This window comes from Dipodomys merriami, unplaced genomic scaffold, assembly GCF_024711535.1.
Source record: "Dipodomys merriami isolate MVZ:Mamm:240054 unplaced genomic scaffold, mDipMer1.0.p SCAF_36, whole genome shotgun sequence".
Taxonomy (NCBI): Eukaryota; Metazoa; Chordata; class Mammalia; order Rodentia; family Heteromyidae; genus Dipodomys; species Dipodomys merriami.
Window position 1 is genome coordinate 4,434,824 of NW_027205159.1, and position 237,677 is coordinate 4,672,500.

Consider the following 237,677-nt stretch of genomic DNA (forward strand, 5'->3'; position numbering starts at 1 on the left):
TCTTATCTCCAATTAACCACTCAGAAACAGAAATGGTGCTGTGGCTCAAGTGGCAGAGTACTAGTCTTGAGCACAAAGAGGTTTAGGGACAGCGCCCAGAGGTTTAGGGATAGTGCCCAGGCCCTGAACTCAAGCCCCACAGCTGACCCCCCCCAAAAAAAAAACCTGTTCAAGACTATATTTTTACCCTTCCCTTGAATGACTTTGAATTGTTTTAAACAAATTACTTAAATTGTACAGTGTACTTGTTCTTCAAAATAATTGATTTCATTAAGACATTTTTTTTGGGGGGGTGTCCGGTTGTGGGACTGAACTCTGGGCCTGGGCGCCGTCCCTCAGCTCTTCAGCTCAAGGCTAGCGCTCTACCACTTGAGCTACAACGCCCCTTCTGGCTTTTTTTTTTTCTGCTTATGTGGTGCTGAGGAATCAAACCCAGGGCCCCATGCATGCAAGGCAAGTGCTCTACCACTGAGCCACCTTCCTAGCCCTCATTAAGACATTTTTATGCAGATACTCTTCCTAGTTATTCCATTTCCAATGCTATTTCTGAATTATACACTTTCAATTTTGCAAAATCCACAAAACTCTTTACATTTGGAAAATAAAACTTATGGAGATTTTTGTATTCTACTCTAGGGCTTAAAGGGCCAATTCTCAGATAGATTAAACATTGAAAGAAATATCATTGAGGGATAAATGGGGAGAAAATGGGTATAGGCAGGGAAAGACCAGATCATACTGCATAAAAATAGAAAAGGAAGAAAGTTTGGGTTAGGAAAACTCTCAGATTTTAATACAATTCTGAAAACATCTTGACCAAATGGATGGGAGATTGCTAAATCTCAAATTCTCCTCAAGGACATTCTCCTCATTAGCCAGGACCCCATGGCTCACTCCTGTAATTCTAGTACTCAGTACAAGGCTGAGGTCTGAGGATCATGGTTCAAAGCCAGCCTGGGCTAGAAAGTCCATGAGACTCTTATCTCTAATTAACCATGAAAAAATCTAGAAGTTGAGCTGTGGCTCAGAGGTTAAGTGCTGGAACCTTGAAGCAGTGACCAGGCCTTAGGTCCCACACAACAACAACAAAGATATTGGAAGATAAATCAACATGACAACGTCCAAAATAAGTTTCTGTATTAGTGAGAACAAGTCACTTTATCTTCTGTAATCAAAGAGATTCAATGGGATAAACTGACTAATCCCTTGATAGCAGGTATTTTCATCTAGTCCTACTCTGACAACCTTGCTCAAGTGATTGTAACCCCTCTGTATGGTATTTTCACAATAAAAATCTTATTAAAAAAAGAAACTTTAAAAAAGTTGTATTATATTACAACAAGGAAAACAATGCTACAAATAAAGAAAATCAATAATTAAATATTAATGATTAATAAAATAAAAAACAAAACAATTAAAAAAAGAAAATCAGGGCTTTTCCCTTTCTCTCTCTCTCTTACTTTCTTTTTTTTCTTTCTCCCCCTCCTTCCCTCCCTCCCTTCCACCCTTCTTTCCTTCCTGATTTCTTGCTTTCTTTCCTTGCTTTCTTGCTTCCCTTCCTGTCTTCCTTGGCCCTGTCTCTCCTTCCTTCCTTTCCTTGTTTTTGAGAACAGAGGCTCACTATATATCCCAGGCTTTGGACTCACGACACTCCTGTCTCAGTCTCCCAAAGTGTTGAGGTTACAGGCATGTGCCACCAAGACATTGTGATAAGACAGTTTGATGAAAGAAAATTCATGCTTTTGAGTTGACACACAGCTTTCTGTTCCTGATTTTGTGGCTTTTTTTCCCCCTCATGCAATTATCAAGTAACATCAAGTTAAAAATACATGACAGAGGGCTGGGAAGGTGGCTCAGTTGTAGAGCGCTTGCCGTGCATGCATGAGGCCCTGGGTTCGATTCCTCAGCACCACATAAGCAAAAGAAAAAACCTGGAAGTGGCGCTGTGGCTCAAGTGGTAGAGCGCTAGCCTTGAGCTGAAGAGCTGAGGGACAGTGCCCAGGCCCAGAGTTCAGGCCCCACGACCGGACCCCACCCCCACCCAAAAAAAAACAAAACAAAAATACATGACAGAGCTGGGCTCTGGTGGCTCACGCCTGTGATCTTAGATACTCAGGAGGCTGAGATCTGAGGATCGTGGTTCAAAGCCAGCCAGGCCAGGAAGGTCCGTGAGACTCTTATCTCCAATAAAGATAAGAGAAAACCAGAAGTGGTGCTGTGACTCAAGAGGTAGAGTGCTCGCCTTGAGTTGAAGAGCACAAGGACAGTGCCCAGGCCCAGAGTTGAAGCTCCATGACCGACAGAAAAAAAAAATACATGACAGGTATTCTAAGTTCTTCTCCAATTGATGACAAGAGGTCCTCTCATAGGGGACTTTTACTGATTATTAATATGAGGCTCAAATGCAGCTCAACAGGTCCATCCATATTTATATGTCCTACAACCACTTGTCACCAGCCCTTCAATCTTCCTAAGCCCTGTCCTTCAAGACTTCAATTACTGACCAACCTAAGGGTCAGAGTTCATGTTTGTAGCATAACTCATTATCTAATCGCCTCTTCTACACCAAGGGGACAAGATATAATGGCCAAATTTCTTGGCAGTGGTATAATTTCCTTTCTTATTGTAAAATCAGACCTCTTTCCATCTGCAATTGCAGTGCTGATCCCATCCCTGAGCCCTATCAGAAATAGTACAAGAGCTATTTGTAAAGCAGTCTCCACTAGCTACCGGAAAGTTATGAGGGCGAGGAACAGACAGACAGTGGGAATGTGAGTCACATGTTCATATATTTCATGTGTTAAATAAAGCTCTGATTTGTAGCCCAATGTAGGTGATAAGTTCTAAAATAATATTTATGATAAGTAGACACATAAACTATGCTCATCCTAATTCAAGGAAGTCTGTGCATATATTACATTATGGAAAAGAGGACTTGCTGGCTATAATTGTTTTTAAAGATCATGGAGGTGGAACTCATCCTGGATTATAAATGTAGATGAGAAGTGTCAGAAGGTATAGGTGAGAAGGCTCTGAGACCAGAGAAAGAGAATGGAGTGAGGTGGCCAGGAGTTTCAGAGAGTCTTTGACCTTTAGAAGCTGTAAAAGACCAGGACCAAAGGGCCCTGGAGCTTCCAGAGAGAATCAGTGTTGCCCATATCTTGGTCTTTTGCCTGATGAATTCATTTCAGTCTTCTCACAGTAATAACTGAAAATAATATTTTGTTTAAAGCCACTGGATATATTGTTTTGTTCATATTACAATAGGAAAGTAATATGATTTCTAAAATTTCCTGTTGATATGTAGCCTTATACTCCCTGGGACTGTGTGTGTGTGTGTGTGTGTGTGTGTGTGTGTGTGTGTGTGTGTGTGTGTGTGTGTGTGTGTGTGTGTGTGTGTGTGTGTATGGTAGACTTTACTTCTGTGATTAGGTTGATATAAAAAGAGATTCTGGGTGGGGTTTATCTAATCACATGATGCCTGTCAGAGAAGAGACTTGTCTCAAGCCAGTCACTATAGGAAAGCAAGAGACATTCAAATCATTAGAGGCATTCGGTGATGAAGAGATTCTCCACACAGGCCTGACGAAGGAGGGATCTAGATGGCACAGAGTGTGGTTCCATCTTGGAGTTGGAAGTGGCAGCCATTAAACCTGAATCAACATCCTACAACGAGAAGGGAACTAATCCTTCCAAGAGAGTATGCTTGCAAGTAAATTTCCCCCAAAGCCTCCAGAAAGAACTTGGTGTGACAGTGTGAACAGAGAATTCAGCTGCATTGTGTCAGACTTCTCACCTCAGAACTGTGAGACAATAGTATTATGCTGAGATGCTACATTCTGGTAATATGTTAAGCGTCATTGGAAACATACATTATTCATTGTATTTTTTATTTTATTATTGGATGGAATTTGATTGACAGTTTAAGTAACACTGAGTTTTTGATGGGTAAGACAGACAGCACAATCACTTGGTTCTCCACAATCAGATACTCTTAAAGGAAACAATTGCTTGTTCAAAGGACAAAATACTTGCTTAGCTTAATACCAAAACCCTTAGGAGTTGTGCTCTGATTTTTTTCTACTAGAACTTCATAAAGGATTTAGGATTATTCCCTGTGATTTAAACATCATTGAGTCTATGGTAATATCAGGTTCAGGGGCTATGGCCCTAATTATTTGGTGTCTTCTATTTCTTTATACCTACAAGAAGCATCACCATATAACCTAAAACATACAGCATATAACGTGTCCCATTTCTAACCACCAGGGAACTACAGTAATTATGCTCTGGGTCTGATTGTGACATAAAGGTCACAGTACTTCACCTTCCATTAAATGCTCAATGGCACCAGGTTACTTATTCTCTCAAGAGACAAGTGTAGAAGACTGGGACCTGCAATGACAGATCATGATGACTCTGACAACCTTGAAAATGCAAATTTTCCTTTGGCCAGCCATTGCCAATAGACACACCCCCTATCTGCTCATTCTAAGGAAACAGCCTTCCTTGGCCCAGAAATACGAAGTTGGGTGCTGAAGTCTACAATTCTAGCTACTCAGGAGGCTGGGATCAGAGAATCATGGTTGAAAGCCAGCCCAGGCATGAAAGTACATGAGAGTCATCTCCTGTTTGCCACCAAAAAAGCCAGGAGGGGAGCTGTGGCTCACTTGATAGATGCTAGCCTTGGGCAAAAGAATCTTAGGGACAGGGCCCAGCCCCTACATTTAAGCCACAGGAATGACACACACACACACACAAACACACACACACACACACACACACACACACACACACACACACACACACACACAAAATACTTGATTTGTGAGTTGCTTCTCAAGAGGTTAATTATTCCCATCTAGATACATTCTATCTCCCTTCAATGCCTCTGGGACCATCATTGGAGTTCAAGCCCAGAACATCTGTGAACAATGCTTACTTTAAGAGGAAACAATATATCCTGAAAGAGTATGAATATTTTGTTAATTTGAATTAATTGTCTGGATACTGATGGATACTAGATCTGATCAAATTAAGAATATGAATGTTTATACTTGTAATTCTTGGAGCAACAGAAAGACACTTTACAAAAGGAGCTGTGTTCTTTCATACTTGCATTCCTCTACACTGCCAAGCCTAGAAAACAGGTAACTGGAATAAATAACCAAAAGCACTCTTCTTTTCTGCTATTTCTGCTGAATATGTTCAGAAACAAGGAGGCAAACAAGTTGTTTCTGTATATATTCAGGAACAACATTGATATAAACCATAAAGACTATTTATCCATGGTAAAATTTGTAGTAATGATTCAAATTTGAATAATCTACTACCAATCTGTAAAATCCATTTTCTTTTTTTTTGTTGTTGTTGTTGGTCTTGGGGCCTGAACTTTGGGCCAGGGTGCTGTCCCTGAACTCTTCAGCTCAAGGCTAGCACTCTACTACTTGAGCCAAAGCACCACTTCCAGCTTTTTCTGCTTATGTGGTGCAGAGGAATCCATCCCAGGGCCTCAGACATGCAAGGCAAGTGCTCTACCACTGAGCCACATTTCCAGCCCCTCCATTTCCTTTTTGTAGGAACCAGGTTGGTTCCTAAATCTATCTCTATACCAACATTCATTCAGTATCTGGAAACAGTAACACAATAGATTCACAGATCTAGTGGGTCCTTGATCACTGGATGTGAGCCAAATTTCTATGCATTTTTTCAATCCTACAAGTCCTATTTGTACTATTGTGCCAGAGTGCAATTGTAGATTTGCAGAAGAGAAAGTTACTTTACAGGCAATTTCCAATATTTCCCAATCATCTAGGTTTTTCTTTGCCTTTGAGAGAATTACATGGAATATATCTGCAAGTAACTTCTGGGATTATTAGATGAGGTTATGTTAGGATGCTCAAGGAACTTGTCCTCTTCTTCCCATTAGTTAAAGGTCTTTGAGTTTGTGAATCGACTTTAGTATGAAAGTTGGCAAGTGTCACAGCTCTGTAGTAACTTAAGGCATATTTCTACTGTGGTCCTATAGTTTTAGGGTATCAAAAATTATTAGGATCAGGCTTATGGTTCATACTTGCAATCCTACTCTTCTCAGGAGGCTGAGATTAGAAGAATCACAGTTTGAGTCCAGCATAAGCAAAAAAGAAAATACCAAGACTCCAACACGACCAATATATTTTAACACTTCATTTCAACCAACTGGGTACAATGACATGCACCTGTCATTCAAACTACTCAGAAATGGGAGGATAACAATTTAGGCCAGCCTAGGCCAAACTTGAGGCCCTATTCCAAACCAAAAAAAAAGTGGGAACATGGTGAAAGAGCACTTTCACCATGCCTGACAAGCTCAAGGTGTGGAGTTCAGTCTCCTGTATTGTCATAAAAAAACCCAGATATTAATTTACCTACACATTTCAGTACTGGAAACTCAATGATCAACTAGATAATGATGATCAAGAGTCCCTGCAGATCCAATCATTCTTACAATGCCACCAACCAGCCTGATGATTACAGTAGCAATGACTACCAGTGGTTATCAGTTACTTCTGCTCCAACTCTATCTTGTCATTTATCTATGCTGAATTTTTTGCAATCTATCTCCGTAGTAGCATTTCCCAAATACACCCAAAGGCCTGTGGATAACAAAACTTCCATTGCTTTGAACAGATTTTGGATTTCCCAAATCATGGTGAAGAGAGGACATTCAAAAACTTCATTCAGGGCCATCTGTGAAGGGGAAAAATATAGCTGTCTTTCCTTATCTGTGGTTTCTCTTAGACAAAGCAGTCATTCATAACAAGTTCTCACTCCAACAATGTTAAATATAAGAATATTATTTTTAGTTTTCTGGGATAGTGTTTGGTTTTGTATAAGATAAAAAAAATAAGCAAGAGGTTTTTCTGAAATTGAGATATCTCACACAAAGGAGGGCAAAGAAGTTGAAAACGCCTCATAATCCATATGACTTAGAAAGAGAAGAAATACATGGAGAAAATGTAACCATCCATCTTTAGCACAGAGCACAGGAAAAGGGAAATGTACAGTCCTGGCACAGGGTGGAGACATGTTTGTTAAAGGAGGCCAGGGAAACAATGAAAATGTGGTTGATACTGACTGATATTTAGAGAACCAGAACCTCCTTATGTGGTGAATAATAATCCAGTTCAGACACACCCTTTGTAGGGTATGAATTAATATAATATATTCATACTTCTGTCTTTCATGTCTTCTAGAAGTTATCTCAAGGATATGTATGTAACATGACTTTGCTAAGGTTAAACATGGCGAAACAAATACTAAGGAAAGAAGGTGTCAAAGTTTGCTCTCAGGGAGGTAGAGATAGACTATTGGTCATTGGAGAATAGGTACCAGCTCTTACAAATCCAGTTTTATGACATTGGGCAAGCGACCTTCACCTTTTTTTACTCTAAAATAATGATGATGGTCTTGAGTGTTGTTTAGGGAACATTTAGGATACTAATTGTCAATAGTCAATAGCTAATAGTCAAAGCTCATAGCTATGATTGTTTCTAAAAAATATAACTTCTTTCTCAATTTATTGGACTTCAAACACCCTGATATCTAGAACACTACTGATGCTGAATGACATTTCCATCTAAACTGGAAAGCAATGACTCCATTTGTCCAGGGAAATTGTAGAATCCCTTCTGGTGGAATGTATGGTACTCTTGGATGGAGAAGGCTCACTATCCATTTGCATACATGTTAACATGTTATTCTTGTCACTAAAACATATTTTTGCAACTCCAGTTGTCCATTTTTCTTGGTGGGGTAGAGCTAACACAACTATTAAATCACTTGGATTCAAAATATTGCCTGATTTCTTATTATTTCTCCTTTGACCCATATATTATGCAGTCTTTATTTTTACACATTTGGTGACTTCCTAGAATTGTTATTGATTCACCCTTAATTTTATAGAGTTCATAATCTAAATAATTTCATTATTTTGATATAAATCCAAATTGTTTCAATGGTCCAGTATGTATGCAATATTGCTGAAATATCTACATTCACTTAGAAATAATGCATATTTTTATTTGATGGATATCTTATCCAATGAATGTTGATTAGACCAAAGTGGATAGTATAGGCCCAAGTATAAGGAATATATCTTGTTCTGCTCCCTCCAAGCTGGTTTCTGTAACCATTAGATGAGTAGCCTTTTCTCCATATTCCCGCCGCCATGATGATCTATCTTACTACAGATGGAGAATCAACAGAGCTAAAGACTGAAATTAAGATGAAAAAAGAAGCAATTTTTCTCTTCAAAATATTTGTAATATTAAGGAAAAAGTGACTAAAATCATATTTTTATGTGTTAAGTTCTGTATTTTGTAACTGATTATACTGAGGATTAGAGCATGTAACCTTCACACACATGTGCACACATACATACTGATGTGGTGCACAAACATACCCACACATGCTCATATACATATGCTCTCTCTCTCTTGTTCACTCTCTCTCTCGTTCACTCTCTCTCTCTCTCTCTCTCTCTCTCTCTCTCACACACACACACACACACACACACACACACACACACATATCACTATGTTTCAGTAGTGTAATTCTGTTTGCTTGTTCCTATCGGTCAAGCTGTTTTTTTTTTTTTTCAGAGCTATTGGACTTAGAATTAGAGACCATTTTGTTTTAACAACTTTAAATGTCATGCATAGGCCATGAAATTAACAAAATTGAGAGAAGTGTTTGGGTTGGGAGGGATGAAGGAGAATTATAAAAGGGTGACATTGGTCAAGATGTATTATACTCATAACCTGGTTTGTTGAATGGCAGCTTCTTTGTATAACTGCTGAAAAAATAAAAATATAATTAACAAATAAAATGTCTAAGTCATAGCTTTTTGTCCCCTTGTTTCTGATTATGATTTGGCAATTATTTTACTTTAATATATTACATGTATATTTGATAATCTACATGAAGCCTAAAAGTGGGATATATTTGTTTACTCCAAGATTAAATTATGACCTTTTCCTTCCTCTACAGGAGTGGAAACATTTGGCCTTTGGGGCACGTAAGACCTGAGAAATCACTTGTTTATGTGAGAAGACAAACATGTACACTTTTACTTCAGGCTGCTCATTGGCTGCCTTCAATGTCAGCTTTTTTTGATAATTGTATATGGCCTTCAAATGATGTTATAAATATCCAAATATCATTTGGCTGAAGAATGGTTCACCATGATTGACAGCTATACTAGCATAAATTCATATGCCTTAGGGGACACTAGAATTTTCTATCTCTTGCACTAATTTGGTCTCTAATTCTTGTAGCCAAAATGAAACCTTCCCTTGTTTAGATAGTCAAGTAGCTTTTTTATTTGTTTGTTTTTGTAATATAGTACTTCCCGTCTCATATATCTGGGACATAGGAATGTCCCTTCTACATGACTGTGGTCTCTTTGAAGGCAAAGGCTTTTGTGGAGACCTTTGCAGCCTCTACTACAGTACTGCATGAGACATATCATTGGCCCAGTCTGCACGTTGGTCTGCACCTTCTTCACTGACTGAACTTAGTGTGGACTTCAGCTACACTCCCTGTTTTTGTGAAATTAAATCATGACAGTTATGATGCAATGGTAGCAATGGGGTAATAACACGCTCTGTACAAAGCCCAGAATAGCCTCAACACAGTTTAGAAGTCAACAAGATACCAGCTTATCATAAAAACAATAAACTGATAAATAATTGATTTTTTTACATTTGTGAAAAGACCAAATATGAACAACATTCAATGACAAATGATTCAAAACATTTTAAAAGTCAGTTTCCCATCTGTTTTGCTCTTAGGCTCTGTCTCAGAGAGTTGGTGCCTAACATCAAGACATTTTCCAAGGCTCCTTCATATGGTTCAAACCTAGTCATCATGGAAGACCTGTAGTATTTCTTTTAAACCTTCCCACAAGTTTCTGTCTGCATCAAATTTTCATTTTGTGTAACAATTCACTTCTTGTCTTTTAAGTCTACCCCTCTTTCCTCTGTTTCATGGTTAATCTGCCTACTTTGGTCTAAAGAATCATGTAGGTAAGGTTCCTACAGCTGAGGAAAGCTTCAATGTCCAGGACAAAGTTTTCACAGCTAGAATAGGTACAAAGAGACACTGTGAAACTCCTGGTTTGTTTTAATTTTTCCCTCTCTCACTAAAACAATCAACCACAAATAGAGAATGGAGAGAAAAAGGCTGGGTAAATACAGTTATTACATATGTATGTATATATGCATGTGTGTATATATATATATGGGTATATATATATATATATATATATATATATATATATATATATATATGAATCCAGGTCACTCGATCCTTCAAGGGGGTAGGACGGAGACAGATGGAGAAGGATGGAAGGGGTGACATTAAAGAAGATGTATTGTACTCATAAACTGACATTTGAAATCCCCTTGAACAACTACTTAAAGGATAAGATAAAATATCTAAAATAAATTTATCCGCCACATGCATTTTCACACAAATGCATCTCTCACAGAGTTCTGGTAACTAAGTAATATAACAGCTTTTTGTAGACTTGTGAACTGCAAAGATTCTAATGATGCAAGATTAAAGTTTAAAATAATTTGCAGAATACATATTTTAAAAGGTGCAGAAAGTTGTGATTTTTCTTTAATACATTAATGTCTTTAAAAATATCTGCTATCAGGGAAGTGGTGCTTTGGCTCAAGTGATAGAGCACTTACTTTGAGCTGAAGAGCTCAGACACTGCACCCAAGCCAAGAGTTCAAGCTCCACGACCAACCAAAAAAAAAATCTGCTTGTCGAAGACATATACGAGTTATTGCAAATAAAGGAAACCATGGGACCTTTCTTTCTTTGGGCCTGGCTTACTTCACTTAATATAATTTTTTCCAAGTCTTTCCATTTCCTAACAAGTGTGGCGATGTTATTCTTTCTGATGGAGGCATAGAATTCCATTATATATATAATATGTATATGTATATATATATATATATATATATATATATCACATTTTCTTGATCCATTCATCTACTGAGGGGCATCTGGGTTGGTTGCATATCTTAGCTATGGTAAATAAGGCTGCAGTAAACATACTTGTGCTAGTAGCTTTAGTGTGGTCTGGTTTGTGATCATTTGGGTAAATGCCCCAAAGTGGGATTGCTCGGTTATAAGGGAACTCTATATGTAGTCTTTTGAGGAACCTCCATACTACTTTCCAAAGTGGTTGAACAAATTTACACTCCCACCAACAATGCAGTAGGATTCCCTTTTGGCTACATCCCCTCCAGCATCTGTTGTTATTAGAGTTCTTGATTATAGCCATTCTAACAGGGGTGAGGTGGTATCTCAATGTTGTTTTGATTTGCATTTCTTTTATGGCTAGAGAGGTTGAGCATTTCTTCATGTGTCTATTGGCCATCCTTCTTTCCTCTTCAGAGAGGTTTCTCTTTAAGTCTTTAGCCCACTTATTTATTGGGCAGTTGTTTCCTTGAAGATTTGTTGTTGTTAGATTTAATTTTTGAGTTCTAAGTATTTTTTAGATATGAGACCCTTGTCCATTGTATGGCTAGTGAAGATCTTCTCCCAATCCATGGGCTTTTTATTAATCTTGCAAGCAGAAAAGGTCCAAAGCTATGTACATATGACCAGGTAAGATGATGTTAAGTGATAGGGACACAAATGGTTTTTCCTTTCTTGCTATTGTTTCTAATGTATTTATAATGTACCATGTGATTTTTTTGTTTCTTTGTATGTTGTTCCCCCATGATATAACCCCTGTTTTCACTGTATTTGATGTGGGTGTCCTGCATCTTGTATATACACTTCTCTAATTTGGGGAGGGGAAGAGAAAAAACAAAATGCTTAAATGGGATACAGGTTGGCCCATTGTAACAATGAGATGTACAAGACACTATGTTGAAAAATGAACTTTACAATTTAGGCAGGGGTGGGGGTAGAGGGGGGGAGGGGGAGAGTGTAGTTGTGAAGGCGGGAGAGAAGGGATGGTAGGGGAAAAACAAAGGAGGAGGTAACAATGCTTGATAGGAAATCTACTCATTACCTTGCTCATGCAACTGAAACCCCTCTGTACAGTACTTTTAAAGTAAAAAACATAAAACAATCTGCTATCACACTTATATTTTCTTTTTTAAAAAAGGAAAAAATTAATTTTACTGTAAAATACTCTTCTTTTCCTGGTACTTGAAGTTTATAATTCTCCAGTCAAGTTATGTATCTCTATCTAGGAAGTAAGTTTGTAGTGTGTGTGTGTGTGTGTGTGTGTGTGTGTGTGTGTGTGTGTGTGTGTGTGTGTGTGTGTGTGTGTGTGTGTGTGTGTGTGTGTGTGTGTTGGGGAAGGGTGATTTACTGAGGCTTGAACTCAGAGCCTTACTAGGTAGGTGCTTTACCACTTGAGCCATAACCAAGCTCTTTTTTGTTTTTAGTTATTTTTCAGATAGTTTCTCAATTTTTTTTTTTTTGCCCAGGCTTGGCACCACACTGACATACTCCTTCCTATACCTCCTGCATATCTGAAATTATAAATGTAAAATACCACATCTGGCTTATTTGTTAAGATGTAGTCTCATTACTATTTTCCTCAGACTGACTTCCAAGGATGATCCTACTAATTTCTTCCTCCTGAGTAGCTGGGATTAAAATCAAGAGCCACTAATCCTGGCTTGTGACTACTTAACAAATTAATAACTAGAAATAAGAGAGGTGATCACTAGCCGAAGATCACAGTTAGTTGATTGGTGTTTTTTTAATCTACTACATTTTATGCTGTTAATATCTAGAGATTGTTTTTTGTCTTTTGTTTTTGGGTTTTTTTTTAGTCAGTGATGAGGCTTGAACTCTGGGCCTGGGCGCTGTCCCTAGGCTCTTCAGCTCAGGGCTAGCACTCTACCTCTTGAGCCACAGCGCCACTTCTAGTTTTCTGACTGGTTTGTTGGAGATAAGAATCTCATGGACTTTCCTGCCTCGGCTGGCTTTGAACCATGATCCTCAGATCTCAGCCTCCTGAGTAGCTAGGATGACAGGCGTGAGCCACCAGCGCCCAGCAAGATTGTTGTTTTTAAATGCATTTTATTTTAAGTTGTTCATATCTAGAACTTTTCCTATTATCTAGTACTGCTGTACTATTACTCATCTTTCTAACTCTACTTTCCTGTAGGTTGGAGGGGAAAATTTGATTTTGCAAATCAAATAACCTAGTTTTTCTCTGTTTTGATCTTTATTTTCATGTGGATTGCATTTCTTACTGGATTCTTCCATTTGTCCTCCATTTCTAGCATACCCATTGGTACCATATGAGTGGGCTGAGGGTCTGGATGATCAAAGCATGTAATCAGTGTCCGCTTCAGCTTTTTGAATGTCAGGAATTATTGCTAGCCCCAACAAGCTTTTGTGCCTGTGAGCCAGGCAGGTTCTTATGCATTTCAGAGCTCTTGAAGTTTGTTCCCTAGGGACAGCAAATGTTCAAGCCATGAGGTATGCTAGAATAGTGTTGAAAAGTGGGGGGCGGGGAGCAAGCACAGCTCTGAGTTCAGTCCTGGAAAGGGAGACCCAAGAGAGCACTCCACTCCCCTGCAGGAGGGAGAAAGCTGTGGAAATCAAACAATCTTCATGGGCTTGAAGTTCTCAGTCTCTACAGAATTTGCAGGAGACAGAGCCCACTTCTTACCACCAACCACAGACCACAGCACCTCCACATCCTGAGTTCCATGCTGAGTAGAACTGAGAAGGTCCAACATCCTAATTGCCTCTGTTCACCACCCCTTCACCCTGTTCACTCTGTGTCAAGGTGACCTCAGGCTCCCTGACTTGTCCTTGTTACTCTTGTCAGGCCCACAGAACTGCTCAGTCTCAAATGGCAGACCCTCTCTCAACATGATGATTGCCTATAGCACCCAACACTTGGGGACTGATACTATTGATCTGTTCTCCAGTCTTCACCTTTTATGTAGAGGAAGTTAACTTTCAGACCAATCCTCTTACTAGATTTATGGCCTAAAGGAGCGCCTGTCAGAAAATATGGATTTTAAGAAATACAAAACTCAATTAACCTCTGAGTTATGGTGTAACTTCTGAGAAGGTTATCACGTAGTTAGTTTTTTAATAGTTAAATTTGAGTCTAGTACTTCCTGCTGACCGCCTCTGAATAGTGGAGTCTTTGTCTCAATCACTGGACATAGGGTCTGATAAGACCTGTTAGGATTATGGCCACGCAAAGGACATTTCTTATCTGAAACCTCTGTTCATTAAAAAAAAAAAAAAACTCTCCAAGTTGAGAATGTATATCTTAACATGATTGAAAACTGAGGCCAAGTTATGAAGAATAGCATAATTGTTTCTTTAATGGGCATATATTTGCTCATGATAGGGATAATTAAAATTAAATATAGAAAATAGTTGAAAGAATTCAAACGGTGGCCCTAGTATCTTTGAAACAAGAAATCTGTGCATGATTTCCCTTTGTGGTCTACAATTTGTGATACCTTAAGTCTTTTTAACTCTAAAATGGATAATATTGCTTAGATATAGTGGCTCATGCCTGTAATCCTAGCTATGTAGGAAACATAGGTAGAAGATCCAAGTGCCTAGCCTAAGCAAAAAGCACTGACTACATCTGAAAAATAACTAAAGTGAAAAGGCTGGGGATGTGACTTAAGTGATAAAGTATTCGCCTAGCAAAGCACAAGGCTCTCAATTAAAAACCCTTGTCTCACCAATAATTATAATGATAATAAAAACAAACATAATGACGTGGGTAGTACAAACTGATACACATTCTTCTTACTTTGTATTTGGATCCTTCCCTAGATCAGCAATGTGTGTTACAAGACCCTTGAGATGTGGAAGAGGCTGAACAAATATTCCATGGTATACTGTGTTACCAGCATCTTCTAGAGATAAGCATTCCAGATATTACATAAGGTATTCAACACTTTGTTTTTTAAAATAGGCTTTGTGTGAGATTATTTTTCCCAGCTGTAAATTCACGTAAGAATTCTGGCGACATTTAACGTAAGCAAGGCTAAGCTATGATGCTCAGTATTGTAAGTGTAAGTGCATATTTAGCTTTTTGGTATTTTCAACTTAACTCTACATAGTCTTATCAAGCCATGCCCTGTTATCAGCTGAAGAGCGTCTGTGGGTAGACCAAAGGAATTGATAAAATGTGCTAGACTTATGTGGTTTTGAGTTTAAAACTTGGTGGGAAGAATCAATTGGATTTGTAACTTTAGATAATATAGTTTTTAATTTAATATAATTTTATTTTAAAGGTGATGTATTGAGGGGTTGCAGTTACATAAGTAAGATAATGAGTACACTTCTTGTTGAACATTGTTACTCCCTCCCTCATTTTTCTCCCACTTTTCTCTTCCCCGCCCCCCAAGTTGGAAAGTTCATTTCCAACATAGTGTCTTAGGAGTATCACTGTTGCATTGGTTCACCCTTTGCCTTTGTCCCACCATTTTGTTATTCCCCTTCCCTTCCCCAAAGCAGATAAACTAATATAATGTTTAACTTATTAAAACCAAAATATACTTCTTCCTAGCTTTCCCATAGGCCCTGAATAACACATATTTGATGTGAAGTCATCTGTTGCTGAACTTCTTGTCTAGCAGACTTTCTGTGTGGCCCTTCTTGCAATCTTCCTGGAAAAAAAAAATCACTTGGGCCTAGAGGAGGATGGGTCTATGTAGGAGAAGAGAAGGCAATCGCTGGGTGACACCCAATACTATATAAGAGATTAAAGCCATGTGGGTACCCTCTGAGTCACCAGAATATTTTCAAGAGGCAAATGACCCCTAGCTACAATTTGGAGAACACCAAGTTTTAGTCAAGAACATTCAGTTTCCCTCCACCTGAGGGCTCCAGCGTCTAATGTTTGGTCTTGTTATCATTGGTGATAAGGAATTAGGACTCAGAGCTTGTTTCTCTCTGAAGGCCAGGGTGGCCAGTGTTTCTGAGATTATCTTTTGTTAGTCCCTGTTCTTGGGGTTTTGTCTTTCCCTCAGGGTAAGTTCACTGGCACAATGGGCCTCTCCCTGCACTATGTGGTGCTTTCCCTGGCAAAAGAACTAAGGTTGAAATTTGAGATTGGCTTTATGGGTGAGGTTCCTGTTTGTTCAAAGCTACCTCCTATCTTTCCCTTCTGAAGCCACCAAAGAAAACTCTGGAAATCCTGGAGTGACCCTTAATTAACTCAATAGGAGGAGGCACAGAGTAGCTAAAATAGAACGCCTGTCTTTTCAGTATAGCAAATATAGTTTGTGTCCAAAAGCTTTTATGGAGGGATCATTTTTCCCAGGCTTGATCTATTATCTGGGTAAGTTGAGACATTCTTTCCTCTGAGTTTTTCAAAGGGCCAGGTTTTGAGCAAGTGATGTTTTAAGCTTTAGTAGTTATGCTTCTGGAGTATCTAGCCATCTTCTTCAAATGTCTTTCGTTTCTTAGGGCTTAGGGGAGAAGAGAAGTAATACAGCAAAACTGCTTTTCCTGGGTAAAGAGTAAAGAAGATATAGCTTTATCATCTGACATGGGTCAGCCCTATGTTCTTCTGTTCCCCTCCCCCGCAAGCCATTTTATCAAAATGTTTCACAATACTCACCTTCCACTTGGGTGTGTTAGATCTCTCGAAGCATTGAACTTCTTGTTGTTTGTTTTTGTTTTCATAAGAAAAATCAAGAGTAGATGTCAAAGTGGTTGAAAAGGGTTTTTGAGGGAAGAGGCTCATTCTGAGCCCAGACTTCCTATAAGGAAATGGGATATGTACACAGTTCAGGGTACAGATGCAAATCAAAACAAAAATTAGCTGGACTTGAACTTGAAATAACTGGGAACAATCATTTTAAGTCTAACCTTTTGAAATAAAGCCTATAAAGTTCTCATGTCTCACCAGTCTGTTGTCTATCTTTAAGCTCTGTGGAAAGGCATATAAAATTTACCATCTTGGTTTTGCCACACACCATTTCAGATTACCTTTGGCTTCTTCCTCCACCCTTCCCTTTCTTCTTTCCTTCCTTCCTTCCTTCTTATTTCCTTTTTTGGAAACCTTTATAATTGAAGTTAACTTAGGATTCTCAGTAGTCTGAGCCAACCTATACTCACAATTTGTATGGTCTGTGAATAATGTTATAAATATTCATATGACATGTGGAAGAAAGGAAGAAAAACAGGTTTCCTATTCCTGATTAGCTTTCTAGCATAACATTGGTGGAAGTAGTTTAAAAAGACACAAGAAACATATTACTTAACAAGTTATATCTTAAATATAGACAACTTGTTAGCAAATAAATCATGTCAATAATTTTAAGAACATAAATTAAAGGCTGTACAAATTTAATGGAGTAACATGATGTTTCAATACATGGAGCAGTATTTAAATCAGGTTGAAAACATCTATTACTGCAAACATGATCATTTCATTATGTTTAGTAAAGAAGTTTCAATCTCTTCCCTCTAGCTTTGTGAAATGTACAGCACAGCATTGCTATCTGTAGTCATCTGACTATACAGTAACATACCAGAAGTTCTGACTCCTCACTATAACTTTGTCCAACCTTTTCTCATCCCTCCCTCCTCTCTACTTTCTCTCCCCAGACTTGGTTACCCACCAATCCACTCTCAACTTCTATGATATCAAAGAACTTGCAAAATACTAATGTATGTTGTCTCCATGAAAAAAAGCAATAAAAATTAAATATGTTCAAACTAATCTCAACTTTGAAAGACATCGAGATCGTTTCTTCCAATGTGATTTCTTTGTCTTTGTGGTTATTTTTTATTACATGTTGGCTAAAACCAGGCATTTACTCTTGAATTTCTGTAGTATTTCTACAAGCACTGTTTATCATATGATAGGAAGTTCCCAAGACTATTTGAAGACAAAGAGTACACATGAATTATATTCTCTTAGATCTATCATCCATGAACAGAATATAACAAAACACAGGACAACCAGCAAAATAAGCTTTAGTTTAGGAGAGCGTTCTGACACTATGAGTGGATGAATAGCATAGTTTGTCTTTAGCAATAAAAATCAGGCTCTAGAATGACATTCCTCAAAAATTTTCTGTCTAGTTCTTCACCTATAAAAACAACATCATGAAAAGGTGGTATCTGATTCCTAAAGTCATGGTTTAACATTTGATTAACATACAAAAAATGAATCTGTACAAGAGCCTAAGCTCTTTATTTCTACTGTATCTTCTTTTTGAAAGTTTACACTTTTGAACTCTTACGTATCCTTTCAAACCCTGCTTAAATCACTGAGGAAGTGGATCTTAACTCCTCAGCTTGATTTTAAAGATCATTGCTGTCAACATCAAACAGAGTCCTTGTTTTCATCACTAAACGGAATGTTCTGTGAGGACGAGAACAGCACTTGTTTGACTATGCCCCTGGTCCTAACAATCTGGTTGGCTCATAGGAAAGAGAGAGAGAGAGAGAGAGGGAGAGAGAGAGAGAGAGAGAGAGACCAACCTAGTATTTCTTCATTCAGTGAAATGAGGAAATGGGATTTTGATAATGATTCTCAAAGTCCAAGAAGATCCAAAGTCTGGTGAGTAGAAAGCTGTGTTGTAACTCTCCTGGGTGATGGTGCCATGCCTCTCCCTGCTGGGCTTCAGTCTTCCTTTAGGAAGCTCCTTTCCTTTCCAGGGTGTAATTTTCATTGGAATATTGATATCTCCACTGTCATTCATTCACCAAGCTAATTAAAAAGGGACCTGATCTTCCACTTCATGAGGTTGTTATTATCATTCATTCTAATCCTAAATATGGGGGAGCAGTGTCACTCCACGTTAGTCCTCCTCATAGCCCATAGATCCATCTGATATTTACTTCATTTCTGTCTCTTGCTTTGGGAGAAAAGATTTTTATTACTTGCCACTAAAACCATTTACCTGGAGGAGTGTGGTCAAAGTAGCTGCTAAAGATAACTAGATGTTTAAATGAATAAATGAATGGATAGATTAGTAAGAGGGTATACAATGTTTTTCAACAAAATAAATTATTTTCACTTCCTGTATGCCTTCTGCATGAATGCTTTTTTTCTTTTTTAGTCAATCTGCATTCTGTAGCTGATCAATCTACATGGATTATCTGCCTGCTGATATTGTTTTTTCAGATTTCACCTTCCGTGTTTGCTCTTTTTGCTAAGGACTTACCAGCCCCTCCAATGTTGTCTTTGCATCTTAAATCCTATAATGATTATAGTCTCTGTGATCTGTGCTCTATGCTGCTTGACTCAACCTTAGCCTTACTCTAATCTTAGGTAACTCCTCATTGCGTTCCTGAGGTTTCAGCTCAGACATTGTTGATTCCAATTATATGTTATAGATAATTCTTATATCAGTAAACTGGTAGCTTTGACATATTAAGTATGTCTTAATAATATATATAGATACCCTGACACACAAATGATCTTCTAGTCTCATTTCTCCACTTTTATTGATTTTTTAATAAATATATGGTTTTACTCTAGCTTTTCATTTTAATTTTAGAAAAGGCAAGAGTTTTTATGGATTTTATTTGTCCAAATAGATACCATTCAACCTATTACAAATATTGTGCACTACAGTACTATGTTTGAATGTGCTCATGACCATTGTTAAATTAGCCAATTTCTGTGATCCTTCCAGTTCATAGTTAGAGAAATTTTGCTTATATCTTTGTCAGTGCTAGGTACTATCTATCTATCTATATATGTATATGTATATATATATATATATATACATATATATATATATATATATATATAATGGAGGAAATACAGTTTATTTTTGCTTTCATTTCCAACCTTTCACTATAAATGAAGTTGAATAGTTTCCTATTTATTTACACATTTTTATTTTCTTTTAGGTACCTGGTCTTTTCACATACTTTGGAAAATATTTTAGCTATCTTTGTACATAAAAAATAATCACCACAGGTTCCAATAAACTATATTTTAAAATAACCTCTATTGTTGCATAAATTCTCATCACCTAGCTAGTGTCTGTTTAACATAAAATTATCAATGGAGTATAGCAAATCACTTGAGAACGAATTTTAAAATATCAGATTATGTACCTGTATGCCTTTTGGTAAGAACCAAAGAATATGCTGGGCACTGACTTCCTTGTCACAAGTGGCTTCTGTTTTCAATTGCAAACCAGGGCACTGAGGCAGAGACAGTTTCTATTCTGGACCAGATTTAAGAGATGGGGTCATCAATTATCTCAGGTGAACTCCAGGCTAATCAAACCCAGATTTTTTTTTTTGTTTAACTAGGAGAAAGTAGTTAATCAATCAGAGAAAGTAGCTTCAAGAAAATATACCAAGAAAGTATACAGAAATAGAATAAAATTGTATTTATTTCTCATTTCACATAACCCACAGATGATTGTTAGCAATCTTCAAAAGGATAGAACTTGCAAGTGCACCATTTTCTCAAATAAATCCTCATAATAACCACAGGAGTAGCTTATATTTGATCCACGAAATTTTTGAGAACTAACTGATGCTTCATTTATTAGGGAATTTCCATAAACTAGGCTTAAAAATTCATATAATCTCCCTCTCAGTGGTGGAGCCCAAGTTGACAATTGCAAGATAGATTCATGGCAGAACAGTGGATCCCAATCCTGGCATGTGTTGGGCTCTGATGGGAACCTGGAAATACATTTGTGACAACCATTACCACAATATACTGATGTAACTGGTCTGGGATATGACCTGGGATTTTTAAAAGATCCTTCTTCTCTAGGGAAAACAATGAATCAAATTTTGCTATGAACATCTATAGATATATTCATTCATAAAAAGTGAATAAGTTGGATGCTTGTGGCTCATGCTGAATCGTAGCTTCTCAGGAAACTGAGTTCTCAGGATCACAGTTTGAAGCTGACTCAGAAGAGCTCTAGAGATTCTTCAACCAACCAACAAAAAGCTTAAAGAAGAGGTATATCGGTTTATCTCAAGTGGTAGAGTGACAGAAAAAAAAGAAAAATGGGGCTTGAACATAAAACCTTTTGCTTTAAAGGCCTCTTCATGTAGAGGCCCTAAGTTCAATTTCTATTATTGATACTCAAAAAATAAAGATGAATAATCATAGATATTACCTTATTTCTCAAAAGAAATGATTCGTGTGGATATTTTTCATCTATTTATTTGCTTGTTGAAAGGAATGCCTACAAAGTATTCAGAAATATAGAAAGAATTCAAATGATACATGTTAATCAGATTTTTATTTCTAAGTTCTTGTTTGAGACATTCCATAAGAACAGTTAAGTTCTATTCCTGTACCATTGTAGAAATATAAATTGGCCAGTGACACTTTTGCTAATGTTCTGCACATAGTCCTTGTTTTAACATTGACTCTTTTATTTCTTTTCTCCTTCTATACTTTTCAGTGGCATCCACACTGCCTCCTTCATACACCTCCTAACTTAATTGCCTGACAGTAATACAAAGCAATACATGGTTGTAGACTGACTAGACATATTTTTTCTATTGTTGTGCTAGTAATAGTGCCACAGTGACCTCTGTTGATGAAACCAGGAAGTTCAGTATGCAGATAGAAGACTAATTTTGATGACAGTTAAATGGATTACGCCCAACTTCCGAAGACCAGAGAAAGATACCAAGTATGAATGAGTATAGAGTATCTAGCATGAGAAGGCCTCACTGCTGCTCTGTCTCTGTTGGAATTCAGACTACATTTTCCTTCACAACATGCCTCATTCTTTTTCTCTCTTCATTAGCAAGTTCAGGGACCTAAGATTCAATTACCTCTCTTAAATGACTTTATTACTTTGTCATCATTCAAGGAATTAAATATTTTACACTGTGCATTCATTTCTCATGCACTACCTAAAATAATTTAATTATGCTAGTTTAAAAATAATCGATTCCACATTTTAGCAGGGTAAGTTCCTGTGTTTTAGAGTAGATATTTAAAACTCTTCTTAGATTTTGTTTGATATACTCTTATTACTTGTTTAGTCATATACAAAGCCATTCATATGACACCCATCTCCCCACTGCCTCTTTGATCCGAGGGCTTGGTGTAAAACCTAGACAGAAAAAGAAAGACTGCTTTTGATGAAGGTAACTATAGAAGAAATTAAGTGCAAGGTCCTAGGACCAAATGAAAAGGGAGAAAGTTGTCACAAATTATAAGCTCCAGTGCTATAAGACATCAGCCAGCTAAGAATCAACATGGAGAATTCAGTTCTAAAACAAGTGTTCTAGTTTCAACCTCTGCATGGATGGTATCTGTCAACTTGCTGTCTACTAACTTGACTTTCAGATGGGACAACACATAAAATGTCTCATATGGCATATAGTCCTATTTATCCTAATAATCTGCTGTCAGATAACTTCAAGCTGAATGAAATAAATAGATGATGGAGATATTTATTTGAATAGAGATGCCATGTTACTACCATGTTTACTACAAATGCAATCTGACAAAAAATGAGCATGATTGAAATAAAAATGTTGAAAGGGAAGAATACATAAAATGCAAATTGATGAAAACATGTTTTTCTCAGTGAGGAATGAAAACACATGGCTCACACTCCATTCCTCTTGCTAACCTTTAACCTAGAGACCACCCTCACAGTCGGCCTGTGTTGTGGACCTCTAAACAACTAGAAACACACTTGTTCTCAAAAACCACTTTAGATAGAATTCAAAACAAAAAAATTCCATATCAAATTATCAAACTATTTTTTTAGGACTGCAGGTTTAGTCTATTTATTTTTCTTTACACACCCTGTCCCCAAAACTCTTTAAAAGTACTAACAATGATACAAAACCCAAAAAGATAACAATAATAAAGTGCAAAAAGAAGGGAGGAAACAAAAAATGGTAGAATGGAATGGACCAGAAAAGAGGTTAAGAATTCATATAACCATGTTAAACAAGGCATTTATACACTTACAGGCTACACCTGGGACTTTAAAGCAGGCCTTAAAGACTGGTATAGCCAGTGAATACCATACAGGATAATCATGCCTTCTGTTATTAAATGCAGAGACCACATGGTAAAATAAACACTTCCTTAATATCTTCATGTAAAATTTCATAAGGCTTTTCCTGAATTTATTTCTCCTGAAAGGGTGTCGAATGAAATTTGAATTGTAGATAAACACAGGAGATACCCTTACAATACAACTACTCATTTTTTTTTGTTTGCTTGTTTTTTTGTTTATTTTTGTCAGTCGTGGGACTTGAATTCTGGGCCTGGGCGCTGTCCCTGAACTCTTCAGCTGAAGGCTAGCGCTCTACCACTTGAGCCACAGTACCACTTCCAGTTTTCTGAGTGGTTTATCGGAGATCAGAGTCTCACAGTCTTTTCTTCCAGGGCTGACTTAAAACTGAGATCCTCAGATTTCAGCCTTCTGAGTAGCTAGGATTACAGGCATGAGCCACCTGCGCTGGCCTACTCATTGTTTTTACCTGTGCTTGAACACTAACAGGGCACCTGTATTTTGATTTGCTTAATCTGGCAACTCGGATGAACATTTCATATCAAAACACAAATCACTTTGCCATTTTCAATGTAATTGCTTAAACATACAATCAAAATGAGGGCCTAGATTTCTCTTTTCTCATTCAATTCAATAAACCTGTATTTATTTTCAGTTTTTGTTGGTGCATGGTGTTGAATCTCGGACTCTGTAAAAAATAAACACTCAATCTGTCACTAAGCTTTCTCCTTCCCCAAAACTTAATAAATGTTCATAATTAAAAAAAATCTGATCCCCAAATTCTGCATCCTTGAAAAAATTTAGCTCAAATATGTTAGAATCCAAAATGAATCCTTAATTTAATAGTCAAAAATTTATTGAATTTAACAAATGAAAAGGTTAAATATTAAGTTCCCAGTGAAAATACAAATCTTGACCCTAATTTACTTGATGCCTCTGTTGGTGAATACTTCTTTGTTTCATAAACAGTGTTGTCCACATCATCTTTGCAAAACTGTTTTGAACAGAGGTAAGGAGATAGTTATACATAGAATCATAGCTGATCTATCATGGACTCAGATTCCTCAAGTTTTTGCTGTTGTTTTGTTTATTTTATTTGTTTGAGATAGTCTCTCACCACATAGCTTAGTCCAGCTTTAGATATAATACTCCTGCTTTGACCTCTTGACTACAGTTTTAACAGACATTTCATCCAGGTGCTGGTGATTCATACCTATAATCCTAATGACTCAGAGAGTTGCGATCTAAGGATCGAGTTTTGAAGTAGTCCACCCAGATTGTCCTCAGGGACTCTTACTTCCAATGAACCTCCGAAAAGCTAAAAGTAGAGCTGTGGCTCAAATGGTAAGATGCTAGTCATAAGCTGCAAAGCTAAGAGACAGCACTGAGGCCCTGAGTTCAAGTACTGGCACAAATGAAAAGTTGTCAAATTTTCCCTTGAACAAATTAAGTAATTTGCACATCAAACCACAAAGTAGGTAGGAGACTGCTTTCCAACACTCTTAGTGGCAATGTTCATTTTGGACATTTTAATCTTTGCTGGTTGTATAGGTTAAAAGCTAAACAAACCAAACAATAAAAGGCTCCTCTGTTCATCTTGAATCAATTTGAAATTTGGTTAGAAAGAAGCTATAATTAACCTCTTCCTATTTTTAGCTGTGCTTTGTCAAGACTCCTCTGCTCAGGTCTTTCTCATGTAGCTCAGCCATGGATCCAGAAGGCACCTGTGAGAAATTGGAAAGGAGGTGATGTCAAAATGACTCTGTGGAATCTTGTGAGGTTCATATCTCTATTCCCGCGCAAGCCCAGAGAGTGATTTCATGTAATTTACCCTTTGGCAACTGGAACTGCTTATGGATTTCTGTGCATGAGAGACTGGTCCATGGGGGAACATGGTTGGGGGCTTGAGTAGGGCAGTACAGCTGAAATCTGAGTGTGACTTTGGCTGTGGGTCTTGCTGCACAGGATTGCAAAGCTCTGTGACCATGATCTGGTCTTGAGCATAAACTGTTAATGCTCTGAGCCCTAGTTGTCTTCTACTGCATTCAGTCCTCTCTGGAAAAAACAGTCAATGTCTCCTTTCTGTTTGCCACAATGAATGCTGCCAAAATTATAGAGGTTAGCATTAAATGCAACAGCGATACTCACTACACACTATGTTGGAAATAAACTTAACAACTTGGAGGGGAAGGGGAGCTGAGGGGAGGGAAAGGGAGGAGGGAAAGTGGGATAAAATGAGGGAATGGGTAATGCTGTTTGAAAAGAAATGTACTCATTACCTTACTTATGCAATTGTAACCCCTCTGTACACCACCTTTACAATAAAATAAAATTAAACAAAGAAATGTAAACAGTGAAGTAATGAGCCAACACATGGATGCTACAATAATTGGTTCAGGGCTGGGAAGGTGGCTCAGTGATAGAACGCTTGCCTTGCATGCCTGAGGCCCTGGGTTCAATTCCTCAGCACCACATAAGCAAAAAGAAAAAAAGCCAGAAGTGGCGCTGTGGCTCAAGTGGTAGAGCGCTAGCCTTGAACTGAAGAGCTGAGGGACAGCGCCCAGGCCCAGAGATCAGGCCCCATGACCGGACTCCCCCCAAAAAAATATTGGTTCAATTAAAGGAACAAGTTTTCTATGGGCTTAGGATATAAATCAAAAATTTAAATTAGTTATTACTAGAGTAATCAGATATTTAGAGAAATATCATCCCTTTTTTCCATTAGGACTGGCCATTTTTTTTTCTTTCTTTTTTTTTTTTTTTGTCAGTCGTGGGGCCTGAACTCTGGGCCTGGGCGCTGTCCCTCAGCTCTTCAGCTCAAGGCTAGCGCTCTACCACTTGAGCCACAGCGCCACTTCTGGCATTTTTCTTTTTGCTTATGTGGTGCTAAGGAATCGAACCCAGGGCCTCAGGCATGCAAGGCAAGCATTCTACCACTGAGCCATCTTCCCAGCCCCTGGCCATTGTTTTAACAAAAATATTGTACCATAAGATAATTTGGGATACACACACACACACACACACACACACACACACACACACACACACAGACACACACACACACACACACACACACCTCAAATTGTATCCAATGCTTAGAACAGAGAAGAGAGGAGTGACAGAACAAAAACATATAGTACCTTATAAATATGTTAGAAACAATAGCAAAAAGGAAAAACCACTTGTGTACTTATCTTGGGGTTCATTTCGCCTAACATCATCTTATTTGACCTTTTCTGCTTGTTTTAGATATATATTAGTTTTTGAAAATAAGGGAAACCATGGGACCTATGTTTCTTTGGGCCTGGCTTACTTAATATAATTTTTTCCAAGTCTTTCCAAATTGTTTAAATAGGGATACATGTTGACTCATTGCAACAATGAAATGCACAAGACGCTATGTCTAAAAACAAACTTTACAATTTAGGAATGGGGGGATGGGGGTGGGGATGAGGACGTGGGGGGGCAGTGTAGTTGTGGAGGTGGGAGGGAAGGGATGGTAGTGGATAAACAAAGGAGGCTACAATGCTTGATAAGAAATGTACTCATTACCTTGCTCATGTGATTGTAACCCCTCTGTACAGCATTTTCACAATAAAAAAACATATGCTATCATGGCTTCTATGATACTCATAAAGATTGGTATCTAAATAAAAATAGTTTTATTTCTAGAAGACCATCCAAGTAAAAATGCATGAGCTCCAGTAAATAAATGAAATTTTGTATTCTACCTGGAGTAGAACCCAGGCAGAAAAACACAAGCGAAGGAGATTTGAAGCCTTGAGAGTTCCACACGTGTACTATGAGGAAGGGAAGTGCCCATGAACACAGATGCTGTGCCCAGCAGGGTCTTCTCACTCCATAGTCATGATCTCTTGAGTCCTATCTGAGCTTCACCGTTCTTCTTAAGGAAGCACTAGGTCCTAAATATGTCTTGTTGTGATTGACTATCTCAGAACTATTTGTCACGTTGTTAGTTCATTCCTTTCACAAATACCATGTGTACTCTACAAACAGCACTATTCCTATTTATTATTAAACTTTAAATAGGGGAGCATCTTTCTAGATCATATGGTTGGAACTCTGTGCCCTTTGAAGCATTGCTTTGAATTTTGATTACTTCTCCCAGTCTTCCCCACCCTTCTTCCTATATCTTTTCCTTCTCTGCCTCTTCCTCTGTCTCTGTCTGTCTGTCTCTGTGTCTCCACTTCTCCGTGTCTCACTGCCATATCTGTGAGTCTCTCTGTTTCTTTTCCTCATCTATCTCTATGTATCACATATTCTTTAGCCAGAGCAAGATTATATTTATATGTAATTTACAAACAATAGGATTCATGGATTTTAAGATTTTAAGTATCTTGTCTACTTTTATCAGTTGCTTGTATCATTAAACAAATTTTCAGAAAAAGAAAACCTCTCTTTAATTATAGAGAATCCCTCTAATCAATTCTATACCCATTTTCCAAAGGACAAAAAAACTATAATTTTCATAACATAAATCAGTTTTGATAAATTTATTATTTTTTCTTGTCTTTATTATTATTTCATGTGTTATTTATGAATTCTGGATATATGGATATATGGATTCTGTGCATATCTATACATATATGTATGTATAGATATGTCAGAAAAGTTCATGAGACTCTTATTGCCTAGTAACTAGCAAAATGGCTGAAAATGGAGGTGTGGTTCAAGTAACAAAACATCAGCCCTGGATGAAAAATTGACAGGACAATGCTCAGGTTCTGAGTTCAAGCCCCATTACTGGCCAACACAAAACAAAACAAAAACAGAAAGTGAAGTAGGAAGTTAAAAGCCCACAAGGAGCTTCAGAAGGACATTTCACTCAGGCTTAAATTGCAAGGTTTCACTAAGAAATCCAGCTAAGCTATGAACTAAAACAAGAAGAGTTGAAAAGGCAGAGCAAGGAAAGATGTATACATTTTTATATGCAAGAGAGACAGAAAACATGAATGCTTAGAAGTTAATGTAGTTAGATGGAGTGTAGGGACTAAATGGGAAGATTACTATGGCCACAGAGTGATGAGTGGCTCACAAAGTGAAGGGTGGATCACAAACCTGAGTCGGTCATAGAGTAGAGAAACAGGAGGCAGGAAGGTAATTTAAATAAACCAGGCACTGGTAATGTTAGAACAGACAGGGGAAGATCTTACAGAAAAGAAGAGAAATGGATGGATTCTAGTGATGTTTGAGAGGCACACATGAGAGATTTAGAGTGGACGTTTATGTGGTACATAAAAAACAGTGAGAGTTGGGTGCTGGTGGCATATGCCTGGATCCTAGCTATTCAAGAGGCTGAGATCAGAGGATCGAAGTTCAAAGCTAGCTGGGGCAGGAAAGCCCGTGAGACTCTTATCTTCAATTAACCCCCAGAAATCCAGAAGTGGTGCTGTAGCTAAAACGGTAGAGCACCCAGGCCCAGAGTTCAAGCCCTGTGGCTGACAAAAACAAAAACCAAAAACCAAAACCAAAACCAAAACAAAACAAAACAAAAAACCAAATGTAATGCCAGAATTTCTTAAGAACTCAAATATATGGTCTTGCATTCAATGGAGTAAGGATTAGAGGAAGGTTACATTTCATGTTATGTCCAATGGATCGGAAACTCATTTTTCCCTACTCTTATTCATTACAGTCTACTCTGTAGGAGTTTAACTCTTTTAGATGCTTCATACAAATGGAACCAGGTAATGTTTTTCTGTGATTAGCTTTTTTCACTTAACATAATATCCTCAGGCTCATCCATGTTGTTGCTTTCCTTCTTCCATAAGGCAAGATAATATTTCAGTTATGGGTATTTACTAGATTAAAACAATATTTTTATTTTTTAATAAATAAAAAAAACTAGTGGCTCATACCTGTAATCCAAGCTACTCAAGCTACTGAGATCTGAGGATCTGAGATCCAAGCCCTCTCTGGCAGGAAAATCTGTAAGACTCTTTTCTCCAATTAACCACCAGAAAGCCAGAAGTGGTGATGTGGCTCAAAGTGGGAGAGCACTAGCCCTAAGTTCAAGCCCCATGACTGACAACAATAACAACAACAACAACAACAAATTGGTTACAATAGAGTTTAATTGTTTCTACTTCTTGAATGTTGTAAATAATACTATGTAATTAGTACAAGAGGCTAATAGCTCAGGATCTTGATTTCTTTCTTTTAGATAAATAACCAAAGGTAGTATTTTTAATTTTTTGGAAATTCTCCATACTCTTTTTCCATAGTGGGTTGTACCATTTCACCCTTCCCTTAATGGTATAAAAATGTTTCCCCTTTCCCACATCTTCACTAGCAGGTCTTGCTCTTGCCCTTTGTTTTTGTTGTGTGCTTTTTTTTGTAATAGTCATTCTAACCCGTGTTTAAGTTATGATAGTCCATTGTGATTTTTGAATTGCCTTTCCCTGGTGATTAGTGATCTTTTCAGTATTTTTCCATTATCCTTTGTTGGCTACTTAAATGTTTTCGTCAGAGAAATGTGCAGTCAAGTCTTTAGGAGGTACAGTTAAAGCTTGTCCCAGAATGCTAGAGAGGAAATAAGATGGGTGTGAATGGAGAGGTAGAGACCACGAGCAAAGCATGAGGGAATAGTAAGAACAGTGAGGTTTTCTATGTGACCAGAAAGGATGAGACTGGAGATCACCTGAAAGAACAAATTTCTCTCCTACAGAAATCATGAATATGGGTGTGGTTGGAAACAAATAGTTAATTCGGTGTGCAGGAGGGAGTTTTTGGTCTTCTGTTTCTCTTTCCTTTAGAAAGGGAGGGTCAGGTAACATGGGGGAGTTGTTGAAGGATTATGTTTAAGAAACTAGAGAAAGTTTGAGGGAATAAAACAATACAGATTGGGAGATGTTTTCTTGGCAGCACTGAAGGCTCAAGTGTGGCAGGATATTATGAATTTATCATGGCTCAAATCTTAGTGCTGCTTGCCATAGGCCCTGTGAGCACAGGTGGGAAAGGAAAACATTTTGCTTCATTAAGGAAGCATTTTGTCCAGGTCAATAGTAGGATAACAGAACAAGAGATTTTGAAGTTACTGGATTTAGACAAAACCAGCACCTTAAGGTGTACTTTTCCCATTTTCCTAAAGTTGGTTGAAGCCTTGGGAAATTAGTTCTCTGTTGATGCTTTTCAAAGGCAATGAACTCTGTAGACAATGGTAAAGAAATAGATTTTCCCATAACTGCCTAGCCACCTGCTCAGTCTCTGTTGACATCCTTATGTTCATTTGTTTTCAGGTGACTTCTGTGCCAACCATCTGAAAATACTGGTTTTTCTTATTTTCTATGCTCAAATGCCTAGGAACACACCTATACGATGATAGGCCAATTTATCCTTACTTTAAATTTTAAAAGCTTGCATAGAGTGACATTTTACATGATTGCATCTAATTAGAAAAGCTGCCTTTAAATAGAAACCATTTCAAGCATAATTTTTGGAATGGGGACACAAAGATACCCAAGGATGTAGGTCCCATATCCCAGAGTGAGTATGAATATGTGTGAAGAGAAACACTGAGGTTCTGGTGGAAACATGAGGATGCTATTGGACTAGTAAATTACACTGAAGCATCTTGTGGCAGGTAAGTCATGGATTGTTTAAATGTGAACAATTTAGGGCCATGAGGTGGATCCCAGTTACTAAGAGAAGAATGTGGATCTATGTATACAGACAATTACATAATCTAATTAAAATATTTTTATAGAACTAAGCTCTTGTTTTCTTGTTAAAGACTATTAGGGGAACTGGTTTTACAGCTTTGTTTGATGCCATTGAATTAGGCAACAGGTCCTAAGAACAGGTTCTTGAATATCAAAAACTGGATTGTACAGTAGTTTGGGCTGCATGTATACAAGGTAAAAGAACTAAAATATTTTGATTGTCTTTATATTAAGTAAAGATTAAGTCAGGCAATGAGCCACACCAGTTGTTAAAAAGAATTTAAATATAGCCAAACAATTTGTGTCTGTGAACAGCATCTAGATCCTATTTTGAAGTGAATGGTCACTTTCTTTTTTCCCTTCTAGATTTCCTTTGCCTTTTTCTAAACCTGAATCTGTAGGATTCCCTCCCTATAGACATAGAAAATGGTGCTATAAAGAAACTAGAGGAATCTAAGGGAGATTTCAGCTAGATAAAAAAAAAAAAACAGATCAGTTTAAAAAGAAATCCTAAAATTAGATTAAGATCGGATTATACAGAAAAGTCTGTCTCCTTACTTTGATGGGGAAAGGTTTGGTATTGCAAATATTTGTAAATAGTGAAGATAAATAGAGCTATGTATATATTAATATAAAGTGGAATCATTTAATTCTCTCTTTATGGCTTCAAACTATGTGTGTGTGTGTGTGTGTGTGTGTGTGTGTGTGTGTGTGTGTGTGTGTAAGAAAAGAGAAAGTATGAAAGGAAGTGTAAAAGAGAAAAGAAAGAAGAACAAAGTAAAAGCAAAGAGGAGGAAAGAGCAGAAAGAGACATTGTACTACTGTTAAAACATAAAAGCACATGGCACAATTCCCTCTAAGAGACAATCCAATTTCCTTGCTCTTTTCTGTAAACACTTAGATGTAAAAGGCTAGGAATACCAGGTATTAGTGGCTTATTGGTAGACCATCTGTTTAGCACATATGAAGCTTTGATTGAGTTCAATTCCCAGCAACAAAATAGAAAGAAAAATCCCACACAAACCGTTAGTGAAGAATTAAGAATTTTTGTTATACCCTTAAAAACAGTTCATAATGCAGTGCAAAGGCCAAAGCAGAGACTGCTAAGAACAGGACTGTGGCTAAATTCATGGCAGCCATATTAAAGTTCAGATCTCCATAGGGAAACCAAAGAGGAAAGTGAGACTATAGGCAAATTAGGATTGAAAAAGTATAATTGACATAAGCTTTTGATTCATTTTATTTTTGAATTTTCTTACATTCTTTACATTTTTCTATTTCTTACATTCATTTTATGTTTTATTCTCCTTATCAGTCATAGTAGAGATTACACATCTGACCTCTGCTGCTGGGCCTTGCCCTTGGGAACTCTGCTTCCTCGGCTTTCATGCTTAGTCACTGTAACCTCCTTACTGCAGCTGTTTTCCCGGAGAGGGAAAGCAGGGTTGTGGGTATCTAGAAAACAGCATGAAAGACAGCAGGTGCTGGTGTCAGTAAAGGCTTGCCTGACTTCCCTCCTGAGAACCCAGGCTGCGTCCGAGTTACATGCGCACATATACTACAAAATAAAGTTTCTGGAGTCTAGCTAGAGTTGATGTAATTTTCTAAGGTATAGTTTCATAGAAAATAGCCAAGTGCTTTGCCCAAGTCTGTCTTTTCTGTAAGCCATGAAGCTAGAGCAGTTTGATCTGATCAGAAAGATAACGAGTTTTTCTTCTTTTCCTTGCTCACTTCTCCTAAACTTCACTTGCCCTGATAAAAATATAATACAGGGATCCCTTAATGTCCATATAGGATTTCCCATGGATGCAAGACTTTGAAGATTTTAAAGTACTTTATAGAAAATGGTTTGTAGCATTTGTGCATGATCATATATGTCCTCTCATATACTTTAAATCCTCTCAAGATTAATAAAATACTAAATGAAATGTTAGTGGATGTTATAGAGTATTGTTTAGGAACAATGGCAAGAAAAATATCTACAGATCGAGTACAGATTCAGTTTTAATGAAAATTCTTCATCAATAGTTGAATCCACAGATATGTTATGTAGGCCATTGACTTTCATAATGACACTTCTATACTGTGGAATCTCCTTATGTCTTACCAACATCTGTGATTATTGGTTTTTGTTTATTTACTATCTTTATTTGGGCCACATAGGCTCATGGAAATTTTTCTATTCAGTGCCAAACAGATACCCATCAATGATTAAGGTATGTCTAACTGTTTTAAACCATCAAGGTAAAATGTTATTAAGCCAAATGAGAAAAACCAAGCTAGGAGTCAGGGGGACACATTCTTTGCTTGGGCTTGAACTTGATCTTTGAGAGAGTATACTCTTTGAGAGAGTATTCTCTTTAACTGTGAATATAGCTATTGGGATGGAAATGACTGAGAGTGAGTGCATATATGCTGATGTGCATGTGTGTGTTTGCACCCACAGGTGCGTAATAAACATTTTCTACAAAGGAAAGACTTAACTCTTTCTTTTGTAGTCATTTTTTTTTCCTTTTCCTTTTAAAGTTACTCAGAGTTTAGCTTATTTACAAAAAGGAAGGTTTGGCTGGGCACAGGCTCCTCCCTGTAATCCTAGCTACTCAGGAGGCTGAGATTTGAGGATTGCTGTTTGAAGCCAGCCTGGGCAGAAAAGTCCATGAGCCTCTTATTTCTAATAAACTACTCAGAAAAAGTTGAAAGTGGCTTTGTGGCTCAAGTGATAGAACGCTGGCCTTGAGCACAAAGAGGCTCAGAGACAATGCCCAAGTTCTGAGTTCAAGCCCTGGGAATGACTAAATAAATAAATAAATAAATAAATAAAGGATAGAAGGCCCTGAGTGTTTGAGATATGGTTGTTGCAATTCCTTGGTAAATTCACTATGAGTACTGCAATGGCCCCCGCTGCCCCTATTAGTACAACTACAAAAGATTCTGCTCCCTTTCCATTTCAGTGGTTTATTTGGCTGCAGTGCATAAGCCTGGATCACCTGGTTTGTACCCGTGATGTTACTGCTAAACAAAAACATCTGGGAAAACAGTGTCCCAGGCGGCCTCTTTGATGGTTCTAGTGGTGTGTTCTTAATAAAGTGTTGTTGGAAGTTCTTTGTGCTGACCTTTAGCTTCAAGGACTGAACAGGATTCCTAGTAAACTAAGAAATTAACTCCTGAGATTAGCAACTGGATTGCAGTTCTCAGGCAGCTGGAAATGAATCCAGTTGGGCATGAATTTAAAATAGAATTTAAATTGGAATATGCCTGGTTTTAAAACTCTACTTGTAGTATAACTGCACTGGGTTTTGTATTGACATAGCCTTTCTTGGGCTTATAAGTCCTTCTTATCCATGTATCTATAGAACAACAGGAAAATGATAGATTGAAGTATGGCACAGATAAGTATATTCTAGGCATTTGTGTTTCCTCCTCCTCCAATTATTATAAAATTATAAAAACCAAAGATCACATGTTACATTGGAATCACTGACAGCTTATGTCCTTTGAATGAATTTTCAAACCTCACAGGTGGGGGAATTGAATTTCTTCACATTGAGGTTGACATTTCTTATGTAAGGAATATGAAGCCCAGTATAATAGACATTCTTAGGATGCCTTGGGATTTATATTTGACCCAAGTGTGGTTGACTGACATAGATAGCCATGAACATTTTGTCATGTGACATAATGTATCCTGGAAGTTGTCGGAATCTCAGAGGACCACACATGGAAGACAGTTAATATTTGCTTAGTGAATAGTCTTAGTGAATAGTAGAGTTGTATGAGTAGCTTAATTTAGATTAGTGGTGTTAGTTGCTTAGATTATGCCTTCTCACAATCAATTGTGACAGTAGCTGTCTAATGTAGGCAGCTAATTTTAATTTTATAAATAAAAAGTTGAGAAATTAAAGTCTGAAAAATGTGCCCATATTGCATATTTTTGGGAGACTCCAAGTAACTACACACTTGTAATCACTACTGTGTTTTACTTAGCATTCATTTGTTTGGATCATTTATTTTCAAGTAATTCCAGGAGAAAAAAAACACACAAAGAACAGTTCAAAACAAAAATACAATGAGCGTAATTATAAAATTTACATCAAATCATCAAAGGAGAGTAAAAGAAAAGCATTGATAAACAATCAAATCTAATGTTTTGTTGGTTATCCCATTAGAAAAATTTCTAGAAAAATGTGTTCTAGCTTCTCAATAGAATTCATAGCAAGCCTCACTGTAATGCAAAACTCATTTCTAGGGCAGTGATTTTGACCTGTTTTGAGTAATTCATTTTGGTGTTTCCGTATTTCCTTTATAAGTAAACCTGGTTTCATGTGTTTATAGCTTATACATTTTATTAAATCATACTTTATAATGTAAGAGCACACTATTGTTATCATTTTATTACATAAAACATATTTGTTAATTTGGTGAAGTTATTGTCTTTCTCTTGAATTATTTATACTATCCCCATAAAATTAACTCTATGTCTAGAAGAGCCTTACATATATTAAATTTATACTGTAAGATACTCTTTCAATATTGGTCTTAGAAGTCAAGCTCACATTTGTAATCCTAGCTACTCAGGAGGCTGAGACATGATGGATCAGAGTTCAAAACTATCTGGATAGAAAAGTTCACTAGACTACATCTGCAACATACCCAATAAAAAGCAGGCTAGTTTAGAGACATAGCTCAAGTGGTAGAGCACCAGCCAAGCAAATGCAAGACCCTGAGTTCAAATCCTACTACTACCAAAAAATAGTCTTAGAGAGTAAAACTTTCCTGACATTTGAAATATAATTCATGTCATATTTAAAAATGATTTAATAATCTGGATTATATTAATTCTTAAAAGCCAAAATAAGTGAAACTTTGCCTTCCCATGATTGTGGTAAGAACTGCATATATACACCTTAAAAAAAATCCTGGTGCCAGTGTTCAGACCTGTAATCGTAACTACTCAGGAGGCTGAGATTTTGGGATTATGGTTCAAAGTCAGCCCTGGTAGGAAAATCTACAAGACTCTTTTCTCAAATTAAGAACCAAAAAAGCCAGAAATGAAGCTGCAGTTCAAGTGATGGAGCACTAGCCTTGAGCAAAAAAAGCTCAAGGAGAGCACCCAAGCTCTGAGTTCCAATGCCAGGACAGGCATAGTAACAACAACAACAACAACAACAAATCTAACAGTTGAAAATGTAAATAGTATATTTATCAAGTTAAAGTATTTTGTAGTCTTGTTCTGCACTAACTTCCAAGTTTTCTTTCCAAAGAAAATACATGGAATCATTAGGTGGGCAAGAAAATGTCATTTTTTTGTGGGGGGCGGGGGGCGGTCCGGTCGTGGGGCTTGAACTCTGGTGCTGTCCCTCAGCTCTTCAGCTCAAGGCTAGTGCTCTACCACTTGAGCCACAGCACCACTTCCGGTTTTTTTTCTTTTTGCTTATGTGGTGCTGAGGAATCGAACCCAGGGCCTCATGCATGAAAAGCAAGCACTCTACCACTGAGCCACCTTCCCAGCCTGAAAGAAAATGTCTTGATCCCGGATTCCTATGATCCCGATTTTATCTGGCTCAAGTTCCCCTACTTAGTGTCTCCCTCCCATTGTGGGGATACTTCTGAGCTCTGATTTTAACGTTTATGGTATAAAATCTGAGAGTGTAATTGCTGCTGAGGGACATTGAGTGAGGATCGGCCTTCTACAAGCACAGTTCTAATCATTGAGACCAACTATGCACAAGTGCCTGGACTACAATGAGAATGCTATTTCAACAGTTTTAAAGTGGCTTCAGGCGGAAAATATATCATGTTTTGAAGGATGCTTTGCACTGTCTCTGACATGAGAGGGTTGCATAATTGCTTTCCTACTTCTATTCTGAGGTTCTTCTACAAATAGCCCCTTTCATTTTCCTCCAGGTTAGTCAAATGATACCTTAAACCTAATCTCTTGAAGAGGCGAGGCAAGTTCTAAGCTCAGGTTTGACAGAATGACAATGGAGTAACAAATGAACAGAAAACAAATCAAGGTCTTGCATTGTTTTTTCACTTATCCAAATACTTGCTGTGTTTCCATCTTTTGAGCTTAGGACTGGGCCATAGCGTCCTCTTCTCCACAGGAGCTCAGATTGTAGAGGGGAGGCAGAGATAGTGGGATAGGGACAGTTATGTATCAGCCTCATGAATTAAAATGGGAAAGAGACTTGAGGATTAACTTGTCAGAAATAAATTAAGGCTATATAAGGACACCTTCAAGAATTTATATCCTCAAAATAATTTTTCAAAATTCTAAAATTATGTGTAACCAAAAATACTTCTAAACAATGCCTCCAAGCATGAAGGAAGAATGTTTTAAAGCAAAGTCACAGTCACTAAAAATAAATAAATAAATAAACAAGTCAAGCTCATATTAAGCATTAAAAATTATTTGGAAATACTTTACTAAACTCAGAACTTAAGATATGTAAATCTTGTTTGAAATTTAGATACTTTTTTAGCTATATAATTTTTATAGTAGGGAATGCTACTATTTGTTACTGTCAAGGAAAAAATAAAAATGAAGTAACATTGGTTCTGTGTTCATGAAATCAACAGAGCATAGATAATCAGATGTCAGGAATGTTGATAGCTGAACTTTTTGCATTGGATTTCACATACACCTACTCCAGGATTATAGTTTACCCTTGAAAATTATTTTTGACCTTCATTGACCTTCGGTACAAAGGATTCCTCCCTACAAACTACCCCAAAGACTACAAGTACACACAGTTCTTTGCCTACAAGATATTTCAACTTTTTCCAGCACCCATCATAATTCCTGATATAACAATGGCATAATTTTCTACCTCTTTGAAGTTCAAAGATACCAATACAGTCTCCATTTTGTAAAACATCAGAGTACATTTTTGAGGTTACTTAAATCAGTATTTTCCCAAATAGCAATCTTGTTTTCTTGTTTGTTTGTTCTATTTTGTTGTCGTTGGTGGGGCTTGAACTGAGGGCCTGGGTGCTGTCCTTCCTTGTGCTCTTTTTGCTTTGAGCCATCATACCACTTCTGCTTTTTGAGTGGTTGATTGGAGATAAGAGTCTCACAGGGACTTTTCTGCTTGGGGTTGGCTTTGAACCATGATCCTGAGATCTCAGCCTCCTAAGTAGCCAGGATTATAGGCATGAGCCACCGGCACCCAGCAAGTGACCATTAATGTCCCTGGGTGGGCATGAACCACCAATCTTGCAGTTAACAATTGAACCAGATTGCAATCTTAATCAGCACCAAATAAATATATTTTTCTTAGCTTTTAATTAGATTGACTTTATTATAGGTATACTGCATAAATAGTTCATTTTTCTCAAGTGTAGAATTCGGAAGAAATTCTAAACCTCAGCTTTGTGCAAAGCTGTTTGTAATCTATGTCGTTGTTTGATAAATTCGAGCTAATGAATCTAGTATCTTGCAGGCTGTTCACTTACCTCTAGTGAGAGTTAGTTGAGGGCTTGTACTACGATGTAAGACTTATAGAAATCCATGAGAAAATGAACCTCATTATCTAAACTCATTTGATTTTGAGTGTCTATACTTCACAAAGTATGCATTAAAATAACCAGATTCATAAATGAATTCGGATATGAAATGTTGTATTCTGGATTTCTCTTCCTGTCCAGTTCATCTAATCTAAAATCCTAGTGCATCAGTATTTGGCTCCACTGGCATTTGAAAGACTTTGATTCTCCTGGAGGATGCTAGATGCTCTGCCCAGTGCTTTATCCCCTCCTTACCTAGTTTAAATGTCAATTTCTTCAATGGTGTTCAATGCTAAGCCTCTGTTTCCTTCCCAATAGCTACTTAGTTCTCTGTGGCTTCTATCACAGTCTAGGTGCTATCTTATCTTAGCACAAACAGCCTAGAGAAACAGAAATAGACCATCTATTTGAGTGTCAGCTCTGTAACTTAGAAGCTAAATTGCTTTTGATTCATTTTCTTAACTTTTTTTTGGAATGTTCTATTTCTTATTTCCTTAACTTGTGAAAATAGCAGTCATCTCATAAGTAGTGTCCTTTTATAGGCTTGAATTTTAACTATTCCCCAAAGACCCACATATTTAAGGCCTGGTCACTAGACGGTGGGCACATTTGGGAGGTATGGAGATATTTTAGGAAGCAAGGTCTAGTGGAAGGAAGTTAGATCACTGGGGATGAGGTTTTGAAGAGGATACTGAGATCATGGCCTGTCGTCCCCCTTTTCTCTTTCTTTTTCTTCATCTTTCTTTTCCTGACCAATTTACCACATACTACCTGCCATGATGTCATCTCTTGCTATAGGCTCAAAAGGTATAGATCTAATGAACCATGGATGGAAAACTCTGAAACCATGAGCTTTAATAAACCTTTCTTCCTTATGAGCTGAATATCTCAGATATCCTGGAAAGCTGGCTAGCATAGCTGGTCACTAAGAAGTAACAAAACATAGTGGAAATTCAAAATTTATATCCATGTAACTATCATGATGAGCATCATCACTAGCACCATTATCATCTTCTTCACAGTCATTTTCCTAGAATAGTGTTAAGCCACATGGTGGCTCATGACTGTAATCATAGTTACTTAGGAGTCTGAGATCTGAGGATTGCAGTTCAAATCCAGCCCGGATAAGTCCATTAGACTTATCTTCAATTAACCACCAGAAAACTGGAAGTGGAGCTATAGCTCAAAGTGGTAGAGCACTAGCTTTGAGCAAATATATCTTAGGGACAATACCCTGTCCCTGAGTTCAAGCACTACAAACACCCAAAGAAAAAGAAAAAAAAGAGAAATGTAACTTCTGGTGTTAAATGACATATTTTAAGTCTTGACAAGCTGTTTAACCTTGAGAAAAATTTTAGCTTTTCCTTTTCTCATTTATAAAATAGGGCACTCATAACTGCTATAATTTTAAGATTTTAAATATTTAGTGAAATGGAAGATTCAGTGTTTCTAAATGAGCTTATCTCAATGTATACACTCAGTAAATGATAACTATTGCTAATTTTTATGGATTTTCTGTCATGTTCTAGAATTCTTGAGGGCAAGATAACCTATCTTAACCTGCATAACCTATCTCTGTATCTCATACAAAAGTGACTACTTAGCACATAAAAAGTTCCAAAAGTACTAAATTTCAGGGTATATGAATAAGCAAAGGATAGATAAATAGATGAAAAATAGGTGAAAAAATGGAAGAAGGAATATGAAAGGAGAGGGTAAAGGATTGCTGAACATGACCAAAGTGCTTTATATGAATATGAGAAATACACTAATGAAGCCCATTAAAATTGTTCAGTAATGGGCTCAGGAGCATGAGGAAAACCAATAGAGAAACAAGTTTGATTCACATACATTGCATGAATCTTTGAAAATATCACAATGAAACCCTTTTATACAAATAATATGCACTAATAAGAAAGCAAGATAAAGACAGTCAAGGCACAATGTAATGCACACCAATCTTAAGTAAATGCCCCCTTTTCACAATAAGAACATGAAGAGCTCAGGACTGTAGGAAACACAGAAATTCAGAGGTATATCTGCAAGCTTTTCCTCCTTGCCACTAGGAAACTATTAAGAAACCTTAGAAATTTCTTTGGTCTGTCCATATTAGAAATACCTGATGGGATTTTCCCATGTGGATAAGATCTACACATATGAATTTTAGAGTGAACTATAGAAATATGAAGGGAAGCTCAAAGTGTTTTCAGGAATAATATAAAGTCAGTGAGTGGTAGAGAGTGTCTAGCGGGTATTTAAGTGAAATTTGGTATTTGAAACTCTGCATTCTCTATCTTGAAGATTGGATCAAGCAGTATTACAGTCCATTTCTGTTTCCACCAACTGGGGCACTTAGAATGAATAGAAATTATTTATGTCATGGTTCTGAAAGCCAGAAGTCCAAGTCTATGGCTCTGTTATCTAAAGACAACTCAGTTCTAAAAGAGTTACTCAGGGGATAACCCACAAATCCTGAATGCAGGCATAGATTAGTCCATAGACGAGAGTCCTTATGATCCATGCTCCCAAGCCTCCCACCTCCACACATTGTTGCACTGGGAATCAAGGTTCTGAAATATGAAGGACATGTTGGGGCCATCACAATCTATCTGATTTCCTCCTATATAATAGTTGGTGAAAATATAGATTAGTAAACAAAGTATATCTTTGCAAAGATGCATGAAGTTTTCCAATCGTGTTTCCAGAAGTTTCTCTATTATTAGCATTTTATCATGAAGCATTCTCTTTGAGTCCCTCAAGGTACAAAGAGACTTTTGGTATAGTTGCAGATACCTAGCAACTAGGGAGCTCAGAGAGTTGGTGAATGAGTGTGTCTTATCTGGAATAATGGGATACTACCAAAAATTCCAGTGGGCTGCCTTTTTGCTTTCTGACTGCATTGCATGTCAGAATTCAAGCAAGGAACAATGCAGTTTAAAGGAATCTCACCTTTCAATATGAAGCAGGACGAGGAGGATGCAGATACATGTCTCTATTATAAAGCTAGGTTATATTTGAAGGAAAGCCTTTTACAAAATAAGACAGAAAATGTCTTATTCCATTTTATGGAGGAAAACCCAAACACCACAAAACCTAGTGTGTGAAAATTGAATTGTTCAAATATACAGTATGAGGAAAATTCAGTGTTAAAAGTGTATTCTTCTTTGTAAACCTCAATTTGTAGAAAACATCCTCCTATTAAGGAAAATATTAGTCTGTTGAAAAAAATATGCCTGTTCAAAAGGAAGGATAGAGAAGAAATAATTTAATTTTATACATATCAGTAAAACATTCACATAATTGAAGGATCATAAATTGGGCTTCTCTGTAAGAACAACTCCAAGATTTGCTGACAACTGTATTTGTTAAAATAAAATTGTTAGGTTTTTAAAGAAGAGATTGCCGAGTAAGAACCACACCACATGTGATATTCAGGTAAGGGGTTGGTATCAGGCCATGTTGGCATTCCACATGGTTGGGAAAGGCCTGGGAAAGAGAGCATCTGGCCCTGGGTTAGGCCTTGTCTAGGTTAGGGGTGGGGGGAAAGGTGTGGCCACATCGAATCCAGATGTGACCTCAGCAGATGCAGATGTGACCTCTTCCAGGTGTGCCAGTCACCTAGGTAACCCAGGTACTGGGCAGAGACTTTGCTGCTAGGAGGGTGGAGTCTGCTAGCCATCCAGGAGTGGACCTTACATTCCAGCCTTTTAATAATCATGAAATAGGGCACGGATTCTCTCTGGCTCCTTCCTGCTGACAAGGGGAGTTGACAATAGGGGTAAAAGGCTGGAATGTGGTCCCCTCCCAGAGAAGGCATCGAACAGCAGCTGTCCCTTGGTAGGCGCGAGTCCTTAGATGAAATCTGGAGAAATCTGGAGGAGGCAAGTCTCTTGGATGAAGTCTGGAGAAAGTCTCCAGAGGCATTGAGGGGCTGGAAAAAAATACTAGAGAGCAAATAAATGGCAAGAGGAAGGACTTGGGGCTAAAAATGTGGTAGAAATGTCCCTAGCTACTTCTGACATCTGGTGACTAGGTAGAGGAGAAGTCAGGTAACAATGGCAAGAATGTAAATTCCTGTTCAGTTAAAAGGTAGACAGGTATGGACATTAGATAGTCAGGCTTCTTACTTCTATTGACCTCCCTGCTCTGGTTAATTTTGCAAGGGCAGGCACAAAGTTGCTGATGTGACATCATCTCCTCTTACTCCTCTCCATGGTCCCTTGTTTCCCAGACTGGCTAAGTCTAGGTGCTCATTGCTAGGATGGCTTGTCCCAGTTAGTATTCATGAAGTTTTGAACTCAAGGCCTGGGCACTGTCCCTGAGCACTTCTGCTCAAAGCTAGTGCTCTACCACTTTGAGTTACAGTACCACTTCCAGTGTTCGCAGGTTAATTAGAAATAAGAGTCTTGAGCCATCCTTCCAGCCTGGCTCTTTGCAGGTTAGTTGGGAGATGGAGTCTTAGGGATTTTTCCACCTGGGCTGGCTTTAAACTGCAATCTTTGCCACGAAAACCCTTTATTATTTCCAATTAAAGCAACAAGGATCTAATAGAATAAGTAGAGCTTACCTGGTCTTTATGAAGAATTGACCAACAAATATTCTGCAATGACAAAACTCATTAGATGTGATGAGAATCTTAGCACAGTTATGCCCAATATTTTAGGACCATGAGGTCAGTACTAGAATACCCAACACAAAACAAAAAAGGCAAAACTCAAAACCTAAAATTTTTGACAATGTTTAGACCTCTTTGCTAGCAAAGCACATCAGATAGTTGAGCCTCAGTTACCAGGGCCTGTGAAAAAAGCAACTTGTTAGCAAGGCACATTAGAATAGATGGATGGAGGCTTGGTGGAAGGTTAAGGGTCAAATGAGGCCAAACCCTTAACCCACCATGTGGCCAAGATGGCGAACTCAAGATGGTGAATTTCTGAAAAAATGCAAAAAGCCTGAACAAATAGATCAAGCCTACATTGGCTAGCCTTTGAGAGGGAACCTAGAGAGGGGTCCCTGGGACCCAGCCCACATTGCACTCTTCAGGGCACAAGCCAAAAAGTTGTAGAAAAGAGAAAAGGAGAGGTAGAGAAAGTTGGACATGGTTAGCAGAGAGCAAAGAGATCCTGAAAGTCAACAGACTTCTGACCATTTACCATTGCAGAGGCAAAAATTGTCTAAATCTGAGAACAGCATAAAAAAATTAGGCGCTCTGGCTTTCCAGGGAGCGCAGGAGGCATTTCAGAGGGGTTTCACGGCACCGGCATGACACACAGCACCCCATTAAAGGTTTAGGAGAGAAAAAAATAGTGAGTGAAGGAGGGCTTACCTAATGGAAGCAGAGTCCCAACTTACCACCAAGCCCTCTAGGGAGGAGTGGCCAAGCAACCAGAGTCAAGCATCCTCCGCTCCAGAGGTGACCAGCTTTTCAGTTAAAGGCCTAATAGGTTCTCTGGTGTGGTACCATGTCTGGAGAGAGACTGAGCAACAGAGAACCCTTAGAGAGTAGTTCACTCACCAACCTGGTTTAGACTTTAAGAACCTTTTAATATAAACATAAAACCATTGTATCAACTTTTAATAGGCAGATATTTTTGCAAAGATTAGTAATTATATAAGACTGATTTGAAAGAAAGGACAATTTAAAGTATGAATGTTAGGCAAGTCTGCAAAGAATAGTGTGACATATTGGAAGCCAGCTATTATTAGATACTATTGAGAACATTTTGCTACAGGTTAAGCAACTCTATCCTTAAAATCCAAAATATGAAATGATATAAAATTTGCAACTCATGCTGGCTTGATACCACTTGTATATTAAAAAAACCACCTGATTTCATGAGATGAATTGCAAAGCATTTTATAAAATTAAGTGCTGTGTGCATAAGGTGTATATGAATAGAGAAGAAATGTACATTTATTTTAACTACTGTCCTATTCCAATATGCAAATACATCCAAACTTGAAAGAAAATACGAAATCCCAAGCACTTCTGATCCCTAACATTTTGGATGAAGGATTCTGAATTTGCAATGATTCAGGATGGAGCCGGCCTCTGGTCCAGTTGGCAGATGGAGTGAGAGCTGAGCATTCGCATTAAGAACTGCAGGAGGTACTAACCTCCTCGGGAGAGAGCTGGCGCCCCACTGTGGCACAAGGGAGATGCAGCCTTCTATGAGGGGTTCACTTTTCTGTCAGCAGGCTACATCATGATAACACATTCAACCTTCTGGAATAGTTGTAAAGAAGTTTGCTAGAGGGCACAGTCTTCTGTTCCTTTACTTAGAAGTGGGAAGGGGCGACTAGGACGGGGTGGGGGGGGCCGACGGTGGAGCTGGGAGTACATCCAGGAACTTTTCCCTAAGCTCCAAGTTATGTGTGGTAAAAGACACTGAGTTAACTGAGTTTGGCATCCTCTGGAGTTTTCTAGAGCCACAGGAGGATATTTAAAACCAGTCTGGTGCCAGGTTCTGGTGGCTACATCTGTAATCCTAGCTACCCAGGAGGCTTGAGACAGGAGGCTATTGGTTCAAAGACAGCTCAAGCAGCAAAGTCTGTGAGACTGTCATCTCTAATTATCCAACAAAAGACTGCAAATGAAGGTGGGCTCAACTGGTAGAACATGAGTGATAAAAGCTAAGAGACAGTTCCCAGACTTCTAGTTCAAGCTCCAGTACCATCACCAGGAAGAGAAAGAGGAGGAGGGGGGGAGAGAGGGAAGGAAGGAGGGAAGGAAGGGAGGGAGGGAAAGAAAAGAGGGAGGGAAAGAAGGAAGGAGGGAGGGAAAGAAGGAAGGGAGGGTGGAAGGGAGGGAAAGAAAAGAGGGAGGGAAAGAAGGAAAGAGGGAGGGAAAGAAGGAAGGGAGGGTGGAAAGGAGGGAGGGAAAGAAGAAAGGAAAGAAGGAAAACAAAAACAAGAACAAAATCAAGTCTTGTTGGGTGCGTATTGGCTCTAATTTCTGCACAGTTCACACATTTATTGTGAACATACATGTCCTGCTATTGAAACTCAGTTTTATTTCCACAGCTTCTTTCCTTGGTACCCCAAACTGATTCCAACATCCTTTGATTGCTGAAAGGTGTCAAAGATGCTGTCCTAGGATTCAGCAGTTGTTTCTGCTAGAGTACATTAAGACTCCAACAAACCACACAGATCAAAAAGCAACCAGAAGTTACACATTTTTCTCAGAAAATTCCTAAGTCCCTAGTGCACACTTCTGACTACCTGAGGGTCAATTACATAACAGCTAATTACTATTTCTGAAACTATTTAGACATTAGATAATAAATTTATATCACTCATCTTTAGGTAGAAGAGGAGAAGCTGACAGAGATGTGAGATCCCCAAGTCTAAACTGAAGACTGCTCAGGACAGGAACATGGAAACCAGGGAAGGTTGTTTATCCTGCATCTGGCCAATGTAAGAGGTAGGAATGCAACCCAGATTTCTAATTTTAGAAAGAGCTGGGGATTTCTCATCAAGTGATGTGTCTATTCACCTGGCTCACATTTAGTGTGCACTCATCATGTACTAGGTCTGAAGGATAAAAAAAAGTGTCTTGAGTATACTAGCAGTTTGTTTTCATTTCCTAGAGCTCTTAAGTAAGAGAAAGGTATAATCACTGAGTGTGGAGAAGAAAAATTATATAAGAGATAGTGAATGGCATCAAAAGAGATTCTAGCCAGGTGTCAATGGCTCACAGCTATAATCCTAGCTATGCAGGAGGCTGAGATCTGAGGGTAATGTTTCAAAGCCAGCCTGGGCAGGAAAGAGTGTGAAACTCTTATCTCCAATTAAACAATAAAAAGCCAGAAGTGAAGCCATGGCTTAACTGATAGAGTACTAACCTTGAGTAAAAAGAAACTAAAGGACCCCTCTGTACAGTATGTTCACAAAATAAAATAAAAGAAAAAAAAGGAAACTAAAGGGCAGCATTCAGGCTCTGAGTTCAAATGCCAGTCCTGGTATTGGAGGTGGGGGGGGGGGTGGAAAGAAAGGGAGAGAGGAAGAGAGAGAGCAAAGGGAAGGAATCCTGCACAGGGGACAGGAGGAGAAAAGACCCTAAGGTAAGGGGAATACCATCCCACCATTTGTGTGTGTGTGTGTGTGTGTGTTATTGAGAGTTGAACACAGGGCCTCATAATTGCTAGAAAACAGTCTACTATTCAGTACACATCACAGTCTTTTATTTTTTAGTTCATTTTCAGATCGAGTCTTACACTTTTGCATGGACTAGCCTTGTAAAATAATCCTCTGCTTCTGCCTCCTTAATAGCTAGGATTATAAGCGTGATCACAACGCCCAGCCTCAATATTCAATTCTTGACTTCTGGAATTATTACGTTCTGCGACTGACCTTCTACTCTGAAGAAGTAGTTCAGCCAAGACTATGTCAGCAAAGAGGCTGTGTTAGTTAGCCTTCCATCACTGTGATGATAGACCTAAACTAACCAATGTATAAGAAGGAAAGGATTGTTTGGGGTCTCACTTGCAGTTCAGAGGGGTTGCTTGGCCCCATTGCTTTAGTACCTGAGGTGAGGAGGCAGAATATTATGGGAGAGAGTTTCTTATTCAGAGAGAACTGCCCACTCCATGGTGGCCGGGAAGCGAAAGGCAGACAGTAGTACCAAGATCCCCAAATCCTCATCAAGGGCACACTCCTGTTCCTCATTCCTCCTACTAGGCCCCCTCTTCATAAAGGTTACACCACCTCCCAACAGGGCCTCAGACCTGTGACATGTCTTTAGCACATGAACCTTGGGAGAGGTTTTAAGATTGTAAGGGGGGCATAATTCAACTCTATTTACTTTAGAAGAGAGAATTGTTTTAAACTAAACTTTTCACCTTCCATTTACAAGCCTAAACCAAAGGGCATGTTTCCAAATGTAAGGAAAGGCGGATAACCTTTAACTATAATAAACATGGAGTTACAAAGTTACAGCAATTGCAGAACCTGCAATCTCTAGTTACTATAGATGTTAGAATCCCAGAAATGTAGATTTATTGGTCATCTTGTTTATGATGCATAATCTTTCTTAAGAGTTTCTTCTGACTCAAACTCCAACCAGCAACTTTCTAGATGTACATGTCCTGTTATTTTTTTTCCTCACTCAACTTATACAACTGGCCTGATTTTCTGTCAGTAAAATTTTATGCTGCTATAACCTTTTGAACAGTCCCTAAAATATTCTCCACTGTTCTACTTCAAAAATAATCTGCCATTTAAGGGCACCTGGTCCTGGGTTAGAGGGTGGAATGAGACCTGCATTAGCAAGGGCAGGCCTGGGTGTGGTATTCCTTTCAGAGCCTTAGTTGATTTGTTACCTTGGGAAGTCTGTTTAAAGTATTCATGCATTTATATCTCTTCACTTATAAAATGGATACAAAAATGTCTATCTCTTTTGTTTGATAAAAATCATTGAGTGATAATTTTAAAAAAATTAAAATAATACAAGTAAACTAACCATGACCTACTTCCCCATGCAGAGATATACCAATAAGAAAGGAAAATACATCCTTACTTATAGTTCTTTTCTCACAAGAGAACCTTAAGAATATAATTTAAATAAAAATCCCCAGTGAGGGGCTGGGAAGGTGGCTCAGTGGTAGAGCGCTTGCTTTGCATGCATGAGGCCCTGGGTTCAATTCCTCAGCATCACATGAGCAGAAAAAGCCAGAAGTGGCGCTGTGGCTCAAGTGGTAGAGTGCTAGCCTTGAGCTGAAGAGCTGAGGGACAGCGCCCAGGCCCCCCCCCCAAAAAAAATCCCCAGTGAAAAGGGGAGGTGGGCTCTGAAGTTTAGATAGCCCACTGATTCTTTTTATGTGGGGGAGGGGTAATGGTAGCGGGGCTTTAACTTAGGACCTAGGTGCTGTCCCTTATATTTGTTGCTCAAGAAGCTACCATTTGAGCCACAGGTCTATCTCAGGATTTTTGGCAATTAATCAGAGATAAGAATGTCATGGACATTTTTTTCCCTCAGTTGGCTTTGAACCAAAATCCTCAGATCTCAGCTTCTTGTGTAGCTAGGATATCAGGTGTGAGTCACTGGTACCAGGATAGCGATTCTTTTTAAGTCAAATAGAATTCAATTCTATCCCACATTTGAAAAGCTGACATTTTAAACAATATTAACTAACATTCTGTGCCTTCTTTGAGTGTCATTCTAATTTCCTGCTTGACTTTTAGGGCTGAAAGGTGACGAAATTATTTAAAAATTTTACTCAGGAAGATTTTACTTAAAACAAATAATATTTGCTCATGTCTTACAGGTTTTCTGTTGGAACGTTGAAAAAGTTTGTCCCAAACGTTGAACTCTGTGTGTGTGTGTGTGTGTGTGTGTGTGTGTGTGTGTGTGTGTGTGTGTGTGTGTGTTTACAATAGGGAAGCCACACAGAAAACAGAGAAGCAAGTTATTTTATTTCAGAGATATCAGAGGGAAAAACAGTTCTACTTAATTGAGTGGCAACTGGTCAGGTCTTTTTGTATTTCTTTCCGTTTCTGGTGGTAAGGATGCCAGGCCAGTAAGATTACAACCAGTGAAGTATGCAACATCCTTGGAGAAGGTTTTGGTGCGCAGGAGGAGAAGACGGTTGGCACTGGGGAGATAAAGCTCTTTTAGATCCGGGAGGATCGCGTTCCCTTCGTTCTCCTTTCCAAACCACAGCCTGTCCTGTAATTAGCAGAGCAGAGCAAGTGGATCTGAGCTCAGCAAATCACTGGTTTTCCATGAAATGATTATATTTCTGATGCCCTCGGACATGTTCACCTCTAAGCTTAAAAAGAGAGATGTTTTTTCTTTTTCCGTGAGCTGGAGCATGGAGAGTTGAAGTGGGGTGGACAGTGTTACAATGAGCCAGATCAGGACTCCTTGGGAGCCTGGGAACGCTGCGTTCTGACGGAGGGGGGGGGGGACGGAGGGGGGGGGGCGCTTCTTTGGCGCGCCCAAGACATCTCGCATTGCAATTGCAGTGTGTGCCAAGGGGGTGCACAACATGGCTCTCCCAAACTTTCTGAACACCCAGCCACACTGTCCCACCTCCGCAGTGCCCCGAATTGGGGGTGATGGCACCCCTATTCCAGCATGCCTGAGGTCTCGTGGATTGAAGCCGCGCGGCGCCTCCTGGCGTGCCCAGTGCACCAGGGAGTCTCCTTGCAGAAAGCTGCAGGGTGGCTGGGGGGGGTGGGGGGGAGGGAAGGGCGCGACGCGTGGGTCGCGCCGGTCCCTTCTTTGGACAGACGCCCGACTCGGCCTCCGGGGCGGGGACAGCTCCGGTCACCGTGCGCGCCGCGCCGCGAGTCCACCCACAGCTGGTCGGCTCCGGGAGCGGGGGAGGGGGTGGCAGGTCTGGGCACACGGTGTGGGCGAGAAGGGAACACAGCCATCGCCCCCGCGGCCTCTCAGGCCCGGGGTGGCCCGCGGGCTCCAGCAGGTGCGCGGTGCCCAGGTCGTTTCCCGGTCCCCGCCCGCCTGCCCGCCCGCCCGCAGCCCGGGCGCCGCGCCCGCCCCGCCCCCGCCCCCCCGTCCCCGCCCGCCCGCGGGCCGCCCCGGGCAGGGCCTGCAGCTGCGGCCCGCGAGCCGCTTGGACCCGGCATGGGCGGGCGGCGGGCCGCTGAGGGCGGCTAAGAGCAGCGCAGGGGCCGCGCAGTGGCCTCCCGTGGCTGCGCGTGCCTTTCCCCACCGCCAGCCCTGCGCTGCGGAGACCCAGCCCCGCTGCCTGCGGAGATCCCGCCCCGGTGACTTGTGCTGTCTGGCTCGTCGCAGGGGCCAAGCTGGTGGCGCTGTCCCAGCGCGATGCGCTGAGGACGCACAGGGCCAGGCTGCCGGCTCCTTGTCTGCGCCCAGAGCAGACCCCATGGAACCCGTGGGTACCGGGAGGAGCCTACGGGCGTCGCTTCCGCGGCTGATGTTGCTGCTGCTGCTGCTGCTCCTGCAGGTGGCGGGGCCGGCAGGCACCCTGGCGGAGACTCTGCTGGACGCGCCAAGGGCCGGGGGCACCAGCTCCAACCCACCCAGCCCCGCCAGCGTGGTGGCCCCGGGAACTACGCCGTTCGAGGAAAGTCGGCTGCCTGTCTTCACCCTGGACTACCCTCACGTGCAAATCCCCTTTGAGATCACGCTGTGGATCCTCCTGGCTTCTCTGGCCAAGATTGGTAAGCGAGCTTGGACCCACGGGTTGGGGTTGGGGACGTCTGGTGAGTTGATCTCCCTACCGATCGTACCCACTTCATTCGGGACCAAGACGGGGCTACCCAACAGCTTCTGCCAGTTACTAAGATTCTTGAGATGACATTATTTCATCCTTTGACTTGTAAGTGGGGCATGGCCTTGAAATGCTCCCCAAAGGATGAGACAATAGAAGCTTAGCATTTGCTACTGACTTTTGCATCGAACGCCAAGATTGACAGCTCTCTGCCCAAGTTCAGAAAAAATACATTTGCAGAGGGAGAAAGTCTGGAGGCTGAGGAGTACCTCTCAGGGACAAGCCAGCAGGGAAGCTAAAATCCAAAACCCCTTGTGCTGCAGGGAAAAGTTCCTGGGGGTGTGGCAGGGCCCCTGGCTTGCCCCTGATTAATCCAGTGCATGGTAGAGGACCAAGGGCATCCCAGTGCCAGCACTGCAACAGGAGTACCCTGTCTCCCCTGTCTCTTGGGTTGTCACTCTCCAGGAAGCATTTGCTCTAGCGGTGACTCAGGCAAGTGAGGAAGGTATTCAAGTTTAAAAGTAATAAACCCACTTCCAACACTAGCATTAAAAAAAAAGGTCTGTGCTGGTTTTTTTTTCTTTTTTCAGAATTAGCATATACTAATTGGACAGTTTTATGGTGATGTTTCTATATAAGGATATAATGGATTGTGACTAAATTCACTCCCCAATTACTCTTCCCTGTCTCCCCTCTTTCCCTTGTTCTTTTTAAAGTGAATTTCATGATGCTGTTTTCATACATGTAATACATATGAGAGAAGTTTATCGTATTTACCCCAGAGCATGCTTTCCTTTTTTCCCTTCCCTCTCTCATTGGTCATCATCCACTGTTCCCCAGCAGGACATCTTCAACTCTTATTTAAAAAGCAGAAAACTTGGGTGGTATTTTCTCCATTGCTTTTCTCCTCCCTGATCTTATATGTGATGATCATGGAGCTTTATTTTACTTTTAGTTTACAATAGTAAGTTTAATTTTTTTTAATGCGTTAACTACTATGTGGTGTTCAAAAAAAAGTTACAGTTAAGCTCAGAAGAATGTATGTTGCAGACATTCACCTTGTGAAGTGAGGCAGTTTTCTGTAAAGGAGGAAAAGACACATTGCCTGTCATTCAAGAGGGATGTATTGATCAGTGGGAGGGGCATCTGTGATACGCTCACAGGAAAGAACCAAGTGGGCCTTGAAGTTCAGAAAACATGATAGGTTGTCCTAGGGGAGACAGGGATCTCCTCCTGAAGAGAAGAAGTGTGTAAGCTAGCTTTTCAAGGATGACCAAGATCTGGACAGTTGGAGATGACAGGGGACAATGTTACAGAGAGGAATGAACAAAGACTTGAATTACAGGCGGGGGAGGGGGGGTTACAAAACAGGTGGAAATGGTTATTTTTAAGAAGGGGAGGTAAGCATAAGTCACACGTCCCTGCCTGATTAAATTAATTAGATCATATTGGAGAACAAAGGAGCACCATGCTGTTTAATGACTTCAAAGTCTGTAATTGTCTGGCTTTGGCATGGTGCTGTCTGTTGAGTGTTTTAATTGCCCGCTGAGCAGTGATAGATGGATTTCCCCATCTATCAAGCAGATGCATAAAGCTGTGGCCTCCAACAATAAACTTGGATGTGGTGTTTTCATGTGTTCTCAACCACAGTATCCCTGGTGTGTAGGGAGTATAGACCTTCATATTTTCATCTGAGAGAGGTAGTAATTGAAATGTGAGAGTTAACCAAAGATTGGGAGCTAAATGAATTATTCTGTCTCCTGTCATACTTTCTGTCTGTCACTCCAGGGTTGTTCTGGTACCCACTTTCTATTATTGTATCTCTGTTGCTCTTTCTCTTCCTACTCTTTCTTGTGTTCTTCACTTCTGATTATTTTAATCAGATTAATTACACTAATTACAGCCGCTAGTAGGCACTTAAGTTCATTATCCCTCATTTTCACAGCCTCCATCCTGGGTAGGTATGACGGTCCTGTTTTGTATAGGAGGACACCAAGATGTGGAGAGGTGAATTTACTGGTGGGTGGTGAACCAGAGCCAGGCCTGTCTGATGTCTCTCTTATCTTTGTGTCTGCCCTGAAGGCTTGTTCCTTTGTGAGCATAAATGGGAATAGTTATGTTCAACATTCTAGGACACTGCAAGAAGAGAGCAGGACAGAGTTGTCATCTTTAGTGGCAATGATCCTGACACGGGAGTGGGAGTGGCCCTATAGCTGGTCTTGGTGTTCCAATCTCTTTTCCACTGCCATGGGCCAACTCTCTCTTTCTGTTTCAGTCTCAGCCATTTTCAAGAGTACTATTTGAAGATGGCCTTTGTGTACCTGTTCTCTTTCTCCTGGGGATATTCTATCCATTTTTGAATTGTATTTTGGGCATGGACATTCTATCCATTTTTGAATTCATCGCAGGTATATTTACCCACCTATTAGGAGCTTTCTTAGCCTGGATGTATTTAAGTTCCCTGTGTTTGACAGTGGAAATCATTCCTATTGAACTCACATCCTTTCTTGAATTCTGGGCCTCTGGTTACCATCTCTCTGTCATTTTCCTTCTTACATCTGAGTAGTGCAGAGATGATAACATAGATGTTCATGATTGCCATCTAGACAGGGGTCTGAGTGGCCCATTGCAGATGCTCAGAGGTAATTTGAAGGGTATAGATCATGGGGCAAAAAGTATAGTGTTAGAGTCTCAAGAAACTTGTACTTGGTCATTCACTACACTCTTCTTTTTCCTTTTGCTGTGGTAGTAGAATTTAAACTCAGGGACTTGAACTTGCCAGATGAGTACTTTCCCACTGAAGCCATTACACTTTCTTTTTGCTTTTAGTTTGTTTTGTTACATAGGTCTCTTACTTTTGCTCAGGTTAGCTTAAGACTGCAATCCTCTTACCACCATCCTAGTAGTTGGGATTACAGGCACATACCTGTTATTTTCACAATCCAACTCTTTTCTTGCTTCTTCAGCTGGTTCCTGGAGGAACCCTGCAAATGTCAGAAATTGCCAACCATTTATTCTAATTCCACCCCCACTAAGGGCTTCAAATATCTTAGATTTGAGCAAGATTGCCCTGGTGCTACAAGATACTCTCATGGATGATTAAACAGAGATGAAGTCATTGAAGTTCTTTTGCCTCAGAAAAAACTCGTTTAGGGAGTAAATGTCCTAAATTCCTTAAATTTGGGAAGGAGGATGAGTGGAACTTTGTAAGAAAATGTGAAGCTACGAGGAAACCCAAATGCCAAACCATGTAGAGTGCTATGAGTTCACTGGGGGTGCTTTTATTCAAGTACCTGGTGTTCCTGAACTTACCTGTCCCAGAGAACATGGAGAAACTTGGCCAGTGATTAATCTATACAAGGATGAACAGGTTGCCCAAAGTGGAAGCTCCCAATAACATTTGTAGGAGGTTTAAATAATGTCTGATGGTGAATTATAACAATTTGCTAGATTGCAACACATTGTAACCTTAGAAATATTACACTTAGAAAGTAGGAAACAAAGCATTGAAAAATTCAGCTTTACTTCCCATTGTTTTATATGATTATCAGAGGATATTAACTTATTAATCATTCTGTTTTTTAAAGCAGTTCTGGAGTTATACAACTTCCTGAAGGGATGGTGATGATGTAATGATGATATACACGTGTATGTGAAGTACTTTAACAAAACAAATAATAGAACATAGTAAATTTAGTACATCTTGGAAAAGCTTTAAAGGTTTTGGCAAGAAACATTTCCTAGTTTGTTTTTTCCTTGGGTCCCCACACATGTGAGCTCTTATTATTCTTTCACTTTGAATATTTATATTTTGAGCAGTGACTGGATTTTTTTATCGTTACAAATGTACACATGTTGCCTGATAAATCCTGTGTTCAGGGATGGAATTTGACAGTCTGGAATAATAGGTAGTTAATGAATTAAGATGAGAAAAATTTCCTGGTGTATTTGAAAACTACTCTGACTTCTTTTCCTATAAATTCAGCCAGTGGGGTTGGTTCTCACCTGAGTAAACTTGTCTGAGAATTCTAGCTCAGCTCAGAGTTCAGGGTTCACTGAGTCCTTGCCCTTTGAAACCATAGAGCTCCCTTCTTCATCCTGAATTTCCACCTGTGCCCCTTTTAGTTCCTTGAGGTCTTGATCTATTTTCCTCTCTTCCTAGGCACACTGATAACCTTGTCCTGTTCCTTTCCTTTGTCTCTAAAGCTGGAATTGTCCACTTCTCCTCATCCTGCTCTCTGTAAAATAAATTGCATTCTTACTATTTTAGGGGAAAGGCAGAAAACAATTTGGCCGATGAAGATGTCTCCTCTGGTCTCCAGGTTGTCTTGCAAGTGAAATATGAAACTCAAGAATTACATATCTCTCCAACTAACCAAGATTGTGATCTCTGAAAATACTTTTCCTGTGTTTTGTTTGGTTCTCTTGTTTAGTTCTATTTGACTTACCTGAAGCCCTTGGTTAGGGGATGAAGCTCCAGTTCTTCACTCATTATTTGAACCACATTCACTTTCAAAAGGCTTCCAGTGTCAGATGCCCCTGGTGGCACGTGCTGGGTCTTCATCAGATTAAAAGAAAAGTTTATATTCCATTCTCTCACCAGGACTCCCTTCCACTCACCCATAAATTTTCTGTTTTCTTTCTGAAGGATGACTTTAAGACCTTTCCCATTTCTTTCTAAAACTAACTCAGGCAGATTCTGAAATTTTGTCATTATGCTGTACTGAAGAAATATTTTTTGCTTGTTAGAATAATGGAAGATATTTTTCATCAATTAAAAGTGTTACTGTTTATCAACTTTAATAAGGAGAATAGCATTTATCATTAATGAGATGCATAATTTCATATGGAATATTTTATGTCTTAGAACTCTAAAGGATTAAAATTAATTTAATAATAAAAATAAAGCTCTAAAAATTTATAAAAATTATTTTATGTAAAACTGTTTGTTCCGCATAGGGTTGTAAAAACTTGCCTATGAAACTGAGTAAACTAGATGGTTTGGAATAAATAGCTAGATTTTTGAAAACTGATTCAATTGTTTTATTAATTTAGAGTTCTGTTTGATTTTTGCTTATTTACTTGGGTCATTTTAATGATGTACATCTTTATTTCCTAGAGTTTTTACATGTATCAGAAGAAATATTTTATTATTTTAAAGATCTTCAGTTTATCTGCATAAATTTTCTTTGATAATATTTTTATTCTTTTTTAAAAAAATTTTTGACACTACCAGGCTTTGAACTCAGGGCCTGACACTTGCTAGGATGATGCTCTCCTGCTCGAACCATATTCCCAGGTTTTTTACTTCAGTTATTTTTCAGATAGGATTTCATGTTTTTACTTGGAGCTTGCCTTGGACCAAATCCTTCTACACATACCTCCAACATAGCTGTAATGATAGCTATGAACAGCTACTGCCTGGCTTATTTGGTCAACTGTGATCATGATCTTTACCTCCCAATTAGCTGTGACTATATACCAGATCCTGCCCCAATATTTTTATTCTTGTCTTTGTGTGTGTGTGTGTGTGAGAGAGAGAGAGAGAGAGAGAGAGAGAGAGAGAGAGCCAATCCTGGTGCTTGAACTCAGGGCCTGGGCACTGTCTCTGAGCCTCTTTATGCTCAAGGTTAGCACTCTGTCACTTGACCCACAGCGTTGCTTCTGGCTTTTTGAGTAGTTTATTGAAGGTAAGAGTCTCATAGGGACTTTTCTGCCCTGGCTGGCTTTGAATATCATCAGATCTCAGCCTCCTGAGTAACTAGGATTACAGGCACAAGCCTGGCTAGTCTTGTCTTTCTTGATTAAACTTCTCAGAAGTTAATATATCTTGCATCTAAAAAATATAGCTTTCAGCTGGGCACTGGTGGCTTATACCTATAATCCTAGTTACTAAGAAGGCTGAGATCTGAGGTTACTGATTTAAAGCCAGCCCAGGGGGCAAAGGACTTGAGACTCTTATGTCCAATTAACCACCAGAAAACCAGAAGTGGTGCTGTGGCTCAAAGTGGTACAACACCAGTCTTGAGTGAATGCATTCAGGGACAGACCCCAAGCCCTGAGTTCAAGTCCCATGACAGACAAGAAAGAAAGAGAGAATGAAAGAGAGAATGAAAGAGAGAAAGAAAGAAAGAAAGAAAGAGAAAATTAGTTTTCAGTTGACTTCTAATATAATGGTTTCTGTCCCTACCATTTTACTCATACTTTATTTGGTTTATTTAATTCTTCAGTTGAAAATCACTAGTTGCTGAATTTTATTTTCTAATATGTTGATTTCCACTGCACTTACAAGACTAATTAGTTCCTTCAAGCTACTAATCGTAATTATAATTTCAACAGTTTTGTTTGTGGTATACTATGTTCTTTTGAACTTGAGTTCCAAAAGCAACATGTACTTATGCTGAAATGATATCAGTCTTATTTAAATGTACAAAATTGCTTCAATAATTTACTTGTTATGGTTTCTAGTAAGACATTTTATTTTCACATTTTCTCCAAACTATGGGTGTTTTTGTGTGCTCATTAATTTCAAAGCCAATGATGTGCTCTATACTTAAAACTAAGTGACAACAAACACAACCTTGATACTAAAAAGTTAAGTAAGTTAACCTTTATTGCAGATAATAATAATGCATATAGTACAGACATAAAATTTCAGTAAAATGGCTTTTCACATATGTTGTATATCATTTTGGCTATTCAATAACAAACTACAGCTGTTCAGAAAGGAGAACTTAAAATGAAGCATCACTGAGAAATCCAGAATAACTGCTTGGCAGATCTCATCTGAGCCATGAAATTAAAGTCCATAAAATCAATTTGATCCTTATAAAATAAATGAGTCATGAGCTAAAATAGGATTATTAAGTAAAATTCTTAAAGAGAAATTCTCATGACACAAATAGATCTTTCCTCGAAGAATAGCAGTAGTGTGTATTAACCCTTGCTACTCAGGAGGCTGAGAGCTGAGGATCTTGGTTCTAAGCAGACTGGGACAGAAATGTCTATTATATGCTTATTTTCAATTAACCACTAAAAAGCTGAAAGTTCAGATATGGCTCAAGTGATAAAGTACCAACCTGAAGCAAAAGAAGTAAGGGACAGTGTGTAGGCCCTGAGGTCAAGCTCCAAAACTGGCACAAAAAAATAATAAAATCTAGAAATATACCTATTTTTGTCCTATTTTTGTCCCATTATGTACATCTTTTATATAGAGTTTTCACTGTCATTTAGTTATCAATATTTTAAAGTTTCTTCATGATCTCTTATTCTTTCTCAGTAATTACTTGAAGTTTTATGTTTTTGTTGATGAACACGTGAGATTTGTGGTTATAAATTTTATACATATCTTATTACATTTGGGCTGGATAAGTTTGATATTAATTTTTAGTATTGATTGGGAAATCCTTTGTAGCTTAATGTGTGACTTTTTAAGCTACATTTCTATATTAGCTTGAAAAGAATATTAACCTGTGGGTGAGGATTTTGTGCATGTATATATGCATATTGGTGAACACATACATGGAAATAAGTTTCTAATTATGATGTTAACATCTTCAATATTATTCCTGGGCTTTGAAAACTTTATCTGTCAGTTTCTGGGCTATATAGCATCAACTATTAGGGCTATGATAGTAATTATTTATACTTTTGACAATTTCTCTTAGACCTGATTTGATGCTGTGTTCTTCAGCCTATACTGATTTAATATATTGTCATGTGTTTGGAATGAGTTCTTCCTTTGATTCTATTCTTGTGCCAGCAAATAGATATTTTTATATTATTATTGCTGTAGATCTGGAGTTTTACATACATTCTCTTATCTGTGTTTCCCACATCCGTGTTTTCCATATTTATCATCTTTGGTACCTTTGGCAACAAATCAATTGCATTATTATTTTTTTATTGTGAAAATACCATACAGAGGGGTTACAATTACATGAGCAAGGTAATGAGTACATTGTTTTTATCAAGCATTATTGCCTCCTCCTTTGTTTCCCTTCCCATCTCTCCTATCTCCACCCACCCCCGCCCCCAACCAAAATTTGTAAAGTTCCTTTTTGATATAACGTCTTGTACATCTCATTGTTGCAATGGGTCCACCTGTGTTATTAAGATGTTTCATTAGATGATATACTTGATTTTTTATTTTTAAATTTTGCTTTTTATTATAACTTTATTGTCCTTAAGTACTTGTAAAAAAGAGGTTTCAACTCAACATGCTCAGTTTATAAGTTTGTTTTGAAATCACTTCATTTCTAAAACAGAAATGCAATGTTATTTATTGTGAGTAATGATTTACCTGCACTTACTTTGTACTCACTTTACTGTGCTTGATATCTTTATTTTTTTCTTGTAATATTTTGGCTATTCTTTTTCTTATTTTAAGCCATTATTTTATCTTTTAGATTTCTACTCTGCATGAGGTTATTCTTCAATTATTATTAGTACCTGATATGGTGGTAGCCAAGTCAAAATGCTTAGAGTTACTCCCCATGTATAGTTTTCTGTCTACTTATTTGGGTTGATTTGAGGAATATAACTTGAACTCTCTGGTCTTAGCTCCTTTAGTGGTAAAATGAGTGTCGTAAAATGTCATACATAAACTATTTTGAGAAATAAACTGGTTACTATATGTAATGTGTTAACATAATTTCCTGGAGCATAACATTTGCTGTTTTTATTATTGTTATTATCCTCTTCTTGAATCATTTGAACTTTATTCATTTTAAGTGCCTTTTTCAAAATTATAATTTATTTTACCTGTAATTTTTATTTAGTTTGTCTTTATCTTCTTAAATTAGATTTTATTTATTATAAATAATGTTTATGTTGATTTGCAAACATGTTGCATACTTTTTTCCTCCTAGATTGTCCCACTTTGACTGAAGTATATTTTTAGAGGGTCCTTTAGGAAGAGCCTTCGTGTTTAGTTTTAGCTGAAATGTCTTTATTTTGCTTATACCTTTGAGTGAAATTATAACCTGGTAATTCCTGGCTGGAGTGCTTTTTAATTCCATGTGGGTAGATGTTTTTATGCTTTTCCTCTTGTTTTCTTACTCTATTTCTTACTGATTTCATTATTTATTTATCCTACTCACCATATATCTCTCAATATTTCTCTAATCTGTAGGAACCTACTCATTAGATTTTTTTAATCTTAATTATATTTTTATTTAAGTTTTCTGGTACATTTTCAAGTCTCTTTGCATTTTGTTCATTCTGTTCTACTTAATTACAATTACTCAATTACTACTGACTTAATTTTCATTACTTCATTTTAAACTCTATTCATCTTGTAGTCCTTTTCTGAGTTCTAGTTTTCAGGGGGCTGTTCTTATACTCATTATATCTCTGACTTTCCCTTTTGGCTATTTATGTCTCACATAGGATGTAGTTGTATAGTGAGCTTAGTCACACCACACAATGTTTATTTGGTTGAGCCTGTTTTCCTTAAGTTATAAATTGTTCTTATAAAACATTTTGAATGCTTTCATACCTGGAATCAACAGCTTCAGAATTCCATTTTTTTGTACTAGTTTCTTAGTTTGACTTTACTATATGTGTTAAGTATTATTATACCCATATGTAGCACTAACCTGGAGTTTTATACTTCACAAGTGAATTTATCCCTGGCCCAAAGCCATAAAGATTTGGCTTGTTTCCTTTCCTTTTTTTTCCTGGCTACAGGCATCTCCTTTTTTACCCTATTTATTTATTTAGGACAAAGTAGTTCTTTGAGACTCAGGAATTTATGCAAGAGTTCTTCCTTTAGCAGTCTGAAATCAGATTTCTTGTTCTCATGGAGGTGTTAAAATGTCTAATCCTAAGACATGGGACATGCAGCTATATTGGAAGTTGCCTGGCTCCGGGTGGTTTGAAATCCTCCTGATGTCACTCAGTTTGATTTCTTTATTTCTGGTATGGTAGACATGCTCCTTTATTTTGAATTTGGCTAATATTAATGTATATTTGCAAAGAGAAGAGACTCTGTGTGTCTACATTATTCACTATCTCAGTAATACTTTTCATGTCACATTTTAAAGAGTTACTTCTATCACAATGACTTCTCTTTAATGCAAATGAAAATAATTGTACTTTTCTCATTTTTTGTGCTTTTGTTGTTGTTGTTGTTGTTCTTTCCTGGCTATTCATTGGAGATAAAATTTGGTAGATTTTTCTGTGTGGCTGGCTTTGAATTTTGATCCTCAGATCTCAGCCTCCTGAGTAGATAAAATTCCAAGTGTGAGTTACCAGGGCCTGGCTCTGTTTCCCACTTAAAAAAATATTTAAAGGTATAAAAATAGGATTATATGACCTTTGTTTAATCTTCGATATCTTCATATTTGGAGGGATGAATAGCTCTGAAGTTGAGGAAATATTGTATCTAAATTTTGGAAAAGATATTCCTAGATTAGAAATAGGAAGTCCATCTTTTAATTCCAGCTATGCCATTAGCTTGGTCTTAGCGCCACTGAAACTCTTTCCCTACTTAGTTCTCAAACTTGGGATGTACATTTGTCTTGTGCGCTTGTCATTTCTTCAGGAATACTGTGAGTTTTTTTCTGCAGAGAAGGCAATTATTTGTATTTTTAAAAACTTTTACTTTTATAGAAAAAGAATGTTAAGCCATGAGAAGCATGCATTTATTATATTACAATGAAGTGTAGACATGGGTGTTTTGTCATTCTAAATGGTACCTGCACAATTATAGGTTACTCTCTCACAATTAAAACTTCTTTCAAGTGTAATGAATCATAATTGATGCACTTCCTGCAACAATATTGTACATTGTTCATCATTGTTCATGGACATTCTAATCTTGGGTTTTCAAGCTTATTCCTGGTTTGAAGATAACTTGTCTACCTCTCATTTTCTACTAATTCCAAGGGAAGAGAAATTTAAAAGCAATCTATGTGACCATAGCAGAATCATATGTACAGGTGAATTCCACGTTGTGTTGTCATGGAAAGCTTCATACGTGAAAAAAGAGAGGAAAAATGAAGCTCTTAATTGCATTTAGAAATTTTCGAGTAAAGGCTGGCATTGTGGCTCAGCGCTGGAGTCTTATCTAGCATTAATGAGGGTTCAATCTCCAACCTCACGAAAAGGAACTCACTCCTGAACAAGAATCAGATTTACCTGCAAGCTGTGTGTGGAGAAACACTCTTAAAAAAGCTTAAGGACTTTGATATCCATAGAGTTCCTTAGTGGGTCCCAGGCAGTGACATAATTCCATTGCCTAATTATAATTCCATTGACTCCACCACTGGTACTTCTGCTGCTCCCAATTCTTGAAGTAGCAGGAATTGTTTCCTAAGGATTCACAGGGTGAGAAACCTGAGCAGTGTAATGTGAACAGTGTCATCTTTCCTTGTGGCATGGGAGGGTGGAGATGGGCGAGACTCTCACAGTTTCTTTCATAAAATAGTAATAGCTAACAAGAATGTAGCATTATTACCTGCTAGTTATTTTGGCCAAGTGCTTTACATTTGTTATTTAACCTTTATAGTAGCTCTGGAAAGTAAGCATTATTCTTACTTCAATTCTTTTTTTATAATAGAGAAAAGAAAAACATTTAAAGGACTTAGGTAACTTGTCTAAGACATCACGCTTATCATACCAAGAGGTAGGTTCACAGCTAGTGCATCATCCTTCTGTGTTCTGGTTCTGCCACTGTACTTTTCATGGAAAAAAATAATAGACTATATGCTTCCCTCTGTATGGATTCAACAGTAGATTGAAAGTATTAGGAAAAAATATGGATACTTGTAAGCAGGGGGTGAGGGAACACAAGAGGAGAGGGGTAGATAATAAAAGGGGCGGGAAGAATACAGTAAAGAATTCATTATCTATATTAAGAAATGTAAGGGAAGGAGTGGGTCCAAAGAGGGATGAAGTTATTGAAGGGGTGTCATAGATCAAGAGGCATTGCATTTGTTAAATGGCATCTCCTTTGTACAACTACTTAAAGATAATAAAAAATAACAAAAATACACCCATACTGAACACCTGAACATATACGAGTTTCTTTTGCTGTGATTCCCTAAGTAATATAATGCTATATCTATTTGCATAGCATGTTCATTGTGTTAGTATTGCAAGTCACCTAGAAGTTTGAAAGCATATAGAAGAGTGTGGGGAGGGAGAGGTAAGTACTATCCTATTGTATGTTAGAGACTTGAGTATCACCAGATTTGGGTATCCAAGAGGAATTCTGGAACCAATGCCTGAGGATGTCAAAGATCAACCATACCGTAATTCCCTTCAGAGCATGTTAATGTGTCTAATCTTAGCCACTCCCACTTGTGGCCAGGGAACAGCACTTGAGTCTCGTGTTTGACCCTTCTATTTCATTTTGGCAATTTTAGATTGTCATAATAAAATTAGATAATATGCTGGATGCTTATGGCTCATGTCTGCAATCCCAGGTACTCAGAAGACAGATCTGAGGATCAAGGTTTGAAGTCACCCTAGCAGGAAGGTCTATGAGACTCTTTATCTCTAGTTAATCACTAATAAGCTAGAAGTAGAACTGTGGCTCACATGGTAGAGAGGTAGCCTTCAGTGAAACAGCTCATAAACAGCTCAGATCCACTCCCCCTCCCCGAATTAGATAAAACATATCTTTCAGAGGGTTCTTATGAAGACTAGTTGAAATCATATCTGAAAGCAAATTGTAACCCAAAGGTAGTATTAATATGACTGCCTGGAAACCTTGCAGTATAGAAATAACAAGGTGGCAGAACTCACTGGTAATTCCAAAGAGTAGTCTAGAACTTATGCATCTTGGTCCAGTGTTTTCCATTGTATGTAGAATGTAAAGTTTTAATGCTTTTAAAATTCAGTAATACTCCCAATATATAGTTTTGTTTTTCACAGTTTCAGTACCCATGATCTATAAATGGCCTGAAAATATTAATATTGAAGAGGGTCGCTTAATTTTTATTACAATATATTGTGACAGTTGTTCTTATTTTGGTAGTAGTTATTGTTGTTAATCTGTATGTCTGACATTTAAGTTAGACTTTGTCATAGCTACAGCTGCATAGACAATAGCATGTATAGGTTTTTGTACTATATGCAGGTCTAGCCATACACTGAGAGTCTTGGGAATTATTTCTCATGGGTAGGGATTACTGTATATTTTAACATGTTAATGATTGATACGTTAAAGCTGGGTTTAACCCATGTAATTTGGGCTACTTTATAGATTCTACTAGGCCAAATCAAACAGATTTATAGGAGAAGTGCTAAATATGTTGTTGATACATATATACAGATTTTGAATGGCATATCTAGTTATATACTTTTGCATACATACACACAAACACAACAATCAGTATTTAAGCTTCATAAGAGAAGGGACTTGACCATTTTGACCCTGTCTGGAACAGTACCTGTTGCAGGTAATAGTGACTCAGTAAGTAGTAGTGACTCAGCAAGTAATTACAAAGTAAATGTTATTTAGAAAACTTTGTTTTTTTATTTTATTTTTTTTATTGTGAAAATACTGTACAGACAGGTTACAATTACATGGGCAAGATATATGAGTACATTCCGTATCAAGCATTGTAGCCTCCTCCTTTGTTTCCCCTTCCCATCCCTTCCCATCCTCCCCGCGCCCCCCCCCCCACCAAAGTTGTAAAGTTCGGAAAACTTTGTTTTATTTTCCTTTCATTGTATGACAACTAAGGCAACCATACACCTGCTTTGTGCATGGGATCCATGGTTTAAATCTGTTGTCCTGATAGGTCATTAATGTGGCCCTTTTCTCTCAAATATCCCAATTTGGATGATAATTTATGTGATCTCCTCATTTAACATTGTCAATGTGCAATATTATCAAACATACTTTTTTTTTTTTTTTGGTCGATCATGGGGCCTGAACTCTGGGCCTGGACACTGTCCCTCAGCTCTTCAGCTCAAGGCTAGAGCTCTACCCCTTGAGTCATAGTGCCACTTCCGGCTTTTTCTGCTTATGTGGTGCTGAGGAATCGAACCCAGGGCCTCATGCATGCAAGGCAAGCACTCTACCACTGAGCCACCTTTCCACCCCTCAAAGATACTTGAAGTGATAACAAATTCTGGTGTCCACAAACCCAGTCCTACCTACCACCTACTAGCTGTGGATTTGGCATGAGTCAGTCAACTTGGCCAATATCTGATATTTTGTCTGTAAAATGGGAGAGCAATGATGATAACATCTGTTTTCTCCTGCTGTTAGGAAAGAATTAACAGACTTTAAAAAAACTTGCTATCTTAAAGACCTCAGAAATTTGAGTAGCCTCAGATGAGGACAGATTTTTTTTGCTTCCTTCTCCAAAGCATAACACTATTATACCACGAAGGTCTATTTTATCCATTTGTTCTATGACAAGTTGTTAGATTGTTTAGATGTTCTGGTTTCCTGCTGCTGGTGTTATGAATAGGTTTCTTTCCAAATCATACATATTTCAGTTTCCAATGTTGCATAAGTGAAAAACAAAAAGAAAATCATCTTTCAGCTTCCTCTCAGTTAGTTTGCAATGGAAAAGAAAGGCATTGCACACCTATTGTTTTATCCCAGATCCTCCTTGGAAACTGAAGGCTAAGCAGCCAGGCATAATAGGAAGAGGCTTAGAACAGGCTGGGGGTGGGGCAGAATCAGGGAGTGGGGAGCTCACACAGTCAGGTGATTCTTTCCCTGAGGAGCAAACTTTCTCCTTGGCCATCCCTTGCACTTCCTGGAAAGCCCAAAGTAAGATATTTTGTCTCATCTTGGTCATCAATGTCTATAGACACATCAATTCTTGTGTCTGTGGTAGAAATATATTTTTTTTCAGCAAATGCTTTCCAAGTTTTTGTATTAATAGGGTTTCTTTAGGACTCCAGATCTGAAATGACTTAGAAAGCCAAGTGCTGGTTAAGGTAATTGATGCTTTTGTTAATCTATCAACCAGTGTACCTGGTCTTCAGTGTCCTCAGGCAGGATCATACCCTGGCTGACTATACATTGTCTCTTAACAAACACTAGACTGGTAAGGAGAAACGATCATGAGAAACTACCCCCTTCTTTTCTATCTGATATAAACTGCTAGACTTCAGAGTTGGAAAGGACACAGTTTGTGTCAACAGCAGTCAGGCCACTTTCTTGGTATCCTTCTTGTGAAGCGTATGGAAAGTATAGAAAAGGATGACCTCACATTGAGAAATTAATGAGTTTAAGGGAAATCAGAAAACATACATGCATGTGGAAATAGCTCTGACCCAGTCTCTCTGTATCCTGTTGCCTTGGCTAACTTTCCTCTGAGCCTTTATCACACTCTCACATGGTTATTTATTCATAAGTAAGCTGCTACTTACTGTGCATCTCTTTGGTAGAGGCTCAGACATAGCCTGAGTCTTGTTTTTGTGTTATTACAAAGTGTATCATTAAAACAAATGATGTCCATGTTCCCAGTACCGTTTTTATTTTATTCAGTTGCTTCCCATGCACAAGCTACTTTGCTGCTCAGGAAAGTATTTATTTTGTTTTGTGTCACTGCTAGTATTCATTCATTCATGTGCAAACATTCCCAGGCCATTCATGGGTGCTATGAGGTTGTGCTAAAACGATTTGGTTGACAAGACATCTGATTTATGTACTTAATGACTTTACTCCCTCTGCAGTGATTTTATTTGTTGTCTTTTGGTTGGGTCTGGTGTTTTCATTTTGCATTTTGAGACCACTGGAACCTGCAGAGCTATGACAGTTCCTAAATCAGATGATGTGTATAATTGTCATGAGTCCAGTCATTCATTTTTCCACTCAGTGTCTCAATCGGTTTGATTGTTATTTTAATGGAACATAATAGCTGTAATCACAGAGGAGCCACAAGATTCTCTATCAGGACTGAAATGGTATGTTCATCCTGATGCGTACCCTGATACGCAGACCCCTTTAGTCAGCAACTGAGGCAAAGTAGGAGAGCCCATGGACTGCATGAACACCAAGCTAGCCATCAGAAGCCAGGGAGGAGGCACATTGAATGAGAGGATTTGATTCTAGATGGTTTAGAAATAGTGTAATTTACCAAATCTGGTAGTTTCTTAGTTTAGCTTGGTCCACCACAGTACAAATATTTCTCCTACATTGTGACTGTCATGGAGTGTTAGCAACCACTTAATTGAAAAATGAAATTAGGTAGCAATTACTGGCAATTGTGGGTTCCTCTCCTATACTTTCATCTATTTATTTTAAGTAACCGGTAGATTTGTTTTGCAACCAGGCTCCCAAAGGATGGAATATAAAGCAAACACAAAATAAAGCTCCCACACGATGTGATTCAGTGGGTGGAGTAGACTCCCGGGAAAAGCTTATACAGTTTAACAGCAGCAATAGGCAAACAACTAAACCCAAAGTGGCATAAATCATTTACTAACACATGGGTTGAAAGAATGACAAATCCAAGGATTTAACATCTAGCCCAGGGCAACAGAGTAAAAATGGCTTTCAATTCTTGGCCTACATGGAAAATTTTGAATCTTGGTTACAGTATACCAGAACTTTTACCAGGCTCCTTCCCTTGGCTTAGCTGTCCAAAAAGAAAATCCATTCAGAAATAGTTACCAGAACTTAATCATTCTTTGAATATTACAGTTCTCTCTAAAGAATTATACTGTCCTCAAAAGATTTATTTGTGTATGTAATGATCTCAAGTCTAACTCTCTCTAGGTTTCACTCCTTTAAGAGATGGTATTTATAAAATGGGAGGGAATAAAATAAAAAGTGAGATTTAAAAAGTTCTGTTGAATTTGCTTTGTAAATGTAAGACCTAAGCTATCTTCCCAACATGTTTCAAACATGCTGTGTGAACCTGAGTCAGTTCTGTGCTTCCCCTGAAACACGAGACCAGTACTTTTCTAAAGAATACACAGCATGTCCAAGGGCAGTGTTCAGTATTTTAACAGAAGGATCTTGTTTCCCACCTGGCTGGATTAGAGATTGCCCTGCTATCTGTGGATTACTTTTCTCAGCTGTTAGAAGCCCACATTTCACACCCAAATAGAGTATGTAGAGAAAACGGTCCAGGGTCATGATTATTTCCCGGAGCAGTGTATTAGTTTGGGCACAATGGTGTGAGTTTTAATTTCTGGTATGTCTTGAAACTGTTGCATGTATGTTGGTCCTTATTGTGTTGTATTCCTGAAGCATTCTGTAGAATTCATGTAACAAACCTAGAGTATTCTTCTTCTGAATGCTGGAGAGCTTATGGGTGGAAAAGTGTGGGCATCTTCCCAGGCAGAGGTGGCTTTAACCTCCTGCCCCTAGAAGATTTTATGTCTAGAATCAAAAGGGAAAGAGAGACTCTTTGGTCATTTGCAATGGTGCTGTATAAGTTGTGCTTTGGTATGATAGGAAACGATTAGTATTAAGTACAGGGAAATCCAGGTAGGCAAAGTACATAGAAAGGTTTAAGGACAATTGTGTGTGTGTGTGTGTGTGTGTGTGTGTGTGTGTGTGTGTGTGTGTGCGTCCATGCCTGTATGAGTTCCCCACATCTCCACACACACTCAACAACAACTTCTAAATAAAAAATAATTGGAAGGTTCTTGTTTAAAATGATAGCTTTGAAATTTCTACTTACTTCTATTTATAAAGACTGAATGAATGCAATCAATTTCTAAAGATGAACTCAATATTTGGAAACAATAGAGAGGATAAACAAAACAGACCCATAGCACTTGGTGACTTGCTGGGGATTGAACTCCAACCTTGAAGTACTTTACCATTCCTTTTACTCCTAGCTCTCTCAATTTTTTATTATTATCTTTAAACAGTTTTCGTTTAACCAAACAGTTTATGAATGCTGTATGTCTTGATCCATGTTACCCCATTTGCCCCTGCTAGCATTGGTCTCTCTCTGCCTCTTGTTTACTAGCATGTATCAACCTGCTTGGCTCCCCTTGTCAATCATAGGGCTTTCAGATTAGTATAAGAAATTGTGTTTATTTTTTATAAGATTAATATGCAAAATTATTAAATACATGTATATTACAAAGATGCTATTCTTTTGCATCTTTTAAAATTCCTGATCATCTACAACCAATCATCTTCAATTATGATATGGTTATATTACAATAAACCTGTCCTAATTGTAAGTTAAAATGAATTTGGTAAATCTAACATGTAGAATACTATAGCTGAGTAGTTTGGCACACTGTAATCTAGCTTGTTTCTCCTGATGATCCTGTGCCTTATTGTCAGCTATGGATTCTGGGATTGATTGTACCATGAGCCTCAGGACAATAGTAGAATTCAAACTTTGAAGACTGATTTCTTTGAGTATATACCAGTTTTACACCATCATAAAGTATATAGGGAATGGAAGAGCAGGCTCAAGTGGTAGAGTGTTAGCCTTGGATAAAAACATGCTAAGCAGGAACATGAGACCTTGAGTTCAAACTCTACTTCTGCCACAAAGTAAATAAATAAAGGAAGGAGGAAGGGAGAGAAGGAAGGAAGGAAGGAAGGAAGGAAGGAAGGAAGGAAGGAAGGAAGGAAGGAAGGAAGGAAGGAAGGAAGGGATAGGAAGAAGAGACAGAGGCAGGGAATGAGAGAGAGGAAATAAAAACTCATCTGTGGAAACTTTCTAAATGTGTGGTGCTGTCTATATTTATACCTGGTTCTATTTCAGGGAGCCAAGCCTATCATGCTTGATCCTTACTCAAGTGAACAGTCAGTTAGTACAGTACCCAGCAAGTGAACCTGCTCCACTAAGAGAAACTAATGCATGAACACTAATGCTCTGACCACTAATAAATGTGAAAGAGTGTTATGCAGGATATAAATGAAGATGCTCATGTTTCACTCTGAATAATGAGCACAGGTAAAAGGGAAGTTGAGCGGATTGGATACTTTCATACTCTGTGAAAATTAAAGTCAGCGACTTAAGCAGTTGTCATCCTGGCAATTATTCATATCCTAAATAAAAATACTACTCTCACTAATAAGAGGTGGTTTTCTTTATATGGTAGTAGATAATTGAATTTAACAGTTTTATTAGAATAATTGATTTACACTGTTTTACTGGACATTATTTTCAAGAAATCCACAGGAGAGTAAATAAAATAAACATGTGTAATATGGTTGATGGAGATACTAGGGCAAGGTTTAATAATCTGCTCAACCATTTCCCTATTCCTTGACATTTTTCTTTAAGTATTCTTTATAAATTATTTAGTTTATCCCTTGAATTGCCGTATTTTCTTCTGTTTTGCTTGTTTTTGAACAGCATCTATATTTCACATTTTAAAGGAACACCCAGTTGTCTATAAAGGCTTGGTTTACAGTCTGTATGTCACAGATGAGGTAGTATTTTTGGTCATACCACATAGTGACCACACTATGTGAACCACACCAGAGATCCAAGTCTGTAGCATCCTCCTTTTTGCCTGGTTATTTATCAGTGTTTATGCAATTATGTCACTGTTTCATTTTGCTTTGATATCATTATTTATCAACAATGCATAGGAAGGAGAAAAAGGAAAGTGAAGATTACTTCCATTACAAACAAATAATAGTATCTTAATATGATTTGGTGGCATTAAATGTGCTCACACTGTTGTGTATCCATTACCACCATCCATCTCCAGGATATTTATGCCCTTCCAAAGTGGAATTGTACCCATTAAACAATAACTTCTCATTTTCTCACCCAGCTCCCCCTAACCTCTATCCTTCTTGTATCTGTTAATCAGTCTATTATAGGCACTTCAGGCAAGTAGAGTCACCCAGGAATTGTTCTTTTGTGTCTTGCAAAAGCAAAGATAGTAAACAAATGTAGTATAGATTTTTCAATCCTAATGAAGTTGAGACAAAGGTGGAGCTCACCAGAAGTCATGAAAGCATAAACCTTTAATGTAATTCATAAATCAGTTGGTTGCATGTTTGTTGGAAAAGAGAACAAAATTAAAGACTGAAGGAAACAGACAAGTTGGAAGAAGGGATGTCAGGCATGAGGTAAAAAGCAAGGTGCAAAACTTTAGCTTTTAGCTATTGGGCCTTCCATGTATAACACACACACACACACACACACACACATAAGCACACACACATACACACATATATCATCTCTGTCTCTGTCTCTCTTGTTTTTGATGTGAGCTCAGGGGTCTTGAACCACTGTTTTGGAGAAGCAGTCTTGAGAATTTTTCTTTCCAGATTGACTTCAAACTCCATTCCTCCATAGCTCAGCCTCCTGAGTTGGGAACATTACAGGTGTGAGTCACCTGCATAAGCTGTATGTATCTCTTTAGGTTTGGCATATAATCCCTAATAAGTGTCAATAAAACCAAAGGCAGACAAAAGGCTTTTAAAAAATTGTTATTATAAAAGTGATGTGCAAAAGCAAGGAAGAAAAAAACCACTTGTGTCCCTATCTTGGGGTTCATTTCGCTTAACATCATCTTATCTGGTCATATTTACATAGCTTTTGACCTTTTCTGCTTGTCCCAGACATATACTAGTTATTGCAAGTGTATTTATAAGGTACCATGTGATTTTTTTTGTTGCTTTATATGTTCCTCCCCCACGGTATAACCCCTGTTTTCACTGTATTTGATGTCGGTATAATTTGGGGAGGGGGAGAGAAAAAAGAAAATGTTTAACTAAGGATACAGGTTGACCCATTGTAACAATGAGATGTACAAGACACTGTTGAACATTGAACTTTACAATTTAGGTGGGAGTGGGGGGAGTGGAGGAGGGGGGAGGGGGGGAGTGTAGTTGTGGAGGTGGGAGGGAAGGGATGGGAGGGGAAAAACAAAGGAGGAGGCAACAATGCTTGATAAGAAATTTACTCATTACCTTGCTCATGTAACTGTTACCCCTCTGTACGGTATTTTCACAATAAAAAACTTATTAAATAAGAATTAGATTTTTAGAATGCTCTAAAAGGGTATCAACCCTCAAGAAAATGTTAATTCTTTTTAAAATTAAAATGTACCTTCCAGGCCTTAAAAAAAGAATTAGGAAGTCATGAAAATGCTACTAAATTGGGTTGGAAAACAGGTTGGAGAGCCCTTATCAAATGAGAACAATGCAGAGTCAGCAGAGCTACATGTGTATTGCTAGGGCTATTAGAGTGGGCTTTAGCATTAACTTGTATGAAGCAGAGAAAAAATGAAGACAGACCTCAAGGAAAAAATTTAAAAATTGATTTGGAGAGATGTCAATTCTGCTTTATGTGGCAATAAAATTACTGAAATGAAAAAAGTGATGTGCAGAGGGCTTACAGTTATATAAGTCAGCTAATGAGTATATTTCTTTTTTGTATATATTTTTTATTATAAACATACCATACAGAGGGTTAAAGTTACATGAGTAAGGTAATGAGCACATTTCCTATCAAGCACTATTACCTCCTCCTTTGTTTTTTCCCTACTATCCCTTCCCTCCCTACCTCCCCAACTCCTCCCTCCCTCTCCCCAAAGTTGTAAAGCTCATTTTCATCATAGTGTCTTGTACATCTTATTGTTACAGTGGGTCAACCTGTATTTTGTTATTTCCCTTCCTCTCCCCAAATTAGAAAAATGTATAAACAAGATGCAGGGCACCAGATTCAAATACAGTGAAAACAGGGGTTACACCATGGGGGAAGAACATACAAAAGAAACAAAAAAATCACATAGTACATTATAAATACGTTAAAAACAACAGCAAGAAATATAAAACCACTTGTATCCCTATCTTGGGGTTCATTTCACTTATTATCAGGTTATATGGTCATACGGACATAGCTTTTGACTTTTTCTGCTTGTCCTAGACATATACTAGTTATTGCAAATAAGGGAAATGAGTATATTTCTTTTTGAAAAGTGACAACTCTTTTTTTGTTTTCTCCCAGTTTCTCCTTCCCAATCCCTCCCTCACAAGTTGAATAATTCATTTTCAACATGGTGTCTAGTGAGTTTCACTGCTCCAATTGTTAACCCTTTGTTCCACCATTTCTCTGCTCCTCCTTACCTTCCCCAAGCAAACTTACATACAAGACAAAAGGTACAGAAATCAAAAACAGCGACAATGGAGGGGGGGGAAAGAAAAATTAAAAAAAACCTTCTTTATTCCATTTTTTGGAATTGTTTTCAATAAAAATCATTTTATCTGATCATGATCACGTGCACATAGCTAGTGAGCCTCTGTGATCCTCTTCTAAGAATCTTTCCTTTGGTCTCACTGTGTAACTGTCTAAAATCCTTTATAATTTATCATGTCAAGTATATTTTTTTGCATTTTACCATCCAGTGTGTTTGCTTGTAGATTTATTGCCACATTCTAGTTACAAGAGAGAGAAAGCATACAACCTATGTTTCTTTGGGTTTAGCTTACTTCATTTATGAATGGTACAGTATCATTCTTTCTGATGGATGAGTAGAATGCCATTGTGCATATATACCACATTTTTTGATCCATTCATCTGTTGAGGGGCATCTGAGTTGATTCCATATTTGGGCTATGGTGAACAATTTAGGAATGAACATGGTTGTGCTGGTAGCTTTTGTGTAGCCTTGTCTGTGGTCTAGTGGATAAATGCCCAAGAGTGGAATTGTTTGGTCATAAGAAAGCTCTATGTTTAGTCTTTTGAGGAACATCCATACTGCTTTCCAGAGTGGTGGAACAAAGCTTACATTCTCACCAACAGTGTAGTTGAATTCCTTTTTGGCCACATCTTCTCCAGCATCTCTTTACCAGTTATAAATCAGACAAGGGCATCATATCTAAAATATACTTAGTCCTCAGAAACTTAATCCCCCATAGAAAATAAACCTTCAAAGAAACAACAACCCAGTTAATAGACTAAAACTTTAAAGAGAGACTTCTCAGAAGTAAGAATGGCCAATAGACACATGAAGAAATATTCAACATCTTTGTGCATGAAAGAAATACAAATAAAATAAAACACTGAGATTTTACTTTGCCCCAGTTTGGATGGCCATTATAAAAAAAAAACTGCCAACAGTAGATGCTGGAAGAGCTTTTTTTCTTTATCACTGATTTTGTTCACTAATACTAGGGAAAAACCCACAAAAAACCTTATTTCTTTACTTTCTCACAATTCTCACAATTGCCAAATGTGTGAAGTTCAATTGTTTGTTTTCTCACCCCACAGACAACTCTGGTTTTATATGGAGACCATATAGATGACCTGTAATTTGTTTTTAACACTAACTACCTAGAAATCTTTAAAACTCTATAGCTTATGTGCATATATATATGCTTATGTTCTTATACAGATATCATATACATAAATTATCTTTCAGTAGTTGTACATAATGGTTTCAATTCAGCATGTCAGTTTGTGAATATAATGCATCTTGATTAATTTTAGCCCTTCTACTGCCCTCCCATATCTCTCTCAACCTCACTCATCCCCTAAGTTACTTGGTTCTGTTTTCACCGATATCCACTAAATATTATACCTGTATTACTCTACCCTTCCTCTCTCCATTACTCTGTCCTCCTTCTCTTGAGCTACCCCCGCCCCCCACAATAACACATATGCTAACTTCCTGCTATTCATTTTACTGGACTATAAGCTTGCTGTTTTCAGGAGTTACATCATGGGAATGCACCCCTGAGCATATCATGCTTTAGTTAACTTGTTTTTGTATATATGCACATGCTCCTGTCTAACATCTGACCAACTGGTTATAATTTTGGGGTTCTCATTACTTCCTTTAGAGGTTTCATAATTTGCTACAATAGCTTACAGGTCTCAGGGGAACACTGACGTTATCTGGCTTATTGTAAAGGGCTAGAAGGAAAGACACACATAGAGCAGGGTCTGGAAGAAGGGGGCAGATACTCTCAGTCTTTTTCTGCCCAGTTACACTAAGCCATGGTCTCTCTTAACCTTGTATTCAGGATTTTATGAAGGTTTCATTTAGATGAATATGTGATTTAATTATTAGTCATTGGTGCTTGAATTTAACCTCCAGTTCCACAGAGTTCAGGTGGCAGTCTCAGAGTCCTGATCCTATAAGCATGCTTGGGTCTTTGAGACAGTCAGTTCATGTTGAAGCTACCTACATACCTCTAGACAACAGTCATTTTATTTACTTACAGAAGATACTCGCATGCCTCCAGAGATTCCTAGCACCTAGGAAACTATGTCAAGGACCAAAATCCAGAGCCAAATATTGCCTGAGATTATGAGAATCTCAGAAGCTTAGTGCCAGACAGTAGGAGAGAGACCAAATACATCTTCATTATGTCATAGTCATTATGTCTCATATATTGTATGAGTGCTACAATGAGCATAACTTGCCCCCAGCTAGGGAGATATGTGTTCTTGTGGGTGTAAGAAACTGTCAGATGAATCTACGAATTCACCTCTTCCACCTCCTTAGAGTATTGGAGATAAACAGGCTACCTTTCCATGTGGTAATTAGTAGTGTTTAGAATCATTCTTTTGCTATTTATTGTAAAGATGATGAACAGAGGGATTACAGTTACATAAATAAGATAATGAGTATATTTCTTTTTGAACACTGTTACTCCCTCCCTCATTTTCTTTCATTTTCCTCTCCCCAATTCTCTCCCCTGTACATTTCATTTCCAATACTGTCCAGTGATTAGCATTGTTGCATTAGTTCATCCTTTGTCCTGCTCTGCTGCGATTCCCTTTCCCTTCTCAGATCAGATAAACTTTGATACAGGACAAAGGGTATAGAAAACTAAGAAAGAAAGAAAGAAAGAAAGAAAGAAAGAAAGAAAGAAAGAAAGAAAGAAAGAAAGAAAGAAAGAAAGAAAGAAAGAAAGAAGAAAGAGAAAAGAAAGAGAAAAGAAAGAAAAGAAAGAGAAGAAAGAAAGAGGAAAGAAAGAAAAGACAGAAAGAAAGAAAAGACAGAAAGAAAGAAAAAAGAAAGAAAGGAAGAGGAAGGAAAAAGGAAAGAAAGAAAGAAGGAAAGAAAGAAAGAAAGAAGAAAGGAAGGAAAAAAGGAAGAAAAGAAAGAAGAAAAGAAGAGTAAAAAGAAAAGAAGAGTAAAAAGAAAAGAAGAGAAAAGAAAAGAAGAAAGAAAGAACTGCAAACTGTTTCCAGTTCTTGGAGTTCATTTTGATATGTTTCATTATATATGGCCTTACACACCTAGCATTTGGGCTATTGTAATCCTTTGCTAAGAATATCCTATACATATTCTAGTTATTACAAATGAAGGAAACCAGGCAGCCTATGTTTCTTGGGCCTGGCTTACTTCACTTAATATGATTTTTCAAGTCTTCCCATTTCCTTATGAATGGGGCAATGCCATTCTTTCTGAAGGAATCATATAATTCCATGATATATATCTAGATATATATCTAGATATATATCTATATGTATGTATCACATTTTCTCAATCTATTCACCGACTCAGGGCATCTGGGTTGGTTCCATATCTTAGCTGTGGTACATAATGTTACAATGAACATTATTGTGCTGTTATTGTTTGTGATCATTTGGGTAAATGCCCAGGAGTGGAATTGCTGGGTCTTAGGGGAGCTCTATGTTTAGTGTTTTGAAGAACCTCCCTACCACTTTAAAGAGTGGTTGAACAAGTTTACATTCCCACCAACAGTGTAGTAGCATTCCCTTTTGGTCACATCCCCACCAGCATCTATCATTATTCGTTTTCTTGATAATAGCCATTCTGATGGGGTGAGGCGGAATCTCAATGTAGGTTTGATTTGCATTTCTTTTATGGCCAGAGATGTTGAATGCTTCTTCATGTGTCCATGGCAATTCTTATTTCCTCTTCAAAGAAATCTCTCTTTAAGTCTTTAGCCCACTTGTTAAGGGGATGGTTGTTTCTTTGGGGATTTGTTATTGGATTCATTATTTATTATTTGTTATAGGGTGATTAATATTTTGAGCTCTAAGTATATTTTAGATATGTGGCCCTTGTCTGTGTATTGCTAGTGTATGGCTTTCTATTGACCTTGCTAGCTATGTCCTTTGCCATACAGAAGCTCTGTAGTTTAATGCAATTTCTTTGAATTGTTCTGTTTCCGGGTCTTTATTAAGAAAGTTTGACTTGTGTCAAGGAGCCCTAGTCTTTCCACTATTACTTCCTGTAGTATTTTCAGGGTATCTGATCTTACATTGAAGTCTCTGATCCATTTGGAGTTGTAGAATCTTATTTATTTTTTGTTAGCCCTAGAGTTTGAATTCAGGGCCTTGTACTGAGCTTATACTGTGTTTTTTATTTAGCAGTGCTTTTCCAGTTGAGCTACACCTCCACTTCCAGCTTTTTTCTTGTTCTTTGGAGATAAGAGCCTCATGAACTTTTCTGCCTAGCAGATCCTAGCCTCCTTAATATGAGGTTACAAGTGTGAGCCTTAAGCACTCATCTTGTGTGTGTGTGTGTGTGTGTGTGCATGCGCGCGTGTGCTATGAATCAAAATGAGAAAGTTGATTCTATTCTTCACTGCTGAGAATTTTTTTTTTTTTGGTTGGTCCTGGGGCTTGAACTCTGGGCCTGGACGCTGTCCCTCAGCTCTTCAGCTCAAGGCGAGCGCTCTACTGCTTGAGCCACAGCACCACTTCTGGTTTTCTAGTTGTTTATTGGAGATAAGAGTCTCATGGACTGTCCTGCCTGGGCTGGCTTTGAACCATGATCCTCAGATCTCAGCCTCCTGAGTACCTAGGATTACAGGTGTGAGTGACCAGCACCTGGCTTGCTGAGAGTTTTTAATCATGAAAGGATGTTGAATTCTTTGAAATGTGTTTTCTATGTCAATTGATAGAACATATGATTTTACTTCTTTATTCTGTTGATATTATTTTCTGAATAATGAGCCTGTCTTGCATCCCTGAAAGAAATTTCATCTGGTCATGGTTTATAAATCATTTTAAATATTGCTGATTCTTTTCTAACTTTGATAAGGATTTTGCCTGTATTCTTAAAGGATATTGATCTGTAATTCCTTTTTTGTGTGTATGTGCTGTCTGGTTTTGGAACCAGGATAATACCAGCTTCATGACATGAGATTATGTAGAATTGGTATTCTTTTGTAAGATTAATTAATGCAACTATCTGGGCCTGAATATTTCTCTTGGGGGAATTTTTATGTTGTAATTTCCATTTTTAAATTTTTTGTTATTATTGAGGTATTCTAGCCATCTCCTGTATTTTGGATGAGTTGTAGCAGTTTGCATTGTTTAAGAATTGATCCATCTCATCTAAGATGGTGTGTGTGTGTGTGTGTGTGTGTGTAAAGTTGACTACTCAACTCATAGCCTTTTGATGACAGCACCCATAGTGATGCCCCTGTTTAATTTTCAGTAATGAAGATTAATGTCTGCTTCTCTTTTCTCTTTCAGAGTTTGTATTCAGGTTCCTGATTATTGTAAGATGGTAAAATTCATCTTCTCTAGGTAGTCTTCACTGGTTCCATAGGGTAGTAAGACTCATTGGAGAATATCATTCTATATCCCTCTTTTTCCTTTTATAACATCACCCATGTGAAGGCTGGGGTGTTTCTTACATTGTACCAAAGGTCAACTTTAGATGCTCAACTCAGGATGTAGGAGTAGGCCATAGCTTCTTCTGTCGGGTTTAGCTAGAGTAGAGCAGCCTTTGTCTAAGAGTTTCCTTTCTTAATATGCAGACTCTCCAAGTCTCTTATCCTGATAAAGCAAATCTCTGTTGGCGCTTTTATTGGCTGTGTCCATTGCCATCTGCAGCTTGCTGGCTTCTTCAGCTCTTCTTGTAATTTCTTCTGCGAAATTAGAAGGAAGAAAATATTCAAGGGACCCTACTCCTTTGTCTTTAAGTCTGGAGATCCCAGCAACTATTCCTTCTCTTCACCTCCCAGAATTGTCTTCTGTTTGCTTTGTGTATAATGTCTACAATGTCTAGGCTCTTTGTGTGTACTGAGTGAAAAAAATAAAGAAAATTCACTCCAACTTCTCAGAAATAGAAATCTGTTCTTTTTAATCTTTATTATTGTATTTTTATATTTTTGAATAGGTTTTAAGAAAGGTCAATTCTAGCATAAATTTCTTGTTATCACTCTTTATTTTTGTCACTAGTGATAATATATCATTTTGAAGTGAGGATTACCTGCTAGTTTTGTAAATTCTTTTTTGTTTGTTTGTTTGATTTATGTCAGAACTTCTTGGAATTTTCCACAGTTGTAGAACTGAAAAAGAAACTTGTATGCAGCTGTTGGTTTTGTCTCTTTATCTATCTGCTCCAATATTTCCTGATTGGTATATGGTTTCTTACCTTACATGACCTTCTTGTATGTCTCTACACCATCGTCTGGATTTATTGCTTCATCCTTGTGATTCATGATTTGTGTAATAAAAATATACAATGATGTGTGTGACAGTGGTGTTGGGCAAATCTGAAATCATAGCCTTAGGAAGTGTCTTATAGAAATTGGCTGACATTTCTTCTGATTTACATCAGTTAATAATTGCTTAACCTTCACAGTATTGTCTGCAGAGTTTCTGATTCGTATTTACCATCTTGATTTTTCACATTTGAAGTGTTCTCTATTTTTACTGTTCTTCATCGTTAGTAAATAAGCCTACTAGATGGCCATTCCTTTGAGGTCCAAAGTATGGATTAATCCTTGACCATTTGTGTCACAACCCTCATCCGGGTGGATAACACAACTGTCACAAATCAGCATTCATTCACCTTTGTCTTGAACGCTCACCACCTTCATGATTGTCACCAACATCACGCTCCTAGATTACTAGGCTCCTGAATATTCTGCCCCTCTCCTTTTTTCAATGGCGGACATAAGAGGTTTTTGCTTTTAACTAACTTTAATTCCAATTAGAAATCTCATATGGCTCCTGGCTCTTGGAACCTGACTGAAGTCTTTCCCATGGCCCTGGGCATTGAATGTTCTAGCATTTTTCTGTCTTTTGGACCTTATTTTCTTCCACATTCTCCTCCACTCTCCATCCTCCAGCCAGATCACATTCTTGCTCAGGGTTCCCTCCCAAGTCCACTATCTTTTCTCCAATATTCTGGAAAGTTCTTTTGCCTCTATTCAGGATTTTGTCCAGGTTTTATTCATCAAAAAGACTTTTTCTGATCTCACGTATAGTACTTCCCCATCCATTTCTGCTTTTCTTTTCATTGTCAGCACAACCAGCTACTCCATATTTATTGGCCAATTTATTTAACTTCTGTTTCCCACTGCTAGACTGCTACGCTCCAAGACAGAGTCTTCGTGTAAATCCTTGCTGTATCTACATTGCCTAGCATGGTACCTAGTATGCAAAAGGGTTTCTATAAATAATAAAGTGAATAAAACAAAAATTACCAAACAGAGTCGGCCAATTTTGTCACTTCTACTTTCCCACTATTACAAATAATGCCAAATAATTATTCTCTGTACATGAAGCTTTTCTTGAATTTTCTGATCATATAAACAGATCCCCTGCAAAAGATATGGTTCTTTCTGTTTATTTTTTTATATGTAGCTACTCCCTTACATTGTTAAATCATTACCTTCTATCTTTAACCCCTTCTTTGTGCTGAATTTTCCCAGCTATCATTTATACACGTCTTTTTTTTAGAACATGGGATGTTCCTAATTTTTTAGTCTCATACTTATGGACAACTTCATAAGTATTTCCACTGGTGGTAAACCTATCTATCCATTTGGTTTTACTCTTCTGAAGAAGCTTTGATACCCTTGTTATACCACCTCTTCCCCACTGACTCCAGTCTTTCCACAAGTCATCCCAAGTGCTTCCATCTGAAGTCACATAGCTGCAATCCAGTAATCTTAATTCTGGATATGAAAACATCTATACTCAGCAATTTGAATGCCACTTACTCTCATGAAGTCTTCCTGAGTTTCCTCATAAATGAGTTCCTATTCCTACTCTGGTAACTTACTATATCTCCTCTTCCATACCACTTCTCACTTTCTACCGTGTATCATGATTATAGTCTTATCTTCTATATTAGATATAAGTTCCCTGAAAGCAAGGAACATTAATGATTCAATTCTGAGTCCCTCAGATTCTTGTCCTCAGAAAATATTTAGTAATATATGATTAAGAATTTCAGGTTTGTAGCTGTCCAAAGTCCATATGGATGGACAAATAATTAGGTTTTCTTTTTTCTCCCTTTTTGTAAGTGGAGTCATTTATGAAAATACCACCTAGTTCTTCTTTAGAATAACCCTAACAATATTTAATGTTTCAGTTGTATTTTAGTGTTTGCTTATTTTATTTTTTTAAGTTGCTTGCAAACCTATTAAGAGGTACAGTTTTTAAAGGGTATATGTTTATGGATGTATTACTTTGGCAGGATGATGGTTAAATGAATGTTTCAATGCTAGACTATGTTTAAGTGTTATGACAAATCTATACTCACATGTTAATACATTTTTAATGTAGATCTGCTAATTCCACTTATTTGCTGAACTGTTTTGACTATTATACATTCATTCACTTATTTTCAATATTTTTTATTTATTTTTATTTATTTATTTATTTTTATTTTTTTGGGTTCAGTCGTGGGGCTTGAACTCTGGGCCTCGGCACTGTCCCTCAGCTCTTCAGGTCAAAGCTAGCGCTCTACCACTTGAGCCACAGCGCCACTTCTGGCTTTTTTCTTTTTGCTTATGTGATGCTGAGGAATCGAACCCAGGGCCTCAGGCATGCAAGGCAAGCACTCCACCACTGAGCCACCTTCCCAGCCCCTATTTTCAATTTTTTTTATTCAACATGCTTCTACCTTCAGAAATAAATTCTATTATTCAGCCTTTATGTGCCTGAGTTACCATGTATTGATAGCAACTTGTTGGCAAATCTGTTTAAAGTTTGTTTCTTACAGTTTTCTCCATGTCTGTGTATTTATGCATTGACATTCTATTTTTAAGACACATATTTTGTTGCTATATCATTTGAGATACATAAAATTAATCAATTGCTTATTATTTATTCCTTTTTACTATTTAAACCTAGTTTAATATATCCCATAAGCATTATACATATACTTCTGTTAGACCATACTTGAGACAACTTTGAGGATGAGTAGTCCTGAGACCAGTTCTGGGTCAGCTAGCCAAGGTCACACACATGTGTGTAGGGTATCCATGGGTACTTGTTCTCTTGTAACCTGAGTTTGGTAAATATTTGTTGATCTAATAGACATTTATTCAACAAGGCCTTTAAAAGTATAGAACAAGACAATAAATAAAACAATATGAACATTTATTAGAACCTTTGTATTTACCATCACACAAAGCTAGTAGAGTACATTTTCTCCTAAAAGTTTTCTCTCTAGCAGCCCTTCCTCTCAGCCTTAGCTAATTTCTTCTTTGCCTTTGTGCTAAGGACAATTGTGGCTTGTTCAGTATGAGTTTCCATTATTGTTGTTTTTAAAACTGATATGTTTAATGTTTTGTTATTGATGATTTTTTTCTGCTTCTGATTTTTACATTGTTGCTCTTTTGTGAATCCTGTTATCTGAAAGCTTCCTGTGTTATTTCTCTCCTGCACTCTGCTCAGAATTTGACAAATAGGTTGTTGTACATATAATATGAAAATATGGTGAGCTAATCTCACTGAAATCATTTATATGTAGATCTGTGTATTTCCAGCTCAGTTAATTTCAACACTTGTGTGCAGAGAATAATTATAGATTCATTCTAAAAGAAGCTATCTTTATATTTTATGTCAAAGACCTTTGATCCTGGTACCCTGGTTACTGAATTTCTATTGCAGTTCAAATAAAGTAATAAATATTACACCTATCTCCTCATATACACTTTGTGTTGGTAATAAAAGTTGAATGACACAAGATCCAGTATCTCAAGCACTATAAACAAAAGTTGACAATAGATCAAATAATAGAAAATATAGGAGTAGATAGACTATATATATATATATATATATATATATATATATATATATATATACAGGTTGATTTCAAAATATGGCCTGCTGCTTGGTTTGCTAGGGCCTGAAGACTAAAGATAATTTTTATATTTTAAATGGTTAAAATAAAATGTCAAGAAGAATTTTTGTGTGTAATGAACTTGTAAAGGATTCCAGGTCCAATGTACAAAAATAAATTGTATTGAAACACAGTTATACCTCTTCCTTTCATTATGATCTCTTGGTGACTTGACTTCAAACCATGATCCTTAGTTCTCAGTAGTTAGGATGACAGGTGTCAGCCACTGGTACGCAGCTACACATTTCTTGAGAGTAATGAAAGTATATCATTCTGGAAAAGCAAATTATGACACAAGTTGATTTCCCTTTTACAAAATACTTGGTGGTGGTGGAGGAAGGTTTTTGTTGCTCCTGATTTTACTACCAGATTTTCCTTCTCGCTTCCTCCACTCCCCTTTGGCCATCTGTCCCAGTGACCTTTCTTTCTACTTGCACCCTGCATTTTACTTGTCTCTGCATTCTATTTGTTCCTCTATGACTGTTTCCCACTGGCTGGGGTTCCTGGTCAGGATCAAGCAGGTTGTGGGAATGTGGCAAGCATTAGCCTCAGTGATACATGGAAGCAGTCTCTTTCTGGTCCTATCTTTCTTCTCCCAACTTAGTTTCCCCTCCTCAACTCGAAGGAATAAAAAAGTCCTTTCTATACAATGAGAGGAGCAACAGCCCATGTGACAGACATCAGTGAAAGTCTTGGGTCCCTAAGGCTCAGTTGGTGAAAAGGCAAGAAGAGAAAGTGAGGGTCTCTTAAATAAAGGCCTTACTCATTTTCTGCTTTGTCTCAATGGATCCTTTTCATTCTATGTATTTCTTTTTTTTCCCCATGGGGCTTTAACTCTGGGCTTGGGCACTGCCCCTGAGCTCTTCTGCTCAAGACAAGCGCTCTACCACAGAGCCACTTCTGGTTTTCCGGTGGTTAATTGGAGATAAGAGTCTCACCGACTTTTCTGCCTGGGCTGGCTTTGAACTGTGATCCTCAGATCTCAGTCTCCTGAGTAGCTAGGATTACAGGCATGAGCCACCGGCGCCCGGCTTCATTCTGAGTATTTACTTCAAGGATTTTTACATGTGTTTGTATGTTTGTGTATGGGGACTTGTGTATGGGGACTGGACACATGCCTTAGCTTTTGTGCACAAGGGTGGGCCCTACCACTTGAGCGACACCTTTAGTAGAGCAAAGAGTCTCCTGAACTTTCCTGCTCAAGCTGGCTTTGAACAATGATCCTCCTTAGATCTCAGCCTCCTGTATAACTAGGATTACTAGCTATAAGCCACCATCACCTGGCACATTCAAGGATTTTTATCTTCTTTTTCCTATGAAGTGGGGAAGGTATCTGAAGTTTGAGGACATTGGTGATGTTTTTCAGCCACTCTGGCAAGCATTGTGAAGTAAATGACCCTCTTATCATTATAGCTCTACTTGGATAAGCACCTGTCCCTATTTTAGATGACTAAGTGGGGCTTAGTAATGCTAAAACCTCACAGATTCAGCAGAGAGAGCAGCAGAATTGGTCGCAAGCTTAAACTCTAGTCAGATGGCAGCCTTGGAAGAACCATGGCAGGAAACCTTCATGCTGGGGCCCCGATTCAGAGGGAGGTGATTGTTCTTGAATCCTGGGAGAACGGGAGGCTGCTGTTGGCAAGTTCTTATCATACAGGAAATGTTAGCTGTAAAAGGAGGCAGCATGTGGGCAGATTACAAAGATTTGACTTTCAGAGAACTTTTTATTTCTGTATTGGACAGTGAGGCTCGCTAGGGGTCATGGGTAAAGAACAGCTGGACCATTGGATACATTAGTCCCCCACCAATTTCTGCAGCCTGCTGTAGTATGAATAATAGAATAATAAAAGCAATGAAGGGGTTGTTTAAATACTTTACATACAGATGTTTACTGTTTAGAAATTAGTTTTCTAAATCTCTTCAAATTATGATGATCACATTGCCTCTACTCATAAAATACTTCATGCTGTGGCTTTAGTTCTGTTTGCAATTAGGGTGTGCTTACTAAAACTTCTGCAATTTTAAGTTTCCAAGGACCTATTTTACCATTTTGATATGACCATCCTATAGTTCAGAGACACTTCTGCCTAAGGGCTTTGTGCTGCTGTAACAGTGTCTTCCAGATGGTGTAATTTATAAAGAAAAGTATTTGTTTTCTCAGTTCTGGAAGCTACAAGTCCAATTTGAAGGTACATGGCTTTTTTCTGTGTCTTCACATAGCAGAAGGCAAACAAGGGCAAGCAGACACTGCAGGAAGCTTCATTTAAAGTGGTTTAAGGCCTCCCATGAGGAAGGAAGCACCTCTGAAGTCCCCATCTCTTCCTACTAGCACACTGGGATTCTGGTTGGACTCATTCCAAACATACCAGCATCCTCACATTCTGTCTTAATTCTAAAATGTACTAAATGTCTCACGATGACTTGTTGATTTGCAAATATGAATTCTCCTCAAGCCTTGTCAAGTTACCTCTGTGAGTTACATCACTTTCCATGCAATGGCCCAGCCTACATGTTGCTCCTCTTTTCCAGCTGTAGGCTGCCTCTTCTGTGTTCTCTTATGTATTCAAAGGCCATATTGGCCTCCACTATGAATTGGAAGAGATACTTCCTTCCCTTTCATACATTATGAGAAGAGTCATTCTTCTCTACAAATGTAATGCCTCTTCCACTGAGTCTTCTCTGCATTCTCATAGCTCTTATTTGGGGCTTGATCCCACTTTGTTTTGTATTGGAATAAATGGCAAATGCATCCATTCTTCTACTCAACTGGGAACTTTGAGATTGGAAGTCGTGCATTTTTATAACCGAATGAAGTAGTTACTTAGTTCATTTTGATGAATTTATGTATTTGTCTCTGAAGGTATATACATCTCAAAACGTGAACATATTCAGTATTCCATCTGAAGGAATTCGAAGTGAAAAATAAGCGACTGGTTTTTATTGACATAAGAACTAACAGTGGTAATCCCAAAGTTGACTTGGGCCTTGAAGACCTTGGGAGGACTGTAGAGATTTGGGTGCCACTGAAATTTTAGATTGTGAAAATAACTGCTGTGCTTACTTGTTAGAGCCTTTCTGAGGAGGAAATTCTGCTTTAAAGTTTAAATTGTGTCTAAGTACCTATGTGTTATGTACACCTAAATAAACGTGAATGGTTTGTGCGTATTTATTTATGTTTTACTTTGGAATGCCAGTCTATAGCCAGTCTGTAGCCAATTATACTGACCTGGGAGATGTAAAATTAGACACATTGATTCCATGTTCTCCAGGATTCTCCCATAACCCGTATTTTATGTCTTTAATTTTTTACAGGCTTTCATCTCTACCACAAGTTGCCCACAATCGTGCCTGAGAGCTGCCTTCTTATAATGGTTGGACTCCTACTGGGTGGGATTATTTTTGGTGTTGATGAAAAATCTCCCCCGGCAATGAAGACTGATGTGTTCTTCTTATATCTTCTGCCACCCATCGTGCTTGACGCTGGCTATTTCATGCCCACTCGCCCCTTCTTTGAGAACATTGGCACTATTTTCTGGTATGCGGTGGTAGGGACCCTTTGGAATTCCATTGGCATTGGGGTGTCTTTGTTTGGCATCTGCCAGATTGAAGCGTTTGGCCTCAGTGACATCACTCTGCTCCAGAACCTACTTTTTGGCAGCTTGATCTCAGCCGTGGATCCCGTGGCTGTCCTCGCTGTCTTTGAGAACATCCATGTCAACGAACAGCTCTATATCCTGGTCTTTGGCGAGTCTCTACTGAATGATGCAGTCACAGTGGTGAGTGATATGTTCAGAGAACATCATTGCAGTGTGTTGGGACCTGCATAATCCTGCATTTTAGAAGACTCCCCTCAAGGATGTAGAGCAAATAACCAACCAAACTCATTTGGTTTGATATTGCATTCACACCAGGCTTCTCATGCCAAGGGTACTTTTCTCAGACAGCAAGAAAGGGAAAGGTAGTGGACACCAACTGGTTTTTCTTTAATTCAAACCAGCTCTGCTGTTTATTTACCTGAAGATCACCTGAGATCCCATAGGTTGAAGGCTAGTATTCACCCCACCCCACTTCTGATGCCAGACGTAAGATGATGCAGGTGGGTTTACCTGTGTTTCTGACCCACAGACTATATATTGGGGTTCCCATTGTCTCCTGTTTGCTGAACAGCTCTTAAGAACTCAGAGGTCCATTTATTTTGATCTGCTGGCTTAATAAGAGGGATATTACAAAGGATCAGATGCATAAGTGAACCAGAAAAGGCATGTGGGATGAGGCATGGTACTTTTCTGTGTTTCCAGTAACATTATCTCAAGCACTCCACATGTTTGGCTATCCAGATGCTCTATGAGCCCTGTTCTTTTTTGTGTGTGGTTCTTATGGAGGCTTCATTACATAGGCATAATTCACTATCTTATTGACCATGGTCAATCAATTTAACCTGCAACCTGTCTCCCTCTCTGGAGGTGAAGGGTGAAGCAGGAAGTTCCAACCCTTGGATCCTGCCATGTCCTGTCCCGAAACCACACCAGAGTTGCCAGCCACCAGCCAATTGCAATCATATAGACAGGTACTCATTACTTTAGAGAGTCCAAAGATTTTTAAGGTATTTTTAGGAGAGAGAGATCAAATATATATTTCACAATATCACAGGCCTTCACTTGGATTAGTGATTTGTTTTCATATTTGATTTTCTTGATACATAGTTGATTCCTTACTTTATTCCTTTATTATATACCATATGCCTCATTTTCTTTTTTTTTCTTTTTTAAAAAAGTTTTAATTTTATTGTCAAGGTAATGTACATCCGGGTTACAGCTACATAGGTAAGGTAGTGAGTACATTTCTTGTGGAACTTGTTACCCCCTCCCTTGTTTTTCTCCCAATTTTTCCTCCCCCCAACCCCCTCCCAACTTGTACAGATTATTTCCAACATATTGTCTTCTGAGTACCACTACCCTAGACCCCACCAAAAGTATTGGTGATTCTTTCATACAAACCCTGGTTGTGCCAGAGAATCATAAACATGATTTTTGACTTTGGATATCTCTGATGATTTAACATTTTGATATTTCAAAAGTGATGATCTTTGATCATAACTAAAAAGTCTTCAGATCCCAAAAGTTTTTGTGGGAAATACTATACCATCAATATACGATATGTATAATGTATGTGCAAAATGATAGTATCTGCTAATTGCTTTCTGTTTGGTGATGATTTGCTTATTATGATAATGATTTTAGAAAAATATTTCATAACATGTTCACTTCCTGTTCTTTCTCAACCAGCATGCTTTTTGATCCTCATCATTTTCTCATGAGTAGATATTTATTCAGAAAACACAAATTATGTTTAATTCTCTTTTAATTGCCACATCATTAGACTCGGAGGCATTATGATCATGATGTTTGAAGAATTTATCTCCATCTTACTTTCCAAACTCAGGCAAGGGGGTTGAGGAAAGGCAAGGAAGCCCAGGATTATCTCCTCTCCTCAGACCTGCAGAGAGCTCTCTCTCTCTTTCTCTGCTAGGAGAGACACTGAAGTGATTCTGGATTGATAAACCAGTTAGTTAGTACTGGTGATGGTGCAGGAAAGGAGACAGAAAATATAACCATGAACTTCTTGTGAGTATTTTCTTATGCTGAGCTCTGTATAAAGTATGTAGAAAGTATTCTTTCTCATTTGCTAATAAAATGAGTCAGGGAAACTAGTTAAGTATTCTGAAATCTCTTAGCTACAGTCTATTAAAAAGCAGATCTCTGAACTAAATAATAGAATATTATATATTTATTATTATTTATTAACAATAAATAGAATGTCATCTCTATGGATGTCTATTAACCCCATGTGGACATTACATAGAAAATAATTCATTGCTAGTTTATTTACCACAATTTTTAAATGGCTACTAAGACACATACTTAAGGAAAGCAGACTTAACCCACTCAAAGTAACCAAATCCACTTCACATATTTGATTATTAACGGTGATTAGTCATTAACTTTCAACATTAAAATTTAACTGGAAATACACAATAGTAAAGACCTTGTAAAAGTTATTCTCTTTTCCCCAGGCATCAAGTTTTCCATTGTGACTTAGTTTTGATATGTACATTTTCCCCTTGTTGAAGGAGATTGTGGCCATTTGAATATACAGTTCTTGGAATGAGTCTATTTAGTGTAAAGAGGACTTTACAGGAAAATAATTCCTTGTGGCTTTCCTTGTAAGGGCAGCTCAGCAAAGTCAGGTTAGTTTCAGAATGACAGACTGTTTATACGCCCTTCTTGTCTCTTAGGAGCTTTCTCATTCAGACACCCCAATAGCCCATTCTTTGAATGTGTACAGAATCAGATGTTAAGGAAGGATCCAACTACATCACTGTTTGGAGTGTATCAAAGCAGTAGGGCTTCAAGAGGCATGTCTTGTGCTTCCTCTCAATAGACACAAAGCCATATACTATGCACAAAGAGGGAGTATCCTGGGACAGACTATGAGCTTGACATTGCAAGGACAGAGAGAACACATGGATGGTGTTCAGGCGGAGGGTTTTTTCCCCCCATGGGCAGAGCCTATAAGTCAAAACAACTCTCATGGTATCATAGGAGAGGCATATCTTGGTTTTAAAGTTCCCTCAAAGGCCAGACTTGCAGAATATCAGGATGTTTAGAGTTTTGCCTATCTAATGCCAAAGAATATACTGTCACCAAAATGGCTGAATTGAATGCATGTTAGGAATAATTAGAACTATGGTATATATAGTGCTTACTTTGCTTTCTAGTCAGATAACCTCAAAGAATAAAAGTAGAGATATTGGATAAGAGATTCTTGGATTTGTTCATCATCTTTTCCCTAGGAGAGATTCAAGAACTTCATAGCCATAGGAAAAGGAATTAAAATACGTGTATTCAACCACAACGATGTCATACTACAAGTTGTGGGTAGAAAGATATAGGTAAACCAGAGCAAATTAATGCTAGAAATGTACTCTTAGAACAATTAACTTCTTCCAGATGCTGCTCAATCCAGTTTTGGTGTAGAAAACTTAATGACTCTAAGCAAGAGAAACTTTTAACCTATTAATTGTAGCTCTAATCCTTCACACCCCTGTCCAATCTATAGTAGATTAGAATTAATCTACCACTCAATTGTTGACAAACAGTTGGAAACAATAAATCTCTGTGGGTTTTTGTTGTTGTTGTTTTTGTATGTTTGGGTGCCAGTCCTGGGGATTGAACTCAGGGCCTGGTCCCTGTCCCTGAGATTTTTTGCTCAAGGCTACCACTTTTACTGTACCATCTGAACCATGGCTCCAATTCTGGCTTTTGGGGGTTAATTAGAGATATGCATCTCATGGATTGTCCTATGTGGGTTGGCTTTGAACTGCAATCCTCAGATATATCTCCTGAGTAGCTAGGATTACAGGTATGAGGCACTGACATCTAAGAAAGCTATAATTTTTAAAAATAAAATTGTTGTATTGTTCCTTAGAAATAAATATTTTATAAAAGCTTTTCAACCTCCAAAGATTGTTCAGATTCTTTGTTATCTGAGAAGTCTTGTTGTTTCCACAGTAGCACATTACCAAATACAATGTTCACAGGGTAATTTCCAGTTTCATTCTTAGAATCTATTAATGCAGCCATTCTAATAAAGCTTCCAAGAAGACTTAAGGAGCTTCCTCCACTGTTTCCTAGTCATCTCTCTGTTACGAGGCTTGGTTAAAGAGGGCCGGCTCTGCAGTCAGAAGCTAGTGATGTATCCCACCCAGAAGACAGATGCTGTAGATTATGGATGGAGTGGAATTTCAGTATAGGAAGATGGAGGGCAAGCAGTGAATCCTTCAGAGAGAGCTAAGTCAGACTTTGCAACTTGCAGAAGACACCTAAAATTACTTATTGAAAAATGTTTGTTCTTTATGTTTCATGTGAAAAGATGACCTAGAGATTTTACTTACTTGGAATGGAGCTGTTTTCATTAACAACTGCATTTCACAGTTTATGTGTATGATTCACATTATTTCAATGAATTATAGATTTTTAAATCAAAATTCAAAATATGAAATTCCTAGTTTATGTTACATATAAAAGAAATATATGATGCATAATATGTGCTACCTATTATACTTATACATATATTAGAAATAATCATAGTGAATAAGCCTCTGAGCCTGTGACAGGTTTAGGAGCACTCAGTTTTCAAATTAGCCTCTTATGTAAGTTAGCAAATAGGCACCACTGGAATTTTAATCTCCTAAAAATGCAAATGTCAAACTGAGGTCCCTTTTTATTTTTTTATTGTAAAGATGATATACAGAGGGGTTACAGTTACATAATTAAGGTAATGAGTACATTTCTTTTTGAGCAGTGCTACCCCTCCCTCATTTTCTCCCAGTTCCCCACTTTCCCCCGACACCTCTCCCCACCAAGTAAAGTTTATTTCCAATATAGTGTCTAGTGCATATCACTGTTGCACTGCTTCACCATTTGTTCCACCTTTTTCTTTGATTCTTCCTCCCTTTCCCAAATAAGCTAAACTTATCTACAAGAAAAGGGTGCAGAGATCAAAACAGTGACAACAGGGAATAAACTAAAGGGGTTGGGGAGAAAGAAAGAAAGAAAAAAGAAATAACTGCAAATAGTACACTAAAAAAGCCTCTGTGGGCTGGGAAGGTGGCTCAGTGGTAGAGTGTTTGCTTCCCATGCATGAGGCTCTGGGTTTGATTCCTCAGCACCACATAAACAGGAAAAGCTGGAAGTGGTGCTGTGGCTCAGGTGGTAGAGCACTGGCCTTGAGCTCAAGAGCTGAGGGACAGCGCCCAGGCCCAGAGTTCAAGCCCCATGAGTGACAAAAAAAAAGCCTCTTGTTTCCATTTCTTGAAGTTCATTTCAACTAGCATCAATAAGACAATTAGATGGTCTTATGCACACAGTTATTGAGCTATTGTGATCCTCTGCTAAGAATATCCTAGACATATTCCAGTTATTATAAGTGAGGGAAACCATGCGGCCTATGTTTCTTTGGGTCTGGCTTACTTCACTTAATATAAAATTTTCCAAGTCTTCACATTTCCTTATGAATGGGGCAAGGCCATCTTTCTGATGGAAGCATAGAATTCCATTGTGTATATATGCCACATTTTCTTGACCCATTCATCTACTGAGGGGCATCTGGGTTGGTTCCATACCATAGCTATGGTAAATAATGTTGCAATGAACATGGTTGTACTTTACTGTGGCCTTGTTTGTTATCATTTGGGTAAATGCCCAGGAATGAGATTGGTAGGTCATAGGGGAGCTCTATGTTTAGTCTTTTGAGGAATCTCCATAGTTCTTTCAGAGTGCATGAACAACTTTACATTCTCACCAACAATGCAGTAGTTTGGTCACATCTGTTTTTATTAGTTTTCTTGATAATGGCCATACTAACTGGGAAGAGATGGAATCTCAATGTCATTTTGTTTTGCATTTCTTTTATGGCCAGAGAACATTTCTACATATGTCTATGGGCCATTCTTATTACTTCTTATGAGAACTCTCTCTTTAAGCCTTTAGCCCACTTATTCATGGAGTTGTTGTTTCTTTGGAAATTTGTTTTGGGTGGTTTAATCTTTTGAGCTCTAACTGTATTTTAGATATGAGGATGTTGTCTAATGTATAGCTAGTAAAGATCTTCCCTCAATCTGTGGGCTTTCTATTTATCATACTAGCTGCATCCTTTGCCGTACAGAAACTCTGCAGTTTAATGCAATCTCATTTATCCAGACCGCCTTTGATTTGCTGTGTTTCTAGATCTTCATTTATGAAGTTTCAACCTAGGCCGAGTGCCGATGGCCCACGCCTGCAATCCTAGCTACTCTGGAGGCTGAGATCTGAGCATCACAGTTCAAAGCCAGCCCAGGCAGGCAAGTCCATGAGACTTTTATCTACAATAAACCACTAGAAAACTGGAAGTGGCACTGTGGCTCAAGCGGTAGAGCACTCACCTTGAGCTGAGGAGTGCAAGAACAGTGGCCAAGCCTAGATTTCAAGCCCCAAGACCGAAAAAATAAAAGGAAGTTTCAACCTGTGCCAAGGTGCCCTAGTGTTTCCTCTATCCCTTCCTGTAATATTTTTAGGGTACTTGATCATTCATTGAGGTCTTTGATCCTTTTGGAATTAATTCTGGTTTAGGTTTGTATAGAAGGATCGAACTTCAGTTTTCTACATAGCCCAGTCTGCCAGAGAGGCTGTCTTTCTTTTATCATGTGTTTTCGGCTTCCTTATCAGATTAGGTGGCTATCAGTCTGTGGGTTCATTTCTGGGTCTCCAATTCTATTCCATTGGTCCTCAGGCTTATTCTTGTGCCAGTTCCAAGCTGTTTTTTTTAATAACTATGGTTTTATGATAAGAGTTTGAAATTTGATATGGATATTCCTCCATCACTGTTCTTCCAGCTAAAGATTATTTTTGCTATTTAAGGTCTTCTATTAATCCATATGAATTTTTGGATTGCTTCTTCTATTTCATTGAATAATGTTGTTGGGATTTTGATGGTTCTTGCATTGAAATTTGTAGATACCTTTAGGCAGTTGCTATTTTCATGATGTTAATCCTCCCAATCCAGGAACATGGGAGGTTTTTCTACTTCCTTATATCTGCTTTAATTTCCTTTTCCAGGTTTTTAAAGTTTTCTTTATAGAGGTCCTTCACATATTTAGTTAATTCCTAGATGTTTTTATGAGGCTGTTACAAAAGGAGTTACTTTCCTGATTTCACCTTTCTCTTTTTATAGTTGTTATGCAGAAAAGCTACTGATTTTTGTGGGTTAATTTTGTACACATTGAAGCCATTTTTCACAGACTCATAGGAGATAGATTTTTAGCCTATGTACATCATAGTTATGGATACATAATAAATATACATATATAAATGAAAATTTCAGATCACTTTTCTGCAAAAATTCACTTGGGTGAAATTCAAGGATCTAGTATGAATGAACTATGTATGGGTTTGTGGATAATTGTAGTTAAAGGATTTTTATCTCATTCATTCTGACTCGTTGGTGTCAAGTTTGGCATAAAACACTATGGTCATTATGGAAGGCTTTCTGGTTGTCAAGGTAATGTGTCTATGTAAGATTTGCCTCCAACATGGTGTGGGCATTTGGGGCAGAAGCTTGATCCAATTGAAACTTCCTTCATTAAGCTGAAAGCAAAGTATCTGGCACTCAGCTTCACTCTCTACAATATCTATAGAGATATTTGGGAATAGAGTAGATGATGAGTTGCCAGGAAAATAGTTTTGTAAGGCTTATGAATGTATGGTCATTTGTAGATTCTCCCTTTTCTGTGAGCCTAATCACCGAGTTTCATCAGGAGGCCTTATCAGTGTCCTCCATGGGGTGAGATGAGGATTGGGAGATGAGAGAGAGGAAGAGGAGAATCACTAAGTGAGTGCAGGACCTTCCAATTTCATTGAGAAAATATGGCACTCAACTGAGAGGCAGAATCACCAACCAAAGATGGCATATCAGAATGTGATGAATGATTTGACAGCTCATTTGCATGTTGTAGGAAGCCAGAGGAAAGGGTGAATCACAAGGGCTATAGAAGTCCAAAAGTGCATTTGGTAGGAATAGGAGCTTCAGCTGCTCTACTTTGAAGAGTTACTCTAGGTTTAAGGACTGGTTTCTACTAAGGAAAATGGCAGAAAATAAAACAAGGGCAAAGCTGTATAAAGATGTGTTCTGTGGAACAGTGGTAAAATCCTGTTCCAGTCTTGCCAAAGTGTTGGACAGCAGTTTAAAAAAAAATAAAAATGGCTGGGCACCAGTGGCTCAGGCTTATAATCCTAGCTACACAAGAGGCTGAAATCTGAGGATAGCAGTTCAAAGCCAGCCTGTGTAGGAAAGTCCATGAGATTCTTATCTCCAATAAAGGATTCAGAAAAGGCTGGAAATGGCACTGTGGCTCAAGTGTTAGAGCACTAGCTTTGAGCAAAAGAAGCGCAGGTATAACATCTAGGCCCTGAGTTCAAGCCTCAGGACTATTCCCTCCCCTGCAAAATTAGAAATGAATGAATGAAAGAAGGAAGAAAGAAATGGGAGAGGGAAGGATGGGGGGGAGAAGAAAGGAAGGAAGAAAAAGGCTGAGAGGAAAGGCTGGAGGGAAGGAAGGAGGAAAGGAAAAGTAGAAGATGCACTAGGTATTATAGGGTATTAATAATAAATAATTATACATGATCATTATAAATAAATAAAAAGCCTTTCTAAAGTAAGGTCACCAGCCGTTTCAAACAAATTCTATCCGGCAGGCTGGAGGCAGTGAGGAGGGGTAGAGGCTGGGGACAGAAATTCAGTGCCTAAATAAACCTAGGAGAGAGGCTTTCAATGAAAAATTGGAACTGCTCTATGAGAAAACAAACTGGAAATCTTATCTCTCTGTTCCCTTTCTTTTGGAGTGTTGGTGACTCTCACCTTTGCCTTCAGCTATCTTGAAGCACAGAGGTAGCACATCTCTGGTCTTCTCCAGGAAGTGGTTGTGTCATGTTGTTGCCATGGTAACCTGGTGGCTGGGGCAAGCCTCTGGCTGACAGCAGGAAGCTACAGCAAAGTCTACTTGAAGTCAGTTTCTTCTTGGTCTAGTAAATGATAATATTTTCAATGTTTCATTCCCCAAGATATGGTTCTTGTTCATTTTTAAGTTATTTCTTGAGGGTAGGAAGCCCAGTTTTCTTGAGAGTTACACCAAGAATTAAGAGAAAGGAAAAACAGCTCTCTGGATCATCACTAATTTTTGAAAACCAAGATATATATGTATATATACTATATATTTACATACATATTTATCTACCTGCCTATATAGTTATTTATCTATCTATATATGGCATCTACTAGACAATGTGGAAATCATAGTAAGATGTTTATAATCAGGAAGAATAAAAATATATATCAGATTTATAAAGTGGTAGATGGCCATTAATGGCCATAACTAAACTGTAAATAGTGAGGTAGCAGGCAAGTGAGCAGCAGGGAGAGTGACTCACTAACCAGGGTCATGCTTTGAACACATTAACCAGGTCAGCAGACTTGTAGTCTAATATTGCCTCTGACATTTTGTGTTGTTTGACCTTGGTCAAACTGGATCAATTTTTACTTTTTCAGAACCCAAATGAAAATGTCATCGAGCCCTGATCTCAAATATCCTTCTCAATTGGCTCTCCTGAAGATGCCATATACACTCCCCACCCCCCCCCCCCCGCCCAAGTTGTAAATATCATCAAGAATAGATGCAGGAAACGTGCTTGACTTGAACTGGTCTTGCGAGTTTTGTGGGGAAAAAAAACAAAAGGGAAGTCTTAGGCCAGTTCTTCCCCATCTAGCTGGCTCAGTGCCCCCTCCAATGGTTGAAAGCATATTGCTCAGCAGACTTGAAGTACCTAGCATTCTTGAATTAAACCAAGTCTGTAAAAGAAACCAGACAACCGAGGCATAAACTATGTGTGAAATCACAGCACACACACACACACACACACACACTACAACACACATTCTTCCCTACCCCACTCATCACACTGCACCACATACTTGCTGCCTTAAAAAAAATTCCTTTGGGCTGGGGATCAATGGTTCACACCTGTAATCTGAGCTACTCAAGAGGCTGAGATCTGAGGTCTTGGGCCAAAGCCATACCGGGCAGCAAAATCTGTGAATTTCTTATGTCTAATTAACCATTGGAAAAGCCAGAAGTGACGAGGTGGCTCAGGTGAGAGTCTCAAGTAAAAAAGCCATGTGAGATCTTGAGGCTCTAAGTTCAAGCCCCAGGAGGGATATAAACATTCTTTTGAATCTCATATTACATCAAGCGTATACATAGGTGGAATGAGAAGGTGGATCTGTAGTGAAGACTTGGGAGAAGGACTTTCCTTGTGTGACTCCATGGTGGGTCTTTGTGAGGTAAACAATTTCATGCCAGTACTGATAAGTTTTACTCTGACACATAGCTTCACAAACAATGGTGCTAAAAAAAACATAACTGGGTATACTGGGTGGTAAACAAATATTTTTAAAGAATCTTTGGTGATGATCTGACACTACAGTGTTTTACAGTAAGCTAGGAAACAACCTTGAAATCCCCTTCCCTTTAACTTTTAGAAATAATTTCTCTGACAGCATACTTTTCATCAAAAACAATGTTTTTGTTTTTAAAAAATTCACAAAATTAAAATGTACTACAAATGACTATATAGCCGTTACCCCTTTTAATCCACTTAGGTTCACAGAGGAAAGGTCACTCATTGACTGGTTTGTGCGGGGCCAGGAGGAGAGAGAAGAGACTAGATGGGATCTTACAACATGTTTTCTCTCTCCCACAGGTCCTATACAACCTTTTCAAGTCATTTTGCCAGATGAAAACCATTGAGACCATTGACGTGTTTGCAGGAATTGCTAACTTCTTTGTGGTAGGAATTGGTGGAGTGCTGATCGGCATCTTCCTGGGATTTATAGCAGCATTTACCACTCGATTCACTCATAATATCAGAGTCATCGAACCACTCTTTGTCTTCCTGTACAGCTACTTATCCTACATAACAGCTGAAATGTTTCATCTGTCAGGCATCATGGCGTAAGTACTTCCCCTTAAAAGCCCTGGAAGAAATTTTATTAAATTCATGCACTCTTAAGTCAAGTTTTCAAAACTGACTATGTCATAGGACTTCATTTTTTGCCAGGCCCTATTGGCTCATGCCTGAAATCCTAGCTACTTAGAAGGCTAAGATCTGGGGACTGAGGTTCAAAGCCACTAGCACTACATTTTCTTATCCTAAGAAAAATTAAAAATTCTTACCTTTGGTTAAAATGAATTGAAAATAGATAAGCAGTCAAAGTTATGCTAGTATTGTCTGGGACTAAGTTGGAAAACTACCTAAAAGTTTCAAATGTGATAAACGTGAAATAAATGAAATGTGATAAACAACCTGTTGGAGTTGAGCTCAGTCAGATATCAGCATTTTAAAATGCTAGAATCTGATTCCTATTCTGTGTGGTCCACATGGGAGGCTATAAAATATTTCCACAGGATTGTATCATCCGAGGTTCCCAAAGAGCTCCACAATTGCTTTTGTCCATCCATACAGACAACCTTAATGGTAGAAATATTTTATGACATGAGTGATTGGAGATAATAGCTTAAAGCCATTCAAAGCAGAATTTGGTGAATGGAGGGCTGGGGGGAGTAATCATGTGATTTCCATTAGTTTGATAAGATACTGAGCTCTGACTATAATGGATCAAACTATTAAACAACTGCTAAGGTATCTAAAGCAGTTCCACAGATGGGCTGCTGAGTGGTAATGTTTAGATCTCACCATTATGGCCTTTGGAATGTCATTTTGACATGCCAAATCATCATCATCATCACCATCATCATCATCATCATCATCATCATCATCATCATCATCATCATCATCCTGTCACACTATGGTCATCCTCTCTATAGGGTCAATGGGAAGTACTTCACTAATGAATAATTAAATGCCTTTACATTTTTTTCTTTAGGCATACATTTATTTGCAATCCGATATACACTAGATCATATGCCATGACCTGTGGGAATATACATAGAGTTTTGCTCTTGTGGATATGGTTCTCATTGTTCCTGAAATTTTCTCTCTTTACTAGATTTTTGGGGATACTTTGCTTAAAGACTATGTCATTTTCTGTCTTATATTCACACTTTTGTATCAAAAGCAGAGGAGGTATATGACAGAGGAGAGGAAAGGCCACTTTGAAAGGAGAGTGGTTTTCTGTTTCACAGGGAACCTAAATAAAGCAACATATTAATCCAGTTTGACCCAGTAATGAAATGTTCCATGTCTTCCTGGTTGCTATTCATATCGTTTGTATGACTTCCAGTTTGCTCTCTGTTCTTTGACCAGTGTCAGTGAAAATGTATGATCCGTTAGTTACATGGTCTGCGAAGAGACTGTGGGATGGAATGTAGTGCCTAGCTTCACGAGTGTTCTTCTAGAAATAATTTGTGATAGAATCTTGAATTGCAGAGTCTCAGTGCATAACATCCTCTGGAAGACGTATGCATGCCGATGTTCTAGAACACTCAAAATGTAGCAAACTAAATTAGCTTTCTGGTCTAATGTCCAAAGGCAGAAACCTGGGTCACTGAAGAACCACAGGATCTGAAGAGTTGTATAGGGTTGGATTTGGGTGCATCAGAAATCTCAGTGAGACATGGAGTGTGTGGAGATTGAAGGGCGGAGATGATTGAAGGGCTTGTTCAGCATCAAGTCATGGGCCTGTTGTGAAGATGGAATCATTTACTTGCTCTGAGAAATCAGAAACCAGAAACAAACATGCCTTTGATAAGAAGCAAGGATAATTTTCTGCTGTGGTTTATAGATGGATGATAAGCATTGCCTTTATTTTCCAACTTGAAAGTGGAAATCAAAGTATTGTAGAAAAATTCCCTCGTTCCATTTAATCTGATATTGCTATTGTCTATAGCAATAGTATGTCAGAATGATAAAAAGATCATTACATGAGACAGTTCAGGAGAGGCATATATTTTTGCATCTAGGATTACCATGCACACTCATTATCCTATGATGAACAGGAAATGAAGGGACAGATTCATGTCAGTGTGCTGTTTTCCTCTCAGAAGTGAGGCTCTGGTTTCTAATACAGAATTATCCATGTGTTCTTCACAGCATGTTTTCCATAATACTGCCATGTGGAGTCAATCACGGATGTTCATGTCCTCCCTGCAAAGTGTGATGTGTGCACTTCCCTGCTATGAAATGTGATGTGTGATGTGTGCACCTATTTACCTGAGGGTGTTGGTTCCAGGGATACAGTATAACAATACCACTTCTAGTGGCATTATTTATGCACACTGCTCATCGAGCTAGTAATTGTTTCTGTGTGTGAATTGCACAGAAATAAAATTTAGGATTTCTAATTTCTTACCATACTTCATACTAATTGCATTTTTTGTCATTTACAAACAAATTTTGAGATTAATGGGATTGTTCAGGACTTGCTCTCATTTGCTAAAGCGAGATGGGTAGGCTTCTAGAAAAGAAGGTAGACAGAGAGGGTGGGCAGGTGAGCTGAATATTTGTTGATTTTTTAAAATTAAGCACGTTAAGCATTTGTTAAGCAGAAAACATTATGGTCATGTTGAATTTATCCAACTGAGGACATCTTTTTGTGTTGTCAGATTTAGAAGTTTGGTGGAGTTGTACTTTCAAAGCAATCCTCCCTTTCTGTCATTCCTTCCTTCCTTCTTTTTTTAAAGGATTTGTTTAATAGGACACTTGTTGCGATTTCCCTGCCACCTTCTCTTTTTCCCTCTCTACCTCCCTCTATCCTTTACTTCTTTGCCCTCTTCTTAATGCTTTACAGACTGTGATTCTCTGTACAGAGCTTTGTTATAGATGAACACTTGGACAGGCTGTTCTAGAATATTATATAATAAGCAGGCAGTTAATAAGGGAATGTGATGAAAAAGAAGCTTCATTTTATAAAACACAGACTTGGCTTTGAGTTCAAAATCCAACCTGTTTCTTAGGTAGGAAAGCTGTCTGCAGGATATTTGTTTTGGTTTCTTTAGTGAGATGACAGAAGTAATCCACATTAACAAACGCTGTTGTTACTTCTGTTTATTGTTAAACATAACAATGATTTTATGTGGCTTTCATTGACAAGAATTGTATGAGATGGAGTTATATCTGCCTGTTACTCCTCTGCTTTGTAACCTGTCTGGAGAAATGACTTGGGGATTTCAACTTTGTGTCCTTTCTAATACTTTCTTCAAAACTTAATCAGATGGTAAGAAATCATTTTGTTCATGTTTTGCTATGTGTTCATGAATGACTTGGATTCAAACATAAGGGGAAATATGAAATTCCTTGTTTTAAATGTTTTTATGCTTACTTCTTTACTGGAAGAAATTTTTGCAGTAGGAAAAACTTATTCTCTCTGTCTCTGTCTGTCTCTCTGTCTCTGTCTCTCTGTCTCTGTCTCTTTTTCTCTCTGTCTCTCTGTCTCTCTCTCTCATGTTTGTGTTGTGTGTTTGCTGTAGGATTTGCTTTCACAGCGCTAGATCTAAAGTTAAGGGAAAGTGTCTGCAGTTGCTGAAAGAAGAAAGTTTACACATTAGTGACCTTGGATACCCTTCCTTACTAAAGCACTATCTCGTGGAATATAGCCATGATTAATAGTTAACTAGTTATCAATTTTAGAAATCCTTGTCTCCATTCATATGTCAGTGACTTTTCATTAAGAAATGTTCCCAGCACATTGATCACCTATATCAATCTAGATGGAGTCAAATCCAAATGAAATGAGCTTAAGGGAATTTTTTTCTCCTTTTGGATGCCAGGCACTTCTCTGGTCCTTACTTTTTGTCCCATAGTGTCCCCAGAGCTCTAGTTAATGACACATTGAAAACATCCTGCCCTGCAGAGTCAGGTTTGGCCTCCGCTACAGCTTGCAACCCACTGGGAAATGTTTCTCTTTGATATTCCCCATGGATTTCAAAAATGGCTAAGAGTCTTTTCACAAAGGGCAGGAAAGTTAGTGCTTACCATGTCTTAGTTTCATTTAGATGGTTAATAATTCCTCAGACTTTCTTCCCTCAAGGGTATTTTCTAAGTGTTTTCTGTATATTGTCAATTATTCTGATGGTGTTATTGCATTGAAAGTAGGAAGTGGTGTTTCTTTTAGTCTCATTTTATGAATGTGCAGTGGAGGCCCAGATAGGCAAAATTGGCTGCAAAGTGACTCAATAGGTATTAAATTCCAGGACCCCGGGTCTCCAGTGACTAAGCCAGTAGGACCACTGAAAATGAAAAACGTAACACAATTCTCTTTTGATGGTAGCTGGGGATTTTAACTCAGGACTGAGCACTTGTGCTGGTGCTCTACTCCTTGAACCATACTTCTAGCCAAGTTTTCTGCTGGTTATTTTGGAGAGGGTGTCTTACAGACTTTTCTGCCTGGGGTGGTTTTGAAACATGATCCTCTGAACTTCAGCCTTTTGAATAGGTAGGATTGCAGGCCGAGCTACCAACACTTGGCCCACACAGCACATTTTTAAGAAAATTTAAAAGTAAGAATTTTTCTTTTACTTTTTCTTACTTTGAAGTAATTCTACAAAGGAGGTGCCAGATAACAAAGCAGTTTATGAATGCAGTGCATCTTAATCAGTGTTACTCCGTTCCACATTCTCATCCCCCTTTAACCGACCCCTTCTTTTCCCTTTCATAATTTGTATGTAAAATGAAATATTGGCTACATTCTAGCCCTCTTCCCCACTTCATGCATCTACCCTTTTCCCCTTGGCCAACCCCCTACCCTTGGATGTATCCATTTCCTGGTGTTGAATTTGAATTTGTGGGACTTTAAGCTAGGAATTTGCATCTGCAAACAGGTCTAACTTTGGCCTGAGGTAGTCCTGGTTGAAGTTTGAGAATAGAATTCCTATCCTATATGCTTTTCTTTGTAGAATTATCATTTCCTTTAAACTTTGACAAAACTAGAGAGGCTTACCATCATTTGCCATATGGCAGCTTGGCATTGAACTCAAGTTGATATACTTACCATTCAAAGGGACCAGTGAATTGAGGACAAGTTGTTGGGGCTAGGAATATGACTTATTGGTAAGGCAACAAGATGGAAAGAATGATGGCTTAGAGTCCTGAAACTCCATCTCCACACAGGGTTTACTCTTTAATCTTTAGGGAGAAAGGATTGATGAAACCTCATATGTTGATGTGCGCCAGTTTTGGAGGGTAGGAGAGAGATTAGGGAAGTTTCAGGTAGAGAGTTGGATGGAAAAAGTCAGAGGAGGAGACCAAGACTAAAACCCGACTCTGCCTGTATGGCCCCCCAACTTTTCACTGGATCATCTATCTTGTGTTACTTTGGAAGATAAGAGTTTTATTTTTAACAATGGTGTAGACCTTTGTTGATAGATATGTGTGTGCAAGACTGAGCCCTGTAAAAGCTGGTCTGCCTACCTAAATACAGATGCCAAACAGAGGCTAGAGAAGTATTTTTATGAAGCAGGAAATAAGACACACAAGAGGTAATAAAGCATTGCTCTTAGTCTTTGGATACTTTCAGGAAAAAGTAAAAGCAAAACAAAAACAAACAAGAAGTTTTATGATCTTTGGTTTCATATTGCTTAGTCAGTAGGGTCAGAGTAGAAAATGGGGAAATTTGAAAGGATAAACCTTAGCCCAGAGTCATCCATATAAGTCACAAAATCATTTGCATTTGTTTTTATGGTTTGAATGGGTCAATTGGTGAGTCCTAGCATTCACTTGGTTCTTTGAGGGGAGAGACAAAAATAGTGGGCTGTGACTTTTTTTTTCCCCAACATGGTGGCCACAGGTGAGTTTCATGTACTTGGAATATGCCTCGCCCAAATTGAACTCTGTTCTAAAATTAAAATATGCAGCAAAATTTTAAGAATTAGTAGGAAAAATATTGTAGAATATTTCATTTGTAATTTTATCTGATTGGCTGTTAAGATAACTAGACATTAGATATCCTGAACTATGTATAATATGAAAAATGACATCACCAGTCCATTTTTATGTTTGTATCATGATGACTAGGAGTTTGGAAATCACACACACACACACACACACACACACACACACACACACACACACACACACACACATACACACACACACAGCTCTTTTTATGTTTCTTTGAGACACTGACATATTTTAGTATTTACCATAAGGTTTGCAGAAAGGAAACCGCCCAGAAAATAATTCATTGAGGGGAGAGCATATTGGCAGCCTGAATGAGATGGCAGGTGTGCAAAAAAGAGACGGTGCAGCTTCTGGTGGGATTGGGGTTAATGTAGGGAGAGGGCAGGAGGAGGAATGGCCACAGCACTTGTGAACCTGACCTTAGAATCTGGGAACCTCCCATGGTGTGAAGGAAGTGTAATGGAGTGGTCCAAGATGTGACCTCAGAGAAAAAGAGAGGTAACTGCCCACAGGTGTGCCAGTCACCTGTGTAACACAGGTGCTGCACAGAGACTTCTGGGGGAGCACATGTGCAGTCCTGCATGGAAAACAGGAGGAGAGGGAGGTCTACCTGCAGATTGGCATGGGAAAAAGTGGCCCTTTTCCCAGGCAGAACTAACATTTACCATATGCTAGTTGGATATTGGAAGAGGAGCAATAAGTTTGATCCCCTTGCTAAAGTAAAAGAGAATACAGCATGAAAATATGGGGGAATAGAACTGCTTTCAATTCTGTTTCAATTACCTTAAGTCTTATAACCACATAATTAGCAAATAGTTATTCTCTCTCTCTTTTATTCCTTAAAGCTTAAAAAATTAATATAACTTATCAAAACAAATGGGAGTTGCTTTGAATACAACTGTGGGATATCAGATTCTTTGCGATCATTGCTGAGGGCACTTATTTATTGTCCTCTGAATTTCTACATACTTTTAGTAGTGTAGGGCAGGTTGTTTAAATCCAAGAGAGTAGAACCTCTTGTTGCAGAATGTATTTTAAATCAGCCTTACCTAGATTCTACTCGTGAATATACTGATGACCATAGAAATGTCTGTCTACTAGAATAGAATGGGCCCATACAGGTTATTAGAGTTGTGTCCTAATTATCTATTTCCTAGTTTACAAATGACATTATGTTGTCCTTATCTTTGTTCTCTTCCAATCTCTTCATGATCAATTTGTAATTTTAATCTTTTAAAATTGATGCTGTTATTGAGCTAGAATCACATACCTCAGAATATTTTTTAGTCTTTGTTGTTTCATGAAAGATTGACTTGCTATTTTTTTAAAAAAATTATTGTCCGGGTGAAGTACAAAGTGGTTACAATTACATAAGATAGTGAGTTCATTTTTTTGTCGAACATTTTTCTCCCATTTTCCCTCACACCAAACCCTGCCCCCCACCCCGAGTTGTACAGATAATTTCCAACGTATTGTATTTGTTTCACCATTTTGTTGTTCTCTTTCTTGTCCCTAATTCAGATAAAGGTAAATACAATACACATAGTTCCCATGGTTTCCCTCCTTTGTAATAATTAAGTATATGTCTAGGATAAGCCTAGCATATGAGCAGAATAGCTCAATAGCTATGTACATATGACCATATAAGATGATGCTAAATGAAATGAACTCTAAGACTTGGACACAAGTGTATTTTCTTTGTTGTTGCTGTTTTTAATGTATTATGTGATTTATTTTTTCTTTTGTGTTTTTCCCCCTATGATTTATCCCCTGTTGTCACTATATTTGATTTTAGTGACTTACTAGTCTTAGAGTTTACATTTAATACATAAAAGTTAGGTTTTATATTTGCCATGTTAGTGATTTACATGTTAGTGAAGAGAAAGCAGTGGGAAATAATGTTCTCTAGGGTGCTAATACCCTCCATATCTTAAAAGATTCTCCGTGGAATACAGAGACAGACATATCTTTGTGCCCTGTGAGGAAGATGCTAACATAAAGTGGCAAGCATTCATGATACCTACATAGAGTCTTCTAACAGGTAATTGAGAGATTGCTACCATCCTTGAATATAGAAAGGAAGCCTATTGCATAATTCAGCATAATTTTCTAATATATTTCCCTAAATCATGTCTCATGCTTGTACTATTTCACATATTCTCCAAAAAGTATAGAAAGAAAGCTTGAGATCACTTTCAATCTCACAAATAAATGAAAACAAGTGTCAGAAACATACAATCTCTGGACCTCACCAAATACTGTATGAGCAGCAGGGTTATAAATACGTTGTTGCATGGGAGAGAAGGATCCATTAGTTAGTAAGGAACAACTACAACTAGTTTTGATGAAAACAGTACAAAAGTTCATTAAAACTATGAATTAGGGCTGGGAGGTGGCTCAGTGGTAGAGCACTTGCCTTGCATGCTTGAGGCCCTGGGTTCGATTCCTCAGCACCACATAAGAAAAAAGCCAGAAGTGGCGCTGTGGCTCAGGTGGTGGAGTGCTAGCCTTGAGCTGAAGAGCTGAGGGACAGCGCCCAGGCCCAGAGTTCAGGCCCCATGACTGGACCCAAAAAAAAAAAACAAAAAAAAAAAACAAACAAAAAAAACAACTATGAATTAGATAGTTAACCAGGAAAATTCTTCACCAGGTGATGTGGACTTTAGAAGATAGAAGATTTTGGATGTGTTAGAAATGAGAGAAAAGGTTGATGGAGGTAGGGATTTACACAGTCTTTGGGAAACTCTGGCTTGTCCTTTTCTAAGTGAGATCTTTGAGTCCAATATGGTATACTATAGCATACAGTGTCTACTTCTTGAATATTTCCTAACTGTTATTGTAAGAGAAAAATAATATGTAGCTGAAAGCTTTTTAAGAAATATTTTGGAAAGTTGAATGATTCTTTTTCTTTTTAAATTAGGTATATTGTATTATCTTAAGTAGTTATACAAAGGATTTGCCATTCAACAAAGCAGTGTACGAATACAGTGCATCTTGATCAGTATATGAATACAGTGCATCCTGATCACTGTCACCACTTTCAACATTCTCACCCATACTTTCTAACCCAACCCTTCCCTTTCCTCAGTTTTCATAATTTTATAGTATATGTATTGAATTTATTTATTTTTTTCCATTAAGCAAAGCTGGCAAGGCCACCACTTCTGCCAATCACACATCCTTAGTAGTCCCAATTTTGTGTGTTTCTAAAGAGCTATTTAAAGACAATCCTGACTTCTGACTTAGTCTCAATTAGCACAGGATTCAAAAATAAAGTCTAAGTATCTGAACTTGTAATTCAACTATTAAATGTGAGGATTAAATACATTATATTTGATATCCATATACACTACATTAATATGTCTTTCAGAAAGTTAAAGGCAACATTTCAGACACAGGGATTTCTAATCAATAGTCAAGGAAAAAGTATTAAGTAGATACTTTATCTTTAACCATTGCCTTTCACATATTCATTTAAGTACAAGTTAATTTTACATAAATCAGGACTGTCTAGCAAAATATTGACAGCCATTTGTGATCTGAATTCTGATGTTAGAGATCAATTAAATCTATGAGATATTTGTTTTGTAATAAATAAGATGTGCCTATTATTTAGAAGTAGATTATTTTTTCAAATAAACTAGCAATTCTTCCTCTTTTCTCTTCTTCTATTTTTCCTGTGCCAGCATGAAGAAGCTAGAACTCAAGGCCTATTGCTTTCACTCAGCTTGCTTGTTCCTTTCTAGTACTCTACCACTTGAGCCTCATCTCCAGTCCAGCTTTGTATTAGTTGAGTGGAAGAACAGTCCTGAAGACTTTTCTGCCCAGGATGGCTTTGAACTATGATCCTCCATATTTTAGCCTTCTTAGTTGCTAGGATTACAGGCATGATTCCCAAGTACCTGGCTCTACCTTTTTTTTTTCTTTTGTCGGTCGTGGGTCTTGAACTCTGGGCCTGGGTGATGTCCCTCAGCTCTTCAGCTCAAGGCTAATGCTCTACCACTTGAGCCATAGCACCACCTCCAGTTTTCTGAGTGGTTTATTGGAGATAAGAGTCTCATGGTCTTTCCTGCCTGGGCTGGCTTTGAGCCACGATCCTCAGGTCTCAGCCTCCTGAGTAGCTAGGATTACAAGTGTGAGCCATCTGCACCTGGCCCAATGAGGTACTCCCAATGAAGTTCTCCAATGAGTCTATTGGTGTCTCCTTTCCACGGTTGAAGTTCTTGCTCTTGTTGGCATCTGTGTAAGGGATGCCTAGCACTGTCTTCTGAGAGAAGTGCAGAAGTCAAAAGCCAGACTTGTCTTCTGCCCATACAGACTGCAGAAATGTGCTGCCTGTCTCCTTTTTCCATAGTATGGCAGTGGGGCACACTTCTGAACAAAAATGTTACCTTTCTCAACATCACTCATTTCATTAATTGTTCTTATTTGCTCCTACAACAAAGGAGCCTGCTTGGATGACAAACATCCCATGCTCTCAATGATGCTTCTATAAAAAACATTTCTTTGTGAATGAGGAAAGTTAGAAAGGAAATAATAAAGGAGAAACTGAAGGGAAGTTGGATGATTCTGCTTAAGTGTCATATAATCATTAAGATATCAAATGGAAATCTTGAGGGAAAGGAACAAATGTTTTCCAAGGGCTACATTTAGGTTTTGGCTTCTGTGTGTGTGTATGTGTGTGTGTGTGTGTGTGTGTGTGTGTGTGTGTGTGTGTGTGTGTGAGAGAGAGAGAGAGAGAGAGAGAGAGAGAGAGACAGACAGACAGACAGACAGACAGACAGACAGACAGACAGACAGACAGACAGAGATAGAGAGATAAAGAGATAAAGAGAGAAGCTGGGAAATCATCCCTTGGCCTCATATAGGCAAGTGCTCTGCTGAGCTATAATACCCTCAACCCTTGGGGGTTTCAATATAAATATCTTCAAAATTTAGATGAGAAGAGAAATTGTTGGTGGTGGGGTTGAATCCTACAGCAACAGACAAAATACTTCAAAACATTCTCTAGGCCAACATATTGCAGGTTATAATCTCAAAGTGGACATGTAAACCCATAAAGTATTCAGTATTCAAAATAATATATTTTTGACTCATTTTCTTAAACCATATTAAAGCCACTTTTAGTTTGTATTCATCTGTATTTTCCCCAGAGATTAACTAAAGATTATCAATTGAGATTATGTATTAGATCTCTAGAGTTTATGTATTCTAAGAAGTCTTATTCTAAGTAGTCTTGAAAGATACTAGGATTATTTTGGTGGGAGCAAAATCCAAATAAAATAAAAACATAAAAACGTAAGTAAAATTGTACAACTTATTGTTGAAGATTTTAAAAGGTATATTTTTAAAGTTAATCAGTCTTTTCCCATCTGTTAGCATATTTCTGGTTCTCTTCATGGGTTTATTAAATATATTGTACTAATGGAAAAATAATTTAAGAGACACCCAAGCGATTTAATTTTCTAGAATACATTCCTAGAATACATAATAAATTTGATAAATGCTATATTTGACCAGCTTGTGTAAAATCAATGCATTGCATTCCCAGGATGAAATTTGTCTAAAATATTAGAATATTGATATTATTTTACCTTCTATTAGGTATCATTAAACCTCTGATTTCTTTACTCTTGATAATAGAATAGATTTTAGAGGAGAGTTAGCGATACTTCACACGGGAAAAATAATCCTTGCCTGATAAATTCAGATGACATTAAATTTGAACAGTTTTCTCCTAAATTAAGAACTGGTTCTCTTTGAAGAAGACTTTGTATAGTAGGATGATGCTGCCTGTTCTTTGTTTTAGAATATTCTCTTGAGAATTCCTTACATTAATATTTTTTTAAAAAATGATGCTAATGCAGGCTTATTTCAGAACTATTGACTAGAAGGGATGACTCATGCTTGTAATCTCAGCTATTCAAAAAGTAGAGATAGGGAGGACTTTGGTTCAAAGTCAGCCCAGGAAAAACTTAGTAAGGCTTCATTCAATTATAAAACAAGCTGGGTGTGGTATTTCACATCTACTCACAGCTGTGGGTAGGCTAAGGGTTGGAGAACCATGGTCTGAAGCCAGTCCTAGGAAAAAGCAAGATCTTACTTGAAAAATAAAGCAAAAGAACAGTGGAGTTATGACCCAAGTGAAAGAGCATTTTTAGGTATAAAACCTTGAAGTCAAGCCCGATGCTGCTAATGGATAGATAGATAGATAGATAGATAGATAGATTGATTGACAGAAAGAGGTTACTTCTGGCAACATGTAGGTCAAAATGTAAAACAATTTAGTTTTAGCATTTATGATACTGTAAATTTTTGTATTACTGCTAAAATAATTGTCTTTCATTTTTTAAAGAATATTTTCCCCCCAAACTGACACTGAAGTGTACAGCTACCACCCTGCTTGTACTTATGAGAATGTCACATTCAGACCCATGGTTTAACTTCCTAGCACCTTCAGGACAAGGTAGAGCAGGGAATTCGGATAAGAATTTTAGGGTTTAGATTTTCAATATCTTCTGAAAGCCCATGGGCTCAAGGCTTATTTGCCAACCTGTGGTACTTTGGGGAGGTGGTAGAACTTTGAAGAGTATAGCAGAAGGAAGTTAAGTCATTGTAGGCATAACCTTGAAAGAGATACTGGAAGCCCTGTCCTTTCTTCCCTGCTGATGTAAGGTAAGCAGCTTCTGTGTCATGTGCTTCTGCTATGACGTACTGGGCTACCACAGATTCAAGGCAACAGGACCAAGTGGCTATTGACTGAAACCTCTGATACCATGAGGCAACATTTTTAAGTTGTTTGCTTCTGTTTTATTATTATTTTTAATCAGTAGACACCTGACTAATCCAAAGAGTCAAAGCTTGCTCTTCCAGTGACCTATTTGATACCTGAAAGAGAGTTTATTCCTTCCTCCCTTAATGTAACAACCCTAACTTTACTTCTCAACCATGCTCTACATAGGGAGGAAATGACCCGGGTGAGATCACATCTCTTCTGCTGGTTTCTTTTCAAGATCTTGTTGTTGTTTAATGTACTTCTTTCCTTCTTAGAGTTTCCTTACCTCATTCAAACACAGGCTCTGACTTTCTCATTATTCTTTTTTAATATATTTTTTATTTTATATATACTTATTGTAAAAAATGTTGTATAGAAGGGTTACAGTTACCTGAATAGGGTAATGACTACATTTCATAGCGAGCATTGTTACCCCCTCTTTTGTTTTCCCCTACCATCACTTCCCTCCCCACCTCCCCAACTCCTCCCACCCCACTCCTCCTGACATTGTAAAGTTTGTTTTCAACATAATGTCCTGTATATCTCCTCATCACACTGGGTCAGCCTGCATCCCCATTTAAGCATTCCCCAATATCTCTTCCCCTCTCCCAAATTACACAAAATGCAAAACACAGGCATCAAATCCAGTGAGAACAGGGGTTATACTGTGGGGAAGAACACACAAAAGAAACAAAAGAATCACATATGCATTGTAAGCACATTAAAAACACTAGCACGAAAAAAGAAAAAAAAACTTGTATCCCTGTCTTGGGGTACATTTTGCTTAACATTATTTCATGTGGTTGTATGTACATAGCCTTTGACCTTCTCTGCTTGTCCTAGACATGTACTAGTCATTGCAAAAAGGGAAACCATGGGACCCATGTTTCTTTGGGCCTGGCTTACTTCACTTAATGTAATTTTTTCCAAGTCTTTCCAATTCCTTACAAATGGGGCAATGTCATTCTTTCTGATGGAGACATAGAATTCCATTGTGTATATATAAACCACATTTTCTTGATCCATTCATCTAACTGAGGGGCATCTGTCTGGGTTGGTTCCATATCTTAGTTATGGTAAATAATGCTGAGATAAACATGGTTGTGCTGGTAGCTTTTGTATGACCTTGTTTGTGATCATTTGGGTAAATGCCCAAAAGTGGGATTGCTGGGTCATAGGGGAGCTCTATGTGTATTCTTTTTAGGAACCTCCATACTGCTTTCCAAAGTGGTTGAACAAGTTTACACTCTCACCAACAATGCAGTAAGGTACCCTTTTGGCCACATCCTCTTCAGCATCTGTTGTTACTAGATTTCTTGATTATAGCCATTCTAACTGGGATGACGGATGTGGCCAAGTGTCCTGGAGTCTGCCTTTCATGTGTGCCATCAAAGTTAAACCCCAGCTATTTGAAATGACTTGAGTCAGATGGTATCCTTTTAGTGAGGAACCTGGCTCAAACAGTAGAGAGGTGGTATTAATGAGGGGAACTAAAATCATGCTGTTTTAAGTTTTAAAAGGATGTTCATTGGATTATGTAAATGAATTCTTGATATGGACAGCTGTCTATACGACAAAAGAAGTCAAAGACCACACTGCAGTTCAATTTCTTGGAAGCATCAGAGCAATTTACCTCAGAGCCTTTGATTATACTTCTTCTGCCAAGAATGCTGTTCTGTTTATCATTGAGGCTTCAAGGCATGCATTTCCATTATAATTCCACCATATCTCACTTCAGAGGGTCAATCTTTCCTTGACAAACACACAGTGCAGATTGGGATTGATAGTGGAAGCTGAGTTCAAGTTCAAGCTTAGCCCTAAGCTGGCTGACTCTGCAGGCCTGAGAGATCCTCCTCTGCAGAGGAATTGCTCCTGGTAGCAGGGAGAAAGAACATGGGTTGAAACTTGGGAAGGAAAAATATTGGCAAAGTGAAATTGAAAACCCAGTAGTTACCAGACTGTGGTTGTTCATACCCGTAATCCTAGATGCTCAGGAGGCTGACATCAGAGGATGATGAAAATCCTTGAGATTCTTTGTCTCCAATTAACAAGCAAAAGAGGGTAGTAGAGTTGTGGCTCCAGTGGTAGAATATTAGCCTTCAATAGAAAAAGCTCAGGGAAAACACCAAGACCCTGAGTTCAAGCCACAGGACCAGCACAAAACAAGAACAAAACAAACAAATAAAACATCCAGTCCTATGTTGCTGTTATTGTTTTGAGGCATCTCCAAGTTGCCTTTCATAGTGGTTTCATCTGCTATTATGTCCTTTGCAGGCAAATGGGTAGACCTGGGAAAATATTAAGTGAAGTAAGTAGGTTCAGAGAGACAAAGGATGCATGTTTTCACTCATACACAGAAGTTAGATCTAAATTATATGTATATATGCACACATATACAGAGTCATATGCAAATATGCACATCCATATCAATGAAAGTATAGTATATGCAGGGGAGGATTTGAATTGTATAACTTCTGTGACCAATTAAGTTACAGTTTAACAAAATGAATCTCAAGAAGCTGTAAATTGTGATATCAAGGAGGTAGAGTTCATGGGGTGATGGTACACCAATGGATAGAGTAATGTTGTGAGAATGCAGATATAATATGAATATTTATGTGAAAACTGAAATGGGAAATTTGGAGGGAGAGGTGAGGTTGGAAAAGATGGGGGGAATGGTGAAAGGAGTGACAATGATCACAAAAATGATATTTTGAAATGAACTCCTTCTATACAACTATTTAAAGATAAGAAAATAAAATTTGCAAACACAATTATCCTTCTATCCCATATTAGCCCTTATGTTCCCCCTTCAATAAAATTTAAGTAAACTGATTATGATTTTAGCATTTTTTCTCTTTCCTCTATAGAGCGCACTGTATAAATCCCACTTGTTTTTCTAAAACATTGATGTAGGAATCACTTAGAAATGCTAGGCCTGAATCAGTGATTCTGATTTTCAAGGTCTTGGATAGGGCCTAGACCCAGCATTTACATTTCTTCAGTGAATTCCAGTAATTGTGTGGTCCAGAGACCACACTGCTTTAATATACATGCTAGTTGCTTAGAGCATCCAGAAAGCAACAACTCATGTTGATGTTCCCAGGACCCAGGGAGAACCCTGAAATAATAATAATAATAATAATAATAATAATAATAATAATAATAATAATAATGATGATGATGATGATGATGATGATGATGATGATAATGATGATGATGATGATATGCATGTATTTGGTACAGTGATGTTGCATGGTGGTCTCTCATGTCTAGGTCCCAAGATATACCAAGAGTTTGAAGTTCTCCAAATCTTCCCACTTCTCTCAAGCCTTTCTCAATCCTCCCCAATACTACTGCAGTCAGCAGACTCCATGGGTCCTGTGCTGTTTTGCATGTGGTTACGCATTGGCAGTGAGTTGTGATTCTTGGGTGATTCCTCTGCACAAAATTGTGACTGCTTTAGGTACCAAAAAGTGATGGATAAACATTAGCTGAATTGAAACCATTTCAAAAGAACAACAAAAAAAAAAAGATGTAGGTTTTGTGACATGGATATCTCGAATAAACCAGTGTTTGTAATACTTTGAATTTTCTTATTTCACTTTTGATTTTTTTTTCTTTTTGTCGGTCACGGGGCCTGAACTCTGGTCCTGAGCACTGTCCTCAGCTTTTCAGTTCAAGGCAAGCACACTACCAGTTGAGCTACAGCGCCACTTCTGGCTTTTTCTGCTTATGTGGGGCTGAAGAATCAAACCCAGGGCCTCATGAATGCAAGGCAAGCACTCTACCACTGAGCCACCTTCCCGGCCCCCACTTTTGATATTTTAAAGAAGTTTTTTTCCCCCATTTTTATGCTTGGGTCCTCTTTTGAAAACACTTTTACTTGCATTTTCTCATATGTCAAACTCACTTTCTCTTGGTTGTCAGGTTTCCTGGAAGAAGCAGTTCTCTATATAGTGAATTCATGCCCTGGAATAATTAATTTACTTCACATGAATGACTACTTTATTCTGAGAATATGCGGTATACCCTTAGTCACCAAAAGACCCTGGCTTTAATTAATACAGAGAAAACTTTGTCATTGGTATTTGTGGTTGCAAATGCTTGGCACTAGGAATGTCTTTGTATCTTGCAAAGTTTTAATTGAAAAGTTATAACTATTATTTGTATTTAAAGTTTCCTGCAATTTTATCCATACTCTTTAAAAACATAGGCATATTGAGAATGCGGGCAAATGAATTTTGCAGCATTCTATCAGCCAAACTCACTCCAAGCAGTCCAGATTCCAGGAAGAGTCTCCTAACACTAATGAGGAAAAAGAAATCAGAAAAATCACTATTCTTTCTTTTAAAAAGTATCTATAACCTGAAATAATGAGCACAACTTCTTCACCATATGCCTGTACACACAGAAAGAATGTATGAACATATATAATATATTCTTCATAACCAGAATTCTTCCTTGACTACTCACCTTCAACATTGCTTCCTGGTCCCTTTGTCTCTAAAGGTCACATCCTTAGCATTCTGGATAAAAAACCAAAACTAATTGAATATGAATTTGGTAGCAATGATAGGCATAGAACCATGCTGAGCAGACATAAATGCTAGACCTTACACTCCCAAAGTATTCAGTCTGATAGAAGGGAAATGAATATCTGGAGAAAGCTGGCTTCACTGAATGGTCTAATGGAGTACTATTTAAAAAACTATCTGTTGAAATTTCGTCTTTGGAAGGTAGTCAAATAACAGATTATCAAAATAGAAAGTCTGTTGTTTTTCTCCTCTGAAGAGTCTGCGGAGCTAGTATTAGCTGGCTTGATTTTTGTCTATGCTGTATTTTGAATGATACGGGGATACAGGAAACCTAAATTACTGGTGAGTACAAAAGCCACTAATTACAGAGCTTTTGCCTTACCATCTCTAAATTGGTGATAATCACTATACATTTATGTTAAAGGAGGGCATGATAATAACAAAGCAGAATGATCCAGTGAATCCTATACATGCCTGACCTCCACATGGTTCCACAGAAGGTAACCCAACACCTGTCAAAACATGGGCATGTTTAAAAAAAAAACATGGGCATGTTTTGATATGTTATATGTACCAGGTGCTAAGAGAGATTTTCAAAAACAATGTCAGAAAGTATTGCAAAAAACAAATTATCTTTATCTTCCAGATTTTATTTCTTTCCAAATCTGTCCTCCACATGTCCTTCAGAATTCTCTTCCTAAATGACAAATCTGTTCATATCATATGGCCATTCCTATTGGCAGTACTTCCTTGTGGAATCAAAATGATATGTAGACACTATGCTACGTATGGGAAGATACTTTTGTTTTTCTTATTGATGTTTCTGCTTGGATTTGGAGGACATGTAGAAAGAGCAAGGTAATAGGTAATTATATAATCAGAGATATAATTTATCCTATAGATTCAAGGAACTACAAACATATTTGGACAAATATTTTTGTATAAAATATTCTTGTATAAATATTTTTGTATAAAATATTCTTGTCCTAATTCCCTATGGAACTCAAGATGCAGCTAGTTGCATTGTATTGGATAGTATGGTTTAAAGTCAGAAGGAGGATGGGCTGACTCATATATGAAGACTATGCATCCATAGGTCTTGGTATCTACTGAAGGACCAGAACCAGATCCCTATGGGTCCTGAGGGGCACTTCCCTCTTCTCTTTCTTGCTTAGTAGACCCTTCTTATTGAGGATGACTTCGTACAGATGTCCCCACTTTTGTGGCAGAAGTAGCAGTTCCTTTCTCTGAACTTCCATTCCTCATCACTACCACCTGTAGTGTTGGGTGACAACAGCTCTTCCTGACCATTTCTTCCCTTAGATTGCACACTCTTCAAGGCTGGAATTGTGTCTCACCTGTTTTCATTTTCTTAGATCTTGACACAGAATTTGGCCAGAGTAGATGCTCTGAAACGGTTGGGTGCTATTAATATTCCATTCATAATCTTATAAACTCACATGGACTTTATGAAAGAAAAACTTGCATGGAAAGGAGAAAAATGGATCAGTGACACCAACTAACAAATGTAAGACCATACTAGGAATATTAGAGGCCAGTAGTTTTATTTTGAAAGGCACTTTAGAATAGAGAAATTTAACTGGAATTTTCTAAAATATAAAAAGGCTGTATAGGCAGTTATACTGGTGTAGACATTATTATGTTGTTGTTATATAGTAAGGATTAGAAACCGAAGGCTTCAAATTCCATGCTCATGGGATGTAGGATGACATTTCATTTGTCTTAGCTTGTGGTGCCTTTATGATGTGCTGTGACATGACACGACTCCTGGAAAGCTGAGGAGAGTCAGCCTACAACATTATAGAAATGTCTGAGCTCTAGAAGCACCCTGTGATTCTTCTGGAAAAATTTACTGTGATGGTGAATACTCTAAGCTCTAGAAGTAAGGTTCCAAAGGGGACTGAGAAATGTATATTGTTCTCTGTTGTTGGGGCACTGGTTTGCCTAGACCTCCCTGTAGAAAGAGATTAAATCATTTCCTATTCTTATGACAGTGTTGGAGATGAAGTGGTTTGACCTTTGCTTATAGTATACAACAAATTTTTTTGCAGTGGGAATATCTCCAGCCTTTGCGTGAGTGACCATGTGAACCAAATTTACATGATAGACCAGAATGCAAACATTGGATTATTTGTCCCCAGTCTCTACCATGCATGGTGCTGTAAATGCACAGCAAATGCTTTTCCTGAGTGGGGTGATTCTTGTGTGCTGGGTCTGTGGTGTCCCTGGCTACCAGGGTGTTCCTCTCCATGAAGTGATGTGGGTAGCACATCACAGACACTTGAGTGTCTGGCTAGCATTGGCATCTTTCCCCATGTCACATTCACAATACAAAACAATGAAAAGTGACTGAACATTCACATAAAATTAATGTATGTATTATTCCTACCACAAACTATGTCTTCAGTCATTTCTGAAGAGATAAGTTTGTTTAATTGATCATGAAGTGTATAGGAAATTTTTTTTTTTGCTTGAATGGTCCCAATGAACAATCTGAACTTCTGAAGAGGGAAATGTTTAGCACATTTACAAAATAATTATCCTCCAGGTCTTTAAAACTCATTTTACAAATCTGAAAGATGAAAGAGAAGGGAGAGATCGAAAAATGAAGACAGAGCAAGCGAGAGACAGTAAGAGAAAGAGAGGCTCATGAAGAGAGATTCAGAGTGAGTGAGTGTGTATGGGAGGGTATGATTAGAAAGGGGCTAGTATGAAGAACCAACTGGAAAAAAGCTGGCTAATTTGTCCATTGGTTCTCATTATTCTCCATATTTGTCTATAGGCTTAAATATTTCCTAATATAAACCTTTTAAAGTACCTTTGCAGTGCACTTAGAGAATTTCAGAAATTAATATGGACATTACAAATAGTGTTTGTTACAAATTTTCTATAATCAACACTTAACAAAGTCTCCTTAGTTTTTGTTGGTATGCACATCTTTCATTAATAAAACATTATAAAACATTATATAAAAACATTAATAAAACATTAATATATAAAATTAATAAATTAATAATTAATTAATATTAATTAATTATTAATTAATTAATTAAATATTAATTAAATATTAATTAATAAATTAATAAAACATTAATATATAAAACATTAATAAAACATTAATAAAACATCTTATAGCTCAGATTAGTAACTGATCTAATATAGTGTTTAACTCTGATTATTTTGTATAGTAAAAAAAGTCCTGTTTTGAATGATAAAATTTTTTTCTGAAGTGTATTTATCTAGGATCCAGTAAAGATGTCTACATACTAATTCACAGAACCTATTAATATCTTACCTTATTGGGCAAAAATCCCTTTTCAGCTGAGATTATATCAGCCTTTTTATTTTTTGGAGGAGGTTTCCAGAATCGGGGCTTGAACTCAGGGCCTAGACATCATCCTTTAGCTTTTTCACTCAAGGCTGACACACTAACACTTGAGCCACAACTCCACTTCTGGTGTTGTAGTGGTTAAGTGGACATGAGTCTCACGGACTTTCCTAATGGTCTGGCTTTAAACTGAGTTCAGCTTCCTGAGTAGCTAACGTTACAGGCATGGGCCATATTGCCTGGCTTAATGAGGCTCTTAAGAGAGGAGATTGCACTGGATTATCCAGATGGACTTCATGTGATTCCATGATTCTTTAAGATAGGGAGGAGGAGATGTGTTCCCAGCAGAGTCAGGTGATATGGACTCCATGCCAAGAAATGTAAACCATCTTTAGAAACTAGAACAGGTGAGGAACACATTCTCCTGAGAGCTTCCAGAAGGAACCCAGCCTGTAGATACTTTGGTTTTAGCCTACTGAAAATGACTTGGAACTTCTAACTTCTGGTTATCCAAGATGATTAATTGAAGTTTGAAGCTACTACACTTGTGCTATTTCTTTCAGCAGCCACAAGAAACAAATACTGACAGGCTTGTACTTGAGAATGGATGAGTCTAGCTGGCAGGGAGAGGAAGTCTCCTTTTCTATTAGCGACCACTGGGCACACTAAGAAGTGCAAACAAAGGAGGGTGAGGTCTACAACGCTGCTGGCTTTGAATCCCACTCTGGATTAACACCTGCAATTACTGTTTACTAGCTGTGTAAACTTGAGTAACTGTACCTCTGTCTGCCTTTGTTCTCCAATTTGTAATGATTAGAATGATAGTTGAACTTGCATCATAGACTGGTTTAAGAGATGTAATCCATACAAAGTGTTCACACAGTTCTAAGCCCATATAGCAAAGGGGCTGTAACAGGCACTAGTATTGCATAAGCCCTCAGTGATTCAAAGGATTTACCACATGTTTATGGCTGTTCAGTTTTATTGGCACACTTAATAAGGCCACTGGTTCTCTCAGAAACCACATAAATCATGTGTTCATCACTCATATAAATATAAAAGAAACACCTGCTTGTTCTGTGACTGTGCTAGCATGTCTATATTTCTCCCGCATTGGTGGAGTCTGTTTCGTTTTCATAGGTGGCACAGAAATAAATATACATATTTTCTATATGAGAGATAAGTATGTTCCTTGCAATAAAGATTGTGTCTGGTTACCTTTTAGGTCTTAACACATAGGACATTGTTTGCATGGATCTTCCTGTCCACTCTCTGTACAGTAGGAAGGTTTCATTAAGACAGCAGAAATCTCAGGGAAGAGGAAGGGATCACATGGAGAGTATGGGATGGTTGCGAGGGAGTGGTGTGCATGTTGTGTCATTACAGTTCTAGAGATGGGAGAATGTGGGAAACATCACAGTTCAGCCATGGCTGGCTCTTGTTTAATGGCTTGATTATCACTCAGCGGAAGGTGGAGTCACTCACTTAAATTCCTTCCTCCAGTGTCACCTGCTGATAATGAAGTTCTTTTTATTCTTTATAGGAGGCATACCTCTTCAGTGGGGAACTAGTGAATTGTCACCTAAACTTCCCTTAGTGAGTGGCATTTGGGCATGACATACCTGACAGAGAAGAACCTTTTTTCCCAGAGAAGAAGAAGATATTAAAGAGTGAGAGCAGGTGGTGTGTGCCAGGTAGAGAGAGAGCAGCATGTAAAACTGTTATCCACTGAAGGAATGGTGTGAAGATCTTAAAATGTCCAAGTTATTGAGGGTGTGCTCATTTTTCTCCAGGTGTGAAAAGGTTCCTCATCAGAATAGTGATTGTGAGAGTAGAAATAAAACATTCTGGAGTTCCAGAATTTTTATAAATAAATGCTAGAGAAGACAAGCAAAGATTTTTGGAGGCTACTTATATATTGTGAATTCATTAAAATATATATAATAGAGACAGTGAACTAAGGAACTGGGACCAAATATTTAAAAGTGAGTAGGTCCAAGAGATACTTGAAGAACTGAAATGATTGACACCCAGTTATATGGAGAGGGGCATACTGAGGGGATGTAACACTCTAGTTTTGAGTTTACTGTTTTATGCAGTAATTTGGGATTTTTAAGTAAGAAAATAGCTTAGTATAGAGAGAAGACAAGATTGGTTTTTTAGGAAAATAGCAGATTTCAATTTTATTTTGGACTTGCTTTACTTAGGTTCTATAAATAGGGCTGATATTGAGACCATGGAACCTGAATCTAGGAGAACAAACTCTAAAGACAAGGGGCTAGAGATCTGGATGAGGCAGGGTGGTCCAAGCCATGGCATGAAGGAAGACCTACACATATATTTTGATCTACAGATCACATGAATTTATAAAGTGCAGTCAGTTATGTTGTAGGAAGGGTATAGCTGGAAGGGAGGAGCGATAATTTAGGCTTTAGGATCTAAGTCTGCTATTCAGATTAGGGCCGTTGTCATGTTTAAGTAGAAGCTCTATCTTCCCTTTCAGAATCACAGCTTGTGCCATGACTATGAATAAATATGTGGAAGAAAATGTATCTCAGAAGTCCTACACGACCATCAAGTACTTCATGAAGATGCTGAGCAGTGTCAGTGAGACCTTGATCTTCATCTTCATGGGTGTGTCCACTGTGGGGAAGAACCATGAATGGAACTGGGCCTTTGTCTGTTTCACATTGGCTTTCTGTCTCATCTGGAGAGCACTGGGTATGGAGCATTTGTTACTTAATGATCATTGAGTCACCCTAACACAATTAAGTTTTCTTCTTTCTGATCCTTTCATTTTGCTGCAGTGGCTTCTTCATCCTCTTTATGTTTTCTGTTTTCTGCTTCTCCTTTCCATCTTCTTCCTATTCTTTTCCTACTCTCTTTCCTTTCCCTTCTCCTCTCCCCTTTTCCATTTGTTATCCTTCCTTATCTCCTCCATCTTCTTCCTCTCCTCCTTTTCTCATCCTTTCGAAAGCTTTTCTTCCTTGGTTTCTGCAGACCTTTGCTGTAAATCAAACTGTCTCACTTAGGGTCGATAATTCCAATAGATAAAGCTTTGTTATTCTGGAACAATAATTGTCAAGATTGTAAGACCTAGCAGTGTTAATAAGGGGAGAAGCTTTAGTGTCTATCGTGAAACATTTTTCCCTGTTTAAGAGGCACAGAGCAGAACTCTTCACATGTTGATATTCTGGCCTTACATAGTCTTATTTTATTTTGTGTTTGTCTTTGTAGGTGTCTTTGTCCTGACTCAGGTTATTAACTGGTTCCGGACCATTCCCTTGACCTTCAAAGACCAGTTCATCATTGCCTATGGAGGACTCCGGGGTGCCATCTGTTTCTCCCTAGTGTTTCTCCTTCCTGCCACAGTGTTTCCTCGGAAGAAGCTGTTCATTACGGCTGCCATTGTTGTCATATTCTTCACTGTCTTCATCCTGGTGAGTGGAGTTATTTTTCCCAGAAAATACTCTTTCCCAGAAGGAAAGAAGGTCACTCAGACTATCCTAAAGAATTCTGTTGACAGGATGCAAAGTGGCGCAGATCAGTTTAGGCTTTAGTAGTCATGACAGTAGGGAAAATGATACTTCCGGTCTGAGTTCATGTCATTGGATTGTCCTGGGTGTTATGAGAATCCAGTTTAGTCACTTGGCCTGCACATAGGAATTGTTATTTAAGGAAACTCAGCTACGTGTGCTAGGCTTGCCATTGGAAATTCATGCACTGCACTTGCTAATCCTTGTCATTTGCCTTGCTCTCTGACCTAATAAGTATACTTGTTAAATGCAGGTTGTGCACTGCAAACTTCTATTTGACAGGAGTTGAGTGATGTGGTGCACACCCCTGGGTTAGAGGAATGGGTGAATTGGGCTTACTATTGGGAAGCAGTAGTGTGCTTTTCAAGTTGATCAATATGCTAACTCTAGGGATACTATATTTGGTGGATATTCATTTAGTAAATATTTATTGGCCTTCTATTATGTGTCATGCACTTATTTTTAAATTTATGACAAGAACATAAAAAGATTACTGTTTCCACAGAACTCATATTCTTAGCAAAGTGGCAAACTCTATACAAGAAACTTAAAAGAAATGCCATATGGATTATGGTACAGAATGCAAGATGCTATGAAATAAAGGATAGGATATCAAACCTAGAGATGGCAGAGGATGGCTTCCAATTTAAACATTGATTCTCAAAAAAGAGAATAGTGAGAAATATGATGTTTGAGTGAGGACTTGTATGTGTGGAGGACTTAGCCATGCTGAAGAGTGCAGAGAAATGGTGTATTCTAAGGCATTTTCTTGGCTAGGGCAATGGGAGAGGAGGGCAGATGGTATGTAGCAACAGGGGGACTAGATGAAGAAGATTCTCGAACACTACATTAGATAGGACAGAGCAGGTTGTTCTAATTGGCTGGACTTTTCTCCAAGCAAAAAGGAAGCTATTGGAAAGTTTTGTACAGAAGCCTGATGTGTTGTGACATACTTTGTAAATGGATCATGCTGGACTATGTGTTAAGAACAGATAGAAGGAAAGGAAAGAAATGAGAAACTATGGCAGAGACCAGGGCAGGCATCAGGCAGACCCTGGTGGTGGGAGGAGAGTGTGTGAGAAGTGGAAAACCTAGAGGTCATTTGGAGGTGGAAGTGTAAGTATTCTACAAGGTCAGATATGGATGTGAGAAAGGATGAGGCACAGGCAATGCCAGGGGCTGTGGTCTAAGGAACAGGAGGGATAGATGGGGAATTTGTGTGTGGAGCAGACAGAGGAAAGAAAGTTAGTAGTTCAGTTATTGATCTCCTGGGTGAGTCCTGTCTGTGAGCCCTGCAAGTGGAAATGATGAATGGGTAGATGTGAAGAGCTTGAAATTGAGAAAGCAGTCCTCAGCCTGGTATGTGAAATCATGAAGCTGGGTGTGCTTGCTGGGGGAGTGAAAACACATATTGAAGATACAGAAAGAAAGAAAGGAAGGAAGGAAGGAAGGAAGGAAGGAAGGAAGGAAGGAAGGAAGGAAGGAAGGAAGGAAGGAAGGAAGAAAGAAAGGAAGGAAGGAAGGAAGGAAGGAAGGAAGGAAAGAAGAAAGAAAGAAAGAAAGAAAGAAAGAAAGAAAGAAAGAAAGAAAGAAAGAAAGAAAGAAAGAAAGAACAAAGATTGGTTCCTGAGCTAGCCCCCAGCCTAAGGAGGAGAGAAAGCAGACCAGAACAAAAAAAAAAAGAAAGAAGGAAAATCAAGTGATGTTTTTTGAATAGTCACAGGATGCTTTCTTAGAACTTGATCCAGATTGGAATATTTTTCATTTAACTCATTTAAACCCTGGGAACAATTCTGTGACATCTATTATCTCCTTGAGGACAGAGAAACACTGAAACTGAGGTAAAGGAATGATTCCAAGTAAACGGCAGACCAGGTTGGTTTTAAGCAGGAAAGAAGTGTCTGCTAGAGACCCTAGGCTACAGGGAGTGTCCATTATTGTAATATATATCACTGTTCTCCTTTTTCTAGTCAGGTATACAAGACTGCTCAGCCCTCCTTCATTCAGTCTTCCAACAGGAAGAGCACACTGTATAAAAGGATGCACTGGAAGACCTTGACCTATATTACATCTGTTACTGTTTTTGTAAACAAAAAAAATCACCTTTAGAATGATGGTTCCCTTCTTGGGAGCTAGCAGTGTGGTATATCAGGCACTCAGAGCAGGGCTTTCCTACATGCATTATCTCATTCCATCCTCAGAATAACCCTCCGAGGTGGAGATTCGGTTTACCTCCTTCAGGGAAAATCCATTTTCTGCTGACACAAGTTGAGCCCAGAATGGGCTACATAGACTAAGCTCTTCACTTATTCCATGCCACTTAGTCACTTAAAGAAGATATATTTACCAGGTTATAGTCAATAGTATAGCCATGCAGGAATTAGTGCTGAAAAGACATCATTATACTTTGCTGTTATGAACATGATAGAGTACATCTATATACAAAGGGAGTTGGTATAGTCAACTATGCATCTACACTATGTGGCACTAGTCCTAAACTAGTCTTAAGTTTTTCCCTCCTTCCCTCCCTCCTTTTCCTCCTTCCTTCCTTCCCTCCTTCCTCCCTTCCCTCCTTTCTTCCATCCTTCCTTTCCTCCCTCCTTCCTTCATTCTCTTCTTCCCTCTTCCCTCCTTCCTTCCTTCCTCCTTCCTTCCTTCCTTCCCTCCTTCCTTCCCTCTTCCCTCCCTCTTCCCTTCCTTTCTTCCTTCCTTGCTTCCTTGCTTCCTTGCTTCCTTGCTTCCTTCCTTCCTTCCTTCCTTCCTTGCTTCCTTCCTTCCTTCCTTCCTTCCTTCCTTCCTTCCTTCCTTCCTTCCTTCCTTCCTTCCTTCCTTCCTTCCTTCCTTCCTTCCTTTCTCTGCTTAAGGCTTTTTGTTGCTATTGTTAAACTGAGACACAACACTCACATTGTCCTAGGCCTATGAATGTCATGATCTTTCCCTTTTCCATTTTGTCTTACTCTAAGTTCCCTAATGGTAAAAACCTACAAGAAATGGTTGCCTCCTATGATAAGTAGTCTGTCCAGCTCAAGCAATCTTTATAGTTCATATTTTAAGCAAAACAAATAGAAATGTACTTTAAAATAATGGTGAATCATACAGTGTAGAAAAGAAGTGAGGGCTGAGATGTAGCTCAGTGGCAAAGTGCTTGCCTGGCAAGTACAATGTCCTGGGTTTGATACTCAGTACCAAAAAAGAAAATACAAAAAATACTGTTTAAAACAAACAAACAAACAAAAGTTAACCCTTAAAAAAAGCCGGTTGCTGGTGGCTCACACCTGTAATCTAGCTACTCAGGAGGCTGAGATCTGGGGATCATGGTTCAAAGCCAGCCTGGCAGGAAAATCCATGAGACACTTATCTCTAGTTAAACACCAGAAAACTGGAAATTGTGCTGTGGCTCAAGTGGTAGAACACTAGCCTTGAGCTGAAGAGCTGAGGGACAGAGCCCAGGCCCAGAGTTCAAGCCCCATGACTGACAAAAAAAAGAAAGAAAGAAAGAAAAGAACTGAATGACAGGCAGAGATTGATAGCTAATGTCTGTAATCCTAACTACTTAGAAGGATGAACTCTGAGGACCACAATTTGAAGCTAACCCAGGAAGACAAATCCAAGAGACTCTTATGTCTAGTTAACCAGGAAAAAGCTAAAAGGAGGAGTAGCTCAAATGGCAAAGTAACAACCTTGATTACAAAAACTAAGGGACAGAGCTCAGGCCCTGAATTGAAGTCCCAATAACACACACACACACACACACACACACACACAGAGAAAAGAAAAAGGAAGGAAAGGAAGGAAAGAAAACTACAAATGCATGAGTAATAGAATTGTTTATTATTGTTATCAAGTGTCATGTGCTGGACATGGCATGAGCTCTCTTTTTATGTGTCTGGCAGCACAGCAGGTTTGTTTATACCAGCAGTACCATAAACACACGAAGGTTGCCTTGAGCTATGATGTTGTAACTGCTGGGGCTGCATATCCTAGGTGGTAGGAACTTTCCACCTCCATTGTAATCTTATGGGCCCTCTGTTGCATGTGTAGCCTGTTTTTGACCAAATGCTATGTTAGAGTTAAGATGCACTGAGTTTTTGTTTGAATCTCCCATGTGGATTTGAATCCCTACCTTAAACTCAGAGGACACTGTGGAGTCTTCCAGGTTAATGAGTGATGCTACACTTCCTTGACTTCATCTTTTGTCTTTAGTAGCTATAAGACTTTTTTTAACAAGACCTTCAAATTACCCCTTTTACTCTTTGCCTGAGGCAAAGTTATAAGGTGAATCCAAGGGCAGACTATTTGTCAAGAAAGGCCAGGCAAAGTGATTGATTGGTCTTTTCTTTCAGGCCTGCTTTCTCTTCCTCACTTCCCTCGGTGAATCCTGTCAGGGTATGCTATGCTTCCAGGCTGAGGGACTGCTTTCCATCCTTCTATAATGGAGGCTATCAGATCTGAGAACCAAAGACAAAAATAGAATCAGGTCAGCCTAGTGTGACTAGGAACTAGGTCATTGGGAGAGGAACATAGCATCCATGATCATCTACTTAAGTGTGTCTCAAACACCTACAAAAGCAAGACCCTTGTAGTCACATGTAGAGTGACATGAGAGAAAGGTAGAATTCAAGATAAGACTACCATAGCTCAGAGGCGTGTGTGTGTGTGAGTGTGTGTGTGTGTGTGTGTGTGTGTGTGTGTGTGTGTGTGTGTGTGTGTGTGTGTGTGCTGGTCCTGACATTTAAACTCAGGGGCTGGGCACTATCTGATATTTTTTGCCCAAAGATAGTGCTCTACCATTTGAGCCACAGCTCTACTCTGGCTCTTTTGTACTTAATTGAAGATAAGAGTCTCTCAGACTTTTCTGCTTGGGCTGGCTTTAATATCATCAAATCCCAGCCTCCTGAGTAACTAGGATTATAGGCATGAGCCATTGGAGCCTGGCTTTCAGACTTTTTTAACTATTAAGTTTATCAGGCATAAAATTATATTTTTCCAATCAAAACAAACATAGCATAGGCAAAAAAGAACACATTTCAAAAATATCTAATACTATGTATATGGCTATATACAAGCTAATTAGTACAAAGCATCATTGTTACACTCATAAGTTTTATCTATTTTTTTCTTGAAATATAAGGAAAATGTTAGTTACTTATGCTGACGGTCTATATACTCACTTTGAACACATATAAATTATATTTATATTTAATACTTCTTATGTGATAAATACCCTTGTTCTTTTGGTTTTTAATTCAACTAATAAAGATAAATTTCTATATTTATCTCAGTGTTGACTAGTAACATTTTGCAGCGTGAAACAATATTTATTAATTAAGACTTAAGTTCTGTTTCATGCCCCTTACTTCAGAATTCCTTAAATGACAAGTTCTTCCAACCTGATGCTAGTTAATTGGCACTATCTTCAAAGATAGAATTTTATGAAACATTATGGTTTAGTATTTTACATTGTAATGTGTCTTGAGAATTTAATCATTGCCTAAATCATGTGGATAATTTGAGTAACACCTTAACATGATATCAGAATGTAGATCTGCTTATAGAATATTGACTGAATAAAGAAGATGTTTTAGGGCTGGGAAGGTAGTTCAGTGGTAGAGTGCTTGTCTTGTATGCATGAGGCCCTGGGTTCCATTCCTCAGCACCACATAATGAGAAAAAGCCAGGAGTGGTGCTGTGTCTCAAGTGGTAGAACGCTAGCCTTGAGCTGAAGAGCTGAGGGACAGTGCCCGGGCCCAGAGTTCAGGCCCCATGACTGAATTTTTTAAAAAAAGATATTTTACTAATTTTCAGTACATATTTTCAATATGATTAGTAACATTAGTATATAAAATATAAGCTATTTTTTGCCGGGTACTGGTGGCTCATGCCTGTAATCCTAGCTACTCAGGAGGCTGAGATCTGAGTATTGTGGTTCAAAGCCAGCCCAGACAGGAAAGTCTATGAGACTCTTATTTCCAATAAGCTACCAGAAAACCAGTAGTGGTGCTGTGGCCAAAGTGGTAGAGCACTTGCCTTGTGCTGAAGAGCTCAGGGACAGTACCCAGGCCCAGAGTTTAAGCCCCACAACTGACCAAACAACAACAACAACCAACACCCCCCCCACATATATATCTATATATCTCTCTATATACATGTATAAACTATTTTTCATGCTTGAAAGTTATCTTCAATGTTAGGGAAAGCTAAATGAACAATACAAAGTACAGGTTTTGGAATCAGGATAATTAGATCCGATCTTCTGAGTTTGCTTGTTGTAGTAGTGTCTGAGGGCCTCCATTTCCCCAGCTATAAACTCTAGGTCCTGTATCTCCCCATCAGAAAGTATGGGTGGCACAGGATTTTTAACTCCTGGTTTAATATATTATATATTAAATAAAATGTTAACAGAAGAGAGAAAAATATTAGCTCCTTTCAATATACTTTTATTTTGAAGGAAAACATAGAGTACAATAAGTTTCTAGTTAATTTCTATAATCCCTGTAATCCTATGGAAGTTCTCCAGAATTCTGTAAGTTCAGTGGTTGTCTAAAAGATAATGCATTAAATGAATCAACAGGGATTGATGAGCTGGAATTCCAGACAAGGCAGTCTCTCTTTACTACTGTTGCAGTTTGGTGACACAATTTTCTGTAACCACTGTGCAGACTAGAAAGCATGCAAGCCAGTGACCCAGCCTTTTGTTGCTTCAAGGGTACAGGAGACAGACATGAGTCTCCTGGGTCTGAGACAAAAGACTTTATTACTCATAATGAAAGCATCAGCCAGGATTTTGTGTGGGTTTGTGTCCATTTTCTGTAGCCTCTGGTACAATGGAGGTGACACAAAGGGCTCATGAAAGAGATGGTCACATGTAGACATGCTGTATTAGAGGAGGAAAGAACAGAATATAAGGATCTATCCACTTTCTGTAGAGGGTGAGGATATTATCTCTGTTCATTGTTCACCACCTTGAGAAAGGCCTAGGTATAAAGGAGTATTATAAGTATCATTGAAGAAACATGTAGGAACATTTCCCAACAATTAAACAAGCATCTAGTGATTTAACCTCTCAAACTGATGTAATGATGTTCATTATTTCACAGACAATGTGAAGACCCCAAAATATGCCTTCATTTTGTTAGTCATTCATTATAAGTATTGTTCAATAATAACGCTTCCCATGCCTGTAACAACATGCCATTGCTGGGTAGAATTCCATGGAATGGAGTTATACAATCATTTGGAGTTCATCATTTAAATAGAAAATGAAGGTGAATAAGTCAGTATGTGAGAAGAAAAGTAAGAGCTATTTCCCAATGTTTTTGACTGAGCACTCAGGTAAGAGAGGTGAATTTTAACTTAGCAGAGAGTACTTGGGGAAGTACTAGTTTTGAAGGGTAGAAAATCGGCTGTTTAGTATTGGGTGTGTACTTTTGCTTGCTATATGCCCGAGTGGAAATATTGTCTAGGCAAGGGTATGTATGAGACTGGAATTTATAGAAAAGACAGAATGGGAGATGTAAATTTAAAACTCTGACATATATTGCTAGCTTTTAAAAATGTAAGTCTGCCTCCTTTATAATTCTACATAGAAGTATACACTTATAGGAGCATGATTTAGTAAGCAAAGCATAGTAGATATATGAATGAGTAAAGCTTTTGAACAATAACAGTTTTAACAAAATAAATACCAAAAGCTGAAATGAGATTGTAAGGGGACAAGCAGTGTGTGTGTGTGTGTGTGTGTGTGTGTGTGTGTGTGTGTGTGTGTGTGTGTGTGTGTGTGAATGTAACAAGTAGCAGGAGACTACCATAACCTAAATGTTCAATGTATAAATGCGAGAAAGAAAATAGGAAATGAGAAATGAGTGTAGGGATGGGAGGGAGCAGATGTGACAAGGAAAAATGATGGTAGGATTGACTGTGAACAAGACGGACATTATGGACTCAGAGGGACCTGTTAAATTGCCACTCCCTGTCCAATATTTTGAAGTTCTGAAAAAAAATAAATTTAAAATGAGCATTAGTCTAAGAAAATCATTCAGGGAACAAATCCAGAAACAGTAGAGAGAAAATAAGCATCTGAGAACTCAACTTTGAACCATAGCAATATTTGAAAATTGAGGAACCTAGACAAGATAGGTGAACAGTAGGAGACTGAACACAGTGGAAGGCCCACCCACCAACCAAACATCAACAGTATTCAAGAGGAAGAGGACAATAGAAACTTTGACAAAATTAGTTCAGGCAAGATGTGACCATTGAACACGGCGATGCCGTGAGGGGGTCAGGGGTCATTTTCACAGAAGCACTGTGGCCATGAAATCCTAACTGACTGGCTCCAAGAGAAGAAGAGGGACATGGGAGACAGGAGGGCAGGTGCTGGGGAAAGGTGGTGGGCAGATGAGAGTACCTCCTGGAAGAGCCTTTGTTTCAGTTTTACCTGTTAGAAGCCATAGCACCATACTGTGGATGACACAGTAGAGTGGGAGACTGGGACAGTAGAGGAAAGAGAAAGACATGGCTTAAGAGGTAACAGGTCTTCCACAGGTAAAGATTATATACTGCTAAGGGTTGAAAGCCACACACAGTCCAGGGTCAGGAGTTTCTACTTGAATACTTGTGGAGTTCTCAATCCTCCTGCCCAATCTCAACTATGCCTTGTGTAACTGGGTTTATAAGATCTGTGATAAGTTTGTAATGTGAGAAAGGTCACAGATAATATAGTATGGCAATGACAGAGCTGTGATGGTTTCTTCTATTTTTTAATAAACTAAAGTAGTGCCTTCAGGTTTGGGAGTAACTTCTCACTAAGTGAACAAAGAAATATAAGGTGGTTTCTCTTCCTCTCTCTTTGTTTGTAAGTATTAATTTTGTAAACAGAGCTCATTTTTCCCCTAAAGAGCAGACCTTTGAACTGGCTCCAGAAAACTGATTTATACTTTTGTTCTTATGTTCTTACATTAATGGAAACAGGGGCACAGGTGAGGGGAAAGGAGAGATAAACAAGAAAAGCCAATCTAACTGTCCTGTAATTCTCCCAGAACTTGTTGTCAAATGATCCTCCCAGTCTGACCTTACCATGAAGCAGTGTGTTTATTGTGCCAAAGCTGAATAACAGATGAAAAGTTACTTGTGATTTTCAAATACAATTTTTTAGTAGTTTACTGGTAGGTTTAGTCATTTATGGTGGTTTATAGTGGGTAGTTGATAGGTTTTTGATTCAGTCTACATGGATAATATCAAGCTAATTTATCTGTCTAAGCCTTTTCAAATTGCTTCCCAGGTGACCTAAATCAGAAACATCTCAATGAGATAAAATAAGTGTCTTCCCAAAGGTACCACTTTTTTTTTTCTTTTTCCCAACCCTGGGCTGCTAGAACCCAAAAACCACCTAACTTGATAAGTACCTGTGGCTCACAGATAACCTTAGCTACTCAGGAAGCTGAGATCTGAGGATCTTAGTTCAAAGCCAGCCTGGGCAGGAAAATCTAGGAGACTCTTATCTCCAATTAACTAGCCAAAACCCAGAAGTAGAACTGAGGCTCAAGTCATAGAGCACCAGCCTTGAATGAAAAAGCTGTAAGACAAACCGTGTTCTTAGTTTGTCAAGCTCCACTACTGGCACACAAACATATGACCCCCCCCCACCAAATAATCTAGCTTAAGTAGAAAAGGCATATACAAATTCCATTCAATAGATGGGTTAATGCAAGGAAAAGATAATAAGAAGGTGATGAGTAATTCCATGTTTATTAAATAATTCCTATTGAACACAACAAGGCAATTGCAAATAATTAAAGCAGGGGACAAATTCTAAAAGGAGCATATTGCTTGAGTTTTATTAGTTGTGTGTGTATTAGTTGTATGTTAGATTTTAACAAATTTAAGTTGATCTGAGTGTTAGGACACACTTACTTCTTTTTGGTTGTCCAGTTGTGATTCATTCATTTAGTTCATTCACTTCTAGGTTATCTGTAAACTGGAAGGAGTTAATGGCAGGATGGAGTGAGCCTTGTATACTATTATTTATTTTTATGCCCTATCCTTCCAAATACTAGGGACTCTCTTGTTAATTACTAACAGAATCCTCCTAAGAAACAAATATGAGAAATAGAGTTAATGTCTTTAGAGCACACTATATTGCTTTAAAAAGGCAATTATTTTCCTTGGCCTACTTAATAAACTTGTGGCTTCATGGAATTTGGAATTCAGTAAAGTCACTCATCTGTGAAAACTATGTTTACACTCATTTTTATTATAATTACAGAACATGTGTTGATTGGGAAACTGTTTTTATCTCCTGTTATTTCAAAGTGGTAGACGGAAATACAAATAGAAAACAAGACATGTATTATACCAAATATGGTCAAAATTAGTTAAAACAAAGTTTGAGCTAAAAAATGTCTAAAGCTGAATTGTTGGAATAATAATAACAACAACAACAACAAAAATCAACAACCTGCTCATAAAAATGTGTCTATGGATGGCTGGTGAGTATAATGGATCAGAGTAGTAATCCCAGTCACTCATTTTTTAATTTAATTTAACTTTATTGTAAGAATGATGTCAGAGGTGTTACAGTTACATAAGTAAGGTAATGAGTGTATTTCTTGATGAACATAGTTAACCACTCCCTTGTTTTTCTCCTACTTTCCCTCCTCCCAACTCTCCTCTCCACCAAGTTATAAAGTTCGTTTCCAACACAGTGTCTGTGAGTATCACTGTTGCATTGGTTCACCCTATGTCCTTTATCTCACCATTTTGTTATTCCCCTTGCCTTCCTCAAATCAGATAAACATATATACAAGATACAGGTACCAAAATAAAAAAAAAAACAGTGACAACAGGGGATAAGCCAAAGGGAAAAGAAAAACAAGACAAAAAATAACTTCCCATAGTACATTAAAAACAAAATGAAAACTAAGAAATTAAAAAAACCCTCTTGTTTCCATATCATGGAGTTCATTTCAATTAGCATCATCATATATACATAACTATTGAGCTATTGTGATCCTCTACTAGGACTATCCTAGGGATATACTAATTATTACAAATGAGGGAAACCATGGAGCCTATTTTTCTTTGGGTCTGGCCTATTGTACTTAAGATGATTTTTTCCAAGTCCTCCTGTGTCCTTACAAATGGGACAATGGCATTCATTCTGATGGTAGCATAGAAATACATTGTGTATATATACCACAATTTCTTGATCCATTCATCTACTGAGGGGCATCTGGGTTTGTTCCATATCTAAGCAATGGTAAATAATGCTGCAATGAACATAGTTGTGCTGGTAGCTTTAGTGTGGCCTTGTTTATAGTCTTTTGAGTAAATGCATAGGAGTGGGATTGCTGGATCATAGAGGAGTTCTATGTTTAGTCTTTTGAGGAACCTCCATATTGCTTTCCAGGGTGGTTGAAACTACTACAATAATGTAGTAGGCCCCTTTTGACCACATCCCTACCAGCATCTGTTATTTTTTTCTTGATAATGGTCATGATAACTGTGGTGAAGTGGAATCTCAATGTGGTTTTGATTTGCATATCTTTTATGGCCAGAGATGTTGAACATTTCTTCATGTGTCAATAATTTTTATTTTCTCTCAGAGAGGTCTCTTTTTAATTATTTAGCCTGTTTATCAATGGGGTGGTTGTTTCTTTGAGGATTTGTTTTGGGTGGGTTAATTTTTTGAGCTCTAGGTATACTTTAGATATGAGACCCTTGTCTATTGTATCACTAGTGAAGATCTTCCCCCAATCTGTGGATTTTCTATTTATCTTGCTAGCTATGTTTTTGGAATGCAGAAGCTTAGCAGTTTAATGTGATCCCATTTATCCAGCCTTTCTTTGATTTCTTGTGTTTCTGGATCTCTATTTAGGAAGTTTTGACCTGTGTCAAGGAGCCCTAGGGCATACAATATCTATTCCTGTAATATTTTCAGGGTATCTGCTTTAACTTGAGGTCTTTGATACATTTGGAGTTGATTCTAGTGCAGGCATGGTGATATATAAAGATCTCACTTCAGTTTTCTACACATGTATAGCCAATTCTGCCAGCACCATTTGTTGAAGAGTCTGTCTTTCTTTCATCTGATAATTTTGGCTTCCTTATAAATGATTAGGTGGTGATTGTTGTGGGATCATTCCTGGGTCGTCAATTCTATTCCATTGGTCCTCTAGCCTGTTCATGTGCCAGAACCAAGCTGTTTTTATAACTAAGGCTTTATAATAGAGTTTGAAGTTTTGTATTGCTATTTCTCCAGTGCTGTTCTTCCTGCTAAGGATTCTTTTTGCTATTTGGGGTCATCTGTTATTCCATATGAATTTTTGGATTGCTTCTTCTATTTTATTAAAGGATGTTGTTGGGATTTTGATGGGTATTTTATTGAATTTGTAGATAGCTTTGGGTAGCATTGCCATTTTCATGTTAATCCTCTCATTCCAGGAACATGGGAGGTTTTTCCACTTCCTTTGATCTGCTTTCATTTCCCATTTAAGGTTTTTAAAGGTTTCATCATAGAGGTCCTTCAACTTTTTGGAAAAGTTAATTTCTAGGTATTTTTGAGGCCATTACAAATGGTGTTGCTTTACTGATTTCAGCCTCACTTTTCTCATTGTTGGCATACAGAAAAGCTACTGATTTTTATTTTGCCAGTTTTGGATCAGCTTGAGTAATTTGGGAGAGTAATCAATGGTGTTCTTTAACTAAAGGATCATGTCATCTGCAAAGAGGGAGAGTTTTACTTCTTTCCTTATTCACATCCCCTTTGTATTTGTCTCTTGCCTTATTGATATGGCTAGGAATCCAATACTATATTTAAAAGAAGTGGACATAGTGGACATCCTTTTCACATTCCTGATTTTAGAGGAAGTGTTTTTAACTTTTCACCATTAAGTATAATGCTTGCTGTAGGTTTGTCACGTACAGCACCTATTATATTTAGGAAAGTTCCATGGATTGCTAGCTTCTTTAGGGCTTTCATCATAAAGGGGTGTTGAATCTCATCAAATGCTTTTATTCATCTATTGAGATGATCATGTGGTTCTCGTCCTTGCTCCTGTTGATGTGATGAATTACATTAATTGACTTGTGTGTTTTGAACTAGCTTTGTAACCCTGAAATGAATCCAGTTGGATCATAGTGTATGTGGGTTTTTTTTTTTTTTTGATTAGTTGTTGAAGTCAGTTGGCCAGAATTTTATTGAAAAGGGTTGCATTGGTGTTCAATAAAGAAATGGGTCTAGAGTTCTCTTTCTTGATGGGTCCTGTCCCCATCTGGTTTAGGAATGAGGGTTATTCTGGCCTCATAGAACTCAAACTCATAGAGTTTGTTAGTGACTTTTTTGCTTTCAATTTCGTTTATGAGTTTCAGGAATATTACAGTGAGTTCTCCTTTGAAGGCCTTATAAAATTTGGCCCAGCCACTCTTGAAATGGAGATATGGAGATTCACAGTTCCAAGGCAGCCTGGGAGAGAAAGCAAATGAAATCTCATCTCAGCTGGGAATGGTCATAAGTGCCAGTTGATTCGGATATACAGGCCTCATAAGTAGAAGGGTTATATTTTAGTTCAGTGAGATAGAAAATTGAATATTTTACTGGAAAAACGAAGTGAATCAAAAGGGCTAGGACGTGGCTCAAGTCATAGATTACATGCTTAGTAAGAAGGAGTCTCTAAGTTCAAGCCCCAGTATTGAAAAATAAAATGTGTGTGTTTACATTTCCCAAAAGCCTTTGTATTTCTTTTCTTTCTAGTAGAGATGGTAATTGAATCCAGAGACATGTTAGGGGACAAATGCTCTACCGTAGAACTATATCCCCCCAGCTATAAAAAGCATTCTTAAGAATGCTTAAGAGGGGTAAGGTGGAAATCAAATAGCAGGGGACATGCCTTTTCTCCACAAAATTCTAACGACTCTGGGTTGGTTCCATATCTTAGCTATGGTATATAATGCTGTGATAAACATAGTTGTGCTGGTAGCTTTAGTATGGCCTTGTTTGTGATCATTTGGGTAAATGCCCTAAAGTGGGATTGCTGGGTCATAGGGGAGCTCTATGTGGAGTCTTTGGAGGAACCTCAATACTGCTTTCCAAAGTGGTTGAACAAGTTTATACTCCCACCAACAATGAAGTAGGGTTCCCTTCTGGCTACATCCCCTCCAGCATCTGTTGTTATTAGAGTCCTTGATTTTAGCTCCATTCTAACTGGGGTGAGGTGGAATCTCAATGTTGTTTTGATTTGCATTTCTTTTATGGCTAGAGAAGTTGAGCATTTCTTCCTGTGTCTATTGGCCATTCTTATTTCCTCTTCAGAGAAGTTTCTCTTTAAGTCTTTAGCCCACTTATTTATCAGGAAGTTGTTTCTTTGAGGATTTGTTGATGGGGATTTAATTTTTTGAGTTCCAGGTATATTTTAGATATGAGACCCTTGTCTATTATATGGCTAATGAAGATCTTCTCCCAATCTGTGGGCTTTCTATTGATATTTCTAGCCATGTCCTTTCCATGCAGAAGCTCTACCAGCACAAATATGTTTATTGCAACATTATTTTCATAGCTAAGATATGGAACCAACCCAGATGCCCCTCAGTAGATGAATGGATCAAGAAAATGTGATATATATATACACAATGGAATTCTATGCCTCCATCAGAAAGAATGACATTGCCCCATTTGTTAGGAAATGGAAAGGCTTGGAAAAAATTCTATTAAGTGAAGTAAGCCAGGCCCAAAGAAACATAGGTCCCATGGTTTCCCTTATTTGCAGTAACTAGTATATGTCTAGGACAAGCAGAAAAGCTCAGATAAGATGATGTTAAGCGAAATGAACACCAAGATAGGGACACAAGTGGTTTTTTCTTTCTTGCTATTGTTTCTAATATATTTATAAGGTAATTTTTTTTCGTTGCTCTGTATACTCCTACCCCACGGTATAACCCCTGTTTTCACTAGATTTGATGTTGGTATAATTTGTGGCGGGGAAGGGAAAAACCAAATTGTTTAAATAGGGATACAGGTGGACTCATTGCAACAATGAGATGTACAAGACACTATGTTGAAAAACTAACTTTACAACTTTGGTGGGGGTTGGGTAGTCGTGGAGATGGGAGGGCAGGGATGGTAGGGGAAAAACAAAGGAGGAGGCAACAATGATTGATAAGAAATGTACTTATTCCCTTGCTCATGTAATTGTAAGGTATTTTCACAATAAAAAACTTACTTAAAAAAAGAAATGTAGCCGGGCGCTGGTGGCTCACACCTGTCATCCTAGCTACTCAGGAAGCTGAGATCTGTGGATCGCAGTTCAAAGCCAGCCCAGGCAGGAGAGACCATGAGACTCCTATCTCCAGTAAACCACCAGAAAACTGGAAGTGGCGCTGTAGCTCAAGTGGTAGAGCACTCGCCTGGAGCTGAAGAGCTGAGAGACAGCGCCCAGGCCCAGAGTTCAAGCCCCACGACCGACAAAAAAAAAAAAAAAAAGAAAAAAGAAATGTACTCATTACCTTGCTCATGTAACTGTAAACCCTCTATACATTATTTTCACGATAAAAAAAACTTATTTAAAAAATCTAACAACTCTTCATAACCTGGTAGCTTTCATGCCAGGTGGAAGTGGCCATTTACTCACCAAGAAGGACATCAGAAATCATCTCTCACTCCACATTGTCACCTCTCCATATATGCCTGACTTTGGTGTCAATAGCATACCTATATTTTGAAGCTATTAACTGGTAGTTTATTTTGTATCTGTGAGTACGTTCCATTTTCCCTTTTCTAAAATTTTCTGGTTACATTGATTCATCCAGATTAATTTCAAATTATCCTCTCAAGTCTGTTTAAAATCTTTAAGAATATATTTTTGGAAATGGATGGCATATACATGCTAATTTACAGAGAAATGTCATCATAATGTCAGCCGTCTAGGAAGTGCATGCCTGTGTTATATTCAAGTCTTTTAAATATTCTTAATTTTGGCTTTATAGTTACTCTATAATGATTTATTCACTTATGATACATACACATACTTATACATATTTCACATATGTACATATGCAATTTTGTATGTATGAATACATAGAGGATATAGCTGTATGTGTATATTTAGTTTTACATAATATACTAGCATACAGAGCACATGATTATATACAAGTTATACAAGATATGCCATATATAGTTTTATGGCTATTATATGTTTATTCCTTATACAGACAATACATTTATTTACACTTTAAGTTTATCATATTGATTTTATACTTATAATTTCATTAAATATTCTTGTTATTTTGAACTGAAGGATCATGCTAGGCTTTACACAAAGGTAGATCACTTCACTGTCAGCATTTATGTCTACCTTTACTTTGTCCATTGTTTTTTTATTGATCAGGGCATGTGTAACTGTGCTAAACAGCAGATGGAAGGGATTCTTTTGTGCCTCCTGGATCTCATACCCGTCTTTAAGTGTCTTACTGTTAAATGAAATGCTCCCCGTAGATTTCTAGTAGATGTCTTTTATTGAGGACTCTATTTTTTTTCTTCCATTGATTTAGTCAATGGCTTCTAATTCTCTGCATTTTCCATATTTACTCATGAATATGTCCAGAGTCAACCCCAAACCCTTTCCCACTGCTGGACCTGTTCTGAAATCTCAGCTAGGAGATACTTCCAACATCTTTGAAGATTCCTCCTGAGTGGGTCTTTGACACACCCACTATGTTCCTTCCTCTCCTCCCTCTTCTACTTTACTTGGTAACTGCTTTCAGATAGATCTAACTTTGTATTAGACTCCAAAATCCTAGAGTTGAGACTTATCTATTCTCCTTTGTGTTCCAAATAACCCTGCTAGGTACTCAGTAGAAATTCAGTTAAAAATGCCTTAAATGAAGAATTAAAATTTAATTTCTGTGGCTAATACAAATAAGCAACTCCTCTGTAGTGGTTGGAGATAACACTTTATTATTTCCCATGATGATCCTCTCAATTTTATCCCTTTTGTCCATTGTTTAGTGTTGGCTCATAGTCTCCTGAAAATAAGCCAGCTATGGAAAAGGAAGAAAAAAAATGAATAAAATGTTACGTTTTCCTTCTTCAATCTCAGCAGCAGAATAGCTTTTGCTTTAGTCATCAAGATGTAGCAGACAATGAGTTATTATTGATTTCTTTTAACCTCATAAGAAAAGTTCACTTAATTTTGTTATTAATTTTTTTGAAGGGAATAACCATCCGACCACTGGTAGAGTTTCTTGATGTTAAGAGATCCAATAAGAAGCAGCAAGCTGTCAGTGAAGAAATCCACTGTCGGGTAGGTGTTGATGGAGCATAACAATTTAAATGTTAAAAGAAAAATTTTAAGACATTAAATCAACTTTCCCAAAAATCAAAGAATAATCACAAACCCATAATAGCATCATCACAAAGGTCCTGTATAGATTGCAACAAAGCCCTTCTCTCTACTACCTTCAACTTATAACTATCTCTATTGGATGATGATTACCAGATTTTAAACTATTCAAAATTCCAACCCAACATGGTAATCAAAATAATCAAAGCACCACCTGGCATTATTGCAATAAACATCTTTATTTGTTTGAAGTCAAAGTATTTATGTATTGCTTTCAATAAAATAAACAAACAAGAAAAAATCTACCAAGGTCATTAGAGTTTAAGCATGATAAAGTAGAGTGAAAATTACTGACTTCAGGTACAAACCAATCAGTTAGCCTAAATTGTTCTGTTTTGTTTTAGTTTTTTGATCACGTGAAGACTGGGATTGAAGATGTTTGTGGACATTGGGGTCACAACTTTTGGAGAGACAAGTAAGAAGGACTTGTGACTAATGATGCATAGCTTGGGATGACACTGGACACAGAACATACAGGCCTACACAATTTTCTCATGTTCTGTCTTAGCATGTCCTTTAAGAGAAAGTTCAGCTATAAGAGATGTGTAGGGTAATAGCAGCATAAATGAGGTAGAAGCTTCTTTCTTTCTTATATAAATAGCCAGAGGTTTGGAGGGTCAGATTTAACAAATGAGCTCTCCTCCACAGAGTCCTCTGAGTTGACCACTAATGGTGGTTTCCATTTTCAAGATTGCCTCTTGGACTAGAATTATACTTCAGTGTCTGCAATTCGAGGCTTCATGAAGAAGAAAAGATAACAAAGAAATGGAAGAAATATGTTACCTGCCTTCTAAATAAGGTTATCAGAAGCTTTCACACAATTTTTCCACTTATATTGCATGGCCAGCACTTAGTTATATGGCTATGCCTTGATGCAAAAGAAACACAGTCTAAGACTGAGGACTCCATTATGGACTATTTTGCCACACATTCTGAGAGGCTGGGTCAAACAATGGTCTGGAGGATATAAATAAACTAGAAGAAATAACATACATACATTCTTAAGGCTTAAATTTGATGAACATATTACTGGCTAGGCAAGACTTTTGAAGTAAACATCATTTATTTGTTCCCTAAGACACAATAACTACTTCTAGAGTGTATTTGTAGGATTTTCCCCTTCCCTTTCCCTTTTCCCTTCCCTTCCTTTCTCTTCCCTTCTCTCTCCTTAACAAATGATTCCCCCAAACACTGATTTATATGAAGTTGGCCAACTTTCCAGTCTATGCCATTTAACATGAGAGAAGAATTTTTGAGTGCTTTGATTTGCTTACATAGGTGATATGGTACTGGGCTACATAAACAGATTTCCATTGCTAAAATTGTAACATAACAAAGACAAATAATAGTTACATAGTAAATGGGGCTATTGTGTGTGTGTGTGTGTGTGTGTGTGTGTGTGTGTGTACCAGAAAGGGTGTGTGTGTGTGTGTGTGTGTGTGTGTGTGTGTGTGTGAGAGAGAGAGAGAGACAGACAGACAGACAGACAGACAGACAGACAGACAGACAGACAGACAGACAGAGAGACAGAGACCCATAAGGAATACAATGATCTATAAAAGTATTTTAATGCCAGAGCAAATTTTATAAGGTTTGCAACACTCCTAACTAATATGGAAAATTACCTCAGGCTCAACATTATTTCATAAAAAGGGAAGGATATTTTACGTGTAGGGAGAAAATCCAGTAAGCCACGTGGGAGAATAAGGTCATAAAACAAACTGAAATCTACATTGCAAAAATATCTGAAAAACATAACCATTTTTCTTGGGAAACATTAACTTATCTGGAAGTAAACCTGACATCCTCACATGTCTACCTCGTGGCTCTACCCAATCTTGATTTGCATCCTTTGACCTTGCACATGTAGAACCCAGAGGAGTCTTTGTCTGTGCCATGCCAGTGAACCAGACTTTCTTCCCTACTCTCCAATCACTTTTGTTATACTTCTTTTCCACCTAACTCTCCCTTTCAACTCAAACACACACACACACATACACACACACACACACACACACACACACACACACCACACACACACACACACACACACACACACACACACACACACACACACACACACACACACACACACCGTGTCCTGGGCTTGAACTCAGGGTACCTGGTCATTGTCCCTGGACTTTTGTGCTCAGGGATAGAGCTTTACTACTTGAACCACAGCTCTACTTTAGTTTTTTGCAGAGGGGGGTATGATTAATTGGAGATAAGAGTCTCATGGACATTCATGCTTGGGTTGGCTTCAAACCTTGACCCTCAGAGCTCAGCCTCCTGAGTAGCCATTGGTGACCAGCCCAACCACATTTTTATTTTCTCTAGAGCCCTGTAAGTCCTTTTCCAAAGTGATGAGTGAGAAATGTTAGCAAACCAGCATGTTTTCTTACAAAAGTGAAGGGCTCCACATTCATACCACTTTTCTGCCTCCAGAGTGTAGAAGAGCATAGACATCAGTAGGCATGTGGATCATGTCAACTGCCTGTACACTCTGGGAGGAAGGAGGAGAGGTCAGCACTATGATCTTGTGGGTCTTATCTGGAATTTAGGTGGAGGAATGTCAGAGGCACTTTGACTCCTCTGGCTTTATCTCTCAGGTCATGGTCACTACTTCTGGAATCCCTGACTGACCCTGGCAGAACTTTTAAGGTAGCCAGGCTAATTGGACCATGGGTGCTAAAGATGACAGAGCCAGCTTTTGGCTTATTTCTGAAAGGCAAGTTATTCTTTAACATTTGTCTCAACAATGGATGTGCTTCATGTAATAATCCATAAGCACTTATAGATTTTCATGGCTGATTCCCATATAAATTTATAATTTGCGGGTTGGAGTGCAGTCACAGGCCCTTTTAAAAATCAGTAACATACAGATTACATCTCTAAGATTATATAATCTTGATGGGCTAACAATAGCATTCAGTGGGAAGTGATTGCTTTAAGTATGTTGGGCATCTTTTGGGGTTTTTTTTGGGGGGGGGTGGGGCTTGAACTCTGGGCCTGGGCACTGTCCCTCAGCTCTTCAGCTCAAGGCTAGTGCTCTACCACTTGAGCCACAGTGCTACTTCTGGCTTTTTTCTTTTTGCTTATGTGGTGCTGAGGAATCGAACCCAGGGCTTCATGCATGCAAGGCAAGCACTCTACCACTGAGCCACCTTCCCAGCCCCATTTTGGTTTTTTTTTTTTATCTTTATGCCATATTCTTGGCAGAGGATTCTTGAGGCATTTGATCCTTCAGGAATGGGATGAAAGATAATACAGGGTGACATTTCTCAGATTCAGCCCAAAGAAACCTAATGATGGTGAAAAAGAACACCTATGTGTATCTTGGCAGAGAAATAGATGGGGGTGGGAATAAAGCAAAGAAAGGAAACAAATCCGTACAACAAAAAGATCAGATATTCTTGTCATTTATGTTTACTCTTCCTTTTACTTATCTCTAGTAAAAAAAAAAAAAAAAGCTAAAACAAAAATAGCAGTAAAGGAAGTTTTAAGATGTGTTGTCGTTGAGAATCCTAGCTCAATGATCCTAACATGAAATTCAAAATAAACACAAGAAACAGTAGGCTCAGTCTTCAGTGTAGTGGCCAGTCAACACCAAAGCAAATCAGGGATGGCTTAGAGCTATTCAGAGTCCTCTGGTATTTAGAACCAAGGACCAGTGCCAAGAATGTGAGAGAACATTGGTTTCTTTCATGGGACAGGTATGCCCATATGACCTCTGCAATATACTTCTTTCTTTCTCAACAAATATTTATTGCATGCTGTTTCACTTATTTATTGGCACGATAAGATTGCATAATAAACAATCCCAGAAGTAGTTGCTCCAAATAGCAGCCTGGATTAGTAGAGTCCATAAGGCAAGAAGCTATGAGTCACCATATGAGACTAGGCTGATATGGGTAAGTCTTGCTCATGCTGCATGCAGGTGGGAGTCACATGATTCTACCTGGCTTTATCTGAAGTGACTGGGATGATGCTCACCTTTGTCCATGGTACTCTATGCTCTCTCATGATGATGTTGGAAGCGCTGCGTGAAGGCTCCAGGTAGAAAGCCCACTTTAGGCCTCTTCTTTCATCCAAAAAGACTATTACTGAGCCTATGCCTTGGATCAAGGTAGGTAGTCACCTATGCCATGGTACAAAGACATTGCTGGAGTAACATGGCAGAAGAGTTGGACGTAGGGAGTCATTGGAAGCCATCTTCTACAAAAGCTCACAGAGTACTAAGCTCCCTGGCAATCATGAATAAGAGACAAAAATGATTCTTATACATATAGATTTTATATTCTAGTGCAAAGGGACAGAACATTACATGAATAAGTCAGTTATGGATTGTGTCATAAAGTGATAATTACTATATTTTAAAATAGATATGGGAAGTGAGAAAGGATGCAGAGTGGAGGAAGATGTGTAAGTTTTAACAAGAGGGATGGGAAATCCTGTTTAGAGAAAATTACCATTGAGAGGAGACTTAAAGGAGATGTACACATGAGTCCTGAAGGTGTCTATAAAGTAATAGTGAGTAGAAAGGCACAGGTGACAACTATCTAAGGCAGGATGGATATGAGAGTCTTCACCTGAGGAAAAGGAGCACTGTGCTAAGGAGGTGCAGATGCACACTGTGCAGGGTCTTATGGTCTATGGTGCTTGTATTCAGGTGAGAAGCAGAAACTACATTATTTGACTGACGTGTGTGTGTGTGTGTGTGTGTGTGTGTGTGTGTGTGTGTGTGTGTGTGTGTGTGTGTGTGTGTGTGAGTTGTGGGGTTTGAACTCTGGGCCTGGGTGCTGTCCCTCAGCTCTTCAGCTCAAGGCCAGTGCTCTACCACTTGAGCCACAGAACTACTTCCTGTTTTCTGATCGCTTATTGGAGAAAAGAGTCTCTTGGACTTTCCTGCTCAGGGTTGGCTTTGAACCATGATCCTCAGATCTCAGCCTCCTAAGTAGCTAGGATTACAGGCATGAACCACCGGTGCCTGGCTTTGGGTGACTTTTTAACAGGAATCTTCTGGCATCTGCCATGAGAATATGCAACAGAAAGAGAGTAATTCAGTGCCTCATTTCATGCAAAGATTCCATGAGAGAGGACCAACTATTGGACCAGGGTGAGAGCGTGAGAGGTGGTTGGGTTTTGCATGTAGTTTGATGGTAGAACCAACAGAAACTGCTGATACAGAATGTTGTCTCCCCAGGCTTCTATAACAAGCTTCACATGGTAGGTAGCTTAATCAAAAGCAATGAGTTTCTTAATGTTCTGGGGGTCTGCAGTCAAAGAGCAAGGTGCCACATGGTTGGCTTCCTTGAGGGCTGTGAGAATCTGTTTATGCTTTTTTATTTCACATGCAGATGGCAGTCTTCTTCCTGACTACCTGTTGCTTTTACTCTGCACATGTCTCTGTCCAAATGGTCTCTGTCCAAATGGTCATGTTGGATTGGAGCCCACCCTGATGATGTCATCTTAATTGCATTGGCCAGATGATGTTTCCAAGTATAGTCACATGCTGATGTGTTAGGGATTAAGCATTGACTGTTGGTCATGGGATACAATGCAAACCATAACATGGAACACGAAAGAAGGACTAAAGATGGTATCATAGTTTCTGACCTAGAGAAGTCATCATTAGTGGAGAATGGGAGAAGATAGGGTCAATTGCCTATCATCTTTGCAAGCATGTTAGGAGTTGAGTAGATAGCTAGATGTTCATGGCCAGGGATTCAAAGAGAATATTGGAGCTAGAGAGACAAATTCTGGAGTCATTGATATGGAGAAGAAGATAAAAGACTGGCAGAGAACTCCTATACTCATGGGTCAGAAGAAGAACAAAGACCAACAAAAGAAGCTGAGAAAGGGGTATTGAGGATCGGAGGGGAGCATGGTGCACTGGAAGCCAAATGGTGACAATGTATTTAACAGGTGGCTTTAGGAAAGACAGGAATAATAGCTAGCTATTGTATTTCCATTGTGGGGTCCATTGATGACCTTCATGACAATATCCTCAGTGGAGTTCATATATCAGACAAGTCCCTGATATATGAACATTCAAAAAGCACAGGAAGGGAATTGGAGATGTTGATATTGATAAGGATTAATAACACTTTGAGTAGCTTGGCTGAATGTGCAGGTAAAGAAATGACAAAGGGAGAAATATATGTAAATTTAACTAGTATTAGATCTATGGTCTAGGGCCCTATTTAAAAATGTCTCAACACATATGTGTACATATGCTTATACAGATATATAGCATTTATATTATATATTCACACATTTTAGGTATGCTATGTACAAATACACACTATGATCAAACTAATTAAATTCTGTGACTGTGTTTCTACCTTGGAGGGTTTTCTTTATCAGTGCGGTATTCAATATTTTCAATTTTGACTTATAGGTTTAAGAAGTTTGATGACAGATATCTTCGGAAGCTTTTGATTCGGGAAAACCAACCTAAGTCCAGCATTGTGTCCCTGTATAAGAAGCTTGAAATAAAACACGCCATTGAGATGGCAGAGACAGGGATGATAAGTACTGTCCCTTCTTTTGCATCTCTAAAGTAAGTATGGCTTTGCAAATTAAAGCTAGCCTTTTATTATCATAGTACTTTAATTTATAACTGTTACTAATTATATTGTTTATAAACCTACATTAATAGTCTCTTGAGAGCAGCCATAATAATATAAATTGATCTATGTCCTAGAGTTTTTACGTATTATCTCATAGTAGATGGAGAATTTTGTTAAAATTCTCCATAGCCTCAGACTATGTATATTATGTTATGTTTTGTGTTATGCCATCTTGAAATGGACTAGTCAGAAAATACATGCACACTTAGGATGTTTATGCTTTATGACATTTCAATACCCCTCATACAACACTGGGATTGGAATATTAGAAGGTGCGTCACACTTGCTGCTATCCATATGCATGGAATAATGGCAGCCGTGTTCTCACAGACTTTTCACAGAGCCCTAGCTGAAGGCTTGGGGGTAGCGAACATCTCAACTGTGCATTACATAGAAACATTTGGGAAAAGTTAAAGAATGCAGATGCCTGATTCCAGGCCAGTTAAATCAAAATCTCTGGGGCTGAGGCCCAGGAATAGGTATATCTGAAAGTTCCTGTGGACCCCATGCATCCTCTGTGCAATTGAAAACAATCTTCCAGTCCAAAAAGTTCTTTAGCCAGGATAGAGACCCACTGATCTCATCTGTTTCCTTTAAGGAAAAGGAGGTAAAGACCCAGGCTCTTGAGGTGACTTCTCAAGTCCCTCAACAGTCAATGGAAGAAGCAATTGTGCAGCAATCAGCAGGGGATGTTATTTCTTTGCGTAAACATCATTCCTTCTCTGTTTAGGACAGTGATAGGAATTACAGGCTCCCGCTGATTCTTCTACTGCTAATTAAACAGGCTTGAAGCTCCTTTAAAGGAAATTTCAAGCAATTAAAATGTTACCTAGGGGGAAGTTAAAGTGACAGATGAGAAAATGACACAAAATATCCAACTATAACCATGGTTTTTAACTAGGATTTGTAAGTCTCCTATAAAAACTATGGGAGTTTATATGATCCAGAATAGCAAGAGGGAAAGGTCAGCATGGCAATATAGAAACAGCATTAGAAACAGCAGTGAGTTGAGCTTTCAGGTGACTGGCTTAGAGCCTCGGACCTGTATGAGAGCCTCGAACTAACTGTATGAGCTTGAGCTGGCCCATCTCTTTCTCTGAGTGTTTCTGTAACAGAGAATGAGAGTAGGTTTAACTTGATTGGTAAAGTTTATTCAAGCTTAAACATTTTCTCTGGTCTTTCTCATGCTTGTAGTCACATCAAAAAACAACTCTATTATCCAGTTTTCCCATTTTCAGATGAATGCAATCTCAGTGTTTCCCTGTGTTATAGTTCTTTTTGGAAGAAAGGAGAATAAAGTCAAAGGTTCAGGGTACTGCATTAAGTTAAGTTGGTCATCAATGGCACACTCTTGTAATCCTAGCTACTCAGGAGGCTGAGATCTGAGTATCATGGTTTGAAGCTAGCCAGGTAGGAAAGTCCATGAGACTCTTAAGTTCAGTCAACCACTAAAATATTTGAAATGGGGAAAAAAAGTGGTAGAGCACTAGCCTTGAGCAAAAAAAGCTCAGGGATAGCACCACCCAGGCCCTGAGTACAAACTTCAGGAACAGCATAAAGATAACACACACACACACACACACACACACACACACACACACACACACACACGCACACACAAAATGTCTATGTTCATAGTTGTACAAATAGAGGGCATAATGACAATTCTACCTTTCCCAAAATAGTTTCTCTAAAAACAAAAATAGAAACAAAAGGGAAGGTAAAAAAAAATTGTATTTTTTTTGTCGGTCTTGGGGCTTGAACTCTGGGCCTGGGCACTGTCCCTCAGCAACTCAGCTCAAGGCTAGCACTCTACCACTTAAGCCACAGTGCCCCTTCCAATTTGCTGGTGGTTTATTGGACATAAGAGTCTCACAGACATTCCTGCCTGGGCTGGCTTTGAACCATGATCTTCAGAACTCAGCCTACTGTGTAGCTAGGATTACAGGTGTGAGCTACTGGCATGCAGCAGAAATTGTATTTCTGACATATGTACTGAATTGAGAAGATGCTACAATCCATCTTCTAAATACAACTAGAAAATGGGGGAAATATTGTTTAAAATGAAGAATACCAGGGCAGTGAGGAATTTCTTAGACAAGAGACAAGAGAACAGGGAAGACTGAAGAAATAAAATTGGCATTGAGGACCTAATTTTGCCTGGACCTCTCATTAGTTACAGCCATGTCCTAGAGTCTAAGAACTAAATGGAAGTTTGACACATTGATTAACTTTGAAAAAAATGATTGAAATTCAGGATCTACCAAAAGTCAACTCTTGTGGCCAGTGTTTGGTTATTACCAAAGTCCTCAGCCTGAGGCTGTCAAAGCCATTTCATATTCCTATTATACCAATACCAAATGCTTGAAAAAGTGAATTTAAATTCCATGTTGAAGAAAATAAGGTTATTAGGAGCCATAAAATTCCTTTATGATTTTATATAACTAATGCTTATAAAACAATAAAATGTTTCAAATACATGAGTAAATAAGAAAATGTGATTTATAAATGGAAACAAATGAGAGGCCAAACAATTATACATGGTACAAAAGAATTCAGATGATTGCATTATCAGATAGACACTGATATTATGAGAGATCATTTTAATAAAAAAGAGATTTGAGCCGGCCAACCTGTGGCTCACATCTGTAAGACTAGTTACTTGGGAGGCTGAGATCTGAGGATCATGGTTTGAAACCATCCCAGGAAGAAGAGTCCATGAGACTCTTATCTTCAATAAACTACCCAGAAAAAGCTGGAAGTAGTCCTGTGGCTCAAGTGGTAGAGCGCTAGCCTTGAGCACAATGAGACACAGGGACAGTGCCCAGGTGGTGAGTTCAAGCCCAGGACTGGCAAAAAAGAAAGAAAAAAAGAAAGAAGGAAGGAAAGAAAGAAAGAAAGAAAGAAAGAAAGAAAGAAAGAAAGAAAGAAAGAAAGAAAGAAAGAAAGAAAGGAAGAAAGGGAGGGAGGGAGGGAGGGAGGGAGGGAGGGAGGAAGGAAGGGAGGGAGGGAGGAAACTAACAAAGGAAGAAAGGAAGAAAGGAAGAAAAGAAAGAAAGAAAGGAAGAAAGAAAGGAAGAGAAGAGATCTGAAATGTAGTTATTTAGCTGAAATACATGAATTGATATAACAGCAGGAGAACTGAACTGTTGAAGAGAGAATGGACCAACTTGAAAATAGATTAGAATGAAATGAAAGCACAAAGTGAAGCAAAGAGATTGAAATATGGCTAATGAAATAATGTATGGCTTTTAGTGAAAAAATGTTCAGGAGACACCAAGAGAGAAGCAGTCAGAATAAATATCTTAAGAAATAATGACTGAGAACTTCTCAAGATGATCAAAGACAAAAATTGTGACAAACATCAAGCAAATTAGATAAAACATTCACCAAACCTAAATACCTGATGTATAAAACAGCTGAATCCTAAAAGGGAAATATTAAACATCCCCAAGAGGAAAAATGTATCCGTTTTCTTCAACATTAAAAAAAAACACCACATGATAATTGATTTTCAACAAAAGCAGCAGGAATTAGGGGTATCTTCAAAATCTTGGAAGGATATAATTAGAAATGTAGTGTTTTATACCCTGTTAAAATATCTTTCAAAAGTAACTATTAAAAGTAGCTTCAAACAAATGAGAGGCATCGCCCTGAAATGAACATCAAGGAAATTCAATCAGAGTTCTCTTACACAGCAGTTTAGAGAAAGAGAAAGAGGTAACATGATTGATGGTAAAGCTAAAGTATTTGGGAAAATCTAAATGAATGTTAGTTGTATTAAATAACAATGACTGGGGATATTTAGTTGTCCATAAAAATACAACACCAAGCCGGGCGCTGGTGGCTCACACCTGTCATCCTAGTTATTCAGGAAGCTGAGATCTGAGGATCTCAGTTCAAAGCTATCCTGGGCATGAAAGTTCTTGAGACTCTTATTTCCAATAAACCACTCAGAAAACCGAAGTGGCACTGTGGCTCATGTGTAGAGTGTTAGCCTTGAGCTGAAGAGTTGAGGGACACTGCCCAGGTCCAGAGTTCAAGCCCCATGACCGACAAAAAATAAATAAAAAATAAAAACACCAATAATAACTTAATTGGGAAATATTGTGCCAAAATCTTTGTGTTCTCTTAAAAGCGTGTAAATAGTAATTTCTTTTTTGAACCTCATAAGTTAATGATTAATGTTATAACCCATAGTAAACACTGAGAAGAGTAGTTAAAGAAGTAAAATAGTATAACTGATAAATTAACAAGAGAGAAAATTCAATAACAAAACAATATGTAAACTATAAATGTTTTCTTAATTTTCCATTTGTTTTACCTCTTTGGCTGTGATTTCTTTCTTGTATGAGAGCATACTTTGTGTGAAGTACTTTAAAAATAATTTGTCTACCAGTAATTTAATTGATACTCATTATATAATATTCTGGTATTATTATATGCTTGTTGTGGTAAAGGTTGTGAGAGATCTATATCTATATTGCATTACGGTGTTTCTGGCACAATGATTTAAAGTCATACATCTTCAAAAATAGAACATTCACCATTATTCATTATAATCATTTCCTTAAAGAGTACATCCTCTGATATCACTAAAATTATACAAACATCCTGATAAATTTCTTATCCTTCTATTTGTAACCATCACATAGTATTAAGTATAAAATGACTTCTATAGTTTATTCACTCTGATAATCAGCTCTTTCAATAGGAGTGTTTGGGAAATTATACTTTTTTCTTTTCTTACAAATATCTTTGTCAGGTTTAGACTCAAAGTTAGACTCTTCATTTGATTGATGTGGTAATTTATCTTGTTTTTTAATGTCTGAAAGGATTAACTTAAATCATGCATTATTTCCTACTTAAAGGTTAAATGAAGTCATATAGTCTTGTAGTTTTCAATTATAGACTTATTGACTTTACACATTTTCCATTCTTTGTGAATTTAATTTATTGTTTCTTTTTGCAACTTCATGGCATGGCACTTAGATGATTGATTTTCAGCCCAGTGGTTTTTTTTCTAATAGTAGCATTTAAGGCTAAAATATTTCCTTTTTCACATTTCTTTAACACAGATTTGGTGTGTTGTATTTTAACCACATTCTAATTCAAAATATTTTTATTTCCACCATAACTTCTTATTTGACAGAGAGATCAAGAGTGGGCAAATACTGTTACAACATTCAGTGTAGAAATATATGAAAATGGAACCTGGGAATTTGAGAGGGAGGAGTGGATTGAAAGAGATGGGGGGAGATTATGGAAGCAGTAACACTGATCAAGATACATTGCATTCAGTTCATGTTGAGCTGAAGAAACTCCAGTGGCCAGTGGCTCATACTTTTTATCCTAACTCCTCAGGAGGCTGAGCTCTGAGGACCACAGCTTGAAGATAGCTTGGGCAGGAAAGTCCAAGAGACTCTTATCTCAATAAACAACTCAGAAAAAGTCAGAAGTGGTACTGTTGCTCAAGTGGTACAGTGCCAACCTCGAGTGAAAATGTTGAGTTTATACCCCAGTAACTCAAAAAAAACAAAACAAAACAAGCAAACAAAAGTGTTGCTCCTAGGGGTCATACTGAAGCTCACCGTGGCCTGCCTGTGTTTTAAGACAGAACAGAGCCACTTTAAGCAGTGTAGCTACTAATAAGCAGCATAAAAATGTGAGAACCATCTCACCAATCGAGTGTGAAAAGGACATTATTTATAGAATGAAAACAAGAAGAAATAAAAAAGTAGGATGTCACCCTATTCATCGTTGGGGAAAATGTTTTGCCATTCATTGCATCTCGGAATGGCTGTCATGTGCTACAAGTATGATGTGGGGTTGTCACCAGTAGAGCTACAAATATGGAATCTTTGGATATAAAGGATTGACTGTCTTTGCACACATTTTATACATAGTGTGCTTGCAAATATTTGGAATGAACTATTTAAAAAGATAAAATTCTTAGAAAATGCAGCTAATTAAATTTGTGTTGAAAAAACTTCTGTTATTTTATATAGTGTCAGAAATAGCCAGGTGATTATTGCTTTAATGTTCCTTCTTTAAAAAAAAAAATAACAGCATGAGAAGCCAGGCATGGTGGTACACACCTGTAATCCCAGTACTTCAAGTTGATTGACCTAAAGTATTGAAGTATTTAAAGTATTGAGTAACTTCCATGTGCTAGTTATGTATTTATTTACTTACCCATTTTTACAACCCCCAGGGCTTGGTCTCAGGGTCTTGTACTTGCTTAGCTTGCCTGCTCATGTCTAGTCTGGTTATTTTGCAGGTAGAATGTCATGGCTATTTGTGTGTGTGTGTGTGTGTGTGTGTGTGTGTGTGCGCGCGCGCGCGCGCGCACGCGCGCACGCATGCCCAGGATGACTTCAAATTTTAAACTTTCAGATCTCAGTCTCCTGAGGAGCTAGGATTTCAGGTATGAGGCACTGGTGTCGAGCTCAAGTGCTAGGCTTTTCTTTTCTTCTTCTTCTTCCATTATTGTCATTAATTTCCATACCTGTATAACCAAAGAACATATCCTAAGTCTTTTAAAACATTTTCCTCACTTCAGTAACCAAGTTCTGCTGAACAAAGATTCCCCTTCTAATCCCCCGCCCCACCAAAGAAAAATGGTCTGTGGCTCTAATATAGAAAAATCAATGAATGTAATATATGATGAAAGTTGAAATATTCTTTGTGTAAACGTTCACAGTGATTGCCGGGAAGAAAAAATAAGAAAGCTCACACCTGGTGAAATGGATGAAATTCGAGAAATCTTATCAAGGAATCTATATCAAATCCGCCAGCGCGTAAGAATCATTTCTTTCCCAAAGTACTTGTGTAAAAATACTTGGCTCAAAATATGCTTTAACTTTTTGTTATAGTTGGAGGTCCCATTGTTGTATTCACCTCAGTGGTCCCACCATACCAGCTGCCTTCTCTTCTCTCTGATCTTTGTTATTGCACCCCATCTTATCATAACCCCCAGTCTGCCCTTCTCTCTAATTCCCTTTTATTCATGCCTTATACAAATATAATTCCAAATGTGTCACACAACTAAGACAAATGAAATGAAATGTCATAAACTTTTTAGATGAGGACCTTGGATAAATGATGGGTTTTTTAGTCCAACCCCAAAGTATAATTGACATAAGCAAAAAGCAATGAATTGGAATTTATGAAGTGTATTATTTCTTCCATATTAATCAATATTGAAGGAAGGAAAAGAAGATTCAGTCTTGGAGAATGTATTTGTACATTACATATTTAGTCAAACACCTGTATCTAAAATGTCCAAGGAGCACTTGAAGTTACAGAAACAACAAACGTGTAGCACAACTTACAATTAGACCACAATTTTTTAATTTCAGAAAATATTCAAGACATTTGCATGCTGTTTGCAGAAACTTCACTTTTGTTCTTTCTAAAAAAAATGCATTATGAATTTTGCCATCTCTGTTTCCCAGATGAGTGTCAGGGAGCTAACTTTAACTTCATGAAAAGGACAACGTAGTTATAAAAATATGTAACTGAAGCTCAATATTAAAATTGTGTATTTTCCCCCCTTTTATTGGCAGTACTCTCCTAAAGTCAATCAACAAAACAACAGTTGTGGCTTCCAGGATAAACTCATTCTGAATTGCGTGTCTATTTCCAAGCTCCCCATCACCCAACCTTATCTCTACCTGCTTCACTCACTTTCCACAGATGCCCTCCGTTCTTGAAGTTTATGGTCTTCTCCTTTTCTCTTCTCTCCTTCCTCCTCTCCCCCTTTTTTCTGTTGCCTCCTCTTGTTTTCCTTGTCTTTTCCTTCTTTTCTCTCTCCACTTGCTTATGGTCCTTCTTCTTATCACATGGGGCAGAGACTCCAATTGTTAATTTCTCTGAGCAATTACCACATTACACCCTCCACTCCAGCCCTGTCCTTTGAAACTTACATTACTTTGGAGTAACTTACATTAGCACTTCCATGCTTTTGCAGTATTTTCTTAGCCTAAGAGGTCCAATTTGGTAAGTAAACCTGCTCAAGGCAGAAATCAAATCTTATACTATGTAACCTTTGCATCTCTCTGCAAGGACACAGCTTTCTGCCAGTTCTGTTAGGAAATAAACTTAATTACTACTTATGATTTATTTTGGGAAACACAATTTTATATAGTTTATTAACTTAATTACTAATTATGATTTATTTTAGGAAATAAGCTTAATTACTAATTTATAGTTTATTTTAGAAAATTCAATTTCTACATAATTTATACAATTAAAAATGATGACATGGACGGGCCTCGTTTGGAAAGTGTTCTGGGATGTGATCATTGCCGGTGGCAACAGCAGCCGGTCAGTGTGAGAGCTCAGTGGAAAAAAGCACAAGTGTTGAAGTGATTTCAAGAGCAGGGCACCACCATGTGGCTCAGCATTGTTGGTGTGATATCAGTAATCCCAATTCAGATGAGAATGACCTATGTTTTTTTCTGCCTACCAATAATGGGTAATGACCAGGACAAGGCAGTTTGAGGCAGGCAGAGCCTTGGATGGAGTTTAGTTATTTTACTCTTCTATAAAAATCACACTGATTTTTATGAAAGAATGCATTCTTTCAATATTTTGAAATGGTTCACCTGTTTTACTTTTGATTTTTTTTTAACTTTTGATGGTATTTATTTAGCCAACTCATTTATAGAATGAAACACTTGGCTCAGAAACATTGCTATGTCAATGGCAGAGCTGGAACCAGAATCCAGGCTCTTCAAACTGCTTTTAATTTTGTTTTGTTTTATTTTATGTGTTGCTCTGCATACAGGTTGTAAGTGCCACACAGAGGGGCAAATCCGAAGAAACGCTGTCAAGTTTTAGAATTTGAGGGGAAATGGTCAGTCTTTGGGTAAAGTATCACGTATGCATTTTTGTTCCAGACTTTGTCATACAACAGACACAATCTGACCACTGATACAAGTGAGCGGCAAGCCAAGGAGATTCTGATCCGTCGCCGGCACAGCTTGAGAGAAAGCATCAGGAAAGAGAACAGCTTGAATCGAGATCGCAGGGTGACTGCCTGGGATCTGGGGGGGGGGGGGGGAGGAGGGGAGGGGGTGTAGGATGAAGAAGGTGTCCCAAGCAGGACCATAGCTGTTCTGCTGATCAGATGACATATCTGTCAGAATGGCTGCTGAAGATCCATTCCCAGAAACTCTGGGATGGAATATATAATAACGTCCTTTGGCCATGAGTGAAATATGATAGTTGAGTAGCTGTACTCTCAGCTCCTCAAAAAGCTGAGGGAGATGATGACTACTTCATCCCACTAGCCCGGGCAACACAGAAGACCCATCTCAGAATTTAGAAAAAAAAATCACTGGAAGGGAGGGAAAGAAAGAAAAGAAACATAGACAAAGGAGGAAGAAGAAGAAAGAAGAGGAGGAAAAGGAGGAGGAGGAGAAGGGAGAAGTAGGAGGATAGGGAGGGAAGAAAGAGAAAGAATAATAAAGTCCTTTCAGATGTTTCTCAAATACCTGCTACATTGTAGCCACTGCCATGGCCACACGGAAACCCTTGGTGAATAAAAGGAACAGATTTCTATTCTAGTAGTAGAGATAGGCACCAGCAAGAGGCTCTAAATTTACTTATTGTGCTTAAAAGCAAAACGTATTATAGAAAATATAATAATCATAATAATAATAATCATCATCATAATAATAAATTATAAATATAGGCTCCTAAAGAAAGTTTGTAGCACAGGGAAGAGATAGTCAAATTACAATCTTTACCAGAATTGCTGGGCCAGGCTGTCTGGCAAATGAAGCAGCCATACATCTCATATTAGTGGCATATGTTCTGAGAAATGCTTTGCCTTTACACATTCTAGAGTAGGCTCATATAAACTGAGAATCTTGGCGTCAGTAGTTAATATGATCTTACAGTACCACTGCTGTCTTGTCAGTTGGTCAGTCAGTATGTACAGGACTGCATTTGAGGTTTCTGATGTGAGGAAGCAGAGGGCCGAGGACTTAAGGTGGGTGGGCACACCCATGTGTTCTCTGGGATCTGCAAGAAGCACAGAGCACCTGGGGACAGAGGTTTTTGGACGTCCCTTTCTTCGGTAGTCCAGTTGGACTGGACATTGTCAGTAGGTAAAATGAGACAGTGACTTACTGATTTAGTGTGGCAAACACTATATCTTTTTAAAAATATTATACTAGATATTGAGTCCCCAAGGTAAAAATGACCTTGTATGAACAAGGGGATTTATCTGTGTATGTGAGTGTGTGTGTGTGTGTGAGAGAGAGAGAGAGAGAGAAAGAGAGAGAGAGAGAGAGAGAGAGAGAGAGAGAGAGAGAGAGAGAGAGAGAGAGAGAGAGAGAGAGAGAGAGAGAGAGGGAGGGAGACAGACAGAGACAGAGACAGACAGAGACAGAGACAGAGAGACAGGGGGGGGGCACATGCCAGTATTTGTGCTTGAACTCAGGGCCCAGCACTCTTGCTAATCTTTTCCAGCTAAAAGCTGGCCATCCCTGCACTTTCATATTTATCTCTTTTACATGTAAAATGTACAACAGGTTCCATTAAAAAATTACATGTAAAACCTAAAAATCGCATTCATATTATCACTAAATTTACATTGTTCTATTATTTTCAAGAGTTATTCAAGTAAATAAAACTTCAATAGGCCACACTTGTTTCTAAAATGAGATTTTTTTTTAGTCAAGATTTCATATAGATTCTAAATCTAATTGACAAGTTAGAAAGTGGGTTTTTGCATCTTGTTTTTAATGAGCCCATTCATTTGAGCTTCCTTCGTACTATTCTCCACTTGGGTTTTGGAAAGGACTTAGTTATTTCAATTACAATTGTTATAGCATCTCAGAAAGTAGCCAGCACCAGCACCCAGACAGTGCCCAGGCCCACAGTTCAAGCCCCACATCCAACAACAACAACAAAAATCAATTACTAATACATAATAAATGGCATTCACGCAATCTGAATACGGTATTTTTTTAAATTTTACAGGCTTCTACTTCAACCTCCCGATATTTATCTTTACCTAAAAACACAAAGCTTCCAGAAAAGCTACAAAAGAAAAAGATTATTTCCAATGCAGGTAATGAATACACTTTGGGCAGAAAAAAATTATATGCATTTACTAGTGCTTTTAAAATAGGTAAATTTTATTCTTCATTAAGGTTGAGTTTAAAACGTGCAAATCTAAAATTTTAGTAGAGTGATCTTTTTGCATAGTGTTCATTATACTTGAAAAACAATCTGCTTAGTTTTCACAATGTTTCATTGACATAGCAAAAGCAGACATTGTTGCCATGGAGTGTTGAGCAGGTGAGTAGTTATAAGACTAATATGTGCAAAATGTAAGATCTAGCAATAACTCTCATCTATTTTTATAGAGATAATCACGTTTTACTTCTGGCTGTAAATATTAAAGCTTTTCCTAAAGATCTAATATTTCAATATTTTATAATAATCTCCATGTAGTGAGTTCCAGGAGAGCTATGTTAGAATGCCATGTTACTGAAATATGGGGTATTACACTAAAGTTCCTTAAAAACTAGCATTGTGGCTCACATCTATAATCCTAGCCACTAAGGAGGCTGAGATCTGAGGATCATGGTTCGAAGCCCTCCTGGACAAGAAAGTCTGTGAAACTCTTATCTCCAGTTAACTGCCAAAAAGCTGGAAGTTGAATTGTGGCTTAAGTTGTAGACTTCCAGGCCTTTAGTGAAAAAGCTAAGGGACAGCACTCAGGTGAAGTCCAGTACTGGCGTTCACGTGGACCAAGTTCCTTTACATTCTCTCTTGCTCACTGAATTAACAAAGAGGAAAGTCTGAGGTTGGTTGATGATGACAGAGAGCAAGGTGTAAAATGAGAAGGAAATGCAGAGAAAGACAACACTGAATATTCATCATTGTGAATTGTATTGCAGCGGTGTGTTCAGAAGTGCATTCTCACTGGTCACAAATCTAAGTCCTCATGAATTTCAACTTCACTACTTATAAACACCTCTGCTTAAAAAGTGTGTGTGTGTGGGGGGGAGAGGGGTGGCTACCACAGGAGACTGAACCCAGGAGCTACTTGAGCATTGCTCAATCTTTTTGCTTTACTTTGTTTTTAGACAGGGTTTCAGCTTTTGCCTGGGCTGGCCTTGAACCATCATGCCCCTGCCTCTCCCGCCTGAAGGAGAGGCAGTTACAGGCGTGAGCTGCCATACCTAGCCCTAGTAACTCTTTTTGAAGCTAGTTACCACCTGAGCAAATTGGGCGTTGCCGAGGACTAAATGTGCTCACGCATTACTGAATGTCTGGCAGACAATATACTCTTCAGACAGCACGAATTCACTCGTGTGGACATGAATGCTCTCGGAAGCACCCCAAGATGCCCACAGTTGCTCAGCCCCAGGAAGAGTTGCTTGGCCCACGGTGGCACTGGAGCCATTTCTAAGAACTCCTCTTTATTTACAAGGACACTTAGCCAGTTGTCCCACTGTTCATCCTCTGCTCTTTTTATAGATGGAAACAGCAGTGACTCAGACCCAGACACCGGGACCACTGTGCTCAATTTACAACCTCGGGGCAGGCGCTTTTTGCCAGAACAGTTCTCCAAGAAAGCTCCCCAATCCTATAAAATGGAATGGAAGAATGAGGTGGACGTGGATTCTGGCCGAGGGCAGCCCAGCATCCCCCCAGCACCCCATAGCAAAGAAGGGGGCACGCAGACGCCGGGGGTCCTGCGGGAGCCCCTTCTCTCCAAAGACCGGTTTGGTCGGGGGAGGGAAGATAGTTTGACTGAAGATGTCCCACCCAAGCCCCCACCCAGGCTGGTCCGGAGGGCATCAGAGCCTGGAAACAGGAAAGGCCGATTTGGAGGTGAGAAGCCTTAATGGAAAAGACCAAAAGCAGACTCGGGGTGACTGACACAGCAGCCACTTTGGTCGGGCACTTTAGAACCTGATGTCACGGTGAACTCCACTTAAAACCCTATCTAAATACTTTCACTGGGGGAAGTAAAGCCAAGCCATTGAATCACGGGATGAATGTGGATCCCACGAAGAGGAAAATCAAAAAGGAAATCCTACAAACATGTCTTTTGTCTCTCTTTCCTAGCAATTGTATTCTTTGCAGGCTTGAAGAAAAAAAATAAGTGTGCCTTTAATGAACTTGAATGACAGAACTTGAAATTTTTAAAGACAACTTTGTTGGTGAAAATTTTAATATATTACCTTGATGCCTCAAATTTTATTTATGAAAAAATTGTGTATCTCTTTACTGTTCAGTTTTTAAGTGGATGGGATTAAGAGTACTGAGAACATCTTTCCAAGGGGTAAAGTTCAAGTTCTAACATGTAGATCCTAAACTAAGGGTTGGGTTCTTTGTCCTGACTGGATTGACCAGTTGGTAAAGGGAAAACAACTTCAAATAGAGTGATCCTCTTACACCTACTAGGAACCCAGTAAGAATGGCCACAAGCAGAGGAACAGGACTGACCCCAGAACATAGACTAGAAGTGCCTTTATGAAATAACAGGTGAGTTGATTATTTGATCCTTAATTTGAGGGTGACAGATAAGCCCCATTTCCCCTTCTTTATAGATAGTGCAAACAAAAAGGCTGTCCAGGGCTGCTTTTTCAAGTCCCATCCACGAGGCCTTTGTGGCCAATGAGGACAGAGGCCAGCACCCGCTTCTACTTGTTGGAGATTTTCTACTGTGCAATACTGAGAGAAAGGGGCAGGCCATGCCCATCTATGGCCACCTGCTTTAATAGAACTCTTTATCTGTAAAACATTCTAGAACTTTTTTGTCCAAGCAGAGGTCCCAAAAGCAGACCCACAATAGTTTATATAAACAGTATTAAAAATAAAGTTGGTGAGATTTCAGCCTTGGACTTTTGCTCAAGAAGCACTTTGGAGAATGTGGGAGTACTGTATTTTGCACTAATCAGTAATGTAGTGATTCAAATTCACCCTCTAAAATCAGGTTCTACTTATGGGATTACCTGTCAGCAGTATAGCAGAAAGAAAAGAAGTGGGACATAATTATTAAAGATTCATATTTAAATCTGTCTCTTAAATTGTAGATTTTATTGACTATTTTTTTCTGAATATTCCCTCTTTAAAACTTGATGGAACAAGATTCTGTATTTTTGGATTTACATTTAGTGGTTCACTGGTTTCAGCTTGGAAACTTTTCGCCATCAGCAAAGGTTGAAAGTGGTATTGCTGAGGAAAACACATATAAATTAGGCAAAAGACAGTCTTCAGCCAGTCCACCAGCACATCCTCCAGTCCCATCAATCTCCTTTCTTTTTCCAATATTCTAGTGTCTGGGAATACTTCCTCACAGCCTTGTTAAGGAAGAATGGACAAGATACAAGTTCATACAGATAGTTTATTTCCTGGCAATCCTTGATGGATGGAAAGCAGTGTACAATTGGAAAACTACAAGCTCTGTGCCAAAAACTTCAATTTAAATGAAAACATATATATATGTGCATATACATATATAAAATAAAATTGATGTAGACATTTACCATACAAATATAATTCATCCAACAGATGTGATCTGAAGGTTGAACAATGTCATTAGGATATATTTATTTATGGCACCTAGAAAGGAAGTCTAATTAACTTAAAAAATAAATCTCTTGGGTTTCTATATTAATAAATATTGGGCCTGAAGGAGAAAACCATGAAATTTTAGTAGAATTTCTTGCTAAGTAGGTTACAGCAAATTGTACTTTCCCTTAAGTGAAAAGTCACATAGAAAATTTGAAGGACGTATAAATTTCTGGAAAGGAAAACCTAAGTCAACTTATTATCAACCCTAAGTTTTCTTACTTTTTTGGAAGCAACAGTAATAAAAATAAATTTGAATTTAGCCTCTTCTTCTCTATACTTCCTTATTTTGGTAATTATTAAGTTCTAGTTACTAAGAAAAAAAACACATTAGAGGTGAAACTTGCCAATACAATAACATAAGAAAATTCTGTAATTTAGAAAAAGGCCTAGTCTTTTGTCAATGACTAATTTCATTCATTTCCCTCATACCTGTGGAATTTGAATAGTTCTTTTTACTGTAACTGCCCATTAGTGAGGAATCAATGAATTATATATACAATGCATGAGTGACATTGGGAAGAGTTACATCAAAAGCAAATGACATGCTGAGCGCTGGTAACTCACGCCTGTAATCCTAGCTACTCAGGAGGCTGAGATCTGAGGCTAGTGGTTCAAAGCCAGCCTGGGCAGAAAGTCCATGAGACTCTTATCTCCACTAAACCACTAGAAAACCAGAAGTGGCGCTGTGGCTCAAGTGGTAGAGCGCTTGCCTTGAGCTGAAGAGCACAGGGACAACGCCCCAGCCCAGAATTCCAGCCCCATGACTGACCAAAAAAAAAAAAAAAAAAAAGAAAAATGACAAATCTATACCCAAATCCAATAATTTTCAGTGTGTATTTTGTTTACTTGCACCCACAATTTCTGGGATGAAATTTCATTCAGCTTTTTCTAAGCTTCTGAGTGGAGGGTGTTCTGTTTTACTGGAAATCAGGATGTTCATAAGTATAGGGACATGGATTATCACATCTCAACCCAATTTACCTTTGTTGCATTGTCTACAAATGGTGTTTTATGTTAACACTAGTCCCTTAGGATTGATTATGAGAAAGTAGAAGTTTTGCCAATTCAAAGTACACACTGGACTTTATTATTTAAAAGATCATTTTGTCCAAATGAAGTCCCCATTGGTATCATCTGCTGAGGTCTGAACCCTATCAAGATGTGAATTCCACATCCCCTAGGGATAGCGAAACCTGCTGCTGTTCAAACTTCTTACATAAAACAACATAATGTCTACACATCATCTAAACAATCCTCCCATATAAATAACAGCAATCCAGATGAGTTATAATACCTATGCTATGTAAATGTTATTTCAATACTAACTATTGTTCAGGAAAAAATGACAAAAGAGTCTAGAGAGATGCATTCTTTGAGATACCTGTCATATCAGGTTGACTGATTCTGTGGATACAGAATCTGAACATATAAAGGGTGGGCTGTACACAGCCATGGCTGACTTGAAACAAGAAAGCTTATGACTCAAAACAGACTGATAAAGAGGTCACTGTAAGAATGTATGGACAAAACACCCATTTGGGTAGTTTTGGTAGTGTTGTGTTGGTATGTAACTTTTTAAAAACCTCTTGTTTTCCTCTAATTTCTTTAAATTTTCCAATAAATTCTATTTTCTACCTCCAAGGATGGTCAATCAATTGTGGCCCAGATCTCTTAGGTACACAACCTGTTATGAGTTTTATTATGTATAGTGTTAACCTACATACAGTTTATTATCATATTTTCAGTCTAGACAGCAAAGTGATCACCTTTACCAGTTCAGAACCTACTTCAAGAACATTGAGTGAACCGGGTGCCAGTGGCTCACACCTGTAATCCTAGCTACTCAGGAGGCTGAGATCTGAGGATCGCGGTTCAAAGCCAGCCCGGGCAGCAAAGTCCGTGAGGCTCTTATCTCCAGCAAACCAGTAGAAAACCAGAAGTGGCATCGTGGCTCAGTGCCCAGGCCCAGAGTTCAAGCCCCACAACCACCCCCCCCCCAAAAAAAAGAACATTGAGCGAGTCACAGAGATTCTCTGGGACTTCTGTATATCTTCGCACCACAGGTGCGAAGTGTGAAACTGTCATTTCATGGGATACCTGGTACATGGTATGCCAGATGCAGCAGTGGTGTTTCCTCTGGTTCTTCACTTGGGTGACAAAATACATTGAATCGAATATTCAAATGTTTTCCTCTTTATTTCAATAAATCCTGTTGAGTTACAAGTATAACTGGAAACCATTTTCATGAGGCTCTTTGTATCTAGTTATGGATAACTCTCCTTGCCAAACAGGAAAACATTCTATGCATACTTTTATATGTATACATTGATAAAAGAAATGGAAATTTTTCCTGTTTCTACTTAACAAAGTTTAAATATACATCACTTGTAAACAATTGCTAGAGGGGAACTAATGGAAACTGTGTTTTCTTACAGGAAACAAAGTAAAATGGAGCTTTTCTGGGGAAAATAGTCTTCTTCAAAAACTTGAAATCTGAGAAAGTGCTTTGAAGTACAATGATTCATTGTAGCTATAATCTTTTAATTATTCTATTAGTGTCAAATACATTTATCTCAAATGAGGTTAGCAAACACCATTACTATGTAACAGCACTTGATTAGCAAAATAAGCTACTGATCATTACTTTTTCTATGAAACTTGAGTCTTGTAAAGGATTCTATTATAATGTATGCTCTAAAATATTAATGTCCCAAAGCAGTCCAAAAAGAGTTAATGACAATTGTTATCTCACCAAATGACTTTTATATTATGTAGTGCTATGAATGAACCCACCAAATTTTAGGTTTTTTACTAGTACATGTGAAAACCTGTATTCATAATACATGTTTACTAATAGTCATGTACATGTATTGTATTTGCTACTGCCATTGCCTTTCTTTACTGCTGGGCTTCTGTACATTACATATTAAGCCTTTTTCTTAGGAGAAAATGCAAATTTTGTTTTCAAAATGACTGCATTTTCAGGCTGTTAAAACCATGTTACATTAATTCAAAACTATTCATCAAAATGTATTTATTTAAACTGTATTTTTACAAACACATGGTGAAAGAAACATTTATAAATATCTATTCTGAACAGGTATTATGAAAAACAAAGTAACAGCTCCATCTGTCTCTCCCTGTAAAAATATCAAATTCCCATAAAATTCTTCCTCAAAAACTAAATATTCAATTATGAGTGAAAGTCACCTCTTGGAATTTTGTCAATGTATTATTCATTCCAAAGATGATCTAATGAAAGCACACTGAAGAAATCATTTTTCCTTGTCAATGATGTCACAGAGTGTCCCTGCCACAAGCTTGATTCTGTGATACCTAGGCCTGTGCTCTGGACTTCTAGAACAGACTACTAAGTACAGTGTGTACTTAGTACTTAGTACTTAGAATATGTGGCATTGGGAAAAAGGAATGCATTCTCAGCAACATACATTCAAGTTTCTACAAGAAGCTCCTTAAAATTCCTGCAGCCTAAATAAACAAACAGCAGGAACACAACTATTGGTGTTCATTTGGTTTTCTGTAAATTTCAGATCAGTATGTTTTTAGGATGCTTTTAAAATTGAAGTTCCATTTGTACTTGTAACACTCTGGCCTGTGTATTGTGGTACCATGAAGTGTAATATTTTCCATGTTTATAGATCAAAATTATTTATTTAGAAGAGAATGAGATAGGAAATTCAGGTTCATTATAATGAAACCTGATTTATTAGATGTCCTATTATAAATTTTAAGAATTTGTATTCAAAAATTGTATGCCAAGCATGTAATATGTCCACAGTAGTATCTAAAAAATGGTTCTGTAAAGTCATTCATAAGAATAAAAAGAAAAATAGTCCCATGAGAGCCAGATCGTAGTCATCAACAGAACACATTGGCCACACTAGGTTAATTTTAGGTATTTCACATGGTTTTAATTTCATTAAGCCAGCTCAGGACAGGTGTAGGTAAGAAAGCTGGCCACTGAGTCTCCAGAACATAACATGGGATATGTTAATTCTCTCTTCAGTTGCAATTTCACTTTGCATAATTTCAGCTAATTCTGAGATTCGAAAATACTATATGGAAAAATATCAGACATAGACAATTCATCTGTTTAAAAGTACAGCATTCTAGGTGGAGTGGTGAAACCTTGCACCATCCCAGTCTGTGACTCTCAAAATGAGAGGCACTGATTCATCCAGTGTGTCCATAGTGACTCTGCTACCCATCTGCTAGGGACTTCAAAGTCATCTTGGCTATCAGATCAATTGCCAGAGTACTGAAGTGCCTGGTCTCAAGTAACCCTTGTTTAACAAGGGTGCAATGGCACAAGACAATGGATGATGAAAATTCTGACATGTTGAAGGGCACCTGTAAAGTGCTTCTTTTGTTAGTGGCTGGACATGTTTTGCAGGAAGAATTTTTATCAAGATGTTAGTATTACTACCAGTGAATGAGATGTTCCAGATGTCCTTGGTTATTGGGTTCAGTGCTTAAGAACACTGCCCCAGGTTTAGCAAAGAGATCCATAAAGAGCAAGAACACAATAGTGAGCGATTTATAGAAAAGGTAAAGTACACCTGGAGGCAGACACGAGGTGGGCAATTGAGTCAACTATGTGAACAGGAACAGTACACCCCTCCAGCAGGTAGGAGAACAGTTAGAGAAGTTCAAATGAATGTGGAAGCTGTCCTACAGGCTCAGAGGTTGTTTCCAATAGTGTGGGGTGACTGAGTAGAATGAAACTGAGGGCCTTCCCCTGTAGCCCGCTCCATGTGGTTTAGGTACTGCACAATGTCTGCCCAGGTGTTTGGGAAAGTTTATACCTGCACATTTGATCTTTATTATCCTCCCCAATTTAACCTTGAGTTGGGGAGTGGGATCTATAATGGAGTAACCATCTTAATCATTGGCCCAGGGTGTGGACCATCTGGATGTTTATAATGGAGTTTGACAGCTCAGGGCATTTCTTGTTCCTGCTCATGCCTACCGATCTTCCTATGTTAACAGTATAGTTTAACTCGGGACTAAGGAAAACACAATTCTCTGTTCAAACTTGATCCTTTCAGCTCACTTTTATGCTACATAAATTACTAGTTAGTCAGATGCTGGTGGCTCATGCCTGGTGATCCTAGCTATTAAAGAGACTGAGATGTGGGGATTGTGGTTCAAAGCCAGCCTGGGTAGGAAAATCCAGAAGACTCTTTATTTCCAATTAACCATCAAAAAGCTGGAAGTGAAGCTGTCTCTCAAGTGACAGAAAGAGGTAGTCTTGAGTAAAATACCTCGGTACTAGCACCTAGGCCTTCAGTTCAAGCCCCAGGACCAGCACACAAAAATCTCTGATTTCTTACCAAGTATAGATTCAGAAAAGCAGAACTTTTTATTATTGTCTTCATAGAAAGCTATTAGAAAATGTTCAATGAGTTCAAATTTTCTGTGAATAGGAAGCAATATAGTTTAAAATATAGTAATATTATTCAGAGTAGTTTTGAATCTGTGTAAGAAAGTTCTACTATGATGTTATCTCAAAATCATTCTATTTACTGGCTATCCATATAAATTTGATTATGTACTTATTTGATATTACCTTATAATGGGTATAAAAGCAAAATGATTCTTACTATTGATCTGTGCTTTAGCTTACATGGTTGTTAAGCATGCAGAATTAAATATGTATCAGGATACAAAAATGACTTCAAAAATTTATTCAAATTGCTAGTTATACCTTTATTACTGAGAAAAAATTAGCATGCAACTTGGCAAGTTCTTCAGAAAAAAAAATAGGGCAGAATAAAATGTTGCTTTCTTGTTTCAGATTGTCACCATTTCAGTAAGCGCTGTGTCATTTTCAACCTTGGGGTATTCTGGAGTCATCTGTTTTAGAGACTGCTGAACAGTTATGGCTAAGTTAGCTATTGCCAGGATGCGATGTAAAGAACTACCCCAGTGGCTTTACCATTCACTCCAAATAAGCAGTGGGTCTCATATTCCAGCTGCCCAGCCACCTCCAGCATGCACAGCCCTCACCATCTCACATCCTGTAGGTTTCCAAATATCTCACACAAGTGTCCTCAGGCAGACACAGTACTCTGAGAGCTTCTCCAGAGATTGAGCGAGCTATGATCACCACCCACTCATGTTCTCTGCAGGTTAATAAGGGGCAGGGCAAAGGACACTGGACACTCATCAGACCTACTGGTGTCACCACAGCCCCTCCCAAAATCAAGGGAAAGCTTCCTCCTCTTCCCTTTCTGCTATTACTCATCCCTGTGTCCAACTTGTTTCCCAGGGCTCCCATGAGTGGATCCTGTATCAAAGTCCAGACTGCTTGTCCTTCCACCTCTAAATCCTCATTGCTGCAGCTGGAGGGTCTTCACATAACATGCATTTTCATTTTTCCCCTTAACCTATTATGATCTCAGTCCCCTGAATGGTGAATGAACCCCTTCTGGAGGTACCCCGGTGATTGTTCTACGGTGTTTGTACACAAACACCTAGGGCCCATGCTTCTGGTTCCTGAGCTCTTGGGCTTACAGGGTAGAGAACCAATGAATTCCAAGCTCCTTTAGTGTAACCCTTGCACACTTCATTCTCCAGGTCATCTAGCCTAGGTCTGGAGCCTTGCAGTGAGTCATTCCCATGGCCAGACACACCCTGTTGCCAGACTTTTACTCATCCTTTGGATGTCAGCACAAAGGATCCCTTTCTGCTCTGGGAAAAGCCATGTGTTTGAAACCTTGAACTCCCTGCTCTGTGCCACAGCACTTACAAACCATTCTGCTCAGCACTGCCACATGAAGGGTGATGATGTTGGAAAGGATTGCTTTCACTTTCGTCAACATACTAAGCAAGCTAAGTTATATGAAGGTATTTTTGACTAATATGACAGTTTCATGTAGCTCATCTTTGGAAAGGGTTATGGAAGTGACCCGAGTGAATTTAAAGAACAAAACAACACAGATATTAATAGAGCAGATTTAATTTCCCTGAGATCATTTATTCCACAGACAATATAAATATCATTCATTAGGCTAGCAGTCTCAAACTTTATGGCACCAGCAAATCAGCTATTCATCTTATTTAAATGGTCCTTAGCAGGCCTGTGCAGGCAAGGGCTTAAGTGTCTGCACACATAACCAGCTCCCAGGCAATGTTGAAATTGCCAGTCCCTAGACCACCATGTGGCCAGTCAGAACTTAGTCATGTAGGAAGAAATGTAAAAAGATCTTCTTATATCACTAGTACATTATAACAAAAATGCTTCCTGAGTCTATATACTAAAATCTTTGGTTTTCCATATTTTTATATCTTATTAATAATAAATCCTCAGGTTTATAATATTCATGTAACTTAAAACATAAAGAGCAATGATTTTAAAAATATAAGAAGGGTTGTTTTAAGAACTTCTCAGAAAATCACACATTTCTGAGTGCGAAGGAAAGAGCATCTTTGGAGAAACTATTCTGAAATTTTACTCCAGTGCATGAATCCTTGATTATTTGCCATCCTTGGCAGGCTAATTTCCCTGACATTCAGTGTTCCTTAAAAACAAGGTCATTTCACTTTTTTTTTAGTATCTTCAGAAACACTTCACAATGAGTACAAGTTCCCAAATATAATTTGTACTGAAAATGTAATTATCTTTCTTGCCACCAAAGAGGAGAAAGGATGATCTCCTAAAACATATATACAAACTCAGCTGGCTCTCTAACATTTGAGCCATACCTCCAGCCTGGCTTTTTGCTGGTTATTTTGAGAATAGAGTTTTTTTGGACTTTTATGTTTAGGTTGGCTTTAAACCATGATCCTGCAGATATCAGCCTACCAAGTAGGTAGGATTATAGGTATGAGCCACTGCTGCCTAGTTAAAACACACTTTCACTTGCTACAACTATCTGAGTTGATCCTACAACATTCAAAACTTTGGAGTTACTTCTTCTGATTTATAAAAAATAATTCAAGTTATGACAAATTAATGCACAAAAAACATCATTTATGATTCTGTGTGTTCAGCTGAAAAAATAATATTCTAGTGGACTAAATAAGAGTTAGAGGGAATGTTAGGAAAAGAGAGGCCCTTAAGTAAGGTTTTATTAACAGTCAAAGTACTTGCATGTACAGGAGGTTTCCCAGGTCTTGAATCCCTATGAGCCTGTGTAACCCTTCTACTGGGCCTCTCCCATGAGTCCTATTAGACAGTTTAGACAAGGAGTAAGAGGCACACCAAAACTCTTCCCCCACCGTCCAAGATGGTCCTCCTCATAAACAAAATTAAAATGAAAAAGATAAAAAAAACTCTGTAGACTCAAGTTCTTCTATTATGGCTTCTCACTTGGCCCTTGCTCTGCTAAAAATATTTAACTTAAAAATATTTCTGGACTTTGCATCATCAGAGTTTATGGACACTAGAACCACAGAATGCCAGACTGTTGGTTTCACAGCGAGCAGTGTTATGTCTTAACTGCAGAGGGAGCAGTTTGCAAGAAGATAGGCATCAGGCCCAAGAATGATCCCAAGAACAAAGAAAGAGTAACAAATTGTGATTGAACGTATGATTGTAACAGACAAATTCAGCTAGTAATTAATAAAACTAGCCAAGCCTCTGGCTTTTATTTCCATCAAAATTACTAAATCTTGAAGTCTCTACTACTAAGTCTCTCTGGTACTTAAAACACCAGATTCGTTGGCCAGTGAATCACTGGCAGGGAACAGTGAGGCTGGTGTCTGATGTTTTTTTTCACCAGCTCTGAGAAAGCTCCAGGCTGGTTTTAATAAAATCAGCTTCATCAATCCCTAGGATTCTGACATGAGAATCCCTTTTCCCTTAGTTTTATGGGTGTAGCCAGTAATCCAGGCTCTGGGTGATCAGCACATGATTGTACGCTATGCTAATATTTTAGTTAAACAACATTTTACTTCTTCTCTCCTTCTAATATCATGGCTTGTCATTCCACCATTTCCCTCTCTTTTCGATGGCAGCTTTCTTCCCTTTGGTGGCTTGGACAAGAGGAAGGGCCTTTTAGGTAAATCATAAATATGGTCCCTGCTAGTAAAGCTGCTCTAATTGTGACTTTTCTATGGGTCACTGTCACTGTTGATGGTCCCACAGGCATAACTGCACAGCTGAGGGCTGAGCACACCCTCCGGGGCACTGTTTCCACCCACTCTTTCTGAAATGCTCTTGTAGTTATGGCCTTTGTCCCTGATTTCCACACCTCCAACTTGGTTTCTTTATGCTGTCCCCATCCATCCTACTCATGCTTTAATTTACCACTCCTGTCACCACTACAGTGAGGTGTGTTTAGTGACATTAAGAAAATTGCCACCATGGCTAAGGCACCCCCTAGGATGGGGGGACCACAGGGGCTGACTACCTGGGCCACTCCTGAGAGAAGAGGAGCAATGATTCTGGCTACAGCTGTCACAGACTGCCCCAAGCCAATGACAGTGCCACTGGCCTGGGTGCCACCCATGCTCAACTGGAGATCGGTGACACAGGTCCTGCCGATGGCGGTGGAGAAAGACAGAAGTGTGGAGGAGAAGACAACCACAGCCATGGTGTGGGCCGTGGCGTAGAGTAGCAACAGCATACAGGTGAGAGTGCTTGAGTGGAGCAGGACCCTGTGTGAGTTGTGCTTGTACAGACTGAGGATGGGCCCCAGGGTGAATCCAGCCAGGGCCCCCAGGGCGCTGCTATAACTGATGAGGTATCCTGTGGTCTTGGGCTGCACCCCAAAGCGATCTTCCAGGGCCAAGACATAGTTACTATAGTACAGCATGACGGCCACACCCATGAGCAAGCGCACGAGAAATATGTGCCACATTTCAGAAAACAGCAGAGTCCGCATGTCCTGCAAGACTGACGGGACTTGAAGCCGGGGCTGCTTAGCAGGCTGTTCATTCGTGGTAGCCATTGGGATGGGGGCTGTTCCTTGTAATAGCTTTCCCAACAGTGTGTGTTTCTTATTCAATCTCAGGCCATTCGTTGAACTGTTGAGTTTTGTTTCACTCCAAGGCAATAACCAAACGAGACCTGTTAAGATGGTGCAAGACCTGTCAAAGTGTGCCAGATGGATTGAATTCCTAGATATCACAGGGGATCAAGCAGTTAGGTGCACAGACTACTAATCTGTATTTCTGCACATTTACTAATCTATGCTTTCTTTTTATCTCAGTTTTTCCACCATTTCCATAGATCTTCTATGACCTAACAAGTGTAGCAACGGATGGCTTTTACCTTTATTAAAAACACCCAAACTATATACAATACAACCACTTTCTCCTCAGCTCAAAATCTTGCAATGGTTTACTATAACCCACCACTTCATTATGAAACTCTGATAAATACATTTACACTTGAATTCCTCATCAACTTTCTAATTCACTACTGATCTATCATCTGCCCAATTATCCATCCATTCACCATCCATCATCTATCCAAACATTCACCATCCATCCATCCATTAGCCATATATCATTCCATCCATTCATCCATTTCATCCATTATTTACAGAGTTCTTCTTAAGAGCCAAGCTCTGTATTAAACACTAGGCATACATTAACAAAGAAGACAAAGATTCTTGTCCTACACAAGTCCTGTCCCAAGAAAAAATGCATATAAAAGAGGTCCAAACAAGTAAATAGTCATTGGATTACAGTGAAATGGCCATGTTGGAGGAGGCATGAGCTGCTATATGTAGCCTTGGCTTGGGAGTAGACAGGGGCCTTGCTAGCAATGACCATCAATAATTAACACCTGCTTGGACTCTCCCTTCATCAGGACTACAGGGGACACTGTTCTCACAGATCATGACTGCTCGCCTCAATGAAGTAGGTTTGACCACCACCCAGATAAATCCCACCCCTACTCAACCCCCATGATTGAAATGTTCTGTCTCTGCTATATTTGTTCTATGTCATGGTTATTCGATTGTGTGTCATATTATTTTCAGCAACCTCATTTGTGTAGGTGGTTTTTCCAAATATTGTATAAGAGTATCAGACACAAGCCAGGAGCTGGTGGCTCATGCCTGTAATCCTAGCTACTCAGGAGGCTGAGATCTGAGGATCATTGTTCAAAGCTAGCCTGGCAGGAAAGTCCATGAGACTCTTATCTCCAATTTACCACCAGAAAACCATAAGTGGCGCTGTGGCTCAAGTGGCAGAGTGCTCACCTTGAGCTAAAGGGCTGAGGGACAGTGCCCAGGTCCAGAGTTCAAGCCCCACAACCAACAAAAACTTAAAAAAAAAAATAGGAGTGTCAGTCACAAACAAGTTTATGACAGAAAACTGACCCAAACAGAACACAGATGTGAATGTTTTATCTATCCATATTTTCAAAAGGGCCCTTGGACACTTCACAGAATCTTGAGGAGGTTGTGGCTCAAGCCTGTAATCCTAGTTACCCAAGAGGCTGAGCTCTGAGGATTTCGGTTCAAAGCCAGCCCGGGCAGAAAAGTCCCCGTGAGACTCTTATCTTCTAAACTAACCACTCAAAAATCAGAAGTGGCATTGTGGCTCAAAGTGGTAGACTGTTAGCCTTGAGCAAAAGAGCTTGGGGACAGTGCCCAGGCACTGAGTTCAAGCTCCACAACTGACAACCATAACAACAACAACAACAAAAACAATGGAAAAATGGTTGCTGACGGGATAAAAATCAAGAGTAGTAGATGGTGTCAGTAAATACCAGCTACTATCCTGTGAGTGCTCATGGCACTCAGGTAAACTGCTTATATTTAAAGTTCTTCCAGTTTATTGTTGCTGTGCTATTGTTACTGGCTTTTATTTATTTATTTATTTATTTTGGTCGGTCGTGGGGCTTGAACTCTGGGCTTGGGCGCTGTCCCTCAGCTCTTCAGCTCAAGGCCAGCACTCTACCACTTGAGCTACAGCGCCACTTCCGGTTTTCTGGTGGTTTTATTGGAGATAGGAGTCTCATGGTCTCTCCTGCCCGGGCTGGCTTTGAACCACAATCCTCAGCTCTCAGCCTCCTGAGTACCTAGGATTACAGGCGTGAGCCACCAGCGCCCGGCACTGGCTTTTATTTTGCTTTATTTAATTTTTTGCTTTGTAGTGCTGGGAATAGAACTGAGGACCTTGTGAATTCTAGGCAAGCATTCTCTCACTGAGCTATACACTCAGCTCTCTTATGGTTCTCACGAAAGGGCTATGAATTATTTTGTTACCCTATATTATGGATAAAAATGAGCAAGGTAAGAACTGAACTTCAGTCTGCAAGAGCCTCAAGTTTGCATTCTTAACCAGAAGGTCAGAACTTAAAAGAGAAAAATGATGTGAAAAAGCTTTCTCAAGCAAAGTGGCAGATCAGAGCAAAGATGGCAAACTAGAAGGAGTAAACAGCTTTACATTCTATTGGCTGCACTGGATGGCAGCCTCTGAGCTCATCTGAGGTCCAGCCCTGAACAGTTGAAGCCTGCCTCCATCTAGATTTCTTAAGAGGAAAAAGTAAATCCCTATTACTTTCAGCCATTGGAGTGGGGAACACCAACAACTATTCAGTAGTGGATTACTAAGAGACAACATCTACTCAAAGGCTTGAGGTAGGGCAAATATTAAGCAGCACTACCCCAGAAAATCAAAACTACTGTAGAACTCCATAGTAATTGTTTGCTGATATGCTCATTTTCACCTTTCAGTGATGTCCCATTCACATGCCATTCTTTTTATGTGAAGATACTGGCTGCACCCATTGATCCTGTGTTTGAAGTAATTTTATCTAGATTTTACTCCCATACATCAGGCTTGCTCTTTTGACTGAGGTTATACTTGAAGAAAATTGTAATGAGATCCACTGAAAACAGAGATTAAACTCATAAATTTTAGTTCCTGAATCTGATATCCTAACACAACATGAAATTCACTGTTCAACATCATGTCTTCATTTTGAAGAGTCCAAGTTGCAGTGAAGTAGAATTAAGTATACAGGAAGCTGAACAGTATGAGTTTTCCTGTTTACAAAGTTATTTACCCAAGGACTGGCCATGCCTAGTCCTCTGTGCAAAGAGGAAGAAATGGGCTTTGACCAACTGGCCTGAATACAAGAAGCCCACAGCTCAGAAGGTATTCTTTCATTCATTGAGTAGTATGGACCACCTGCTATGGGTCTGGCCTATTCTGTGCAGATCTGGCAAAATCAGATAGCTTACTCTGCGTGTGTATGCTTACTCTGTGTGTGTGTGTGTGTGTGTGCATGTGATTATATGTAGAGCAGGGAGACCAAATAGAATACTTAGAGATAAAGTCTTACAAAGTAAGATAATAAAATTTCAGAAGTACTGTAAAAAAGTGAACTATTTTAGGCTGAATGACCAGAGAGAGGATAGGAAGCAAATTTGAGAATTGAATGATGGGAAATCAGTGAGCCAGTACAGGCAGAGAAATGAGTCAGTATAATGCCATCTTTGAAAGTCAGCCTGGCATATGTGAGGCAGACCAGGAAGGCACTTGGCAGAGTGGAGAGTGGGTGGAGCCTTCCATCCCCTTGCGGTGGCATGACATTTGTCTTTTACCAGGATGGGAAGCCACTGCAGAGTTTGTGGCAGGGGTGGTATAGTCTTTTGTTATTATATTATATTATATATATAACAGTATATATATGTGTATATATATACATTATTATATATATAATATTATTAAAATTTTCAATCAACACTTTCATAACAAAAGCCGCTCTTTTCATTTAAATTATAGCTGAGAATATACATCATGATGAAGCACAGTCTTACTTTAGACCATATAAAAAATGAACTCAAAATAGATTAAATGCAAACACAAACCCTAAGACTGTAAAACTTCTAAAAGAAGTTTCTAAAGGAAGAAAGAAGTTTAAAGTTAGCCTTCACAATGAGTTCTTAGATAGGAGAGTCAACACACAGATAATAAAAGCATAAACAGATATAAGAAGTCCACCAAATTTAAAAGCTACTGTGCAGCAAAGGAAATCATCACTGAAATGAAAAGACAGTGTTTGAATGGAAGTTATTTGTAAATCTAATACCTAATAATTAATATCCAAAATATGCAGATAGTCCCACACATCAATAACAAAAAAAAACCCCAAACAAACAAAAAAAGAAAGCAAACAAAAACATGTGCAAAAGATTAGAATAGAGTAGAATAACGCATGGCCAAAAGGTGTATTCAACCTCACTAAAAATCAAGAAAATACAAGTTAAAACACAATCACATGTTACCTCTCATCCTTGTTAGAAAGGTTCTTATTTTAAAACAAAATATGTAAGTGATAGTGAGGATGGAGAGGGAAGACAGCCCTGGCATAGAACTGTAGGAAATAAAAACTGGTTCAGCAACTTTGGAGAATACCAGAAAAGTGTGTGTGGGGGGGGGGGGGGGGAGGAGAGGGGACACTTGAACTCAGGGACTGAGCACTGTCTGTGAGCTCTTTTGCTCAAGGCTAGTGGCCTGCCACTTGAGCCATAGGTCTACTTCTGGCTTTTTGGTGGCTAATTGGGGATAAAAGCCTTACAAGCTTTCCTGTCCAGGCTGGCTTGCAATTGAGACCCTTGGATCTCAACCTCCTGAAGAGTGAGCACTATAGGTGTAAGCTACCCACACCTGGCTGACTTTCACTTTTGATCAATGAATCTTTCTCCTTATAAGTAGATTAGTCATGCTTAAATGTCAACTTACCAGCATTGAGAAGGAAGACTGAGAAACAGGTGAAGGCTGTAAGATAGAATCCACCATCTAATTCAGTGAGATACCCACCAACCATGGGGCCCAAGATGAAGCCCATGCTAGAAGCTGTATTGAACTGTCCCAGCACAAGTGGCCGCTCCTTCTCTGCAACCAGATCAGAAAGGAGAGCCCTGGAGATGGAGAGTGTGTGTTTAAAAATCCCTGCAAGGGAAAAAGAAACAAAGTCTGTAACTTTTTCCACAGCAAAAGCACCTCCCTTGTGATCCTAACTGTCCGAGAGGGAGCTCTGACCTACATTTTCTTTGAACCACTAAAGACTGAAGAACCCACCCCCACTATAACTGGACTCTTGGGCTAGTGTCATAGCTATGCTAGGTCACCTTGTATCTACTAGCATGTCCCGAATCTTGCAGCCTGCCTGCCTCTTGTCAAGATACTCTCTGTCACTCAGCTGCAATCATGATAGCTTCTCCATGGATATGAGTTATTATTCTTTATCCACTCACTTGATGAACAGCATGTCTACTGTACATCTAACATTGACAGTGAACTTAGGGTAAAAGCAACAAACTAAGGTCAAGAAAGCAAAAAATAAAAACCAACCAAAGACAGCTATGCCTGCCTTCACACAGCCTTAGTTTTCATTTGGGGTAAATATAGAGTATATATTAGAAGGTGATAAAAGCTATGGGGAGAAATAGAGGATAGGGCATGGGCAGAATCACTCGACCCATACCAACTGCTTTCTAATTGAAAGATGCTCACAGATTTGTTGAACAAACTGCCTGAGAGCCGTGGCTTGCTTCTGTAGTATTCCTGGTTCCTGGGGATATATTTGACCCCCCACCCAATAACCAGTTAGGGGACACATATGTTTGTATAAAGTTGATAGACTATGGAAACAGGCTGTTTGTGATTTTGATCAACAAAGAGCAAGAATTCGACACAAGCTGAACTGGGATGTGCTACAGTGGCTATTGCACCCATTCTTATAAACAACAGCACACTGCACAGCACCACACTGCATGTCTTGCTCTGCCAAATTACTCCTGGGTCTCTTCCTAGCTCTGTCTAAAAACTAGTGTGCATTTGCCAGATAGCCAAACTCTTTTAGAATTAGGAAAAATCACTCACTCTTCCTAGATGTGTTTGCTTAAACATGAGAAAGGGCCAGGCTGGAAGATGATTCCCCAGAGGTCTTACAGGAACAGTGTGATTTTTCTTTGACACATCTATGTGGGATTCACCTTATACATGTTGGGAAAGAAGACCATGGAAAGAGTAGCCTGTGAACAGCCTAGATGAGAATTCTTATCATTTAACAGGTTGTAAGTGCAAAACCAGCTTAGGCGCAGTCCAAGTCAGGGACTAATATTCAGGACAGAGGATCAGAATTTACAACGGAGTTTGTGCAGCAGAATACTAGAACTACTCCAGACTCCATCTTGTTCATGGACCTCCAAACATCATGAAGGTCACATGGGCTAGGAGGAAATTTTATGTATAGCTCCCCCTGTTGGCAGGGATGTCCATATGACTGAACTATTACCCCTTAGACTAGACTCATTTCACACTAAACAAAAACAGTTTAATCATCACCATCTATCTCTATCCATTTTGTAACAAAACTATGCTCTCATTCATCTCCCTCATCAGTTTTCTATGGAATTAGGAAAAGTACATACCACTGATGATGGGGTACAGGAGGTTAGTACTACAGAAAAATACATCACCAGCCAAATCAGGAACACATTCTACATCCAATATCAGAGGTGCATGGAATGCTATTAATTGTAGATCATACATGGTAATAGAGTTTGTTAGGATCATTAGGTACATTTAAGCCAAGACTCTGTAGAGCATTTTTAGTCAACATAAAAACATACAATATAGATTTTGGCAGGTGAATGTAACGGATTTTCAGGGTAAATATACATGTCATAAATATGGTATGAAAATTTCAAATGAGCAGTTCACTGATGGTATGTTAAATGATTTAGCATGAATCTACATTTATGTGTGGTGTTAATTTAGAACAAGCAGTTTAACTGAATGTGGGCTGTTGTCCAGTGCTGCAGACTTGTGGATCACAGTAGCAAAGTCTGTCCATACTCTAATAGGTAAAAAAAGAAACACTGAAAAGTGTTGCTTAAAAAAAATACAAGGTGTTTTTTTTTCCTTTCATGCAATTGTTTCTAACATATTTATAAGATGATTTCTATGTTGCTTTGTATGTCCCTCCCCAACAGTATAACCCATGCTTTCACTGTATTTGATGTTGGTATAATTTGTGGAGGGGAAGGGAAAAAACAAATCGTTTAACTAGGGATACAGGTGGACCCATTGCAACAATGAGATGTACAAGTCATTATGTCGAAAAATGAACTTTACAACTTTGGTGGGAGGTGGGGGAAGGATTGGGGGGGGGAAGTACGTGAAGGGATGGAAAGGGGAAACAAAAAGTAGGCAACAATGCTTGATAAGAAATGTACTCGTTATCTTGCCCATGTAATTGTAACTCCTCTGTACGGTAGTCTCACAATTTAAAAAAAAAAAATACAAGGAGGGAATAAAAGCTACCTACCCATCGGATACCTAAGGGTGATATTTCCAAGAATAGGAAAACTCTTTCAGTAAATGCAAAGAAAAACAAAAAAATGAGTTAAAATGTTATAAATAGTCAAGCTTAAAAGAAAACCAATTCATTAACTGTTCTATTGTAACTTTAGGTTCTCCCTTCCCCTAACCAGCAGCCAGATTTCCAGAACACTACAAGAAAGCTAATGGCTACAAGAAAATTGTATAACATGAAGCCCTGTTATAAAAACTAAAAGGTCACAGAGAAGGCCTGCTAATCGTAGTCCTGGCCAGACATATAAAACATTCTTTCAATCTGAGTGAAAAGTCAAAGGATGACTTGTCACCGTGGTAGCAAGTGTTGGACACTGACAGTCTTTGGGGGATTCTGGACTCTGTCAAGTTCAAGGTTTGTAGCTTTAAACAAGTCAGCAGAGTGTCTGTCAATGCTAAGAGCTATACTGTGTTCGGTTATACATCTGTACGTAAGGTCTCATCAGAAAGGCAATGTCAAGCAGGGATAGGTTTATGTGTAGAATGAGAGGTTTATTTTCAATGAAAACACACACACACACACACACACACACACACAGGGATAGGTTTATGTGTAGAATGAGAGGGTTATTTTCAATGAAAACACACACACACACACACACACACACACACACAGCACAGAACTTACCCACAGGGACTCTAGAATGAGAGGGTTATTTTCAATGAAAACACACACACACACACACACACACACACACACACACACACACACACACACACACACACACACACACACACACACACACACACACACACACACACACACACACACACACACACACACACACACACACACACACACAGCACAGAACTTACCCACAGGGACTCTAGCCAGGGCAAGCAGGAAGACATTGGTAGAAACTCCAAGAAGGAGATACCCCAGGGCACTGAACAAAATGCACACCAACAACGAGACTCGTCTTCCAACTACATCACTCCAGCAGCCCTGAAAAAAATAAGAAATAGAAACCTGCAATGACCACCACCATGTGAGTGCCCAATGCAGCATGACTCATGTAGGATCCTTAGATGCTTGAATGTTGCACCAACTGCCAGAGAAGTTACTTTCTCTGATCATACCACAATGTGAGTGGGAGAATCACATTGTTATCCCTGTCTCCAAAACAAAACCTGATGATCTGGTAGCTCAGAATTAGATGGAGAGACCCAAGATCTAGATGAGATATAAAGTCTCAGGTTTTTCTTTATTACCATTATATATAATTAAAGTCAGAAACTATGTTTGTTGTTGAGAAATTCAGAAAATAATAAAAAACAAAATGAAGAATTTAAAAAAGCACCTCATGATCCTAAACTTTCACACTGGATATTTTAAGAAAACAGTCATCTAATACTGTTTTTTTTTTAAAAAAAACTTGCTTTTTACTTACCAGTATAATTTCAATATGACAGTTTTTCGGTTTTTACCATTTTTTAAATCATATCTCATGTTCTAATAATTAGAATCTATATATTTTAGGTTTTTGGGGGTTCTTTTCAATTTGTCAAAAGCATAAATAATGCCATAATAAGTACCCTCACAGCCAACTTCCTGTGAATGTCCTTGAACAAGCCCTAAAATAAAGTGGGAATACTGGAACTTTTTGCTCAAAAGATAGGCATATTCATGCATTGGTATGCACTTTCTAGAAAGATCTACAATCCCATAGCAGCGTAACTCAGTCTGTTTCTATATATTCTAACTAATATTGAACATATCTGCAAAAAAATCCACAAGTTTGTTAAGTGGAATGTATTAAACTAATTATTAGTTAATTATTTTGGCCTTACTGAGGTTTTAAAGTCTGCTATGCAGAAACTCTGGAGTGGTATGCTTCTCACATGTTCATCTGTGCACACTACTCATATTTTCTCCAGAGCAGCAAGCAGCCTGATGGACCTGACAGTTGTAATGCCCGTACCTGGGAGTCTGACCTGGCACAGACTCCCTTCTACATCATTCCTTGATCAAATCAGGATTGGTGAGACCGCGGTGGGTCAGAATGAAACTTGCTCTGCAAGGAAGGCTACCTCTCAGTGGTACCCACTAGGCAGGGAGACAAAAGCAGAGCCCACTGGAAGCAGAAGCTGAGAAGCACCTAAGGGAAGAACGAAGCAAGCAGGGTCCATGTGGAAGACAGAGGGCACAAAGAGGTGAAGGGGTGCTGCCTGGAGTCCTGACATGCCCCAGGGTGGGTAACAAGATACTGTTGGGATGGAAGACAGCAAGGAGCAGGCCCCCAGCCCACTCTTGCAGCTTACTCTTTACTAAGATATTCTCCACATCGGATAGCAGCACACTCAGGTGAGACAAAAACAAGCTTTGCTTAAATGCTGAAAATGAGACCTAGGAGTACAGGAAGCCACCAGGTGAGCATCTGAGAATATCCTTTAGAGGGGGGGCTATGGTGGCTAAGTCAGCCTTTTTCTCCTCCTCATTCCCTTCTTCCTGATTGAGAACTCCCCAGGACGCTAGATACTAGACAGCCAAGAGGATAGATTTCCGGGGCCTAGTCTTCTTGTGGCAACTCAGAATAGTCTTGGGTGCGGCAAACTTCACTTTTTCTAATTACTTCTGGAAGGTATTTTGTTACCATTATTTCCAGCTCAACCAGAGAACCTTCACTTTGACCCACTTTACATACTGAGGTTCAAAGTGAAGCTTTGTTTGAAGAAAGTGTAATTGTCTTAAAACAAAGCTTGTTAATTATTATAACAGCAATGAAACACTGTCTGAAAAGAGTCAAGGACAAGGTCATTGGTGCTGTATGACCCCTGATAACTCACAGCTCCTAAGCGAAGTGTTGGTCTCAGTTCTGGCTGAGACTTTGTCTGGGAGGTGACTGAGACCACCTCCCATTCTCTTCCTGTCTCAGTGAAAAGCCACATTTCCCTACACTTTCCAACTTACCATGGAAACGCTGCCTGCCCGGCCTTCCTTGCTAATAACCAACCATACTTGTTCATGCCCATTCTTAATTATTGCTGGTATTTATTCTCTTAGGGATCTAAAAGCTCTCCCTACATAAGGATAAAAGCTGTCACTTTCTCAAGTTCTTTTATCAGCTGTTCTGAGGGTAAAATTTTCCAAAATGTGGTTATCCTTCTACAAGTCATTATTGCTTTCCCAAATTTCCATCTCAGTAGATTTTAGAATCACTCCTCTTCCCCATCTTTCTCAGTTCAGCATCTTTGGGCTTCTAGTTACTAGTCTTCACTACACAGTGGTATAACATGGTAGTCATGCTCTGGGCCCTGAGCCAAGCTGTCTGAATTCAACTCTGAACACCTGTCATCCAATATGCCAACACAACCTAAAACGTAGTCATCCATCTCTCTAAGATTCAGTTTGCCTATCTATAAAATGGGAATTCTATCTGCCTCAGATTAGACTCCCCTCAATATTTGATGCCTAAGGGGGTCAAAACCAGGTGTCAATACACCAGAGGGTACAGTAAATGACCCTTTTAAAAGATCTATAACCACCCTGACACTGGTTACAATGAGGATTAAGTAATGTAAGCACTTAGAACAGGACCTGAAATACAATAAGCACTTCATAACCCTAATCATTTTTATGAAAAGACATATACTCTGAAAAAAAATAACCAAAGTTAACAGAACAGGTTCTTACAAAACTTGGAATAAATATTTAGCTAGGGAGGGAATATTAATTAGGTATTTTTTCTATCTGAAGAATTTCTAGGGGAACTTTTCATTAAACTCCAGCTACAGGTTGTAAGCAAAACAAACAACCAAACTATAGAAAGGAACAATTTGAGAACAAGAGTAAGGTCAGAGTTTGCAATAAAAATTCATTCAGGGGCTGGGAAGGTGGCTCAGTGGTAGAGCGCTTGCCTTGCATGCCTGAGGCCCTGGGTTCGATTCCTCAGCACCACATAAGCAAAAAGAAAAAAGCCGGAAGTGGCGCTGTGGCTCAAGTGGGAGAGCGCTAGCCTTGAGCTGAAGAGCTGAGGGACAGCGCCCAGGCCCAGAGTTCAGGCCCCACGACCGGACCCCAAAAAAAAAATTCACACTCATAAAATGCCCATCATATAGTAGTGACAGAAATCAATCAATCAGTCATGCCTAGCTTTTATCTAAGGAGTCCAGGGTTCAGAGGGAGGGAGGTCAGAAAGTCCAGCATGATCAACATGCACTCTGGCCTACATGTAATATATACATCAACCACTCAGAGAGTGTGTTTCAAATGAAACAGAAAAGGTCTTTGCTGAGACACAGTACACATCATTTTTCACAAGTATATGAAATACACATTCTGCTAGTAAGTGTAGTTCTCTTCAGCTTAACTGGACTTTAGTCATCCATATATATATATATATATATATATATATATATATATATATATATATATATATGCTTAGGAGGGTACTGAGGATTGAACCCAGGATCTCATGTACACACTCCACCACTAAGTCACACCTTCAATGCTTCTTATACCAATAAAGCAATGGCAGATGGCTTTTAGAAAAAAACAAACAAAAAACCCCCCAACAAAACATGGATCAGGGTCTGGATGTAGAGATTAGGTGATTATTTAAACTCCATGAAACAGAAATTCCTCCTAGATGAAAAAGAAATACAAAGTTTCAATGAGACAAAAATTGGGATTATTATGCAAGTATAATATCGTAAAGACTTTAAAAAATCTAAAGGAGTACCTATTTGTTCATTTAAGAGTTCATTGTGTAGAATCAGTTGAAATTCTTTTAAAAGAGGGGACAGGATGAAGGAGAGTGATGGTAGCTATGGTAAATATATATATATATATATATAAAATATACATTTACTTATATATATATTTTTATACAGAATTTTATATAAATATAAATGCCACAATAAAATTCCCTATACAATTAACATGTTAATTAAAAAGATTGCATTATTGAATCTGAATTTCTTTTTACAAATATATTTTATAAGGCAGCAATTCTGGGAAAATACAGGTATGGAATATCTACATTATAGTCACTGAACGTGAAGCTGCCCAGAATTATGTAGACCAGTCACCCATCATTAATCTTTGACAGCAGATGGACACTCCTACTGAGATGCTCTGACTCCTGGTCACTGAGGTCTCAAGACCAGAGCGGCCACAGGAGACTGTGAAAGGAATAGAGAAGAAGAGCAGTTGAAGGTCTCTCAGTTTCAAGTGGACAGAAGTAGTGAGTGGCCAGATCCTTGGACCTATCTACTCCATGCTATAGATATACAATCGACCAACAGACCACTCCAATGGTCCATCTATTCATATAGGTCTGATAAATAAGAAAGCATTTAGTTCAAGGTGCAGAACACCACCCAGAATCTTAGAAATGTAAATGGATAAAATCATCACCAATTAAGTTAAACAAATAATAAAGCCAGTAGTATCTTTTGTTCCTACTTTTTTCCCTCTCCAGTACAAAGGAAGAGCATGTTACAATTTAAAACTTATTCTCTCCAGGTGTTAGTGGCTTATGCCTGTAATCCTAGTTACTCAGGAGGCTGACATCTGAGGATCATGGTTGGAAGGCAAGAAAGTCCATGAGAGTCTTATTTCCAAACACTAAGAAGTCAGAAGTATAGGTGTGGCTCAAGTGGTAGAGTACCAGCCTTGAGCAGAAAAACAAAATGAGAGTTGAAGGCCCAGGGTTCAAACTTTAGTACTAGTGCATGCACCCGCACATGCACATGCGCGCATGCACACGCACACACACACACACACACACACACACACACACACACACACACACACATACACACACACACACACACACAAATTATTCTCATCCAAGATCTATCAGTGACTCAGTGTGCTGCCCTCAGAACAAGCCACTGAACAAAAAAAGACAGAGGATATTTCACTTGATTTAACAATCTAGCAACACTATTTCTAGTTACTGACATTTCTAATTGTTGACATCTTCAATTTTATGGGATGATCTTAATACATATACAATTATGTTCTTTCCAGATGGAAGGTAACTTACCATAAATGTGCTAGAAAAGAGTTGTAAAATGCCATAGGAGGAGCCTGCCCAAAAAAAAAAAAAACCGAAAAAGCCAATGTCAGTAAAAGCAGCTAGAACTGTCACAAAAATAAGTATGGTAACAATAAGTTAGAAATTGGAAAAGGATTATAGGGAAGAGGCCATTTTCAGAAAAGGAAATTTCTTTACATCTTTTACGTAAATTGGAAGAGAATTATAGTAATACCTTTTAAAATAAAAGTATTTGAAAGTAACATTGAAGGTACGAAGAAAATAAAAGCAAGGGTCAACCGGGAGACTCTGAGAGGCAGCTTTTTCTGTTATGTGAGAACTGTGAAGCCTTTCTTCTAATGTTAGAAAGAACACACTAAGGCGAGGAGAAATCAGCATCACAGAAAAATTAAGAACAGCAATAGTGGGGTGAATATGATCCGAGTACAGAGCATACATACATAGAAATGTTATGATGAAACCATTACTTTACACAACCAATATGCACTAACAGTTGAGTATGTGGTGCACACCTGTAATCTAAGCACAGGAGGTTAAGGAAGATCTCAAGTGCTGGGTCAGCCTGGGCTACATAGTGAAATCCTGTCTTGAAGAAAAACAGAAAAGAATGTATGCATGAAATAAGGTACACAAACACATCTGCACAAATGTATATAAATATATATAAATTGTGTGTGTATACACAAATACATCCATAAACTACATTTAAGAAAAATAATGGCAACAAAAAAGAAAATGCACACTATAACATTGTGCTTCAATTTTATTTAAAAACTTCAAGGTTTACAGAGCTCTTACATTATTATGTAACAAGTCTCTTCCTTTCCTTAAAAATCTATATGCCTTAAAGTTACATGTATTATTTGTCTAAATCATAGACAGACTATATGTATGAAGTGTTTATTCATGATATATGTATTTGAACATATATTCATACATATGAAGTCCATTTGGATTGAAAAGATTCTAAGATACCATCTTTTCTAATCACTATTATGAAGAAGCAATCATTGGATGACTTCTCCAATGACTGATTGCTTGATAGGGACATTTAAAAGTTCTTGTCTGAATTCTTCATTTGTGTAATTTTCAATTCAGCCATCTCCTTCCTTCCTTCCTTCCTTCCCTTCCTCCCTCCTTCCCTCCCTCCTTTCCTTCTTTTTATTCCTTCCTTCCTTTCCTTCTTCCACTTTAAATTTAAGTTTACATGTTTCTTTATTTTCAACAAGTGATAAATAAGATTCTGCTACTTCTATATTTTCATTAACAAAGTATTCCTCTCTTTTAAATAATTCCTAGATCATTTAAGAACTACTTTGAAGGACTTTGGCCATATAGCAATATCTGCTTTTCTCTGGGATAAAAATAAAATGGTCATTATTATTATTATTATTATTATTATTGTTGGTTGTAGGGTTTGAACTCTGGGCTTGGGCACTGTCCTTGCGCTCTTCAGCTCAAGGCGATCGCTCTACCTCTTGAGCCACAGTGCCACTTCTGGTTTTCTAGTGGTTTATTGGAGATAAGAGTTCACGGGGGCTGGGAAGGTGGCTCAGTGTTAGAGTGTTTGCCTTGCATGCATGAGGCCCTGGGTTCGATTCCTCAGCACCACATAAGCATAAAAAGCTGGAAGTGGTGCTGTGGCTCAAATGGTAAAGTGCTAGCTCTGAGCTGCAGAGCTGAGGGACAGGGTGCAGGCCCACAGTTCAGGCCCCATGACTGACAAAAGAAAAAAAAAGTCTCATGGACTTTCCTGCCTGGGCTGGCTTCACGATCCCCAGATCTCAGCCTCCTGAGTAGCTAGGATTACAGGCGTGAGCCACCAGCGCCCAGCAACTGGTCATTATTTTGCTCTCAATCTATATACTTTTAGATGGTACAGTATAATTCAAAGTATATTTTGCAAGGGAAATACCAATCACGACACAGAATAGGACTTAACAAAGGTTGTGCACAAAAAATTGTCCCCAAACATTCACTTGTTGAACTTGCAACTGTCTAAGGACTGCTGGTCTTAAGGATATCTCATTAATCATGGAACTAAATCCCAACCCCTGACACCTTCATAAATCAACCATGTCTGGATGGAATTTTTATGTTGTACAGGCAGAGAAAGATAATAGACTTCCTGCATAAGTGTGGAGCAGGAAGCTTGAAATGAATATGCTAAGGCTCGCCTAAATCCTTTCTTCCCAGGTGGGACTTTTGTAGACTGTGTCTTTATCTTTCACATTAGGTAACTGGTTCCTCCTGTAGGCTGGAGAATATAGAGCTCTCTTTAATGTACACAAGTGACTCCGTGGAGAATCCCACTAAATACCAGTGGCATCACTGACAGCCTGGGATGTGGAGATAACATCCACACTTCATTACTTTCCTGAACACCGGCAGGCAAAGAAAAGAAGAACTATATTTGCTCCAGGTTTATTTATCAATATTCTATCAATTCACTTTGTTTCATTTCTCACTTCCCTTTGGATACTTGACTAAAGATGGAGTCACGTGGGGCACTTAGTTCAGGGAATGTAAACCTCAGTGCTCTATAATTGGGCAGCATTAGCCACTTACCTATTATTCCTGCAACGATGGGACTTGCACCAAGGGACTTGGCATGAAGGCTAAGTAAAGGGACAACCATGCTGACACCAAACAAGTCCTAAGGTCAAACAAACAAGTGTCTGCATTAGTAACTGCAGAATTTCTTGAAGTAGTGATGCTCACATTACAAAACAGTTTCAAACATAAAATACCTACCTCCACTCCTAAGAAAACAAGTATAATAATTGTATTTCAGAGTTTGTAAGTCTAATCAGGTTGAAGTCTTACGAGGGAATCGGAATAGTATACCTTGTAATAGTGGTCACACATAAATGTTTGGATTACCCTAACCTAGGGTAAGTTTTACTTTTAGCTTTTTTGTAATTTACCTTTCACATTCACAGGAGATAGACACTGGAAGTTCCTCCCATAATACAAATTCAAACATACAAGCTGGACAATGGTGTCTCACGCCTGTAACCCTAGGTACTCAGAAGACAGAGAGCTGAGGATTATGGTTCAAAGCCAGCTTGGGCGGAAAAGTCTGTGAGACTCTTATCTTGAATTAATCCGTAAAAATTCTCAAATGGAGGGGCTGGGAAGGTGGCTCAGTGGTAGAGCGCTTGCCTTGCATGCTTGAGGCCCTGGGTTGGATTCCTCAGCACCACATAAGCAGAAAAAAAACAGCCAGAAGAGGCACTGTGGCTCAAGTGGTAGAGCGCTAGCCTTGAGCTGAAGAGCTGAGGGACAGTGCCCAGGCCCAGAGTTCAGGCCCCACGACCGGACCCAAAAAAAAAAAAAATTCTCAAATGGAGACATGGCTCAAGTGGTAGAGCTCAAGACTTGAGTGAAAAAGCCAAGTCCAAGTAAGCAAGAGTGAGTGAAAAGCCCTGAGTTCAAGCCACAGAGTAAATAACCCACACTATTATGAAATAGCAAGTAGAGAGAGATTTCATATTCTTTGGTGAAACAGTATTGATGTAAAGATACAAATTGATTTGGAGTAAGAGAAAGCAAATAATGTGCCGGAACCTGTAGTTTATGGTGTCACAAGGTATCATGAGAAGAAAGCCTTAGGAACACAGGAGGGGCAGAAGCTGCTGATGGGAGACAAGGCCAGTGTTTTGCAGCTGAGTAACTGAAAAGGTACAGGCTGTGAGATCAAGCAGTTCTCTCTACCACGTGCAAAATATGTGCCCTGAGAAAATGTTACCAAGTCCTGAGTGCTGTCATGTGTAGAGACAACTGCCTGATAGATCTTTGATGGCATTTAGTGACATAAAAAAGGGGCGACACATTCAAACATAGCATCGCTTTTCTTGAGCTCCTGGGTAAATACAAATCCTTTTTTTTTTCCTCTGGTATTGTGAATTCATAAAACCACTAATATTTATTCACTTTTCCTTTAGGTTGCATCCTCATTCTTCACAGTGTTTTGTTGGAACTGTTTTAGGAGAAGAAAGACATATTGTACACATACAGTTTTTTATTCATAGGGCTTATGAACTTCACTGAGTTGAAAGGAAGAACATATACAAAAACATCTTTTGTTGTTGTTGTTTTTGTGCCGCACCTGGGGTTTAAACTCAGGGCCTGGGTGCTATCCCTGAGCTTTTTCTGCTCAAGGATGGTGCTCCACCACTTGAACCACAGTTCTACATCCAGCTTTATGGTGGTGAGAGATAAGAGTCTCATGGACTTTCTCATGCCTGGACTGCCTTTGAACTGTGATCCTCACATCTTCACCTTCCAGGTAGCTAGGATTACAGGCATGAGCCACTGGTGCCTGGCTTCATGAACGTTTTCTTTAGTCTCAGAGTTTATTCTTTTGCTCCCCTTGCCAGCTTGGTAGCTATGTACTCAAATATGAACTTGTACCTCCTTTGTTGGTCCTTTCATCTGGTCACTTCTTTCAACAGTCAAATATCTAATTCCTAGAACTAATGTTTATTATTTCATGTTTAAAATGACTTAAAATGTGTTTAAGTTTCTAAGACAATGGCTTCGGGCCTAACTGCCAGCTCTGCTTTGTCAGTCTCCTGGGGTTTATCACCTAAAAACTCACAGTGCAGTAGACACCTACCAAGTCTTCTGGATCTTCCAGAAAAGGAAACTCAATGTTATTAAAAACATTAAAATCCTCAACACTCAAATGGTTATTCTAAATAATGATGCAAATATGTATGTCAATAGGGTGAGATCTAAAAAGATAAGATAAATAGACATTCACCAGCAATAGCTGATGATTGGTTTTTAGTTTAATACTTTGTGAGTCTGAAAATACTATCTTCTTCCACAGAGGATGGCAAGACTGTTATTTTCCATCAGGAAGCTCGGTTCTAAATTCTTTTCCTTTTCTATAATAGGTAATCCCTTTATCTTTTTTAATCCATAGCTTCTTTAAAACCACCATCTCTTAGAACATATTTTATGTGGAACTGGCTCTAGTCTTGAAGTCATTCATAAGAAAGTCCAGTAAGATGGGACAAGCCAAACAACAATTTGTTTCATCATCACTGAAAACTGACGAATATACTAAAAGATATCAAGACCTTTCTCAGGGAAGGAACCCCACTGCTGTTTGGTTTGTGGGCTGAAAGCCAGTGGAACTAAAGAGAAATCTAAACAGCTACTTAGAGAAAAGAAGGGGGTGAAAACATAGATCTTGGACCCTCTTAGCAAGCTAAGAGGGTCATCTTAGCTGTCCCTAGTTGAAACAACTTAAAATCTGAAAGGTAAAGCCAAGATACTTGTCAAATGACTTTGTTAGTCTACTTTCCTTCCTCTCCCAATAAGAAACCATTTTCCCAAGAGTCTTAGGGGATCTTTACATGTCTAAATATATCAAAGTAGTAAATAAGTTGTGTATAATATTCCTTAGATGTTATCTAACAAGGAGAGATTAGTTCCTTCAAAGTTGCACACAACTACATACATCTTAAAGCTTTAAAAAATATTTTCCATAAAAAAGAAATTCCCTAGCAGGGCTCAGTGGATCAGACCTGTAATGCTAGCTACTCACTAGGCTAAGATTTTCAGTTCAATCAGCCTGAGTAGGAATGAGACGCTATCTCTAATTAGCCACCAAAAGACTAGAAGTAGAGCTGTGGGTCAAGTGGTAGATTGCTAGCCTTGAGTACAAAAGCTCAGAGACAAAGCCCAGGCTCTGGGTTCAAGCCCTAGGACCATCACACACACACACACAGACACACAACAGACACAGACACAGACACAGACACAAACACACACACACACACACACACACACACACACACACACACACACACACATACACAACCCTACTTTGGGAAGATCATACATTTTCCCCCGAAGATATTAAATGCTTGATGATTGTCTTGAATATATTGTTAAAATTATTAAATTTTATATCAGACTTGCTATATTAAACTTGCTGTGTGGCCAGTATTCAAAAACATATAAAAGGCTGCCAATATGCAAATCTGCTTCAGAAGGCTGAGCATAATGAATAATTTGGGCACTGTTCTATTTTATTTTCATAAATGAAAACAGCTCTCTGTCTAAATGATGTTTGAGATTTCATCTGACAGAACTAGGTAAGGCTGGAGTAAGAGTGGGGCAAGGATCTACAATGAGATTCTACCAGTAGTAGGCAGAATCTACTATCAGAAGGTAGTTGACAGATCAACACTTTTCTAAGTCTGAAATACCCAACCACATTCATTTTCTTTGAATTCTGGGTGCTTACACTGCAAAGTGGAAGAGACAATTCCAGGATGAGAAGTCTGAAGGCATGTCAGGCTCTAGAGTCAAAAGCATGAAAGGTGGGGCTGGGGAAACAGGGAAGGAGGACCAAGGTGAAAAGCTAACTAGAGACTAAGATGTCTTTAAGAAGTTGCCCTCTCTCCATCTTACCTGGGTCTAGGAATAGACATTTGGTGCTTCAGGATCATTTTTGTTTGTGTCAGTCCTGGGGCTTGAACTCAAAGCCAGGGTATTGTTCCTAAGCGTTTTTTTTTTTTTTCTCAAGGCTAGTGCTCTACCACTTGAGCCACAGTTCCACAACCAGCTTTATGGAGGTTAGAGATAAGAGTCTCATACTGGCTTTGAACTGCGATTCTCACATCTCAGCCTCCTAAGTAGCTAGGATTAGAGGTGTGAGCTACCACCAGCACGTGGCATGCTTCAGGATCTTAACAACTATTAATTCACCAGCAAAGTGTTGCCAACTGTTGCATATGTTACAAAGAGAAGGGGATTAAAACTGACTCTGTGCTCCGGTCCTACCTGAGGATGTCCTATCTGGCTTGGCTTCCTAACTCTTACTGTTAGTACAGCACCACCCTGGGAGAAGTAGTAGTACACAAAATAGTCAATTCATTTTTGCCAAGGTCAAGTGTTATCAGTCTATCTGCAAAGGCCTCCTCCTATGGACATTTCAACTAGTCAGCACCTTCTCCAAAAGCAAATCCTACCAGGTATTTTTTCCAACCTAGGTGTGCTCATAATCAATGCTATTGATTATGATTTAGAGTGGGAAGGGGAAGACTGAGGAGGTAGATCAGGGTCCCTGGGGATTTCATGGTCCAAAATTATGAACATAAATGTTCCACATTTTGAGGAACCAGGAACTATTACAATATTGGAGGTCTACAACACCTTCCACATGGCAGTTGTTGAAAAGTTCCATGAACATTAAGGGCTGAATGAATGACTACAGCACACTCATCCTTCCGAAGGTTTTCATTATACATGGGAACTGACCACTTCTGGACCGAACTAGGACACGGATGGACACACACACACACACACACACACACACACACACACACACACACACACACACACACGCCAGTATAATGAAACAAAACTGCCGTGCAAGATATAAACATTCCACCTAAAGAAAGATGTACTGTTTCCAGTGCATTGTAATTTCCTTTTATTTTTTTTCTTCCAAGAATCAAGTCCACCGGGAACTCAAACGAAAATGTGTCTAATTCTATCCAGGTGGGCAATTTTCCCTACCCCTGAGCTGGGGGAGAGGCACCACGAAGTTAGGCTTTCTCTGGAGCCTAGGCTGTGGGTCCTGCACCTGCCACAGCACTTAGCTCCAGAAGACCCGTCCAAGAGGGGCTAGCACACGGAGCCAAACCCTCTCGGTTAGGAGAGGGGGGAGAGGGTAGGAGGAGGGTCCAAGGGTAAGGAGCGGTCAGACTAAAGCACCTAGTCCTGGCTGAACTTTGCAAAACCCGGGGCTTGAAGAAATCACGGCTCGGTCTCGGTCCTAAGTCCTGGATGGAGGGGGTGTCCGACTCTCCCGCTCCAGCAGCCGTACTCACCAAAAAGCCCACCAAGTAGACACGGAACAGGAAGCTGCGGGCTCGGACCGCAATGAACCCCGGATCCCGCATTGCCGCTCCTGGACGTGGCTTCTGCTGCGGCTCGGGGATCGCTGGGGCCAGCCCAGGAGCCGAGCTGGGGCGCAGACGACCCTCCTGCTCCATACCTGCGCAGGCGCGCAGCGAAGACGCCGCTGCAGCCCCTGGGAACGTCCCCAGCTCTAGCCACGCCTCCGACGCGCCAGCCACGCCTCCGGCGCGCCAGCCACACCCCCGACGCGCCAGCCACGCCCCGGCACGCTAGCCACGCCCAGCGCGTGCGTCAATCCTGACCCCTGCAGAAAAGACTGTGCACACGCGCAGACTAGCGAGTGTTCAAGTCTTTGAACATCTGGGCTGTGTCAGAAAAGCGGGAGGAAGAGATGATTTGGAGTCTGAGGGTTTCCGTGTGTCTCAGTCTCAGAGAAACTTTCTGAACAAGTGGAGATCAGAGAGGTAGGCAAAGACACGGGATCACACAGGACCTAAAAGGGCCACGGCAGAGATTGGGGGTTGTATTCTGACTGCAATGAAAGGAATTAAGTGGATGAGGGATACCAAATACTGTGTGTAAGTCACCTATCAGAATCATAGTTAATTGTCACTAGGTACTATCCCATGATAGGCGATACTACACTTAACTATAGTTAATTAACAATTAAGTATAGTTAGGAATGCCTGTTTTATTCAGGAGATACAGCAGTAATTGGGATCCCTAGTCCTGCAGGGATATTTGTGGCTAATTTACTGTAGTATGGTAGATGGGGAACAGAAAGCCTACCAGAATATTATTTAGCTTTATGACAGAAGAAATCCTACAACTGGTATCTCAAACCCTGACTTGATTTACCCCCAAGTGAACAGAGTTATACCACTAAATTATTGGATTTAGTTAAACATAGAGGAAGGGAAGAATCCAGACTTAAATCTTCCTCCAAGCTTTTCTAGCCTTTGCTAGAATGGCTGTGCTAAGTTTTTCATCATATTCTTAGGAAATGCTTGATCTAATGAACTTATAAGGAGAAAAGGTTTCTTTTGGCCTGAAGATCTGGAGGGTTCCGATCATAATAGTTGGGCCCTGTCACGTCAGATCTGTGGCAGCGCTGCACACATATCACTTCATGGTCAGGAAGCAAAAGAGAACAATAAACGATGACTGTGGTCTTACATCTGCATCAAGGGCCTTTTTGAGATATCAGGATTCCAACCAATATCCATGACTGTAGAAAAACAAAAGGGATACCCAAATTTGAGGAGAATTACTAGATAATGGTTTTGAATTGACACTAATTCTTGGCGCTTCACAATGCTACTGTGTTTTATCAGTTCAAGGAAAATTTTATGGGGAGATCCTAATAATGCCTCCAGAGTCAACGTGTGTCTCAGAGAGCTCAAAGTCCACATAATAAGTTTGTGTTTGTGGATACATTTTATTGCACAACAAAGCAATTTGCATGAGACAAAATCTGAATGCAAATAATCACAAGTCTTCCTACAATGCAGTCATAGGTGTGATTAATTTATCTAGCAATGAGCTTCAAAACACATGGCAACTGTTATTAGAAAAGCTCTGTAGCACTAGAATGGTAGAGATTTTATCTGGGGCTGGTTATCTAGGAACCTTTCAGCATCTATCAAAACTCCAGACTCCTAGAAAAAAAGAAAAACAGAAACTACATCATTTGTACATTTAGGCACAGTGAGTCACCCTTACAGGTTAGGATGGGAAGAATCCTCTCCAAATCTGAATTTGTAAATACTATCCCAAAACAACATTTTAATGACTGGGGACATGGCTTTAGTGGTAGAGCACCTGACTGGTAAGCCCAACGTTGCGTTCAAATTCTAGTACCATTAAAAAGAAAAGCTAGTTTTCAAAGGATAGCAGGTCTATTATGTCCTTTATAGGAGGCTAGAGTGGTCAGGTGATAAATGAGACCTTATCTGAAGCCTGATTCACAGTGGGCCCAAACAATGGATTGACTTTGGGGGGGGGGGTCAGTTGTGGGGCTAGAGTTCTGGGCTTAGGTGCTGTCCCTGAACTCTTCAGCTCAAGGTTAGCATGGTACCACTTGAGCCACAGTGCCACTTCTGGTTTTCTGAGTGGCTTATTGGAGATAAGAGTCTTATGGACTTTCCTGCCTGGTCTAGCTTTGAACCAGGATCCTTAGATCTCAGCCTCCTGAGTAGCTAGGATTGCAGGCATGAGCCAACGTTGCCTGGCAGATTGACTTTTTTAAGTTCCTAAGTGTATAATTGGAAAAATATCCTTAAACAACTGTCAGTATATGTGAAGACTCGGGGTCTATGTTGAGGGGTCAGAATGATGCAGGCTCCAGCCTCAGGATTATCTGAGGGCTGAGTTTGGGATTAGGAAAGCTCTTGGAACACCAGGCTAGAGAGGGAAAATGTTCTCTCTCCCTATCTCAAAACACATGTCACAGACTCCTGGGAGCTGAGGAAGTAGCTCTTCTGCTTGCTTAAGCATAGATGAACAACTGGTCAAGCATTTTCCTGAGATTGGAGAAGTGGTTTGAGCTTGCTCTAAAATAGTTTAGATAATAATATACCTAGACATTGTCTCATTGTCTCATGTATCTGTTGAAATTTTTTGTGTGAATGTTTTCTAACCAAATCTTGGCAAAGATTATGCTTGCTTGTCTTTAAATACCCACTAACAATAAAGCACAGCATGCAGTGGCAATTGCTGTTTGCACGCTGCATCCCCTGTGTCCTGGTGATTTTGTGACCCTTACCCAGGGACCCCAATGCACTAGACATTGACAATTGGTGCCCGAACAGGGACCCTGCATTGTTGAATTCAGGAAGGGATATTCAGGTAAGTGCTTTTAATTACAGGGTGATGGGACAAGTTAGGTCTACTCTGTACTTACATATGCTTAAACATTTACTTGCTGCTTATGGTGTAAATATTTCTTCTTCTGACATAGAAATGTGTATTAATGTAGTTAGGGAATGGAATCCTTGGTTCCCCGATGAAGGAATATTAGACGTTGACAAGTATACACTGAGTGTATGAATGAATGTGTTCTGTTATGGTAGGAAATTGGAACCTCTAGAACTTCAATACAAAGATAGCAAAATGGAAGCAATGTCTAGTTCCTGGAGTAATTAAAGTGATTGCTTTTTATTAGTGGCTTAGAAAAGTAAAAGTAGTCACATGTGCCACATACAGGTGTACTACATCTGTATTTAGTTCATCCACCTAAGCTCATGAAGAAACCAGGTAGATCCTGGAGAATGGCTGAACCCGGTTTTAAATAGCATCAGTTTGGACTAGGAAGGTGGCCCAGTGTAGAGTGCTTGCCTTGCATGCATGAAGCCCTGGGTTCGATTCCTGAGTACCACATAAGCAGAAAAAGCTGGAAGTGGTGCTGTGGCTCAAGTGGTAGAGCACTAGCCTTGAGCTGAAGAGCTGAGGGACAGTGCCCAAGACCAGAGTTCAGGCCCCACAACTGACAGTAAATAAATAAATAAATAAATAAATAGCATCAGGTGTTAACCCCATTGCAGATGGTGTGCTAGATGAACCTTTACTGCAATTGATCAGTCAGTTGGTGAAGGTAGTTGGTGAGCAGCTACTGGCCTGAATAATGACTTATTTCCCCTTGTTCAAGCAAGTTTGTAAAGACTAACTGCAAAAAGCAATTTTCTTTAACTTCACAGTGCCAACAGTATACCTTAATAGTTTTGCTTCAGGGCAGAGTCAGTCTGTCTTTTGCTACAATAACATTGTTCATAGAAATCTTGATCACCCTGACATACCACAAAATATCTCATATGTATTTTAACTTACAGCTTTAAACTCATCGGGTCTGCTATGCAGGATGTAAGTAGTACTTTAAGTGTGGATAGGACAGGTACAAAACTAGAGGATGGGAAATAAACACCTCAGAAATTCTGGACCCCCGGGGCTGGGAAGGTGGCTCAGTGGTAGATCGCTTGCCTTGCATGCATGAGGCCCTCTGTTCGATTCCTCAGCACCACATAAACAGAAAAAAAAAAGCCGGAAGTGGTGCTTTGGTTCACGTGGTAGAGTGCTAGCCTTGAGCTGAAGAGCTGAGGGACAGCACCCAGGCCCAGAGTTCAGGCCCCATGACTGGACCCCCCCCCCAAAAAAAAAGAAAAGAAAAGAGAAATTCTGTACCCCCTCATATTGAAGCTCTCTGGAAGGGAAAAGACAAGCACCTCTATATCTTGCAACTTACTGTAAAAGAAGAGTTCCAACACTTGGTGAACCTGTTTGAAGTATTGTGGCAATATATATCATAATTGAGACCATCACTTAAATACAGCTTGAATCTTACCTTGAAAAGCTGCCTATTTCAATTGAAGAAGTAAGAGAAGATCCTACAGTAAGTCCAGATGGCAGTAGAATAGCCATATTAGGCCTTAAAATTCAACATAGACAATGAATTATAAATCTTTATATATATATATAGAGAGAGAGAGAGACAGAGACAGAGAGACAGAGAGAGTAATGATTCTGACTGCTGCCTTTGCCTTACTTCAGAATGAGATGCACAATATAGATCTGTGATTAGAGCCACTATCTTCCTCTTTGGCAGGTAGCTATTCTCTTGGAGCTTCTGACATGCTCCTGGGCACTGGTGGAGAGGATACAACCAGCAATTTATGTTTTATAGTATTGTATTAAGAAATCTAAAATCAATATCACTGTTGGAAATCAAGTTGTCAGAAGGACTTGTGCTATATGTGAACTTTAAAAGTAAATACCTGTCTGGTTTTGCAGGTTTTTTTTTTTTTTAGCCTCTTGAGGCTACTAGCTTTCCTTGGCTTGGTGCTGCATTAGTGCATTTTTTTAAAGCCTACTATGTTCATATCTATCTATCTATCTATCTATCTATCTATCTATCTATCTATCTATCTACCTATCTATCTATCTATCTATGCCTGTCTGTCTGTCTGTCTGTCTGTCTGTCTGTCTATCAATCTATGCACACACATACATATACCAGATCTCCCACTCTCATTCTTTTAAAGATATTTGTGATTACATATAAAGTCAACCTGGCTCAAGCCTATCTGGATAATCACATTCAATATAACCTGTAATGTTTTCCATGTGTGGTAATCATCATAAGTAGTTTGTATAAGGTCAAGGATACACGTTGAAGGGCCACCTCAACAGAAACCTGTATCTGTACATTATCTCATGAAATGCTAATTTGAGATTGTCTGGAAAGAACAAATTGATTTCCCAAGTTTCTAGCTTGGCTCAAATTCTTCACAATGAAACTGCTGCATGATTCCTTCTCCTTTATCTTTGTCTATAGTCTTTTGCATAGTTCTTTACAATTGGTTGGCCAAGGAAGAAACAATCTTGAAGTTGGTTTACAGATTCATCTGAAAGTGGAAATCTGGAACACTACTGTTCTATGCAGGAGAAACTTTAAAGGATAGGTGGATTGAAGATATTTCCAGAGGTTGGAACTTCAAATGGAACTTTTGGCTGCCTAGTATGTTTGGATCAAGAGAAGGACAAAATAATGTTATCCAGGGACAGTTTCTCACAGATAGAATGGAACCAGTTAGTAACTAGGTAGTCTGGAGTAGACGTATCTGTATGCTGTCCTCAAAAGGGCACACAATGTGGAAGATATTTTGTTCAGTATATATTCTACCTTTTACATTTCCATTCAAGGAGGGCTCTTCATAATCCAGCAGATAAAACAATGTGCTATTTTGGTGTTGCCTCCCACACAGTGCTTCTTCACTAGGCTCTTGAACAAAGTAGCCAGTGATAAAACTAAAGCCCATCTATGAGTTTAACAGTGTGGCCTTTCTCTTGGTAGCACTATTTCTTTATGCCTAACCTAAAGAAGACAACAACACAGGTTTCTCTGGGCTACTATTCCCTGGAGGAGACCAATTAGGAAACTGATGGACAGTTAATATGTTGCACCTGTTCCAGTCATCCTTCGTGGAATGGTCACATACTGCCTACTTTATTTAGAGTGCCGATAACACCATCGCCTCTGGAATCATGTAATGTCCTGTATACCACTGGCAGCTCACATGATGTTGATCACAAACAAAGCGTTCATTTTATTGGAAATGGAGCTGAAACAGGTAGGCAATGGTCTCACTCTCTTTTTAAAATTTATTGGTTTTTTTTTTTTTTTTTGCCGGGCGCTGGTGGCTCACGCCTGTAATCCTAGCTACTCAGGAGGCTGAGATCTGAGGATCACGGTTCAAAGCCAGCCCGGGCAGGAGAGACCGTGAGACTCCTATCTCCAATAAATCACCAGAAAACCGGAAGTGTTGCTGTAGCTCAAGTGGTAGAGTGCTTGCCTTGAGCTGAAGAGCTGAGGGACAGCGCCCAGGCCCAGAGTTCAAGCCCCACGGCCGACAAAAAAAAAAAAAAAAAAAAAAAAAAAAAATTATTGTTTTTGTAAAGGTGATACACAGCTGGGTTACAGTTACATAAGTCACATAAAGAGTATATTTCTTTTTGAACAATGCCAGCCTTTCCCAGTTTTTCCCTCCCATTCCCACCTATGAGTTGTATAGTTCATGTTTCACATAGAATCTAGTATCACTGCTGCATTTGTTCACCTTTTGTCCCACCATTTCTGGTCCCCCCTTTACCCTCCTGAAGACAGATAAAGAACAAACAAGACAAAAGGAAAAGAAAAAAACATCAACAAAGGAAAAAAAAAACCTCTTGTTTCTGCTTCCTGGAGTTCATTTCAACAAATATTGTTTTATATGGTCAGATGCACATAGCTATTTTGCCTCTGTGATCCTCGGCTAACAATATCCGCCTTTGGTCTCATACTGTGAATGGTCTCATTTTGATTGAATTAACTGGGCTGTAATATCGTCATCATCTAGACTATGAGATATCCCTAATTAAATGGAAGATTGTAATTGAGAACTCACTTATAGGGCCTGATGGAGATAACACCTAGAAGGACTCAGTTATGTCAGTAAATCACAGTATACAGAATGTGCTTTGAGTCAGAGATTATTTATGTTGTTGTCTTCTCTATAGCCACCATAGCCACAATCAAAGGGTCAACGTAGCAGCAATTCTTTTTGGTATTATAGTAATAATTCACTGACAGAATAATTGTTCTCAGCCTGGCACTTTTATCTCTGCTGGTTCTTTGATTCCAGGCTGGTTATATCCCACCAGGAGATATATTAAAGGTTGTATTGAGTTGGAAAATAAGTCAACACTTGAGTATTTAGGAAGAAGTACCACTTTACTGACTGGAGTAATTGACCATAATCACCAAAGAGGTATTGAGGTGATGTTATACAAAGGGAAAACTATATCTGGAAAATTATAAAATGATACAAAGAAAAGAGAAAAATATTGAAGAATCACCTTTTTCATAAACATAAACATGCATCATACCATAAATAATGCTCACCAGGTGTTATTTTAGATGAGGACAAGTGAAATATGAAATAGTTAACCAAGAATCCATAGGAGTTATGTATAGTGGTGAACTCCTTTAATCTCTACTGTTTGCAGGTATGCAGATTACAAGTTCTATGCCATCCTGGGTAAAGTTTTCAAGACTCTATCTCAAAAACAATGTATTTTAAAATCTGACAGCATAGCTGAAGTGGTGCTTGTCTAGCAAGTATAAAGTTCTGGGTTCAATCCTTAGTACTGCCAAAAAAAATAAAACGCCATAGATATTAAACCATGATATTTTGTGTAATTATACAAGTGAGTTGTAGAATATTTGCATGTTTGTTATACATATTTGCTCTGATTTTTCTCCTTTTAAATATAAACATGTACGAGTGTTGCGTATCAGCTGTTGTACTTAACTTTATAATTTAGTGTTGAGGTAACAGATATTCAGGAGTAATTAGTATTGACAGCAAGGATTACAATAAATATGGAGATTCTTTCCTTTCACAAGTGGAAACCTGGGATTTAATAGAAGATGCATGTGAAAACTGATTTCCACAGAGCAGACTTGCTAGTTATCAAATTATTGTTCTCAGTTCCAAATACACTCAGCCTTGTGGTCCTAGAGTTGGATCTTACCACCCTTTCTACCTCAATGAATAGTGTGGTGTTAAATTTGCCACCAGGTGGCGCTCTAACCACTGCATGAGGAAGAGGCTTCACCTCCTAGACTTTCTTTTCTTTTACTTTTTTTCTTTCTTTCTTTTTTAATGAAGAGTCTGGCCTCCAGGAAGTGCTGACCACATACAGCTCCCTAACTCCCAAGGAATTTCAGAGGCACCACTGAGGAGAGCACATTTGGCTGGCATCCTATCTTGCTTCCCAATCTGCCTCCCAAGTGCTCTAGTAAATTGTCCCAAGCTGTTTTCATAGACAGCACAGCTGGTGACTTCCCAATGGATTTCATCACTGCCCCAGCTGAGTGCAATGGGGAAGATAAAGATATAAAATAAATTTTGATGCAAAAGGAAGAGACAAAATTGCCCATCAATGGTCACTTAGGCAGAAAATTCTAAGACATTTTCTCTCTCTCTCTCTCTCTCTCTCTCTCTCTCTATATATATATATATATATATATATATAATATGTATATACGTACACACACATATATTATAGTGAGATATATGAGACAACAAATACAAGGTACATATGTACTTTATTCACGTGTTGTGCCAAGAACTAGATTTTAAGAATACAATCTCCTTAAAACATTAAATTGGGTTAAAATATTAAATAGGCTAAATATGACCAAGTTTGCAGAAAGACAGGTCTCCTTGCATTATCTTAAACTCCTATGTTTGATAGTGGATACCCGGAGATAGCAAAGAGCTGACCATGCTTTTAAGTGCATCAGTTTCAGGGATGATTATACATTTTATAAATTTGAAAGGTGAAATAGTATCTTTCAACTTGTCAAGAGGAAAGCTTACTTATTGCTGGGTACTCCCAAGCTGTGTTGAAAGCACTGCACAGATGTCGCCTATAGGGGCTCATGGCATTTCACATGGGGGAAATGAATACACATGTGGGCAGGTCCATGTTGCTTGCTACGTCATGAGTAATCAGAAGTTTCAGCTCTGACCCTACAGTCCCATGTCTTCTACTAGTATCCATAAAATTATAATAAATTCACAATGTTCACTACTGGGTTAAGATCAAATTTAAGACAATAGATAATTGTACAGTGAAAACTATAAAACATTACTGAGAGATCTGAAAAGCAACCAAAATAAATGGAAATTTATATGATAATCATGAATTGGAAGATGACATATTATTCAGATAACCATTCTTATCTATAGCATATTATACTGATAGTTTTCATTTAATTTCTTTTAAAAAAATGTTGGTCTTGAGGCTTGAACTCAGGGCCTGGGCACGGTTCCTGGTTTTTGTGGTCAAGACTAACACCTTACCACTTAAGCCATAGATCCACTTCTGGTTTGTTTTTTAGAAGTTAATTGGATATTAATGTTTCAAAGACTTTCCTGCCCAGGATGTGTTTGAACTGTAATCAGTTCTCAGCCTCCTGAGTAGCTAGGATTACAGGCATGACACACTTGCATTTGGCCCATTTTAGTTCTTAACCATGAAAACATCTTTGGGTAACAGTGATTTATGCCTGTAATCATAGCTGCTCAGGAGGCTGAGATCTGAGGACCTCAGTTCAAACCCAGCCTGGGCAGGAAAGTCTGTGAGACTCTTTTTTTTCCCCCATTAACCCCCAAAATGTTGGGAAATGGAGGAGTAGCTCAAGTGGTAGAGCTCCAATCTTGAATGAAAACCTACAGGGACAGTGCCTAGTCACTTAGTTGGTCTCACAACTAGCACAACACAACACACACACACACACACACACACACACACACACAAAGACAGAGGTGGTGGGTATGGAATAAAAATGTTGCTAGGAATATGAAATAGCATTAACTGATTTGGAAGACAGATCAGAAACTTCTTAGAAAGTTGTAAAAGTTAAAGTTATGAACAGTGATTCTATTCTGATATGAGAGTGAACATATATACATCTGTATATGTGTGTGTGTGTGTGTGTGTGTGTGTATATATATATATGTATATGTGTGTGTCCATTCAAGTTTTTTACTAGCCTTGTAGTAAGAAGACCCCTACTCAGGCAGGCAAGCCCACCTAGTCAGAGTGACAGAGCCCACCACAACAAAGTTGTTAACAAAGAAGCAACTTTATTGAGCAGGTTCCTACACTGACCAGCCAGGGCCGCAGCACAGGCCCGGGAACTGATACTACCACTCTGAGTGGCCCCCATTCTTTAGTTTTTAAAGGCAAAATCCATGAGGTTGAGGCTGGTCACTCACAGGTGACTAATTGGATCATAACACATACAAAGGATTGTACAGTCATACCAGACCACACACAGATGGCCAATAGGCAGAGTTTACCAGAAGCATGTACAAAAGGCAGGGTTTACTGTAAGCATGTGGTGTGGCCAATTGGAGCCAGATTACAACCTGTTTTATGGGTCAGTCTATAAGTGAACAATCAAGGGTAAGTTAGGTTGTTAAGGGGAAGGAGACCAGATGCATTTTTTTTCATTCCTGGAACTAGGCCCATCAAGTCTTAAATCCCTAAAACAAAGGCAAAGGTCAAAATGGAATCATACCAGCTTGGGCCCCCATCTCAGGGTCCACGTCAGCCTCAAGCTGGAAATGACTCAAATGCCCATTAACATGTAAATGAATGAATTAATGTGGTGGATTTATATAGTCAAATACTGCTTACCAATCAAAAGCATGGATTCTGAGTTTCTGTAATTATCAGGCTGACTCTCAAGTCATTTATGCTGAGTGAAGAAGTCCTATGAAAAGAAATCCCTGTCCTATGGTTCTATTCATTCCAGAGGTTTGAAGATTTTTGTTTTGTTTTGAGTTGATTTCTGCTTACGCATGTAAGAGCTTAGAAACAGCCACTTCAGGTTCTACAATGAGAAAACAAACGGAGACAGACTGAAATCCAACCATTTTTCCTAAGTCTGTCAGACAATCCAGGTCATAGGGTAAGCCATCACCAGGTAGTCTGGTGAGAGGTTAACCTCGAAAGCTGACATCAAAATCAGTTTGCTTCGAGTAGAGCTGGTTAACCTCGAAAGCTGACATCAAAATCAGTTTGCTTCGAGTAGAGCTGCTGGGATTTAGAACTTCGTGAAAAATTGATGGTCCCTGTGGTGAATTGTTTAGAGAGGAAATGTGGACTGATAAGAGAGGCAAGCCTGGGGCTGGGAAGGTGGCTCAGTGGTAGAGTGCTTGCCTTGCATGCCTGAGGCCCTGGGTTAGATTCCTCAGCACCACATAAGCAAAAAGAAAAAAGCTGGAAGTGGTGCTGTGGCTCAAGTGGTAGAGCGCTAGCCTTGAGCTGAAGAGCTGAGTGAGGGACAGCGCCCAGGCCCAGAGTTCAGGCCCCATGACTGAACCCCCCCCCAAAAAAAAAGAGAGAGAGAGGCAAGCCCTCCTGAATTTCTGCCTTCATGGTGCTCTCCCACTTCCGGGTTTTACTGCCAGAACCTACCAAGGTTCTTATGATGAAGACCTGAGAAAGTCTTTTTCATTTTTAGCCTAAGGAGGAGAAAAGTAATCATTTTAGAATACACCAAGGTGTAAATTAACCATTTTGAAACATACTAGCAACATGCTCCACAACAAAAGTCCACTTTTCTGGGGAAAAGATTATACTAGAATCTTACCTGACCTAAGAAGAGAGAAATGACAACTGAAGCTCCTCAATTCTTCTGTGTCACTGAAGAGGGGGAAATATGCTAAGAAATGCTTCTAAAATGTACAACCTAGAGAGCTAAAATCATTTCAATAGTGAAGCTTGTAAAATTATAGAATATCTTTCTTCTTAAACGAAAATATAAATAGGATTCTAGTGTAATAACAGTAACCACTATGAGAGATTTAAAAATATCAGGAAAAAGGTCAGGTGCTAGTAGCTCACACCTGTAATCCTAGCTACCCAGGAGTCTGAGAACTGAGGATAAAAATTCAAAGTCAGCCCAGGCAGGAGATTTCTTACCTCCAATTAACCACCAAAAAACCAGGAGTAGAGCTATAGCTTAAAGTGGTAGAGTGTTAGCCTTGAGCAGGAGAGCTTAGGGATAGCACCCAGGCTCTGAGTTCAAGTCCCACAATAGACCAAAAATAAGGTAACAAGAAAGAGTTTGTAAGAAATATATAGTGAGGAAAAAGAAAGAAAAAAGTTAGTGAAGCAAACTGGAGGATCTAAAGTTTTTCTTACTTCCTATCCAGATTAATAAAGACCTTCTCAAGACAAACTTTGTCATCTGACATTCTACTATCCACTATACTATTTCTTCAACAAAAATTACAATGCCTTCTGAAAGGCCAGAAAACATTCTGAAGAAAGAAATATCAAGCATTAAAACTAGACTCAGCAATGACAAAATCTTGGATTCATTAGACAGGTAATTTTAAATAACTGTGCTTAATATGTTAATGGTTGTAATGGAAAAGTTGATGGTATGAAAGAACAGAGAAATAATATAAGCAGACATGTAGAAACTCCAAGAAAGAATGGATAAAGAATGATAAGATCAAGTACATTGTAACAGAAATAAAAATTGCTTTGCATAGACTGACCAATCAGTAGTTTGGATTAAATTGAGGAAAACCAATTTATACTCCCACCAACAATGAAGTAGGGTTCCTGTTTAGCCACATCCCCTCCAGCATCTGTCTTTATTAGATTTTTAATAATAGTCATTCTAATTGGTGTGAGGTGGAATTTCAATGTTGGTTTGATTTGCATTTCTTTTATGACCAGAGAAGTTGAGCATTTTTTCATGTGTCTACTTGCCATTCTTATTTCTTCTTCAGAGAAGTCTCTCTTTAAGTCTTTAGCCCACTAATTAAACTGGCGGTTGTTTCTTTGAGGATTTGTTGTTGGGGGATTTAGTTTTTTGAGTTCTAAGTACATTTTAGATATGAGGCCCTTGTCCATTGTATGGCTAGTGAAGATCTTCTCCCAATCCATGGGCTTTCTATTGATTTTACTAGCTATGTCCTTTGCCAAGCAGAAGCTCTGCAGTTTCATCCAATGCCATTTGTCTAACCTTTATTTGATTTGTTGTGTTTCTGGGTCTTTATTAAGAAAAAAAATGACCATATAAGCTGATGCTAAGTGAAATGAACCCCAAGATATGGACACAAGAAGTTTGTCTTCATTGTTATTGTTTTAAATGTACCATGTGATTTTATTATTATTATTTGTTGTTGTTGCTTTTGTATGTTCTTTCCCCTATGGCATATCCCCTGTTGTCACTGTACTTGATTTTGATACCCTGCATCTTGTATATACATATGTCTAATCTGGAGAGGGGAAGAGGGATAACAAAATGCTAAAACAAGGACACAAGATGACCCATTCCAACAAGCATACCCACAGAACGGTATATTGGGGGTAGGGGAGGAGTGTGGTAGATGGGGGAGAAGAGGGATAGTGGGATAACAACAAGGAAGGAAAAGGGTAACAATGATCGACAAGTAATGTAGTCATTGCCTTACTCATGTAACTGTAACACCTCTGTACAGCATCCTAACAATAAAAAAAATTAGGAAAAAATTACTAGGCTGTAAGATAGAAGATTAATAGAAAATTCTCTAAATAAAAAGAAAATAAAGATTAAACATGGAACATTTGTGAGTTGTGGGACAATTGCAAGCAGCGTAAGATAGGCATATTGCAGTAGCAGAAGGAGAGAGACACAGAATAATTGTTTGAAGTAATAATAATTCAGAATTTTCCAAATTTATGACAAAAGAGAGAGTGAAAAGAAGGGGTGACATTGTCCAAAAAGAAATGTGGCCATTATCTGACTTGATAACTGTAACTCCTCTGTACATTACCATTATAATAATAAAAAATTAAAAAAGAATAGACACAAAGCCACACATGAAAGCAGGATTCACTAAGAAGAAATACCAAAATCCTACTCAGAACCATATTCCAAATACAAAAGACCATGGCAAAGAAAATATTAAAATAAAAGTCACTTGGATTAGCATCATTTTATAAGGTGATATGTACATAGCTATTGAACTAAGGTGATCCTATGCTAGAACTATCCTAGACATGTACTAATTATTACAAATGAGGGAAACTAGGCATTCTGTGTTTCTTTGAGTCTGGCAGACTCCACTTATATGATTTTTCCCCCCAAGTCTTTCCATTTTCTTACAAATGAGGCAATGCCATTCTGATGGAAGCATAGACTTCCATTATGCATATATACCACATTTTCTTCATCCATTCATCCACTGAGGGGTTGATTCTATGTCTTGGCTATGGTAAATAATGCTGCAATGAACACAGTTGTGCTGGTAGCTTTAGTGTGGCCTTGTTTGTGATCATTTGGATAAATGCCCAGGAGTGGGATTGCTGGATCGTAGGGGAGCTCTATGTTTACCCTTTTGAGGAACTTCCATACTGCTTTCCAGAACGTTTGAAACAGGTTACAGTCTCATCAACAATGCAGTAGGGTTCCCTTTTGGCCACATCCCCACCAGCATCTGTTATTATTAGATTTCTTGATAATGGCCATTCTAATTGGGGTGAGATGAATCCCAATGTTGTTTTGACTTGCATTTCTTTTATGGCTAGAGAAGTTGAGCATTTCTTCATGTGCCTATTGGCCATTCTTATTTCCTCTTCAGAGAAGTCCCTCTTTAAGTCTTTAGTCCACTTAATAATGGGGTGGTTGTTTCTTTGAGGATTTATTTGTGGAGGTGGGGGAGTTATAAGATATGGAAGCAAGAGGGATTTTTTGCTTGTTTTTCTTAGTGTACTGTATGCAGTTATTTCTTTTTGCTTTGTTTTCCCCCCCTTTGGTTTACCTCTTGTTGTCCCTGTTTTTATATCAGTACCCTTTGTGTTATTTATAAGTGTACCTTATTTGGGAATCACAGAAATGGTGAGACAAAGGACAATGGGTGAACCAATGCAGTAGTGATACACAACACTATGTTGGCAATGAACTTTACATGAACTTGGTGGGAGATGGGGGTAGCGGGGAAGGGAAAGTGGGAGAAAACAAGGGAGAGGGTAACACTGTTCAAAAGAAATGTATGGGGGGGAGGGGGAAGCTGGGAATGTATGTGAAGGGTAAACACAGGAGGAGGCTGCAATGCTTGGTAAGAAATGTACGCATTATCCTGCCCATGCAATTGTAACTCCTCTGTACAGTATGTTCACAAATAAAATAAAATTAAAAAAAGAAATAAATATATAACATGCTACTATGGAAAAAAATCACTAGAAATTATTAAAGAATTATTAAAGAAAAAAAAGAAATGTATGCATTACCTTACTTATGTAACTGTAACCCCTCTGACATAACCTTTACACTAAAAAATTCTAAAAAGAAAAAATCTCCAATGATTTCCCTGTAGAACTTTACCATTGTATGTACAAGACCTGAGAAAATGAAACAGAAACTTATATAGACATCCTTAATTGTAATAAAGCATTAGTCTGGTTTATGCCTTTTTACTTTTTCTTCTGTTGATATTGCCTCCCTTTTAAGAATTTCTCCAATCTAGATATTCCTGTTCTTTTGTTGTGTGTCTTCCTATTTGCCACAATAGAACATTCTCCCAATTGATTCTCTCCAAAAAGTGATGATTAGTGGATCTTCACAGTCTTTTTGGGCAATCAGTCGACCAGTAAATAAAAATTTGCTAAGTTCACTGGGGTTTGGAAACTGGATAATTATGATTGAAATCTATCTCCTCTCGGACTCTATATAAATTGAGAATTGCAACCAATTCTTTCAGAGTTAATGCGCTTAGGATATCCACAATGTTCTTTATGAATTAAAACTTATAGATAGTCAACTGTTTAAAGATGTAAGATATTTTTTGTAATAGAAGTTCTTCGATGTAAAATACTTAGGTAAATTACTGTTAATTTAATGGAGTGTGGGGTGCCTCTATTAGTGAATGATCCCTGGGAATCTTAAGGAGAGTTGTGCATATGGTAGAATACCAGTTTTACCTGTGGCCAGCAGATGGCAGTAACCAATTCTACTCAACCTCATTAAGTATACAAACAACTACCAGCAATATTGTGTCAGGCCTTTGGGGTTCAAGAGTAGACTAAGAATCACTTATTTTCTCCGTAGAAATTATTTATTGTTTTTTTCCCATGTGTAAGAATACCTGTGAAAGCTACCTGTGAAAAATATCTGTGAAAACTACAGTTTGAAGTCAGTGTGGCCAATAGTGAGAACCTCATCTCCAAAACTTTCTGAGCTGTAGTTACACACCTGTAATTCTAGCTATTTGAGAGGCAGAGGTAGGGTGATTGTAATTAGAGATTAGCTTGGGCAAAAGTTAGTGTGAGACTCTATATGAAAAACATCTAAAGCAAAACATTTGGAGGCATGGCTCAAGTGGTAGAGCTATTGCCTAGCAAGCACAAGATCTTGAGTTCAAAACCCAATATGGCTAGAAAATAAAGAAAGAAAAGAAAGGGGGAAGAAAGAAAAAGAAAGAGGAAGGAAGAAATAGAAAGAAAGAGAGGAAGGAAGGAAGGAAGGAAGGAAGGAAGGAAGGAAGGAAGGAAGAAAGGAAGAAAGATAAGAATAAAGAAACAAAGAAAGAGAAAGAAAAAAGGAGAAATTTCCCTTCTGGCCTTCACAAGGAGATGCTGTAGAAGCAGGGATAACATCCTCAGGAACATATTTAAGATTCATGGAACAGCCTGGCGGTGGTGGCTCATGCCTGTAATCCTAGCTACTCAGGAGCCTGAGATCTGAGGATCACAGTTTAAAGCCAGCCTGGGGAGGGAAAGTCAGTGAGACTCTCATTTCCAACAAACCACCAGAAAACCAGAAGTGGAACTCTGGCTCAAATGGTAGAGTGCTAACCTTGAGCTGAACAGCTAAAGGACAGCGCCCAGGCCCAGAGTTCAAACCCCACAACTGACCAAAAAAAAAAAAAAAAGATATTCACGGAACAAATTCTATACAGGGTGTTGTTTTACATTTGTTCATTCTTTTTTAAAAATTAGTTTGTTCATTGAACAACTGTTGCCTAACTCTATTCCAAGACATATACACTCTAAAAACTGAGTAGAATATGGCAGGTCTAATTAAACCAGTATGAAAGTATGAATTTGTTTGCGTAAGGCTCTTGCAGAGTGTAACTGTAAGCACCTCAAAGAACTTGTGGCCCACAGCAGAAAGTGGTTAAACATATACTGAGTGTCTTAATGTATATATAGAAGGGAAGGGCCTTCTAATTAGATGTAGCAAGAACAGACAGAGATTTGGGGAGGTGCTGGTGGTACATGATCAGGATGATATGGATGGATGGATGGATGGATGGATGGAATGATATGAAAGGCCTGCAACCAATTAATAAGAAATTATTCTGATATACATACATACATCAGACTAATATGTATTAAATATATCTAATATCTGAGACTAATATAATTAAAAATATATCACTGTCAAAGCCACAATACTAGCAAATAGGCTTCACTTTTCTCTTTCCTTTCTTCTCATCTCCTCTTTCTTCTATTCTATCTTTATTTTTAATTTGTTGGCCTCTACCTAAATAGCAGAAGACAAGTCTAATGGCAGCAAGAGCTCATTCATTTGGCAATTTCATTTTATAAATCCCAAGTTATCCCTCAAAATATCATTACTATTTCCATGTTAATAACCTGAGACAAAGAGAGCTGAGGAGACTTTTCTCCAAGGTCCCTCATCTGTGAAAAGCCTCTCACTTCTCATCTATGAAAGCCATCTCCCACTCCCCTTCCTTTTAAGTAGAGTATCCACAGAAAGAAGCAGCTGGTGTACACAGGTCTGTGCTTTTCCACATACTCATTCCTGGATGCCTATCCTTACTTAGCCCCATTGCCTACTCCTTCAGACTCAGGGCCACAGAGAAAACAGACTGCAAGTCTTAAGCAACATTAAGAGACTATTTAGGAAACACACATTGAAATGTCATGCATAAGTAATTGTTTTTTGTGGCCTACCACAACCCAGATGAATGGTCTCACTGCTCTACGGTGCAGAAATTCTATAGGCATCTCACTCACCAGGCTCAAAGCTAATTATCGAAAGGACTGCATTTCTTCCTGGAGGCTCGAATCTGTTTTCAATCCCTTCCAATTTCTTAGAGCTGTCCATTTTCTTTTGTTTTGGACTTGCTTTGTCCATCATTAAATTCATGCCTATTGGACCCTTTTCCTGAGCTCTCATTTCTCTCTGTGATTATCTTTGGAAGGATTGATGTAGCAAGATTTAGGCCACTGGTATAATCTTGAATATTGTCACAACAGGATAACATACTCACAGATCAGGTTTAGGGTTATGGCAGGGTGTGATAATCCTTGGAATAACATGATGAAAGTGTTACACTGGGAGCCGTTGAGGTGGATGCTCATAATTTTATGTTGCCTGGATAATCATTTTCAAAGGTAAGCTTAATTTTCTCACCACTGGAACAGCTCTAAGCTTCTCTTGACAAAACCTTCCCCTGTTACACCATATCCAACTGGCTCTGTCTGGTGGCCAGAGATCACACACAGAGGCACCTAACCTGCCTAACATCCTGGCCTGCACTCTTTCCTGCCACTCCCTTTAAAAGCATCATAATGCTTATCAAAACTAACTCCAAGAAATGGAAACAAGAGTTTTTCTTTATTGTATAGTTTGAAGTTCTTTTTCCCCCTCGTGGTTTATTCCCTGTTGTCACTTTTTTTGGTGCCCTTTTTTTTGGTGATCTGATTCGAGGAAGGGAAAAGGAATCACAGAAACTGTGGGACTGTGGGACAAAGGGTGAACCAATGCAACAGTGATACTCATCAAACACTATGTTGGAAGTGAACTTTACAACCTGGGGGGGAGGGGGGGAGGAAGTGGGAGAAAATGAGGGAGGGGGTAACACTGTTCAAAAGGGAATTGTTCATTATTATGTAACTGTAGCCCCTCTGTGCATCACCTTTACAATAAAATTTAAATTTAAGAAAAAGCACCATTTGGACAGAAGCCCCATGGATGTCATATTCCACATGCAGTGTGACCCTTCAGAACTCATGTTTCCTGCTTTGGCACACTCCAATTAAAGCTCTCCGAAGAAAATCTGCTCAGATTATGCCTTGAACCCAACAAAAACTTGGCCCACAAGTATGTCACAATTTTTCTGGGCTCTGTGACATCTATACGCATGGCCTTCAGGCACATCTTGTAAGCCCCAGAGTCTGGATGTACTGAAATAACTCTTCCATGTTCACATTGTGGTTGTGTCATAGAAGCTATGCCTGCAACCTGACTCTTGGCCATGAGGCAGCTGACCATGCTTCCTGTGGGTAGATCCCTTGTCCATGTCCTTCTGTTTGGGCCTCTGCTAGCTACTGGAAACAGTGGCAGTCAGTCCCATTTAAAACAGGTCTGTCCAGAATACTTGATGATGCCTCATTTTAGGTGAGTGCTTGGAACTTGTAGGAAAGAATCGGAATAGAGAGATTTGAAACGGTATGAATCTAATGGATGCTTAAAGGAACAGAATGCTTGGGCTAGAAAAAAGAGGAGCATCGTTAGGGTTTGATAGGGACAGTGGGACAGTTAGAGAAGATCAGAAAGCTTCCTTGATGACAGAAAGTTTAAAACTGTGTTGTGTAGTCTCAGACAATAGATTAGTATTAACATCTGCAAACTCTTAAGATGTAGCTTTTGGTAGAAAATAAGAGAGTTCCAAGGCTACTATTGATGTTTTCCAGTGGTACAAAGTAGAAATGCTACAGCTGGATGATGTAGGTAGTTTCATTTTATTTTTTTTTAAGATGGTTTAAGCATTACAGGTGGGATAGCTTAGGCGAGTTTACAATTCTACTTAACTCTCTTAGTGGCTGATTCACGGCCTTTGAACGTCTCCCATTGCCTATCAGGAGAACCAGCCAGTGCCTTCTATCCTTACCAGGGATCATTTTACCTTTAGAAAAGCCATCCTCAGGATTCATACCATTCCACTCAACAAAAAGAGGAGCAAAGGAAACTAGAAGAGTTCAGTCACCTCATTAGAAGATTAAGTAGTTCAAGATACTGTTAACAAACTATAAAACCATGCTCAGTACCAGGTTTTAAATAGCACACAAATAGTTTGTAAAAAATTAATCTCTGGCATATTGGCACATAAAAACTAAACAAACAGACTGCAAAGAGACAAGCTTAAATAAAATGTGGATTCATTTCTATTAGGTGATCTGTATGAGTATTATGACTCACATTTTGAGAATGTTACATATTTAAAGCTAATTTAAAAGCAAGGGGTAGACTGGGCCTTTTCATTTAATCCGGAAAACAATATATTCTTTAGCCTTTTTTCAATTCATTCACTTTTAGGGTGGTTATTGAAAATGCCTTGTGTAAGGCCTTCGAGCTGTTGTACAATATATAAAATGCTTTAATACTTTTGAGAATGATATCACTATTGATATTCTTGATATTCCAAACATATGTTTGAATATTTTAAGTTATAAATCTGGACCCCAAATATTATTTTCTACTCAAAAAAAAAGTCCAGGAGAAATTAAGAGGTTAATTACTACTTCAATTATTTGCTAGAGGAGTCTCTATGGTTTTTTATAGCTGTGATTTATATAACTTCAAAGAGTGTCTCGAGTGTCCATGAGGTTGTTGTAGTCATTCCTGACTAAGAGCAGCTTGTGCGGACACTTAAGGTTTGGAGTCAATGCTGTCAATGTCTTCATGACTCTTCTCTCTTCTTTCCATCCAATAGCAATCAAGAACACCAGTGCCAACTCCTGATATGCCTCTTTATCATCAGGGGAAGGTCAGCTATTTTTTGATCCCCTTGGGAGAAAGACAGCGCCTCAATCCATTTCTTAAAATAGCCAGCCATTCTCAGCTGTGGGGCTGGAGCCCCTCCAGGGGACAGCAAGGGAAACACAAGTCCACCAGCGGGTGTGAGAAGCCACCAAAACATGAGTTGGGACAGCTTCTCCTAGATTTTGTCTACTCAAAAATCTTACTCTTTTACACAGTTATTGCTGAGAGGTCAATGACCATCTAATTTTTTTAAATTTTATTTAACAACAAACAACTGGATTGAAAATGAAACTCAATGTCACCATCTTCTTTGGGGCCATTTTTGGTGCTTTGGGGGTTTTACTGTTTTTGGTGGCTTTTGGATCAGATTATTGGCTTCTTGCAACTGAAGTGGGGAAGTGTTCAGGTGAACAGAATGTGCGTTTCTTCTTCTAAATACTGGGATACCGGTTAGGGGTATGCCTCCTCTTGAAGTCAGAGAATAGCAATGGGGGGGGGGTAGAAATCTCTATTTCTTCTATAAGAAATCAGTATTGGGGATAGAAGACATTTCTTTAAAAAATTCCTGGATGCAGTAATTTCCATTTTATTCCTTGGGTTGACAGCAAGTTCCCTCATTTGTCTTCTGTGCAGATAGAGAATGTCACTTTCCACCATGAAGGATTCTTCTGGAGGTGTTGGTTTAATGGAATTGTGGAAGAGAATGACTCTAATGTCTGGAAGTTCTGGTACAGTAAGTACAACTTAGCTTTCTTTTGTCCCTTGTCTCTGAAACAAAAACAAATAGCTTCTTACTTAGTATACATTACTTACAAGAGGACTAGTTTCTTAACTATAATATCTAAACACTATGTCTTTAAAGGCAGAGTTTCCTTCCCAGAAGAAATGTCTGTAGGAATTACAAAGTTACCTTCAGCCACAAGAGAAAACTCTGAATGTTAGTGGCAAAACAACAGTAATATATATCTCTATATATGTATATTTATATATATACATATGCATGTATGTGATGTGTTTATAAAATTTAAAATACCCTACTTTGAAATAACAGAACAGATAACTATAGAATTTTTTCTTCAAATGTCTGTTATAAGCATTCCTTTTTGTCTATAGACACTTGAAATCTCAAATGTTAAAAAAATCCAGAAATAGAGGTATTATTTTATATTCATAGCCTTAAAGTTTAAAAAAATATCTTCTTTTTGTGTGTAATGAAACTTAATTACCACCAGCAGCAGATGAAAGCCTTTATATTTGAGCTTACTTAAGTTTGTAAGCAATATCAAGAAATGCCTTGCTTTTGATGTTTGTGTTTTGTATAGAATCTTTAAAATTCCCTTTTGAAGTCGAATAACTTTATAAGACTATGATTCATTGTTTCAACTGTATTTCTTATACTGTATTAATCTTTGAAAAATCAATGCATTTCATTGTCTCCATAATGAAAGACTTGTTTATTGGCTTAAGTTTATTATAGGTTGAAATTATTAGTCTTCTATCAAACACTTGTGTGGAAAAAAATCAAAGTATTTATTTACACAATAGTCAAATTATGAAATATGTAGGAAGAATGTAAGGCCAACAAAAGGCTTCAGAAAGCAGATGGCAAGTTATTATATAGGAAAGGAAAAAGTAGTGAGGGCTGGAACAAGTTCAAGGGGTAGAACACCTGTGTAGTAGGTTAAGTCCCTGTGTTCCAATCCCAGTACTGTTAGGAAAGGAAAAGAAATGGACAAAATAGAAATGAAGTAACATTTCAAAAGAAATATCTGGTAGACCATCTTATAGTACATTTTGGATAGGAGAATAAGTAAAATGTTAATGGAAATTCAGGAAATTCAATGGAAATGTAAACAGGTGAAAAGGAATCAGACTCTGCAAGAGAGAAATCATGCCCAAAGACATAGGTATTACAAATACCTACATTTATATAAATGAAACATCGTGACTCTAATTTGAATTCTGTACTATGTTATTTGCATTTATTCCATTCAATTGTATCACATAGCTAGATGTTCAAGAGATATTCACCTTCAAAGTCCTCTGCACTGTTTAGTAAGAATTTTTGTCTCTCATACTACAAGTCTCTGAATTTGTTGTTGGAACTGACCATTTCTTTTGCTTGTGTACCCCTTGACTCTTGTATTTTCTTCCATTAGGAATGAGTCATTGTTGGTTGAGCTTCTCAGTAATAAACACCATTACTTTGCTGTTCTTTCTAGCTAATCAGCCACCATCTAAGAACTGTACACATGCCTACCTGTCTCCTTACCCCTTCATGAGGGGCGAGCATAATTCAACCTCCTATGATTCTGCAGTTAGTAAGTACTCCTGTTTTCCTCGTACCTCTGAAAGGAACTTATTTTCTTCAAGATGTTTGCCATAGTGGTCATGAAAAATAATTTAACACTTGTAATTCCAATATTGTAACTGCTATTTGTATTTGAAAAGTAAAAGATGTCACTTTTCACATACCATTTATAAGTTTAATAGAGCCAGTTGGCCTAAGAGAAGTAGAGTTTTTATGATTCACTTTTTTACTCATAAAAATAATCTTTTCAAAATGTGTTTGTGGATATGAATCTGGCAATGTCTGTTGGGAAGAATTGCTTCTTCAGGTTTTAACTGACCTAAAATTAGTCATAAATAAAATACATCTTACTGTAAAATATTTCTTTGCAGTTGTTACATGAGAACATGATCATGCTATCATGTTCACTCACAAGGGCTAAACGCTATTGAGTGTGATACTCTACATAGAAAAGGTAACTAGAGAGTATTAACTAGAAATCAGATAAAATAAGTTTTTTATAACGAAAACAGAGGGTTTGTATAAATTGTCATTGCAAAAGCTATTTCAAAAATAATAGCAAATATATTTAATGCTCTGAATCAACTTATGCTAGTCCAAATTCTCCAAAGAAAAAGAACCAATAGCTTAAATATATGCTGTATATACATATATGTGTCTATATAGTTGTTTCCTAGTCAATGGGCTCCAGGATCCCCCAATGGATACCAAACTTCTCAGATGCTGAAGACACTCATGTAAATTAGCATAGTATTACATAGAACCTACACATTGTTTTATGTATTTAAATCAATCCTAGATGACTTTTAGTACCAAATACAATGCAAATGCTATATTAAGTAGTTGCTGTGCTATGTTGTTTATGGAATGTGCTGTATATGCTCAGAACAGGCAGTTTTTTTTAATATTTTCATCCCATCTTGCTGAATCTATGGGTATGGATCCCTTATATCCATATATATATATATATGGATATCTATCTATGTATATATGTATAAATACTTATATATGCATATACTTATATATATATATATATACAAAATAAGTGTATGTGAGAGAGATTAGCTTTCTATTTATCTATCTATCTAACTATCAAGAGATTGATTTTAAAGTTTTAAAGATTTGGACTAGTGATTGTTGTGCCTGGCAAGTCTGAAGTCTGTTGAACAAGCTGGCAAGCTTGAGATTCAGAGAAGAGGTGATTTTGCAATCTTGAATCTGAAGGCTAGTAGTTCCTTAGAAGTTTTATGTTGTAGCCTGGTGATTGAATTCTTTTTTCCCCAGGAAACTTGTCTTTGGTCTTAAAGGCCTACAACTGATTTGAGGAGACACATTATAGAGAATAATCTGCTTTCTCAAAGTCAACTGATATTTTTTCCTATCCTGGGGTTTGAACACTCTCCCTAAGCTTTTAGGCTCAGATCTACAGATCCACTTCCAGATTTTTTGGTAGTTTTTCTGCTTGGACTGTCTCAGTCTCCTGAATAGCTAGGATTACAGGCATGAGCTACTGGCATCCAGCTAAAAGTTAACTGATGATAAATTCTAATCACATCTAAAAATATCTTCATAAAACCTTTAGTCTTTTTCACTTTTGTCTCAGAACTGGAACTTGAACTCAAAGTGTCTTGGTTTTGAAAGTCCTTTTGCCTTTTCATTCATAGCTGATTCTCTATCCCTTGAACCATATTTCCAGCTCCTGAATTTTGCTGACTAATCTGAGATAAGAGTCTCATGGATTTATCTCCTTGGGTTGGCTTCGAGGTTCAACCCTCAGAGCTTAGCCTCCTGAGTAGCTAAGATTTTGAAAGTCAGCCACTGGCACCTGGCAAACATGTAAGATTTTATTTGCTCACTCACTGGGTGCCATAGTCTCATCCAGTTGACACATAACATTAACCATCACAGAACATAACAAATCTATACTATATTAATCTATCTTTTGTAATATAGGCATTTCTGCACATTATAATTTTGTTTTATGTTTGTGGCAGATTGTAGCATGTGTCCTCATCACATTAATGGGACCTTGTTATAGACAGGAAAAGAGATAAGATCTTCTGTAGCTGGGCATGTCCATTCAGGTCCAAAGACTGCGACCCTTGGTCTTGAAAACCCATGTGATGGGGATGTTCCTTCCACTGAAAACTGCACAAGACATCTCACATTTGTCGGTAGCTATTGTGTTTGGCAGAGTGTGGACACCCACTGGTAGAAGAAGATATGATACCACAAGCAGTAGAAAAATTAATCATTTAGATTTAAGGAATTTTCAAAGATGCCTCCTCAAAGGAAGGGACCGACTGGGATTTCCAGAACAGCAGGTAGTTACATTGATATTGTTGTTTTGTATTTGTTGAGATCTTTCAATGAGAGATGAAGCATAGACCACATATATTTGAAAAGAAATCTACATATTTGAAAAACCTTCAAATTAAGGAGATAGTGAAGAACTAGTAAATCAAGGTAACAATCTCTGCATAATAATTATGATAGAGAGGGATGGTAAATGCATGTCAGAGAAATTATACTGCAATTACACTTAGAAGATTATGTAGCACTGCATATATAATTAGCGTGTCAGTTTTTGGATCTGGTGATAAAACCAGTTCCAATTTTTTTTAATTTATCAAATTCTTTTTGGCACACATATTGTAACTCCTTATTCACATAAAGGAACTTTATCAAGCACTTTGAATAAAAATGACTAAGATATTCAAAGATAGGTCCTACAACCAAAATAGTACATGAGTTTCATTTTTTCTCATAATAATATAGAAAAGTATCTGAGAATTTTCTTTGTTTCCTGTATCTAAGAGAATGGCCTAACATTCACCAAGTCTTCTTTCTTTTCTGTGTGTTTCCTAGTTAGTGAAACTACATGGTGGTCACTAGACATCCACGACTACTATTTAGCTCTTTTCAGATTCACGGTTTTCAGACATTATATGTTTACCAAGTTACTTTCAGTAAATTGAAAAACATAATAAACTTTGATACATTATGGTTTGGGAAATTGCTGCTAAAATGTATGTTCAACTAAATTTTTATAGTGACAATTGGCCCGTGCTGAATTCAGTAATCTATGGGTGGAATGACTCCTTTAAAATCATTCCACATCACTCTACTGATGACATTAGGAACTGAGACTTTGAGAAATCCTGGTTACTGTTTTTACACATCTGATTATTATCAGAAAAATGTAAATATCCAGGCCTCTTGTTTCTTTTTTATTGAAAATCTTGTAAACTATTATCAGTGCAAAGTCCTAGTAGAATCGTACATCTCCTACTTGTACTTCAATGAAAGGTCAGATTTAACCTTTACTGGATTTTTCTGCCTTTCTATCTATACCACAACTTCTTTTAAACTCTCACATTCATATACTCTCAAATCTAGCTGTTTGAGTGACTATCCCTGCTGAAGAAGGTGGTCCAATTCTCAGAATTGTTTTAAAGCTAGGCTTGTGTTTTCTGGAGTTCATTAGGCAATTCTATTACTATAGCAATTTCTCAGAATTAGATTTTCTGGCTTGTTTCATGTTTATATTCAGTCACAGTTAGCTTCTTGGATATCATTTGGTAATGATATACCAGATATAAATTAATTTTCAAGATGATTCATTACTGTATTATTTTCCCATTCTTAGTGGGACCAGCCACATACACATCTCTCTCTCTATATATATACATATATGTATATCAACATGTTGACATACATAGCTGTAATTGTTTACTTCTTTAACTCTTTTTTTCCCTAGCTTCCTCATTGTACAGAATGTAACTGATTCATTTTTTTTATCCTAGAACTTAGTGTTGTGTCTGGTAATTGGGAGACGCTTTAAAATTTTTGTGCAAAATGACTTTTGGCAAAAATTACATTAGTATTTACAGCATTTAATTTTTTCAAGTGGAAAATTTTAACACTGAATTACATATATCATTCTGTTCTTATTTGAGAGAATTGAACCTGGAATTCATACATGCTAAGCATGGGCTCTCCCACTGAAGTCACAATTTTCTTGTTAAGTAGCATATATTGAACATAATTTCATCTTTTCTGGGTGAGTTAAGACAAAAATGCACATAAAAATAGCCCTCCAGATATTACACATCTGCAGCTTCAGTATTTCTCACTGACACTGGGGACTTTTGCATATCCCATGACCTTCCCTAGAGTGTTGTTTCTCTCCCTCTTTCTGCCCTCCTCTTTTCCAGTCTCCAACCAATGAGCTTTGTCCAAATTAGTACAAACTTGTGTTCTGAGGAAGCATTCCTGGGTGGACCCCAAACGTGCTGACACTTGGATTGAGCCAGGTTCTCCTTTCCAAAAGTATTGATTAATGTGACAATTCACAGCACATGTTTGAATCATTTACTTTTGTAATTATTCTGTTCCTTTATTTTCTTCTCAATTCAATACCATTCTCAATGCAAGTGGGAGATTATTGTCTCACAATTATTTTGGATCCACTCTAAACAAAATGTTCATTGAGTATTTGGGGGGACAGCCCATTATCACACTGAACTGTGATGTGGATACTGATGCCTAAAGTAACTATTGACATGTGTTGGGTTTCTAAATGGATCCAGCTTGCTCTTAAAATTTTTATTGCATGCATTTTTGTAGTTTTCAGCCTTCAATTTTGTTTTCAAAACTCTCAGCTGTCCTTTATTGTCAGTGCTTATTTATCTAGTAGTATTCTTTTCCAGTTTTTCGTTTTTTCTTTTTCTTTTCTTTCTTTTTTTTTAATCATTAAGAGAATTGAGTTGAATGATGTGAGACTAACAGCAAGAAGTTTTCTTGGTGACTTTTAGTCACTATTAGTCAGCATGCACTAGACTGCAAGTAACAAAAAACAAAAGCCTAAAATAAAAACCTAAAATAAAAAAAACATTACTTTCCTCATACAAGAAAATGAGAGGCAGCTGTCATAATGATGTTTTGAAGGACTCAAGCTCTTTCAAACGTCTCCCATCCTTAGAATCAGACAGCCATCTCCATGGTTTACCAGCTGCCACAAAGCACGAGTGTGCCTAGAATTGTCAGAGGGGTTCTGCCAATGATTTCTTCATCAGAATGATCATACATGTCCCGTCAGCTGAGACATGGAGCGTTTGGCTTTCTACCCAAATGAGGAGAAGGGAGGAAAGCTGACAGTGAGTAAATCATCCAAAATAATCCAACTTAGGGCTGGGATCATAATTCTCATAAATACTTTTTCTTTTAACCAGCCACCTGCTTCTACCTACACACTTGCTGCATATTCCAAGCTGTAACTTGCAGGTCTCTGCTCTGTCGAGATCTCTGCTCATTCTCTTAGTTTGGACATGCTGGCTCTTTGCCTGGCATTTCATTTCCTCCTGCAAGGGAACTCATCCTTTTTTTTTTCCTTTTTTCTTTTCTTTTTTTTTTAATTGTGAAAATACCGTACAGAGAGGTTACAATTACATGGGCAAGGTAATGAGTACATTTCTTATCAAGCATTGTAGCCTCCTCCTTTGTTTCCACTTACCATCCATGCCCTCCCATCCCCATCCCTGTCCCTATCCCCATCGCCCTTCCCTCCCCACCAAAGTTGTAAAGTTCATTTTTTGACATAACGACTTGTACGTCTCATTGTTGCAATGGGTCCACCTGTATCTCTATTGAAACAATTTGTTTTTTCCATTCCCCTCCACAAAGTATACCAACATCAAATACAGTGAAAACAGGGGTTATACTGTGGGGGAGGGACATAGAAAGCAACAAAGAAATCTCTTATAAATGTGTTAGAAACAATCGCATGAAAGAAAAAAAAACATTTGAATACATATCTTAGGGTTCATTTCACCTAACATCAACTTATCTGACTGTTTCTGCTTGACTCAGACATATACTAGTTATTGCAAATAAGGGAAACCACGGGACCTATGTTTCTTTGGGCCTGGCTTACTTTACTTAATATAATTTTCTCCAAGAGGGGCAATGTCATTCTTTCTGATGGAGGCATAGAATTCCATTGTGTATATATACCACATTTTCTTGATCCATTCATCTACTGAGGAGCATCTCCACATAGAGCTCCCCTATGACCCAGCAATCCCACTTTTAAGCATTTACCCAAATGATCACAAACAAGACCATACTAAAGCTACCAGCATGACTATGTTTATTGCAGCATTATTTACCATAGCTAAGATATGGAATCATCCTTTTTTTTCTTCTTCACCTTTTGTCATCGGAAGATCCTCCGTGGGGGCCAAGCCCCACCCTAGTCTTCCTTCATTCTCTTCTCCTGAGAGAACAGATCAAGAAGCTGGACCCTCATAAAGGGTGGGGCAACAGAATGCAGTGAATGTGAAACCTCATACTGGGCTGTTCAGAGAGTGGGCAAAGAGAAATCGGAGACCTTAGCAATTAGCCAACACTTGGCTTGGAATAGCTAACAGAAAAGCACAGCATTACAAAAACAAGCCACACACACACACACACACACACACACACACACACACACACACACACACACACACACACACACACACACACTTGTTTTACTATGCAAGGAAAGCAGAATAAAGCTTAAAACTAAGCAGGGAAGTCTATGAATGAGATTCTTATCTCTAATTAACCACCAAAAAGGCAGAAGTGGAACTATGACTCAAATGGTAAATAATTAGCCTTGAGCAGAAAAGTTAAGGGACAGAAACCAGGCTGAGTTCAAGACCCAGTACTAACACACACACACACACACACACACACACACACACACACACACACACACACACATACACACACATACACACACTCACACACATGCACACACACACATACACACACTCACACACATGTACACACACACACATACACATACACACGCTCACATACATACACACACACAGCAAAGGGAAATAATTCCACCTTTAAAGTTTATTTTAAAATGTGCAATTAATGAATATTTTGTTGAGTAAAGACATGATGTGTTAAATGTTAAAAGTAATTACTACTTTGAAGTGAGGCTTTACCATTGCAAATATGAATATGTAGAAAGTTGTGCAAAATATTATTAATTAACTATGACCTTTACCATTTATTAAATGTGTTTTTTAACAAAAAGAAGGGTAAACTTTTTGATTAAAATTGAAAGAGATTATGCTTTTGGTCTAGCACTGACATACTTACCTAAGGTGTTTTGGAGATACCATGGCCTGCCCTAGGTATCCAATAGTCTCACTAGATGCCTCTCTTTCCCCACTGGCCGATTAATTTTTCTGGAGTAGTGGGGTCTAGCTAAAAAAAAATAGTTTATCAATTTTTTTCAATGTGTTTATTAGCAACTCTGAGCATTGTTTGAAATTTACTAACTTTGAAAGTTACCAACTTTAAAAGACTTCAACTAGTGGCGCTGTGGCTCAAGTGGTAGAATGCTAGCTTTGAGCTGAAGAGCTCAGGGACAGCAACCAGGCCCAGAGTTCAAGCCCTGCAACCGATCAAAAAAAAAACGTGTCCTTTAAAAGACTTCAACTGCTTTACTTTTGATGAAAAAGCATGTTTGGCAAAATGACATCTAGTCTTTCTTTTCTTATACATGCCAAATACCTAGATATTCAAAAGTGTGTTGTCAACGTAATTTCCTGCTATTTGTTCGAACGTTTCAGATTGCATAGCCATGAGGACAGATCCAACACGATATTTCTCAGGAGACTACAGATTAATTAGCACCTGGTTTTTCATGTGGGATCCTAGTGTGAGAAGTAGCACCTCAGGTGTGCCTGCCACCCATACAGAACCCACCTGACCTTTTTTGTATGGATTAATGACATAATTCCAGGGCTGTACATCAGAATTACAATTTTTAAAAAGTCACTCTTTTAGGCTGGGCACCAGTGGATCACGCCTATAATCCTAGCTACTCAGGAAGCTGAGATCTGAGGATCTTGGTTCAAACCCAGCCCTGGGCAAGGAAAGTCTGTGAGATTCTTAGATTCAGTTAACCACTAGAAAACTGGAAGTGGCAGAGCTCTTTCCTTGAGCTGAAGAGCTCAAGGACAGAGCCCAGGCCCAGAGTTCAAGCCCCACAAATGACAAAAAAGTCACTCTTTTAGCATGTATTTTATATTTAGGGTGTATGTTATCTACAATCTATTCATGAGTGTCCTAGGTTTGGTTTCCAATCTATGCGATCATTCCAGTAACAGGAGATGATTAGTTTCTGAAAATTGTACTGTATAGTTACTTTCTTTTAGAAAGAACAGATTCCCACCTGTACAGAGCCTTTGAGTAATATCTACGATAAAGTCTGCCACACTCACAAGTTGACTTTTCCTCTCTTGATAGGAATCTCCCAGAGCAGTACAGCTGGGCTTTCAACATTAGTTCTTTTTTGTGGCTTAGAAAATTCTTTGTTGTTCAGAATGCCCTGTTACACTGTAGAGTATTTAGCAGCATCCCTGGTTTCAACCCATTATATTTGGGTAGCAAACCCTCCATTGTGACAAAGAAAAATGTCACCAGACATTGACAGATGTCCAGGGGGGTTAGGCAACCTAGATACCTGCTTCTAAAACTTCTAATCCAAGCTCTTTGGAAGCATAATCGCCCTTTAGCATTTGTGAGGAAGTAGTTCTGAGACCTTATTGGGAACCCAAATCCATAGATTGCTTATTACTTTAATATGAAATGATATATTATTTGAATTCAAAATAACACACATATACACACATGCACGTATCCTTTCTCCTGTATCCTTTAAAGAATTTCTAAATGATTTATAATACCTTCGACAGTGGACATAGTGTGCAAATAGTTGTTATTTTGTATTGGTTAGGGAATAATTGATTTAAAAAAAAACATAGTAATATTCATTGCAGACATAGTTCTTCCTTAATACTTTTGATCCACAATTGATAGAATCTTTGGTTGTGGAACATGTGGAATCAGAAGACTGACTGTATGCATAACTTACCTACATCCTGTGGCCTGTTCCAGTTCTGGGCTGGAAATCATGTCAAAATGCCCCTTTCTCCTTCATTTCACAAAGAATATTCAAAGCTGAAAAAAAAACAGGCAGCTCATTTTAGACTCTCTTGTTAAACACCATGCTGCCGCATCTAGCTTTGGACATGTTCTTAGAAAACAATATCAACTAGACTCATAAAAGTGATTATTGAAACTGGCCACTGGTGGCTCACCAGTAATCCTAGCTACTCAGTACGCTGAGATCTGAGATTGCCATTTGAAGCAAGCAGTCAGTGGCAGAAAAGTCTCTGTGAGACTCATCCCTAAATTACCACTCAAAAACAGGAAGGGGCGTTGTGGTTCAAGTGGTAGAGCACTAGCTTTGAGCACAAAGAGACTCAGGGAGACTGCCCAGACCCTGAGTTCAAACCTCACAACCGACAGAAAAAAAAACAAGTACCTACTCTATTCCAGATATCACTCTGAGTGCCTCAGGATCACTGTGTCTTGGAGCTTGCATTATAATAAGAAGACACAGACACAGACACAGACACACAGACACAGACACAGACACACACACACACACACACACACACACACACACACACACACACACAGACGAAATAGACAATGTGAGTCAGTAAAGTTTTGGAGAGAAGAAATAAACGATTGTAAGATTTGTGGTGGAAGTTTCAATGCTGAGCATCATGGTAGGCGAGGGATCTCAAGAAGAGTGATGTCTGTGTTGAGTAGGAGAGCCTAGGTAGAATGTGGGCTCTGCTGTTCAGGTGAGCTCTGTGAACAGGTTCCCTGATGTCTCTTCCAGGAACAAGATGGATGAGGCAGAGGGAATGCTCAGCACAGAGACTGGCTTGAGGTCAGGATCTGTGGGAAGTATAAGCCACATCATCAGCTAAGAGCGTGTGTGTACCGGCTTCTTAATCTCTTCTTTGTAAAGGGATGTAAAAAGATCACCCACCTTATAGAGATGTTATGCAAATGGAAAGAGATCAGAATGCAAGTGCTTAGCAAAGTGGTTTTCATATCCTTCATATTCAATAAATGTCAGCTATTTCTATGATGCACCAATTTGGAACACCAGAATAAGCCATCATCCGCCACAGGCATTTATCATAATTTCTCACTTGTGAATTGTTCCCTGTTCTGCTCTCTGAAGTATGTGTGTGTGTGTGTGTGTGTGTGTGTGTGTGTGTGTGTGTGTGTGTGTGTGTGTGTGTGTGTGTATGTGTCTGTGTATGCGTGTATAGCCACATCAAATAACTGGTTGAGTTTCTGACACAGACTAAGGGCTTTAAAAATTAATGTTTATTGCCATTATATTCTCACCATCATCCAATCCTGAGTTGGCAGGGATCCTGTCACTTTTTATCCAGTAATGTTGATTGAAGTTTACTCAACAATATTTAATGAGGACATACTATGTGCCCAATACTCTGAGTCAGGGGATAAAGGGCCTGCATTTATGGAGGTGAGTTGGATGTGGAAATAAGTCAGTGATACAGCACTTTAAAGGCAGGTGCCCTGGAGAAGCAGAGGACAGGAGAACAGCTCAAGACTAACAGGCTTGGTGGCAGCGATAAATATAACTCTAGTCTCTCTGAAACAGTGATGTCTGGATGAGACCAGAGGAAAGTAAAGGGGCCAGTCATGTGACAACCACAAGAAGACTCTTCCTAGTGGGTGAATATAGGATGTGAAGACCTAGAAGCTGAGAGATTCCTGATGAGTGCCCAGAATAGGAGACAAACCAACCAGGCTTGTTGACAGAGAGTGGGGAAAGAAGGAGGGAATAGGGATCAGTACTGGGTAAGGTAAAGCCATTGTAAGGAGTTGGCTGGGGACTGTGAATCAACAGAAGGGCTAAAGAATCTTTCTTGTCTGATATATATATATATATATATATATATATGTATATATGTATATATGTATAATAAAAAGGATCTGCCTACTTACTTTGCTAAAACGTAGACAGCAAGGACAAAATCAGGGACCCCTTAAGACATTTTTCTCTATTCCAAATGCTCAGAATAGCATATCAAGAGGTGAAGATTCATCTAATTCTAGTTTTGTACATACTATGAAAACTAACAATCCCAGGAAAATAAATAGAGGTCACTTGTAAAACAGAAAAAAAAACAAAATTAATATAAATAAATATAATAAATAAAATATATTAAAGATATTTTATTAGACAAACATTTTCAAATGCCTATAGGGAATATAATGATCCTCTGTATTGCTATACCCAGCTTCAGTGATTACCAACAAATGTATTTTGTTTCCTCTCTCTGTATGTATATATATATATATGATTCACGTGTGTGTGTGTGTGTGTGTGTGTGTGTGTGTGTGTGTGTGTGTGTGTGTGTGTGTACTGGGCCTGGGCTTGAACTCAGAGCACTGAGCATTTTAGCTCAAGGCTAATCCTCCACCACTTGAGCCACAGTTTCACTTCTAGCTTTTTGGTAGTTTATTAGAGATAAGAGTCTCACAGACTTTGCTGCCCAGGCTGGCTTCAAGCTGTAATCTTCAGATATCATCCTCCTGAGTAGTTAGGGTCACAGAAACAGCCAATACTAGCTTCCCATAGTATTATTTGATAAACACATTCCAGGTTGCGAAGATGACATAGAGGCCCCTTGCCACTTCATTCCTCTCATAATTTACACCTTTCAGTGCTATCATACAGTATCCAATCCATAAAACCAGCATTTTGGATAATGCCTACCTATAGATCACTGTCATTTATTATGAGTGGGGGTTATATGGTGTGATCACCGTTCCACAAATAAGACACTGAGCTATTCAATTCCATCAACTTTATTCCTGTTACCCTATTTTGTGTGGCACTCTACCACTTGAACCATACTTCCAGTCCTGCCTTTTTTTGTTAATTTGGAAACAGAGTCGAGGAAATTTTTCTGTTTGTTTTTGAACTATTATCCTCTGGATCTCAGCTTCTTGAGTAGGTAGGATAATAGGCATGACTACTGGTACTCGGTCCATCTCCATTTTATACTCAGATCTTCCCTTATCAATTCCAACCCTTAGCTACCAGAGAGAAGGAGACAGGATGTAGAACTTGAGAAGCAAGAAGCAAAGTAGAGCATTATGGAAAGGGGTGTTTCTTAGGGCAGTAAATGATCACTTCAGCTGCATGCTGCTGAGGAGTAAAGCACAGAGAGCTGACCCTTGGACTAAGCAGTTCCACAGCAATAGAGAAAACATTTACCGCAATCTTTTACCTCCTGCTTCTTCTATGTAAGTCTCACTACTGTAACTGGAATCATAGCTCAGAACTTGGGGATCACAAGAAATCTGGACCAGTCACCCATCCCCAAAGGTCAACTGGAGAAATGAGTGATGGTAAAGAAATGAATTATTCTTAGTGTGGTACCACCACGGGTAGCAAAGACTGAAGGCTTGCATAGCTGATGACAATAATCTAATTGATTGCTATCTCAGAATTAGTCAAAGCCTGGTCCATGATCAGAAATTTGCTGCTGTCTGTGGGTAGTTTGACTTTTCAAAAGATGTTTATCCAGGAGACCTCTTGTTTCAGGAATGCAGGGTGACTCCAAGAATGACTCCAAGGAAAGGGCAAGTCTGAAAGGCAAAATGGGAGTCACTGGGCTTTTGGTTGTAGGGAAATGGCTGGAATGTGGGTGCTGTTTGGTGAACAGCTCATTGTAAAAGTTGGCAGTTGAACATGTGTTAATTCTGCTGTCACTGCCAATCTTAGAATTATTCTTAGTTACTCTTGGAGTCTTCCACAGCAAAGGGGTACTATGCCTAGGTGCAGAATAGGAATAGGAGCCAAAGTTAAAGGTAGCGAAAGAGACAGATACAAAATGAAGGCAGATATGTCAAATTTTGATTCTTCTTTTAGCTGCTCATTGGGAATCTGCTGGACCTCGTGAAGAGACAGTAATTATAGCAAAAGCAATCTTTCAGTCCTTATTACCCTCGCATAGTTCATAACTCACAAATGATAAACTTTAGGACTGCTTAGATTTCACTGCTGATCTGAAGAGTTTGTTATAGTGAAATGATCAACAGTTGGAGTCATAAAATTCTCAGCAGTACCATCTCCATTTCATAGGAGCTACTTTATTTTCATTTCTCTTGCCTGTTGAAACAATGCACTGAAAGGAAAAACACTACATTTTATGTTGCAAAAATTTTAATACCAGTATAAGATGATATTGGTTTCATTTTAATTACAAATTAGGTGGCATGTTGTAAACATATATGAAACTCATGTTAAACAAAACCCTTGTGCTTAACCACTCTTGTCACTGGATTGTGACTTGGGAATGAGAGGTACCCCAAAGAGAAATGGGAGACTTCTCTACTCTTCCTCAATACACAAGGGACCCACGGTTTTACAGGAATTCTCTTAGGAATATTGAACGATAGCTAAACATGAGAAAACCGTGAGTGACAAAGCTTTGACTGAGTTATCAGCAAAGGCAAATAACGAGCTAAATCAAAAATTGAGAGGAAGAACTAATGGAAAAGTGTTCCTAGTTAGATTCAGATTTTAAACAGACAAAGATATGTCACAGTAAAGCTTCTTTCCAGTGTCTGCTGCTCCCTATGTTCCTTGAACTTAAAATGACCAGCACATCAGAGTATCATATTGTAGGGTACCATTCCTTGGACTCCTTTATTGCAAATAAACAATGTAGCAAAGTTTGTTCTAGTGTGGATGAGCCAAGGATGTCAGCCAGGTCCCAGCACTTGTTTGTCCCAAGGAGGCACTTGGCTACATCTCCTGGGCTAGGATTCACTTGTTTGGTTCACTTGTTTGGTTCACATCTCAAACTACACTAGTCCTTCTGCAGGGCCCTAGTTTCTTTTGAAGGCATTTGTGGGCAAGCACAGGCAATCTCAGAAGACTCTCATCTCTATATATTTACTTTCTTCTTAGAAACTCCTCCCTTCCACACCCTCCCTAATTTCTTGATAGAGCTCACTCACAATTTTATTTTCCCCATGAGGCTGGTTAGTTTCCATAAAATACTGTTAGATCTTTGGTGCTTTTTCAAAAGATGAAGAAGAAGGAGGAGGAGGAAGAGGAGGAGGAAGAAGAAAGGAGGAGGAGGAGGAGGAGGAAAGAAAGAAAGATTTAAAAGTTCTAGAAGAAATAAAAAAGGAATATGTGATCTTTTATCTTTTCCTCTACATTTCTAATTGATAACACTACCATGCAAAACCTGATTGAATGATAAGGCTTGAACTCAATACCTGGGAACTGTCCCTTAGCTTTTTCTGCTCAGGGCTAGTTCTCTAACATGTAAGCCACAGTTTCATTTCTGGCTTTTTGCTGATTAATTGGAGATAAAAGTCTTAAGGACTTTCCTGCCTGGGCAAGCTTCAAACCTCAATTCTCAGATCTCAGCCTCCTGAGTAGCTAGGATTACAGGTGTGAGACATTAGCACCCAGATGTCAATGGTTTTGATATTAATAGATTGAAGCTCTATCTGACCAGAAGAAAACCCAATTGTAATTTGACTTAGTGATTTTTTTATATCATTTCAAGAAGGTCACAAAATTTGGGCTCCAAATCTGCCACTGAATGACATTCTAATGGGGGAGAATGATGGAAGGGGTGACATTGACTGAGAATCATGGTACTCATAACCCAATTTATGAAATTTTAGCCCTTTTGTATAACTACTTAATAATAACAATAAGAGTTGAATACCTATGCAAGAAGAAAAGAAAATTACACCCTACTAGAAATGTCACCAAGTATCTCCTGCTAGCTTCCTGGGGCCCTTTTCCTAGCTCCAATCTCATTATCCTTCTGAACCTGTATACTAAGCCATTGGAGTTACATATGGCGGGCATGTTCCAGACATTTCTTGGTCCTTGAATAGCATAGATTAGATTGCTTCCTTAGGTACATCAAAGGAACCATGAAGAATAGGAAAATAGTAAAGACTGATTGACTAGCAGAGCCAAACAATACAAGGGCTTTGAATGAGATATTTGAGGTGTACTATTAGGGTAAAAACCAACTAACAAGCAAGAACCTACCTCAAGGGGTGGAATAGGAAGTTCAGGGAAGGACTGGCTGTGTAGGAGCTGCCACAGCTTGCAGTTTTATCCAAGAGGAGAGGGTTACAGATGGTGCAAATATGAATTTTCTCTCTTGTGGACCCTGTCCAAATAGTATCTCATCTGTACAGTAGCTGGCTGGGTGTGGAAGTGGTAGTCAGCACATTTGCTTCTCTCTGCCCTTCCTGGTGGAGGAGGTCGCCCATGGAATGTCACATAATGGTCATTAGGGCTGCAAGCTACATGTGAGACTTGGACAGGGGCTTAGTCTCTATAACTACTTGTAGAAAACTAAAGCTAGATCCTTATATATCACCCTGCACCAGAATCAACTCCAAATGGATCAAAGACCTCGGAGTCAAAGCAGACACTCTGAAAACATTACAGGATGGAATAGGAGAAACCCTAGGTCTCGTTGGCACAGGCCGAAATTTTCTTACTAGAGACCCAGAAACACAACAAATCAAAGAAAGGTTGGGCAAATGGGATTGCATGAAATTGCAGAGCTTCTGCATGGCAAAGCACATAGCTAGCAAGATCAATAGAAAGCCCACGGACTGGGAGAAGATCTTCACTAGCCGTACAACAGACAAGGGTCTCATATCCAAAATATACCTTGAACTCAAAAAATTAAATCCCCCAACAACAAATCTTCAAAGAAACAACTGCCCAATAGATAAGTGGGCTAAAGACTTAAAGAGAAACTTCTCTGAAGAGGAAAGAAGGATGGCCAATAGACACATGAAGAAATGCTCAACCTCCCTAGCCATAAAAGAAATGCAAATCAAAACAACATTGAGATACCACCTCACCCCAGTTAGAATGGCAAAAATAAGAATTCTAATAACAACAGATGCTGGAGGGGATGTGGACAGAAGGGAATCCTACTGCATTGTTGGTGAGAATGTAAACTTGTTCAACCATTTTGGAAAGTAGTATGGAGGTTCCTCAAAAGACTCCACATAGAGCTCCCCTATGACCCAGCAATCCCACTTTTGGGCATTTACCCAAATGTTTACAAACAAGACCACACTAAAACTACCAGCACGACTATGTTTATTGCAGCATTATTTACTATAGCTAAGATATGGAACCAACCCTGATGCCCCTCAGTAGATGAATGGATCAAGAAAATATGGTATATATACACAATGGAATTCTATGCCTCCATCAGAAAGAATGGCATTGCCCCATTTGTTAGGAAATGGAAAGACTTGGAAAAAATTATATTAAGTGAAGTAAGCCAGGCCCAAAGAAACATAGGTCCCATGGTTTCCCTTATTTGCAATATCTAGTATATGTCTGAGTCAAGCAGAAAAGGTCAGATAAGGTGATGTTAGGGAAATGAACCCTAAGATATGTATTCAAATATTTTTTTCTTTCATGCCATTGTTTCTAACACATTTATAAGATTATTTCTTTATTGCTTTGTATGTCCCTCCCCCACAGTATAACCTCTGCTTTCACTGTATTTGATGTCGGTATAATTTGTGGAGGGGAAGGGGAAAAAACAAATCATTTAAATAGGGATACAGGTGGACCCATTGCAACAATGAGATGTACAAGTTGTTGGGTCAAAAACGAACTTTACAACTTTGGTGCTGGGGGGAGGGGAAGGGGGGGGAGGAAGGGGGGGCGAATTGGGTGGCGGGGAGGATGGGAAGGGATGGGAAGGGGAAACAAAGGAGGAGGCTACAAGGCTTGATAAAAAAATGTACTCATTATCTTGCCCATGTAATTGTAATCCCTCTGTACAGTATTTCCACAATAAAAAAAAGAATTAAAAAAAAATAAAGAATATAGGGTCATGATTTTAATCAATGTCTCAGATAGATCATCTGGGGTTTTAGAATAAAATATTGTAACCCGGGTATTTCCTCCTTCTTGTTTTGGCCCAGCTAGATTCCTATATTACCACTCCCCTCTGTTTCTCATTCCCCTCTGTTCATGGGTTTCCTTTGTGCTGTCTAGAGGACTGGTTGTCCTAAGAAGCTTCTATCCCAAATGGCCTGACACAATGTGCTCAGCTTGGGTCAGGTGCCCCTCCCTGATCCTTCTGTAATATATAATTTCTGTTCCTTCCTTAGAGTTTACATAGCTAATAATCATCTCCTGCACATTTCTGTCTTCTTACTGTTAAATTGCATATTTTGGATATTATTTTTGTGTTTTTACACCATGTAAAAACCATCCCTGGCACAAGGTAGAATTTCAATCAATTTCTGAGCATGAAGTGGAATTCTACCTTGAAAGAGTGGAATTGAGCTCTAATCCATTCATTTGATGGGTGCCCTAAGACACAAAGTCAGGGAAAATAACAAATTATGTTAGCATGATGGGATTTCTAAGCTAACTTTCCTAATGTAGAAATGATAAGAACTATTTTGAGTGACATAGCTGAGAGGAAGATTTCGAAGATTAAAAAAATAACATTATAAAATAAAGGACCTTAAGATTCCCTGGAAAATATGATTTCTAGGATATTAAGGGCCCAGAGGCAAATAAACTGAAATGTATAAAATTGAAAGATTCATGGATCCTAGAACACTCTAGAATAGAATGTTTAATAAATGAACATTTGCTATAGCTATTTTCTATTGACTCTATAAAAGTTTTGCACAAAGTGGTGCTGTGGATCAAAGTGCTTGAGCAGTAGCAAGCACTAAGGGACAATACCCAGGCCCTGAGTTCAAGTCCTATGACCTACAAAATAAACAAGCAAACAAACAAACAATAAAATAAAAACTTTGGACAGTAAGAAGGTTGCATTTTCATGTTCACAAAAACATGGAATAAGTATTCTGAAGAAGGGCCTTTCATAGCTTAATAGAAAGAATGGCAACCTTCAGGTGTAGATAGATGCCCTTCTAAAAAATTTAAAGGGAATAATTGAATGAGGATAGTTCTGCTCTTGTGGTGTTTAGAATTGGGCAGCAATATGCCTAGAAATCATGACTCATTTCCACATGCCAAATATAGAAAGCTTCTGTGTGACTAAGAAAAAATGGGCAAATCTGAAGGAACGTATGGTTGGGAAGTGAAAGTGGATATGGAAAGAGAAATTGCAATGTGGAGTACTCGCTTAGAGATTAGCATGCATCAAGAAACATGACTGGGTTCCTGGGGCAGAAACTCTTCCTTAGTGCTTACCAGCACTGTTGAATAGGGAACATTATTGTCTCATGTTTGGGAAGGAAACTGAGGCATGGAGAGATCAAGTAACTTGCCAATGTCACACAGCCAGTAAGGGTTTTTTCCAGCTCTTACTGAGTCACCTCTTTCCTGCTTAGTTACTATACTGTATCTCTTCAAGGAGAGTAGAGTTCTCCATCAGGTTCTGAAGTACCAGTAGTATCATAGATTATTATACCAAAAACAAAAGAAAACAAAACAAAAATCAGAGTCTGGGTGGCTTGGTGAACACATATTTCCCCTAGTCCTGGAGGCTGATAAGTCAGATTCAGGTTGTCAGCATGATTGAGTTTTGGCAAGGGCCTTCTTCACAGGTGACATCTCCTTGCTCCTGGCATGGCAGAGAGAAAAATCATCTCTTGCTTCCTCTGATTCCATCCATGGGTCTCAAGGTCACGAGCTCATCGGAACCATGGGATTCCCAAAGAGTTCTCCACCTCCAAATTTGCTCATAGTGAGGGTTAGACTTCAGGAAGCAATAAGTGGTTATGCTATTCTATTTTAGTTAGAAGAAAGCTACTGCAAAATCCTTGAGGCCAGATTATAGTAACCCCCGCACATACATACCAACAACTTCTGTATAATTTCAACATTTCTAGAGGATCTGTAGGAGGAGCCAGAATAGGAGGATGTGAGCTAAAAGACTTAGAGTAGTACCCATTTATTTGAAAACCACAACAAACATAGAGGCAAATAGTAGCTGGGACCCCAAACATCCATGAAATAAAAACTGACCTTGTCATTTACTTGGTGCTTACTTTGGAGGACTACCACTGTGAAACACAAAACTAGCCATGATGGTGATGGCTACAGAAAGAATGCCAGTGGTGGATGAACTATTGTGCCAGCCATGGTACTCCCTCAGAGAGGAAGCCTAGAGAATCTAGGTGTCTGGTGATTCTCAGTCTGGGGGCAAACAATGATCTGCTCAGGTGAGGCTGCCTGAGGGCTGGGGCTACCTGAGAAAAGATTGAGATTCAAGGGTAGTTTCTACTGGATATGAGCCATGTTTGCACCATTGTGAATTCAGAAAATTCTTGGTTGAACCACTGTAGGTTGAGGTTAAATGATTTATATTCCTATTACAGTGCCTTCATGCTCCCTACCACTACCACAGCAAAGTTACCAGCTCCTACACCTGGGAAGGTTCCCTCCCTAGCCTCTTGGTCCTTAAGAGGAGCAAATAAGATGACAAACACAGATAACCACTCCTGCCAGGGAAGAAATCCCCACTTCTCCATGTTCAAGGGCTTTCTCAAGGTCACAGTCTGAGTGGAAGATGCAGGACCTGCACTGTGAATGACTTTCCTGGCACCTTTTGCCAGTTTTTAAAGTAGGAAATTGAGTAAAGTCATCTGGTTTCTCAGTGTTCCTTTTGTTCTGAAAGAAGTCAATGGACCATACAGAACACTTGCCTTGGCTGCGCACATCCACAGTGGTAGAGTTCAGTTGCGGGCATACTGTACAGCCTGTTCCTCTGTCTCAGGGCAGACAGTTCTGTATTTTTAGCTTTGCCAGGCTCTGCCAGGACAAACAGAGACAGTGCATGAAGGTGAAGGACAGGCCTGCTGGTTTGTGAGACAGTGTCTTGCTTCACGTCTCAGTGACATGTGCTGGAAGCCTCCATTTACTGCAATGGGAGGGAGGTGAAGCGGTGTTGTGAGATTTGTTTGGGTTTCATTTGAAACATTTTACAACACTTCACACAGTATGCGCCTGAGGATGTGTTGAAACAGAACTCACTTTGTGAGTCTAACGCAATATGTAGCAAGTTTGGAAGAATGGATAACACTTAAGTTTATCTTTATGATGTACATAAAACATTTACATTCTGATACATAAGTACCAGAAAATAACTTACCAAAATACTAGGCTATGGAATGGTGATCATTTGAGTTGACTTCTCTCTGTGTAGTGTGTATTAAAGAATATTTATTGTGTAAATCATGCCATGCAAAATCAAGAGGAAATTGTAATATCTTAATAGAAAAACTCAAGGCATACAAATGAAAATCTGTAAAGATATCCTTTATCCTAGCTTGTTTTATACCACCAATATTAATAGCAATACCAAAGTTTATTTATCTCTGTCCAACTGTCCAGGTATAGATAAGTCCGTAGAGTCTCCACTTGAATAACAAAAATATTTGCTGGGCACTGGTGGCTTACACCTGTAATATTAGCTACTCAGGAGGCTGAGATCTGAGGATCACAGTTCAAAAGCCAGCCTGGGTAGAAAAATCCCCATGAAACTCTTATTTCCAATTAACTACTCAAAAGCCAGAAGTGGAGCTGTAGCTCAAAATGGTAGAATGCTAGCTCAAAGTGGTAGAATGTTAGCTTTGAGCAAAAGAGCTCAGGGATAGTGCACAGGTCCTGAGTTCAAGCCTCACAACTAATCATCCCCCCCCAAAAAATAATATTTCTTGTTTCATCCTTTTTGTAGCTATTCATTCTCTACATAGTTTAAAGAAATATATGCCTTAATACCAATTTGACTGGCATCTCTGATTAACGGCCTTTAGTAATTCTCTAGTCCCTGGGTGATGAGAGACTCACACTTTGCAATGGTGTCTTAAGACCTTACCACCTTTCCAAGTTCCTCATTTTTCTTTCCTACCCCCAACAGATAGTAGAAGGGATGCAGGGAGCTACTGTAACTCTACCTTCTCTGGAACTCTTTCCTCCACTGATTGGAATAAATTTGACTGTGTCTTCTAGGCAGACACTAAAACCCAGAACAATGCAGGCTTCCTTTTTGCGTCTCAGCGGTGACAGGCCTGTATAGGCACGGTGATCTTCTCATCAGACTGTATGGAGCCTTTATCACTCAGGGTTGAGCTATGTTCTCTGGCCCCGCTAGAGTGAACTCAGGAAACCCAGAGTTGTGTCTTTCTCTAACAGTGTTTAAAATACAAAGGAGCTACAGCAAAGGTTGGCTAAATTAAATGGCTGTTATGGGACAGCAGTGTGCCCTCATGCCAATAGTAGGAATGCTTTAAGGTGTCGCCAGGGAGACACTAGTTGAACTAATGGGTGGTTGTGAATGGGTTAGAATGAAACTTACTCTAAAATAATTTACTACAGTTAAAACTTCAGGCTGCTTTTGCCCATCATCTAAATGAATGATATTTCTTAACAGTTGTTTCTCTGCACTTCCTACTTAGGTCATTGTGGAATATGAACTTTCAAGTATACTCAAGATCTTTTGATATTTGAAATTTGAAGTTAAAATCAGTTGATACTCATTAGTTGGTAGTATGTACTTTTATGAATAAAACAGACATAGTGAACATAGGTGTACATTTTACTAGACAATCTCTAATGATTTGAGGGCTTTTTATCTCCATGAAGTAATGACAGAATAGTTCTCAAATACAGTAAAAAAAAATACTGTGTATGAGGGGGAAATCTTATATAGGTAAGAAATGATATATTTCAGAATATATTTTCCAATTTCAGTGTACTCTGATCTAATTTTTTGGTCAAAATATGATAGGGCAAATTTACTGAGTGAATTGCTGGTGAACATAATACTGTAAAAACTTTAATCTGTTTAAGAAAATATACTCTAGGCGAGATGCCGGTGGCTCTCACCTGTAATCCTAGCTACTCAGGAGGCTGATATCTGAGGATTGTGTTTCAAAGCCAGCAGGAAGTCCAAGAGACTCTTATCTCCAATTAGCCACCAAAAAACCAGAAGTGGCTCTGTGGCTTAAAGTGGTAGAATGCTAGCTTTGAGAAAAAAAAAAAAACAAAAAAAACTCAGGGGCAGGGGCTATGCCCTGAGTTCAAGTTCCATGGCTGATAAAAAGAAAGGAAGAAAATAAACAGTGAACTGGGCAATGGTGGCAAATACCTGTAATCCTAGCCACTCAAAGGGCTGAGATCTGAGGATTGTGATTCTAAGCCAGTAAAGACAGAAAAGTTAATGAGACTCTTATCTCCAATTACCCACCAAAAAGCTGCAAGTAGGGGTGTGGCTCAAGTGGTAGATCTACAGCATTAAGCAAAAAAGCCAGTTAAGAGAATGAGGCTCTGAGTGAAAACCACAGTGCCAGCATAAAAATAAATAGGGAAATAGAGAAATAAACACAAAGAAAATACATTATAGACAAACCATTTATATTTCATCCATGGCAAGACTGATTTCCAGCTCATTTTCATTTCAATACTCAGCGAAAGTTCATTGTTAGGTTGATCTACCACTTTATTTATAGTCAGCAGAACTCAATTTCTTTAAAAGGATTCCTTAATTCTGATCTTGCATGGATTCAGATTAAAGTTTAATTAATCTATGTATGATGACATAGATTACATGTAATTCTACTAACATTGTAAATGTTACTTCATGTTCTAGTAGGAATTAAATAAAAGTTCAATCTTGTTTTAACTACACATTGAACTGTATTAATTTTCACTAAGCATAGCTGAACATCATCACAACAAGGTTTTACTGGTGTTTTTATTTATACGATCCTATAAAGAAAAAGAAAATAAACTCAGTTGTTCCTGAGATGCATTCCAAGTAGAGAGAGTTTGAGACAATAAATCACCAGTCAGAGCCAGGAGCTGGTGACTCACACCTGTAATCTTACCTGCTCAAGAGGCTAAGACCTAAGGATCAAGGTTCAAAGCCAGAAGAAAAGTCCATGAGACTTTTATCACCAATTATCTACCAAAAAACTGGAAGTGGAAGTGTGGCTTAAAGTGACAGAGCATTACCTTGAGCAAAGTTCAAGCCCCATGACTCACACAAAAACACTCCAGTCAGAGAAAAATGTCCTCCTCTCCAAATTGCAGAGGTAAATATATAATCATATATATATATATGTATATATATATGTATATATATATATATATACACATATAGGTATACCTGTAAACTTACATAAACTATTATGCACACTTACTGAGAACCTGGAGACATTTTAACATATGTATTAGGAATGAAAGGCTCTTCATCCTATATTTGTGCGATTAGAAAATACCTGTTAGTATAACTGTACTATTGACTAAAACATTTTATTACAAGGTATAGTAATAATAATAATCACACAAATATGTTATGTTATCTCAATTTATCCCCACTAGAATCCTGTATAAAACATTGTATTTGCTGACCAAGAAAGCCAGGGTCTTTCAGAACCACAACATGGGTTAAGCAGAGACTCCATCTTATATTTGGTATACAAAACATGTATACTTAATTCATTTTGTAGAAGATTCTCTAATTGTCTTAGTTTTAATTCAGACAATGCGCATACTCTGCCCAATTCTACATGACAGTTATTGATTAGAACTAAACATTGGGAATCAAAAGTGTGATACCTAAAAACTAGGTAATGTCATGTTATGAGACAGGAAGTCTTAATTTTGCAATATGTTTGAAGGTATGCTCTGTGAATGTTAGAAGCATACACAGAAAATAGCATA

The 237,677-nt window shown here is 38.5% G+C and overlaps 3 protein-coding genes across 3 annotated transcripts in view; 2 read left to right on the plus strand and 1 right to left on the minus strand.

The window, feature by feature from the left end:
- The first annotated feature begins 49,817 nt into the window (after positions 1 to 49,817).
- On the plus strand, positions 49,818 to 165,228 carry Slc9a2 (solute carrier family 9 member A2). The gene is made up of 12 exons (XM_069988611.1): positions 49,818 to 50,338; positions 85,642 to 86,105; positions 96,681 to 96,931; positions 119,999 to 120,216; positions 120,733 to 120,935; positions 138,236 to 138,325; positions 138,769 to 138,839; positions 144,825 to 144,986; positions 151,760 to 151,856; positions 153,960 to 154,091; positions 156,052 to 156,142; positions 157,561 to 165,228. Exons 1-12 carry the CDS (start codon positions 50,041 to 50,043, stop codon positions 157,929 to 157,931), a joined length of 2,448 nt encoding a protein of 815 aa, XP_069844712.1. The 5' UTR covers positions 49,818 to 50,040; the 3' UTR covers positions 157,932 to 165,228.
- Positions 165,229 to 166,630: 1,402 nt separating this feature from the next.
- On the minus strand, positions 166,631 to 191,041 carry Mfsd9 (major facilitator superfamily domain containing 9). The gene is made up of 6 exons (XM_069988612.1): positions 190,841 to 191,041; positions 185,553 to 185,640; positions 182,973 to 183,016; positions 177,796 to 177,925; positions 174,340 to 174,549; positions 166,631 to 169,702 (listed from the first exon to the last, which is right to left on the minus strand). The coding sequence occupies exons 1-6, from the start codon at positions 191,003 to 191,005 to the stop codon at positions 168,921 to 168,923; spliced, it is 1,419 nt and encodes a 472-aa protein (XP_069844713.1). The 5' UTR covers positions 191,006 to 191,041; the 3' UTR covers positions 166,631 to 168,920.
- A 20,741-nt stretch (positions 191,042 to 211,782) lies between these two features.
- Tmem182 (transmembrane protein 182) overlaps positions 211,783 to 237,677 on the plus strand; it is a 54,375-nt gene continuing 28,480 nt past the window's right edge. The window contains exons 1-3 of the mRNA XM_069988613.1: positions 211,783 to 212,130; positions 212,347 to 212,446; positions 213,936 to 214,034. Of these exons, the coding sequence (XP_069844714.1) occupies positions 211,999 to 212,130; positions 212,347 to 212,446; positions 213,936 to 214,034 (331 nt within the window). The 5' untranslated portion in view covers positions 211,783 to 211,998. The remainder of the gene's footprint in view (positions 212,131 to 212,346; positions 212,447 to 213,935; positions 214,035 to 237,677) is intronic.

What these genes read in the sequence shown, in the direction of transcription:
- Mfsd9 (XM_069988612.1), bottom strand. Translation starts at nt 191,005, where the DNA reads ATGGAGCAGGAGGGTCGTCTGCGCCCCAGCTCGGCTCCTGGGCTGGCC. An exon ending in CCTGGCTAGAGTCCCTGTGG is followed by an intron (nt 174,550 to 177,795) that starts GTAAGTTCTGTG and finishes TTTCCCTTGCAG; the next exon opens with GGATTTTTAAACACACACTC. An exon ending in AGTCTTCCTTCTCAATGCTG is followed by an intron (nt 169,703 to 174,339) that starts GTAAGTTGACAT and finishes CCATCTTAACAG; the next exon opens with GTCTCGTTTGGTTATTGCCT.
- Slc9a2 (XM_069988611.1), top strand. Translation starts at nt 50,041, where the DNA reads ATGGAACCCGTGGGTACCGGGAGGAGCCTACGGGCGTCGCTTCCGCGG. An exon ending in TCTTCACTGTCTTCATCCTG is followed by an intron (nt 120,936 to 138,235) that starts GTGAGTGGAGTT and finishes ATTTTTTTGAAG; the next exon opens with GGAATAACCATCCGACCACT. An exon ending in AAAGATTATTTCCAATGCAG is followed by an intron (nt 156,143 to 157,560) that starts GTAATGAATACA and finishes CTCTTTTTATAG; the next exon opens with ATGGAAACAGCAGTGACTCA.